We start from the raw sequence: 288358 nt of genomic DNA, 5'->3' as shown, positions 1-288358 counted from the left end.
AATCGTCTGCAATTATTTCCTTAATTCCTATTCTGAATCTCATTAGGTCTTCCTTTTTTTTTATATTTTTCTTTGCGTATTTTACTTTTTTCATCTCTTCTTTTTCTTATTCCTTCCCTTTCCTGCATTTTTCTTATGTTGTTGCAATTTCTTTTTCTACTTTTATTATGGTCGGTAATGTGAACCACATTCTTATCTTTTGGGTGTTATACAGATTGTTTCTTGCAATAAGGATTTATCTTTATATTACAATACTTTTTTTTTTTTTTTATTAACAGGTGTGCCCATGGGATAAAGAAAGGAGGGCCAAAGAATGGGGAGGAGGAAAATCCGTAATTGTAAGCTATAGTCCGCATTTAAATGATCTTTATAATTAAGTCGGTAATGGGAAGAATTAAGTTCCGATCAGAGCTTACAACAACAACATCAAGCAGTGGGTTAATTTGAAATTCCATTAATAATGTGGGTTTTTGCACTGATAAATAGGTCGATAAAGCGAATATAATTGGACACTGACACGCTAGAGATGGTGATTACATGTTAATATAACTCCGATGTCTCCGTAACACTTTCCAACAGATATACGGAGGTCTTTATTACTACACGAAAGTTCAGAGAGCGAAAACTGGTGTGTGTGTGTGTTGTGTTTTAAATATAACAGGATTTTTATCCTGCAGGCAACGCTGCATCAGAGTTTGATGTGTCACGAGGGTAGGTGTGTCTTTATTTAACAATGGTTACGAGAATGATTTGCTTATTACTAATTCTGATCGATGAAGGTGTGTCAACAACAATGAAGCTTCGGTGAGCGAACACGCACGCGCATAACCAGGAAGTATTTCTTTCTTTTTTCTTTTTTTTTTGCTTCAAATTTCAAATTTCTACATTTTTAATGATTAATATAAATGAAAATTTCTCGTTTTTTTTTTTTTTTTTTTTTTTTTTGTCGGTAGTTAAATCGACGATTGTCTTTCCATTTAAACCATTATGTTTTTTTATTTATTTATTTATTTATTATGCCTAGGAGGCCAAGTGCTGTATGTTTGTCTAAGAAACTTACAAATCATTTATTGCATCATTTAAAAGACGTGACATCGGTATTATTTTTCTCTTTATTAATGCTGTTAATTAACGGTTATGCTGAACTACTAATTAGATCAGGGGTTCTCAAACTTTTTCTACGACGGAACACTTCACAAATCCTGAAATTTCCACGGCACACCTTGGTTATTTTGTAATGTATTAATAGATAATCAATTGGTAATTTAACTAATTTTTATTAATAATTAATAATCGATAATTAATTATTAAGTAATTTAATTAAAGCGTCAATAAACCATCATTAAATTAATTTGTGCTGATTTTCATTGACATATCCCTGATTGACATATTTCTGATCACCAAAAATGTATAATATTATTATAAGTACTTACGAGTGAATGCAGACTTTTCCTCCTGTGTGCTGGTAGTTTTCCCCTCCTTTTGTACATCCTGGAGATCGCTTCGTAGGCTGGTGGTGGATGACTCACTATCTGTCACGTCATCAACACCTTCAATAAGAGATTTCGTAATACCAAAATTAAACAAGGTGCCTTGTCTCTTATTCATATCAGATTTTAACTCTATATTCCTATTACTTTAAAAAAAATCACGGCACTCCGGTATCAGAATAAGCACTTACACACTACAATACGAACTTGCGAAGAAAGTATTCAGTATTACTAGATCTGAGAACCGGATACAGACTACCTTGATCTTCAATTTCAGTGGAAAAATTTTCTTTATACTTCCTTGCTGATTGGTCACTGACATTTGCAACACAGATGTTATTTCCTTCAGTTTTGAGAACAGAGGATATGCCACCATTGTTATAATCCGCTTGCAGGCAATTTTTATGACCCGTCATAAACAGCGGCATTCCCTTTCCCAAATGTTGAAATCTCCTCAGAATATTTCCTCTATAAAATATTTATTCATGAAAAATGCTTAGAAAACTAAAATGACAAATTCCAGAACTTCTCGCGGAACACAGTTTGAGAAACCCTGAATAAGATAACGCTTCTAATTTTGTGGTTTATCCCTCCTAAAACTGGTAGAACCCTCCCAAAAAAAAACCCCTATCGATTGTCACTGAGTGTTAATTTTTGAAAAAAGTATTGAGTTTATTAGACAATACATATATCTGTATAGCCTTAAATAACAGACTTATATAGCCTTTAAAGACTACATAAGGCTAATAATTTTCAAGAAAGTACTTTAAAACTTTCTTAAAAATTGCAAGTTTTTAGAAATATTTTAAGGCTGAAACCAATCTTTACAGTATTTTAAGGTTTTATTCTAAATCTTTGAAAAGATTGGTTTTATTCTAAAACCAATCTTTTCAAACTTATAAGGCTAAAACAAATCTTTATATGAAATCTTAAGGTTATACGACATTAAATGACTATATAGCCTTAAAAGACTACACATATATAATCTAACAGAAATGTTAGGTTATATATCTATTTAAAGATGATATCCTTAAAATGTATCCCTAAGGCTATTTATTTATATACAAATTTTATATTATAGTCTAACCAAGTGGGAAAAACTTCCAACATCTTTCTCTAAATGCAGGGTAATTTAATAATAAGGTGTTTAATAACCTTTTGGCAACTCGTATAGGTAAATATGACTTCTCCATTGCTTCCACCTTAGTATCACCGGATTTTGAGAGACAAGCCAAAAGTCCTTTTTAGGACTTCCAGGGTAACGGATGGCAATGCTTCTAACTGAGGCTCGGCTATTGCTGTTACCCTCCTGCCATGATCAGAGCTTTAATAGCTCAATAACACCTTATCCCTACACTGTCCTCCACAGATAACGGGGAAGATGAAAAGCATTTTTGCTTCGCCCCTTTAAGCCAGTCCTTATAAGGACTTAGTATCACCACCTCTGAGTCTGGTTCCCACTGATAAGACCTCAATAAAAGTCGAAACCTGTCTGGGTAGTGGCCCTTCCCTTAATGCATAGCTTTATCCATGTCCGCAAGGAGATGTGCTTTGTATTATGGGAGATACTGAGACAAGGAGTGATGAGAGCTTGGTTCACCTTTACCACGAGTTGCCTCAGTCCTGAAGATACTTCAGGCGCAAACTTTGTTTGCTTACACTTGGATAAAGGATTAAACTAAATTTATTATAATTTATTATATTTATATTCACAATTCCTAGTGATTTAATCCTTTTGTCAAGTCATGAGTGAATGTATGCATGCAGTTACGCCCAACAGGCTTCATATGCACTTCTTCTCCTCTATGCATTTTAACTATATCTTTGTACGACTGATAGTACTCGTATAACTCTGTTCTCCCTCTTATTCTCTTAGCGATAGAAGCACAACAGCGTGGTTTGGGGACCTTATATCCGGTGGAAACGACTTCCACATCTCTTCCGCTAATATTACACAGCAATCTGATTTAGAACCAAATCTTACTTTTGAAGATTTCAAGGCTGTAAACCACTCTTCACATAGTCCGTCAGCGACACAAATGCGATAACAGCATAGTTTCGAACACACACACACACACACACACACAGTAACCTGATTTCTAACAATATTACTTTTTTTCGAGCCTGTACACCATCTTAAGGCTACATTTAAATTATGAAGCATAGCCTTTTAAGACTTTCTTTAATAAAAAAAAAAAAGTCACATTTTTTCAAAATAAATTATTATTTTTAGTTTTATTATTTCCTTATAAAATTTTATCCTCACCAAAATAGCTATGAGGATGCAATTTAACCATCTCGAGCTAATTTAAATTCGAAATAAAATAGTCCAAAGGATATACTTCGAAATTAATTCGGAACAGCAGCACTGCCTTTATTTCTTTTAAGACTTCGTCCGATATAATTCAATAGAACTTCGTCTGATGTAAGTCATCAAAATTTTTCCTTTCTATTTACATCATGTGATGTGGTTGGGTAATGCAAGTAGCTGGCTTATCATCCCACCGAAATATGAAATAAAAAAAGACCCATCAGATGTAATCCTCTTTGGAAATGTGCGCTTCAGTGTTTCTTTATTATTATTTTTTTTCCTTGTAAAAGTATAATACATATGACTAGAACACTCATGTAACAGACTATAGGTGGAATAAAATGCCTCGTGGGCTACCTATAAAGAATTGTTTCATTCGGTAAAAGAAGGCCAAATATTAAAAATTTATTTCTTGCACTGCGGCCCAGTTTATAAAGCATATTTTGGACTGCAACATTAATTTCTGTATTTTTATTTTATTTTTTTTATCGAACCCTATTTCCACACCAGTGGCATACACACAACAGGATTATTCGAAACTAAGTCGTATCTTGTTGCTAGTTATGAATATTTTTTCGATTTTTTTTTTTTTTTTGGTTATGTCCTAGTTAAATATCATCAAACATATTTGGAAATATCTATTGGAAAAAAAAAAAAAAACACGACTAAAACTTCCCGGAAGATGCTGTCGTTATTTATAGCATCAGACTGCTTGAGTGAATTACTTACTAGGGCCTTCCTCCTGCACGTATATCATGAGCATGCGTGCTGTTCTCAATAATACATAAGTATGCTCCTTTATGCTGGCGATCTGCTTCCTATAGAAGATTATATTTCGTTGCCACCAATTTCATCGATGCTAGGAATACATGTCTTTATGTGTTCGACATACATCCCAAGAAAATAGCTTTAGCAATGGCAGATAGAAAACACAGAGATCTAAGGCTAAAATAGAAGAAAAAAAAAAAAACAATCAAATTTGGTGACGTCACACGTAAAATAATAAATACTGTATGTTCAAAGTGGAGTGATTATAAATACAGCGCTACCTACTGGTGATTAATTGTATCAAACCTGATCGTTGATTTGGGTGAAACGAATAGTGACGCCACCTCTCGGTAAGGTGAAAACAAGCTAAAATAAAATTAAAAGAAGCAAATATTGATGACGTCACACGTCAAATAATAAATATGTTGAAGGTGGAGTGATCACGAATACAGCGCCACCTATAGTTAATTTTATCAAACCTAATTGTTAGGTGGGGTGAATAGTGGCGCCACCTCTCGGTAGGGTGCAACACGCAAGAGGGTTTTGGGGGGGAAAATGATTATTCACGGAATAAATAGACGATATCATTAAAATAAACTGAGCATTTATATTCCTATTATTTAGGCATCAATCCGTATCGACTTTTGGACTTTCTTTTTTCCCTGTTTCCTTCCTGGTCTGGTAGCTTCTCATCATCACTCTCTACCGTCATGTTTTTGTCATGAACACAATTTCTCTGGCAATTTTTCCCCAACACATCTGTAGCATAACATTCATAGAAAAATCTACGCACAAGGCTGAAATTACACACGATTTGCACACACCCCGACGGGTACGTGTATCGCATGCTACTGTCAAAATACGTGATAGCATTTCCTTTATCGCCACTGCAATCACTACGCGATCTGATGAAAAAAAAAAAAAAAACAGGACGGACGAAATACAATACAACAACAATCAGGTCATTGTTATCTAATGGTATTGCGATATATTTTTTCTCTATAACTACAATAGTTGCAATAGTCTTGCTTAGGCTTAGGTGACCGAGAATAATCTGCATTATCAATTGTAGGAGATTCAATTCCAATGCTATATTCATTATACATTTAAGAGATTATCTACAAATACAATCTCTCTCTCTCTCACACACAGTTGCTTATCCACCATTTCCTTGAATTTCTCATATGACTATTTTTTTCGTGTCTCTCCCTCACACCCCCCTACCCGCGTAGGCCTATCTAGAATCAGATTTCTATTATTTCCCTAATGAAAATTATCTTCAGTGTAATCGGCAATTACCTATACTGCTGCCATCTACTGGACACTTTCAATACTTCATAATGCTTCTACATTGTATACATTATCTCATGGGATCTTTTCGCTTTAACGTCATTACAGCTAGCATTAGGAATAATGGTTTATTCAGTATTCTAATTTTACTGTCCTGTCTCTTCTCTCTCACGCCTGTGTATCTCTAGACTTGCTTTACGACGATAACAAATTCATTAAAATTGGTTACTGAATAATATACATAATTTAGATACGTCGTCGTGTATAAACCAGCTATTACTATTGTAATCCAGAGCAGACAGTAAAATATGACTTTTGGCAACGTCTGAGTAAGTGTTATGAACAAATGCGTTTACATGAATATTCCATGCACAAATATTAGGCAGACAGAAACTTATTAATGATGCATTTATAAAGTTGCCTTATGATTATTTAAATTATGAATAAATAATCGCCCAAATGTCTAGGAAACGACTTGTGGATGTGCAGAGGCTAACATTAAAGTTCCTTTTATTGTCTTGGGATTTATGATACGGTGGCGCCTAGAACTGAGTTAGTTGGGCTCAGAATGTGGCAGATACAAAAAGAGAATTCAGAAGCCTTCATCACCTTCAAAATAGTTTCTAGGGACATGCGCACATTGGTTCTATTGACCTTTTACCTCCCCCCCCTCCACTTGAAGCATTCTACGATGTATCCTTGTAAGATGGCTTCAAATCACTTGGCTGACAAATCACTTTGCGTAACAATCACTTTGCGTAACAATATATCCAACTGTTGCCATAACAACATGTTCATTAAATGGCAAAAAACGAATCACAGGAAAACAGTGTTTTCCTATGTAAACAATTGAATATTAGCATATTCAAATAGAAGAATTATATTTAATTAATTTCTAATAAAATATTAGTATTTTATTATTATATCGTAAATATTATTTCTTTATCTAAAAGATGATTAAGATTTTAGAAGAATTTTTGATAAAAGTTCCAAAACCTTTTCAATTTTTAAATAATGAGTATTGATTAATATTAATCATAGCTATTCCTTTATGGTAATTTACATCATACACGTGTTTAGGATCTATCTATTTGCATTGTATTTTAATATTCATGCAGTTTAATTAATGTGATTATTTGTCCATGTTAAGAGATGAGCAATTTCCTGCTAAATCTTTCTAATTTGGGTCAGACACCGTAACTGGTGTTTTAGTGGTGACAGATGGGGGATTTTCTGACATTTACTTCGCTAAGCCTAACCAGTTTTCTAGTGTATCGTTCCACATTAGGCATCGCAGCCTAAACAAGAGAACTGAGATTTCCCACTGCGATTGGACTGAAGCGTGAAATCGTTGTACGTGCTATTCGCCTGAGTCCCTGGGTTGTCATAACAACAGCTGTGACACAATTATGGTAATTAGTAGGGGTACATTTGGTGAGTGGAAAAACAAGATTTTTTTTTTCTTGTTTTCCACAGGGCTTCCTCTTTGTTCCGGGAATGTTTATTGGTGTGAAATGGTATTCATCTCGAAAACAAAGGTCGCGAACTAGCTCGTGTTTGTGGTGTCAAAAAAAAAAAAAAAAAAAAAAGATGGATTTCGTTCGTCAAATTTTTTTTAAAATTATTTTATTGATAAATGAGCGAACGTCTTCAATATATGATGGGAAGTTCACGTATCCCAACTTCATTGGTTCTATATTATTTATACAAAATATATCTCTTTGGTTTCTCTTCGCATACATTTTTCATTCTAAGTGTGTTAGTTTTTCCATTTCAAATATCACTCGTTCATATTCAAACTCTACAATGAGGTTTATTTATTTGACCTAACCATTTGTGAGCAACTTAAATATTTTAATATTATGTATTTTTATCTAAATAATCATTTAAATATTAAGGTTGTAAAGATCAACGCAATTTTCTATTAATAATAACAATGAACTTGTAACAATTACGTTTCAGTTTTATTGTTAGCCTAATCGAGAGAATGGTTGTGGAAATAGATACATAAGGTCAGTTTCCAACAATGTCTTGGATTGTTTGATTCAATATATTTGCAACTATTTAAAAAATGACGAATTATAGTCATGATTAAAGAGAAAAGTCATGGATAAAGATAAAAACACACTAACAAAAAGCACGAGAAAGTTTCATAACGTATTTATGCAGCAAAAGGGTATCATTAACATGAATAGTATAATATAGACTCCCCCCATGAGGTTAATTTTATTTTTCACTATAAACGATGAGGAATACAGTGATATGATCTTTTTAATATCTCATTTCAATACGAAAAAAAATGCAATTTTAAATTATATATTTGGTTTAATCCTTTATCCAAGTTTGCGCCTGAAGTGTCTTCAGGACTGAGGCATCTCGTAGCAAAAGTGGACTAAGTTCTCATCACTTTCCTCAGTAACCCATAATGCAAAACACATCTCCTTGCGGACATGTATAATGCTATGCATTATAGGAAGGATCCTTACCCAGACTGGTTTCGACCTCTATTGATAATAAGGTGTGACACCTTTTGGCAACTGGTATATGGAAATATGAGTTCTGCATTGCTTCAACCTCGGTATCACCTCTGGATCTGGCTCCCACTAAAGAGACTTCAATAAAGGTCGAAACCGGTCTGGTTAGTCACTCTTCCCATAATGCATAGCATTATACATGTCCGAAAAATGTGCTTTGCATTATGGGATAGCATCGCAGCGGAAATTTAATCCCGCGTACTATGAAGACGGATAGTAAAAAAGTAAAAGATAAAACGAGTAGGTTTTTGGTGAAATAAATAAATACAACAGAATACTGAAATGAAAAGTAGCCAGAAACCAAGAATGATTATTAAAGAGAGAGAGAGTGAGTGAGTGAGTGAAAAGAGAACATCCTTGTAGATGAATTCGGAGGATTTTGAAAGGGATACGATAACATAAAATGTTCGCGACAGGATTTTTTAAGGGCGGCTTATTTATAAAGGTTTTTTTCTCGGCATCGTATTTTTAACTAAACACACGCACACAGTTTGTCTAAACTTCAGCCTCTTCTCGCACAGGATGCCCTTTGAGGACGTCGTGTTGATTTATGTTGCCTCATTTCAGGCCGTATCCGCTCTTCCCAGATCTCCACCATTGTAGATAAAATGTTTGTGTGCATCCCAGTATCTGCCACGTTCTATCATTCTTGCAGTCAGCAGCGCGTGAAACAGCCATTATTCCGAGCAGTTGGCAGCCAGGAAATGTGGTTCTAGCATCAAGAGTTTGGCCAGGCACATGCGCCCATTTACCTCTAAAACGTTCGCCTCTTGCCGCTACAAATCAACCTAACAGGGCATTGCGGCTGGTTTGTAATGAAAGGGACGATGTGCCGGCAAATTTGTCCTTTTGTGACGAAAATTAAATTTCCGCTGCGATGCTACACCCGAAACAATAGCCGGCAACAAACACCTCCATAACGGAAACCCCCTTCTGTTGTCGTTTGAGTAACTAATTGCACCCCCCAGCTTTGACTGTTCCCTTGCTTTAGCATCGCTGTTCTTTTGTTTGGCAGGCAAAAATCCACAAGTGCAAATGCGCGCGCGTGAAACACCTCGTGTTATAATTAGCTGTGTGATTGTCGATTTCCTGCTCGAGGTGAAGGAGACACGATAATACGTGTGTTTAGTGTTGTTAAATGACGTAATAATGTGCATCACACTTACTAGATTAATGATGTCATTGTACGTTGTGTTAGCTTTCTCTTTAGCTGAAGTTTAACGTTTGGTAACAGTGCACTGATGCCAATATTGCTATGCAAATAACACCACTAACAATCAACAGTAAAGCAATATCGGACGTGCAATTCTCCACTGATAGGCAAGATCCGCGGTATCTGGTTATGGACTCTACAAAGTTATTCCTTCTCTCTCTCTCTCTCTCTCTCTCTCGCTCTCTGAAAAAAATAAAAAATCTGGTTAACGCTCAGTGACCACTAGAATTATGAGAATGTGGAACACACTTAGTAGGATTGAAACAATGAACAGTATTTCATTTTTTATCTTCTTCATTCTTCTGGTGGCTGCTCCTCCAAACTGGCATTTATCTCCGCACTATTTCTCCGGGATTGTCCGTAAGACAGCCTACTTTCGCTGGCAAACAAATAGGATCAATGAACTGTTTGCATGAGCCCGAGATTATTTATTTCTGGTGGCGTTGTTGGATGGTGGGCTTCTTGATAGACTCTATTAGCAGTAACAATCTCCAAGCTGCTTTGCTGATAACGGTAGTAGTCGCCGACAAACTCAATTTCCATGAATAGTTGTCTTATTGGATATATACTGCAGTACTTATTCTGAAGTTGTACAGCGCCCTCTATTATGCATTATGAGAATTTTTTTAAATTTTATATATACCATAAAGTTCCCGGTCGTAAGGGTTCGGATGGTAGTACTATGTCGCTAGATAGTTATTGTTATACTTCTTTTGAATGTCTTCAATAAAGTTTGCCCTCTTTTGATGTAAAGGACTTTTAATTTCTAGGTTGTTTGTCTCAATGAATAATATAAAAGTGCAAGAATGAAAGGGTTTAAAAACCAAAAAAAAAAAAACATTTGTTTTTAAGTTCCGTAAAACTGCTTCAGAGAACTTTAAGATGCTCCCCGTAAACGACTAAAAAATGACTCTTACAGAATTGGTTTCCTCGCTATGACAATGTCCCTTTATACGCTGCATTGCGTAGGCAAGGTATTGACCAATAACAACACGACTGTGGTCCTGTTCCACCTCTATCTTTCCCAGACTCTACTCGCAGATAGTCAGTGAAGCTGAAGATTCGTTGTTTGTACGACATAAAAAAATTCGGTTATCCAGTATTTCGGAGCAGGTCTTCTTTATCATGAGCCTATTATTTCTTCTTGTAACATCCTATGAAGTCTCACCGATCATACAAATGAATACTCGACTTTCATGATTGGTATCAGTTGTCTTATAGGATGCTGTCAGTGTATGATCTTTGAGATCAACATCAGTTATCTCATTTGATACGGATCAGTGTCCTATCTTTTGCGATCGGTAGCGGGGCTACGATTTCATAATTGGGTTGTATCCCATATCAATGATCAGTACTGGTTACCTCACCGAATGTTGAACAGTATCTGATCTTTGTGATCAGCATCACCATATGATCTTTGGGATCAGCATCACTATCCGATCTTTGGGATCAGCATCACTATCCGATCTGTGGGATCAGCATCACCATCTGATCTTTGGGATCAGCATCACCATCTGATCTTTGGGATCAGTATCACTATCGGATCTTTGGGATTAGCATCACCATCTGATCTTTGGGATCAGCATCACCATCTGATTTTTGGGATCAGCATCACTATCGGATCTTTGGGATTAGTATCACTATCTGATCTTTGTGAGCATCACTATCTGATCTTTGTGATCAGCATCACCATCGGATCTTTGGGATTAGTATCACTATCTGATCTTTGGGATCAGCATCACTATCTGATCTTTGCGATCAGTATCACTATCTGATCTCCCGTGATTTTTCTCCGAAAACTCCAATTCCTTTTCTGCAGAAATAGAATCATTTTACAATCAAATTTATGATTAATATACAGCCTTAAAATATAATTTGGATATTTCTTTAAAAAGTATTCGATTCACATTCCAAATCGTAACGAATCTATTTAAAGCAGAACCATAATTATAAACTGCTTTAAATATTCCGGCAAAATGTCATCTCTCTTTTCAGCATATTTTTGTCTCCTCCCCTTTAGATGACACATCCCATGCCATTAGGAAACACCTGGCTACTCGTCAATCCCATCGCAGTGCCGTCTGTCACCCCCGCACACATACAAAAAATTAGCAGATGGCCACCACTCGAGTATGCAGGTCATTGAATGTATTAGTGTAGGCAAACAGATCGCTGCAAGACACACTCTGTTGAATAATGGATTGGGTAGCCGGACATTGTCTGTCCTCCCGACAGCTGGGTCATTAAAATACCTCACGACCTGTAGCCAATAGGTTGCCAAACAGGCTTTGAATCCGCCGTCACGAACAGCAGGAATAACTTCGAAAATGATGACATTGGGGAGGTTATTTGCTGACGGATACTTTGGATGCCGATAAAACTATTGCTTCGATGTGACGGTATTGTTCGAAAAAAAAAAAAGAAAGAACGCGAGCCATTATCCTACACCCATCTTTGTTTCGAATGCGTTTGGATTCGTCTTCAGAATGGGATAATCCACCACACAAAAATTATTTCGTTAGTTCCAGCAGTGTTCACTAGGGGGAGCCAGTAGGCGGAGTGTTATTATAGGGAAAAATATAATTTAATTCTTGGAAATTTGTAAAATAGCTGATGTAGCGTGATTTTATTTGAATAATGAAGTTAACTTTTTTTTTCTTCGTTCATTTCTAGTCGACTTTACCTTTTTTTTTTTTCTTTTTTTTTGTGATGTCAGCCAGTCGAATATTCTTGGGAATAAGATTAAAATGGAATCTATGCTTTAAGCCCATTGTTCGGCTTACGCAATACATGGCTATTGCTCTTAGCTCATCACAATGTCTTGGACTTTGAAATGCGATAACTCTCTCCAAGAGTTCATACGATACTCTATCAGATGTACGGTAGCCATGGTGACAGAAACCCAATAACAAACGAAACACTTGTATATGTGAGTGCGAGAGAGAGAGACAGAAGTAGGGGGGGGGGAGAACTGACGTGACGAAGAGGCGTGACTGCATCGAAACTTTCAATGTAGAAAATATCGAAGAATCTTTTCTCAGTATGAAAAAGTTGTCAGATGAGAGAAAAAGAGATTCAGAGAAACTTCAGAAGAATTCGATCTACTTCTTCTTGTCTTGATCCCTTGAGACAACAGGAGCAGTCAGCAAATGAAAAAAAAAAAAAAAAAGAAGAAAATGAGGAAGTGAAACAAGTTATTAAACTTATTTCAGTTATCTGTGTAAGTGCCGTCCTGAAGATCTGATCATCTTTTTCTCGCAAGTTCCATCAAGATTTCGACAAAGTAATCAACTGCATATGAGCATCCTCTAACTGGAATAATGAGAAAGGCATAACCGTAGTCCGGATGCTAATAATAAAGAATTATTTCTCCTATATCTGTCTTTAAAACATCAATAATGCCCTAAAAATTGAGTAAAAAGTCAATGACATTATAAAAAAAGGTCACTCCTAAACAAAAATAGGCTAAATAGCCATAAAAATAATATTTGCTTAGAGTTTAACATGGGAATTTTCCCAGAACTACGACTTTGTTTTGTTTCTTTATGACGTCATAAAATCGTAGTATGCAAATATCGATCTATTTAATAATTGTATTGAGACATCTTCGAGCAGCAACGCACTCAAAATTTAATCTTCGGGGGGGGGGGAGTTGAGTAGAGTAGACGATTTGAGTACACACTACGCATCGCATACGACCTATGACTGAGCATCTGCAATGATCGCTAATTCATAAACAGTATAGAAATAGAAGACACGACACAACATAAATACAAAAAAAAATAATTTTAATTAGGAAAAAGATTTTCCGAATTCTGTTTTTTTTTCCTTTTCTTTATTGGAGTCAGGACGTATGGAACGTACTGATATTGTAAAAATGAAAAAAAGTGAATTGATGGAAGAGAAAAGACACTGTTCAATATTACTCGATTTTGATTTTGCATGTAAACTGTTAGAGACCTCTAGCATTAGTAGAACTCTCCACGAGTCCTATGCATGCACGAGACTCATTGTTAACCAGTTTGATTTTAAATTACTTTTGGTTAGCCATCTTCCAATACTTCAACATTAAAAACGACTACGACAGTGGTCACAGCAATATTGGATCAAGTAACTTCAGAATGCTATAAACCACGAAGTATTTTCCACATCTTACACATTAATTTATGACAGATTTTTTTTGAAATGCTCTTCAGAATAATCGGTCTTTCCCTAGAATAAACCAGTCAGTCAATTTTTCACATTACATAGCTACTTTTGTAAGGTATTTACGCACTTACAGTGTCTCAAGACAGACATAAGAAACACACCTGTCTCAAGACAGACATAAGAAAAATAAGTCATTTAAAATATAGATTATAATACTTACGTATATTTATTTCCATTGACTAATAGAGTAGAGAGGTAAAAATATTTGGATCATCATCACATCAGTGGAAAAATTGATGAAAGTGATAGATAAAGACCATAGAAGTAATCAAAGACATTTTCGTAAATTTTAAGTGGAATTTTTAAACTAAAATACTGAAAACCATGAAATTAAAATTTATATACGCAAGTAAGGTGCTTGGTAAGTGTCACTAGATACAGGGAGAGAAGGCAGAGTATAAGACTACACATGAAGGATCGTACGCCAGATCAAACTATGATGTAGAGGAATAAGTTGATTTTTTACTACACGATGATTTATGTGTACTTCGATTTGGATGATATTTCCAAAAATGTCCACGTAGACAATTGCAATTTGATAGGAAAGTCTTCAGACCAGCTTAAGTTATGCAAATAGTCACGTGGGTTAAAAAGGACTCGAAAAAGAATTTAAAAAAAAAACTTAAAAAAATTAATAAATATTAGAATTAAGTAGCAGCAGCAGACCTACAAATCTTCCTATAAAGCTACTGGAGCAAAATGATTAGTTTTTATGTATTCATTTTGCGACGATTTCGGATTGGTAAGAAGCGACTCGATGGCTGCATATTTTGTCTTGTTGGAGATCACAATTCAATATCACTGGAATTCGAGAACTGCGTATGGAAGAAGTTGGGGAAACAGCGCTTGCTCTCCAGGCATTAAGACACGCATGCGTATTAGTGACAGACATTTTCGATTTCTCTGCTAGTACTCTGCTCGAGTGAATTCTTATTTTCCGCATGTCAGTACTGAGAATTTCACATGCGTCATTCTACTTTTACACTTAGCTACCATACGACACCGTTCCCTCGTATACAACGTCCGCCCCCCCACCCCCTCCTCTTTCTTCCCCAAGAGCAGATTCGGATAATACGCGCCATCTTATTATTCACACTCTAAAAGTTCGATGGTGATGTGCAATGATGGAAAACTGCTAATGACCGAGACTTAATAGCACTCGATAGATGGCGCTTCGTGCAGATTCTATTTTGGAAGTCAGATGCCATTCATGTGCCGGCGAACTACAGCATCCCTTCTTAGAGGTCCTCTTGAAGTACTGTCGTATTACTTCATGCAGTTATAGATGAGAATGATTTGCGAGCTGTTTATTGAAATATATCAAGATATTTCGAAGACAGTGGTGCACCCAGAGGGGTGCGACCACTATCGTAGTCGTTTTTATTGTTGAAGTATTGGAAGATGGTTAACCAAAGGTAATTTAAAAATTACCTTTGGTTAACAATGAGTCTCGTGCATGCATAGGACTCGTGCATGCATACTACTAATGCTAGAGGTCTCTAACAGTTTACATGCAAAATCAAAATCGAGTAGTATTGAACAGTGTCTTTTCTCTTCCATTAATTCACTTTTATTTTTTTTATTTTTTCAATATCAGTACGTTCCATACGTCTTAGAGAAAGAATCTAACTGGCTAGAAAGTCGTAATGATTTTGCTTCAGTACATTATATTTTGCTTCAGTACTCAAGAAAGTTGATCAAACACCTTTTAAAATTTTTCCAAGACTAATTTCATAATATCGAGTATTGTATATGCACAAAATCAGATAATTCTCACGACGTTTAACTGAAGTTCCAGAATTTTTGATTTCTGTAAACCCAGCAGTGTTCCTTACCAATTATTGGGTTGCACCAGTAGCGCACTGCAAGCATCAGAGATGGGGATCTCCCCACTCTAAGCCTGAGGAAACCGCGCCTTGCGACACATTACGTATCTGGCCATGCAGTTACATACACACATGAATAACTTCGGGCACGTGGAGGCTAATAATTCACTTTTCGCTTAAAACTGCTGATGCTTTGGAAAGGTGGGGGAAGAAAAATTATTGAAGTTACTGAAAGGCCTTTAAATAGCAGCGGGCTGTTTAGTTAAGACTTTTAGAGGATGCGTTATATCACAAATAGCCAGAATCCAGTATAATTGTCGAGAAATCACATTTTCTTTCAAAATGTTGAACACAATCTTAATACAATGCTATACAACATTCCAAATGGCTGCCATTTTGTTCCTTATATTGTCCCACTGAAAAAAAAAATAAATAAAAATAAGATAAGATGGAATTATTTTTCTGGATCTTGGGGTTCTTCTCCTTAAAACGCGTTTTTTTTTTCAACTAACAAAACAGATAATCCAGCCAAAAGTCCATACTTCCATGTGTTCTTTTGAATGGTTTGTGTGACACTTTAGTATTTGCGTCTTCTGGATGAGTTGAGGGCCAAGATCATTTTCTTTTTGATCTTTTTATAAGTTTGCATTCTTTCATTTTCCTCTAGGGATTTTTTTACTGGGTGGAGTTTTCTTTTATGCATTTTAAAACCCATACTTAAGTATCGGAAAGGGTATGATGCCTCTATTTTTTGGATAATTGAGTAACAAACGTTCAAGGGGAAATTCCTAAACTTGACATTACATCTTTTGATTTATTGATTAGCTAAAATCAGGCCTTAATGAATTATATTACAACTCATTAAATGGAAGATTGGGTACGAAAGAAGAAGTGGAGACGTAGAGATTGCTCAATTGAAAAAGAAGCCAAAGATTGCTCGTAGATGACCTCCACAGGCTTCGTGACATGAGTTCGAGAAAAACCTTAGCGAGTATCTTTTATCTCATTCATCTGGTGAATCAGTCACGTTCTCATTAGGCAATCCTTCTGTTCTTCCATTTATAAGGTAAGTGGATTCACTCATATGACAACAAATTCAACAGGATCAAGTTACGATGAAAAGAAAACATCTAGGAAAGCTGTTTCCAGGAAGTGCAACCTCTAGAGACTATGAATCACCTAGAATTGACATTCGCAGTCCAGGTTCATGTCATCCCTCTCTCTCCTCCATTCCCAACGGAACGTAATCAAGAAAACAAACGAAGAAGTCCACCATAGGAGTTTGAATCGATATCATTCCGATTAAGAAAAACTCCTTAACCATTGCTATAATCCATAAAATGTCTTCTTTTGCATAATAATGAAATGAATTCTGATAATTTTAGTCTAAAAGTATGAATTATACGTAATCTACTTTTGATTGATCATCCAGAAGTTGCCCGGATGAGAGAAAAATTGTAGAAATGAATTGTACAAGAAACTGAAAGATGTATACAATATAGGTAAGCCGTTAAGTTTATTTGTAATGGTTAATATTTGTAATTTTTTTTCGCTCTTAGATCGGCAGTTCACTCGCTGCCTGTTAATAGAAATAATAAAGTGAAAAGAAGAGTTATTCATCATTCTTTACCAATTTTAAATATAAAAAAAAAATATATATATATATATATATATATATATATATATATATATATATATATATATATATATATATATATATATATATATATATATATATATGATTTATGATTCTCCCTCGAAAAATATTCCGAAGAATTGATAATAAAAGACAAAGAATTCTAGAGAAATAAATTAGAAAAGCAATTTACCATCAGAAGAACCATTTATTTATGTAAAAATATCTCTCAGATACACCTCTGCCATTTCCTCATTTATTCAAAACATTCAATTAAATATTAGGTGTTTTATAAAAAGTTTCTAAAATAAGAAAAATTTAAAACAATTTTTAAAACTTTTTAAAATAAAGGTATATTATTAAAACTAAAACATGATTTTATATAAGAATATTTTTTATTTATTATAAAAAAATTTAATCATGATATCTATATCAAAGATATTTGTGATACTTTTGCTTAATAATCTGAATATATGAAACACATTGCGGACGGTATTCAGCATCTATTTTTGATAAATCCAAGAACACTATGACGTAACAATAACCTATATGCGTAATGAATCAACCAAAAAAAGGTATTCTTCGCAAAGAATATTTGCTCTTTTTCAAGAATTTTTCTCTATCAATACTATTTTGCTTAAATACTAACAAGAAACTCATCTTCTACGCGACCACCGTGGTCATCAGCGAATCACGTTGTTCTTGATAAGCACATTATAAATCTATTTGTAATAAACTTCACATCTTTCAGCTATCTCTCCGCTGGTTTTATGTCAGCGTTCATGGTATTCCGTAGGACGATGATTAAATGACCCTGGTGTATGTGGGAGTAGCTGATTGATTAAGTGAATGATTGATTGCGTTTTCGTATACGGGAGACAGCGACAGGACCAAACTATGAACTTTAAGGGAATGGAATTGGGGGGGGGGGATGGGATTTAATCGAACCCATCGAATATAGGCGGACGGTTTCTTCTTTGTGTCTTATAATACTGATTTTGCCGTAACCCCCCGTCTGCGACCGACATCGGGAACTCGTCGGAACAGTCTCGGGGTCGATTGTAAAAAAAAAAAAAAAAAAAAAAAAAAAAAAAAAAACCATCGCTTGATAACAGTTACATAGCGAAACTTCGTTTTAGATTTTTGAAAGGGAAATGAAAGATAAATTAAGGCAACGATAGAGCGAAAAAGGTTTAAAAAAAAAGCAAATTTTATATTTGCATACAAAAACATTTACTTTGGTAAGAGTACCAAGAGAAAATTGGCAAACATGACAATGTTGTTATCCAAACAAGATAAGGAGACGATTGGGAATAGAACATTAGGTTAATATGAAGTTATTCTCCCCATTTAACCAGAATTTGATGATTCTATCTAGCAATTATCTCACTCGCATACTGTGCTCGCCATAATATTAATTTCCCAAGAGAACAGGCGCCTATACGTCAAGCACTTTGATCAGTATAATGATATTTAATAGATTCTGCGCATCAGTATATTATCTGTTGTAGTAATTGACCAAAACGACATATTTTTGTCGTGTTTGTTGGATGTAGAAGGATACTCAGTGACATACAATTCCATTGAACTAATGTCTTGCTTGAGGAACTCTTCGATGTGAACTCAATGAAGCAGTTACGATGACTATCTTGCTAAAGGATGGTTACGAATGGATTCCAATATTTGGTCTGTAGATGCAACTATTTTCACAGACGATAGATTCCTGCAAAGTAAGAATATAAAAAGCATAGCAAGAAACATCCCGGTTCATTCTCAAAAATGCAACAGTTGCTGTTTCAGCTATGATCATAGGAACGTTCAAACTGGTTTCGAAAACGATTCATCTTGTACACGTTTCTTGGCAGCTGACACTAACCTTAAAACGTGTGTATGGATAGGGTAAAGTATTGGATTCTCGCTGACATCTTGTTACACACCACTGGGACATAGCTTTTCACCTATTTCAACGAGTTTTGCTGCTATCCTACAACACTACCACAACCTCCTCCCTTTTGCCTTCTTCCTGCGTATAACACACACACACACACACACACACACACACACACACACACACACACACACACACACACACACACACACACACACACACACACACACACACACTTCTTCGAGACTAAGGCATTAACCGTGAGTCTTAGTTTGTCTCAGAGATTCTATTCCTTATCCTTAACTCTTTAAACACATTCTTTCAGAAGGTTTTCATAGTTTTAGACGTTTCTCATGGCATCTTCTATTTGAATTCCTCTCTTTCCTGCCACGTTTTATTTGAGATGCCATGTTGTATACAAACAAGACTTAGGTTATAATATCGACCGACTGAATTCACAGAGAAATGATGGTTAAAAAAAAATTAACTTTCTCCTACGTCAACACCTGTTATAAATAGTTGAGATTTATTCTTTTTAAAACATTTTACTGAATTCTTTTATTCATTTCATGCAGTTTTATTCTTTCTTTAAATAATCTTTATTGTGTGTGTGTGTGTGCGCTGAACACAAGTTTTCACGGTTGCTACATACCTAGCATGATACATTAATGGAAAAAGTATTCTCCATTATCATGACATAATGATGATGGCGCACTTCCTACGATGGAGCTTAGTTTTTTTGTCTGGAGACGATACCCTGGCCATTCTTTCCGATGATCTGTTTCTCATTGTTTTTTCAGTAAATAATGGAATGATGTCAGTGGAGCGTTAGAAGTGATAAATAACCTTTAGCTTCGTATATACAAGGGAGGAAAGAATTGAAAAAAAAAAAAATAGAATTTAAGAGAGGGAAAACAGAGAAAGTACGGTCTGCTTCACTAAGCCTAAAAGTCCGACTTTTATAGTCCAAAATGTTTTATTATAAAAGTTCTACTGGTGTATCTCTCTCTCTTTCGATAATCTTCGATCCTGTTTACTGACTTAAGGTCACAAACCTCGTGTTTCTGAAGGTGTCCTAGGGATACCCCCCCCCACCTTAAGGTTATTGTAACGGAGGGGGATAGTAATGCCATTACTTGTAGAACCTACTTCATCTCTTAAAGACATCGTTAAAGTGTGCCGTGCCAGTTGTCCTGGACCTGCAATTTTCCACTTTGACTAAGCGTGCGGAGCATGTATAACTGCGAGAAATAATAGCTTTGACCTCACAAGATGCACGAAAAAGCCAAGAAGTCAAGCGAACATCTTCCCATCATGTAGTGTGAAAATAACACGCTTCTTTCTGTTGACTTAAACCTGTCTTATTCTACGATTTATGATGGAGCATATATAATGTGGCACAGTATGTACCTCATTAAGTGTGAGCTCCACGTGGGGGTCCTAAATACCTCCGTCTCTTCCACAAAGGAATTGTTTCTTGGAGATTCTTCCACACCTATTTCTTTTCCGATGTTTCTTTTACTATTTTAAAAAAAGTTTTTCCCTCGTGATGGGTCACACTCAGGCTATTCAATACACAATGTAATTTTTTGTTGTTGATTCAATTGCTGTGAAATCAGTCGATTCTTGAAGGGTGGTCTTGGCATTTCAAATCAAATTTAAATGGGCTTGAATAGGATGTTTGATCAAGCATTATTTTCTTTCATGATAAGAGATAGGACCACTTATTTCGGTGTTTTCTTAATCTAACCTAAAGTGACGTAAAAGTTATTTTGACTAAGAAAAGAGAAGTATTTGTTTTTATACCCTAGTTGATATTAATATTAGCAGACTATTGATTTTAGTATCTGGAATTTATCGTGTTGGTTTTTTTTTGCTTTTGAAGTAATGACAAATAATGCGTAGAAAAAGTCTTTAAAAATTCGAGTCGATTTAAGAATACTTTGCTTCGACATGGTCTAATGGTTAAAATCCTTTAATCCTTATCACCAACTTTGTTTTTTTTCCCTTCCTCTCTATTTTTCAAAATAAAATTTAAATGATCATTTCGGCTACTCCATTTGCAGTGCACTGAAATGTTGCTTTTTTCATTTATTTTTTTTCCCCCCACGATGTAGAAGAATATTTGGATAAGTAACACCACGCATGTTACCACTAAGCTACGACATCTCGGTCTGTTTGCGAAATCTACTTGACCACGTTAGTAGAACCTGTCGTTGCCAGGGCAACGCAAAGTGTTACACTTCGAAAGAAACTGAATTGGATCTGAACCACATCTACAAATACCTGGAGAAGAATGAATTTCGCAAGTTATTAGACCAATATCTTTATTTTTATCTATAGAAATACTTTACTTAAAGGCATGTAGATGAAGAATGCGAAGATAATTTAATGATAAGATTAAAAAAAATAACGAATGCTGCAGGTTTTTTATTGCAATATTATCCTCTTCAGTTACCTAGGCAACCATGTAAGGATAGTAAGAGATCTTGGATGGAATTAAAAAAAAACAATAGTTAACAATAAATAGATGGCCAGTATGAACACTAAATGACATTTGTGAGTGGACGATCTTTTCAAAGGGATGGTCGAATCAAAGGGATAAGTGCATTTCTCGGTAGTGCGTAGCGTGATGATCTGTACAAGCCGAGTGATTGCATTCCAGTTGATAATAACTAACCACACAACGCAGCAGGTTTAAACTTTCTTTATTATTATAACAGTAATTGTTTTCTTTATTCCATCAGGAGGATTTCTGTAGCCATTTCGTAATATAGATTAATTAGACCATTCCATTATAATCATACACTTTCTTAACTACACGGGGGATTTGGTAGTGATGTTTATAATGGATAACATTTATCTTTTATCCTGACTGACATTTAGGCAATTGCGTAAAGGAAAAGCTTACACATCAGACTTTTTTATTGATTTTTCCAGCGAGGTTTGATAACGTCAATGGAGAAAGGAAAACAAAAAATTCACGGTTTGGAACTCTAGTAGTAAATTAATTATTGTAGCTGAATATTTATACACTCTTACGTTGCTATTACACCAGATGGTCCTGCTAATTACCTTCTTACGCATAGAAACAAGATGCATTTTAAAGTACTACCGTTTTGTCCTCTTTTACAAACAGTAAACACATAAACACAGCTGGAAGTTGGAAGTAATTAAAAATGTATACTCTAAGAGGCTCTCTTTGATGTAAGGGATCTGCTTTGTAATTCTCACTAAGGATTAAATCGGATTGACATAACAATGACTTAATTAGCCATCCAATTACATCGTGAGGAAAAAAAAAAGAGAAACAAACAGACAACTATATACAGAAGCATCTCAGACAGATTTAGCATTAATCGGATGTCGATAACACTGAATTCTTATTAAGGATATTTTTATTTTTATTTTAAGAGGTGGAATATTTTGTTTAAAAAGGGCATTAGCTGGCGTTTAAAAGAAAAGCGGATAAATTTAATAAATGCCATGGTTGACATCGGATATTGTGAGTTTATCGACATTTTCTTGTTTCCCAGGAATGCAATATTGTAATTTATTGTGATGTTTTCTACCTTTTTTATTATTATTTACTTATGTTCTAATGTTACTGTTACTCCGCCTTTGTAATATTTCTGTCTTAAATTCTAGAAATTTATTTGATTATTCCAGACTGCGTCACTAAAAATCTCTAATTGGCATAAGAAAATATTTATACTTCCAGTAAAGCACCTGTATACAGTTAATTACAGTCGTGGCTAACTCCTAACTTAAAATTCGCACCAAGGTTTAATTTCTTTGCCGCTTACAGGATCGGTTTTTATTTGAGAACAGTGCAGTTGCTAAAAAGATCAGACGGCACTTCTTATAAATAAAACAAACATGTTTATTCACACTTAGTTAGTTTTCAATCTATTACTTCCTTCAGTTCTAAGAATTCAGTCTATCCGAAACAGTCCTTCACATCATAAATTAAGAGAAAGTTTTCGACAAAAAAATTCAACTCACATTAATTCTTTCATAGGCACAATTGTACTTTAATCGTATCTTCTCTTCGGGGCTTATCCTGGATCCCCCTCTATTGTTACGGCTTGCTCTATCGCTTCAGACGCATCATGGACACCGTGTTCTCCTCTGGAATTACTCACAGGGTTGGAGCGCGATCTTTCGGCGTAGTAGGCACTCGGACGTAGGGTCATCTTGGTCCTCTACAAGGTTTCACCTCCGATTACCCTCCATGACTTCATCCTAGATCGTACGTAGTCCATGGATCGACTCCCCTCTTTTCTCCTGGCGTCATATCTCTCCAAGTCGATCCACCTTAGTCCATTCTTGACCTTTTTATTTCGCCTCTCTGGACCTTGCGCGAAGTTTCTTAGATCCCAAATATTTCCGCGCAAACTTTGAACTAAGGTCTGAGATCCCCGTACCTATCACGTGCTAACTCCTTTCCTTCTAGAAAGTTCCGACTTCTATCTCCCTGAAGTGTAGTTTAATCCCTTTTTCAGCATAGCGTAAGCATCATAATTCTTCCGATGTAAACATTGTAAGAATTATGATGTTGCATCGAATTTTACAATACAAACAAAATCCACATTTATTTACTTGGATTATTTCACTTCAAATTTTAGCACTCACAAATTAGATGATCAACTATTTTTATGATTATTTTAGGAAAGAGATCAAATCATCTTTCGTCCCACAGTATTTTTTCCCTGTCTATAATAACATATTTCATAAATCTTCTTTGCAAAATGAACATGGTAGACGTAAAACTGATGAGTTCAATAAATTAACGAAATATACTGAGAGAAAAAAAATAAAATAGTTAATAAAATCATATTAAACTTTAAATAATTTTTAAATTTTTAAAATAATTTTAATATATTTAAAATGTTTGCTAAATTTTAATTAAATTGAAATATACCAATTAGAAGTCTATTAATTGTCTATATAAGATATGTAAGTGTTATGGCGTATGTTATATCACCCCCTGGAGAGTAATGGATGGCATTGCTGTAGCCAATGAAGTTCTAACTGAGGCTCGGCTATTGCTGTTACCCTCCTGCCATGATCAGAGCTTTAATAGCTCAATAACACCTTATACTTACGCAGTCCTCTACAGATAACGGGGAAGATGAAAAGCATTCTTGCTTCGCCCCTTTAAGCCAGCCCTTATAAGGATTATAAGGCGTATGTTATGTTATACGCCATAACACTTATATAACATATATAAGGATTATAAGGCGTATGTTATGTTATACGCCATAACACTTATATAACATATATGCCATAACATATCGCTGTTATTATTTTGGTAAATTCTATATAATCTAAGTATTTAGAGGGGGTTTTATCTCAAGAGTATATAAAATAAAAGAACTTAAAAAAAAAATCAAATGCTGTAGCCAATGAAGCTTTAATTGAGGCTCGGTTATTGCTGTTACCCAGCCATGATTAGAGCTTTATAACACTATAAATAACATAACTCAATATAGCTCAATAACACTCCATTCACACAGATTTTCTTCAATCAGATGAAGAGTCAAGGACTCAGTCCATCCCCCCCCCCAAAAAAATGGCGTATGTTATAGTAGCAAATGTGTTATGAATAAAATAAAATACGATGGGTTATATATTATAATAATATAATATAATAAGTGACCATTTTATATTTATATTAAACTACACACAGATCCTCTGTAGTTCTATATGTAGTATAGTATCACTGCACTCATTATCAATATCTTTTTGGCTGGAAAGGCCTCGGTTCGAATCCCGTTTAGTTTTTTTTTTTTCGACAAACCAGCCAGAAAAGACGCAACCACGAACTATACAAATAAGATAAACTCCCCTATATTAAGAAACTAGGCTCTGAGTGGTCACTGAATCTAACATGAAAAGGAAAAATGGATATACTACACTTTGTAATGCACTTTAGCATCTCAATGTAATGATTTTATGTGGCCTCCCTCGATGAGTCTTTGACTCCCTGAAGGTCTCTTAATAGTAATAATTTTCTAATTCTACTCTAATAATTGTAATGTTAGTCGGGTAATAATATAAAAGGATCCTTCTAATAATAATTTTAATAATATACTCATATTTTTTCGAAATTTTAAATTAAATAAATTTAGTGAAATCAATAAAATATTAATTGGGAAAAATTTTGTTGGGTTGGATTATACACTTAATGTAATGGATTTTATATCTACATATGTTAGTCGAATATACACTTATATTTTATCGTTCAGTCTGAAGCCGATGGATAGGATGAACACACACACACCGAATAAAATCATAGATAAGTTATAGACAACAAAAATAAAGTACAGGTGGCAATCCATTAGATCAACCAGTATATATTTGTTGGATTAACATTCTGCCATAAAGGACCACCAGCAAGTCCACTCAGACATGTTAATTATTGTGTCTCTGTTGCAATTCAATACAAAATCCCCGCTTTCTCATTATCCATAGTAATTCTATATAATCTAAGTATTTAGAGGGGTTTTTATCTCAAGAGTATATAAAAGAACTTAAAAAAAAAAAAAAAACTCATCTCGAAGCTGCAATTCCGAGCACCAATAAGTAGGCCCCTCCCTGGTTGTTAGCTTCAATGATTCTCTTTTTACCCCTCATTGAGTTCCCTTCTCGTTTCTTTCTTGCGTTCGTTGCACGTGACCAACAAAAACTTCTAATTTCCCAGATTACTGGACAGACGACGGGGGGGGATACATCAATGATTAGTTCGATAAACGCTCATTGGTACGTCATTAACGCGAGGTCCCTGAAGCCTACTTACAGGATGTGTAGCATGATAAGTACGATGACTCACCTTTCGTGTAATTTTTTTGTAACAAAATTAAAAAAAAAAAAAAAAAAGACTATGTAATCTTCAAATACGGACCTCGAGAAAACAAAGGGGTACCGTTTTCACAGCGCTGTCAGTGAATAGCAACCAGAGGGGGGGGGGCGTGTCGGGCATCGGTGCACGTGCGACTTGGTGGGAAAAAACGTGTAATGGCACGATCGGATGCTTCATTAGATCCCCCCCTAGCTAATCGCATCTCTTGAGACTCGTAGTTGTGGCTGAAGTGTTTTAGCAATAAAGCCCAAAGTGCTCACCAGAGGGCTGCGTAGAAATAGATTAAGAACGTAAAGTAAATAATTAAATCACAAACGACTTTGGCGTTCCTACATTTACTCTGTTGAAATAGACACTGCGGTTACATACACATTGTTTGGAGCAGAGCGTGCATGCAGCTCGTGTTTCTCATATGAATACATTCACGTGTGCTGCCAGCTCATCAATATAATAAGCAATAATGTATTCTAGAGAGAGAGAGTTGTAAAAAAAAAAAAAAAAGCAAGAAACTCAGCATATGTTATTGATTATTTTTTTAAACTCTTCTGCAACTTTTTAGCATTAGCGCATTTTCATTACTTGTTTTTAATGATCAAAATCTTCTCCTTAAAAATCACCAGGAAAGTTGTTTCTTTCTTGTCTTTTGAGATTATCGAGCGTGATGACAAACTATGAGATTCATATTTTAATCTTATGACATTTTCTACACCAGAAATTCTACATCCAGTTAGTATAATGATACCCGTACATACACACACTATTCTACCGAAAATACGATTCTTACGTGGTAATGAATGCTTTTCAAAACCTTACTAACAATACATAAATATCTAAATCTAAATGTAAAGAACAGTAAATTATTATGTTACAATACCTAAATAAATATAAATAAACATAAACTCACCCAATCATGACCTTGACAATATCAGATACACTCTCAGGAATTACAGAAAAATAAATTGAAATTCATGCACATCAATACGTTTACACACAGATAGTATACACAAAACATCACTAAATAATATAATATATTGAAAAAAAAATTCCATTAATTCTTATTATAAAAACAGTATTAAGAAAATGAAAAGGTGTACTTATTTAATTTCTATTATCTTTAAAACTACTAAAGAAATTAAAAATATTTTTAATAAATAAGCTTCTTTAAAAATTTTATTTTATATTCTATATAAAATATCTTATAATATTACGCAACTTTATTACAATTCACAGACAATCATATATTATATTGCTGCGTAAAGTTCAAAGCAACAATGTAAATAGCCTTTTTCTTGGGATTTTTTTGGGACTTATGTTGAGTAAGTCACATCTATAGGAAAAGATGTTACATGAACATTCAAAAATGCGTAGATCTTGTGAGACAGATCGCATGTGTCCTTTTTAATTATTCTTATTGTTTTTATCATTAGTTGTTATTAAGTTGACTGATATTATGTTACTACATTGTCTTCTAGCCTGCCTAGCTTGAAGATCTCAAATAACAACTTCTCTTGGAGCACATTACAGATGTTTATCAAACTGGTAGAGATGCATTTTGGAAAGATGAATTAATCTCTCTTTAGCGGAACATGTAAATTTCTTAAGATTGTCGTAAAAACCTTGATAATAGTGTCTTGCATTATTTTTCTATTAGCTGTCCGCGTAGAATTGATCGGATGTTTTGATCGGTAGATTACACTACTGGTCCCCAGACAAGATGAATCCATTGATAAGCGGTAAAGCATTCTTTGTAATCTTCGTTTATTTATTTATTTTTTTTTTACTTCTGAAGATAACAGTTATAATAGTTACAGAAGGCTTCTAGATCCGCAGTTCTTTAGTTCGATTTATTTTTTTCATTCTCTTAATGTTCTTATGAGAACCGTTTTTGTAGTCTGTATTGATGCGATGGAGCATGTAAATAGTAGTTAGAAGAAGAGGGTTTTCTGTGGCTATTTAAGCATCTGTTTTGCCCTCTTGTGTGTAAGCAGGGCATCCAGGAATGTTAAAGGTAAGGTTTTTTCTCTTTTGCTTCTGCTTGGATTTAAGTATAGTCATTTTCATTGCCCTTCGTTCGAAGACTATAAAAATTGGAGAAATATCATCTCCAATTCTTTATTTTCTTTGCCTATTCTTTAATCGGTTCTAAAAATTAAAAAAAAAAAAGGAATGCAGTAGAGTACGAGTGCAGAAGATATATACACACACAAGTGACGGTAGGTCAAAGATCATGTCCTTTAGATGTTCGAGGGTAGTGTCAAACACGCGATCCCATGCAAACGCGTTTAGTGCCATAGAGAGAAAATACAATAAACCAAAACTTCCGCAAAGGGGAAGGGGAGACGAAAAACCACCCAAATCTCACCGTACCTTTCCGCCGAACGCTAGAGCTCGGTGAGTGACAAGTGTGGCTGTCCTCCAATGACTCATCCATCGATGATGATATATTTTTTTTCCCTTCTCCTACTCCATCTTTTCTCCTTCTATCAGGAACCGGAAACTTGTTCCGCAGCGGGATATCGGCTGCTCCGTCACTGACCCGAGCGGAAGCTTCTTGTCACGTGCACATATGGGAACTTTCCCGCGTGTTTTTGATCGAAATCGATCTTTTTATTTTTTTCGGGCTGCCATCGTTCTTTTACGGGTCCTTATTGATTTTTCTCGCCAAAGACTTTTCTCCCATCGACTAGTTCTTTGTATTTAGAAATCAGGGAATTTATGGAAGTTTGGCACATATTTTAAAGCGCCTAATGGATTTATATCCCCGCTAACTTCACTCCCCCCCCACTTGGAAAGATTACGAACGGGAAATGGGGGGAGTTGAGGGATGTTGGGGGGTTGATTTATAATGCACCCTGGTAATGGTCCTACCTACACATTACTGTTGTGCAAATAGAACCCAAATTGCAAATGAACGGGGGGGGGGGGGAGTTACGGGAGAATCCTGTAATGGAATGAAACTGTTCCTCTGTCTGTTTTCATTCCTGTACAGTCCCCCCCCCCTTGCAGAAATTGCCGGAGAAACAGAGAGCGTGACATGATGCAATATGACAGTCGCCGAGCCATCTTGACAATATCGTGTTAACTCTGAGTGTCAGCTAAGTAATGGGCAAAACATCCCAGAGATGAATGACTCATCTAAACGATGAGGAGAACTTCACGTGTGTGTGTAACTAGACAATAAGCACGCATACGGAAGAACGCTGATTGACTTAAATGCGTCCATTTTTTTTTTCCACAGTAAAGAACTGAACTTATAGAGGGGATTTTTCTCTGATTTTTTTCCCCAGTTTCTTATGAGACAAAAAAAGTTTAATCGAAAGAAAAAAATCCAAGAAAAACGGGATCAAATATTCGCTTTTTTTTATCATTTGTTCATTATTGTTTTCGTCAAGTAAACAAACCATCATCTTCTAGTATTTTCAATTGAAACTTTTGAAGTGTTGGGGTATGTGTAAGGGGGGGAGGACACAACCTTTATGGGTTTCCTTTGGTTTCACACACACGCACACTCTAAATCAATGTCTTTTATTGGTATCTTCATTAGATTCTTTGAAAATGCAAATATGTTGCCTGATCATAAAGATGCTTTGCGTGAAAATTATTTTTTATAAAGATAAAAAGAATTAAATAAAATATAATTTTTAAACAAATATTATTTACTTTTATATTATTAAAAAGCTTTAGTATTTATAGTTTTTGCAGAGTATTTTATAAAATGATTCATACACCTTTAAATTATTTGTATATTAAAAATATGGCTTCTGCATTGGGGGAACGCAATATACGTTGAACGTTTATATTTAAAATGTTTGTTTTTAAGTTTTTGGTGATAAAATCGAATCTGGGTAGGTGAGACTTTACTCACCGGGAGTGTGCCTTTTCCTCCACTTCTTTAGAACTCAACCTTCTGGTTTTGTAGATTATACTAACAGTTCATTCATCTATCAATCGTAATTTATCTTGTCAGCTGCATAAGAATCGGACGAAGACGTAACAAAAAATTTCTTGAAAAGAATATTTCAGGTGAAAAATAGTCCTAATGGTGAAAACGAAAAAAGGTAGAAGATTGGTTTCTTTTAGGATGGGAATGGGGGGAACGAAAAACGCCAATATGAAGTCTGTTTATTCTCTGAATGCGAGTTAACGCTTCTTGCTGTCAACGTAACTGTAGAATTGTGGTTGAACACTTGAAGATGATTACATATTTGGACTTTGAAGATTATCGAGTATTACAGGTTACTTCATCTTCTCATCCACGGATTTATTGGAGTTTCTTGATATTCTAGGCATGTGCCCCCAGTATTTCATTGCACGGCATCCCGCATATTGATTTGCACACGGGGATGCCTGCCTGGATGGCTGGCAGAGCGGAACCTCCACTGACAATGTACGGGAGTTAGGGTGAATTGCCATCGACATCATCAGTATTCTACTCAACATCATGTCTCAGCCGCTTGGGGACGTAATCACTCAGCCATTCGGAGAGCCCACAGACTGAATCCTGCAAGAAACCTATTCTTCAGTAACCACCGTGACGTCAAAAGGATGGATGTCAATGATAGAATGAGGGAATTATAAGAAACATCTTCATAGTTTTTTTTTTGTCTATTTCTCAAACTTGTTAGAAATATTTTATTTTTCTTTCTATCCTCTCTTTCTTATCTCATTTTTTCATTCTTTCTTTGTCTCTCATTCTCGGTGATACTCTCTTACGATGTTCTGTCGATTCACAATCAATGGTGATTTCATAAACGCATCCGTAGTGGTGTCGTCAGAACTTCGCGACATTTGGCCTTCGATCAGACGGATGTTGGTTCGAATCCAGTCTAGGAAGTAACTTTCGATAAAAAAAAAAAATCAAGTAAAAGTGAGTTTGTCGATATCATATGAACACGTATTCCCTTTCAAAAAAAATGTTTTTTTTTTTATGATGAACAGTTTTTTTAGGACACAAGTAACGGACAGACATACCATTCTTTACAGTCTTATTTGTTTTACGTAATTATAGAAAACCAGTTCTCGTATGGAGGTGGCGAGGCAGTAGTTTTCTCCTGAAAACAGGTCTCGTATAACAAACAACCCTTCACCAACGTAGTTAACCATGTCATATTCTCATCATAGTTGGTTGGTATTTATTCTATGGCATTCCAGTTATAAAACTGCAGTTTCATCTTTCTACCCCAATCTTTCTTCATCGCATGTTTTGATGTGAATCTCCTTCAAGAAAATTATAGTCTATAGTACATTATTGTCAGTACCGTAAGTGAGATAAGACAATTCGCAAATCACTTCACACCTTCAATAAACAGATGCAGATTGTTGATCTAAAATACGCTAACCACTCAACCAACCGGGCTACTAAGTTAGATTTCATAGCTGTTTTATTAAAGATTACAGATTAACCAGTCTCAGATGGAGGTGGCAATTTTTCTTCCCAAAACTCTAATCTTTTTTCTTAACAAAAACCCGAATAGACAGAACACACTGAAACCTTCATTTTCAACTTTCTTCCCTTTTAAAATTTCCTATTTTTTTTTTTAAATGTCAATCTTTCCTTTTCGTTCTCATGTTTCTGCACATACGTTCGCACCTTTATAAATATTGGATACATCCTTAAACACTAAGGAATAGCAGCGTGCTTAAAGTACAAGTTAATCCTCTTTCACCTCTACACAAAACTCGCCAAGGGACATCTATAGGATTCCCACTGAGAGTGCTTTCACTGGACCAATATCCATTAGCGTTACATGAACGAAGTACAATTTGGCACGTGAATTAGGGTGATCACCTTGTTACAGACAAGTTTAACAATGAGCTTATTTACAATCAACTCTCATAATCTCATTCAAGATTGCGCACATACATACAAGACAATATAACAACCTTTCATTAGACGATGACCGAAATCTCAGAACTACCTGTTAGTGCTCCAGATATTTCGTTTTTTTTTTTGCAAAAGGTGCTTATCACTGGCAATTTGTTACCTCTCTTACTATCGCATCTCTCGTGTATTCGATCGTATCTTTTCGAAACAAGGCGATCATTACGTCACGCTAACGCAGGTTTTTCCTGCGCGTGAACTGTTATCGGAGTTACGTGAGTCCTGATGATATCTGGGAAATTATTGGGTAAGCAGAAGAGCAATAAGCAGTGTTGTTAAGCCCATGCTGTAAAGATAACATCAAGCAGCCATTTCTTTGTATCATCAACAACTGTTATCAGGTGTTTAGAACCTTTCGGGGCTTGCGATGAGCAATGTTTTGGACGTAAGGTGGCGCTACATTTAAATGTAGACCGGTAGCAGTGATATGTCATTGATTTTTATTAGTGTTTTTTTTTTTTAAATGTTCTTTTGGTTGTGAAAATATTCATCTACTCATTTTTTTTATTATATATTTCTTCAACAATGAAATATTTAGCATTGTTGGCTGGGGAGCATGCAAAGATTGTTTATTTCACGTGTTTTGATTGGTTGATATTCAAAACGGTTGCACGTGCTTACTTGTTCATTTCATAAATCAGTTCCAGCATTGTTGACTCGTGAGCATGCAAAGATTGTTTATTTCACGTGTTTTGATTGGTTGATATTCAAAACGGTTGTACGCGCTTACTTGTTCATTTCATAAATCAGTTCCAGCATTGTTGGCTCGTGAGCATGCAAAGATTGTTTATTTCACGTGTTTCGATTGGTTGATATTCAAAACGGTTTGCACGTGCTTACTTGTTCATTTCAGAAGTCAGTTTCAGAGGTTGGTTAAAAGCACATTTTAATTGTTGAAACACACAACGCGTGCAAAAGGGATCCGATTATTAGCTTATCTTGTTAAACCACGTTTTAAATTACACATAATAAGCATCACAAAATTATTAAAATGAATTTCCCTCTATGAAGACGCTAATTGCCGTTGTGAATGACATAGAAAATTGACTAAAAGGCAATTTGATGACACTGAGCTAGCTAGTCAACAACTAAGTCGACAACAGGATATCATAAAATATTATCAAGTGTGGTTTCTAACGGGGAATTGCATTTTCGTTTGCAATATTAGCGGTATATGGGCGACCATTCGACACTCAGCCAAAAGTAGGTAATGACATACAGGTGGGAGAAGCCTCTTATCTTCCCATTACTATCAGTGGTGGAGTGAGGAAATGAAGTGGTCGTCTCATTACGCTTCTAACGTCTAGCTCTGCTATCTCGGCCAGCCAGGGATACCGAACATGTGTCAGCTTTAGCAGAGAACAAAGCTCCACTTACTCTAGGAGTCCTATACACTGCCAAAGACGGGGGAGGGGAGAAAGGATGGGGTGGGATCGGAGGGAAAGGTATGGGAAAATTGGTAACATACCCAGGCATAGCTCTCATGTAGATTGAATCTTGATATAAATGTTGATAAATAAATATTTAAAGACGTCGAAATGGGTGTGGTGCTTTTATATTTGAATTTGTTTTTCCTTTCTTTTGATAAAAAAATTGCTTTAAAAGGTGTTGGTTAGTTTTTGACGGAGAGAAAGAAATGTGCGCGTATGCGTGTGTATCTAAGAGACTGAATGAGCTTAAAAAAATAAGAAGAAAATAGAATGGAGAACGAAAGAAGGAGGTATTCGCTATACGGCAATCGATCAGTCAGTTCTGAGATATAGAGCAACTTCTGCGGCAGCTAGGAAGAGCCATTTGTCAACAAACTACAGATTTTAGTTTCCATAACATATACTCTAACTGATTGGTTTGAAGTTAAGCCTGATGTTTGAGGATCTTGGAAATCTGTTACGTCCACCGCATGCACATAGAAAAAAAAAAATCAAAATGGCAAAAGCAATCCAAGTGAGGTCTATGTGGCTTTTTTTTTTTTCATGCAGAAATAGATGAAAAATATGCAGCACGAGAGTGGAAACGATCTTCGAGATAGAAATAGATGTATAGGAATATTCAGAGCCACACACACACACACACACACACACACACACACACACACACACAAAGGGGAGAGTAAAAGAAGAACGAATATTATTCGAGGAGTAGACAATTCAACGCGTCTCCTTATGGTTATATTTTTATGCATATTTTATGTGGCCTCAATCAGGTCCTTCTCAATCCGGGCACTCAGGCGTGTGTTGCTTTAACAACAGTTTAAAACCAATCTCGATTCCGCATACTGAGATGAGCAAGTGCAGTTTTTGTAGACTTGTCCTTGAACTTTAAAACGACTTTTATTTTATCTCCGTAATTTTTTTTTTTTTTGTTTTTGTCTTGAATGATGAATCTTTAAGTCGTGTGATTTCAGATAGCACTTGCATAAACTTCTTTGCCGTCCCTAATAAAAAAATAAAAAAAAAGTAACATACTTGTATTATAGGTTTACAAAAGAACATTTCGTGGGTGGAAACTGTATAAAAAATAAATAAAATAAAAATAAACACCGACAAAAGGTCACGTCTCATTACTCCCCTCATAGTCACATAATTGTTTAATACAAGTTTGCAAAACTGAATAAAAATAAAAAAAATAATAATTAAAATAGATATGGACATTGATATTAGCGTTATAATGTTTTGAATACTGATGATATTGTACGTATCTGACTTTTAAAAGTGCTTTTATGAACAATAAAATCTACTTTTATAATATAAATGTTAAACTCGTGCCGTTGGCGATATAGTCTTAAAATTAGGATTTTTATCATGACAATATTATACAGGACAACGACCCTATCCTATCTTCAATTCTAACCACAATTTCTATTAGCAGTGTATGGATTTTTTTTTTTTTTTTTGTGGGAATACTCCTGTTTGCTCAGATCTAAGAATAGTAAAATCACCGATCTGTGTAAGAGAATCTAAGACGTTCGCTTTTTCTTCAAGTGCTCCGATTTTTTTCTCCTTTGCTCCTTCGCCTATGCTAAAATGCGAATAGGAGACTCCTGCCAAGTTTGTAATACGCCACGTGCCAAGTGGCGTTCATCTCCCAAATCATACACACTCATGTGTTATTCACACAACATCTAATACTTCAAATACTTCGCCTTTTTTGTCCTTTTTTTTTATAACGCCTGTACTATTGCAATCCCCTCTGGTCTTAACACCCATTCGTTTGCCGGGATTAAAAGATATAAGTCGACAATCACATCAAATCAGACATATGAGCAGTGAAATTGAAAGTCACCAAATCATACATAAAAATACCAATTTTTTCCTATTTTTTTTATCTGGTTTAAAGGATGCTGAATACGTCGACATTTCTGTCAAATATTAGCATAAATATTAAACATCTTCACACGTGTTTGATGGACAGCAGGCTTATCGAAGATATCGTATGTGTACTGGGGATGACAAGTAGGAACGCGCGTCATACCGAAGCAAAGCTGACGGATAAAAGATTCCTCTCATACTTATGATAATACTCCCCGGCTACTCTGTTATAAGAGACCCTTCAATGACGTCTATTTTCTGCATAAAAACTTATTCGATTTAATTGGGACTAGAACACACTGTTCCATTTGGTTAAGGATGGATAACTCAAGTGACTTGTATATAAGAATGTGTTTATAATTCACTTCTGAACAAGCAGAGAAATGATTGTTATAACAATGTTTTCAAAATAATATAATACCATAGCAACACCCGTTGCCAAGGCGATACTTATATTGTTAGAAACTTCTGTTAGTAAAGCCAACAACTTGGTTAGCTTAATGCCTGATTTTTTTCTTATTTACTGGTGAATTAATGTATTAACGTTAAGTTAAATTAATCATTCCACGTGAAGTTTTAAAAGACTGATTGATCTTCAGTAAATGGGGTATGAAGGCGGAGGGGGGGTCCTTCCGAAAACGACCCCCCCACAAAACGCAAACTGGCCACAAGAAAGAAAGAAGCACACAGCTAAGAGACCTGACATATACGGGCTACTTTGGCTATAATTCTATCAATATCCAGCTGATCGAAAAGGAACCATAATTAGGCCTTCTTTTTCAGTCAAGGCTAAGTTACCAACCCTCTTACACACATAAGTTTTCTTTCCCAGTTTCTTGAGTTTTATCTCTGAAGATCAGCTCTGTACACCGGTTCTGTACATAGGAGGTGTCGCATTACACCGCTAATATAAATGCCAACACCTGGTTAGTATTATAAGGCTCTTGATCAACCAAAGAATGCCATTCTTTTTCATCTTTAGGTGGTTATAATCCCCATGAAAAGTTCAGCATAGACCCTGTGTAGCTCAGTGGATGTGGAGTTCGCATACCACAGCGCTTGACCTCACGAAGGAAGATTTGCTTTCGAGTCTAGTCGGCGACTAGAGGAAATTTTTCTAAGCCTTTTTTCGACCGGTTCCCGAGTTAGTCGATCTCTGGCACGGCCAAGCGGTTTTTTTTTTTTTGTCCCACAAACTCAAGAAAATCGACCGTAGAACCCACATTATTTCAGACATTAAAATATATTGTGTTAGGATTAGAGACCACGAGATGGCGGCACTTGTTGAGCCGTCTCTCTTCACTGCGTGCCGCTTAATTAGTGATAGCCTTGAGCAAGCTATCTCTGATTGGCTGCCAGTGGAGATTGAACTGCGCACTCAGTCTCCAAAAGTTAGGTAGGACTAAATGGCCTCGCCTACTTCCTATACGAGAATAAAATAGACGTTAGCTGATTTTTTTTTTTTTTTTAAAGTTCAGCATATGACGAGAAGTCTGTTTTTAGGCGGTTATCCACATACGATTTCATCCTTTATATATATATATTAGCAATTCAAGGTAAATCCTTCCCCCATAAACATGAAATTATGCCACCAACATGGCTTATAACTACACTATTACTATTATGAGTCAATGAGTTCCATGAAAAACACATTATCATGTTCAATAAATTACGGTGTTTATTTATTTTTGACTGTTCATTCGGTTTTATTATTTGTATTTGTTCATCCTGGACTACTGAATTAATCGTCTGTTAAAATTTGGCCATTAAATACGGTTGGATTTAAACAAAAATGATCTGATTCAATGGCATTAATGATCCTAAGATAATTCCATTCAGATTAAAACGTCATTACTTTGTATTCATCACGAAATGTTTTGCCAGATTTCGTTCCTAAAAATAAATCCAACGGGAAAAAATACTGAATGTTCATACGCCAAATTTCAGCAAAATCCGTCAGCCAGAATGGATGAAGAACAAAAAGATTTTCCATTTTGCGAAATATGAGAATGTTTACAGCTCTGACATTGCATATCCAGAGCACCCTCCAAGTGCAGAATGGCCATTTATTCTGTTAAGCATCAAACAAATCTCCTAGTTGTCCGTCGGCCACAAGAGGGCTCTAGAGTACTCAAACGTTTCTAATAGCCTTCTAAATATAGAGTAACAAGCTTGAATGAGCTATACAACAGTTTCTAGGAGAACTTACAACAGTCGACAATAACCGTAATAAAGCTAATGACTCATTAAAGCGACTACAACTTACACGCTCTCTCTCTCTCTCTCTCTGTCTATCTCCAAAAGGCCAGTAACGAGATAAACGTAGCAAGTCTCCTCGGCCGCTAAGTGAGTTATTTGTCACGTGAACTAACGAGTGGATGCACCACTGACCACACTTTATCCCCATCGCCGATACGAGCAGCACAGGTTTGTCTAAACGCCTCGTGCAACGATGGATGTCTTATGCATATTTAGGGCTATTGGTCCCACGTGCCCCCAGGTATACTGCAAGCTTGATTTCGTTTGGGCCATGCTAAAGACGAAGGCAGCTAAAATCTCCCGCACTCGCAGTAAATGAGGTGTGGCTAAAGAAACATGCAAAGATTCTACGTCAAAGTTTCTTATAACGTCGAAGGGATTCATCGTTGGGCAATGACGTCACAGCTTTTTGGTCACGTGATAGCAAACGGATCGCTTTCGCGCACGTGAATTTAGGAACGTCAACTTACATGCGCAGATAAACACTGATTTTTGTTGTTTCCTCATACCGGAAATCGTCTGATGTCATTTCCGGTATAAATATGTACTCGTTAATACTATTTTCCTCTTTCCTTTGAGATAATTTGATCTTTAAAGTTGATAGCAAATGCGTTATTCGTGAAATACTTTAATTACCGAAAGTGACACCAGATAGCAGACATGTCGATTACGTCATGAAATAGCAACAGTCCAAACCTGAGATTTCTTTACACATTACAATGTCTTTTCTTTTAGGAGACATATTTTTGTTTTCCAAACTGGTTTTTGAATGGTTTTTTTCCCGTCATCTCATTATCCATCCCACTGTTGATTTATGGATTCAATAAAATGGTTGAAGATGGTCCAAGACTGAGAGGGAATCGATATTTGCTTCCGGTCTCTTATTAATCTGTCCCATTGTTCTTAAATATATGTCGCTTCTTAAAACTTATTTCTTTATTTTCGACCAACCCCATTCTTATTTTAATAAAATCGAGAGGAAGTCATCCAGAAGACCGTGCTTACCCCCAAGGGGATTAGAACTGGCGATCTATCATAGTCTAAATGAGCACTTCAAGATTAATACGAAATCAGCTGAAAAATTGCTGTCATTAAGGGCCAAACAACAAAAAATTCCCCAAAAATATTTTTGATGTTTTTTTTTTTTGGGGGGGGGGAGGAGTCTTTGAATAGTGATTCACCGATTGAAGAAAAAATTGCTTTTCTATATACTCCCCTCCCATGTCATCAAAAGCACAACAAGTGCATGCAACTAAGGTTAAAAAATATTACGGTTGCCTGCACACCACTTTGACGTGGGGGGGGGGGGATTTTAACTTTCTATTTTTCAACACAGGGGCTTCGTTGCTGTAGAAGATACGGTACAAGTGACGGGTGTGGACTTCCTAACAACAACGGCGGAAAAAAAAAATAAAAAAGACCAGATTTAATCTCCCCTGTCTCGTCTTCTCAAGCCTCCTTTACTGCTTGAATCATGAGGACGAGGGGGGGGGGGTGAGGGAGGATTGGAGAGTAAAGTTTAAAACAGTTTGATGACAGCCACGTTAAACACCCTATCAGCCACACGTTCAAAAGATACAGAAGCCACCCCTGAGCTCGTTACTTACAATCCAATTAAAAGTTTCAGACTCTAAGCGGGAGCTTAGGAAGAACGAAAGTTAAAGGTGGGGAGAGAATCAAATCATCCATTTGGATAGTTAGGTAATATTGAAAATGAACAAAGGTTTCCTCTGATGACATGTCCAATTAGGCTTACCATCCCACCTTTGTTGATCCATCGTATGCTGAGGCTTCTTTTAATTTTTGCTTGACTTGTTAGAGAAACACCACTACGTCTTTGGAAGTAAATTTTTCATTTGAATTAGTGAAATCGACTGCATTTTTTAAATTTCTGTTTTTAGAAAGTCACGTGGTTTATGAATTATTTTGATAGGTTGGCACGTGTTTTATCTCGCGAAAAACTGCAGACTGCAGATTTCAACTTGCTAACAAGCGCGCACGAGCTGAGATTTTTCTAGCATTGTTGTCGATTTTCATTGAAAACAACCTTTTTTACAGTAAAAAAAAAATATAATAAAAAGAGAATTTCCAAGCTACTCAACACACGTTTGATTCAGTAGTAAAAGTCATTAGCATTTTCAACATAACGGAACATTAGAAAATCCCAACGTCTATCCATAAAAAAAAAAAGAAAAAAAGAACTCATTGAAACCACCATATAAAACGTATTAAAGTGACAAATGGAAAGAATCTACAGTAATGGTTTCTTTCGAAGAAATGGTTCTGACTTCTCAAGTTTTCTGATAGCAAAAGCGATCAATAATGCCCGAAGATATTTACCATTGATTTCACCTCCGGAGTTTCCGTGTTTTTCTTCCCCCCCCCTTTCACACACCCCTCATTTTTGCCGACACCGACAGATGTCCCCTATAGGAGGTATTACAATGTCACAAGTTCCACAGGATCCGACCACGGCAAAAGTTGACGACATTATCACCAAAGTAGCATAAACGCCTAACCGGAAGTGGGTTTCGCTAATGGCTACAATCTTCTTCCCAGATAAACTAAGCGGGGGTCCTTATCACACTAGCGCCACCGGGCAGGCGGTGACAACTTGGATAGTAGGGCTGTTGGACAGCATGATAAATAATCACTCCGGTACTCTCTCTGGGTCTGGAGAATGCCACCAAAGGGAACGTGTTGAAGGCTCTAAATATTGGAGAAGGGACGGCATGATTCGTTGAAGAGGGACCAACAGATGGGAGTAGTTAACAGCAATTTCACAAAGGGGAAGAAACTGAAACCAAATCGGGGACTTGCACATAACTGCTGATTTGGTTCTCTGTAATGAAACGATTTAGTTCAGAACTACGAGAGACTGACAATAATCTAGTTGGCTTTCAACTCCTCCCTCAGTCTAAGGCTGTATGCGTGGTAAACTACTTTGAGGAATGCACTGTGGTTTTACCAAGTCTATCTTAGTAAAACCAAGAAATTTTAACCATAAATCATTAAAAATCTCTTAGCAATGTCGAACCAACAGAAGAATTGGGTTTGGTAAAGGACGGGTCCTATCCTCGGCAAATTTTGGTCTCTGCTTGCATTTATACGCTAATAATCTTCTACGTTTAGATGCACTAATTTTAGAGGACCAACAATTGTCTCTCTTTTGAAGTCATTTTTTTTTGTTTATTTTCCTATAATTCTTATTGCTATAATTATCTGTTTTATTACGTTGGCATTTTATATACAGTAGATTAAGCAGTATGTAGCATTCTGCATGTTATGATGCCTCTCGTATCCCCATACAATTCCTAAGTGTTAGGGAGAGAGAGAGAGATTCATTTTTTCTTCTTTCTTTTTTTGTATATTTTCAGAACTAAGAGCCTCCATAGCTCAGTTAGTGTAGACGAAGACCTTTGGTCGGAAAGACCTGGGTTCGATTCCCGTCAGTGACGTGAGGAACTTTATCTGGTCTCTTGCGACTAAAGGTGAGTTAACCGGTCTCGGAGGTGGAGTAGTTTTTCACTACTCAAAACAGGCAAACCAGCCTATGAACACACACGGATGTTCAGTTAAAAATACTTATGGCAAGGAGGGCAACGGGAAACCACCTTCATTATCATCCTACTAATTAGTTACAATCATCTTAAAGAGAGGAGGCCACAGGATTAGACTAGATTTCAGACTAAACAGTACCGTGCACTCAATACTACAAAGAGAAAGAAAACACTTCCTTGGGTATTACTGATTGTAGGTAGTTCGTTATTATAGTGGATAGAACGAAATACGGATAAATGAGACTCAAATTTAAAAATCGGACAAACCAGCCAGTCAACACACGCGTTTGACATTCATCAATGTCCTTCCTGGTATATGAACTTTAATTTTACAATTATATATTTCTCTATTACAACAAGATTGAACCCGGATCTGTTTCACTGAAGAGGATCTTCACTGCCTACTGCGCTATGGTGGTTCAACTATCCTACTAAGTACAGTATTGTTAACCTGATCCAAAATACGATTAGATCACTAGATGGCAGTAGTGTAGCACAGATTATGCATCGCTGCTTTTTTCATTCTGAAGGAAACAATTAAAAAGTAAATTGTTATTAAGGAGTTTATTTTTATGCATTTAGGATAAGAAATATATGGAATGGTCTTAAACAAAGATACAATTTATAGTAATAAGAATCAATTAAATAAATGGAGGATGTAAATAAATATTAACTCACTTTCAGCTGATGAATTATGCAGTTTCTAATTGATAATTAATATTAATGTAGCAAGTTTGGTTAATATAAGTGATTAGGATATTGTGGAATATGTAAATGTCAATGGATATTATTGTATATGTTGAATGGTGGTTCATATTTATTCGTTAACGACAATTAATATTCCACTGTAGCATCGAACATGTTTTAGTATCATTAATCAGGATTACATCACTTTATCCTGAATATATTTAATATTTTTAAATAAAAAAACAAGAAAGGAAATTAGTAGTTATCCAACTAATCATTTTTGAATATTATTACGTAAAAGGTGAAATAAAAATAATATAGCATTTGAGCTCTAAGAACGTGACATTAGAATGAATAAATCCATGTAAAAAGAAGTTAAGCCTAATTAAAGATGCTTTGCATAACATAATATACCGAGAAATATATAAATACATTTTTCATTTACATGATATTAAGCCATAAAATGTAACTATCTTTTATTTAACATAGCCTATCAAAAGTGCAAGAAACTGCTTTACACATATAGTTATCATTTCTAAGTTAAAAATCATCAGTCAGTTAAAATCCATCAAATGCAAAGAAAAATTTATAATAAATTATTTATATTTAAAAAAATATTTATTATATATAAATTTTATTTATATTTATATTATTATATTTATATTATTATACATTTTATTTATATTATATTATATATATTATTATATTTATATTATTATACATTTTATTTATATTATATATATTATTATATTTATATTGTTATAAATTTTATTTATATTATATATTATAAATATATATATAGCTTTCGGAATAGGGTTAATTTTTGGACGTTGCTGCTAGAAAAGAACTACCAGTACTACCGGTACTACCATAACACGACAATGAAAATTCCCCCCCCCCTCCTCTTTCAATTTCATATTTTTGAAATAATAAAAGGTGTATTCAGATTTCTCCGGTTAAATTAATTAATGAAATAAATTTGAAAAATTTATTATAAATATATAGATAATATAATACTTAATACTATATTTTTAATAAATTTCAAATTAAAACAAAAAACTATTTTTACAAGATACACCAATAGCAAACCCACAGGCGATCTAAAGCACACAAAATAACTCTCACGATACTATAATTTTCTGCGACCCAATCTTTAAACGATCTACCTCCAATGATTTTCATTATTGATTCCCCAAATATCTTCTCAAACAAGAACCCCCCCCCCACCTCCTCTGGTATCAACTTTACCATTCCTAAACAACCAACGAATCTCATAGAGATATAAACCCACATTTGGTGTTTATAAAATACACATTTATAAAAAAAAAGTCACCCGGGGGGGTTCAAATTAGGAATACACCGTAGCAAAGTGTCTGCTATGCTTCATACTTAACAGGTTATTCCTATTAACTTTCCCACGTGGCCAACGAATGATAAATTATCAGAATATTTTCTCCCTCGCCATCATTAATAACTGTTTCTCGGACTGCCGGGAAAAAAAAAAAAAAATCCCCTACTTTCAATTTCCCCCTATACATAGGACCACCCACCAACCAAGTGGGATTCAGAACCACCCTGTCTTATCTCTTCGTATGCATTCCTTTTTGGTAGCTGAAATTCAGATAGCCGGGGTTAGGCCTCGTGATCCCATCCGCACACCGCCTTCTTCACAAGGTGATAAGGGTTGTGTCATAGGAAGGAGTGAAAAATCAAGCTTCAAGAGAAAAGTCACCGTTAATGCATCTAAAAAACACGCCCTCTATACACCGAAATTTGAATGTTGTTGTTAGGAGTCCAAACCTCTGAGTCATTGTGCAAGGGCTCGTGCATACGCACTGCGGAACTGCAGCATCTCCATTTTTTCTCGATATATAAATAAATTTGTTAATTTATTTATATTTCCTTGCAATATTTAATTTTATCATCAACGATCCTATACAATTCTCTTATTTTGTATAAAAAATAATAAAAATCCATCTTGTAGCACTTAGGAGAGCGCTAGCAACACTGTGTTTACCACAGTGTCATATTGCTACGCGCGCAAGCATATGCACGTCATAGTGAGATGCGAGCTATTAGCATAATGCGGCACTGTCCATCGCGCAGTTCCACTGTTGTTCATATGTAGTTTGCGCCAGCAGTAGAGTGTTCATAGTGTTTATCGTGTTTACTCCGTCTCTTTAAATATTTGGACATTACAATTAAAGGATTTAATTGTAAGGACAAAAATTGTAAATCCATTTAATTATAATTAAAGGAATGGATTTTATTTTAAAGTAATTTTGAATTATACTAAATTATAATTTTATCGATAATAAACAATATTTTTTCATGGTTCATTTTTTAAAATTTTTTATCATAATTTTAATATTTTATCCAAACATGTATACACTGTACTTACAGCGTGTATGTATATTTCGGAAGTTGCAGCACCCCCATGATTTCAATGATATAGTATTTTTTCTTTCAAAAATAAAGACCATAGTAAACTTAGAAAGCACTCTTGAAGGTGTTCACAGTCTCGTGAACTTTGAATCTCAGACACTTCACCGTTTGGCGTGTCCATTCCCGTGTAACGTCATGGGGTGTTTTCGTCTACAAGTTCCGATAGTATAATTACGGGAGCTCTAAATTACAACTCTACAAAGTCGTGTTGTCATCACTAACTCCCTGAACAAAGGCGTCCACAAAGAATCTCAAGCTTCGCCTACATGTTTCCGCCATACCCCCTACAGAATTACCTGAATTAATCCCCCCCGTTCTTCCGTTTCGACACCCCCAACGTTGTCCTTAATGATGTGACCCAGTACTTCTTAACCAACGACACCTTCATGACATTGACGACCCACCCTGTAATATCCATATACACCCTAAGATTCGGCTACCATAAGAACTTCCCTGTCGTTTTCTCTCCACTGATAATATCCCTGTTGCACGTAAGTAGGCGTTTGGAGAGGGCATCAGAGAAAGAGAGAGACAAGGAGTTTTATTCGGAAGTCACGAAGGTCAAAGGTGGTCGATCTAGTACACCTACACTCTTCTTAAGTATGTGGGTAATTATTCCATTTAGTTCAAAGTTAGCGAGCGGTTACTCTGGACAAGACAATTTGATGCTACGTAATTTTTTTAGTAGTAGTGTACACATATTTTCACCCTCCTCTCTCTCTGTGTGTGTGTGTGTGAGGAGATAAAATACAGTTGCTTATTTAAAAGTTTTCTTTAAACATTTTTTATTTAAACGTTTAAACAATGATTCAAAAGTTCGATAGTTACGTCCTTGCATTGTGACGTAACAATTGAAACTGTTTTGACTATGTTTAAAACAAAAAGTTCCTATAGTTACGTCCTTGCATTGTGACGTAACAATTGATACTCTAGTTATTTTAAAAGTGAAGTTTCTGTTATTCCATTGCAGTTTTGACGTAATAATAGGAACTCCAACTATGTGTTACGTAAATGTTAATGTATTTGTAGCTTAATACTTGTATTTATCACCCATATAAAGTAAATAATTATATTAATGTTTGAATTTTTTTCCCGATTTTTTAAATCTAAGTTATTCTGTTAATCTAAATGAAGAAGTATAGTCTAAAATTGTTTGAATTGAGTAGATTTTTGTTGATGTAAAGAAACTTCGGGAATTTGAAGAGAATATGAACTATCAAGAAAACGTGTCCATCGAAAGATTGATAAACAATATATAGAATATATATGGTATAAAAAAAAACCTTGAAAACTAATCTTCCTATTCAATTTTCTCTTTAATATTTCTCGCATTGATTTCAGTGGAAGAATTAACCTCCAAGGGACATGTAAGCAAATAAGGCCATTCTTGATAAATGACTAACAAGCAAACAATTTTCCGAAGTTGAGATCTTTACTTTGCTATGGATGGAAACACGCTACGGGATGTCCGTGATCATAAATATTCTCGTCACAGACACGTGGTGTCAGGGTATAGCAGTAGGGGGGGGGGCTAGAATAACTGATAATAGCTAAGAGGGGGATGACTGAAGTACATTGTACAATCTTTCAAAAATGACTGCTCAGAATTTATTTCGACAACTTCAACTACTTTCAGGACGTTGTACAGCAGCGGCATCTATCGGCCACGTCTGATACTACTTTTAATTCCCTTAATTGTTTGTAACGGCGAAATGAACGTGATACTTAAATATTAATAAAAACCATTGTGTCCCTAATATTCCTTTGTGCTGCCGTAAGTCTACAAATTATTCTGCGGTGAGGATGGTAGTAGCCGCGTGCCCACCGAGGAAATTTGAAACGACTTTTGGCACACCATTATTCCACCCAGGAGTGTTGACACAACATCTCTTCGCTTTAACAAGCTTACGAAGATCTTTTTTTTTGACTCGAATTGGCATCCCTCTCGTAGGACCTTGCAAAAACCACTCCGACAGAATAAATTATTAGATTTGTAGACGAACGCGTTCGTAATTAGCGTGAGGACATCTGATACACACGCTTCAAATCTAATAAAAGCGCTCCCACAACAGTCTCCACCGACGATATCCGATAGGTGCGCTATGGAGGGGCCCGGAATAGCTAATGACTCATTTTTACACATCAGCCATAAGGAACGAAAGTTCAAATGTGAATCGTGTCTTCGTGCAATGACTTGCTACACATATTTCAGGCCGTCAGGACAAAGTGATAGCAGTGCGAGTTTAGACCACGCAGAATACTTTATTTTTTTTTCTGTATTCTTATTCTCTCTCTATTTTTAGACGAACTAATACGTTCGTTGATTGGACTGATCCGGATTCGAAACAGCTTCCTTAACTCAGTTACGATTTTTCAACTGAATATTAGCTAATCGTACATATCTGCTAGGCTACGGAGGCTCTCAGTCCTCAACGAACTCTTAAAAGTATTCTCGGATCTTCCTAGAAGGGACCTACCTGCCCCCCCCCCCTTTAAAAAGCATCTGAAAAACTTACGCAGCTAACAAACTACGCCAAGTTTGGTTGAGCTAACATTAGCTAACCAATCACTCTTTTCTTCGTTCTATCTTTCTTATATATGAAAGAAAGAGATTGGATAATGGGGTACAGGGCATTAAAATGAGATTAGGGGGAGGAAGAACAAGAGGGAAGTAAGACGCACTTGATGGATAGTTTAATTGCTAATAATGAAAACACAAGATCGGAGCGGAGATGTTGTTGATGCCGAGGTGCCAATTCAACGAACAACTTCATTATATATACTTGGCCTCTGCATCAGGATTTTCTATTCTACCCCACCCTTTCTTTAATTGGTTCGGTAAGGAGTGATAATTGAAGGCTACTTGGATTGGAGCAGCTATCTTCAGTGGCAACAAACAGTTCGGTAAGCAGCTTTTTACATGTGAAAAGACAAAGAAGAAGAAGAAACGTCTAAATCAGTGTGTGTGTGTGTGTGTGTGTGTGCAGATCACGTCTGAACACCTCCAGAGATTGAAATCTCACCGCTCAAACAAGCCCTTGACTACTCTTACCAAATTGGTGCGTTCCGTAATTGTCGTCGTAAAACGTCTCATTACAGCGTTCGTTATCATCTTAGCCTATCTGAGAAATGCGCAACCCTTAATTGTGGGCTTTTTACTCAAATTACAACGATGTGTTTACAATAAAGACTCGCATTACAACTACAACACGCGGCTATAAAAAACCCTTACAGTAGAACATTGGACTTTTTTTGGAGGGGTGGAGTCAATATTTTGAAGTACACTAAGACGCAAAGAAATAAGAAACTCTCCCAAAAGTTGGAGAAAAAATATTAGAATCCGCACCTGATGAAACGCCACATTCTCGAAACGGAACCGTGCCGTCATTCTTTCTCTTCAATGAATCAATCAATGGAATGCAGTCTTGTAATATTTTTTTTCCCTTTTATTAAGGGAAATATTTCTACTTCTCCCCATCACTTGCAATAGATTGGTTTATAGTTCGGATTTCTTTATCACGCAATCCTAGCAACGGCAATCAAGTAATTCCCCATACATCGTTTCCATTTTAATGACTTTATTTGTCTACTTTTCCTTCTTTCTCTCTCTCCTGTCTTTAAACACTTTGGTCCTGAAGCTGTAGGCACGCTAGAGGGGGTGGGGGTGAGGGGGGAGTTTCCAAGTAATGGCTACAAATACTTTTATCGTCAACCTGCATGAGCGTGCGTTGTTCGCTTGTAGTAGACAGATAATTCTCGTCTCCATTTCCCTCTTATCGCTGCAACGCCAAGTAAGAATGCCCGAGGCTTTGATCCTATGACAAAATACGAAAGTAAGTCGACGCAAAGGTAGAAGAGGTTTACCACATCAAGGTTTATCCTGAACTTAATACGATTTTTTTGTAAAACTTTTAGGCCTTTTTAAAAAATCATTTAGTAAGCATATCCCACACGCTATTTCTACGTATTATTCGGATAATACGTAGCTTCAAAAATCCATTCGGTATATATATATATATATAAAAAAAAAACAGACAGTGAAAGACGTGATATTATTTTCAACTGTCAAAATCTTTTACTAACTGAAAAAAATTACACTGCGATCAATTGAGCTGATATCCCAAGCTGTTACGAAGTACACGAATACTTTAACACGTTATTGAAGCTAAGTTTGCCGTAGTATGGCTTCGAGAACATGCAGAAGTCATCTCATTATCTCAATTAAAATAATTTCGAAATATAAATTGAAATAAACTATATCAGAAATTATACCGAAGAAAAAAAATCGACTAGTTCCAGGAACACCCGGAAGAGGGCGCTAGTCGTTAATCCCACTTGTTATAATTGAGATGGCAAAAGATCTATAAGCAAACACGTCTGTGAAGAACAGCATTCTTGTGACTGCTTGTAATGTCTCCGTATCCAATCATTTCTTGTTTTGGCAAAAGTTATCCTAAACCACCAAGAGCGTCCGACTGTCTGAAGATCTGTCTCGCAAAGCCTTGAGTTTGTCAATAAATGCCAACTTTTGTTGACCAGCCCATCTAAGTGGGAGTTATTTGGAGGAGGCAATTTTATAGATGGACTCTCTCTCTCTCCTTCTCTCTCTCTCTCTTCTCATTCTCTGATCTGGGATGTTGTCGGAATACAAGCAGAAGGATTACGGGAAGGTCAGATCATCTATTTCTTTTAAGAACTTTATCTCACTTTACTAAGAATATTGGCAGATAAAGGGGGGTTATATAGAAGACGTAACCCCCCCCTAATGTCTCCAGGGTGGGTCCAGAATTGAACAACAGACACTTTTAGGCACAATCGCGTTCTAATTACTTTGCTATCCATTCTCGCATGAAGAGAAAAGATGAAGACGTGCGTTCTCTAGGCGCCCACTTCTGACTTAAGAATATTATGAACGCATAAATGACTTTGGTCGTTTGACAGAGACAAGCGATTCCGATAAACTCCGTCACTTAAGTTGACAATTATCGGAGTTAAATGAGACTTGAAGTTCGGCAGAGAAGTGCGCTGGTGCAATGGACAGTTTGAATGGCAATGCTAATGAATAAGCATCTTGGATTATCAGTGGACCAGATTAAGACCCCCCTTCGGATTAATTTCTGTCTATCTTAGCCTTTATTATTCTCTCTCTCTCCTTCCCTATGAGTATTACTAAGGCTCGGTTTAGTTGGCATTCATACTTAGAATTCAATTACCGGCGTACTTTCAAAAGACAAGAGCTTACCTTAAATAGCAATTAGGCTTAACGTTTTAAACCGATTGTTCAATTGAGTAATCACTTAAACACGAATTAAATACCTAAGCGGATCGAGAAATAGTAAAATGTGTGCGCGCGCAACCCCCCCAGAAGCTTTTCTGGCGGATTATTACACAGTGAGAGCGAGGCTGTTTGACAGAACAAGGTATGTTAATTATCTGGGTTCGAATCCTGTCGAGAACGTTAATGTCCGCCTGAAACCCTAAAAACCGGTCTCGGGAGGAGGTGGACGAAGCTTCTGCACTACGCAAAGAAATCTAAGCAACACACAAGGAACACATTTTGTCCCTTAGTTGCCTAAACACTAATCCCAATGACAACAACAAGAAATCTTTTTAGTTGATGGTATTTAGTTTTCTCCATCCCATGAAAACCGATTTCTTATTCGCAAATCTTTCATCATTGAGAAAAGTAGAATCACTGGAAAAGGGAAGATGATAAAGTAATAGAACGAATGGAGGTGTGCGGAAGAATAAATTTAGATTTCTATTCCCTCATCAGAAACTCCATCTTCTATCACATAATTCTGTGTCATTAAATAACACAAATCGAATATTTTTATCAATTTTCTTCACGAAGTAAAAAAAAAGGATTTGTGTGTAGTCTTCCCAAAGATTGTTAATGAAAAGATTCAAAATTTCTTGTGGAATATCGAATCTATGTGAATTAGATTCTTTTCTAAGTCTTCAATTTTTCTTTAAGATGAACAAACAATGTAATAATAATAATAATAATTATTATTATAATTAATTATTTATTAATAAATTAAGAACTAATTAGAATACAAACTCATTGGCATTTGGAACACAACAGACCTGACATCACAATTATCGAACATCGACAAGTTTGGATTATCGATATCGCAGCACCCAGTGATAACAACATTAACAACAAACAACTGGAAAAAATGACTAAATATCGAGATCTGGCAATCAAAGTTGGCCGACTGTGGCTTAAACACACCAAAATCATCCCAATAGTTATCGGTGCAACTTCAAAGAAGCTATCCAACTATTTACAGCAACTGAACATCAACGAATTGACCCCATATGACCTACAAAAAACAATATTATTTGGAACCAGGGCGCACCCAGGCCCCCCTGGGTGCGCCACTGGTTCCTTGGAGTGCGCCAAGCAATGCCTGGGTGCGCAAAGGAACCCCCCCCCCAAAAAAAAAACTAGAAAATTTTCCAAAAATTTTTTCCTAATTAAAATTATTTATTTATTTTTTTTTTTTATTTATGTTGTGTCTTCTTTTTTCTATACTACTTATGAATTAACGTAATTACAGATGTTCAGTCAGGGGTCGTATGCGATGTGTAGTGTGTATTCTCAAATCGTCTACTCAACTCCCCCCCCCCTCAAGATTAAATCCTGAGTGCACTACTGCTTGGAACAGTCCATTTTACGACGCTACCTGACGGACTATTCTTAGATTCTTGGGTGGAATCTGAATTGTTCTGTATATGTTAATAATAATAATAAATTCCTGGGCTTTATATCGGGGTATTATTCCAGGTATATCCTCCTCCCTCTTTCATCACAGATTGTCACTCTTTCTTGAATTCATATCCTTGAAGAGTAATTTTTTCCATCATTCGATGGTTTTCGAGCTATAGAATCCGTGACCTTTTTCCGCTAATAAAATGCGGATAAACAAAATACGTATTTTAATAGTGTTGCAAGCTATTAATAAGAAATCGGAAAAATTTAAAGCTGGACTTTCTCCCATCTGAAACACTCTCACACGGAACAGAGAGAGAGAAAGAATAATAATAATAAAAAAAGCTTAAAAGTGTCTATACACTATACCATTCGTTATAAATTACTAGTCCATTCCAGAAAATGGAGAAAAAATAAAGCTATATCATCATAATTTGTGTTATTCGGGACGGAGGGGGGGGGGAGTTTCCCTTATTATGGCTATCCCATTAAGATCCTGCACACCTTTACGATATTCTAATACAGGCGAAGCGGGAGATTGCAGCGAAGTTTTTCTCAAGCCCTTCTTGAGATTAATTCATTTCCAATAACGAACATCTCTCAAGGCAATAAAAAAAAAAAAACATCCATTGATGGCTTTCCAAATATTTATTACTCGCATCTTCTTTCCCCGCTCCTTTCTTACATTAATGAAGTCATAAAAGATCTATTAAAACTTGCTTAAGAAGGCCCGATCAATCTATCTAACCCACCCCAACCTTTTTTGTAAAAAAAAAAAAAAAAAAAAAAAAAAAAAGATAGCACGTGAGAAAGAGAGAGAACGCGTTAGTGAAGGGGGGGGGAGCCCTTAATTTTCCGTGCTCTCTCTCGATATGCATTTCTACCCCCTCTCCTTGAACGGAAGAAAGTTCGTGTTTGTACCACCCCAATCGCTCAATCATGTCTCCGATCCGTCACTTTCTCACAACCCTATCATTACTTGTAAATGTAATATCATTTCTTAAGCCGCAGTTCTTAGAGCTTAAACAACACACGTTTTTGAGAAGATAGAAAGGTGTATAAACCTTTTAAGGGAAACTCTCAAAGAACACGAAAAAATATTCTCGTAAGAAACACTCCAATTGAGACCAGACGCCCAAATATGCAACCCCCCCTCAACCGATTCCTTTTTGTGAAGAGCATGTCTTCATACCACCCTCGTAGTTTAGTCCTTTGTTTTATTTCTTTTCTGTCTTTCTTTTTTTGTGATTCTGCGGTATTCTTTATCCCAATGTCATTCATCAAGTAACATTACAGCTCCACCTTGAGGCTTTTCTTTTTTTTTTTTTTTCTTTTCCCCATTTTCACAGTTGAAAACAAAATGCAGCGCGCGCGCGGATAGAAAATGAGACCCATCTTGTCTGGGTGGGGAGAATGATGTTTTGTCTGTTAGGACAACTGTGTTTGGGTGGAGAGTGCGCTTTTATCTCGAAGACACAACTGGGAGATGTTTATCTTTTTTTTTTTTCTTCTACACAAACACCCCATCATTTTCTCTTGAGTTGCAAAGCACCGATATAAATGACTAAGCATACTACTTTGTAAGACATTAAAATAAAAACTTATCCTATTAAGAACTTGGGATTGTTTATCAATGGAAAAAGAAACTGTAAAATTCGAACACTGTAAGTAATCTATGAATTCTAAGGTTTGCTGCAAGGTCATGTGACATTTTATTGTTTAATTAAAGATTTGGCTAGTCTGTATATTGTTATGATAATTGTATTCACGAAATATTTTTCATTATTTTATTTTTCTCTATTAATGTTATGTACATTCACGAGCCAAAACATAATGACTACCTATCTAGTAGCATATTGGGCCTCCTTTGGCCGAGATAACCGCTTGCATCCATCTTAATATTGACCCCACTAGATTACAAACAGTATCCGGAGGTATTCTGGACCAACTAGACAGGTGGAAGTCCCAGAGGTCAGCCACCGAGCGAGACAATAGCGGATTCCGTATTCTACACGATCCGACAAATATTATTCAAAATCAAAAGAAATAGGCGGCCATAAGGAGTACACAGAAAGACTGGATATGCTCTTAGAACATCTAGTGCTGAACACTAGATGAAGGATCCTTCTTCATCTAGTGTTCAGATGAATCCATGGGCTACGTTGTCATCATGTAGTGCATATCTACTCACAATCCATAAGTAAGAATTGTTCTATGTGAACAATCCCATACCAGGACACCGCTACCATCGGCCTTTTCCCTGCAAATCATGCAATCTTGTTGTCCAGAAATAGGATGAGTAGTCATATGGCTGATAATATTTCTTATTTTTTATGCGAATTCATCCAGGAAGGACATAAACCTATTGTACATTAGTACCGTAGAAAGCTAAAAGATAATCTAGTTCTTGAAATTGTGCTGCAGAGACCAAACATGGAACTTTCAAAGCCACTTCAAGCCTCCATTAAGAAGATGGTCCCACACCAGCCAATCATTACTCCAAAATTATTTCGAAGGTGCAACAATGTTCCACTTTTTGTGGATCTTCTATAAGGATCCTCCTTCATCTACAGTAACAAATGGGAAGATTAAGACTATAAATCCAGATCGATAGATGTCAGTCATTATGAAGAAATTGATCCGAACAGACCATTTTCATCTTTACCAATTCTTGCTAACTTTTCCCGAGTTTACTGAACTCATTAAACAACATATTTCTTCATATCTTATTGACATTTTTCTTCCAAAAAAAAAAAGCATTCCGTACTTGCCATTTACCAACAGCAAGATAAAAGTATTATTCGATTTCTTCATATGCTCCAGGAGGACAAATTTTTCACTTTTACATTCCAGATATCTTTCTGTATTGCCAAGCAACCAATCTACAATAAGCAACGACGAATACAGACGAATCCTCTATTTACTCTAATAGGTAAACTTATGTCTGCATATCTCGGAAACCATCTAAACTTTTTAAAACACCGCAAACTTTTCAAAAGTATTAACCATCCCCTCGATGTTTGAACAAAGCCCATTTTCTTTTTCAACATTCTTACATACCAACTACATTAAGCCGATCTCTTTTGACTGAAAAGAAGCAAAATAAGAAAATATATTTGGAAAAAGTGGGGATGGGGGATTGAGGGGGGGGAGGGGGGGAAAACATTGCAGCTATCCAAGTACCTCTTTACGCACATCCAATAGCTTTGCGGTGCCTAAGTGCAATACTGTAGTACATTTCTTGGATTCTATAAACGTCACAATGCTAGCTCGTGTTTTTGGCGTGTGGTTTGCAGGCCGTTGTCTTGACAACGAATTTTTATAAATAGGTGGTAGCGCATGGGTTAGAAACAAAGAAGATCTAACATACATATTGTAAAACATTCCCTAGTGGATCAGGAAGTAGTATATTACCTAGGGAACACTTCATCTGCTCGTGCCATCACAGAGTCTCATAAAAGCAGTCTCTAGGAAACTGATGACTGTTTTATTGTGACGCGCTTCCATCCCCCTTCTTCTCCCCCTAACTCTCATCCTTCTGTACAACTCATCAAGCTGACAGAACAAGAATTTTTATGAAAAGTGACTTTTGTAATATTTGGTACTCATTCAGGTATTTTAGATTGCGAAGTCTGCTGACTCTCCACCTCGGAGGTTAATGACCTCCGAGAGTTTAATGCAATTTTTTCAAATTTCGTTCATCTCAATGAACAAAGAAAATGTAATGTCCTAGTCGAGAATGAAGATGATTTTTATTTTGTCCTTCCATCCTCTTTTTCATACCAAAATTCCAATGATTACATTTGAACCAATTTCTATTTATCATAACGAAAATAATGAACAGTAGTCTCAAATTATTGGATCATCCTTAGCGATGTTCACTGTTGGAGAACATTACTTGATGTTCTCAAAACAGATTCTATCTCCTACCAAGGTGCAGCAGACCTACGTCACATTTGTCGTGTGCAGTGCAAAGTTTCAGATTTTCATCCCTTAAATCACATTTAAAAAAAAGTAATTAATTTAACTATATGTAACTGCTTATCCAGCAATGGAAGGTAGTCACAAAACATGGAAAAGTTGTTTTAATATATAGCGAAAATTAAAAAAAAAAACTGAAAGAAATATATATATATACCTATACCACAAACAAATCATTTGGTTTTTTATAACAATACATGCATTGCAAATTCAACCACACGGGGTTAAATTCTCAAATTAGCTTTATAATTTATATTTAGCTTAGTTTATTATTTTTTGGTGTTAGAATATAATAATTTATATTTAGTTTAGTTTTTTATTTTTTGGTGTTAGAATATAATAATATATAATAATTTTATATTTTTTATTTGATTACTTAATATTTTATATTTTATTATATTATTCTAGGTTCAGTCCCATGTTATCACTTACTAGATAGGAAATATATTGGCTGTACATGGGAAGTGTTTAAAAATAAGTAAACGATTAATTCAAAAATGAATAGGACCCGAATCAAATGGACATGCAACATGGGAAAAAATGTTACCCTCTATACTGGAGGAAGAAACTCATGTGTATGAGGAAGAGATATTGGAACTGTTGCATAAACTGATTGTTCAACTAACGAGTGCCGATTTTGCTAACAGCCAATTTGGTGATACAGTTGAAGAGCGTGCAAAGGAGAGTGGAAAAGATAATATCAGGACGTTGGAATGTAGATTTCAAGAGATTGAGAATATGTGGGCTGCAGACATCAGCAACCAGAAGAAAGATGGGTGATATAATTGAATCTTACAACTTGTGAAAGGATCGTACAGGATACCAATAAATGGAGTTTTTCATTTTATGGAGTATGGGGAGCGCACAATTATGGAAGTCGCGAATGAATGCAATCAAGAAAGGGATAAGAGTTAGATTTTGCTTTTATAGAGTAGTACGTGATTGGAATGGATCACCTTTGGAGACTGGGAGCGCAGATAGTGTGAATGAAGTAAAAAAAAAAAGAAAAGAAAAAGGTGTGACAGCTGGTGCCGGTGATATGTGGTCACAGATAATAATAATAATAATAATAATAATAATAATAATAATAATAATACTTTTTTTATATATAATAAAATATAATATATTTTAAAATATAAAATAAAAGGCTGCGGGTTCGAATCCCGCCCTGCCCATGGATGTTTGTGATTGTCTGTGAAAATACTAGTGGTGGTTGGCGGTAGATGGCGTTGGTGTAGTTGCAGTGAATTGAGTGGTGGAGACAGAGAGTTGTAGAGCAGGTGTCCTCCATCGATGAGTGTTTAGACTCCCTGGAAGTGTCAAGTATTAATAATATTGCATTATTAAGGTTTTATTATTATTTTTTTTTGTTGTTGTTGGAATAATGTACATTGTTTTAAACTAAGAACAATAACGCTGTTTAATCTTTAAAGTATCTTTTGGTTAAAGATTATAAAGTCCAGACTTAAAACCTTTGGGCTCATTAAACTGATACAATGAAGTATAAAGCCATACTTTCTTAAAAATGTATATTCTTTATTTCTTATATTCTTTAAGAAATATTCTTATATTTCTTATATTACTCATTCCCTTTCCACAGTCATATAACTAGAATTCCTCTTCGGCGTTTTGAAGATGTTTATCTTTGTTTGAAAAATAAAGAAATAAATATAAAAAAAAAATATTTTTTGGCATCAAAGGGATATTTGTCACGATGCATTTAACCTTTTTTTGCTACTGAAAGATGTGATATTAAGAGAAATGTCTTTGAAGAGTAATGCAATTGTAGATCGGTATAATGCGCCGTCTGGTGGCGATGCTGTATATTAGATTGATTCCAACAAATTTCGTCGCACACTCCCAGACTGCACTGTTATAAATTCTCGATCATTTCGCCTTCACTCTTCCATGAATCACTTTAAATATGTCGGTTACATTTTATGAGTTCTCTTCCAGGAAAACCTGATAAAGTTTGTGCTGATGTACCTTCTTAGATGAACGTTGGTTATCATTATATTGGGAAACGCGTCGCATTTCTTCCGATAGTTAGCTCGAAGCTTTCTTTAGGTCTTGGATTAAGATGGCGAACAATGTTCTAAAAATTACCATCAGTCCTCTTTTAGTCCACCCCTAAATGGTCCCCATTAAAGGTTAAATCAAACGTTAACCGGGTTTGTGCGAGACATTTAGGTCTTTTATAGTAGACAGGAAATGTACACGAACCACTTCCGGTTTGTTGTCTATGAAAAGAAATCACAGCGGTTTTTGCGAAGGTCATAAAACTTTCTCGTATTAGGGTTGGCGGCAGTAAAAAGTTCCAACTTAACGGGGGATGCTTGGGAAATAGTTATGGAAATATCCGCAGAATTTAATACGATGCTGGCGAACTTTATGGCAAGAGAAAGCCTCCGAGGACAATTACAACGGTAGAAATAGAAAGAAAGAGAAAGAATAGGCGATCTAACGAAGTAGCAGAAATTCGGATTGGACAAGAAATAACTTAACTCCCCGGTGGAATTGACATTTACGAACAACGGCTGGAGAGAGTTAGGGGGGGGGGGATTGGGGGGGGGACATATTCGGGAAGTTGGAAACATAAAGGGCACCGTAATCCAAGGGATGCGACGATTCTTTTAGTTTTTTTTTTCTTTAATCTATTCCCTTTATCTGTCATTTCTTCTATCATTCATTTCCTCCCATTATTTATTGATCCTTTTTCAATATTTCTTTCTCTTTATTTATACATTCGTTCATTTTATTTCTTTCTAGATATTTATTTATTCATTCTCTTACCATTATCTCTTATTTTTTTATTCACTTGATTCATTACTTTTTTCTCTTCTCCTTTAGAGTCTATTTCACGTTAACGTGCAAGCACCTATTAGGATCACCTTGTCCGTCTGTCTGTTTGTCCGTCTCTCTTTACAACAGTGACGATGCTCTGGCTAGACATCGTTTGATGATCGATTTCAAGTCGATCCTTATTATTTTTATATGATATTCCTTGGGACGATAATAACAGTAATCATAATATCGGAGAGGATATCCAAGATCTTAAGACAAATAGTCAAGAAAATCAGAGAATATAATGAGGTTTTTGTTGATCTTGAAAGAGCAAATAAGATGGTGCCAAGGAGTTTAAAAAAAAAGTTTAAAAAGTCGGTTGCAAATCGGCAGTTAGAACTCACTGGTTAATATTCTTCCCATCTTCGACCACTTCTTAAGAGATTGCTTCTTTATAAGATTTTTTAAAATATAATTAAACATTCTATTTCAATTCACGAAAATGCAAACAGTGATTCATATTATTGATAGATTTCAATAATGGGATATTTGCATTGCCCATACTCGTGGTAGTAGACGAAAAACGTTGACCGATATTAAAAACATCGAAATTGTATTTGAAGTCCCAATGGTTGCATGACGGCTTTGATGGTCGTTGTTTATATTCTCCCAATGAAAAAAACGATTGGATAGAAACAAGAGATAAGTATTGTAGTGTATCGTATTGATCCAGTGGATGCCATCTATTGTTACGATGTCCAATATCTCATTAATCAAAGAAGGGTAAGCTTGAACTGTCAAACTTAAAACTCTAATGAAAAAGAATAGTAAGACGATCTCCCCCCAAAAATCAAAAGACTTATTTATGTAAAGAAAACACAGTGCTTCTCAACTTGTTAATAACCGTAGAAGAAACAAAAGAAGGAAAAATACCATCTAGGTGACATAAAGTCCCTCGATTTTTCGCCCAGTCATCAAAAAGGAAAAATAAAGGCAGTTGATTGGCGCCGTCTACAAATTTCGTGAACATATTCAGGCAGCACTCAGTCGGAGCGCCTAACTTTAGACCTGTAATCATGAAAAGGGTGTAGTTGAAGGCGAGGAGAAACGAGCATCTTTGTCGATACCTTTTTTATTGCACTCCAGCGCCACCTCATCGACCGCGCCGACTGATAATTACCGAGGGCTTGATCATATAAGAAAGTCTAAATGTTTCCCTAGAATCTCCCTCAATCTACCGAACTTTACCAAATCTATTTATCTTTCTCTCACACTTTTTAACTTTCTTTCCCCTTCTTATTATCAAAGTAAACTTCTTTTTTTTTTTTGTCCTTCGTTCTCTTCACGCCAAACTTTAAAGGGGTTTTCGAACTCCATCACACAAACGAATGAAGCGGCTCCTATTGGTAAAGCTTTTAAACTCAGATGACCTTATTTTAGGGAAAAAAATCAATATCTTTCTGATTTATGGGTTTCGTTTTTATATTTTTATTTTTTTAAGGATTTCTAAAGAGATTTTTTTTTATTACCTTCTTCTGTCTGAAAGATTGGATTTTGTTTATTGGAAAGGGGATCTTTCTAAGGTTAATGAAGGCAAAAGTTTAGGCATGGAGAGAACTAATTTATTTTAAAACGAGAAAGAAGTCGATATTCCCACATCCCAATATTCCAATGCGAAAAGATACAACGAAGCCCCCGAGTTAAATTTACATCAAGGATTTCGTGAATGGAGAGAAACTTTTAATTTTCTCATGCCACCTCTTCTAGTTCTCATATGACCTTAAAAACATTATAATTATCTCTATCCTGAAATATTCCAAAATAGCGCGCGCGCGCGCCGAACTCCACCCATCAAGTGTACTTGTTGGTTTTTAATCAACTGACATGAAGTCAATCACACTTAGCTAATTACACATTTGCCCAATGGAGAGATGATAAAAGACATTCGAATCATCTAGGAAACATAAAAAATAGGACACTTTTACTTCAATATTTAAAAACATATTAAAAATACAATTTTATAAAAATTAAGCTTCAGAAATTTGCTGATTATTTTCTATTAGCTGTGCAAAATTATTTTTTAATCAAAATAATTGTAATCTACCAATTTAAAATTTGAATAATTTATATTTAAATTTATATTTGATTTTATGCATTGTTAGGGATTTTATTAGAATTCTCTAATAAAATATTTTTCATTTTGAGTGTGCAGTTATGCAGCATCGTGATTTTTGGATTTCTGTATGATATGATATGATATATAGAGGTAAGCGTTCTTCATTTTGTGAAATATCAAGGTAAGACTTTGATTTGATATTCTACAAAATTTCTGTTGGCGGGTCTTTAGACCTGCGGGATTTCTAATAACGCTCATACGCAAATAAATCGATATGAGCGTGCATGATCTAGATGTAATCACTGATTTGCTCGATAAAGAGCCGTTATTAACAAGCACAAGCTCTTGTGCTTGTTAATAAACTCCAAAACAAGTTCAAGCTGACATGGCCTACTAACATGATCGACCTCGACATCATTATCGAGTCACTCGACAAAGGGCTAGCACTCATTTTTATTAAAAAGCTTCTTAAAAAGTTTGAACGGGATTGGCCTGGTTACTTAAACTTATATTCTTCACCCGAAGTGGATGATGAGGAAAATGAAGACTCTCCTCAAATGGAGGAAAAACTCAATCTAGTTGTCTCTACCTCTAATCCTTTTGATCAAGGAGAAATCCACGCTCGTAAGAAGCGAAACACTCTCGCTGCTGAACCAACAAATGATGTTGGTATGGATGAGGACGCTCCCGTTTCAGATCCCTCTGCCTCCCCCAATGAAAAGGTGCCACCGATTATCCTAAGGGAAAAGCAGAGATGGACAACACTAAGAACCATCATGGCTAACTTACAAATAAGTTATAGATCGGCTAAAAATGTAGATGAGGGCATAAAAATTCAGCCCGCCACGGTGGCTGATTATAGAAATCTTACAAAGGAGCTGGACGCAAGAGGAACACAATATCACTCATGTTCACTTGCCTCCGAAAAAAATCTGAAAGTGGTCCTACGAGGAGTCTCCGAGGATATTGACACGGATGAAATAGTTACTGACCTCAACTTACAGGATCTACCTCCAATAAAGGTCAGTAGAATGTTCAGATCAAATAAGACACCTATGCCTCTAGTTTTAGTAGAGATTCATAATATTTACAATGATATTTACAATCTAAAGTCAATCTGTTGACTTAAAATCACCCCAGAACCATCGAGAAAGAGAGCATCTTCTGGGCAGTGCCACAGATGCCAAAAATTTGGCCATGCCCAGAAACTATGCAAAGCCCAGTACAGATGCCTAAAATGTGGCGAGAATCACCCCAACAAACACCTGCACCAAGCCAAAATCCATCCCCGGCTAAGTGCGCAAATTGTGGCGGTCCTCACCCTACTAATTATAGAGGGTGCATACATCACCCCAAAAACAGATGGAACGATCCAAATAATCAATCTACCTCGTCATCTAGTGCGAGAGTTCCTGAAGTTCAGGCTCCTCAGTCCTCCAAGAGTGAGAACATGACAACTGGTGCTCGCCCATCATTAACTGAGCCCCTTAAGAAAATGAATCATCAACATCAAACGAGAACATATGCTGATGTGGCCCGCTCCAAATAGATAGTACAAACCCAGAACCTGGCTAATCCACACTCAAATCTATCAGCTATTATCACCTCTTCTCTTGCAAACATGCTGCAGGATTTCAGCAACTCAAATCCATCACTAAGTATTACAAAAATATTCTTACAGCAAACCCAATTGATATTATCTGCACTCTCTGATGCATAGGAAAAAAATCACCCTAGATTCGCTTAGGATTATCGCTTGGAATGCCAACGGTATCAAAAACAAAGTGTTGGAAATCCAGGAATTCAATAATAGATATAATCCAGACATATTTCTAATCAATGAAACTCACCTGAGGCCTGCTGACAACCTAAAAATTAGAGGGTATCAGATTTACAGAAACAACAGACTTGACTATAGAGGTGGAGGTACAGCCACCCTTATCAAAAACTATATCGACCATCATTCAATAACCAACCCTACAACCACCAACCTCGAAATCACAGGAATTAATGTCCTATCAAACTCAATTGGAAACCTAAAACTTTTTTGCTGCTTACAACCCTCCATCAAAAACATTGTTGGCCTGAGATCTAGACGCCATCCTTGGCGTAAAAGGACCGGTCATCATCGCTGGAGACTTCAATGCAAAACATCCTGCTTGGAACAGTAAATCTACCAACAAAAATCGGCTCCTCCGACGTCCTAGATGTAGTTGTCCTCCAAAATGTCAAATTGCAATATAACTTGGATTCACTTGACGAATTAACCTCTGACCACAACCCTATTCTGCTCCAATTAGACAATCAGAAGGGACTGTCCACCCCCGCCTCACACCTTCATACTTTGGGAAAAACTATCCAATGTGCTCCCAAACTACTTTGGTTCTGTTCCTCATATTAACTCTAAAGAAGAAATTGATTCTGCAATCAATACATTTACTCAACAAATCAATGCAGCCTTATCATCTATCACCTCAAATACACCTACTTCTAAGCCTAAAAGACTTCCAGAAGATATTATGAACTTGATCAGGGAGAAAAATAAGGCAAGAAAAAGATACTTTAATACCAGGGCTCCGCAAGATAAAAAGTCACTCAACCGGTTGAATAGTGCAGTGAGAGATACACTGAAGGCTCACAGAAACAAACTGTGGGAAGATAAATTAGCTTCCATTTCACCCGGTGATCAAACCGTCTGGAAACTGTTAAGAAATATCAAAAATAAAAATAAAACTCTTCCTCCTCTCAAATCGGATTTAGGCATAGTTCACTCAGATGCTGAAAAAGCCGAAACTCTAGCCAAAAACTTAGAAAAGCAGTGCAGTCCATCTTATGATAACCTGAACTTCAATCTTATTTATAAAATTCACTGCCATACGTACTAAAACAGTGTGATACCTGTACCAGTCAACTCATACCTACTTCTCCAGTCGAAATCTACGACATCATACAAAATTTAAAAAATAAAAAAGCTCCTGGACCTGACGGCATCCCAAATAAAGTTATTAAATTGCTACCCCGAAAGGCCATCGTGCATCTTATAACAATAATAAATGCCATGCTTAAATTCAAATACTTTCTTAGATTCAAATACTTTCGCTATGCTTGGAAGTTGGCGATGTGGTCCCTATTTATAAGCCTGGTAAGGACCCACAGCTGCCACAAAGTTATCGTCCCCCCCATCAGTCTTATTTCCAATTTGGGCAAAATCTCTGAAAGGGTCATCCTCTCCAAAATTCAAGTTTCTGTTAACAAGCTAAATATCCTACCTTTAGAGCAGTTCGGTTTTCGCAAACTCCACAGCACTACTCAACAGATCCATAGACTAGTTGAATACATTACCACCAGCTTCAACTGGCATCAATACACCGGAGCAGTCTTTCTTGACTTAGAAAAGGCCTTCGATAAATTATGGCACTTTGGACTCCTATACAAGCTGATTTTAGTCGGCATCCCATTGGATCTGATCCACCTCATTAAGTCCTTTCTTTCTGGAAGACGCATGCAAGTTAAACTAAATGGGGCGATATCTACCCAGCGGCGGATCTTGGCTGGAGTGCCTCAAGGATCCCTCCTGGCGCCGATACTTTTCTCGATTTACTTGTGGGACATCCCGCATAACCCGACGTCATCTATCATTGCTCTCTATGCCGACGATACAGCAATACTGGCCAGATCTCTTAAACCTCATCTTGTTTCAAAGAAACTACAAGATAACCTGCTGAAACTGGAACACAACACTGGTTCTCCATTTGGAGACTGCAAGTAAACCCTCAAAAAAGCAGTGCTCTTCTGTTCACAAAAAATTCAACATCTCCCAGAGAAGACATCTTTCTATTTAACATCGGGATTCCCTGGAAAATAGAAGCCAAATATCTCGGCGTACTGCTAGACAGAAAACTTACTTACAGCCTGCATACAAAATCCTTATGTGCAAAATCAAATTGCTCCTCTATCAGTTGATGATTCGTCCCATAATCACTTATGCGTCCCCCGCCTGGAGCCATACTTCAAGCTCAAATATCCTTAAACTGCAAAGACTGCAAAACAAATGCTTACGCATGATCTTAAATGCACCATGGTACATCAGAAATGTTCAACTTCATCGAGACACAAATGTCCCTTATATCTACTCTTTCCTGCAATCTCTCGCAGTCAAGTACTTCTCAAAATCGTCCTCACATCCAAATGAATTATTCCAACAAGCAGCAAATTATGATGAATCGGAATTATGCAAATATAGACGACCTAAGACCATCCTAGTTCCCTTCCAAGATCTATAATTTTCCCAACTCGGGTTGAACACGTAGCTCATAAATTTTTCCCTACACAGTAACCTATCAGATAGCAGGGATTAAAAGCATTATGCTTCACCCTTATAGAAGTAGCGTTGTTAGTGCAAATAATCAAAATGCAGATATCAGATAATACATTACATTTGAGGTTTTTGTATTTTTTTTTTATATTATACTTTTATTTTATATTTTATATATAATTCTTACTTATGTTAATGTTTTATTATCTGCCTGTTATTTTCCCGTAATTATTTCGTTCATTTCGTTTAAAAAACACAGAAGAATAATAAAAATAAATAAATAAAGTAAATTGTTTATTTTAGTCATGAAACAAATAAAAAAAAAAGAAAAATGAAATGAAATGAAAAATGAAAATTGTTCATTTCATTTATAAATAATAAAAAAAAATTAAATCACTAAAATTGTTCATTTCATTCACAAATAAAAAAATAAACACTGAAAAATTATTTTGATTACAAAAAAAAAAAAAAATGTTGATTTCGTCAATCCTAGCAAAAAAAAAAAAAAAAAAAATCTCAAGAATGCATATTCTACTTTTGTAGACGTTCACGTGCAAACAATGAGTGTGAAACTTACCATCACGTGCCAGTCGATATTATTGAAAGTAACAAAGCACGGTAGTCGCGTGGCACATGCTCAATTCTAGTGTATGTGAGTGTATTATTTGAAACACGGTATACGAGACAAGCGCGCGTGCTCGCGTTCCCGCTTATTCCTGTGTTTAAAGCACACACACGCTTGTCCTAAATTGCCCGGCAATTTCGGAAAGATTGCCTAAGAAATGAAAGGCAAGTAAATTTCAATTTGGATAATTTGATTTGACCGAGAACCTGTTCAGCAAATGTAAATTGCTAGCTACCGGGTAATATTAATATACTTTATTACCTTTAAATTTTACTTGCGCTAGTAGCTAATTCAGAAAGACAGCGTAAAACGAGGTCAATAATCATACAATTTCTTAACGCAAACGTTTATGTAAGCAATAAATATTTTTGATGCAATTTTCGCAAATATTTCAAATTATCTCACGTTCTGAAGTGACTGAAAGAAGATGCTGTTACAAGTTATCGATGCTAGGGAGGAGGGAGAGAATTTCAGCATTTTCTACTTCTATCTTTCTATCTCTTTATCTCCGTTCTCTTTCCTCTGTTGTGTGTGTGTGTTTTAAATTTGATTATTTGGGACCCCCATAAATTAGGCAGTAGCACGCGCCATCTCAAGTGGGATGAATGTTTAATACATCAGCGAATCCCAATAGGTTTCTTCCAATCACCGAGGGCCACATGGCGACACAAATTTACACTAAGGGAAAAAAAAAAAAAAAAAAAAAAAAAACCACCGAAAATTAAACCCCTTCCTCAAAACGAAGCCGACACCGTAAATGAGACACTCGTGGATATTGCTTGCCAACTCCCCAACAGCGAATGTGTCAGAATAAGAATATTATGTTACGAATTATGGGGTGGATTACAGTAGCAAAGCGTGTGATGGGTTGATGAATGTATTAACAAAATATTCCGGAACGCGATTCTGCAGACAAAAATAGCCCGCCGGTAGCCACTAATATTATTTCCCGTTACCACCAGTGGACACCCACTAAATTACAAGTCTCCCATTACAACGATGCTAGGATTAGGCTTAGCAACTATTAAAATAGAACCGACTGATTTCACTGCCTATTTTTATTTTTGCTCTTCCTTCGAGTTCAGAAGAGGAACGGGGGGGGGGGTTGGCTTGTCCCCTAGGGTGGATTATGTATGCACGTGCCAACAACTATTGATCACTGTGTGTCAAAGGGAAAGTGCTTTGTTTTGCTCGCATCATTGCACCAGGGACAACCATTAGGGCTAGTATTGATTGCTAATCCCAGGATGAAATCAGTGTGGGTACCTTTAGCTAGAGAAATAAGTATAGCACGGTTGGGAGAGAAAGGGTGATAAGTCCCTACCCCTTCATATGAAGAATGGAATTGTGAATAGTTCCTTTTATTTCGGCTGTTAGCTCTGAACAGCTGTAACACATAGCAAAGCAGTGACGCTATGATTTTATACCTCTCTAGGCCTTTTGTTTACCAAAGTGTACGAGTAAAATTGGTAATCAGAAAGAATTCTGCTTCATCATCGAATATTTCCATACTTTATTTGTTTAGTTACTTTATGTGATAATTATCTTTGCATATTAATACATACTTTAAACTGATTTAGATTGTATTCAGATGATAATTTCTTATTAACATAAAATCACACTTCAGGATACGAAGGAGGTCGTGGTTTCAATAGATCTACACTCTGTACTCCTGTTATTAAGTCAAATATTTATTGAACAACATAGAAAATGTCGGACTCATTTCAGCGATGGCTCAATATCGGATCATTTTCAGTGGCAAAAATTAGAAGAAAAAAAATCTGTATATTCTACCAAAAAGGCTCTAAACTCAATATCACTTACACAAAGCACCATTTATGATTATCTGTATTTGACTGATGCAAATATAAGTTTATTCTCGTATCTCAATACACATTATCCATTTGATGCCGCTTTCAATTTTGCAAGGCCAAATATACACTTGCAAACTTGTTTTCACCCACTAAACAGATACCATAGGCGGCCGAACAACCGTGTCTCCACAGTAAATAAGCCAGAATAAGTGCTTTGTGATAGCTATTAATGCTATGATAGATACAACAGAAGAAGATGCCATTTGTCATTCTATAGCGAGTCAAACGGTAGAAGTAATAACAGGGGGAACTTATTCACAAGCTATTCCGTGACTGTATGCTATTACTGTTGGCCATCCTTCTCGCTTGTGTATTCAAACCAGCAGAGCCCGCACACATTACCAACACTAAACATTGGATAGCTTTCTGTCGCGAGATATTCGTAACAATCTTCTCCCCCCCTCCCCACCCCCCCCCCCCCCTCTCATCGCTAACGTGCAGTCGATAGCTGTACCTGCTGGGATATTTACATAACTATATTCTCCCTTTTTCCTTTTATTCGGTAAGCGCGAGCTTATGTGTGCGTGCGTGTGTGTGTGCGATATTGGTATGGAGTAGTTCCGCAGACAACCCACAGATGCTTCATTCCCATCGTATGTCGACATATATATTTCCTATTCGATCTTATTCTTAATAAATAAATTGGAATATTTGTCATTGATTAGTTAGTCGAACAATATTGTGTTGGCTTCAGAATTTACGCAGAATAAAATTTTATAGTTAAAAAAAAATATTTTTGTTATTGTTTTTTAAATTGTATACGATGTTTTAAAACAGATTAATTTTTGACGTCATTTTGGTGTAAATTTCTGCCTCCAATTATATGGCTTTTTTGTTGATAATAATTTCAATTCACATAATATTATGTCTCCCCATATTAAAGCATTGAATAGAAGTTGCAAGTAACGTCCAATAAATATTGCTGAAAAATCACATCTCTGGAAAAATCAAAATTATATTGATTGATCGATGTAATCATTGCTGAAGTGCTAAATTTATGTTTCTCGCACGATTTGAAATCCTTTTATATTATTTTGAAACCAAGTATACAAGTAACATATTCTGAAATTGCATGAGTCGAACATAACCAATTGTTGTTGTCGTGTAAGTTTCCTCCAATTTTCCTCCTCCTTAGGACCGGCTGAGCCCTCCAACGAGGGATTTTAAGTATGTATTTTTAACTATACATCTGTGTGTGTTCACGGGCTGGTTTGCTGGACTCGAGACGAAACACCCGAGTTTCCGGGTGAAAAAACTCCTACTACTGTATGAGACCGGCTAACTCACCTTTAGTCGAAATAGACCAGATAAATGTTCCTCACGTCACTGACGGGAATCGAACCCAGGTCTTTCCGACCCGGGTTCGATTCGATTCACGTATATTGTCGGTATAGGCTTCGTCTATAGCGACTAAGCTACGGAGGCTCAACCAGTCTTACATATAATAAGAGATTATATTATTTACATGTTTATTGCATACAATCAGTGGAATAATGTTAGTGTAGGAATATTTTTCATTGTAACAATAACCTCTTTCATTACTTTCTTTATAATAACCATTTCTGCCTTGTTTTTCGCAGTTATGGAAAAGATACATTTATCAATGAAACGTATTTGTTGTTCATTAATTGTAAAATTAATTGTTAACCAATATTTAGCGTTAACACGAAACAATATAGTGTACTACTTAGAATTTCCCTTAATCGTGCTCATAACATTCACGTATATTGTTTATTTTCGAATGCTCAGGTTTTTTACTCTTTGCATTTGTTCATCCTGTGCTCTTCCATTAACGTCCATATTAAATAGCAAAAATTCTCCAATTTATTTACATTTTAGTTTTAAACGTAGCTGTTATTAGCAAAACGATTTCGAAATCATCAGCGAAGAACAAGAACAGAATATCACCTTAGATGTGTGTGTGTGTGTCCTACTCACGACGAGAATGACTCAAGTACAAACGCTTCTTTACGAAAATAGAGATGCGTGCCGGAAAAGAAAAGATAGCTGTCGTGGAAAGTAAAATCTGTGCAACGATACAGACGGTTTTGAAGAGTGCGCTTACGTGAGAGTGTGTGATCTATTTATCTGGTCGAGTTCTGTTGAGAGAGTTTGCTTTAGAGTACCGTAAGACAAACAACTTCCCTGAAGTAAGTCGTAGAAATGGATCGTTCAAGTACTGCGATTCAAGTGAAGTGTCTGCTTCTGGTATTTGAAGTTTTGAAATACGACATTCATCAGTGGGTGCTTGCTTAGTGTTTGAAAGGCTGATAAGACTGTCTGTTAAACCAAAGTATTGATCATAACTGGCGATAATGAAGGAATTTTCTAAAACGAAGATTGGTAAGGTGATTAGATTAATACTGAATTAATATTTATTCATGACGGTAGTTTAAAGGACTTGGAATTTCGAATTATTAACAAAATATTGTACTTTGTGGAGTTTAATTATAAAGAATTAATATTTTATTATCCATTCATATTACTATTGAAATAGGGAGACGTTGGTATTCTGCTCCTGTGCATGTAGCTTCACTGCTCTACACATATGTATTGCACATCAGCATTGCAACAATGGTTTTTTTTTTGAAGTGTATTGAAAAACAATAGATCTAGGGTTTTTACGGAAATAGGATAATAAATCATATAAGAATTAAATCAATTAAAGTAGATATGCAAATGAACTGATAGGTAAAAAATAATTTGGTATCAAGACAGGCAAAAATGATACACTTATAACAGATAACATCACTAAAATTTCTCCCCTTTTTTTTTTCTTTTCATGTTCATTCCCACTTCAAAGTGCCTTTATGGCCTCAATTATAATCGGAATAGTTAGAGCTAAAAGAAAATTAAATGCCAAGTGAACAACATTGCGATATATTTAACAACCTGCTTTTAAAGAGGTCCAAATTTAGGCTCAAACTCGACCAGTATTCATATATATATAAACAGACAGGTAAGTTAAGTTTGCGCCTGCACGTAGTGCAAGTCAGGGCGACTCGTGGTAAAGGTGGAATAAGCTTTGATTTGGTATTTACCCTTAATGCAAAGGGTATCCCCTAGCGTAGATGTATGATGCTATGCATTAAAGGCAAGGGGCCACTACCCAGACCGGTTTCGACCTTTATTGAGGTCTCATCAATGGGAGCTAAAAGGGGAGTAAAAATGTGAGTAAAAAACTTTGATGAGGTCTCATCAAAGTTTTTTACCTTGGGTATGTAATGTTAATATATATGTAATTATTAATATGTATGTAATTTTACCTTGGGTACATACCCAAGGTAAAAAACTTTCTACATCTATCTCTCATCCTGAGATTTTTAATTAATAAGATCAAAGTACCTTGTGTCAACTTGTTTAGGCAAAATTTATAAGCTCTGTATTACTTAAACCTTGGTATTTCTAAGTCTGGCCCCCACTGATGAGACCTCAATAAAGGTCGAAACCGGTCTGGGCAGTGGTCCCCTTGCCTTTAATGCATAGCATAATACATCTCCGTTAGGGGATGTGCTCTGCATTAAGGGTAAATATTAAGAATAGTGATCCCAGCTTATTCCACCTTTACCACGAATTGCCTAAGACTTGCACTACGGGGTCACCTAGACTTGCACTATTTGCAGGCGCAAACTTGACTTACTTGTCTGTTTATATATATATATATATATATATATATATATATAATAAATTACTTAATGCTCTCGCTGATAAACAAATATCTGTATATAATAAAAGCTTCATTTTAGATAGTTTCCTACTTTGTACTTTAATTACTTTGTACTATTATTTAATATAATTTGCGGGTGTCAGCGTTGTAAAGCCGTGTCCTTTCAGTGCAAGCATCGTTTTTTTTTCAAATACAGAAACTAAAAAAATAGCGCGTGGTTTCTGTGTATTTTTATTAGCTCACACACAACGAATCCAATTTTTTTCACACAGTCTTGTATGTTTCCTTCTGTTCAAGTTTAAAGGAACATCTTTCTATTGATTAGTTAATGTACGTGCATTTATACTTGTTAGTTCAACGTTAACACATTACTATATTTCTTTAGTCTTAATACCTTTTAAACCCGCTTTCTGAAAAATTTGAACGACTTCTTTCAAATTAATATATATATATATATTTATATAAATTATACTAAGAGTCGTCATGTTTCATTTCTCTTTAATTCGCTCGCTGCACAGAACCATTCAAAGATTACTTGCTTTTCTCTCTCTCTGCTCGTTTCTCCCTTGAAGTAGTTGAAAGTAGGAATTGCTCATCTTCAAATACAGGAAGTCAACTGTTAATGTACCAGCCACATATGCCTCTTTAAATTAATTAGTGCTAATTGATTGAATTAATGCTACAATTTAAATAACCCTTCTAGGCAGACTAATTGACTACGAAGCAAAAATTCTTTCTACTTAAGCCAATATCATCAAGTACAGTTGTAGCATCCATTCTTCTCTCAAGAACTTAAGATGTACATATTGATTTATGTAATCACTCCGGGGAAATAGGCTAAGAATAAAGTTGAAAACAGAAAAGAGAGGAGGGGGGGGAGGAGTTTTCGAAGACACATCCAGGTAGCAGCTTATTATGCGTTGGTTTCTGTATGAGAGAGATAAGTGATCATAAATTGTGATACACAGGAATCAAGGCATCGTCACACCCCCTCTATCTTCAGCCATAACGATAATTTATTAATGCAATTAAACCGGATTGGATGTTAACTAGTAAGAGCCATTAAAAAAGCACGCGTTTACAAAGTTCCATCATAACTACACACTTCATCTGATAGCTATGATTACCTAATATCTGTTCTGTTAGCGCGCGTGCAGTTAGAAGTTTATGGAGTGAGAAGAAGCGGAGAGAAAGATAAAAAAAAAATAGCATTATCAGGTAAACTTTTATGCTGACATAAAAGTGTTTTTTATAGATGTCTCTGCGTCGTAAATATAGGCAGATGATTCACTATTATTTGATGGGCTTATATTTCTTCCACGACTGCTGAAAAAAAAAATGGAATTAATTATAGAAGAGGCTAGTGATGAAAGATGGTTTTTTTTTATTAGTTACACATTCATTTTCGTTTGATTTGAATGAGATGTTGAGTTTTTACTAAAAAAATAAACGTGCGTTTTTTTTTTTAGATTTTTATTAAATTTTAAATATTGGGCGTTTTTGTCGAGGATGATCTTCTTTGCCGATGATGTCAATGACCTTCTTCCGATTTCACACCTTGAATCTACACAAATCGGAACACACCTCGCGTCTCCACGACCCTATTTCTAGTTGGTTTATCACATTCCAAATGATAGTACGGCCGTCACGTGGTGCCGTCTGGTGGTAATACAAGGAAACAGATGATGCAAACGCACTTATCGCATATTTATTCCTTCTTTCTTCGGTGAAATCGCGCATTTTCACACGCGATGTGCCACCATCTTATTCTTTTTTGAATTGTGCTACTAAATTTATTCTATATGATGGTATTATTCAGCTGTGCACCTGATGATTTTGCACGACTCTCACCGCTCATGTTAGAGAAAGTTCGGAATACGGAGCCACTGTCCGGAAAGAAGGCAGAGAAATCGGTGACATCTTTTACGTATCAACCAAAGTATTTTGTAGGCTACTCTATACGGAGTGAAGAGAAGGACTACGTATTCGGAAAACAAATACTCTTGACTCCGACAGAAAAAATCCATCATTATCACAGTGATCTAAGTAGGCCACATTGACTTTATTAATAATTCTTTTTTTTATTTTTTTTTAATTCACATCCAAGAATTTGAATTAATAATACTTAATTTGATTTGTTAATTGGTGTCTTGCGAAAATATATAAATTAAAAAATCATGGTATGTTGAAAAATATTGTCCCAACATCATCTTCATGAAGATGATCTCCCAACCAGTGGGATCTCGTGGCTTGAAATGCTGCAACTTTCGAAATATACATACACACTGTAAGTACAGTGTATACGTGTTTGGATAAAATATCAAAATTATGGTAAAAATTTAAAAAAAAAACTAAACATGAAAAAATATTGTTTATTATTGATAAAATTATACAGTTTGGTATAATTCAAAATTACTAAAAATTAAATCCATTCCTTTAATTGTAATTAAAGGAATGGATTTACAATTTTTGGATATTACAATTAAATCCTTTAATTGTAATGTCCAAATATTTAAAGAGACGGAGTGAACACGATAAGCACTACGAACACTCTACTACTGGCGCAAACTGCATATAAACAACAGTGGAACTGCGCGACACACAGTGCCGCATTACGCTAATAACTCGCATCTCACTATGACGTGCATATGCTTGCGCGTGTAGCAATATGACACTGTGGTAAACACAGTGCTGCTAGCGTCCTCCTAAGTGCTACAAGATGGATTTTTATTATTTTTTGTACAAAATAAGAGAATTGTATAGGATTGTAGATGATAAAATTAAATATTACAAGCAAATAAAAATAAATCTATAAATATATCGAGAAAAATTGGGGGTGTTGCAGTTCCGTAGTGCCCATGCACGAGCCGCCCCTCGTCCCAACATCATCTTCAGGGAGGATTCACACGAATCGGAATGTGTATCCTTCTTGGTATTTGTTAAACAAGATTAAATTTTAAGAATCTTAGAGTGAGCGAGAAGACCCTTTCTTTGGAAAAACTAACTTTTCCTGAAATGCGGTCTTTTGCCCTTAGTACTCTCAATCCTAATCCAACAATCAATAATTGTTTGTCTTTATAATTAGTATTATGAAAGTAAAAGAAAGTCACAGCAAAAGTTTTAAACCCATTTCTTCCTATTAAACGTACATCGTTCATTGACCCCGAAATTACAAATCCTCCATAAACGAAATAATCCCCAAATCAAACACCAGAAAGAACAGTCACTAGGGGAGGGATGGACCTGTAAAAAAAAAAAAAAAAAACCGTACAACCGGAACTGTAACGACCCTATATCAGAACCCACTCATTAGCACGTAAAAAAAAGAAGTCTTCGCTTCCATGTGAAGCAATTTTTTTCCATTAGTCGGACAATTCCATTAATGTCTTCAAACATTATTTTAGCAAACGTTTGCCCAGATGAATCAGAGATATTAAATTTTTATACCCTCGTTATCAGCGTTAGGCAGCTGGCTTTCGATAAAAAAAACAAGAAAAAACTTAATCCACTCCCTGTTCTCCCCTTCCCCACCCCACCCTACCTTAGAGACCGCCTACCTCTGATTTTGTTACCGGGATTGTGACTCACCAGCGCACCATTACATCGAGTCTGTATTTTTCTACCTACTTCTCATTCTGCTGGAAACTTTTTATAAGAGGAGGGTTTGTTTCCTTCTTTCCTTCCGTGCTAATCACCCACCACATGGATTACCCTCCCTGGGTACGGGAAGCGCGTGCAAGAGGCGGGACAGGCTTGCAATTATATTCTTATTAATGCATTCCCTTGCATTACCCAGTTTGAAGCTGTGGACAAAAACAGATCATTGGTATCAAGCGGTTTTTTTTTTCTTTCTGTCTATTAGTGGCACACCACACCCTGCCATGTTATTCAGCCTCTTACTAAAGAAAAAGCGCTTCACAAACTTTGTCGTAATGACCTATAGACAGCAGATAATTTATTAGATCAACCGTCGGAACGATATAAATTGGTTTGTTCAGAGAAGCGACCTTTACAGGGGTTTGACATGCTGTTCGATAGGATAGTTCTATAGTGTTTTCACAACTGACTTTTCTATTTAGACAGTTGTCAGTTATTTTAATTGTTATTGTACGATGGAATTGCATTATGATACGACAACCCAATAAATTCAATAACGTGGAGTGTGATCAGCGTATGCCATCCGTATTCCAAAGGATGATGTCACCATATCGCAAAAGAAACATGTCTTCTTTGGAGAATGTTCTTTTCTTTTTTTATTTTTTTTGGTCTTGGCTGGATTTGACGATGATAACTATTAATTTTTTTTACTACATAGGTTGAATAAAAAAAAAAAAAAAAAAAAAAAAAAAAAAAAAAAAAAAATTAGTGGTGCAAGTTTCGACCCAGAACCAGTGTTTATACATAATAAACTTTTCGTAACGGTTTCACAAAGTAAGTTATTTTAAAAATTTTTAAATATTTAATTTTCTTGAAATGTCATTCGAAATTAAATCTTTAATTTTAATTTTTAAAATTTAATATTAAAGATTGAATGCACGTTCCCAACAATCAGTTACCTCACGCGTAAAAACAAAAAATACGAAAAAGGACCTATTTATGAGTCCTGGAAAATGCAACAAACATCATTTGTTCCTTTAGCCTATTTCGGGAAGGCTTCATCGTAGCTAGCACTTTTGTGTCGATAGATGAACTAGTCCTGATGGACAGTCCGGAAACCACAGAGCATTCAAGCGGGGGTGGATAACAGACTCGTGTGTGGCATAACAATTTATGGCGGGAGGAAAATTTCAGCTTTAGTTAATGGCTATGCTGTAGGTCTCCTTCCTACGCAAATCCCTAAAGAGGCCTACTTAGCTTAGCTATTGCCTATAACGGAAAATATTTCACTCTCCTTCCCCTCCCTCTCTCTCTCTACGATGTAACTCCTTAACTTTCATCTACCCTACTAGTCCCCTTATTGATATCCTCGCCCCAGAGTTCTGGGGGGTTTGCCTGGATTACTGTTGCTCATCGTAATGAATTGAAACTCTTAATCGTTATTAGTACTGGACACGGAACATGAAAGAAAACTTTATTGAAACAAACAATTTCTAGAATTTATATATACACCCCCCTGTCCAAAAAGAAACCGAACTTTTCGAAAATAGAAGAAACTAGTGGCGCTACCCGTTGTGTCTTTTTGTTGTCGAAAGCAGCAACTTCATTAGTGTTGTGTCAACTGTTTATGACATTTGTTTCATTACAAGCCGAGTTATAGTGCCAAGAGTGATAGTGTGTTTTGACGAACGGTCGTAAAATGAGTTTCAAACAGAGAGCTGCGATTGACTTTTGTGTTAAACTTGGTAAAAGTTTTACCGAAATGTATTAAGTGCTTCAAAAAGCATACGGTGATGAATGCTTATCCCGTACTCAAGTTTACGAGTGGTTTAAGTGATTTCAAAGTGGTTGTAAAACGCTTGAGGACGACGAAAAGTCGGGCTATCCAAAAACTGGACTGAGCGAAGTCAACATCCAAAAAGTGCGTGATTTCATCAAAGGTAACCCAAAATCGTCCGTGAGATTGAGTGAAGATGAATTGGGGATTCCAAAATCAACTGTGCACAACATTTTGACCTAGAGTTTGGGCCTTCGTAAATTGAATTCGCGATTTGTTCACCACAAGTTGACCGACGACCAAAAAATGTATCGAATTGAACACTACAAGGGCCTCATTAAAACCACTCGTAAGGACTCAAACTTCATTGAAACGATCGTTACTGGTGACGAAATGGGGTGTTCTGAGTATGAGCCCGAAACAAAACGCCAGCGTGCTGAGTGAAGACCACCAGAAGAGGGCATCCGAAAAAACAGTCGCTTGCAGAAGTCAGAAGTAAAGACAATGCTGATTTGTTTCTACAATTCCAAGGGCATTATCCACAAAGAATTCGTTCCAACTGGTAAAACAGTCTATGGTGAGTTTTATCTCGAAGTTTTGAAGCGATTGATAGCGAGAATTCGTCGCGTATGGCATGAATATCGTGACGACCGACCGTTCGTCAAAACACACTGTCACTCTTGGCACTATAACTCGGCTTGTAATGAAACAAATGTCATAAACAGTTGACACAACACTGATAAAGGTTGCCGCTTTCGACAACAAAAAGATACAACAGGTGGCGCCACTAGTTTCTTCTATTTTCGAAAAGTTCGGTTTCTTTTTGGACAGAGGGTGTATTTATGTATTAAGTGTAGCTACAGGCCCTTGTCTGTGTTATCTTTGACGACGTAAACAGAACCAAGTGTTGCCATGGAAACATTGTTTCATCCATCTATAAAAGAACAAAATTATTTGGTTGGTTGGTTGCTAAGATTATAAACATTTATCATCCGTGTGAAAAGTTAGTTCTTTGATTTAGAGAGGTCTCCGAGCCTGAGATTGAAACACCTCCTTCTTTCTAACAGCAGTTACTTCCGAATGCGAGGAATGTCCGTAGCAATCCTTCCCGAATTGGAAACCTCTTAGCTCAACACAAAAGACTTCTGGGGAATTCTTGAAATTATGAAGCCCTCGCATTATTTGCCCAAATTATTAATATTCTATCGGGAGTATTGGGAATGTTTATCCCATAGTCAACAATTGAATCCAGTTTAATCCCAACTTCAATCCGTTTTCGAACCGATTCCAAGCTTGGGTCATTACCGGATTCAAAATATGGATTTCTTTTTTGTTTAATACTTTTTCTAAAAATACGACACAGAACTCTCCCCCCCCCCCTTAATGACTACCAGTCCGTCTGATATTTATGAATTCTTCGCTTATCTTAACAGATCGCTCATTTATTTCATCTTTCATCCCCCCCCCTTTTACTTTCATTTATTAGATTTAATGCTCTCATTATATTCTGTAAACAAATTTATTTGATTTCCACAAAAATCCGAAGTTGAATTTTAGCTGCGTTCGGAACTAAATTATGTGGTCTTCTTGGCTAAGATCCATTTCGAGTGTTTTATTTTTCTAAATTCCAATTTGAATGGAAATTTCCACAGAGTAACAAACATTAAAATAAAGACGAAGTTCCTTTCTAAAATAGGCTTCATTATTATTTAGATCACCATGAAATTCGGAAGTACGCACGCAACAAAGTGCGCGCAATGCACCCCCCCCCCTTATTTGATTTCCCTTTTTGCCGAATAGAAATGAAAACTTAGAACTGGAAATAATCAAGAATTCTATCTTTATAATTATGCAACGTAACCACTGTGAAGATATTGCGCTGCTTGCATTTATCCAATTTCAATGGAATATCATTCATTACTCGTATTAGAATAATGTCTACGGGGATGAATGCGATGTTCAAATTTCCACTTGGAAATAGCAAACATTACTTATTAGCAGCTTCGATATGCTAATTCTCTTACGATGTTTAGCATAATGTTTCAATTAATAGCACGTAATCAATATATTTTAGCATCGCATCCATATATTCATTACTTTTCGTTCTAACAGTTTCGAAGTAATGAGATGCTAACACTGGCCTATAACAGCGTTGCCTTTTCTCATACTGGAGAGTAGTTTGCTGTAAACCAAAGCTTATTCTAGAAATTCTAGCAGTCGTTTATATAGAAGAGCATCTTACGGTTATAGGAATTACCTCAAATTTAAAAAAAAAAAAAAAAAAAAAAAATATATATATATATATATATTGGATTTTTTTTTTTTCTAAAAATATCACACAACGTATTCTGTATTTTTAATATTATAATATTCAAAATCAAACAGAATATTGTTTTTTTGTAGAATATTTTAGTTGAACTGCTAAATCATTTGAACATCAATTGTCTTAATTGATGTTCAAATGATTGTCTTAATTTGAACAACCAGGTTCCTCCGGGTATTGTTCAGTTCTCGCAGGAACCTGGGAAAAAAAAAAAAATTTCTCTTCAGGGTCGGTTTTTGCATGGGCACTACGGAACTGAAGCACCCCCCAATTTTTCTCGATATATAAATATATTTCTTAATTTATTTATATTTGCTTGAAATATTTAATTTTATCATCAACAATCCTATACAATTCTCTTATTTTGTATAAAAATAATAAAATTCTTGTAGCATTTAGCAGGGTGCTAGCAGCACTGTGTTTACCACAGTGTCATATTGCTACGCGTGCAAGCATATGCACGTCATAGTGAAATGCGAGCTATTAGCGTAATGCGGCACTGTCCGTCGCGCAGTTCCACTGTTGTTTATCTGCCAGTAGTAGGGTGTTCGTAGTGCTTATCGTGTTTACTCCGTCTCTTTAAATATTTGGACATTACAATTAAAGAAATAACATTTGTTAAAGTTTTTATTTTAGAAGATTATTGGGGTTATGATAATGAATTTTATTTTTAAGTAATTTTGAATTATTCCAAACTGTATAATTTTATCGATAATAAAGAATATTTTTTCATGTTTTTTTTTTTAATTTTTTTACCATAATGTTGAGTATGTACTTACAGTGTGTATGTATATTTCAAAAGTTGCAGCACCCCACGATTTCAAGACAAGAGCCGCCACTGGTTCTAGTCCAGATGAATCTCTACTACATATACGATGTGTCCATTCAAATTTACAAGTAAAAAAAAATGCTTAATGAAATACCCATTAATTATCTAATCCAAGCTTAATGCATTACATACGATGATGTAAGGTATACAACCAAACAATTCTTCTTTACAGTAAAAACAACTGAACTATAAAAGCATTGATTTTGGCCATGCTAAAAAGGGCTAAATATTCTATGATATATACGACCATTCTTTATATTTAATACCCGTGGGTTAAATTTAAATCACAGCATTGCTTCCTCTATTTGGAATAGAGATTTTAAAATATTATAACGCCATATTTTATTAGGAAAATTTTCCTTAGTAAATTATTCTTTCTTATTCGCAAACTGCGACCAATATCTTATAGAAAATCCCCAGAGAGTCATTCGTTGTATGTACTAGGAAATACTTTTTTTTTTTGTCTTTTTTGTGTTCAGTAACACATTCTAAGTATCTTCAATCGCTGCTGAGCATTATTTGAATAAATATTCGCCTCAAAGCTTCAAGTTGTTCGTTGGATAAAATAAAGTTGGTAAGAAAATATTATAAGAGATCGCGGATGACTTAAAAGCCGGATAGATAGAAAAAAAGAGAGAGAGAGAGAGAGAGAGAGAATATAATGGTAGAAGTTTCATAACATTTGCACATAAGCGGGCGTTGTATTGATAATCACCAGATGATGTGGGAACTAAGAACATCCTATGGAGCAAAGAGCAAAAACTTTCGCCGCACCCTAGTGGCCGAAATGACAGTAAAAAAGTTCTAGGTGGGCGTACAAGGCGCTACCAAGTAATTGCGGGAGACATACACGGTCATTATCTCACACCCTGCTTGGTGTCATTAGTGGCGAGGTGTTGAAACATTGTTAAAACACTCTTGTCGGAAACCACCTGCCCTATCTGACGTCATCTGAATGCTCAAACAAACGCAGAGCGCGACATCAGCAAACGCTGTACGTTCAAGTGCAGGGTGCCTTTCCCCCTCCCCCCCCATCACGCAATCGGAAGTCAGTAATGAGGCGGAGATGAGGATGCAAGGATGACTCAACTGTGTACAGCAGGAACTGGTCCTATGGAAATGGAGGAAAAAAAAAAATAGCTATAGGTGGTGTTATTATACTAAGACTCATTTTCTATACGGATATGCATTCTTAATTTCAACGGCTCACATTTGATTTCGATTCTCCACGGAAATTAGCAACATGAAACAATGCTGAAAGAAACACGCTAATATTGAAATCCACATTATTAAAAAAAATATGCGCACTTGCAGCTACGCACGCGCTGTGGACATTTCAGCTTTTCATGTCTCGAGGCTCATGGCACGCGCTAGTCTGTTTCCTTTTCTAGATGATATCTACCTACTGGCTTGTTAAAACAATGGAGTAACATTAACTCGTATGACGTAACAATGCATACATTTTTTTTTACCAGCTACTTGCTATTGCTTAGAAAGATAAACAATGCAAATTGAATAACACCAGGATGGATGTTGTAATGTCAATAACCTTTCTAGCTTTTCTCCAATCTGTATAGGGACCACCTTATGGAAGAAGGGTCGATACTTTTAGCAAGAACAGCGTTGATAGATTGATGGCGTGTGACGTCAATGTAGACTTAATGAGTCATTGGGAATAAAATCCTCCGTTCTTTGCGGTACGACGGACATAGATAAAGAGAAAAGAGAAGTTTGTGTGTGTGAGCATCGGAATTACTGATTTCTCTGACTCACACACACACACACACACACTCTTAGCATCACCCAATACAAACACCCGCTCCAGATTTTTTTTTTTCCCCTAGCATTTTATTCGTTCCTGTGTATTATCAATTTCTGTGAGATTGCCTATTTGTAACAGTAAGTGTGTGTCGGACGTTTCTTGCACGGCCTTCATCTGTCATTTCTCACTTATTAGCACAATCTTAACACGTTACAGAAGCTGGCAGAAGATGGATTACTTGGGCTTTCAAAAGCACAATGACTAAGCAAAGAAAAGGAAGCAAATTTGTCATTTGAGAACACGTTCTAAGTGGAAATGTTGATGGATACAGCAAGACCATCTTACATCAACTTTCAGCGCATCAATTTAAGTCATTACAGCGATGACAATGAAATCTAGAGACATGTAACGGTATAATCAGCTTCGGACAACCTTATTTAAACGTAAGAAATATTTCGGGAAGGAAGAGAAAGAGAGATTAACTGGCTATTAGTTAGATAGGCGGAAAATGTGAAAACAACTGGATAGAACGATAATTAAATAGACAGAAGCAGAGAGAGAGAGAGCGAGAGATTGACCATAAATGCTTATGGCTATGCTTAGCCATAAACTTTTAGCATTAACAGAGTTTATGGCTAAGCATGTACGCCATTTTGTGGCGTAGTCGGTAGCAGTGCTGTGGTTGAAAAGACTTTGGCTCAAATCCAGACTAGGACACTTACAAAGTATTCAACTGAAAGTGAATTATCTGGTCATACGACCAGCTAATTTAATGGGAATGATTTTTCCCCTAAAAATCAGACAAATGGCTTGGGAAAGAATCGATTAAGAGATATAGCGGATGATAGTAATAGAATTGGCCACCTTATCGTAGCTAGCCATTAAATTTATAAAAAATGGATAACAGGCCATTGGACTAGTTTTAAGTAATCTAGACAAACCATACAGAATTGGGTGGGGGGGGGGGGACAAGGCAGAATAAAACTAGAAAAGAATAGCAGTACAAAGGAGAGACGAGAAACAAGTAAACATAGAAGTAAAAGACATACATTCCACACAAGGATGGATGTAACGGTCTCCATACAAACTTCGCAGTGCCATCTATCGACGAAAAATAGAATTACAAATGATACGTTCTGTAGTCTTCATATTTGTGAGATAGACACATTGACAGTTAGAATCAACTTTTGTTGATGCGTTTTGACAAAATCAACAACATGTACAGCGAGGAACGCCTGAAGAGACGGTGAGATGATCATGTACCCATAACATCCGTGTGTCAATCTACCCGAAACAAGCTGCAGCAATTCTCTCTGACCTGGAGTTCCGAACTGCGTCCCAGTTCGCCTCATCCCCTCCCCTCAGGTGTCCACCCCTAACCCTGTCAATGCGCTGACCAATGGTTATCTTCGTTAATTGTGACGAACAGCCGGCTCTGAACACGACAATCCCAGGAGACCACTACATCCACTAGCAACGCCGTAACCTTCTATCTGTTGCCGTGATTTCCTGGCGGCGCGTGCTTATTAGATCGTATTGCCGCCAGCATTGCCTGCCGACACTAACCCCCTCGAGAAAGCGAGGTAGGGAGGGAGGAAACAACGTGGAGATGAAATTTCCCTCGGTGACCTCCGATGACCCGTACGGACTAGACCTTAGTGACCACCTATCGTCGGAGGAGATGCAAGCGAAGACGACGCACAAGGCAGCGTTTGGATTCCGATGAAACGTAATGGGGAGATCTTGTTGGGGGGGGGGGGTCTTTTAATTCTGTAATTGACAAACAAGAAGTGATGAAAATGTCCTTCCGCGTGGAGAGCTCCGATTCTAATCTCGGTGCCGCCGTTTCCGCCACATGTAAGTGATGGCTGCTGTTGCATTGTGGGTAATCATGTCAGCCGTAAACGGTAACAGGGAGCGTTGATCTTTGATTTGGTGATGAGACATCAGCGGAATAACTGTAGCCTTCACCATTTCGTTCGGATGTGAGTCGATTTAAAAATAGAAATAAACGTACGGATTGTAGCTACAAGATAAACATTGGCAAACTCTGTTAATGCTACAATGCATTTAACTAAGTTTGCGACAATCCGAGCAAATTTATAATTAAATTCGTTTGCCGCCATCTATCGGTTAAAAGACGAACTTATGTGCCGAAATATATATTTTTTAAAATCACATAGTTCATTACTGAATTCTTTGTGTGTTTGTGTTTATATATATTAAGTAAAACTTAATTTATCTCTCTTGGAAATGATAAAGATAAATTAGATTTTACTTATAATTCAAAATTTAAAAAGTTCGAAGTATTTTCCAATATTCCATATTTTAATGTTTCTTATCGTCCGTTTCAAAACAGCGTTTTGCGGGGTGGATTGTGGGCAATGTAGAGTGACCTCTCCAGATGAACCATAATACTCCGTGGAGGGGCTTTCTAATAATAATAATGATATTAAATGTATTCCGTTTAATAACGTAGGATATAAGATACTGTATACGTACTGAATTAATTATAATATTAAATAAATATTATAATTAATTCACCATCACTGTGTATTTGTACAAATGTATGTGTGCGTACATATCTATAATTCTTCCACATATCTCAAATTTTTTTTTATTAGAAACTACAATTTAATTTATATTTTTTAATAAATAAATCTGAAACTTTGTTAATAATAATAAAATATTTTAAAATATTTGGTAAAATTTCATACACCTTTAATTATTTTATATTATAATAGTATAATTAAACGAATGCAAAGTAGTTCTATACTGGGGATGAGACTGAGTGGAAAAATGGCGGCTCGCGTGTTAGTGTTTTGTGTCGTGTGTTATTGATGGTGAATTGTGTATTTGACTGATAAGTTTTCAGAGATTTATGCTTATATTCATTAGTAATATCAGTTATTTGCTTGCCGCAATAAACAGGCATTTTACATTTTATTTCCCATACAAGGTAAGTCAACTGACTTCGCAAAGGCGATACGCTAGGCCTACTGCCATTAGTGTCGTTGTTGTATTTTAACATCTTGTTGCTAGTTGACGCGCCTATGCTTGATATTGCTGGTAGTCCTTTGCGGCTGCGGGATATTTTACAAAAACTTCTGCTGGCAGGTCTTTAGACCTGCGGGATATTTTATTAACGCACATACGCAACTAAATCGATATGAGCGTGCCTGACCTGGACGTATTTGCTGATCTGCTCGAAAGAGAGCCAGCTCTTGAACTCATTGATAAACTACAAAAGAAGTTCAAGTTGACATGGCCTACTAGCATGATTGACCCCGACACTATTATTGAGTCACTCGATAAAAAGCTAGCACTCAGTTTTATTAAAAAGCTCCTCAAAAAGTTTGAACGGGATTGGCCCGGCTACTTAAATTTGTATTCCTCACCTGAAGTTGAAGTTGAGGAAAATGAAGACTCCCCACAAGTGGAGGAAAAACTCAATCTAGTTGTCTCTACCTCTAATCCTTCTGATCAAGAAGAAACTCACGCACGTAAGAAGAGAAAAATTCTTGCTGCTGAATCAACAAATGTTGTTGGTATGGAAGAGGATGTTCCCATTTCAGATCCCTCTGTTTCCCACAATGAAAAGGTGCCACCGATTATCCTAAGGGAAAAGCAGAGATGGACAACACTCAGAACCATCATGGCAAATTCACAAATTCATTACACGTCTGCTAAAAATGCAGACGAGGGAATACGAATTCAGCCCACCACGGTGGCTGACTATAGAAACCTTACAAAGGAACTGGATACTAGAGGAACCCAATATCACACATTTTCACTTGCCTCTGAAAAAAATCTGAAAGTAGTCTTACGAGGAGTCTCTGAGGATATTGACACAGATGAAATAGTTACTGACCTTAACCTACAGGAACTACCCCCCATAAAGGTCACTAGAATGTTTAGATCAAATAAGACACCTATGCCTTTAGTCTTAGTAGAAATTCATAACATCTACAAAGACATTTATAATTTAAAATCAATCTGTGGACTCAAAATCACCACAGAACCATTGAGAAAGAAATCATCTTCTGGGCAGTGCCACCGGTGCCAAAAATTTGGCCATGCCCAGAAGCTATGCAAAGCTCAGTTCAGATGCGTAAAATGTGGCGAGAATCACCCCACAAACACCTGCGCCAAGCCAAAAACCACCCCGGCTAAGTGCGCTAATTGTGGGGGTCCCCACCCTGCTAATTATAGAGGGTGTATGCATCATCCCAAAAACAGATGGAATGATCCCAGTCATCAATCTACCTCGTCATCTAATGCGAGAGTTCCTGAAGCTCAGGCTACTCAGTTCTCCAAGAGTGAGAACATGACAACTGGTGCTCGCCCATCATTAACTGAGCCCCTTAAGAAAACGAATCTTCAACATCAAGTAAGAACATATGCTGATGTGGCCCGCTCCAAACAGATAGTACAAACCCAGAACCGGAATACTCCACACTCAAATCTATCAGCTGTTATCACCTCTTCTCTTGCAAACATGCTCCAGGATTTCAGCAACTCAAATCCATCCTTAAGTGTCACAAAAAGATTCCTACAGCAAACCCAATCCATATTATCTGCACTCTCTGATGCATAGGAAAAAAAATCGTCCCAAACTCTCTTAGGATTATCGGTTGGAATGCCAACGGTATAAAAAACAAACTATTAGAAATCCAGGAATTTAATAATAGATACAACCCAGATATACTGCTAATTAATGAAACTCACCTGAGGCCTGCTGACACCCTGAAAATCAGAGGGTATCAGATTTACAGAAACGACAGGCTTGGGTATAGAGGTGGAGGTACAGCCACTCTTATCAAAAGCTATATCAATCATCACTCAATAACCAACCCTACTACCACCAACCTCGAAATCACAGGAATCAATGTTCTCACAAACTCAATTGGGAACCTCAAAATTTTTTCTGCTTACAACCCTCCATTAAAGACATTATTGACCTCAGATCTGGATGCCATCCTTGGAGTAAAAGGACCGATCATCATCGCTGGAGACCTCAATGCAAAGCATCCTGCTTGGAACAGTAAATCCACTAACAAAAATGGTCGTATCCTTTCTAGCTACACAGGATTAAACCATGCTGTTGTGGCTGGACCTACCGAACCAACTCATCTCAGTACATCTGGCACTGCTGACATCTTGGATATAGCCATCCTGCAAGACATTAAACTACAGTACAGCCTTACATCACTAAACGAGCTGTCGTCGGATCACAACCCAATTCTACTGCAATTGGGGGAACAAGAATGCCTGTCTCCTCCTCATTCAGGCATATCGTGGGAGAGATTGTCTAAAGCACTTCGGGATCAAATAGGACCCGTCCCACACATATGCACACCAGAAGATGTGGATTCTGCAGTGACTAGCCTCACCCAACAGATTAAGTCCGCTATAATGGTTGCAACCTTCCAGAAACCTGTTCCCAAGCCTGATCGTTTGCCTGAGGACATTATGGACCTGATCAGAGAGAAGAACAGAGCTAGGAAGAGATTTCGTAACACTCGCGCTCCTCAGGATAAGACAGTGCTTAATAGATTGAATGGAGCAGTAAGAGATGCACTTAAAACGCATAGAAACGAAGTTTGGGATAAAAAGTTAGCCTCTATCTCACCTATTGATCACTCTATCTGGGGCCTACTGAGAAACATCAAAAACAAAAACAGATCCCTCCCCCCTATAATCTCAAACCAGGGCCTAATCCACACAGATGCAGATAAGGCAGAAGCCATACTTAAAAATCTTGAGGATCAGTGCAAACCATCTTATAACAACATTGATTTCAATCATCTGTATAAAATCCACAGACAGGTTAGACATGCACTAAACCTCCCGGATACCAGTGCTGATCATATTGCACCCGCATCACCTGTTGAATTATATGATATTATTAAAAAACTTAAGAACAATAAAGCTCCTGGACCAGACAGCATCTCAAACAGGGTGATCAAGCTGCTGCCTCGAAAAGCTATAGTGCATCTGACCAGTATAATAAATGCAATCTTAAGACTTCACTATTTTCCTTCCACCTGGAAACTGGCTGATGTGATTCCTATACATAAGCCAGGCAAAGACCCACACTTACCGCAGAATTATCGTCCAATCAGTCTCATCTCCAACCTGGGTAAGATTGCAGAGAAGGTCATCCTCTCACGACTCCAAACCTCAATAAATGACCTAAACATCCTCCCTAAAGAACAGTTTGGTTTTCGGCAACACCATAGTACTACCCAGCAAATCCATAGAATTGTGGAATATATCATCACCAGCTACAACTGGCGCCAGTACACAGGAGCTGTTTTCCTAGACCTATCTAAAGCATTTGATAAAATCTGGCATTTTGGACTCCTGCACAAACTTATCTCAGCCGGCATCTCACTAAAAATGGTTCATCTAATCCGTTCATATCTTCAGAATAGAACAATGCAAGTTAAAATTAACGGTTCTATATCGTCCCAGCGCCATATCTTTGCTGGAGTGCCACAGGGATCTCTACTGGCTCCATTGCTGTTTTCTGTATACATGTCAGACATCCCTCACAATCCGATGACTTCCATTTTAGCGCTGTATGCGGACGATACGGCAATACTAACCAGATCCCTCAGACCCCACTTCGTTACTAGAAAGCTTCAAGAAAACATTCTAAAGCTGGAGGGTTGGTTCTCTAGGTGGAGATTGGAAGTCAACCCCCTGAAAAGCTCAGCGGTTCTTTTCTCAAAAAGGCCAATGTCTCCTGCAGGAGATGTGTTACTATTCAATACTAAAATTCCCTGGCAGACAGAAACAAATTACCTGGGTGTAATTCTCGACAAAAAGCTATCTTTCAACCAACATATCAAGTCTGCATGTGCAAAAGCATCTAAAGCCATAGCTCAGATTTACCCGCTAATTAATAGAAATAGCAAGCTCAGCAACAGAATCAAATTGCAACTTTACCAGATGACGATTCGTCCCATAATCACCTATGCCTCTCCAGCCTGGAGCCACACCTCTAACGCTAACATTATCAAGATTCAGCGTGTGCAGAACAAGTGCTTGAGAATGATTCTGAACGCCCCGTGGTATGTTAGAAACAGCCAGCTCCATAGAGACACAAATATTCCATATATTCTCTCTTATCTACAATCCTTAGCTTCCAAGTTTTTTCTAAAGACGTCCACACACCCCAATGATTTGATTCAACAAGCTGCAGCATATGAGCCAACGGACATATTCAAATATAGAAGACCAAAAACTATATTAGCCTCCTATAACGATGCATAATCTCCATGCCCATTCAGGGCGAGCAAACTGCTCGTAAATTTTACCCTCACTGTAACCACGACAGATAGCGGGGAATATGAAAAGCATCTTGCTTCACCCTTAAAGACATAAATGTCAATTGTCAATTGTCAATTGTTCTATACTGGGTTTAGAGTATTGAGATTGTTTCATTCATTCAATCCAATACCCTTGGAGGGTAATGGATGGCAATGCTGTAGCCAATGAAGTTCTAACTGAGGCTCGGCTATTGCTGTTACCCTCCTGCCATGATCAGAGCTTTAATAGCTCAATAACACCTTATCCCTACACTGTCCGCTAGAGATAACGGGGAAGATGAAAAGCATTCTTGCTTCGCCCCTTTAAGCCAGTAAAAAAAAAAAAAAAAAAAAAAAAAAAGTTCTATACTGTCTTGTATATGTATATACAGATAATTTTACTGGGTTTAGAGTATTGAGATTGTTTCATTCATTCAATCCAATACCCTTGGAGGGTAATGGATGGCAATGCTGTAGCCAATGAAGTTCTAACTGAGGCTCGGCTATTGCTGTTACCCTCCTGCCATGATCAGAGCTTTAATAGCTCAATAACACCTTATCCCTACACTGTCCGCTAGAGATAACGGGGAAGATGAAAAGCATTCTTGCTTCGCCCCTTTAAGCCAGTAAAAAAAAAAAAAAAAAAAAAAAAAAGTTCTATACTGTCTTGTATATGTATATACAGATAATTTAGGTGTTGAGATACGTTGAACTCACAAATTATTTATTATTTAACAGTCACAATAACCATCCCATGGTTTCCTGTCCACAGCAATAGCTGTCTAGTTCCAACAGATGGGGGAGGGCCTGAGAATCTGAGCGGCGAAGGCCTACAGCGAGGCGGTGCAGCTTCTTGAGAGCTGCATCACTTAGGCCAGACCCTTTTCCCCCCATCTTTTTTGGTTTCCAGTTCTTTCTATATAGTTTTATTTTCTCTGTACTTCATGTTTTTGTTTTTGTTCCATGTTTCCTTTTTAGGATTTTTCCTTTTTCTTCTAAAGTGAAAAATCAACGACCGTTTTAGAATCGCCCCTGGGGGGGGGCAAACAGCTAAAACAGGTCAACTGAGGCCTCTTTTACCTACCCTACTACTATGCACTCTATCTTTATTTCCTCTCCCACTATCTGCTGACTCTCAGTCTATCTTACTCTACAGGCCGATGATGAAGATTTGTTGAACTCACAAATTATTTATTTTATTTATTTTATTTTAGCTAATTTCTCTTTGTTCCACGTTGATTTATTTATTGACTTCCTACCATACCGGTTTTGTTGATTCTTTTGTCTATTTCCATATTTAATTTACCATCTTCACTAAAAATCGTGCCTAAGTAGCTGAAATGTTTTACTTGTTCTATAGTTTCTTCATTAACAATGTAGTTGATATTTTCAATGTTGTTGCCTTTTTAATGCTGACCTTCATACCATATCTATTGCAACAGTTATTCAATTTAGTCAGGGAATCTTGGAGACTTGTAGCAGATTTATTTAGTAGTATAACATCATCCGCATGAAGTAAAGAGCTGAGATTAACATCTCCAATTTTGATATCAGGTTTAATACCACTTTCCTTCACAATATGATCCATATAGATAATAAATAACAGAGGGGATAATGTACATCCTTGTCTGACACCAGATATATTATATATTATAACCCACACACGCACACCCTCCTATAACTTAAAGTGTAACATTCCTAATAACATCTGATACGTTTATTATGTACTGCAATAATTATAAACACTATTTTAAAACTATGAGAAATGTAAGGGGAACAATAAACTCACCCACTTGCGTTAAAAAAGTTCTCCCCTTAATTTTCTTTACTTAAAGGGGATGAGATATTTAGCACAAAAGGACAACACAGACTCAAATTAGTGTCCGGAAAGACACACCGCACATATAATTGAACATGACACGAGTGTCGTATATTGTAAACGATGTATTCGTTACGAAGTCTATTTAATAACCTAATGTTGTCACTGCATTAATCTGGTCCGAATTAATTTTCGGGACAGATGCTTGGTGAGAGACGCATCATTCATCTCTACGGTACTTAAAGACATTAAATACGAATTTGCTTTTGGTAATTGGAAGGCTGAGTACAACCAGGAAAGGATTCACCAGAACACCTTCGTGCTTCGTGAATAATAGTCCGATATGCAGCTCCACCTGTGTTGAATAATCTCTTACTGGACACTATAAGACTGCCTTTATTTCATTAGCTGATGCTTCTAATGATTCACTGGCAATAAAGTCAATACAGTTATTATAATCTAATGAGGGTATTGACTTTACCTGGTACACAGTATTGCATAACATATTAAATAGTTTCGAATCAATAATACAACGTGCAATGTGGAATATTTAATAACAAGATTTTATACAATATATTGGTTTATCGATTTACTAATAAAGAGTTCATAAAATCAAATCAAAGAAAGGCTTAATTTAGTAATTATTCAACGTTATTTATCATATTTTCAGTGATGGATCCAAAATGGAGGAAACAACACCACATTTTTATATTTATTTATATTTTATGTTATATATTTTATATTTGTATTTTATTTTATATATCTTTATCTTATATTTATATTTTATTATAAATATAAGTAAATATATATATATATATATTTACTGTTATGATTTAAATTTAATATTTATTATAATATTAAAAAATAAAAGGTGTATCTGCTATATTTAAAATTTTTGAGATTATTTCAAGAATTTAAAATTTCAATGAAATATTTTTAAATAATTTATAAGTTACATTATTATTTCTGAAAAAATAAAATTACTCACATAAATAACTCGTATAAAATTAGTGTGAATGGCATCACGTGATCCCGTTTAAAGCTATCGATCCGGCAAAGGAGGAAACAACACTAAATTGAAGATGAGAAACGTTTTCGTTTACGGTGATCATTTAATTGTAATACTATAATATTAAAAAATTAAAGGTGTATCAGCTATATTTAATTTTTTTTGAGATTATTTGAATAATTTAAAATTTTGTTAAAACTTTTTTAAATAATTTATAATATATATTATTATTTCTAAAAAAAATAAAATTAATTACTCATATAAATGTATGAAATTAGTATGAATGAGGTCACTTCTGTTTAAAGAAATTCTCTAAACACAGGTTATAAACTGTTTCCTAAGCTCTAACAGATAATACACCCTTTTTCTAATTCTATACACAAAGATTTTGCACCTTCAGCTCGAGCAAATGGAATTGGTCTTCAGTAAGAAGCTTAAATGACATTATCAATCTCACCAAGCATGGAAAACTCCTCTCGGAGGTCTCCCAAGATGCTCGAACCTTCAAAACAAAGGCCAGAACACATTATAAAGATCTATTGTCCAAATGGCTTTGCCTGTTTTAGATTAAGCTTGCTCCTCCATGGGGAAATCCCCCTTTCCCCCTCTCCCCCATTCACTAGTGGAGATAAATCCAACAGCATGCAAGTAGTTTTCGTGACTTGAATATACAAACAATTATTCGCGATGTGTGCAACACTAATCCAACACCTCCATACCCTTCACGGACAGTTCATTGCTATAATACAAGCCTGTATAATCATGTGACGGAGTTCGTGACTTTTCTTGAATATTAGCTGCCTTCATTACAAAGAAGAAACACTGACCAACGTTCGACACTCTTTCATTTTTTTTTTTTTTTTAATCTGACAAATAGGTTTTATTTTGTTTGTTATTTTTTCTCAGCTTCACAGGGTCCTGAGTGCTCACGAGTCCGTTTAAATACTCGCTGATATTTACAAATTTCTTAGGATAGCTGAAAGGTTTTGATGTTGTGAACGAAATATTTTTAGAGTAACACATCTGACACGAATTAAATTCGACGGAGAAATTTAATCATTAGATCCTTAACTCGATATTTTAATTTGTTTCACCGACGACAAGATTAATAACAGAAAAATTTAATAAATGGATCCTTTAAGGATCAGTTGCATAATCGAGTATTAAGGATTAAACTGTAAAGGGACGGCTCACAAGTCTCAATTAATAATAATCGATCCTTAAAGGATCGATTGATCCTTAAAGATTAATTAAACTAAACCATTTTCATTAAAAGATAAGTGTCTTTATCCTTAAAAGGAAAAATAAGTCCTTTATCCCTAGGGTATAAGATTAAGGCAGAGTGCCTTATTCTTTAAAAATAACATCTGAGGATAAAACTGCCTTCTTTTTTTCCCATGAGGATCAGAACTGATCCTTAATGTTTAATTAAAGCAAAAGATGATAAAGCGCATTATCCTTTGAGGATATCTAAGGATAAAACACTGCCTTATTTTGCCTAAGAGGAAGATAATTTATCCTTAATGCTTACTTATATTAAAAGAGGCAGAGTGTTTTATCCTTTAAGGATAACATCTAAGGATAAGGACCTCTGCTTCTTTTTTGCCCAATAGGACAAAAATTTCATTTTCAAAATTTCTTTACAGACTTATTATCCCGACTGTTTCTGTCCCCCCCCCCGTGTCATTTTGTTCGGATGGCAGTCATCCCCCATGAGGTTAAATAACGAAGTTCTGTTCAAGAATTTTTCTTCGCACCAATGCTCTTGTTATCTAAGACTATGTTTCTTCCCTGAAGATTTATAGATCAACTCACATCGTCTGGCCGTATTACTTACATCATTTAGTTTTCCCGTCGCATGTTCTTGCAGTAGAGAGACAATAAAAACTTAAAATATATCCTTGGCATTAAACCACACGCTCCATTTTTTGTTTGCAATTTTAAAGGTCTCAATTGGAGCGCCACCATCTGGTGACGTTAGGCTGACGTCAGCCAAATGTTACTCTCCATTTCATGCAGCTGAGTACTTCGGGGAAATATTGCCTTCGGCTCTTTAGTGTGTGATCGATGGCCCCTTATCTGTCGAAAGTTGTTAAAATATGACGCGTCGCCTGTTTTATATCAATCGTTATAACTTGTATGGTCGAATAAGTCAGATTTCTCCGAGTGAAGAGAAAATGTAAAGTGGCGCCATCTAGGGCCATTAAATGGAATTTTTTTTAAAATATGTATACAAGGGGTTTTTCTATTTCTGAACGTTGTTGCATGCGCGTGTCTCCCATTGAGACTAACCACGCGCTTTAGGATGAATTACCTCAAAGCTATTTTCAATGTATGCTGTTATTTTTTTTTCTATATTTGTAAAAGTTTTCTATGTTCTTTATTCTCACTAACCATGTATAGGGCAACAAAAACTCATTCGGAGTTTTGTTTGGTGAGTTGTCAGCATGCGAGAAACCCATCAAGCACGAATGTTCCGATGATGGAGGGGGTAACGGACAATTTATGCACCGAGAGACCAGTAATGCTTAGTTCTATTGATAGAAACTTAATGGTTATGTCTCAATCCTTTATTTATTTATTTATTTATTTTTCTAGTTTGCGATCGATGCTTTTTTTGCTCATCGCCCATTTGTCATGACCGTCTTGAATTGTCAACAATGTCCATTAATCTTTACTACGAAAATTCCCAGACAGGGAGCAAGTTTACATCCCCCTTCTTCCCCCCCCATTTGGACAATAAATTGTAATCAATTGGAGTTCGTAGCATCAATAAAAATTGAATGGAAATTCAGTTGGATTGGAAAAACAACACAAATCCACTCTCATCCCCTTCTTTTATTCCTGCTGTAATAATTCCTTGTTTAAAAGCTGCTAGAAATTCATACTAGACGCGTGCTTGTAAAGATAATGGTAAAACTGTTGTTATCTTTGTCCGTGTTCTAAGTGATGCTTTGGATGTCATTAGTTGAGTTGATTCTTCTTCAAGAGAGACTTCATCGAACCCAGAAATTTCCTCCGAATTATAAATTCTTCCAAAAAACATTTATGATCCAACTACTAGCTAAGAATACTTCTGTAATGTTCTAAAGTTATTAAAATGCAATGCAATATACCGTATCAACTTTTTCTAAACCTTTCTTCTACAGTTCCTGAGTTAGTCGATCACTGGCACGGGCAAGCCGTTTTTGGTGTTTGTCTATGAAAATACTAGTGGTGGTGGTGGTTGGTGGTAGATGGCGTTAGTATAGTTGCAGTTTGCTGTAGTTGGTGAATTGACTTGTTGGTAAACGTTCTGCTTTTATTATTTTAAAATGTTATAAATAAATATTTATTTTAGTAGAATTCTTATACGCGTAGATTGACTTACACTTTCATTTTATATAATTATATAATTCCCTCCCACCTCTTAAAATTATTTACTTTATTTAAAAGTACTGTTCCAACAATAAAATACAAAACAAACAACTAGCAGGAAAATTTTTATTAGAAAGAATATTAATTATCCAATAGTTACGCAGCAAAAGAGAACTATGTCAGCGCATGCGCACACGATGGCTACACGACTGGACAGTTGGATAAAGAGAGACGGAAAGCATGCGCAGTTGAAAGGAGGGGGTGGATATTAGGTAGAAAAAATAATGCTGGGTGCCTTTAGATGTGCAAGCAATTGTCTTTCAGTAGTAATAAATGCAAAAATCTCAGTAACCTTATACATCTTATGAAGCAATCATGGTACTTGAGTAGATCATTTTTAAATATTGACTAATTATTAGTCAATATTTAAATTACACTACGTGTTGGTTTATTTGGTTGGGATTCTGGATAAAGGCAAATATTATGAGATTAGAAATTTATATATGTTAAATATATATATAAAATTATTATATATATATTAAAAATATTTTAAAAATTTAACAAAATATTGTATTTTTTAAATTTATAATATTATATAATTGTAAAGTAATATTTACACCAATATAAAATTTGTATATATTTAGTTTAATTAGGATAATTTTTAAAATCATCATAATTAAACCAATTAAACCAAGTAGGAGGGAAACCTGTTTGATTGTTTATTGTTTCTTTACTGTATTACTGTATCTTTGTCAGGCCTTAGCATTCCATGCTATTATCATGAGGGAGTTTGGTTTGAAATTTTTATACGTGTAGAGAGCTGTCAATATGGATTGGATTTCTAGATAGAATCCTTTTCTGGAAGATAATGAGGTGCTTGCTTTGCTGAATTTATGCAGCATGGTGGCAAATGAAACTATGCGCATGCGGACTTGCCTTTCATTGAAAAAATACACAGGCATGTCCGCTGTGCACTCCATCAAACCAGCAGCCAAGAAAACACAAGCTACGCTATATATATCAAAGCAAGTACACCAAACCATCAAGAGCCTCAACAACAGAAAGGCCCCAGGTCCTGACGAGATTTCAAACCAAACCATAAAAGCACTCCCCCATAAAACAGTTATGCATCTAGTAGCTATCATTAATGCGATGCTAAGACTCAACTACTTCCCCACTCGCTGGAAACAGGCAGATGTAATCCTCATCCACAAACCAGGAAAAGTACCTCAATTCCCCCAGAACTACAGACCTTTCAGCCTCCTATCAAATCTGGGAAAAATCGCGGAAAAGATAATTCTGAACCGCCTACAAAACGAAACGGACAAGATCGACCTAATCCCAAAAGAACAATTCGGATTTCGCAAAGGCCACTGCACAACCCAACAGGTCCACAGACTTATAGAATTCATAACTACTGGAAACAACACACAGGTGCAATCTTCCTAGATGTGGCGAAAGCCTTTGACAAAGTATGGCACAAAGGCCTCATCCACAAACTAATAGCTGCAAAATACCCACTAAACCTCGCCAAAATCATAGCATCCTATCTGAAAGACCGAAAATTTCAAGTTAAGCTACGTGGCCTCAGATCCTCCATGAGAAGCATCACAGCAGGTGTCCCGCAAGGCTCCCTCCTATCGCCGCTACTCTTCAACATTTTCATCTCAACCATCATGGCTTTCTATGCAGACGACATGGCAATACTGACCAGATCATTCAGGCCACACAACGACTACAAGACGCAGCAACAAATCTTGAAGAATGGTTTCAGAAATGGAGGATGGATGTCAACGCCGACAAGAGCACGGCCATACTCTTTACAAGAAGGAAAGCAACCCACCACGGAGCAGTCACGATGTTCAACACTGATATCCCATGGCAAAAAGAAGTAAAATACCTAGGAATCAAACTGGATAACCAACTTAGCTTCAACCCCCACATCTCACATGCTTTCAACAAAGCCAAATCAGCAATAGCTCAACTCTACCCTCTACTCAACCGAAGAAGCGAAGTCAGTACAGAAAACAAACTAACAATATACAAAACAATCATCAGACCCATATTAACGTACGGATCGCCAGCATGGAGCCACACCTCCCCTAGCAACATCAAAAGACTACAGGTACTACAAAATAAATGCCTCCGAATGATCTTCGACGCCCCGTGGTTTGTTAGGAATGCTCTCCTCCACCAAGACGGAAACATGCCAGACATACCTTCGTATCTCAACCAGACTGCTGCCAAGTACTTCGCCCAGGCATCACTCCATCCTAACCAACTCATTCGTGATGCATCAAATTATGATGAGAACGACAGATGGAGACACAAACGCCCGAAGGCAGCTCTGATCATCGCTTCAAACGATTCTACGCAGCCCTAATTCTGGCGAGCCAGGCGCTCAAAAATTTCTCATTAATAATCACAATCTAACGATGAAGGGATAAAAATCCAAGGGATTGACAGTCATCTCGCCATTAAAGTTAACATCGCTCTCTTAGCTCTTGTTTCCTGACTCGTGACTCCGGGCTCCGGCCCTGGATCTTCGATGATTCCAGACTCGTGGAAGCTTCGGAAGTATCCAGCATTATAATCGTCGATTTTGCCAGATATATCCGTTCCAGAGCTAGTCAGACGAGATGCGGCAATACAGGGTCATGCTGTACTACCATGACCAGAAAACTGAGTAATCTTTCCGTTATGCTCTAAAAGTCAAGCTTTCTCATAGATGCAGATGGAATATTTCCAGGTAGAAGTCCTAGGAAGAAAGATAGGTGCCATCTAGAGCACGTGACGTCAAGAAAAGTATGTCTACTGTCCGGATAAGATTTCCAATTCTCTGTCTTACGAGCATGTGAAAGGGGACGTGTCACGTATATGAAAATATTCTTAATTGAACTTGTAGTGATTTAGAAATTGTTCCTAAGGAACGTGTTCAATTTGGATTAGGATGTTTGTTCCAAGAGAACGTGTGTAGTATTGAATTTTGTTCATAGTGGACACGTAAGAATATAACAAGAGTTCCTAGAGAACATGTGTAGAAGAATTAACAATTGTTCCTCAGTAGACGTAAAAGATATTAATAATAGTTCACAGAGAACGTGTGTGTAAGAATTGAAGAGTTAACGTTAGTACCTGAAAAATATGTTGATTTAGATGATTTATGTAGTTATGTGAAGATTGAGGGAACCTTAGGAACTCTAAATGTTAGATTGTATGATGTGCTGCGTATTGAATTGAAAGTTAAGTAAGGCAGCAGCTAATTAATGTAGGATTCCAATTTTTTTTTTTATTGTCAATGATTATTCCTCAATAGAGAAGTCGCGAGCAGAGTAGGATCTTATGTTTTAGATACTTAATGTGTTTGATAATTAAATGTAGTTATATATCCATTGAAATTAATTGAGAGATCTTAATTCACGTTTTATTCAAGTTTGTAATTTCTTGTCTTAGTATAATAAATGTCTTAGTTTGATTGTAATTACGTGCTTGCCTGTTTTGTTCTCATTTCACTACTTGCTAAAATAGAATCTAAGCGGGATACCGAAAGCTTATATAGAAGTATTGGATAGAGGGCCACGATTGCTGTATATGTTTGAAAGTGGAGATAAATTATTGATTTAGAAAACCTATATTAGGTAAAAGGTGACATCATACTTACTGATTGTTATTTCCATGATGTTATGCGTGCAACCATCTAGATGCGGAGTGGCGCAGCGTGAGCAAATAAATTTCTCTGTACTGAAAAGGAATTAATAATAAGTGAGGATCAGAGAAGTTAGCCCTTTGCATAGATTACTTTCTTACCATTCTCGTATAAGTTAAATGTCAATTTGATTCAAGAGTAGGCCTAAAGACGATTGAAGACTGCGTGTTTAAGATATATAAGAGAGATAAAGTAAAGAGGATACCTTGATATTAGTTGTGTAGGAGTCGTCACGGAAGCATCACAAAACAAAGTATGGCTAAAAATAAAATATAAGAAAGTAACGACAAAATTTCGAATTTCGACGAATATACCAAAGATATAATGTCATTGTGCTGCTGAACGTGGTTCAGCAGCACGGAACGTACGCGACCCTCATCCATGACCGAAACATACACAGAGGCGGCACGAACTCAGATTCCGTCATCTCAGAGCAAACAAGCTCCAAGTTAACATCAGTTCTAACTGCTTCACTTGTCAACATGCAGCACAAATTCAGCCAAGCAAGCACCTGACCATCTTCCAAAAAAGAGATTCTATCTAGATTTAGAAACCCAATCCATATTGACAGTTCTCTACGATGTATAAAAAATTCAAACCAAACTCCCTCATGATTATAGCATGGAATGCTAACGGCCTGAAAAATAAAATTCTTGAGCCGCAAGAATTCGCGAACAGATACAATCCGGACATAATCTTGATCAGCGAATCCCACCTCAGACCATCTAACAACCTAAGATTAAGCGGACATATATTATATAGGACAGACAGATTTGACTGTAGTGGTGGTGGTGGTGGTGGCACAGCCATTTTTATTAAAAATTATTTAAGCCACAATGTTTTAACCAACCCTCAAACTTTAAACCTTGAAGTGACAGGTGTGGAGGGGCACACAAAAAACGCTGGTAGACTTAAAATCTATGCAGTGTACAATCCTCCGCATTCCACTATTGACATCGGATTTACACTCCATCCTCGTCTCCACAGATTCCATAATTATAGCAGGAGACCTTAACTCCAAACATAGCTTGGTTCAGTTCATCAATCAACTCCAAAGACCGTACTTTATTTAGCTACACGTCACTCAACTCAGCACTAGTAGCTGGACCTACTGAGCCCACACACTACAGCCCATCAGGAAGTTCGGATGTACTAGACATAGTCATCCTCAGGAACATCAGTATCAGCTGGAGACATTAGAAGAGCTTACTTCAGATCGTAATCCCATCCAGCTCAAGCTAGGTACCCAGGATCAGCTCTCTCCTCAACACTCTTTTATAGCATGGGATAAGCTCTCTAAGGTTCTCCCAGATCACATTGGCCCACCTCCTGTTATTCGCAAAAAACATGAAATAGACTTAGCTGTAAGCAACCTAACAAGACAAATTAATACAGCAGTAACATCAGTCACACAAACCACTGTCTTCCACTCGTCCAGTCGGATTCTGGAAGAAATAATGGACCTGATTATGGATAAAAACAAAGCCAGAAAGCGATGCCACAACACAAGAGCACCGCAGGACAACCTTAAACAACTTGAACAGACAGATTCGAGAAGCTCTCCAGAAACACAGCAATTCCGAACAGGAATCTAAACTTACGGAAATCAATCCAGAAGATAACTCCATATGGAAATTTCTAAAAACTCTTCGTACCAAAAGACAACTCCTTCCTCCTATGAAGACCAAACATGGAATTGCACACTCAGATGTAGAAAAAGAACAAGGCGTAATTGACAATCTGGAAAATCAGTGCAGCCCATCTTACGAAAACTCATTTATAAAGTTCATCGTCAAGTCAGAAAAGCCTTAAGATAGCCTAAGGCTGATTCAGATCTCATCACCCCCACTACTCCAACAGAAATAATCAACATTATATCCCAATTGAAGAATAAAAAGGTCCCGACTCCATCACCAATAGAATAATAAAATTACTCCCAAGGAAGGCCATAATTAATCTAGTTAATATAACCAATTCCATTTTAAGATTCCAGTACTTTCCCACAGCTTGGAAAACTGCTGAAATCATCTCTCTGAAAAAATCTGGTAATAACCCACAACAACTCCCCCATAACTACAGACCCATTAGTACTCTTTCCTGCCTCAGCAAAGTAACAGAATAATCATCCTATCAAGGCTACAACTAGTAGTAGACAAATATAAAACAATCCCAAATGAGCAATTTGGTTTTTGCAAAGCTCACAGCACAATGCAACAAATTCACCGATTAACAGAAACATCATCCATGGTTTCAACTGGCACCTCCACACTGCTGCTGTGTTCTTGAACGTTGCCAAGGCCTTTGATAGGGTCTGGCATTAAGGCCTTATCTTCAAACTTATTGAAAACAACATCCCAATTAAGCTAGTAAAACTTATTAACTCATATCTTAGTAAAAGATACATGCAAATAAAGCTTAACGGAACTCTTTCATCAAGGCGCAGAATTCTAGCTAGAGTACGTCAAGGTTCCCTTCTGGCCTTATTACTGTTCACAATTTACGTATCAGACATCCCTCTAAATCAAGAACAACCATTACTACCCTTTATTCCAACGACATCGCTATTCTAGCAAGGTCTCTTAGCCCTCGCCTGGCAATCAGTAGACTCCAAGGAAGTACCAACGCACTAGAAAAATGGTTCACCAACTGGAGGATTCAAGTAAATCCCCTCAAGAGCTCAGCCATGTTATTCTCTAGAAAAAAGGGCCGCATTAAAGAAGACATCTTGCTCTCTGGTCAAAAGATCCCATGGCAATCAGAGACCAAATATCTTGTGGTACTACTTGATAAGAAAGTCCTTTTTAACAAGCACATCAATCTCATTGACTCCAAGACATCCCAAGTAATAGCTCAACTCTACCCAATGGTCAATCGCAAGAGTAAACTGAACTTACAAAATAAATTACTACTTTACCGGATGGTCATACGTCCAGTTATTACCTACGCCTCACCAGTATGGAGTCACACGTCACGATCAAACATTTCAAAACTACAAAGAATCCAAAGCAAGTGCCTAAGGATGATTCTAGATGGTTTATCAGAAATTCACAGCTTCATCGAGAAACCGGCATTCCATACATCTCCTCTCTTCGTGATCTCGCAGAAAAATTCTTCGTCAAGTTCGCATTCAAACCCGCTGATCGTACGAACTATCAATTACAATGAAACAAAGTACTACAAATACAAAAGACCGAAGGCCATTCTACTCCCAGTAGATTATAACTAATACAACTGCCCCCAGAGGACGAGCTTAAAGATCACAAATTTCCCAAATAACTTCCTTTACAGACAAAGGGCAATATGAAAAGCATTTTGGCTTCACCCATCTTGACAATATACGTAATGTTTGCGAAGTGTCTTCGAAATAATTTGAATGCATCGAAAAACATTTTATTGAGCAACTTACATGTATGAAAAAATGCAGCAAAAATGACAAATTAATTATTAAAATTTATTGGGGATTTGAAGCGATTCTGTACCATTTCTTGGAATCACAGCATTACATATTTTACATCAAAGAAAGATAAAAAAGGTGAGAAAAATATCTCAATTAAGTTATTGCCTAGCAAGAATCTTAAGGATTTCACTGCATATTTTCTTTGGATCGTTTTCTTGCGGATGCATTGTCATAGCAACAGCTACGCATTCTTTAGGAAATAAAGACGCTAAGTGATAAGACATTGACTTGTGCTTATCAGTACGTGCAATGTCTTGAAAGGATCCATACAGAGGATCTCGCAGAGGACTTTTGTTTGAAGATACCGAGATATTACTTAGAGAGTTTGCAATCTCTTCTAATGAATCAACATCATTGAACTTCCCATCGTGTACTAACGTATCGTCCCAATTTGACGTTCGACTATTAGAGCTTTGAATTGTCCAGCTTTCTCCGATAGGTGGCATTAATGTCGTTTTGAAAACAGGAAACGCATGGGCAACAAATTCTTTTGAATTTCTTTGTACTGGCAGATAACCAAAGGGATGTTGTTTTCTTTGAACATCTACATTTCTCTTCGATGCTGGTGCCATCTGGTGAGCAAAGTTGGAAGCGTTTCTTAAATGCCATTTATTCCGCTGTCCATTTGTATAAAGTCTGTGTAAAGGAATCTGTTTACGTTCGTTAACACTTTCTATCTTTTTTAAACCTAAACTTTGTTTTAATGTTTCTGAATATCGATTAAACGCATCCGACTTGTTAACAGGACACATGACTTCTGCTTCGGAACAGAAATGATTGCACTTATGTGGTACGGAGGCTTCAACCAATTTCTCGGCAATCTGCAGACCATTAAGACTCGAGCCGGTGGCGCCATCTAGCGAACCGTTTTGGAAACAGAATTTCGATTGATTTCCGGAAACAAACCACATTTTTTCATTGTTTTTTTCTTCGGGATCGGAGAGTTGTTTAGCAACAGACAGGTGATCGCCTCTGGTCTCGAGAAAGCTATCAGCACAAACTTCAGGAATTCGATCTGGAAGAGATGAAGAAAGATAAGCCCAGTTATTACTTTTTGACTCGGCAGATTTGCGAGACGAAGTCGATACATTAACTGCGGAAGGAAGCTGCCTTGAAGTAAGATTAATATCTGCCGAAAACAACGGCCTCTTTACATTGAGCGGTTGGCGACGTCTGGGGAAGCCGAGTGCGGAATTTGTCTTACTGCCTCTCGCCACAACATGCGGCATTTCATAGAATTTGCAAATATTTTTCGCTTCGCCGCTAAGTGTGTCGTTACGGAGAGCAGGCCCACCGGAGATGGGATTCGGGCAGTTAAATTTTGAAAAGGAAGTTGCCGCAAGTTGGTTATCAGCCGTCAAGGGCGCTGAAGGAACTGTCAGAATCGTTGGAACTGCAAGAAACAAATATTCTGTCAAACGTATGGGTTTAAGTGAAAAGAAAATAATATTAAGAAAGACATTTCTAAATATTGAATGGTTATTTAAGAATGTTTTTTTTTTTTTCACTAAAAGTCTAGTTTTTTTTTTTTCTGTGCAGAAGGATTTGATCTTGTGGTATCGAGCGCGGTTCCACAGGTTACAAGTTCGAGCTTGCACTACATCGAAAATATCTGAAGATTGAAATATGATGGAAATGAATAAAAAGTTAATTTTTATTAAACCAAAAGTATGTTAATTATGTAATTTTAATTTTTTTTTTCTAATATCTTATTAGAGATATTCGCCTATTTGTCTTATACAAATAGAGGAAGTAGAAACCATCTTGAGAAATTGAGGAAGAATGATATGAAGAAGAGGAATGATGGAAGTATAGAATCTCAAGATTCTATACTTTTGTTTACGGGGGGCGTTGGTACGATTATGATCGAAAGTGTCTGAACTTTCGATCACAATCGAAAGTTCAGAAATTCAAAAAGTTCAGAAATTAAAATTCAGAAAGTTCAGAAAGTTCAGAAATTAAGAACAACACAATCCCACAACGCTTTTATTGCTTACATATTTTAACAAAAGAATACACTTTCGTGCGATGGAATAATCGGTCATAGGTTCAGAAAGTCGTATCGATTGTTCGCCTTAAATAATAGTAGTTATTAATTTCAATCTGGATCGTCTTGAAGAGACGTCTGCGTCGGAATGCCTTCTCGTTCCCATTCCAGTTGCTCATTCGATACACTAAAAGACATCTTTAACTTCTACTACTTCTTCGTAAGCTTTCATGAACCATTAAGGTTCTTAGCTGTGGACTTCCCAACCGCGACCGTCTCGAGGTTAAGGTGATTGGTCCTAAGCCTCCCGGTGTGTTCTTGTCTGTAGATGCGTGTGTTCACGTGGCCAGTTTGCCTGTTCTGGGGACGAAAAACCCGAGTTTCCGGGTGAAAAAAACCCTCTACCTCCGCATCAGAGTGGCTACTTCACCTTTCGTCGAAAGAGACCAGATAAAGATTCCTCACATCACTGACGGGAATCGAACCCAGGTCTTTCCCACCAAAGGGCTTCGTCTATACCGACTAAAGTACGGAGGGTCTTCAACTTGGGTCGACAAGCCAATTAATACAAAATATCCCTTTTTTTTTATTTACAATTGGACAGCAAAGTGTGTAGTCAGCACCGCATACAGAAGCAGTAATCACGAGAGAGGACCGTCATCTTGATCCTGTTTCGAAGAACGTAGGGTGAACGTTTGACTCACCGGAAATACTGTTTCAATTTTTTATTTTTTTTCAAAGAAAAGGGAATTCACCACATTTTTGCATTGCCTTCTTAAAAGAGAAATCGATAATTGGCTATCATTGTGATGGCCGATTAGTGGATATTACTTATGAAAATGTCAAAATGAAAGTAACATTTTTTTTCAAAAAAAAAAAAAAAAAGAGAAAGCATTTAGTTTAACAAGTTCTGTGTAAATTATTTACATTAACTACAGAAGAAAATATTCTCATACAAGAATAAAAAGTTTGGTTGCGAAAACCACGAGATCGGTGAGGATAGTTCTTTTTCAAGCTAATTATTTGTGGATACACCAAGTAACCACTATTTTAAAAAGGATAAGGTTTGTCTTATACCTAAACTGCGTCTGTTTTACGGACCAAATGCGGAATGAAAAATCACAGCTTCTAGAACGAAACTGCCCCCCCCCCTTACATCAGACGAACTAATCCATCTTCAAACGAAAAATCTTATAAAGGTTTCTGTATGAAATTCGAACCCGGATCGAAACTTACGGAAGCGCTATTTGTAGACGCTGCAAGATTATTAAAGCCATCAGCACTTTTTCAGGAATCTTCGAAGAAGTGGATGTCTGGCCCAACTTTTCCTACTTTCATTACTGCAGACGTAACAAGTTCCCCTAGCATAAGTACACTTTTTTTTTTATATTATTTTCTTCTCTCTTTCCAGTAACACAAATTTGCCTCGCAGTGATTTGTACCTTCTCACTAACCATTTTTCTTCGTTTCTTATATTGTCTTGTTAGGTTTTCTTCCATTAGCTCAGTCAGTTAATTATTCAGATATCTAATTAAGCTCATTTACCCCCTTCCCCTACACCCGTTAACCATTAATAGCACTCGGATTCTTTTTTCTTCCCTTTTTGTACGTATTTGCTTTGTACACGAATTACTCTTAGCCCATTACGTCAGTTTTTATTCTAGTTTCTCTGCGAATAAGAAGAATTACTTTCTGTATGTTATCAGAATATAACTAAAAAAATTGAAACAAACTATGCAATAATACGAAAACGAGATATTTATATTATAAAGAATAAATAAAAAAAAAAACCTACTAAATATTTCTTTAATGTCTCCAACAATTAAACTGACAATTGAATCATTCTTGAAACAGACGATGTTTTATTGTTATTAGTTATTATAGTTATTTGCTTATTAAGGCGCATGCGTATATGTGACAGTCTCAAAGATTACATTTCACTCATTAATCTAAAATTCAGTTTCATCTTACCGCAATTTTTCTTTTAAATTTTCAACTGTAGTTGAAAATATGTCTACCCATTAATAGGAGACTGTTATTTCGTAAATAATTATCATAAATTTATTTTTAAATGTCAGTAACGATGTGGATTAAAAAAAAAAAGTAATATTTACCGCTGTCTAAATATGTGTCACTTGAGCATCCGATAGATGGCGTTACCTTAGCTGTTGGTGGTGATTGTCTTAGAAACATTTCTAAGCATGGGCCCTTCTTACCTAAGGGATATTCTTCAGGTATAAACCTATAATACGATATTAAAAAAATTCTTATGACCAGAATGCTAAACAATCGCCAATATTCACTTTAAATACATTCACGAAACTTTTTTTTTATTTAAATTTATTTTTGTCAGTAACCATTCGAAAGCGCCACCTACCGGTCTCTTTCGAAACTGAAGTGCAGAATATTCTTCTGAACTAATTTGTGGAATTGTCTATTTTCTTTTGTAAGATCTTGGTACGCGTCATTCGAAACAACAGCGCCATCTACTTCCGCAGCCAATTTCAAAATGTAGCGATCGTCTTGACAGATCACGTGACGACCTGCTACGTGCCTGGAAGGGGTAAACACTAAAAGACGCTGTTTCTCCAACTGAGGAAGGATGTTCGAATCTAAAAAAAAAAAAAAAAATGGTTATGATAAAAATAAAATGCTCAAACAAAGATAAAATAGTTCTCTATTTCATAAAAACATCAAAGTTGCTTAATCATATAAATTAAGCCAATTATCGTAATAATTAAAATTTCTTCCATATATTTCAATAATTTTTATATTGTCCTTAGAAATTATAATTTAATTTATATTTATTTGTAAATATATCTAAAACTTTTTTAATCATAATAAAATATTTAAAAATATTTAGCAAACTTTTATACACCTTTAATTGTTTTATATTATAATAATATAATTAAACGATATGCAGAGAGTTATTAGCACATTTGTGGGTGAGATAAGGTTTTTTTCCCCCATTTCGGTCAATTTTTATGCTTATGCTTATTATATATTTTTTAATTAAATTGTGATTGTCTGTTATGTTATTTAGTAGATCATTGACAGAGGGATCAGAGATCTCATTGTTACAAACTGTTTCTTTATATATGATTGGTGAACATCTTAAAGTCCGCTAAATCCAATCCCGTACATTATTTTCGAAATTTCGATCAGGATTTCAGTTTTTCCAAGCAACGGCAAGTGGCAATCATGATCTACATCAAAATATCTAAAAAAACATAAGAAAATTACAACCTTCTCAGTATTCAAATATAAAACCGTTGCTATGGAAAGTATTTGTAGATGGCTTAGTATCCAATATACTGGTTGTCGCCAATGACGTCAACAAGTGACATTGTAGCTCACTATCTCCTATAGCGAAATCCCTTGGCAGAGCTCGTCATCCAGATTATAGACAAGTAACGTGATCGAGAGGGACAGGAGAACCAAAAAAAAAAAAAATTATCAACCGTGAAGTGAGCTGTAGACAAGAACACCGTTGACATTTTGCTCAAGATAATGTTTAGTGTCGAAACTTCCTAAGGCGATTTAGATTAGTTTCTTTTCTTGCGCTGATCTTCGAGTTTTGTTTACCTCCCTCTCTTTGAATTGAAGAAAAATTGTTGGATTATTTTTTTATTGGTTAAATGTTAATAATGTTTTCCATATAACTTAAAACTTTTTCGTATTTCTTGTATCTTTTGTAGTAAAAATACGATAAAATAATAATAAATAGCAGCACTGTGTACGAAATAATCTAACTGTAAGAGGGCGCAGCGATCGAGCATGCGCTGTATACTACAATTTAATTATAGCTTTTGTCTCAACTGCAAGAGGGCGCAGCGATCGAGAACTTTAAAACTATTTTAAGAACAGATACTACAATTTAATTATAGCTGTTATAATTTTTGGTTTACACTCTCCCAATTATTTTATATCGGATTATAAATAATATGGTAATATTTTTTATAATCCGTATATGTATAAACAAGTATTAATATATAAAACTGTAAGCCAAGTAACATTCTTGAGAATATGCCGATCAAACAAGTGTTAGCTATTGTGATTGTTGTGTAATGTATACTTTTGAATAAGGTAATGACAAGCCAAGATTATCTGATCAAAGATATTTCGTAAAGAACGCAATTGTCCCTTTAAAAGAGCATAAAATATCTAAAAAAATCAAAATATATTTTTGTCTGTGATAATCATAAAAGCAAACTAATGAAGATCGCATGTTTTTAATGTGTTAATATAATTTGTATAATTCGGCCTACAAATAATTTTAATGGTTGCAATCAACATTTTAGCATTTGTTAATGATCGACAATGGTTAGTATCGCATTCATTCATGTTTGTTTCATTGTTGAGATTCTAGACTATTTTAAAAGCTGAAATCAACAACTGCACGTGTTGGATACCGCGTGTATATCTCGTGTTTAAAAGTTCTAGGCCAAAAATATTTCAGTAATGCAGTCAGAGCTAAATATATAAACTCAACTTCTTTCTCCCTGTTTCTCTCTCTCTCTCTCTCTCTCTCTATTTTTTTAAAATTGCATCTTTCAACAAAGATTTATCTTTTACTGTATTCTGTTTCTAATGTGTTATCAGTAAGGTCATTTGAAAAGTGAGGAAAACGTGACTAATCACCCTTCAACAAGTTTCTACATTTTCAAAAAAAAAAAAAAAAAAAAAAAAAAAAATAGGAAGGTGCCGAGAGATTGGGGTTGTATGACCTTTCAGCCTTACACGACCTTCCCAGATAACGAAAAATAGATCTATTCTGCTCCATTCATACTATGGCTAACCGTCGGTGCATTGACGATACCTAAAACAGGGTTGGCGTCATTCAGTTCTTTCACAACGAAGGTCACCACACCGTGATAACTTCAATAGCTTAAGGGGGGGGGGGAGGGCTCGAAGAAATGGCATCACGTACCAGGTCTCTCCTAAGTGATTAACGACTTTTCTTGCTTGTTTGATGTCATGATTACCTGGTGGAATGTGTCTCGTGGCAGCCACGTGCTCATAATCGGCGCTGTTGTAATTGGGGGGTGAGACACTTTCCATTGTACGTTTTGGTAGTACAATCTTGTCCTAATTGGGCGATTAGTAGGTGCGAGGGATAGACTACGTTTTTACAAGGGTGGTTACTAAATATCTGTACAGCACGGGCGATGTTCGACACAATTGCAGCTTTTTCTACTTTCCTACATGTAGTTCCACGAATGAATTCTGGTATTTTATGCCCCCCTCCCCTTCCCACCGATAACTGGCCTTTATCCGTGACATTACAGAGATTCCAATCTCTATGCAAACGATAGTACGAAACCAACCTTTCATTGGAGGTTTGATTCATTGTTAGCGATGACGTCAGGCACCAACAGGATATGATTAATATAATATAACAATAATAACATTATTATTATACCAGAAAATATTATATATCACATATTATACTAATAATGTAATATAATACTATATTTTTAACATAGTATTTTGAAAAAATTAAGTATTTTTCTGTTTTTATCAAAATAAATTAAAGTTAGTCAAGTCGTCTACAAAGGGTTGTCTGAATTTTTATTTTTTAGGGCTAGCTGGCATTCGTATTCTTGGTTTACTTTTCCCTTAGTTCAGAATCATCGCAACTGTAACTTAAGAATATTTTATTTATATTTTATTTTAATCTTAGTTTCTGAACGTTTCTATAACTTAAGAATATTTTATTTATATTTATATTTTAAGTTTTGGTAGTTTAAGTTTAATGTTAGTTTCTGAACGTTCGTAGGTGGGTGGTCTGAAAAGTCCTCTACCTCAACCATAAAAGGGCAACACTATCGGCAAGATTTTTTTTTTCTAAGTTGGTATATCTGACATAAGCATCCATGTGAAATTGCAAGTCATTCTATCAAGTAGTTTGCTTTATACAGCTGCCTGAAGCAAAAGTGTTGTCTGCATCCCTTGAAATGGATAAAATTGAGTATCGTGTGGTTATAAAATTCTTTGTAAAAGAAGGTTTAACGCCAAAAGAAATTCATTCGAAGTTCATAAAAGTTTATGGGCACCCTTCTCCTTCGTTTTTGACAATTAAGAAATGGGCTATCAAGTTTAAACGTCGCCATACCAGCCTTGAAGATGATCCACGTGAAGGACGTCCAAAAAAAGTGTAACACCACCAGAAATCATTGATCAAGTGCACGATATGGTATTGGATGACCGACGAGTCAAAGTGCGTGAAATTGCCGAGACTATAGGCATTTCAAAAGAACGTGTAGGATATATTTTGCATGAAGAATTGCAAATGAAAAAGCTTTGCCCAAGATGGGTGTCGCGCTTGCTCACAGCAGATCAAAAACGCACTCGCGTGAAAATCTCTGAACAGTGCTTGGAGCGTTTTAACAAGAATGAAACTGATTTTGTGCGTCGATTTATTACTATGGATGAGACTTGGATTCACCATTACACACCAGAATCCAAACAGCAGTCAAAACAGTGGACAGAAGCCGGTTGTTCAGCGCTAAAGAAGACAAGGTCGTGGCATCGGTGTTTTGGGATGGTAAAACCATTTTGTTTATTAATTATCTTGAAAAGGGTAAAACAATAACCGGGGAATTATTCCGCTGTTTTAACTAGACGATAAAATTTGTGAGAAAAGACCAGGTTTGCAGAAGAAAAAAATCATCTTTCATCAGGAGAATGCACCTGCCCACAAAGGTGTTTTGGCAATGGGAAAATTAAGGGATCTGCGCTATGAATTGTGGGAACATCCACCCTATTCCCCAGATTTGGCTTCCTCCCACTTCTATCTCTTCCCAAAACTAAAACTCTTCCTCGCCGGTCAGCATTTTCCTTCGAATCAAGAAGTGATTACATCTGTAGAGGGGTATTTTGCAAAACTTACTGAGAACCACTACAGGGACGGGATAATGGTGCTGGAGCATTGCTGGAATCAATGTATTAGTCTCAAGGGAGATTATGTTGAAAAATATAAATAATTTTGAAATTATTAATTCGTTTTTTCATTGTTAGGCCGAGAACTTTTCAGACCACGCACGTATTCTAATAAGTAAATGTGTTATTACAAATGTAATTTAAAAATTTACGAAGATTTGTTTTTCAATTTAAAAATGTTTCTTATGAAATTGGATTGGGACAGTCTACTTTGTTATGGGGGGGGGGGACTGTCTAAAAGTACAAACTAGATCAAAAGCTGGGCAATATAAGCAATTTAGAAAAATAGAGGTGTTAGGTAATGAACCCAGAATGGAGAAAGAACTGAGGGCATCATAACTAAGATTTATATTCCTCCTTCGTCTTCTTTTTTTTTTTTTTTTTTTTTTTTTACGATAATGAAGATTTAATTAAAACTTCACTATCGTAAATCGATAGCGCAAAATGATAGTAAAGTCAATGAGAACGCATTGACCACAAACAAATAATTCATCATTTATTTGAATTATTTGTTTGTGGAATTATTAGTCGAATAAGTTTGAATTTTTAGCTTGGTTTAATTTATTTTCTCAGAAAAGAGACGTTACCATACATTTTTTTTTTTTTATTGTACTCCACTATTTGAGAAGATTATTTTAGCTTAATGTATTTCCAATAATTAATTAGTATTTCGGTAACCATGGTCATTTATTATCATTAAATGCAGGTCAATAAGGCATACAATGTAGAATCCGTTGAGAAATTCGTTTGGCAAACCAGATACGAGTCTGCAATTTTATTATACAAAGTGGGCCATTTTTCATTCCTGTCTTCATTGCTTGGAACACCTGCAAAAGACGTATGTGTGAAAGTGCGTCCGTCTTTATAAAACATTCTGTATCCGGTTTCCGTTCATTGCTTGTTCCTATTGTCATTAGGTGTTAATATTTCTTACGTAGGAACCAGTTCTTAGGCGTGTGTACAAGTGGGAAAGCGTGAAGGCAAACAATGTAAATCATATTTGTTCATTGCAGCAGTTCAACATTGTCGCAATTGTATTGTTAAGTCGGATGTGAGGAGACAAAAATGAATAAGTCGTAAAACCATTGCAAGGCGGGCTCACAGCTTTTAAAACAACCAAACTGGTTCTTAACATGGCATTATTTACGCATTTCGGTTACCATAGAAACAATGATATAGACACGAACTAGTAACAGTACAAGGCAAACAATGTAAACCATATTTGTCTATTGCAGCAGTTTACATTGTCGTAATTGTATTGTTATGCATTAAATGGATGCGTTTTTGGTACATCAATATTAAAATTGCCAATAAAAACAAATGCAATGATTAATTTATCTAAGAAGTAATGGTGTGGTATTAATTATCTTTACTTCTGAAAGACAGATGTATCAAGAGGATTTCAAGGAAAATTCGACTGTATTACCTTTCACCGGAACGTCAAAACTGGACGACTCCTTCCGCCAAAGGGGAACAAAAACGGTTATATCTTGATGACCTCTAATGCGAAACCAGTCAATACAGATTTGGATTCCTCGACATGAAAAATATTGCTGGCAACCGTGACTAAATAAAAATGCATTGGGACACTTCAATGACAGTCTTTGAATAAGTAATTTAAATTTGCTTAAATCTACTAAGACAGTTTTATATATAAAGCCAAGAGAATGCGCTTCGATTTGCATATGGCGCTAATACGGATTTGAAGCTCTTAAAGCCTTTTAAGAGCTTCAAATCCGTCTTAAACTTTTAGAGATCAATATTGTTCAATATTTAATATTGTTCAGGATAATCTTAACTTCTGTTGGTTTTCTACATTAAAAAAGATCGCAGTGATGTCACTGATAAATTGTACGCATGCTCTAATAATTGTTCTTTTCCGATGTGTGCTACAATATTATATAAAAACAAAAAGAAATATTTTTTTTGAGAATATTACCTTAAAGCTACGTTGGTGCCATCAATGACAATGTATCGGAGATCCTCTGCAGGAAGTGTTGTTTCGTTTCCAGTTACATTTTCTTCAGTGTTTGATGACTTTGTTTCATTTATATAGCGAGTCGAAACCTTTGCTAAAGGAGTCTGCTTATAGTTTGTTTGGGTGGTGAGCATTTCCACATCCCTCGAAGATGGCGGTAATATGGACACCATTCTGGATGGTACAAGTGTTCGTTTGTCTATGCACTGGATCCAGATCGCTGGCCTTCGTTACGTGTAGATGGTTCCAATGTCCTCGTTAACTTCCAGACATACCTCCCTAAGAGTTCCAATTAATTAAAAAAAAAAAAAAACACCAAATTATTTACTTGCATCTGTTCTCCTGCAACAATGAAATTACCATTGGATTATAATAGAAATTTCATTGTTATTTTTATTATGAAAGTACAACAAAAGTTACTGGCTGACACATGCAGATTTAGATAATCTTATAAAGTTTCATGATTTATAAAGAAAGAACATAATACGTCTCTTTTTATTCTTTTGCCTCTTTTAGACTTTGTTCGTGTCATCTCCTTTAATGAGATGGTCTTAGGAATTCTTTCAATATCAGTATCATGCAATAGATTTAGTGTTAACGTTAGGAATTAGAATTAAAGGTGTTTGAGGCATTTCTTGCAATCCCTAACTTGTTTTTTAATGATCACTTATCGCATATGAAGACCGATATTAATAACCCTTCATTTAATATTACTGTTCTTATTATTCCTGTTATTTCGGTATTCCCTAACTGTTCACAGTAATAACAGTGAACTCTACGAATTATCCAATTCCTATTGTGTATCGAAGTAAATGTAACCCTATAAAACGAGTTTGAGGCCGATTTTATATTTCACATGGTAAATCGGAGCACCCGGCACACACACACACACACACACACAATTAACTGACATAAACTTCAAATAAATGAAAAAAAAAAACTTACATATCCACTTAGTTTCAAGATGGAAATCTTTTCTTAAGCATAAGCTGCAATTTCAATCTTGGAATATTTAAATTAATTGTGCCTTATTAACTAAAAGCCTCGAATGTTACAACATAATAATTCACCTGCTTTAAAAAGTGCTTCTAACTCGCAACTAAATACCAACAAACAATTGAAACACAATCCTCACCTGTCTTGCTCATTTTCGTGCAGTCTGTTGCCAAGCAACGCCACTCTCTCATTGTTTAACCACGTCAGTCATAGCAGTAGTTTTCCATTCTTCCATCTGTTGCAGTCCGTGCGTGCTGCGTCTTTTAAAACAGATCTTTTCGAAAAGGGCTCTCACTGAAAGATCCTGAAGCAGCTGCCCTAGTGCCGGATGTACGTTCCGGTCAGGTGTTTTGACTAGTTGCCTCAACCTGATAGCAAGCGATGGGGAGAGTGGAGGGGAAAGAAGAATCCACGCGCAACTTAAAAAAAAAAAAAAAAGGCGGTTCCTGTAGTAAGACTGCACCCGCAATCAAGTCGTTTGACGGAGAACTGCATCTTAAATTCTTTCCGAGGGTCTGCATTCTGGTCACGATGCCATGTGCTGGCAGTTGTATTTTCATTTGTCCGATTCTTAATTTATCTGGGACAACGTAACAGATTTGACTGTCACTGCTTGACCTCAACATGCCCTTGAATTATAAAATGTCAGTGACTGAATATTGGAGGCCGAATAATTTCATAATCGATTATATATCTGTCTTACTTTCTGTCTGGGATGACATAGATCGGTTAGGATTGGGTTCAGGAAGATATTTTAAGCAAGACAAGTCCGCTCCCATCTGACTCAAGAAATATAAAATAAAATATATACGAATGTTTTGTACTTCGAAATTTACTGGTCTCCCTGTTAGAAATAATAGCGTAATTACATTTTCTTGGGCAATTAAGTGTGTTGTCTTTTTAAGTTTGTTGACAGATTTATTCTGTAAGAAGCAAACCATGACTGTCAAAGAAGTCCAAATAAAAGTGAGTCGGCGATGAAATATTTTCATTTCAGTGAAAGTGGGAGGATGTCAAATCCTGTACTAGTCACAGGTTGCATTCAGGATGTATTCTGATTTATTTATTTATTTATTGTCAACTTAACCAAACAAGTTTCTTCCCCGAGTGATATATCGTCTTGAAGAGTCTAATAAATATGTAAATAAGATTGCAAAGAAATTACAACAGCTTTCTCACCTGATATTTAGATTTCGCGAAGTGGTGTCTGAATCTTTTTCTTCTTCACTTTTTTGTAAAATTACCAATTTCATCAGACTTATTTGCAGAATTGGTTTCAGATAAAAATCACAGTTAACCTTTAAACCCATCTTAGCACTTCACTGAACACCACGTTTGATTAGTAATAATAATTACCAACTTTAACCACTACCAAGCTATCCATTTGCACTCAAGTTTCTCCCTCGGTACAATTTTTCCATTTTTACCAACCAGTGTCCGCAACCATACATCGTCTGCTTCTGTTTTAATACCCGGCACGTTCGCCGTTAACCATTGCTCGTGCACAAGACCCCCCTTTCCCCTTAAGCATTTTTTTTTTTTTTCTTTACGAAGACAACCTGTTCCTTGACCAGGATGCTACGAAAGTGAAACGCCATTCGTCGACTGTCCCACGACCCTGATTTGGCAACTACAACTTCTCCAAACATCGGCAAGTAACCCCTGAGGCTTCTCACCTACAATCTTAAGCCTATTATCTAGTTCCGGGTTAGCGTTATCGGGTTGATACCTGAGTGCTGTTTTGGAGAGATGGGTCAGAAGAGACAGAAAGGGGAAGTTCTCATCCGGGATCGTGGACCCCCGTATGTTACTTTGTCCTGTAACTATTGCATTACTTATTCTGCACTCGAAGAAGGTCTTGTAGTTAGGAAAGGGTTAAAAAAAAAAAAAAAAACATCCGAATCGTGATGAATTTGATTTTCTTATTTCTTCGGTTTTTAATGTAGATTTTTTTTGAAAAAAAATATTCACTAGCTGATAGTAATCAGAGTAAATAAAAGGGAAGTTGTTCGCATTTTTAGAACTATTAGCATTTCTGTAACATTGTTTTCAAATTTACGGAACAGTGCTATGCTTTCCGATACAGAAATGATTCTTGGAGATATATAAGGTGTTACTGTGTAAAAAGCTTTTGATTTTTCATGTTTAAAACCGTTTTATGTAGTTTATGAGAAAAACTGCAAAGTATACTCTATTTGATCACAAAAGAAACGAAGAAATTATGAAAGAATTAAACCAAGAATTAGTAATAGAAAAAATTAAAAAATATAAAATAAGTGGATTGAACACGTTCAAAGAATGAAAACAGAAAGATTACCAAAACAAGCTTTAAAGTACAAGCCATTTGGAAAAAGAAAACCAGGACGTCCTCTTAAATTATTCATATTCAACGATGACTTCTAAGGCCGGAACAGGCCATGCTAGGCCTAAATCCTTGATATGCATGATGATGATGATGAAAACCGTTTTATTCGTCACGGATACACGATGATGGGTAGCATTTTGTACGAGAATATTTAATATTTAATAGGATGAAAGAATAATATTTCGAATACAACAGAAGATTTTTTTAAAAAAAAGTTAGAAATACAAGCTTGTGAAAAAATACCTTGCTATTAACTCTTCACCATGTTAATCACTAAACTAGAAAATTAGTCATAAAAGATATTCTGTTGTTATCAGCTTCAGTGATGAAAAGAGAAAGCATCCCGGTTATGGATAGCTCCTCCTCAGGCTGTTACTTTAAAGTGGTCACAAGATACGATTTTTAATTCAACACTCATTGGCCAACTGCAGATGTAAGTTACAAAACATAAATATTTCAATTCTTCAAAAGCTTAGATAACAATCAGTAGAGCACGCGATGGTGCGTGACAGAGAATCAGTATTATTAGTTTCCCACAGCTGATGTATTGGTTATGTATGGTAAAAAAATATGGTTAATTTAACTATGTTTTAAAAAAAAATTACACTAAAATAAGATAACGTATATAAGAACGTCATTACGGTTTAGATGTGGTCTGTGAAGTAGGGCTTCAGCACTTTCTTTATATAAACATTCATGTTTACATAAAGATCTATGTAAAAGTTTGTTCTTTTCCCAATGGATCCAATGGTTTGGGTTTTCAACTCCGTGGTGAGCGAGACCAGATTTCTGCGGTTTGATAAGACGGATATGCTCTTGATGTTCCGAAATGCGTTTATGAACAGATCTACCTGTCTGTCCGTAGTAAGACGATTTACAGGAGCATGGAACCTCGTACACGCCAGGTAGCATCAGAGGTGAGAGTTTGTCTTTAGGAGAAGGCAACAAGTTATAGATCTGGTTGATGGGTTTGTAGGTAGTAGCAAGTTTGTATTTCTTCACAATTTTTGAAAGACGTTCGGAGATGCCTTTGACATAAGGTATGGGAATCCTGTGGGCTTGTTCTTGTCTAGGTTGATGTGTGGGGAAGTGACTGATGATTTTTTTTTTTGAGTTGTTTTAAGATTGTATCCATTTAGTATGGCTGTATTTTCGATTATTTCCAATTCTTGGTTTAGAGATTCTTCAGTGGAGCAATGATGCCAAAGAGCATGGAACTTGTTTGCTTTTTCTTCAACCTGTCAGTCCCTTAAGATGGATAGAATCTCCTGGTTAGGATGAATTAATGCAGTCAGCACGTCTGTCTTCTGGAAGTATTTATGGTAGATCTGTGTGTTCATGGGACCTGTTTGCCTGAGGGACGAAAACCCTGAGTTTCAGGGAGAAAAAAAAAAAAAAACTTCACCTCCATATGAGACCGGATTAGAATCACATCAAAGATAGGATTCTCATCCGGGTCTTTCCAAACCAAGGGCTCATCTATACTAAGGTATGGAAGCTCTCTTGGTTGAATTACTTAAGTTATATTGATTGTCCATAATATTTAAAAAAAAAAATTTTTTTTTGTTTTGTTTTAACTTACTGATCATTGGAGAGTAACAATGTTTAAACCTGTTGCATGTTTGAACTTCGAGGTGAAAGAATAGAATAAGAAACAAATAAATGGGAAAAAAATATAAAAAAATGATACTTATTCATTGTCCTTATAAGGAAAAGGACTGGCTTAAAGGGGCGAAGCCAGAATGCTTTTCATCTTCCCCCTTATCTGTAGAGGACAGTGTAGGGATAAGGTGTCATTCAGCTATGAAAGCTCTGATCATGGCAGGAGGGTAACAGCAATAGCTGAGCCTCAGTTAGAACTTCATTGGCTACAGCATTGCCATCTATTACCTTCCAAGGGTATTGGATTTAATGAATCAATCAATCACCGTAAACTTTAAACCTATAGATTTGCCTGACGCTGCTTTAGAGGGAAGTGGAAACCTTCCCTCTAGGTAGCAGTGAACCAGCTATTTATTCCTAAAGAATCATTTTCCTGATACTAGCCTCGGTATGTACGTCATTGGCATAATTTGGCCGAAGGAAGGAAGACTTGGTTTCGAGTCTAGTCGGCGACTAGAGGAAATTTTTCTAAGCCTTTTTTCGACCGGTTCCCGAGTTAGTCGATCTCTGGCACGGGCAAGCAGGTTTTTCCTCCCGGAAACTCGGGTTTTTCGTCCTGTAAACTCAAGAAAATTGACCGTAGAACCCACATTATTTTTTCAGACATTAAAATATATTGTGTTAGGGTTAGGGACCACGAGATGGCGGCACATTTGAGCCGTCTCTCTTCACTGAGTACCGCTTAATTAGTGATAGCCTTGGGCCATCTATCTCTGATTGGTACCAGTGGAGATTGAACTGCCCACTCAGTCTCCAAAAGTTAGATAGGGCTAAATGGCCTCGCCTACTCCCCGTATACGGGAATAAAAATAAAAAGGCGTTAGATGATTTTTTTTTTTTTTATGATCAATCACCGTATCTCACGGTCGATTGATTCCCCTGATACACTCCTTTGTTCATATTCATGTTTAATATTCGTTGAAATATCATATAAAATTATATTATATTTAGTTTCGTAAAATTTAGGTGTATATGTATATTTACATTTAATTTAGATAAATAATAACTAATTTTAGAATTCTATTTTAATTTGCAGTTTTATTTTTCTTCCCTTGTTTTTCTATATTTAATTATCTATTTTGCATCTTAATTACTCATTGTTAATGACCTAGAGCTTTGTGTTTGATTTTTAATGTTATTTATTTCTTTTAGTATTTGATTAAGATATTTTTAATATCTTTTGTTTTTATGAGAAATCTTTTAACATTCACATATTTGAGGTGACATCCGCATTTTTATGTGACAGAAGGTATATAAAAATGATCGCCTTCAAACTATCTTATTTTCACACATGTTAGAGTACAGTCTCTCTTTTTATTAGCACTAAAGCTTTGAATCTACAAAACTTCAACATATAATGTAAAGCATCGATAATTTATATTTTTATATGTTTTATATAATTATATGTTATATTATACTTACTGCAACAAATGCAGCAATTTGCCTTTCTCCAATATTGTGATACATTTTGCCGTAAGGAAAATGTCGTGAATTTATTCACATGTTTAAAAAAAAGTGCTGAATTGAGTAACATGCTCATATGATTGTTCATGCATATTTGTATTGTATTTTGGATAACTGATTTGACATAATTTATTAACATAGAAATTTACATTGTGAAGATTTTATAACCTATACAGACACGTGATGTGTTAAGTTTCAACAAACCAACTTTATTTGTCATAAAAATAAAATTAAATAAATAAAGGAATTGAGCAGTGTATTAGCACAACAATGCCACGCTAAACACATATTTTTTAAATAATTACAAATTAAGAAAAAAAAGGACTGATTTTTAAAATGAATCCACTGTTTATTTTTCTATTATCCATGCATGTTGATTAAGTTTTCTGCCAATATCCGAATGTGAGATTCCACCTGAAAAATAAATTTTATCCGGATTAGTTGTTTTTTTTTCTTTCACTAATTTCATTAAATAATTTTTTTTCACTAATTTTTAATTTTTTTTTTCACTAATTTCATTGAATAATGTCTATTGCTATGCAAAAGATATAATTAAAAAAATAAATAAAATGCTATTTTCAAGTATTGTAACACTTTAATATGACAAACATATTATTTTTAGATTTTTTTCAACATTTTAGTTTGAAATTGTAAAAAATATTTTCAACATTTTACAATTACTAATTCCTAAAAATTAATTCGTTCTTGAACAGTTTTCGTACTTCTCAAAAATGTTCTCAAAAATAAATTTTCTGAACAGGAATTTAAAATTATCTGAAAGAACTTAGTGGAAAGCCAAAATTCTTAAACTTTGTTGAGAGCATGTACACCTATGGTGACAAGTCATTTGATGAACGAACAACGTCTATGCAAACTACGTTTTTTTTTTTTTTTGATTTGTTTGTTTTTAACTTCAGTCAAATATTTAGTTTCAAAATTATGATGAAATATTTCGTTGAGACCTGATTCAGATGCAGCAAGTACTGATTTAAAAAACAAACAAACAAAAATAAAACAATAAGGTGATAAACAAAGAATTGTTGTTAAAAGTTTTTCACTTGGTTATATTATATTATAAATTAAAGATACCAAGAAATTATATACTTATAAATTATAAATTATATGCATAGCATTATACATGTCCACAAGCAGATGCGCATTGCATTATGGGATACTAAGGCAAGTGATGTGAAGTTGGTCCACCTTTGCCACGAGTTGCCCTAATCCTGAAAGATACTTCAGCCGCAAACTTTGTTTGCTTACACTTGGATAAAGGATTAAACCAAGTATATAATTTTTTGGTATCTTTAATTTATAATATAATGCAAAGGATTACTGAAAAAAAAAAGTGATCAGGAATAAGGCCTGACCACATCTGGGAAAAGGTTCTCGCATCTAGTGATTTTTATTGCAAGAAAATGTATACACGGTTAATGAGTTTGATATCTGTACTGTGGAATGTAGACTACCAGGGCAGATTAATATCTACATTACGAATGTACTATAAGTTTTCAAATAAACCTTTCATGGGTAGGAACCACATAAAAAAAAAAAAAAAAAAAAACGGAGAGATTTCATAGCACAGAGAAGGAGCTATTACTTCGAAATATCTACCTTAATTCGTCTTCAAAAGCCTTTAGCAAATGACTGTAAAACTAGAACTCTGTTATAATCAACTTCTAACAACCGGAGCATCCAATCATTGTCTATTTTCGAGTCAAATCTTTCTGCAGAAACTGCAATCCTCCCCCCCCCTCCATCCTCTGTGCGAAAAGTACACTGACACGACGCAATTTTATTTATTAGTTATCGCATGTAATCGTATAACGCAAGCATTACATTTGTCTTACATTATTTATATTCCTTTCACGTAAATAGCAATTTGGCTTCGGAAGTATGCAGTGAATAACGAAGTTTGTGGAATGAATAGAAAATAGGAAATAATAATAAAAAAAAAATGGCCTTCATCGCGTGTAGCCCTAAGGGCAGCTTTTATCCCCGCCAAATCGCAGAAAATTTCTTAGAAAGGGTTATTAATATCACGCAGTGTTTGCCAACATTTATAATGCTAAATATTTCAGAATATGCATACGAAAGGACTTCTTAATATATTCATAAAATAGGTGCGACACTCGCTGACTTACTGAATGCAGCTCACAGAAGAATGACAAAGTGTTGTGTCACTTTTGTAATTTACAATGTCACGCCAAGTGTCTTTTATCGCTGGATAATCTCTGTATATACGGGGAGAAAAATTGTCACCATCGCAGGAGGAAATAATGTTGGATTAACCACCACACCTGTCAACAGGAGGAGGAAAACAACGCAGCGCATAATGTGAAACACCCATTTTCTCTCCCATTCCACCCCCTAAAAATTCTGCATGCGTACATCATCTTGAAAATGGTATTGAAATGCTTTTGTGATAACAAAATTTCCTGTCTGCGAATAGGTTTGGGCTGGGTTCGAATCTTGTCTATGACACGAGAAACTTTTACAACAGCTTTACAAGCAAAGGTAATTTAGCCAGTCTCATAAGAAGTTTCAAGGATTTTCTATCTATTAATACTCTCAGCAGAATGATTCTTGCTTCTGCGTTTTGCATTTCTTCACACGTTTCTTTAGTCTGTGGTTCATCGTCCATTAACTGTGTAATTAGAGTAAAAGAAACCTCATTTCCTTCTCCTTTTATATTTACTTGATTAATTGTTTATTGAGGAACTTCCAGTCTTTAATATAATCAACTTATTACGTAGTCGACGTCAGTTTATTCTAGTTCTGTTCTTGACACCTATGAACAATAGTATGAATCTATCCTCTAACATTTCGTATCCTTGTCTTTTCTTTTTCTTTCTGTGGTATTGGACTTACTCTTTTTTTTTTTTTTTTTTTAATTTCATTAACTCATTCTCTTTCTTTTCCAGGTATACCGCTGACATTCGTGTACCAAAACTCATCGTGCATTTTTTCGAGCCAATTGATTGTGCTGTGTAGAATTACCGCCCAGAAATTTCATGTTTTGAATCAGTAGAGTCCAGAAATGTTTTGGATTTCATGGTTGCGACTCCATGAAATCCAAAGATTTCAGAGGCTTATAAGGTAGGTCTCCACTTCTGACCGGATCGCATCAGAACTCCTTACTTCTCCTCTTCCTCTTAACCAGGCTTGGTACCGACTTTCGCAGAGTTCTATCTGTTTTGGACAACGATAAAAGATTGCAATATCCGGAATTAGCTATAGGAAAGATTATCAGTCAGTGTGTGAATGAGGGGGTAGAGGGGTAACCTGAGGGTATTGCTCCACCAAAGAAAGCAAAGGACTCGTGAGTCCAAAAGGCGTTTGAAGTGGGGACTGAAATCTCAATCCGATGTTGGAAACGATCAAATGGGAGTTTCAAGTATCGTCTGGGATTCAGGTTAGTAGCGGAACATGACGTGAAGAACTGCGCAGTTGTTTTTATGGAAAGGCAGCTGCACAGGAGCCGAACATCAATCATGGCAATCAATAGAGGAGCCAATACTGGTTTAAACACATCTGACTGGACCGTAGACCATTCGAAAGCCGTTATGAATATCACACTGCATCCTCTTCTTCTTATCTCGTCGAGTATGGATGTGACGGATGCCTGGCTAATGCCATATGTGGAGTACCTACGTTTTTCATCAAATGTTTCTACCTACAGTTTCAATTTTATGGAATATTCGTGTCTCGTTTGCACCGTATCATATTATAGGTGTTATTAATAGCATTGTTTGAAGAAAATAGGGACTAGCTGACCTGTACAGAGCCCCATTTTAACCATTCAGTGAAACATCACAAACATTAGGTTCCGGACAGAGAAATGTGTACAATGGTGCAAGAACCGGTGATCAGATTGAAGGAAGAATCAAAATGTGTGGTTCATTATCACAAAGTAGCATAACGTGTACGCAGAAGGGTGCACAATTGCAATTTCAGACAAACGAAAATCCACATACTACTGAGATGTACAATTCTGGAGAATAGTGTTGTTCCCCATATTTATTTCAGCACAGTGTATACGTATTTTTAATAGGGTAGTGTACTTCTGTTGTGAAATTTAAGTTTTCCTAATTGGACCGGTTTTCATTCATTGATCACTTAAGAAGAGATTGAAGACTGGACAAGAAACATTCCGATATACAACCATAGAAACTTAATTATTTCGAAGATTACGTAGCATTTGTCAATGTTCAAGGAATGCAGTAGGGATAGGATGACAGGGATATTATGAGAGTAACAGAAAAGAATCAGAGAGAAAAAAGGTTTACGGGAGAAAGGAAACTTGGAGCTACGTCAGAGGCGTCCAGATTCTCCCAGCACCAAATAGGAAACTGTTTTATGACATTTTATTGGAGGTGGGGCCAACAATTAAACTAATCAGAATTATGATCTGACTACAGTTTTACGCCATTTCAGACTTCAATAAGTATGGCAATGGTGTCGCACCAGAAGATTAATTCATCTTCCAGCTGGATTTTTGAAGACTGGACAAGTAATCCTAATAACTTTTCAAAGCTATCAGCCTGTACGGTTAGTTTCACAAAGGTCAATGTCATAATGAGATCTAACCACCGCCCCCCCCCCCATCTGCTGTTTCCTTTTTATAGCTTGTTAGCACTGCAAAGTCTTTATTCATTCGGTCATTGAGAAAACATTCATGGAACTCCAGTAGATTTTGAGTTGGAAAACACTAGGGGCGAATTCTCCACGCATGCTGCACAAGCTCATTACTTGAAAAAGAAGTAATATTTATTTGTTAATAAATGCATGCGTTTATAAGCATTCCATTTAGGTTTGTATTTTTGTAGACAGAAGACGTCTTAAGATTGCGGGGAAATAATTGAGCTTTGCGTTGTGTATCGAAGGCCGATGCTTACTCGTCTAGTCTAAGCTACCTTGGCTTGCTCGGTTGTAGGAGCTTCCAGGTCCTCGCTACAGCACTGTGATTTCATGCGCACGCATATTCCGCTCCCCTCACGTCGTCTTAAACACAGGCCATACGCAGTCAAAGTAGCTCTAGCCAGTGAGCTTCAGCCAGCCTTTACAAGTGTGCGTGTTGCTTGGGAAAATTAAGTTACGGCCAACTTTTTATGACGATGTTATTGACCAGTTCATAAAGAAGAACCGAAGGGCAGAATTTGTATTCAAGTAGCTAAATTGAAAAAGATAGAATATCATTTGTAAAATAAATGTTGTATTTGTATGATTAAATGTACATAAATTAATAAATATCTAGTTTTAAATGGTCAGTAATTCATTATTCCGCTAATCAGACTTCAATCACACCTCTCACTCCCTGAATGATAGCAAGAGCGAGCGTGAATTTCAAGACCAGCATTCGCCCCTGTGAAACACAGATGTAGAAGCTGCTACAGAATTCTAGTAGTTATAATAATATTCAGAGTTAAAATCGACTTTTCTGAAATAGTTTATTTATCGCAAGAGATTTACTTCTCTCACCAGTAGTGTACTGTCTTATAAAATACCTTAAACTGTTTTGAACAATGTTTACTCCGAAACTGATTGAGAATGAGATGACGATTTCAATCCTACTCTGATTATAATTATTACCTAATAATGTATTATACTATTTATCGGAACCTTACTGCCTGATAAAAGAAACAATGAAGAGGTAATTCATCCTCTCCCCTGGGACAATCCTTCATTCCATTACAGAGATCCATGTCATCGATGCATTGCCACTTGCCGTCACGGTCAGGAGTCGGACAGAACATACGACGCTGACCATCTTCAGCCTCTTCACATTCTGCAAAACAAAATGTGAAATGAAATTTGAAATTACGTTTGTCTTATTATGCAATCTCATCAATAGTACATTCCCGGCGATAATGTTGGAATGATCAATGGGAATGTGGATTCTAATCTAAAGACTATTCTGAGTTAATACAAGATGGCTAGTGAACCTTTTTTCGGTTAAAAAAAAAATAAAAAAAATCATGTCTAATGACTTTTTTTTGGAGTTAAAAACCGTTGTGAAATTGATCTCAAACGTATCAACATCTGAAGATATTCTGGTTTAGTTATAAGTCGTCAAATGTCACCCGTGCGCCATACGCATCCCCCATTAAACAAGACTTAGTGGTGTATTTACTCAATGTCAGCTAATAGCGATACGCATTGCAGAGAGAGCCATTGCCACCGGAGTAAATGAAAGAAAACGTCAATGTTGTTGTAGCAACGGCTTCCATTTGCGTCTTTTCCATTTGTAAACCTTATTTGTTGTTCTTATCTTGTTGGCAACACCACCACATCAGTAAGAGAGTCAAGACAAAAGAAAAGCGTTTCGTTGACAAGAAGATTTGTGATGTGACAAAGTAAGGTGTAGCTTTAGGACTTATATATAGGTATATATATATAAGGACATGTCTAATGATTCCCTTTTTAAAGTTATTTGGATTGGAATCAGTAGCATTCTCCGATCGTGCTATTTGTTAATTGAAATCCCTGTCTTGACTATTCAATAGATCAACGAAGCTGGTTATATCATTTTGAATTATTAACTTAATTAATTAGTATCCTTTAACATGTGCTGTGTCTGGTAGTGCATAAATATTCGTTCACAAAGGTTTTCCCGGAGATTTTTATCTATTATTTTCAAATGAGCTTAACAGTTCATACCCCCCATCACCCCTGCTTGTTTAGTTTCACGTTCTCGTAACACAGATACCACGTGATATGTTTTTTAACTTATTTTTTTTTTGAATACATTCCATCTTTACTAAATAGTTCGCTTCGTCCAAAATAGAAATCCTATTCTCGTAGTAGTTATACACCATGTTTCAAGCCGAATTTTTCTAATATTAAATAAGAGATAGATCGTTTATACATTTTTGTACATTGTACATTTTTAGCCTCCTGTTATACTGCTGTTATACAGATATTTATTTTGGAAGATGAAAGGATTAAGATGCAAATGAATTTGTAGCTGAACCGGAATGGTGACTGTCACATGAATATCATTTAAGCAAACAGACACTTACGTGTGCTTTCCCATATTGCAAAAGTTGTTGCTTTTAAATTAGTCTGACTGTAGTTTATATATGCAGTTCGCTTTAGTATATGTTCACATATGAATTTGGGCAATTTATGCAATGCATGACCGTGTTATTTTAGAATGAGTTAGATCCTCCTGGTGGAAGGTCAATCAGTGGTGTGAACAAACATAAACAGATAATTTTTAGATATTTATACTTCTTTTATATTTCAGGTTTCAGAGAAATATATTACAAGTTTTATGTCCTTTTCTGTATTTTACATGACGTAAGCCTCAATAAGGACATAAGTATAAAATCTGGAGAGATAACTTTATTTTGATAGGCCCATATTTGTAAAACAGATTTGTAAGGTCAATATATATAGGTTTCACAAACACGGTAGCAAATCAATATAATAATTAGTAAATTTTCAAAATTTACTGAATATTTTCAATATTTAGCTATAAAATATAATTGTATCTATAATATAATATATTATAATGTGAACAGAGTAATATTTAATTTTAATAATATTTAAATTATTTTGATTTTCATTTAAAACCTAATGAAAATCTACAAAAAACCATCCTAAATAAAATCGTAGAATTATTGTATTTTGTTGTGTGGGTATCGATACTGGGAGGTTGATACTAATCAAAAGTCATTTCGTCATCGAAAGTGTATAGAATTTATGAATTTTAGTGGTTCGCTTCTCGGCCTTTTTGGTTAAGATCAAGTGTGTAGTTCATTTTTGTGAACTTTCCCCATAAGTGATTAGCAAATTGTTTAGCTAAGCGCAAATTATAGTATAGTATATATGTTAACTCAGTTATTATCGGCAAAGCGTCTCATAGAGACACTTGATAATAAACTACAGCAGCAGATACAGAATAAACCCCAGACTGGGGCAAGAATAACACACTCGGTGGTGGGAGTAGCTTAGGCCTCACCAGCATGGCTTTGCCGCGTATGCGGACCCTTGGAATCGAAGTGGAAGCTGATGTACGACCTCGATGTTTGGCCAAAGCCCTCATCGAAAGCGTCGGTGCTGAGCAGATTTTTGGGTTTACTCCCTTTGGTGGTGGCCGCTTCCAAGTAATAGTAAGGAGTGAGCAAACAAGAGACAAACTACTTGCAGGATTCGAATGTAATGGAAAAACAATAGTTCCATTTTTGGTAGGGAGTATTACCAAATTACTTAGAATCCCCAGATTCCCTTTAGAATATATTGAAACGGATGTAAAGATCATCCACGAAATATTCGGGAAATGGGGCGTTATACACAAGGTGGAAGTCCTAAATGACGCAGAAAACCCCAAATGGAAGTCGGGTGAAGTCCACATCTCCCTCGAGATGAAAACGCCCGTTCCCAACTTCATTCTTATTGGATCCGCCAGAGTAATGATAAATTACCCTGGTGTTAAAAAACAATGTTTTAGATGTGGTGCTTTCACTCACCTTGGGGCAGACTGTCCTAGAGTGAAATGTAAAAACTGCCTCAAAGCAGGCCACAACCAAGACAACTGTGAGTCAGCTTGCCTGAAATGTGGGGTAATTGACCACAAAGTGGACACATGCCCATCCAGAACCCTTGCTGAGAGGATGGGTGGTGCAATCACGCCAGCAACTCCACCAAGCAATGGAAATGACACACCACAGGAAGCTTCTCCTCCTTTCGAGGCTGCTCCTGATATAACAGAAATCCATACCTCCACGTCTAAGAAAAACCGAAAGGGGAAAAAAACTTCCACAAGCAGTAAAATCCAACAAGAAGAAACAGTGGCTATTGAAACCATCAATACCAATATAGATACTAATACAGATGAAATAGATACAGATAGGGAAGAAGGAAAGATGGAGGTGAACATCAACACCTCCAAACGGCCATTAAGCCCACAGGAAGAAGAGTTGGTAACGCCCAAAACAGCAAAAGTATCTGAGACCGCTCACTCAGAAGTCCCTCACGCGAAAGCAGGGGAGACTCTCAGTCATCTCATCAGAGGTATCCCAGGGATGGCGGAAAAATTCAAAGAAGCGATAAAAAAAATAGGAGAACCTGAACTCCTCCTCACAGGAGAACATGGATCTGACATCGTCAGTGCAAAATGGGGTGATAATTTCGTTGATGACATCAGCAAAATCACCCCTGAGCAAGTAGAGGTAGCCCAGGATTTAGACGAGGAGGCAGCTTCGGCGTTCTTCATAGCTCTCTGCAAACTAGACATGGCCAAGGGAAGCGAGGTGGCCAAAAGAATAATAACTGCCCACAACAAAAGAAAGACACAGTAACCACCTTGTGGGGTTTCTGTACACAGCTTCACCGGTTTCAGCTATCACAGGTGGGGGAGGACCTGAGAACCCGAGCGGCGAAGGCTTACAGCGAGGCGGTGCAGTTCCTTGTGAGCTGCATCACTCGGCCCAGATCCATCCTCCACCTCTAAGTTTAACTTTCAATTTTTGCTTTTCTGTGTACTTTTTTGTTTTTGTTTTGTTACATGTTTCCTTTTTAGGATTTTTCCTTTTTTTGTAAAGTGAAAAATCAACGACCGTTTTAGAAACGCCCCTGGGGGGAAAACAGCTAAAACAGGTCAACTGAGGCCTCTTTAACCTACCCTACCACTATGCACTCTATCTTTATTTCCTCTCCTATCTGCTGACTCTCAGCCTATCTTACTCTACAGGCCGATGATGAAGATTTGTTGAACTCACAAATTATTATTATCAAAAGTCATTGTTAACTTTTAAGGTAACAAATGGCAATGCTGTAGCCAATGAAGTTTCAACTGAGGCTTAGCTATTGCCATTACTCAGCCATGACTAGAGCTTTTTAGCTCAACAACACTCCATCCATATACAGATTTACCTCATTCAGATGACGGGATAAAAGAGTTAAGGACTCAGTCCAGTTCTTTTAAGAATTCTTGTATTTTGTTGTATATCCATACAGCTAAAAATAAATTGCACTATTCTCAACTAGGCGCCAAATTTGGCTCCTTTACTTTTCACAATCTACGTGGCCGACATTCCACAGAACCTGAGGACTACCATCGCAGCCCTATGTGCTGATGACACAGACATAATGACAAGATCTCTCCGCCCACACCTGGCGATCAGTCGTCTCCAGGACACCATCACAAAGCTAGAGAAATGGTTCTCGGACTGGAGGATACAAGTAAACCCTTGCTTGTATATAATACAAGTCAAAAGCTCAGCTATACCATTCACCAAACGCAAAGCCTTCATCCAAGATGACATTCAACTCCTCGGAAAAAAGATACCATGGCAGACAGAAACCAAATACCTTGGAGTACAGCTAGACAAAAAGCTAAATTTCAACAGCCACATCAAGCTCATAGGCACAAAGACATCCAGAACCATAGCCCAACTCTATCCCGTGATCAACCGCAACAGCAAATTGGATACACGCAACAAGCTGTTACTATATCAGATGGTAATACGACCAGTAATCGCATATGCATCCCCGGCATGGAGTCACACATCCAAATCTAACATCCAGAAACTACAGAGGATACAAAACAAATGCCTGCGGATGATCTTGGACGCCCCATGGTTCGTCAGAAACACGCAGATCCACAGAGAAACCGGAACCCCTGACATCCATTCTCTCCTTCATGACCATGCGGAAAAGTACTTCAGCAAAGTACGCTCTCATCCCAACCCACTAATCAGACAAGCTTCCAGTTATAGTGAACATGACTATCACAAACATAAAAGACCCAAGGCAATCCTGCTCTCAGCAGAACAGAGCTAACTCCATAGTTCACATAGTGCGAGCATAAGGCTCACAACCCCCCTATGTTAACATAGTTCAGGAACTAAGTTAACAGAACAATGTTATCTATGTTAATCCATAGGCACCTAAAAACTTCCACCAAAAAATACTAGACCTTACCGGTGATATAATAAAGACCAGAATATCAAATTAAAACGCAATAAAGTTCTAGGAAGTGACACGCATACGTGAGAACTATTCAGAAAAGACAGACTTAAAAGGATTGATACATAATCAAGCCGTCAACATGCAACAAAAAATGCTGGACACTTCGGAGCGCAGAGATGATGTCATCGGAGTCTAAGAATAACAGAAATCTTTGCTGAAAAACAGCCACCTCTTAAAAATATCTCATAGGCATTATATATTTCAAGTACTCAAAAAGTATCAACTTTGTAAATGGCTACTTAATTAACCTTTTTAATAATTAGTGATATTAATATTTGATGCTGTGATGGTAGTTCCAAGGCTACATTTTTAAGAGTTAATTAAAATAATAATATTAGACAAATAGACAATTTTGCTTCTGCTTTCTTGAGTACTTTGTTCACGTTTTTACATCTGAGATATTATTTTTAACAATGCTTAGTTCCAAAGACCACAGTAATTGCCTTATTCTTGCCTTGAAGTTCTTTAAAATTGTAAGTCTGAACTGGCCCGCCGCTAAGGGAATTCAATAGGAACACATTTTCAAAAAAACTAAGGTAATATTAGTTCGGAAACAGATTTACATAATTAGTAAAAATATTCCTTTTACTAGTTTTAATTATCATCTTTTAAAGTATCTTATTGTTATTAGCGGAATATCGGACATATTGTACGAATCAATTTGTTTTCAGACTAGTGCAAGCTCAGTGATGATATATTATTTCAACTATTCCAACATCATAGAATTAGTTTCTGAAATATGATTGTAATTTTTATTCAGTACATTTTTATAATGTCGTTTGGAATAATTAATAAGTCTTATTGACGATGTGTAAATGTACACATCGTCAACTTGAGTAAATGTACTGTATACGATAAAGCTTTGGGCTAGTTCACAGGTTCGCATTATGTAGTATTTAAGGACAAAACAATATCATGATACAACAGTACGGTAGTCAGTTTAGTGTTGGTTTATAAGTGTCTGAACCAGTGGGATAGCTAGGGGGGTGCGGAGGAGGCAGTCCGCCCGGCGGCACGTTGAACCTTTTTGAACTTTTGCAGTTAATTCTAAAATACAGTCTGGAGAACTGAGTTCCAAATATTGTAATACTACTGCGAATTTTCCTCGCAATTGCTGTAAGTGTTGCTAGTTGGGAGAGGAGTATTTCTAAATAAAATTGATTAAGAATTACCTACATTAATATGAAATAGACTTCGCCAATGTCATCGATGATTTTGCTAACAGAAAAGCACGAAAAATAACATTTTAGAATGTTGAAATTATAATTTTACTTCAAAACTAAACATAGTGTTTTAAGTTATTTCCCTATACGTCGTTTTGACTTTTTGTAGCATTTTGGTGTGTATTGAGAGGGGCGGCAACATCAGGGATCGCCCTGGGCTGCAAAAGCGCTAGCTACGCCACTGGTCTGACCATCTTCATACTTATTTGCTTTAAGGATTGACAATACAGTACTTTCTTATAATTTTTTTTTTTTTTTTCAGGAAGGAGCTACACTAAAGAAAATCGCTCTGGAAGACAACTACTCAAGATTGACTTGTAGAAGAGATGATGAATGTCAGAATACAGAAGAGGAGCGACTGAAAATATAAATTTAAGTTTTCTGACATTTCTTATTAATATAATTTTATAAGCAGTTTTCTTTATTATATTTAACTGAAAATTCCCAAAATTAGTTGGTTCTCATTTGTTTGAAAGAGGAGTACCCTCACGTCACACACCCCAAAATTTACCGCATTTGGAGTGGGAGGTCTTTAATCACTCTCCTTATACAGAAGACAATAAATCAGTGGCGCACTCAGGATTTAATCTTGGGGGGGAGGGCCGAGTTGAGTAGACGATTTGAGAATGCACACTACGCATCGCATTCGAATTATGACTGAGCATCTGCAGGGATCGCCAATACATGATCTCCTCGGGCTCGGCTCTGGCAAACGAAGTAGCGCTCGGTCGGCCCGAGCACTACTTCGTTCGCCTTGCGTTCACAGCGGCCGTGATTCCGAAGAGCTATAGGGTATTCCCACCTTATGTGACCGCTAATTCATACGTAGTATAGAAATAGAAGACACGACACAACATAAATAAAAAAAATGAATTTTAATTAGAATAAGATTTTTGGAAAATTTTCTAGTGTTTTCTTCTTCCTTGTTCTTTTGGAGATAGGGCCCCCTTGTACCCCTCTTGGTGCGCCACTGTAAGATATCCAGAATCTCTTTGACGATTTCTTAGCCAATTTTCAGATCCTGTTTACAATAATGAGATATGAGAATTATTACCATAATCGGCTTTCTATATTTCTTACAACGTGAAATTCATAATGATATTCTAATGAGGATTTTTTCGGGATTTCCCAAAGAATACCAACCCATTTTTCAGTTTATAGTTTCAAACATAAAAGGCATTTTGCCATAAGGCTCTATTGAAGTGAAACGTAGAAGCACAAGATAGTCAGAATTGGCAACATTGTTGACGACGAAACTGACAGCTTTTCGATTGTTGGTTGAAGAGTAAAGTAAAACAGTGAAGTCAGCAGCTGCTACTTTTCAACACCTGTTGTAAATAGATCTAAGTATACAATTAAATACCAAAGTTCACTGTATATTGTTCTTTTTTGAGTGGAGAGGGTAGAATTCGAGTTATAAGGATCATTGAAACCACACTTTTTATGTTAAATCCTCACAGAATAGGCTAAGAAACCGTCTTATTGCAATGTGTGGGCATGAGGCTAAGGAGGATCTGTTGAAGCATTTCTTGAATAGCTCAAGGTAGTCAACTTTGGGAGACTCTTCTATTGTCCTACACTGGGAGTCATCACTCCCAGTGTAGGACAATAAAAAACTTATAAAGCAAAACTTCTATTATAAGTTTTGCTTTATTTTAGCATGTTTTTCATTTCATATCCTATATGGCATAAACTACAAATGAGGGAGGGAATAAACATCCCCTTGCACCAAACAACAACAAAAAATATTTATACTACAACCGCCTTTTAAGGTGCGTTTGTCTTTCTTTTTTCCCCCTCGTACACTATGATGAAATTAATTCAGATATCAAAAGAAAAAAAAAACGGTAGATTGATGTAAAGAAACACCTACCTCCTTCTGGATAAAGATTTTCTGGAGTGTAGGGTCGCATATATTCTTCAGCTTCAGTGAAATCCAACGATGATCGATCCTCAGCTTCTCCTTCCAATTCTCTACCTACCGCCCGTGCAGCAGCTGCTCGTTCAAGTGCTCCCATTAAACGATAGAACTTCTGAGGTGAAAGGCGAAAGTTTCGGGAAGGTAACGTTAATTGTTTATTGAATCTGAACCGCTGGTTTTCGGATCTCTTAAGGGTAGAAAGAATCTTCTGGTCATTTTCTTTGTCACCATAATGAGCATCTCCGACTGGATAAAGAGAAGAGAACAGTTCTGAAAACTTCTTTTGAGGTGTTTTTATGTTTACGATTGTAGTGGAGTTCCTGTGTACTTTTCTTAAATTCCCGTCGGCTAGTGGTCCAAGCAAAAGGTTGAGAAAAGCGGATCTGATTTCGTCCAAAAATTGACGAGAAAATGCTGGTACAAAAGAGGTTTGAGTAGCGGATTTTTTGGGTAGGAATTCTTTCTCGGGATGCAGCCAATCATTGCCAAGACAAGTTGCCAGAAATACAATCGAGACACACGCAGATAAAAAAATCATAGTGAGCGGATTATTGTTACGATTAAGGTGGCGACTTAACTTGGTTTACAAACTCAATAGAACAGTTATTCTGTCGTCTCGCTATCAAGAACGGAAATCCTTACGATATGATACGAACAAAATTCGAAGTGATACTCACGGAAAAGATCGACAGAGGAGAAGCACTGACAAACAAAAACGCGCCCGCTAGTGATGTCCACCTGTTACTCGGTTCGAAAGTTACGGCACTGTCCACCGTTGAGGTCTGCTCAGTGTCTTGCGCCGTGTGAATGGCCTGTCGCGTGCGGTGTTCTTTTCTTTCTTTTTTTTTTTATTTCTTACTTTCTTTGTTTGTTCCGTAGATCCTTAAGTCCCGAGACGTATTGTATGTCACGAGGCGCATCGTGTTCAAGTTAAGTATCAGACACCTGAGAACAGAAGCTTGACATCTCTTCCGCTAAGTATACCCAACACAAACAAGTATTTTTATTTAGATTGTATTTCAAGTGCTCTACCGAAATACAGAGAGAGAGAGAGAGAGAGAGAGAGAGGGAGAGAGAGAATCGGATATGTTGGACAAGTTAACTACGGTAAGAAAGAAGATAAATAATGGAGTATTTACTGTACACAATTTATTTTTAACTTTAAAAAATCAAATCTATCACGCTCAAAAAAAATCTATGGACATTGATATATCTTCAAGTCCTGCTAGAATCCATTCCCATTTTGTGTTTCACTTTTTTTTTTATTTTTTAATGTAACTCCTATTTACAAAAGTACTGTGGGAGAACTAAGGAGTTTTTTTTTAATATATTTTAATTTAGTTTATTTATTTACGTATTCCTGAACAAAAATGGAACTTTTTTTTTTTTTCCCAAGACAATTCTAGCCTCTAATAAACGGGTGTGATGGTCTCATATCACGTGATAAAAATTTTGGATTTTTTGTTTAAAATATGTTATTTCCAAAGTTCTTATAGGACACTTAAGAAAGTAAAAGATTAACTGGATTTTTTGACTCATTTAAATGGTATATTTGACGTCGGTTAAAAAATAAAATAAATAAAAAACACCTTCGCAATTAAAGAAAGATCTTCCAAGGTATTCTGCTTCAAATAAATAATTCTAACTAAATATTTTATTTCTAACGAAATTCAATCTAGAATTATCCACCATAATTCTTATACAATTTAATTTCATGAATGAATAATTTTAATAACCTCACAGTCTGCATGTCAGATCATTTTTGATAGCCATTACCTTACAAGCGTATTAAATTGTTAGTCTTAATGAATAAAAATTATGCTTAATTCTGTTTCATAAGTTTATTGCATCCGGGTTATTAAAGCGGACACACAGATGAAATAGTAAAAACAAATTACTTTAGAATATAATAAATATTTACAGATGTCGTTTAAAATCATTAATAGTTTTGGTCGACTATCTCTGAATTATCGGAGACTGCCCTCAGTCTCCGAAAGTTAGGACTAAAACTGCCTCGTCAACTCCCTTTGGAAAAGTAAAGGTGCTAGCGGGTTTACATAAACTTAAATTATGACATTTAATATTTCATAATTTTAATAACCTCATTCCTCTGGATAGGCTGATTTATCGGGTGTCTGGGATCAGTATTAAATTTTTTCCAGCCACGCCAATCTTCCCTTCAGCAACACTTGCAGGGGAAACATTCAAAGAAATATTTCGCAATATAACAAAGTAATACTTGGCTCAGACTTAATGGAGCTGAATAAAATTTGCCATATAGGGTCTCTTCTAAACTTTGTTGTTCATTTTTGTTTCAATTGGGCTATTTTAATGTGATGAAATTACGTTTCATAACAAAAGTCTTGTATAGCGAAGCAATTCATTATCACAGCACAACAACCACCATACCAATTCATTATCACAGCACAATAATAGCCATTCATTATTATATCACCACAACAACAGCAACAGAAATTCATTATCCTAACACAACAACAATAGCAATCAAATATCACAAGAACAACAAAATAGCAATTCAGTATCATGACACAGCAGATATTCATCATCACAACGAACTGAACAACAGAATTCATTACCATTATGACAACCCAACATTAGAATTCATTATCACAATACAACAACAAAACTGCAATTCATGATCAAAACAATGGCAATTCATTATCATGACATTGCAAGAACAATAGCAATTCACCATCATGACACCACAACGACCATGGAAATTGATTATCACAAATAAACAACAATAGCAATTCATTATCATAACACAACAATAGAAATTCATTATCATAACACAACAATAGAAATTCATTATCATAACACAACAATAGAAATTCATTATCAAGACACAATAACCAAATATCAATTCACCATCATGACACCACAACGACCATGGAAATTGATTATCACAAATAAACAACAATAGTAATTCATTATCATAACACAACAATAGAAAATCATTATCATAACACAACAATAGAAATTCATTATCAAGACACAATAACCAAATATCAATTCATCATCATGACACCACAACGACCATGGAAATTGATTATCACAAATAAACAACAATAGCAATTCATTATCATAACACAACAATAGAAATTCATTATCAAGACACAATAACCAAATATCAATTCATCATCATGACACCACAACGACCATGGAAATTGATTATCACAAATAAACAACAATAGAAATTCATTATCATAACACAAGAATAGAAATTCATTATCAAGACACAATAACCAAATATCAATTCACTATCATGACACCACAATGACATGGAAATTGATTATCACAAATAAACAACAATAGCAATTCATTATCATAACACAACAATGGAAATTCATTATCAAGACACAATAACCAAATATCAAGTCACCATCATGACACCACAATGACCATGGAAATTGATTATCACAAATAAACAACAATAGCAACAATTCATTATCGTAACACAACAATAGAAATTCATTATCAAGACACAACAATAGAAATTCATTATCAAGACACAATAACCAAATATCAATTCACTACCATGACATGACAGCACAAGAATAATAGCAATTCATTACCATGACACAATAATAGCAGTTCATTATCACAAAACAATATAGCAATTCATTATTATAACACAACAATAGCATTCATTATGACAACCTTGTTTCGTTAATTGCTGTTGTTTCGTTGTTGTGATCATGAATTGAAAATTTCAATCCATGATCACAACAACGAAACAACATCAATTCATTATCACAACACTGCAAGAACAATAGCAATTCACCATCACGACACCACAACAATAGCAATTCATCATGACACAACAAATAGAAATTCATTATCAGGACATAACAAAACAGCAATACATTATGATGACAACAAAAAACAATTCATCATCACAACACAATTTATTATCACAGCACAATTCATTATGATGATAAATTCACAATACATTGTCACATCAATAGAAATTCATTATCACAACACCACAATGACAATAGCAAGTCATCACGACACAACTAAATAGCACTTATTTATCATAACACAATAACACTAAGAATGAATTGCTATTCTCATGACAAAATGACCATAGCAATTCTTATCACAACACAAGAACAAAAATAGAATCCATTATCACAACTGAACAATAGAATTCATTATCATAACATAATGATGCAGTTGCAATTCGTTATCACATCACAACATTAGCAATTCATTATCACGACACCACAATAACGATAGCATCCGTCATCACAACACGATAGCTATTCGTTACAACAATGGAATAACAAAATAACAATCCATTATCACGACAACAAAATATTGTTATTGTGTCATTATCATGACACAATAACAATATAATAATAATTGTAATTACGAAAAGTAATTCGTGAATAGCAGTTCATTATCACGACACAATAATTCATTATGATGACACAAGATAATGAATTGTCGTCAAAAGCATCACAACACCAGAACAATAACAGCATTTATTATCACATCACAACACTATTAATTTATTATCACGACACCACAATGTCGACAGCATTCCATTTTTTAATACACTACAACAAAATATCAATTCCTTATCATGACAACAAAAGAGCAATTTATAATGACACAATAACAACAATGACATTGAATTACCATTCTCATGACACAAAACAACAATGGCATTCATTATCACGATACAATGACAAAATTGCTATTCATTATTGCAACTCTAATACAATAGCGTTCATTATCTTAATAGAATAGAATTCATTATAATGATACGACAAAATTGAAATTTATCACGTCACAACAATAGCAATTTATTATGACGACACCACAATAACAGCAGCATTCATTATCACAACTCAACAATAGAATTCATTATAATGACACAACAACAAAATTGCAATTTATCATCATTGGAACAATAGCAAATTCATTACAACGATACCAGAATGACAACAGCATGCATTATTACAACACAACAAACAATAATAGCAATTAATTTTCAAGACATCACAAGAAAATAGGGATTCATTATCATAACACAATAACAACAATGAGAATGAGTTGTCAGTACAGAAACGAGGGTGTGAAGCGCCTGTGGAAAGTGTCTAACTTGCGTCCCCTAACCCAAAAATTTTGAAAAATTTAAATGTAAAAAGTTAAATTTTACTAAATGCAATATGTTAAATACTTACTGTTAACCCATCAAAATGAGTTGGTGTGTTGCAGAATTTGTGTCTCTAAAGCGGCGTATTGCCAAAATTTAAAAATACAATATAAAATAGCAGACTTTTATATTTATTTATTTATTTTATTTTATTTTTAATTTTTTACGTTTTGCGCCCCAAACCTAGTTGCGCCCGTTGCGAGCGCTTCTTTCGCCACGCCCTCGTTACGGCACCTGTGAATTGTTATTCTCAAAACACAATAACAATAGTTATTTGTTATCCCAACATAACAATCGAAATTCATTATTGCTAACTACAATGCCAGTTCATGATTATGCCACAACACAAGCCGATCCTTCTCACACCAATTATTCTGTTATTAATATTTTTACATGACAACTCTTATGTCTCTAAGGACTCATTGCAGCAGGGCACTCTATGCCCTTCACAGTAACTATAATTTTATGTATGAACTGTGTTTGCGTATCCTATGGCCTATTTGCCTGGTATATTCAAGATGAAAAACCTGATTTTCTGGAGGAAAATCCCTGCTACTCCATATGAAATCGAATAATTAAACCGAAATCGAACTCGGATATATTGTCCATTGTAGACATGAGTTTCATTTTTCAAATTTTGCCATTAAGATAAAGCCCAGTCCGTAGAGCATTTGAGAGATAGCCACATTTGTTCTTTGGTTAGAAAGAAGTGGTTCGAACCCCGTGTTACACAAGAAACATCACAAGGGCTTTACAGTTGAAGATCAGTTAGCTGATCGTATACAACTGGCAGAAGTTTTCTTCAGTAAAATAGGCAAACCGGCCAGAGAGTAAACACAACCTCACAGCCTTAATTGCTTTGGCGAGTGGTGCCATCCGAAACTAGTTATTAAACTGTTGGGATTGAAATCAAAATTGAAATGAATAAAATCTTGGAAAAAATAAAATAAATAAATCTAACTCTCGTTTGTTCCCCAAAGAGTTCTTAGTCCTCATTTATTGAAAACTGGTGGGTAGCCAATATGCTTGCTTGGCTAATAGCTAAGTTCATTAAAAATGATGATTTTAAAGGCATCTTGATGGAGTATGGCAAACAATTGTTATCGTCTTCGTGTTATTGTCTGAAAAAGTACAATATCTGAGTAGATTTTTTTCTGAGTTTGAGATTAAAAATTCAATTTTCTGCGAAAAAAACAAATTTCATTCCTTTTTTGTAGAATACAGTTTCAAATTGTTTATGAGTTTAGTTTTGAAATCGTTGCCATTTTCATTGTTATCGCTTCTCGCGAGAACTATCGTGATGTTTATGATGGATTTACGTTATTATCCATCGAATGGTGGTATTTATTTAAAAAAAAAAAGCTTTAGAAGCAAACGAAAGTTATCGCGCGGTATATGAAATTTCGAGCCATTTTTGGCTTTTACATTAAAGTAAAACTCCCAAAATGGATTTTACTTAAAATCATAATTTTAATTTTGTCAAATTTTGTAAATAAAATGATCCTATTGAAAACCAAAATTAAAATAATTTAAGAAATTTTAGATCAATATCCTACATATCAAATTTCATCTCCCAAAATTTCATCTCCCAAGTGAGGAATTATTATTATCGTTACCAATTATTTTCAAAATTTTATTAATAATTCTACTAATCAAAATGCTTCGGTTGTAGATAAAACTGATCCCAGCAGGCAAATTTTAGGTTGGATCCTAAATATTAATTTCATTTAATTATTTTCAGCATGGGCATAGAAGTTCGAGGCTATTGTGAGTGGGGAATGTTTATGTAAGGCTCCTTTATGATGAGTGAGTTTATTTATTAAGCCTTATTATTATTATCATTAAGAGAGACCTCTGGGGGAGTCAGGAACTCATCGAGAGAGGCCATACTATTGCACCAGCTGTCTGACCTGTTCTTGAATCCATTCACGTTACCTGCACACACACAACATCCAACGGCAATTCATTCCAATAACACACTACACTATAAGAGAAAAATCTAGCCCTCACCCCTTCTTGACAGCTTTCATTCTTAATTTCCATGGATGTCCTCGCGTCCTTTCCCCCACCTTCCATAAAATGAATAATTCCATCTATTGAAATCCTATACGACCCTTTCAGAACTTTGTAAGTCTCAATCATATCACCCCTCTTTCTTCTGTTTGCTAGTGTCTGCAGCCTACAAATTCTCAATCTGTATTCTACAATCCTGATATCATTTTTGACCCTCTTAAATTCTCAATATATCCGAATCATCACGGAAACCAGAAGACCAGACCTATGTACAATAGTCCAACTGAGGTCTTATCAAGGCCTGGTACAGAAGCAAAATTACTTCCTTATCTTTACACGTGAACGTTCGTTTCAGCATTGCAATTATTCTCTGAGTGGTATTTACAATTTTTGCTATATGACCCTTTAACTACAACTTCCTGTCTATTAACACTCCAAATCCCTAGCCTGATTCAGTTTCTTCAAGCATAATCCCATCAATGTAATACGACATTGGATATCTAATCACACCCAAGTGCATCACTTTTATTATCATTTATTAACATTGAAATGGCAGCCGTTTTCACATGCCCAGAATTCCAGCCTATTCAAATCATTCTGCAAGTACTGCATATCAGCAGCATTCCTGATTATCCTATCGATCTTTGCATCATCAACAAATAGCTATATATTGCTTGTCAAATCCTTCCAAATATCATTAATGTACAGAGTATATCATTTTTTACTGGACTTATTGTATTTCGTGTGATACAGCAATAATATTAATATATTAATATTAATAAAAATAAACATTCTTAATATATTTGTAGACATATTGTTAATTTAAGTTTGCTCTGGCAAAAACTTGACAGAGCAATACAGCGGCGTCAGAAGCAAAGGCTAAAATTAGAACCATCCCCCCCCCTACCTTCCACTGAAACGAAGCAATTACAACACCGATAATGACGACACAATACGAAGTTTCTAGATCCAATAATTAAACAATCGCCTGGGAGTTACAAAAAGTAGAGAAACTTTTAAAAACGCTACGATGTTGAAAAATAAGAAAAATAAAAGACAGCAAAGCGATGAAAGTGATAAGATGTCGTTGAATATATTTTTTAATACAGTACGACACGAATGAATAAACGAATTTATAAATTCACAATTATTTTTATTTTTCAACATAATCTCCCTTAAGACTAATACATTTATTCGCTCCAGCGCCATTATCCCGTCCCTGTAGTGGTTCTCAGTAAGATCTGCAAAATATCCCTCCACAGCTGCAATCACCTCTTGATTCGAAGAAAAACGCTGACCAGCGAGGAAGAGTTTTAGTTTTGGGAAGCGATAGAAGTCAGAGGGAGCCAAATTTGGGGAATAGGGTGGATGTTCCAACAATTCATAGTGAAAATCCCTTAATTTTCCCACTGCCAAAACACCTTTCTGGGCAGGTGCATTGTCCTGGTGAAAGATGATTCTTTTCTTCTGCAAACCGGGTCTTTTCTCCCGAATTTTTTCGTTTAGTTTGGTTAAAAGATCGGAATAATATTCCCCGGTTATTGTTTTACCCTTTTCAAGATAATTAATAAGCAAAATGGCTTTAGCATCCCAAAACACTGATGCCACGACCTTTCCTGCTGATGGAACCGACTTTGTCTTCTTTGGCGCTGAACAACCGGCTTCTGTCCACTGTTTTGACTGCTGTTTGGATTCTGGTGTGTAATGGTGAATCCAAGTCTCATCCATAGTAATAAAACAAGGAATAAAATCAGTTTTATTCTTTTAAAATGCTCCAAGTACTGTTCAGAGATTTTCATGCGAGTGCGTTTTTGAGCAAGCGCGGCGCCCATCTTGCGCAAAGCTTTTTCACTTGCAATTCTTCATGCAAAATATCCTACACGTTCTTTTTAAATGCCCATAGTCTCAGCAATTTCACGCACTTTGACTAGCTGGTCATCTTGCACTTGATCAATGATTTCTGGTGTTGTTACAATTTTTGGACGTCCTTCACGTGGATCATTTCAAGGTTGGTACGGCCACGTTTAAACTCGGCAGCCCATTTCTTAATAGACGAAAACGAAGGAGAAGAATGCCCATAAACTTTTATGAATCGAATGAATTTTTTTTTGGCATAAACTTTCTTTTACGAAAAATTTTATAACCTTACGATACTCAATTTTATCCATTTCAAGAGATACAGACAACACTATTACGTCGAACAGCTGAAAAAAAAAAAAACTACTTGATAGAATGACTTGCAATTTCATATCGATGCTTATGTCAGATGTACCAACTTAGAAAAAAATCTTGCGATAGTGTCGCCATCTGTGGTCGAGGACGAGAACTTTTCATACCACCCTCGTACACGGAGTGTTTGCAACTAAACAACTGAGATTAGGTAACTAAATGCTAGGTAACTATTTTTATATAAACACACATAAATTCTATTTAGAGTGCTGCATTTTGCAATTTTTACATATTTACAATATTTACAATGCTATGTTTACTGTAGGTAAAAACTTTTTTTATAGTAATTGAAATATTTTTTACGATAAATGATAACCTTTATCTTTTTTATAATATTAGTTCTGGGTGAGGTATAATGCAATTGCAAGTATCTTCGAAGCTTGTGCTAAGCCTATCTGAGGATGACATTTATCCTCAGATAGGTTTCATCAACAAAAAAATCAACAACAACAAAAAACAACAAATTAATAAATATTCAGCTTCATCAGCTGGATATTTATTAATTTGTTTATTAGCAGTAGTTTAGATAACACACACACACACACACACACACACACACACACACACACACACACACACACACACACACACACACACACACACACACACACACACACACACACACACACACACACACACACACACGATACCCAGGAATCTGATGGTGCATCACTGAACTGTTGTGTCTGCAGGTTGTGCAGTGAATGTATTTCTCCTTCATAACGTATCCTTAGGGCGCGTTTTAGAGTACTGTAATTTGAAAGGTTTCTATTTTGGAATGACAGTTTGTTTAGCATATCTGGAATAGAAAAATTTCAGGTGGCTATTCCGTAATGGTTGTTATATTTATATGCAATGTAGTTAGTCTTAGGCCTTGTTATGCAGTGTATGTGTGGTTCTAGTTACTATATAGTTATCATCAAAGTGATGCTTTAGTAAGTGTGTAGTGGCATAGGTTTTAGCTATCAATATTTTATGGGCTGTAATTGCAGTGCAAATAAAGTTAGCATCATCTCTTTGCTCCAAGAAGATCAACGTTATCATTTTGTACTGCAGAGATATACTGTTTAGTTTATAGTTAGCACACAGCATATGATATTATTTGGAGTTTACTTTGTAGGTGTTTTATGTGACTATTCTAGTTAATAATAATAATAAAGGTAAGTCAATTAAAATGTAAGAAAAAGAAATAATGTGGTACAGTGATTCGCTCATTCAATTTGAGCTTGACGAGACGGATTCACTACTTCGAGATTTCTTGGAGCGAAAATTAAGGATGTGATAAATGCAAGCCAGAAACACAACAGTAAAAGAGATAGTAGTACTTTTAGCAACAATTGATTTATGATAAATACAGTATGAGAGAGGATACGAAAGGATTTCTGGAAGAAGCGTGAAAGAAGAGTGAAAATTGTTAGTAATATTACCGAGATATAACAGTACTGAGTTAAAAGGTAGAGTTCTGATAGCCATTGTGAGCTTTTGAATGTGTGGAGTGAGTTTGATGGAGGAAAATACTTGTATAAGATATTCACGTGTTTATGTAGAGAGAGAGAGGGGGTTGTCTAGCTGTAAGGTTAAGATGCAGTGGGGAGATTATGAGAACCGTGTAGCTGTAACAGCACTTCAAAAGTCTGGAATGCAGCCACCTGTTATTTTAAGCATGCTAAAACCACTCGCAATCAGTAGGATGTTTGGGTATCCATTAACTTTTATAATGATACAGAAGACGTATCTGACCGCCAAAGAACAGGTCAATTACGCTGCGTTAGAGCGCAACAGCTTGTGAGGTGTGTGAAGGTATACCTCTGTCTAATCCTGTGAGAATGCAGAAATGGTTTGGTGTTTGGTAACGTATCAAGAGTATCCAGTTGCTTTTCTGTGAGAAAGGAGTCAAAACCCCACCAAAATGTATCAAGACACCATGGTGAAATCTACTGTACGTCCCCTGAACAATGTCGTTTTACGATAGGCAGTAGACCTTTCAACAGGGCTCAGCCCCTACACACAAGGCAAGGACCACACAGCAGTGGTCGGAAGCTTATGTGCTACCGCATATCACCATCTGATTGGCCGTTTAGAAGTCCAGATCTCAATCCGCTGGACTTCAAATTGTGGTCTGAGCTTGAGATAGTAACCAGCAAGAAACGACACCCCAGCATCACCAACCTGAAGGTGGATTTGGAGCGAGCAGTGGTAGCGTTTCCGTTGAATGTTGTGCCTATCGGTTTGTATGTGCTGAAAGCTGTAATACGGAGTGATTAAAGGTTTATGACAGTTCAAGTTGTACAGTATTTATGACTATAGGTAATTCAAGGTAATTCAGAGTCAGGGAAACTAGTTCCTCATGGGGGAAATGGTGCGAATGTGTACGTTAAGCTCAGCTAAGGTTTGCAAATATGATAATAATACGAATGCCAGTGAGCATGATTATGAAACTGGTGATGGGTTGGATTTGCTTGCTTTGGATTCAGCCTTTCGAACAGTGGCGTACCTAGGGAGGAGCGGTGGGTGCGGTCCACACCGGGCGGCACATATTTGGGGGCGGCATTCTTTATATTTAGTTATAGTTGTAAAAAACAACTTGTTCACTTCATAAGTTTACTATTCGATTTCCACGAATTATGAATTACTATATGATTTCGAATATTTTTCCTCGTCCTCAAGTCAATGTAGGGTAGAAAATATCTCTAAAAATTTTGCTCGGATACAGACATCAATGGTGCCGACGTCGAGTAGAAGTTCTATGTACTACCCCGTGCTCGATGTTTATCGAATGCTTAGTATTACCGTTACCATAGAGATGACGCGGCTAAGTCACACTCACGAGGCTACGTCTCTGCCTCCACTTCGTCCCTCAGAGGCCAACTCTCGCTGCGCGAACAGTATTTTGTTCTATGTTGGTGCTTGAAATGTACGCAGGCAACGATACTAGACGAAACACTGGCGACCACGTATGAATAATCTTGAAGGTCCGCGATATCCGATATATTTTCTTAAGCGGTCGACCTGTACGCACTCTTTACTGCATGGTGGTTCAAATAATTATGGATCAAATAAAGAAAGCTAAATATTTTTGTATGATATTTGACGGCACTCCAGATATTTCTCACAAAGATCAAACCAGTCAAATTATTGGATATGTAGTTATTGATGGTAGCGAAGCTAAAGTTGTAGAATCGTTTATTGACTTTGTAGAAACTAAAGGAAAAACTGCCGAGGAAATCACAAATATGATTTTAACAAAATTAGAAAATGACAGTTTAGATATAAAAAATTGCAGAGGACAGGCTTACGATAATGTTGCCGTCATGGCAGGAAAGCACAGCGGTGTTCAAACTCGCATCAAAAAAAAAAAAAAAAAAAAAAAAATCAGCTAACGCCTTTTTATTCCCGTATACGGGGAGTAGGCGAGGCCATTTAGCCCTATCTAACTTTTGGAGACTGAGTGGGCAGTTCAATCTCCACTGGTACCAATCAGAGACAGATGGCCCAAGGCTATCACTAATTAAGCGGTACTCAGTGAAAAGAGACGGCTCAAATGTGCCGCCATCTCGTGGTCCCTAACCCTAACACAATATATTTTAATGTCTGAAAAAATAATGTGGGTTCTACGGTCGATTTTCTTGAGTTTACAGGACGAAAAACCCGAGTTTCCGGGAGGAAAAACCTGCTTGCCCCTGCCAGAGATCGACTAACTCGGGAACCGGTCGAAAAAAGGCTTAGAAAAATTTCCTCTAGTCGCCGACTAGACTCGAAACCAAGTTTTTCTTCGTGCGGCCAAGCGCCGTGGTTGGTAAACGCCACATCCACTGAGCTACATAGGCTCTTCAAACTCGCATTAAGGAAATAAATCCAAATGCAGAATTTGTAGCATGTACAAATCATTCTTTAAACCTGGCATGTTTACACGCAGCTTCTACTGCTATCGATTCCATAACATTTTTTGGAATTATCGAAGAGTTGTTTTCGTTGTTTTCTTCTTCCACTCATCGATGGGATGTTTTACTTTCTGTCACTGGTCAAGGTGTTAAACGCAGTGTAGAAACTCGCTGGAGCAGAAGAGTTAATTATAGTAAAAAACCAATTTTTTTACATTTTAAGCGCTTTAGAAAAATTGACATCTGAAGAAGAAAATAGTAAAACGAGATCAGATGCTGGAATATTACTCAATTCAATGCAATCTTTTTCTTTTCTATGTTATCTCAATTTATGGGAACCCGGCCTTTTGGAAATTAATGACGCGCAAAAATATCTGCAAATAAAAGAGTTAAATATCCGTCAATGTCATATAAAACTAAATTCTTTGCAAACCCATTTCATGGAACAAAGAGATGCACCAATACAAAACGCTGTTAGAGCAGCCAAAACAGTTTGTGAAGAATTGGAGATATCGACTGAGCCTCGAGTTAGAAGGAGAAAAAATATGAGTGGGGAAAATTCACGAGACGTGGGGCTATCCTTAGAACAAGAAGTACGAAGAGAAATGTTTTTATCTATGGATAGAATTATAAAGGAAATAAAAGAACGCTTTGATCAGTTGCATGTCCTTGCAAGAAAATATTCGTGTATAATACCATGTAACCTACTAAATGAAGAATTTGAATGTCAAATAAACGACTTTATTGACATTGATAAAGAACAGTTCCATATTGAAAGAAAAAGGATCCAGTTTTTTATGGCTGTACCTACACTACAAGAAGAGACAAAACGTTGGAAAAACGGGGGGGGGGGGGGAGGCCCTCTTGATCTACTAAAATTTATTCAACAGTATAGATTGGAAAATTCTGTACCCAACATTGTAATTTTGCTAAGAATTTTTTTAACAATTGCTATCAGTGTCGCTAGTTGCGAAAGGAGCTTCTCCAAATTGAAGTTGATAAAAAATTATCTTCGTTCCACAATGAATGATTTAAGACTACAAAATCTTGCAATATTGTCCATGGAACAAGAAATTACAAATAATATAAATTTTGAGAGCATTATACACGATTTTTCTACGATGAAAGTTAGAAGAGTAAATATATAAATATGTTTACATACACATATGTGTACAGTTTGTTTGTTTATCCAAAAGAAATGAAATGATTTATTTATAAATATAAAATAAAAAATATTTAATAGTAATTTTTTTTTGTAAATTAGGTATATGTTTTGTCTCATAGGTGGGGAACCTGCAGCCTCCGTAAGTTTCTTGTGGTCTTTAAAAAAGTATCTTGTATTTTTATAAAAGTTGCATTTAGGTATATCAACTTATGCGGCCTCCTTTATTACTGCCTAATTTAAATATGGCATCCAATGGTAAAAAAGCCCCCACCTATAGTTTGTCTCAATTACAATTATTTATTTATGTTTATTAATTTATAAAAACCACCATTTGTTTGACTTAGAAAGGGCGGCAAATTGAAGACCGCCTCGGGCGACAAAAGTTCTAGGTCCGCCACTGCTTTTGAATATATGTGTGTATGTATGGGGGGAAACGGAAAAAGAAAGTTACCCAACTGAGCCAATTAGGCTGCAGATATAAATACATGAAAAAGGCAGGAGGTGATTGTTATGTTTACACAAATGCCAGGAGCATCAGGAACAAACAAATTGTTGCTGAAGAATACATTATGGCCAAAGATTGTTGGCATTATTGAAACTTGGCTCTCAATGTCAGATGTAGTAACTAGAATCGAATGTAAAGATATATTATTAATGACATCACATGGTATAAGTCCAGTTATTGTAGTAAACGTAATCAATAAGAATAATATTCCATGTAGCGGTGAATTTGAAGCTATCTAGCGTGAAGGCAAGCTAAGAGAACGAAATACTGTATATGGTGTGGTGTTGCTACAGACTAGCGGTTCAGTTGCTGGAAGCGATGAAATGTGCTGACAAATTACCGTGATGAGTACTAATCAAATAATTATTATGGGTGACTTCAATTATGCGAACAATGATTGAGTAGGAGAAAAAACTAATAAGAATGAAGAATTTTTGTGGTGTTGCGAGACAACTTTCTCAAGCAGCATTCAAAATAAGAAACTCGAGGTAGGAGAGCATTAGATGATCACAGCTTCAGAAGGGATATGAATCGGAAAGCTTTGAAAGGATGTGGTATTTGAATGTGTTCCTGGAATTCGAAGTACAAATAAGGTGGAACGGATGTACAATCTTAATAAGAGATCTATAAGAAAAAGATGATATGGAAGGAATACCATGAGCATAAAATTGAGAAGAGTTATGAAATATATAAAGAGTAGGCCAGAAAAGTTACAAATACTGTGCAGAAGGGTAAGTCAGAGTACGAAAAAAATTGCTATGCAGGTTAAAGGCAATTCAAAAAAATTTTATAATTATGCTGTAGATAAAAGAAAGAATGAATGTGGAAGAATAGCTTTACTAAATGCAGACAGCACCCTTGTATCAGAAGCAGAAGCCACTGAGCGCTCATTTCGCTAAGATCCATCAACCTATTGTTGTCCTTGTTACAATGTAGTGTTACATTAGATAGAGATGAATGATAAGGCGGTTCTATTGCATAGGGTACATAAGAATCCAGCAGTAGGGTGGGATAACAGCACGTATGCTAAAGGAATGTTCACTGAACCAGTTAGGCAGGTGACATATTTATATAATTTGAGTCCCGCAGGAAACATCCCACAGGAATATAAATCTTCTTCTTCTTCTTCTTTTCCAGGCTTATAAGCTAAGTGTCTGTTCTGGACTCCATTCCAGAAATCTAAATAATGTATGATAGTCCTGTGTTGGAAAGGAACATCATGAATTTACTAAACGAAGGACATGTCTGAGCAATTTTCTCATATTTTATTATAACGTTGCAGTCAGGTTGGATAAAATGAATGAATTCACTGTGCTATGGAATTTGATAGGATAACATGAAAGATTGTTGTTTAAACTGGAGAATATGGGATTTGAATAAAAAGAACCAACTTAGACAAGAGGTGGCTCACGGAGAGGTATTATCAGAGAGTGGCGTCTGGGACATGATTGCCGGATTAAAGTAACCAGTAGGGGTTTCTCTGAGGTTGGTCCTTAGACCATTGTTTTACAGTCCATGGATCAATGATATTGGGAAGGGCCTGACAGGAGCTGTTCAGCTGTTCTGTGGGTGCTGTATATTAGTAGAATTCCTGAATTTGAATATGTTGAAACTACGGGCAATGATAATGGCTGTCAATTCAATATTAGTAAGTGTAAAGTAATGCACTTTGGCATCATGAGATTTCTAACTGCATATTATATTTGTTGGATTATGCCTAGTGACTGATGAGACTAGAAAGTTGAAGCTCAAAAGGTTTGATACCGAAAACTGCAAATTCAGCTCAGAGGATAATTGTGATGCCCAAGAGAACACATTGACCTGTAAGGAGTAGGAACTCATTTTGCCTCTTCACAAAACTTTCATACGACCACAAACTACTCTAAGATTTGGTTTCCTGGCGATAATTAAGCAGTTGTGGAAAGGTGCAAAAAAGAGTTACAACGATGTCAGGATTATGGTGTGAGGCTGAGGTGCCTAATCTTCAAAATGAGATAGGGCCAATACGGCCTCACATACTCCTATTTATCAGTGTAGACACTGATAAATAGGAGAAAGAGAAGAGATATGACCTATAAACTTCTGAAAGGTTATAGGATATCGGTTTGAAGTTCTTCGTTGTATGGAAGGTAGTGAGAGGAGAAGGGAAATATTCATGGATGTCACTCTTGTCCTTTTAAGAAAATGATGAAAGTTAGATATTTTTGGGTGGAACAATTTTTGACTGTTGAAGTGGTAAGTGGATCTGGTGTGAATGAGTTTAAGAGAAGGTGTGACTGCTGGTGTGGGTTATGTATGACCTTTCTGATTATGCTAATATATTTTTTAAAATGTATTCATTTAGCACAAATATTTAGATATGTACGAGGGTGGTCTGAAAAGTTCTCGGCCTCGACCATAGATATCGACACTATCAGCAAGATTTTTTTTCTAAGTTGGTACCTCTGTCATAAGCATCCATGTGAAATTGCAAATCATTCTATCAAGTAGTTTGTTTAATACACTGAAGCAAAAGTGTTGTATCCCTTGAAAAGGATAAATTGAGTATCGTGCGGTTATAATTCTTATTTAACGCCAATAGAAATTCATTCGAAGTTCATAAAAGTTTTGGGGTATTCTTCTCCTTCGTTTTCGACAATTAAGAAATGGGCTGCCGAGTTTAAACTTGGCCGTACCAGTCTTGAAATGATCCACGTGAATGACGTCCAAAAAGTGTAACAACATCAGAAATCATTGATCAAATGCAACCTACGAGTCAAAGTGCGTGAAATTGCTGAGACTATAGGCATTTCAAAAGAACGCGTAGGAAATATTTTGCACGAAGAATTGCAAATGAAAACGCTTTGTGCAAGAAGGGTGCCAAGCTTGCTCACAGCAGATCAAAAACGCACTCGACTCACATGAAAATCTCTGAACAGTGGTTGGAGCGTTTTTACAAGAATAAAACTGATTTTTTTCATCGATTTATTACTATGAATGAGACTTGATTTCACCATTACACACCACAATCCAAACAGTGGATAGAAGCCGGTTGTTCAGCGCCAAATAAGACAAAGTCGGTTCCGTCAGCAAGAAAGGTCATGGCATCGGTGTTTTGAGATACTAAAAGCATTTTGTTTATCAGTTATCTTGAAAAGGGCAAAACAACAGCCAGGGAATATTATTCAAATTTTTTAACCAGACTAGACGAAAAATTTCGTGAGAAAAGACCCGGTTTGCGAAGAAAAAAATCATCTTTCATGACAATGCATTTGCCCACAAAGGTGTTTTGACAATGGGAAAATTAAGGGATCTGCAGTATGAATTGTTGGAACATCCACTCTGTTTCCCAGATTTGGCTCCCTCTGACTTCTATCTCTTCCCAAAATTAAAGATCTTCCTCTCTGGTCAGCGTTTTTCTTTGAATCAAGAGGTGAATGCAGCTGTATAGGGGTATTTTGCATATCTTACTGAGAACCACTATAGGGACAGAATAATGGCGCTGGAATAAATGTATTAGTCTTAAGAGAGATTACGTTGAAAAATAAAAATAATTTTTAAATTATAAATTCGTTTTTTCATCTTTAGGCAGAGAACTTTTCAGACCACACTCGTACAATAAAGATCTTGTGTTGTATTTCAATATATTCTTTTATGCAATCTGCAACGAAATGGTACATGCATTTTCCATCGATTTTACTCATCATTTAGTTAATTTGTTTAGCTATTTTTTTATTTAATTACATTTGTAATGAAGAAAGCTGAGTCAAGGTATCTTAAGATAATTAATTAATGAAGGTTGAACATGGGTAATCAACACTAACATGGTAGTTCGACCAATTTCCACATGCACCATGTGGAAATGGGCCGAACTTCCCCACTGTTCTACTGGTGGTTGAGCTGTATGACTGTTACATGTCATTGTGAGTTACCAGTAGTGACACACCTGATGCTCACCTCTAGGATCAAACACGCATGGCTGACCAATGTGAGCCCTTCTGCTGGTATACCCTTGAAACAGTAGTACGGGAATAACTGACAAGTGTGGCTGTTTCCGAAATACTGGCACCTGCCCCTGGGTCTCAACCTACCTGCCCGCCCGCAATCAAATTGGCTTACGTCACCATATTTCCCCATTAGTGGCAAGCGTTTACACAACGACGTACAGAGGATAGGCATGCCCATCTATAGTAGCCGCACGTATTTATATCACGTGGTACTTCATTATCATGTTGAATATGTAAATCGAGGGGAGTTGTCCTAATGCAAAGCTAACTCAGTGTTTGGAAAAACCGCCGACACGTCGAATGCAGAGTTCTGGTCATTGACTGGAACTCAAATCTGCACAAAAACATTCAGAACCGAGGCTGGCAACATGGGTTTCCATGGTGGGACTGCAACATGCAAGCCCCACATTGCCCAAACCAACATGAGTCATCGTCAGTGGGATGTGGAAGCTTGGAAAGCTGTCATGGACCGACAAATCATGCCACATCCTCTACCGGGCAGATGCTCAGTGAATGTCTCTTACCATTTGGAGGTGGCGGTGTGATGGTATGGTCCTGTTTTGGCCTTGTTTGTGGTGTCATGAACACAACTCCGAGATGTATCTGATCATTCTGGACAATGCAATGCTTCCTACTTGGTGACGTTTCTACGGAACTGATCATTGTCTCTTTCAGCAAGGCAATGCACCGTGTCATAACTGCATGGTTTATGGACATGAACGTCACCGCACTCGACTAGCATCAGGTGAAGTTAAGCGTCGTCTGCTCCACAACAGTCAAGAACCTCATTACACGTCTACAGGAAGAATGGTTCAAAAATCCCATTTATTACTATCTTGCGCTTGTGGAAAGTATGCTACAATCATCGCAGCGAAAGGTCCTATGTCTTATTAATGGGCGCTATGGCTGTTTGTTCCTCACAGTCTGTTGATTTCCATCCAAGGGGAATCATCAGAATGCTTGTTACTGTTCCTGAATTTGATGAACCTCTTCCGATGACTGGTTTAATTAATAAAGCAGCAGTTTGAAGAATTACTTTTGCTGTATGTGTTTTCAGATGATTAATTTAGTGTTAAGTCCACAGAAGACCTGTACCAACGGTTTCATTATTACAATATAGAATAGTATTGTACACAGTAATTTTATGTTATAATTTGTACATTGTATTATTTCACTATAAAAAGGAGATATTAGTTAAAATATAACAAAAACTGACCTGCACATTTTTACGTTTATTCATTGTTAACACATCCCCGATTCATATATCCTCTGTCCAAAAAAAAAACAACCGAACTTTACGAAAATAGAATAAACTAGTGGCGCCACCTGTTTTCTTTTTTTTATTGTCGAAAGAGACAACCTTCTTTACTGTTGTGTCAACTGTTTATGACATTTGTTTCATTAGAAGCCGAGTTATAGTGCCAAGAGTGACAGTGTGTTTTGACAAACGTCCAAAATCAGTTTCAAACAGCAGCGATTGACTTTTGTGTTAAACTTGGTAAACGTTTTACCGAGATGCATCAAAAAGCATACGGTGTTGAATGCTCATTCTGTTGTTCATAAGAATGGGGTTCCGTTCTAACTTAGGATCGTCAGAACGGAACCACGTAAGTCGAGGACTGGCTGCATTTCGATCTGAATATAATACATCGTCAGTGAACAGGCAATTCAGATAGAATATCTGCAATGGATAACAGCCACGCGTTAGAATGCTACGTGACACTGAAAACTCGTTGATTTTCTATCCAAACAATACGCCATCTATCGTTGACGAATAGTATTTTTGTCTATTATTGCGTATGTTCTCTTGCCAATTTCAGTGTATGCAGTATGAAAAATCTGAACTTTCTGGTAAAAACCCTGATACCTCCGTATCAGATCAGCTAACTTATCTTTAGTTGAAGCCCATACGTTCTCATCATGGCCAGAATTAAACTCTGGTCTTTCACAGTTGAAGCGCACTGCTCTGTTCCTTCAAATAAGTTTTACGGAAGCGAGGCAAATCTTGCTTGAGAAAGCTTTGCAGAATCCATCTTCCTGTAATCAAAAAAGACACATAGGTAATGATCAACTATATTTTAACATAAGCCGATCATTCAATGTCTTCTTAAGGGAGTAAAAAGATACGGAATATTTCTTTAGAAAGCTGTTTACGTTCTATTTTTATTTTTATAACAGCAGGATGCATGAGATCTGAGTGAAGTCAACTTCTTGACTTTTCATATTATGATTCAGTTTCATATTCCTGCCTTCTACCTTCACAACTTACTATATTTAGCTCAAATATTGAAAGTACACCAGCAAGTTACACACAATTCAGATATTTGACATGGTGAGGAGAGATTTTACCCACTAACCTAGGAGATAGGAATACTGCCTTCACATGTCACATACTTTTTCGAGCAGTCGTTTCTCAACTGTACAGTAAGCCTACATATACAGCGCAATATATACCAAAACTCTTACCATCACCCGAAATAAAAATTGGGTGCAATCGAACTGTATTTGTTCTAATGAGCAAGCACTATGCACGAATTAAAAATTATCAGAAACTTTCATAAAACATGGCTACAGTAAAAATAATATCAACCAGCTCTTCATAAGACTAGACATTTCATACATTAAAGATATATCAGATAAAACAGAGGGCAGTGTATGGTGAGTTACTTGGAACATTGAAGAACACACTGACAAGTAAAGATAGGGAGGTTATTATCCCTCTTTATAAGGCTATGATTCAGACACATCTTGACTACTGTGCATAGATAATCACCTGGGTTTCTTGGGGGATCAGGTGATGATGGATAGGATTCAGACACCAGTAACCAAGCTGATGACAGGATGCTCTCTCTCTATGAGGATAGATTGAGGGTGTGTATGGGTTGCAGCATTTAGTTGACAAGCAGATGTGAGGGGGACATGATAGGAATTTATAGTTACTAAAAGGATTCTATAAGACTATCACAAATCAAATTTTTCCATACATGGTGAGAACAAGGAAGGTCAATCCTGGAAGTTGCATAAGAGTGTGTGGACTAGATTCTTTGCTTAGAGAGTAATGAATGAATGGAATGGACTGCCAAAGGTAGCTGTGAGTGCCCTCAATGTTGAATAATGGTTAGTGTGGGTCTCCTGCAATGAGTCTTTTGATTTCCATGGAAATACCATGTATAATAAAATAAACAGAATACTACATATACAACCTTCATACTACCTTTAAATTTCCTGCAAAATTAAAGAACTTATTCAACTCATTCAAGGATCCTCTTCTTATGGTTCACCCTGTATTCAGTGCACCTGTAACTTGCTTTATAAGATGAAACATGTATGATTCCTCTCCAGAAAAAGGAACACAAATACATTATTATTAAATTTAATAACTATGGTCAATCTGGTTTTTCTGATCATGCTCTGGATACTCTACATTGCATTGACCAAAAAAGCACATCACACCAAAACCTTCCATGAGTGCAAATTTAAAGAAACCTGTGAAATTGCAATTAACCACCATAATCTCAACAATAAAATGTCTTATCAGAGCTACTCTCATCTCTAATAGTTATAATACAACAATAATTGATAAAATAATTAATAATTATGGACTTCTAACCCTCCTCAAAAAGAAGCGTCTAGTATTTAATTAAACATAGTAAAGGACTGTTGGAGAAAATCTTCACCACACTTCTACAATGTTTTCTTCTATCCAGTTCAAAACTAAATTCCTTTCTAGTCTCTTCTCAAAAAGACACATATCCCCTCTCTCTTATCCTGGAGTTTACAGGATTCCATGTTCATGCAGCTTTTGTCATTATGGGCAGACAGGTTGGTCAGCTCAGATTCGTCAATTATATTTTACTTCAAATCTGATTTAGCTAGCCATGCCTTGTCCACTAGGCAGAGAATTCACTGGAATAAGACTAAAGACCTACTCAAAAGCTATTTTCTTCTTGAAAGCTGCTCACATTCAGACCAAACCTCAACAAAAAGCGATTCCCTTAAACTTTCTCAATTTTGGTAAGTCATCCAAAGTAACACTTCCCATTCCCATGTTTCATAAATTATCAATTTCTTTGAATTTTAATAGTTGGAGATGGAGTTATCCTCCTGCAGTTAATAGAATATATTGCCACGTACTTGCAATTTAAGTACATGGCAATATATTCTATTTTATATAGCTCTATGAAACCTAACTAAAAATTCTACAAAATATTAAATAATTTTGCCTACATGACATTCCATTACCTTATAATTTTATCATTATGCCTAAACATATGATTAAAGCTAACCTGGTTAGCTGAGTACATAACATTGGCCCTCTCTAACTTGCAGACTGAGTTAAAACCACTCAGTGTGTCATGGATGTTTGTTTTCTGGATTGTCTAACCCTTAACCCATGGTATTAAAACATGCTATGGATGTCCAAACTTTACTGGGTGATACTGAAATAAAAACAACTCGAGACCTGACCCATTTAGACATTGCAGTGAAGAGTTACTGTCAGAAAACTTATACTTCACGTCCAAGATTTGTTTAACTTTCATCAATGAAAGATTAAGGGTGACACTAACTAATTATCTGATATCAAGAGAGATTAACATCAGTTGAACACAACATAAGTTTGAAGAGAAGTATGCAAAACACTGCAATTAATGGCTCTGGTACAAGAGGCCTAACTAGTCTGAAGGTGTGGACAAATGCCATGGGCAACCGAGTGTGTATGTCGATATATCTGATATATATATATATTTTGTTGCTTTGTGAAGATACATGCAGTGTAATAAATTCCATTCTATTAACTTTTTGAACAGTAAAGTCATATATATATATATATATATATATATATATATACACACAGTGGCAGCGCTAGGGTCTTTACCGCCCACCCCTGTAATGATCAGCGCGTGTGCGCCCCCTTCGTAGCTGCACCCACATGCTCTGAATGCCCGCTTCCGCCGGCCCTGTATGTATATATATACACACCCCACCATGCCTTTATCCTCAAAACAGTACTGACATGTATATATTCATCAAATTTTAACTATAGAAAAGATGTAAGTTTACATTGGCTTTTGAGTGTTTGCATGGAGACTCTGCTATCTCTTAACAATCTACTCACTTTTATGTATTTATACACCATAGAAGAATTAAAGAGCATTTATCTGAATATATATTATATTTGCAAAGTAAAAAATATCTGGTCAACCTTGCAGAAGGCACGACTGCCATGAGGCAGGTTTTGCATTTTCTGAATCAGACATGGAATGGCTGATGATCTTCAGCTAGTATTGCAAGTTTCAGTGTACATGAAGAGGAAATATGGAGACTATTTCCAGTTGTAATATGCTTGCAGTATTAGTATAGTATGCCAGAAAGAACAATTTCACTAATGCATTTCAAGCAAGAGATTGGACAACTGAAAACAACAGTCTAAGTAGGGAAAGGTCTTAAGAATAGAAACTACAGAGGCCATTTCCATTTGGCATTATTATTGTGTCAAACATCATAAAGCTAAAACAGTTACAGGAAATGTGTTCCTCTAATGTAATATGAATTGTCAATGCAATGATACTTAGGATTGTTCTGAAATAGTTAAAAAAAAAAAAAAACTGTCGATGGATTTTAGGCTTGCTAATTAGAACTCACATTGTTTATGCAATGAGTATAAGAGCACTTAAGAGATTAAACACAATAATTCTAATAATTTTTTTGATACAGAACAGAAATATCACAGTAATATAGAACTGCAAGAAATAGGTAACACACAAAAGAAGTGGAAATGGTCTGAGTTTAAAGTGGGCACCTCCTTTCAAATTCTGTTTGGTAGTCTTGGTTGGTGGATAGGAGGGCTTAGTTTATTGCTTCTCATATCTTGAGGGGTTTCATGACACATTTTGTGGTTTGGGGTTTTTAAATGTGGGTGCAGATTCCAGGAAAAGTTTTTCTTGTGAAAGTTGCTGTAGTACAGAATAGGAGTTTTCTCAAATGATTTTTACGATGGCTGTGAGAGTTTACATTCAAGCTGAGATTTTGGGCTAGTTCTGATAAAGTCATACTGGAAAGAACTGTTCATAAATGTATACATTTTCTGTATTCTTGTAAATGAGTGCTGATGAGGGTGTCAGGTTATGGTAGGAAATCAGACCGTTATTCTCTTTTCTATATGAAACTGGATTTCAGGACACTGGTTATTTAGATGGTTTGGGATGTGTGGGTCAAACACAGTTAAATCAAGAATATGTCACTAATACTGTAGTCAGATTCGGATGGTGGGCTTAAGAGTAGTAATGTTGAAAGAGAATAACAGTCTAATTTCCTACCACATATAACCCCCCCCCCATGTTTGTGCTTTCCATGTTTATTTCATTTTTTTTTTTTCCTTGTCCTTTCATATGAAGTAGTCAGCATTGACAAATTTGTAGAGAACTGATTGCTGAGATAAGAAATTTTGGAAGCATGCTAGGGTGTGCTTTAGGAAAATGTCTGTCAAGAGAAATGAAGTATTGAACTGATTATGATGTGTTATTTAAAGTTAATTTTTTTGAGGGAATGTTTAAAATTATGGAAATTTTTATGTATGAGAGGCCATGGCTTGTGAGGATGATTTTGACTCACTGGCATAGTTTTCAGCATCTTTAGCTCATCCATTTTCTTCAAATCTTTATATAGGGTAACTAACTTTTTATATGAGTCCCATACACAAAAGGCTTTTATAAACCTAAAAGCACATTCATATCATGGGTGGACTAAGGTTTTTTCCATTTATATTAATTATATATTTTTTCGTTTTTTTTACATAGTCCACAACCTGCTCTAAAGACCAAACATGGAAAACTTTTTAAAGACACTTCGGACCTCTAATAAGCAGGAATCGGACAACTACAGTTCAACTCACAAAATTAATTTTTTAAATTCATCCATTTCACCTACACTTTTGCAATAACTTCCTACATGCATTTCTGAAAATGCTATACCATCATATTGAAAATCTAATATAGTCAGTTTCTTCTACATAGTGTATAAGTTGCAGGCATTTTTATTAAAGTTAATAATACATGATAGATTACAATTATTGACTAAATTATTAAATAACAGTAGTATACTCTGGAACCTCTAGAGAGCACATCCCCTGGGATGCACTCTCTGGGTGGTGGATAGGGGAGCTCACCATATATGGTGGACTGGTCCAAATATGTTGAATAAGGACTTGTGAACCAACAGCATCATAGGGGCTATCATCTTGATAGCAGGCTTTCCCATGGTCCCCTAGCTTGGTCTACCATCTTCTTCTTTGAGGTAGACTCCCCTTGCTCTTTAATCTTTCCTATATGGCATTTCTCAGCCAACTCTTGTTAACTCATGATCCTAATGCTATTAGAGTACTCAAGGGCTATGGGTCATTCTATTACTAATCTGTCTCCATGCCTTCTTTTTAAAAGTTCCCTCTTCCACTTTAAAGCAAGCTTGAAGGCCTCAAGATGGCAGTCCAATCACGAAATTACACTGCAGATGGCCAGTAACCTTTTCAGTCGAAATTTTAACTCACTAAAAAGATTCATGAAGATAGTAAATGGACAGACTCTTATGGTAACAAACTGGCTTGGAATAAGGATTCAAGAAGAAAACTATCAAAAACAAAAGAAAAGCAGAAATACACCTATTGGAATATAGCTACCTGGAATGTGAGAAGTATCCACCACAAAATCGTAGAACTGGACCAAGCATTAGAAGAAAGTAATAAATTTAGTTTAATCCTTTATCCAAGTGTAAGCAAACAAAGTTTGTACCTGAAAATATCCTCAGGACTGAGGTAAGATGGTACATCCCTTGGCAACTCGTAGCAAAGGTGGACCAAGCTCTCAACACTCCTTGTCTCAGTATCTCCCATAATGCAAAGCACCTCCTTGCAGACATGTATACTGCTATGCATTAAGGGAAGGGCCACTACCCAGATCGGTTTCGACCTTTACATCTCTGCAAGGAGATGTACCACCTTACCTCAGTCACTTGGATAAAGGATTAAACTATATTTATCCAAGTCTAACCAAGTAAAAAATAAACTTCCAACAAGAAAGAAGTGTAAAAACAGCAGTAATTATAGAATCTAAAAAAAAAAAAAAAAAAAAAAAAAAAAAAAAAAAAAAAAAAAGGAACAGACGAAACTGAAAACTACATCAATATATACAATAGTGCAAAAGCAGAAGAGACAGCTAAATCTGGTAAAGATCTTTTTTACATAAATCTCTTAGAAACAACATAATCCATTAACATTTTTGGAGTGATAATATAATAAAAATGAGAATTAAAATAGACAGATTATATGACAGTAATTTGAACTTATGCACCTGAAGAAGGAAAAGAGGACTCAAAACTTTTACACACAACCGCAGAACATTTTAAACATATAAACCAAACATAGGATGTATAGGAGAACTTAACTCTAATCAGAATGGAAATAGATTAAGAGATTTTACCTTAAAATAATGAATATCTTCTTCAAACATAAAGACATCCACATATACATCCTGGGAAGCATTATTGATTACATAATCAGCAATATCGTCCACGTGAGCCGAGTGGTTATGCGCTCCGCAACCATATACCTGGGAAAGGAGTATCCTTCGGCACTACAGCCCTATGTAGGGCCTAGGCCTTCCATTTTTGGGCCGCATAACTCACTACGAGGTGGGGTTGTTACCCCCACGCTCAACCATGTGTAATTGTCTGTGAAGTGTTGTGTTCTTAAGACCAGTTTGCCTGCTTTGCTAGAGGAAAAACCCTGCAGTGCCAAAGAAGAAGAATCAGCAATATCAAAATGTCAAAAATGATAATAACAACAAAAAAGCACAAGGAAAATAGAAATTTTGAATCTTTCAAAGTTAGACTTTCAGATGACAATAGTATTAAAGACTTGTACCAAAAACGAATAAAGAACTGGATGATAAGTATAAAAGAAAATAAGAACATAGAAGAAGAAGAATGGTCAAACCTAAAAATCATAATGACAAAAGCTGAAAAAAAAGAAAAAAAAAAAAAAAAGAAAAAAAAAAAAAAAAAGAAAAAAAAAAAAAAAAGAAAAAAAAAGTTTAGGAACAAAGAAAAAGAGGCCTTAGGGACTGGGATGACGAAATTAAATGCATCATTGAAGAAAAGAAAAAAGCATATAAAAACTGGCCTCAACCTGAAGACAATAGAATCAAAAATCGAATACAACAAAAAGAGGTATATATATATATATATATATATATATATATATATATATATATATATATATAAGCAGATGTTATTATGTAACACCTCCAGGGAGTCCAAGGACTCATCGAGGGAGGGCACCTACTTTACAACTCTCTGTCTCAACACTCAATCCACCAACTACAACGAACCACAATTACCATCATCATTTACGCCAGCGTTTCCCAAACTTTTCCTAGGATGGAACACTTCACAAATCCTGAAATTTTCACGGAACACCTTGGTTATTTTGTAATGTATTAATTAATAATCGATTGTTAATTTAGCTGATTTTCATTGACATATCCCATTCTGATCATCAAAAATTTATATTATTATTATAAGTACTTACGAGTGAATGCAGACTTTTTTCTCCTGTGTGCTGGTAGTTTTCCCCTTTTGTACATCCTGGAGATCGCTTCTGCAGGCTGGTGGTGGATGACTCACTATCTGTTGCGTCACAAACACCTTCAATAAGAGATTTCGATTTGAGAACCGGATACAGACTACCTCGAATTTTAGTGGAAAAATTTTCTTCATACTTCCTTGCTGATTGGTCACTGATATTTGCTACAAAGATGTCATTTCCTACAGTTTTGAGAACAGAGGATACGCTGCCTATTGTTATAATCTGCTTGCAGGCAATTTTTATGAGTGGTCATAAACAGCAGTATTCCCTTTCCCAAATGTTGAAAGGTTTCGATGTGTGAAAATTAACGATAATTCATGAATACTTCCACGTTTAAAAATACACAGCTTGGTCACTAGCATTTGCTACACAGATTTTATTAGGGGCGTTCTGGGGGTGAGCTTTTCGACATATTCACGAATATTATTCTCCTCAGAATATTTCCACTATAAAATATTTATTCATGAAAAATGCTTTTTTCACTATATTATTTCAGGAAATTACAACGTACTAGGATATACATTAAAATAAATTTTAATATATTTCTATATTTCGGCAACGTCACGCTGCCATTTTCAAGAACTTAGGTACAAGATACGTGCACGCAGGCACAGCACAAACAATAAATGAGTAAGAAGAATGAAGCTATTATTTCTCCTGAAGTCCTGATGGTGCCCTCTAGTGGGCGATTGGGCTGGAGGTCTTCTGATGAAGGTTTCCCAAATTTGAGGAAGTCTCATGCAGCCAAATTTGTTGAGGTTTGGTTCGTTTCTTAGGGCTGAAGCTGATTCTATGAAAAGCCTTTCATATCTGTATTTGCTACGGTGTATTATCCTGGCTTTTTTCCACCGTATTCTATGGCAGGTATCCAGAGCATGGTCAGCAAGACCAGAGTGGCTGTATTGGTGACACCGGATGTAGTCCTTGTGTTCTGAAATTCTGATATTTGCTGTCCTGCCTGTTTGGCCGAAGTAGGACAGCTTACAGCTGCAAGGGACCTGGTACACCCCAGGTAGGTCTAGAGGGGGAGGTTGGTCTTTTGTTGAGCGGATAAGGGATGCCAATTTCTTATATGGTTTGTAACAAGAAGTTAAGTTATGTTTTTTTAGGATTTTTGTGATTTTTTCTGAGGTGCCTCGGATGTAAGATATGGTGATGGATTTAGAGTAATCCTTGTTGTGAGGGGGAGGGTTGCGGTTTACTGGTTTTAATATTTTTTGGATTTTTTTTTTGGGGGGGGGTAGCCATTGGCTGAGAACGTGTTAAGGATGTGGTTTCGTTCTGTGGTTAGGGCATTGTCATTCGAGCAGATAAGTTTAGTCCTGTTGTGTAGTGTCTTAATGACTCCATATTGTTGTGAGGGGGGGGGATTGTTGGGATACCTGCGTGCACGTATCTTGTACCTAAGTTCTTGAAAATGGCAGCGTGACGTTGCCGAAATATAGAAATATATTAAAATTTATTTTAATGTATATCCTAGTATGTTGTAATTTCCTGAAATAATATAGTGAAAATGCATAACCAACGTCTAAGCCTTTCCACGAGAATGAAAAATGCTTAGAAAACTAAAATCACAAATTCCAAAACTTCTCGTGGAACACAGTTTGGGAAACCCTGATCTACACCAACGCCATCTACCACCCATCACCACCACTATTATTTTCATTGACAAACACAAACATCCATGCCCACAGCAGTATTCATATCCGGTCTCCACCCAAAAGGCTGTGGGTTCAAATCCTGCTGCCTTTTGGACGGAGAACCACTGCTAACCAGGTCGGCATTAATATCATTAAAATGGAAACATGGCAAAATTACTACCAAGATCTATGGTATGATGAAAATAATCAAAACTGAGAATCACCCTTTGTAAACAACTTGGAAAACATCACACTAGAAGAATTAACAGAAGCATTAACCCAAAGCAAAATAGGAAAAGCTCCAGGAGAAGATAATATAAACTTGTAACTTATTAAATATGTAGGGAAATTATTGCTGAGAAAGTTATTCTTATCAGACTTCAAGAATCAGTACATAAGCTAAACATTCTTCCTGAGGAGCAGTTTGGGTTCCGTCAATTTCACAGCACCACACTACAGATTAGTGGAATATGTCACCACATGATTCAACTGGCATCAATGCACTGGGGCTGTTTTTCTAGACATAGCCAGTGCATTCGATAAGGTTTGGCATTAGGTATGCTATACAAACTGATATCAACTGGAATACCAATTGGAATGATTCATCTAATAAATCATACCTTTATGATAGGGGCATGCAAATTAAGATAAACGATACAATATCAACACAAAAACGCATCTTGGCTGGAGTCCCACAAGGATCCTTACCGACACCGATTCTGTTTTCCATATACATGTGATATCCCGCACAACCCATTGTCATCTATCAAAGCCCTATACACCACGGGTGGCCAAACTTTTAGACGTTGGGGGATACTTACCTAGTGAAAATATCTCTGCGGGCGACTATAGATGTGATCGAAAATTGTGGAATATTTTCGAGATTTTTAAAAGTTTATAAGGCAATAAAATATAACAAAAAAAAGAAAGAAAATTTATTGTTAATAAATTTATTAAAAAATAATAACAATAAAAAATACAAAAAACTAAATAAAATTATACAAACAAAATTGAATATTTTAATTTAATTGGATGATACCTAACGTTGCATAGATGCAGCTAAGCATTCATAATCTGGATCGTATGAACTTAAAGAAATTCGTAAACATGATTCCAGATGTTGATCACTTGGCTGCGATCTATGCTTTGTCTTAATAGCATTCATGCATGAGAATGCCGATTTGCACAAATAAGTTGATCCAAAAAAATGCGTTAAAATAAGCAGCGATTCTCCAAATATTTGGATATTTACTTTTGTGGATAGACTTCCAAAAACTATTATTTGAAGCAATTGATTTGAGGTGGATATTGCATTTCATATTTATAATTTCTTCTCCCAAATCTACTCTATTTGTGTTGAGAAATTCATTCAATTTTGAAGCTGTATTCTCAACATTAATATTTTCATTGAAGGGATATGATAAAAAAAAGTAGCGATATCATCGAGCTTATTAATTCCTACAAATCTTGTCTCAAATTCGTTCATCAAAAGTCTTATGCTTTCAGCGTGTTTATTAAAGATGACGTTTTGTATATCCCTTGACCGGTCGGCCAAATTTTTAAAATGTTTCAATTCGCACCGCTTTAATTGTATATCAAGCATGTTTAATTTTTCCTTGAATGATTTTAAGGAGCTTATCATATCAATGATTGTTTTATTTTTTCCTTGTAATTCTAAGTTTAGGTTATTTAGTTTTTCTGTAATGTCACAGAAAAAGGGGAGGTCAAGTAGCCATTCTTTATCATTTAATTCTGGATGTGAATCATCTCTTTTTCAAAAACGAATTAAGTTCTCTGAATCTTGCTAAAAATGTGGTGCGTCAACCATCTTACATCAGTATGTAACAATAATTCACTATGCTCACTCTCGCATTCTTTTAGCAAAGCCCGAAATTGACGATGCAGCAAGCTATTTGATCTTATTGAATTAACAATTTTGAAAGCAACATTCATAACATGATTGAATTTCAGTACATTTGAACACAAGGCCTGCTGGTGGATGATGCAATGATAGTCCACAAAACTTGGTATATCTTCATTGTTTTTACAAAGAGTGACGAAACCAATTTTATTACCTACCATTGCAGGCGCTCCGTCCGTAGTTATTGACAGTAACTTATGAATTGGAAAACTTGTACGTACAATGTAATTCTTAAATAAATCATAGATATCTTGACTTCTTGTTAGTCCTTGAATTGGAATAATGGTTAATAAGTCTTCTGTGGCCGACATATTCTCAAAAACCATTTGAATAAAAATACATAATTGTGCAGTACCAGCGTAATCAGTAGATTCGTCAAACTGTAGTGACAAAAAATTGCACTTGTTTATGTTTTCATGGAGAATCTCTTCAAGGTTCCGGCTGGTTTCTCCTGCTCTACGCATCATTGCGTTTCGTGATAATGACATATTGTTAATAGCAGTTATTATTTCTGATTTATTCTTAAAATTTTGAAATAATATTTCACCAGCTTTGATGAATGTTTCCTTCCATAATTCTCCATCTTGAAACGGCTTATTACGTTTAATTAAAGTTTCAGCAACTTTGAATGACACAATTGCAGCAGCCTTTGCGCCTGCATTGGACTTGACGAAAATATTTTGTTGTGCTGTCAGCAGTGGTGTAGCTAGGGGCAGTCCGTCCCAAGAGGCACTTTGAACCTTTTTGAACTTTTACAGTTAATTCTAAAATACATACTCGAGAACTCAGTTACAAATATTGTGATTACCACTGTAAATTTTCCTCACAATTGCTGCGAGTGGTGCTAGTTGTGAGAGGAGGTTTTCTAAATAAAATTGATTAAGAATTACCTACATTACTATGAAATAGACTTCGCCAGTGTCATCGACGATTTTGCTAACAGAAAAGCAAGAAAAACAACATTTTAGAATATGGAAATTAAAATTTTACTTCAAAAATAAACATAGTGTTTTAATTTATTTCCCTATACGTCGTTATGTTTTTTGTAGTATTTTTGGTGCGCATTGAGAGGGACGGCAAACTTAGGGACCACCCTGGGCGGCAAAAGCTGTAGCTACGCCACCAGCTGTCAGTAGTGTCTTCATTTGCTTTTTTCGGTAAAGCCACATTCGCATTGCAAATTATACATACGCATTTGTCTTTCATTATAATAAAGAAAAAATCTTCTTCCCATTCTTTATGATAGTGATAAGTTTTTATTTTTTTCACACTTGTTCTTGGCTCACTCATTGTTATCCTTAATTTTTTTAAAAATACTAATTGCATTCACTTGCTTAATTTAAAATAATATACACTAAAGATTGATAAACGGAAAACAATTTCATGGGATTACTAGGTACTAAAATACTGGATAATTGGGACACTTTGGCTGCAAGAGTCTTGATCAAGAACAATACACAGATGGACTGTCAACTGCCAGTGTACGTTACCATTGGGCGTGTTTAGAACCGTCAAGCAAACGTTTCTGGACGAAACGAATCACGTAACTGCTGTAAAGCGATGGCTTCGTTGTTAACCGCTAAATTATTAACTTTACATCAGATTAGAAATAAATTAGTTTGACATGTTTGACAATTCTTTTTATCAATTAATAATTTTGATTATCATTTATCTATTCATTTTCAATCTATTTATTCGTTTAATTTGCTACAATCAGGTGCCTTGCAGTCGAAGTCTTGGCCGCCCCTGCTCTAGAGCCTTATTTAACATATATCAAGATAATAAAATATCTGTGAAGTACAATAAATTAACATAAAGTTGGAAACCTATAAATGGAGGACTGCATCAGGCTTGCCCTCTCTCATTTTGAATCCTCCTTCATTAGTTATCATCCATTATTTTATGATTTTATCTATGTATGTAATAACAGTTTTATTTATTATATACATAGATAAAATCATAAAAGAATGGATGATAACTAACGGAGGATTCAAAATAAATCGTAACAATATATTAGCCACTCTACTTTTTTGCTGATGATCAAATAAGAAGTAAAATAGTAATCAACAACAAAATAATTTAGCAAGTAAATGCATTCAAATATTTAGGATGTACAATGTCATATGAAAATGAAGCTGATATAACTTTTTAAAAGTAAGAGGCATTATAAATAAAATTTTCAGACCCAACTATGTACAAAAACACACATGGATAAGAATCTATAATACAGTAGCTAAATCTACCTTACTTTATGGTAGTGAGATATGGAAAACAAAAAAAGCAGATGAAAGAAGAACTGAATCATCTGAAATGAAATTTCTGCGCAGAACTGAAGGAGTCACAATAACGGATAAAATGAAAAGTAGCAAAATCAGAAATAAACTTGGAATCACAAACTCCCCAAATGTAACAGTTATTTGCTATAGAGTAAAAATGGAAAGAACGCGTACTGAGAATGAACAGAAGCAGAATACCTAAACAAATTCTAAATTATCACCCAAAAGGTACTCAATGCAGAGGACTCACCCTTAAAAAGATGGAATTGAGTCTGGAACAGGCCACTTGGCCTATAAGCCTGGAAAGGAAGAAGAAGACAGTAGTGCAAACAAAATTAAAATCAGTTAAAGAGAAGTCAGCACAGCAGAAACAAATGTTTACATGAATATAATAAATTTAGTTTAATCCTTTATCCAAGTGTGAGCAAACAAAGTTTGCGCCTGAAAGTATCTTCAGGACTAGGGTAAGGTAGTACAACATCAGGAAACTCGTTGCAAAGGTGGAGCAAGCTAACAGCGATCCTATCTCCACCTTTGCAATGAGTTGCCCGATGTTGTACTACCTTACCCCAGTCCTGAGATACTTTCAGGAGCAAACTTTGTTTGCTCACATTTGGATAAAGGATTAAACTAAATTTATTATAGTCTAACCAAGTGAAAAATAAACTTTCATCAAATGTTTACATGGCAGCTGTTATATTTTCCAGACATGTAACTGAACCCAACGCGATGTTAGTGCAACTTTAATTTAAGCAAAATATGGTAAATATAAGTACCAATGCTTGGAGTTAGTTTGAGTAGTGTAGGTACTATTTGCTTTTCACCTGGCTGTAAATTTTCAGCCAGCTGAAATAGATTTACTTAAACTCTCCATGCTTAATACCTTTTAAAGCTCCTATTTCACCGTGTCTTCCAAAATGCATAAATAGCTATTAGATTTGTTGTGTCTGTCTGTACACACATTATTCCAGGAGTGGCTGAATGCAATTTACTGAAATTGGCATTCCAGAAAAAAGTCACAATATACTAGTAGGAAAGATGTGTCATGTCTATTATATCTTGCAATAGCTCTGCTCTGGCTGAAATTGAATAAACTTTGGGATTTAAAAAATGCTCAGTAATGTGTCCGAACAGTATTTGGTTTCAAACGAATGAAATCAAACATTTTTTTTTTTTTTTTTTTGACTAGCACAATGATTTATACTGATGTTAATCATTAGATGTCATGTAATGAAATTTGGTATTTAGGATCAATAAAATTTGCTGAATCGTTTCAATCATATAAATTAATGATGCCAAGAAGTTATATTCTTGGTTTGACCCTTTATCCACATGTAAGCAAACAAAGTTTGCACGTGAAATATCTTCACGACTAGGCTACCTGTGTATAGAAGCTAATGACTTCACATCACTTGCCTTAGTATCCCATAATGCAAAGCACATTCCCTTTTGGATGTGTATAACACTATGCATTATGGAAAGGTCTACTACCAGTTTCAATCTTTACTTAGGTCTTATCAGTGGGTGCCAGTGAAAAGTATATCACCTTACACCTTTTCTCTATTTGTATATGGGAAATATATGACTTTCACATTACTTCAACCTTGGTATCTTTTCTGGGTCTGGCTCCCACTGATGAGATCTCGATAAAGGTCAAAACCTGGTCTGGGTAGTGGTCCTTCACATAATGCATAGTATTATACATATCAAAAAGGCTATGTGCTTCGCATTATGGAATACTGAGCTACAAGTACTGGAAAAAGGGAATATGACTGGTGAATGATATTGCTACGAAGTTCTTCAATGTCATGCCAAATCGTACACAAGCAGTGGAGATACTTCTGGAGACTGAGGATATTAATAAAATTGAGTAGCCAGCACACCTCCCAGATCTCAACCCCATACAACATGTTTGGGACACAATAGGGATATGCATTACTACTCAAAATTCCCCTCCAGAAAACAAACAATGCCTTATCCTTGTTCTGAAGGAGGTGTGGGCCAGTTTGCCCAAAGAACTCCTGAATCACTTGATGCTAAGCAAGGTATGACATTGTGAGAGCTGTATGACAGTTCAGGGTGGACATATTCCATACTGAAATGTCTTTCTGCATACTTTTCTGTAAGCGCACTGTACATTCCTTAATTATATCCTTAGGAAATTTATGACTTTTGTCAAAAATGTATTACAATTTAATTTGTATGAAATTTATAGCACATTTTTTGTGTAATATAATTTATTAATATGCTGGCAATAAATTTATGAATTTTTTTTCATACACAGGTAAAAATGTAATTTGTGCTAAGCTTTTGGACACCAGTGTAGTGGCCCAGTCATGAAGATACTTCACACACAAACTCTGTTTGCTTATACTTGGATAAAGGATTAAACCAAGAATATAATTTCTTGGCATCTTTAATTATGTCTCACCAAGTGAAAAAAAAATTTCAGCAACATTTCAATCAAACCATCAAAACAATAATTATGTTGACATAATTATTTAAAACAAAACTATACTCTGAAATATATAAACTAAAATTGAAACAACATATAAATTGACCAATTTTTTAAACACATTTTTACAAAAGTACCATAGTTATTTAAATAACATAAATCTCTTAGTAAACATGATGTTTCTTGTAAAAAACAATGGAAGTATCCACAACTGAAAATTTAACTCTGAACAATTTCAAACTGTATTGCACTGTAAACAATTACAATAGTAACTGTTTACAATGCTAAGTTTAATGTATATCTAGCCATATGGTCTATGGCTTTTCTATATTAAACTAATCTGAATGAAGACTCATAATAAGAAATATTTGTTTACCATAAATACCCCCCCCCCTCTCCAACAAAATGATCTACAATGTTGATCATTTCTCACTGGTCTGATGGAATTTAATGATCAAATCAGACAAAACAAAACTGTCTTGAGTACATATACTGAAAACAGTTCTAGGTTTACTTGTTGTGATAATGAATGGTGTCAATATACAGTGATGATATTACAAAATGAACTTTTCTGTGATTTTCTGCAAATTACTTCCATACTTAAATGAAAATTAATTAACATTATGCTCTACATCCTTCAAATGATCATTATGTAATCTCTGACATTTGGAAAACTTTGTACTGAAATACTTATATTCTGAAACTGTCAATTATTTAAGTTAAAAATTATATGAAAAAAAAAAACAAAAAAACTTCAAGACGGCTGGTATCAGTAATATCCACAAATGATTAATTACCTAAATTTTTGTTAATATTCAGTAATATAAAGCACTACTACTTTATGAAATGTTTTTTTATTTTTTAAATACATACATAAATATTTTTGTGATTTTTTTCAACACTGTTTTTTTTTTTTTTTATTATTAATGAATACATTACCTGTAAGATGCATTTGTAGTGCTAAAATAAAATGTAGCGGTTCTGTAGCTGTAAAGAAAAATGCAACATTAGTTACCACAAAAGCAAAAACCCAAAGAAGAACTAGGAATGGTAATAAAAGAGTAAACAGACACACACGCAAATTGGAATCAACAGACACACAAATTGCAATTGAAGAAACTTATTTCCTTGAAAGCTCCACGATTCTTTATATGAAAGCAATTTCACTTTTGTGCATTTTAAGTAAATATGAATTCCTTGGATTTCAACAGACAAAATAAAGATATAAATGTTAAAAGAAGTGTGAGATTTAGATTTGTAGAGATGGAAATAAAAGAAAAAAAATCCAATTTAGTAACAGTGAAGAAACATCACAGACCTTGTTTTATACTTACAAACAATATTATAATTCCTGTTTTCTAATATGTATCAAAAACATCACAAAGAGATTTTCAGTTAAGTAAGATTTTCTAGGATTATGAAGAAGTATCAGTTCTTCTCACCCTCCCCCAGACCATCTCCACAATTCACCTAAAAATCCAGTGCAGTACTTTTTCATCCTATGAAGAATATTACATGTTTTTCTTTTATGTACCCCCCCCTCAATTTTTTTTTTTTCTCTCTTAGGGAATCGCAAGTCCTTCACTATACTCAACCACTTAAAAACACATACTGGCATTTTTCTTATAGTTTCATCAAATCAGGATGAGAGCGAAACAAAAATTTTTATAAGCTCATGAAACTATCTCGGCTCTTTAGGAATTCATTTTCAATCATCTGAAATTTGCAAACACTACATTCTCTAAGACAATCATGAAGTAGGTATCAAGTATAAAAGTTAAGAAATGCAAAAGAAACAACTACTTCTAAATAATTTCCAGTTTGAAGTATTTGGAATTAAAAAATCAAACCACCCTACAAATAAAATACTACAGGCTCAAAAATGTTTAAATAAGATCAGTGTTTTCCAGAGTTGAATTATCCTAAACCTCTTAATCATTCTTCCAGCTTTGCGATCATAATTTTAAAAACATACCCCTTCCAGATATAATTTTCTTCCGGTTAAAACATACTTACCTTACTTTGTAAACAAAGTTATGTCACAATCAGATAAGCAAACAGCTTCATAATGCATAAAGCACTTACAGCCAGCCTACAACAGTTTCTTTGAAGGAAGTGAGAGCCAATAATCAATAAGCATAAAAAAAAAAAAAAAAAAAAAAAAACGAAGGAGGGAGAGGTAAAGAAAGGCCACTGCAAAACAAAAATGTACCATTTGGTATTAAACAGAACAAAAACAAAAAATTTATGCATAAAGTTATAAAGATTTACACCTCTTTGCATCTTACAAACAAAAGGTTAAAAAAAATGTAATGTTGATCAAAATATGTCCAGTATCCAAACAGCACTGCTCACTGGTAAGTTCCTTGTGCAATTCAAAATTTCCCATTACAAAATCATCAAGTTTTCTCTTTAGTGAGCACGTTCTGACATAAGTACAAAGTTTTTTTTGGAAATAATTCTGAATTCAAACCATCATCATGACAGCTGCCAAAAATATTTCTAAGGTACAGCTTAGCCAAGGTAACAAACTGATATTCGGTGTAGCCTTTGTATTGTATGAGATGATTGCAGAAACCAAGTATTTATATTTATATGTGATTGCAGGGTGAGAAATTATTGGAAAAGTACTTTTATATAAGGAGGGTGGGGGAAGAACTTTCTGTTAAATATAATTAAACTGATAACATAACTTTTCCTGAATTTATAAGGGAAAAAATATTTTTAACTTATAGGTGTTAAATTTTATTATATCCCAACAGGATTTTTGTGTTTTTATCTAGTTAAGGTAATAATGATAGTAATATTTACTATGTTGAAAATTAATTTTTTTATGTGAAACAAGTTGAAATGTTTGTTTATGATTCCAGAAATGTTTCCCTGTGATTGATTTTAAATGTTGAAAGCTGTCAAACTGATTCACATGAAACACATGTAGTCAGAATTTGAAAAGAAAGGCACTTCTCAACATGAAAATAAGATCTTGCAATTTCCAAATTTTTGACTAAGGCAAAAAATTGTAAAACAGATTTCACATAGAATTTTAGTACCATAATTACTGTAAGAAATTCAAATATAAACAGATTAAAAATGTATACCATTTCTTGAATTGCCTAATAATTATTAATTTTGATTTATAGTTTAAATTGCCGAACCCCCACTTCTGACTCCTTTCTTCTGCATTTGGCATGATATAAAGCTGCACAATATAAACTTTATCTGGTCTCTCAAATCAACCAAATACTGACTCAGAGAACTTTTCACACACAAAATGCATTTACTCTGATTAAAATTTATCATTTGTTTGTTTAAGCACAAACAAACAAAAAAATCAGCTGGTGCTTCTTTTGTTTAAAAAAGTTACTAACTTTCAGCATTTTTACTTTTATGTGACTGAAAACCTTTTATTTTAGACATTTAGATATAATGCCACTGTTAATAATCCCATACTTTCTTTGCAATTTATTTCAGCTATTACTTACCAATCAGCCAATGGGAATTTTTCAAGATGTTAAAAAAAAAATCAGTGAAAATACTGGTGAGCTAAAACTTAAAAAACTGAGTCAGTTTGAAATTCACAAAAACAGTAGTATTTAAAAATATCTACATTCCATATTAATCTGTTTTCCTTTCAAGGTGCTGAATTATTTATACTACCTCACAACTATTTTTTCCTTTAGATCAAACTTTACTTTTTTAATGAGCGTGATGTATTTATTCTAGATATAACTAGGCAAGAAAGATAATCCTATATAGAAATATATCAAATTCCTCTAAAAATTCCCAAATTATTCTGCTAGCAAAAAACCTGAAGCATATGAAAACTTATCCTGATGTATCTGATCAGTTACTATCCTTTTTTGGTAAACATGGTTGAGATTTTGAATAATTACTATGTGCCAGGATGAAAAACCATACACCAGAATTGGAAAACTAACAATAGTAGAAAGACCTGACAACTAGGAAAACTTATTAAGACTCAACAAAAGAGAAAGAAAAAAGAAGATGTGTCATATTGTATATTTATTTAGATTATTTTGTTAAATGAAGACAATATATTTTCAACTATAATTACTGAAGTGGTGAAAGTAGATGAATATCCGATTTATGATCTGTTCATTTTAAAATTTTCTGCTATAATAAAAGAAACAAAGATCGAAGATCAAGATTCTTTCCTATTCCTTCCAACTACAATTTCAGAAATATATAAACTACAAAAACCAGCTGATGAATTTTCAGATAGCATTAACAAACATTACTCATAGGTGAATTAAAAAAAAAAAAAAGGAATGGGTGGAGAGAAGTAGGGGAAAACAATTGCCATTGTTAAAGATGCCATGCTTTTTTTTCCCGCCATGAAAATAAACTGCAAGAAATATCCAAAAGAAAGCATACTACAGCACATAAAAATGAACTTTATAAACTTCATATAGATTTTGTTTACCAGTATATTTATATATAATCCAAGTTTCTTTTAAATAAGAACAGACAGTTCTGAAAATGAATAGAACCAGATCAGCCTTATAAAATTAGTTTCAAAGCCAGTTATTAAAGAAAACCAATCAAATTTACTTATCACATCAACTTTTGAACAAAAATTATCTCAGGCAGCAAAAATGACAAAGAAATTCTTGTGAATACACATAACCAAGTTATATATATAAAAAAAGTGCAAATCCATGAAGATCTGAACAAAATCTGTCAAAAAAGAACTGTTTTTATGCTATTGGTTTTGCATACATTTTAAGATCTAAAAAACAGCGATATTTTAAAGGAGTGATAATGTATAAATTGACATTTTATCTCGGTCATACAAATTAAAACACGTAACATGGTCATACCATGTATGTACAGAATGGCACAACTACAGCATGATATAAATGAAAGTTCTATTATATATCCATTTATGGCCAAGTAATAGGTTTGTGCTTCTTCTTTTTAGGTGGGCTTTCATCTGCAGAGTCTTCAGTGCTTGTCTATAAAATACAAATGGATGTATTTCAAAATACAAATGACAGCTGTCTGAATTAACATTTTCTCAGTTTAAAAATATAAATTCAAGTCAATTCACAAACAATCTTAAAATAAAATGATTAAATGTCTAAACTACTAACCAATATAATTACAGTTACTAATAAGTTGTAATAACCAAATAACAAATAAAACAATATTACTTGATGTGGCTTGGGGGAAAAAGTTTACTATCTTGATAGTGAAACCAGATTATCTGACCCTCAGCCAACAATGGTACCAAATTTGACAGGCTTACAACTTTTAAAAAGATGTATTGCCTGGTGTGAGACCAGCACACTGCTCACTAAAGTCTTGAAGTTCTTGGAAAAGTAACATATTTGTGGTTAAAATAGGTCTAAGTCTTAATACATACTACTAATGTACTATAGGTTCTCACCATTTTCTTGATGAGATTACAAAAAAGCACACACATAACAGCCATTTGTGGTAAAGTTCATTTAATGGACAACCACTTCATTTTCGCAAACTTTTCTTTGGCATGTGTCAAAACAGATAATATAAACAAGTAATTCTGCTGATCCAGCAGTGCAATCCATACTAGTGATTATTAGTTGAGAGGTTTCAGGATAGCATACAAGTTTTAGAAAGGATAAAGGGAAAGCAGACAATATAATGAAAATTTGTTGTCCCTGTTAGGCTTGGTATGGGCTAATTGCAGGTTGTAAGATAAATACCAGTGGAATAGGAGAGTGACAGTGTTCCAGAACATCCAGAGAAATTCAATCAGAATGAGAAAAATTCCTTGCTGAAAATATGCTAGAAGTGTGTTTGGAATCATTAGGGAACATTTACCAAGATCACTAATATAAAAACTGGAGGAAATGTAAGAAGTCATTACATTTTTTTCATCATTAATAACTGATAAAGATTCTCTTCATAGTGAGTGATGATGAAAAGAAAAGAGATGGAGGGAAGGGTGAACAAACACTGTGACAAACAGTTTTGATAAACAAGGAAGCATGATCCATTTTTTCATGATAGTCTCACCTATTAGTACCATGGGCAGGCTAAAACTAGACAATCTAAGAACTCTACTTTACAGACCAAGCACAATACTTTTTCAAGCTACTTCAGGTCTCCAATAAGTAGGATAATGGCCTCCCACCATGTCATAAAAACCATCTCTTACCTAGAGGCATTCAGAAACATTCGTATCATAATGGAATTCAAACTCACAGCTTGTAAGAAAGAGTAGAATCTATCTACTCATTCAAACAGGATGAGTATATCTTACTTTTTTTTGTCACTTTTAAAAACAGTATATGTTTGCAACTTACAGTGACTTCTCAATTATACTGCACTTAAAATTAACCATGACTATTTTATTGATCCTTGAATGAATTAGCATTGAAATGATGCCTACAGCAGCACTAGCTAACTATACATCCAGTTAATCATATCCAGAGCTAACAATTCAGAAATTACTATATTTCGAGTTTTATTATCAGAAGAAAAGGTAGACAGATATTTAGATAATCCAGAAGCAATAAGCTTGGTTCTTCTTATTTTGGACAACCATGGCTTATGTAATAGAAGAAAATGAAATTAGAAACAATAATCTAAACAAGAAATGAACAGAAATCATGACAGCCATCAATGATGCTTTACATTCATATATTATACTGCCAGATGAAATGTGGTTGAGAGAGAGGGGGGGGTTGTGCAAGTACTGCAATGTCAGCAAAAGTTTTCTATTTAATTAGTTAAATGTGATAAAACAATAAAATATGAGTGTTGTACCCATGGACCTAACCATACATATACTTTGAAAAAATTTTAAGGCAAAAGCATTCTTTAACCTCTGTGTGATGCCCAGGACTATTATTAGGGTATATGCAACCCCTAAATTTAAGTACATTTATAAAAAAAAAAAAAGTTTTTATTGTTGCAATACAATTTTGTTGATTTTTGCTACTGCCTTAGTGTCAGATAATACAAAGCACACTTCCTTCCACATGTGTATAGCTAGACCATTTTTGACCTTGATTGAGTTCTTTTCAGTGGGAACTATATCCAGGAAAACACTAAGGTTAAATCAATGCAGAAATCAATATTTTTTCATATAAAAATAGAAAAAAAAATTTATATCACATTACTTTTAAATTACTACAGATTAACACAAGGAAAAAAATGCATGTATATTGTTGTATACCTAGCAAAGTCTGTTGTTTTGCATGTAAATAAACAAGGGTCACATCATGTTTCAAACTATATTGCTTATTGTTATTGTTTATTATTTAATAGATTTCTTGGTTTTGCATATGCTGTTTTATGGATTTTTTGATTTAGCAGACTTTTCAATTATACAGACATCCCCTTTCCCAATTAGTCTATTAAAATGAGGATATATATTGTACTTCCATTACTGAATTAGCATGCCAGCCTGGTTGGCCAAATAAACAATGTACTGCTCTCTAATCAAATGTCTATAGGTTCAAATCATAGTGGGAAGAGATGAATGTCACTGTCTGCTGTGCGAGACCAATACCTTGCTTGCTGGAGCCTTGAAGTGGCTTGAAAAAAAAATTTCATGTTTGGTCTCTAGACAGAGCTGAGTTTCACAACACTTAGCTTGCTCAACCACAGTATTAATATTTAAGTTTACAATCTTTTTTTGGTTGGGATACACATAAAAACTCATGCAGTAATATTAGTCATATTATAGTCAAGGCAAATACAGTTGATTACTCTCACTACAGCAAAGGCAGAGGGACTGTAATAACAGTTTATTATAGTGAGCACTTTACTATAGTGAATTTTTTTTAGTGCTCCATTGTACCTGTAGAGCCTCAGATGGGACTTTTCAGTACTTTGTTATAGAAAGCAAGTTTGTTAGAGAAGCATCTACTATAGTGAGAGTTAAATGTACAAATTTTACATAGTAAATAATATTAAAAAAATGTTATTTAGTGTACTATTAACCCTTTAACTGCTGAGAATGTATTATTATGGACTTGGAAATACATGCCTGCTGTGCTGAGCCCGTATATGTATGGTTGTACATAAATTAAGTAATTTGCATAATCAAGTGAACACCCCTTGATTATGCAAATTTTATAAAACCATTTTTGTGAGTGAACAAGTGTATATCAAGAATGTATAAAATGTCTAGACTTCTTACTTCAGTAAGAATTTTAATTGATTTTATTTATAAATTTTTTGCAAAATTAATTCAGCACTTGAACAATGTCAGTAGAATATAAAATCAGCAGTTAAAGGGTTAATACGTTTTATATAAAGTAGACAGCATTTCAAAAAAGAAATTAATTATATGACTATGCAATCAAGAGAACTGCATAACTCAGAACAGTGCATTTGAATGTAAACTATGATAAGAACGAGTAAAATAACTATAGGCTCTAGTATGGTCCATTCAAATTATATTATATATATTTATTATATTCTTCAATGGCAATAAAAAAAGTATTTAATTTTTTTCCAGTCATTTTTTTTTATCACTAAAATAAAATACAAATCCACATCAATTATATGTACCTTATAATAATAACAAAACTGCAGAACGTGAAGATAGCCACTGTGATTATTGTTCTTTGTACTCACTTTTACCCTTCAAATTAAAAATGCTACTGAGAGCAGGTCAGACACAAATTTCCCATTCCATCCTCCTTTCATGTTAGGATCAATGACCTGTCATGGCCAAGTAATTTGGTAACTTAGAAACCACATCACTGCTTATTATAGGATAGTTAATCCTATTTGCATTGGCTGCCATGTCTGTAAATTGTGTGTTCTTCTGGCTAGTTTCTCTGTTTTGTGGGATGAAAAAAATGAAAAAGCTGTTTTGGGAGGGGAAAAACCCTGCCACCTCCAGATGAGACTGGCTAATTCACCTTTACCTGCAAAGCTCTGATAAAAGGTCTTTTACATCCCAGACAGGATTCGAACCCCAGTCTTTCTAACCAAAAGGTAATATCAATACTGACTGAGCTACAGAGGTGCCAAGACACAAATTTCTTTATCTTAATTTTATAAGTCAAAGTTAAAAATACTGTTTGATAATCTGTCTTTAGTTTTACTCGAAACTGTTATATTCACTGAGCTAAATACTGATCCTAAATTTGAAGTCAATTTAAATTTTTCTTCCTTAGGGTCTGCGATGTTGTCTTGGTCATTTGCAGATTAGTAATTTTTACAAATCAAAATGCAAATTTGCTTTTGGTGAGCACAGTTATTGAACATTCAAGAAAACATTTCTAAATGCATGATGATTCTCTTATGTATAATTTAAAACATAATTTTCCTTTGTGACTGACATAGCAGAGGAGATGTTTCTCTCCTAAACCAATGATGATGATGACTGGTTTTGGATATACATGTGATTACACAGACCTAGACTCAAATGTGCAAACTTCTACCACTGTGGGAATTTCTGCATTTGACTGTCATTATTATCATCAACAGACCTCCATGAAGTCAAGAGATTCATTGTGGGAGGACTCACTCTCACATGAACAGCTCATCGTACTTCTACTTAAATGTATTTACTGTCCCTGCACTCACCACCACTCTCAGAGAGTGCATTTTAATCACCTACCACTCTCCATGCAAAAAATCTACTCCTCACCCCCACCTTATAGTGATGGCTCATCGTTCTCCTTCAGTCTCCAGATATTCCATGAAAAATCTCACCCACACTAATCTGGTAATTACCCCTTACCAACATATGTCTCGATCATGTCTCCTCTCTTTTTTCTATCCATTGGGCTCTGTAATTTGATTTGCTCAATCTGTCCTCATATTCCAGATTCCAGAAATCAACTTAGTCAATCATATCTGAACCCTCTCCAACATCTCATCATCCTTTTGTAAACCTGGCAACCATATCTGTGCACAGTAATCCATATGCAGTCTGATCAAAGTCTTGTACAATGGAATCAAAACATCCTTACTTTTACACATCAGTATTCTCCACATTATTCCCAAAATCCTTTGTGTTGTCCTCACAATTTTGGCAAAATGTCCACAAAATTTCAAGTCCCTACCCATCATAACCCCAATCTTTCATCTCTTCCACCTTCTGTAAAATATCCCCACCAATTCTATACTTTGCATCTGATCTTTGCTTCCCAAATTTTAAAATCTTATACTTTGCAATGTTAAACTGACACCCCCACACCCCTGCCCATTCAGACAGTCTATTTAAATCCTCTTGCAAAGCTACAACATCCACTCTACTTCTCAAAACTTCCCCCAACTTTGCATCATCTGCAAACAGTTGTATATCACCATTTAAGTCTTTCCAATGTCATTTACATAAAAATTAAACTGTCTTTCCTCTTCTGAGATATCACTCATCCATACATAATACCTGCTGATACCTATCAGACAGTCAATCTCCAACCAAATGCACTGATCTACTATCCAACCCAATCTGTTCCAATTTAACTACTAATTTGTCATGTCAAAATCTATTGAAAGTCTTTGCAAAATCTAAACATACTACTGTATATCCATCCCCTTTGTCCAATGTATTCGGCACCTTGTTATGATAAGTAAGCAGACTGCTAAAACATGATCTTCCTTTAGCAAATCCATGCTGTCCACCCAGTTCTGAATACTTGTCCTCACTAGTTTCTCCAACGCCTTGACCACAACTCCAAACAAGCAGATTGGCCTATAATTTGAAGCCTTAGTCTTATCAGTCCCTTTATGAAGCAGAATAATTTTACCATCTTTCCACTCCTTTGGGACCAGGACTAATCTAAGACTCAAATTAAAAATGTAGATTAAAACTGGTGTTAACTCACTGGAACATTCCCTCAAGATACACAATGATATACCATCAAGTCCCATGTTGGCATTAAGTTTACTTAATTCCTCATATACCTCCTGCTCATTCACAATCAGTGGTTCCTCCCCCATTTCCACTGCTCTCCAGTTCTGCATTATGTTACAATACCAAGGATGGAATACTTTAATGAACAGTTCATTAAGCACCTCTACTATATCCTCCTCGGTGTTTATCATTCTCTCATTATCAGTGACCAACATCATCCTTCCATAATCATTCTTCCTTCTACTGGCCACATATTGAAAAAAAAAAAAAAAAAAAAAAAGGATTTCTAGGATTTCTTTTAGTATCATTTGCTAACTGCTGCTCATACTGAACTTTTGCTATCCTTACAAAGTGAGTCACCTTCCTTGCTTGCTCTTTGTGCTCATGTAACTGATTATCTCCACTCATCTTGTGCCACCTCCACAATGCCCTTTTCTTCCAGATTGCAAGCTTCACATCTTCAGTCATCCAGTTTACACCTACCTCATTTAATCTTCTTACCTTTGAAATACACTCAGTCACTGCCTCTGCCAGACACTTCTTGAGTAGAGACCAAGCAGCACTGATTTCTTTCCTATTCAATTCCTCATTCCAGGACAGTGGCACACCCAGGATTTAATATTGGGGGCCCAAGCACTTATGATTTAATCTTTTTTTTTTTTTTTTGGCAGGGGGAGGGGGGAAGTTGAGTAGACGATTTATGAATACACACTACGCATTGCATACGACCTATGACTGAGCATCTGCAGTGATCGCCAATACACGATAATTAGTATAGAAATAGAAGACACAACATAAATAAAAAAAATGAAACTTAATTAGGAAAAGATTTTTGGAAAATTTTCTAGTGTTTATTTCCTTTTCCTTTTTTTTTGGGGGGGGGGGGAGGAGCAGGGCCCTTTGTCCCCCTCCCTGGGTGCACCACTGTTCCAGGATATTGCTGAAAACCACCTTCTGAGTTTGCCATAATCATCTGCCTTATAGTTCCTCATATAACTCTTTCTCACAAAAGTCCTGATATGGCTGACCACCACCCAACTGATCACTTCATGGTCGCTTTCACCAATTGGAGGAAGATGTGACACCTCATTTACAACAATATCTTCTAATGTAATAATCAAATCCAAGACCCTTGATCAACGTGGGGCCTCTGTTACATACTGCATAACGTAGTTATCCCTTAAAAACGTAAGAACTCATTCTAATTGGTTCCTGATGCTATCTCTTCATTCCAGCCTTTATTACCATAAGTGAAATAACCACTAACGATCGATCACTCTTTTCTTATTAGCTAAACCAATTTATCTAAATATTTCCTTCATTATCATTATTAATAACTTAAAAAAATCATTCTGATCTCTGTAGGCAAAAATAGCTAGGATAAAACTGAATTTGGATTTCAATTTTTTTTTCGTTCTTACATATTATTATCATTGTACAGGTGCCTCCATGGAGTCCGAAGACTCATCGTGAGAGACCAAATCTATCCACACAATCTATCATACCTCTCCTTGAATCCATTAACAGACAAAGCACTCACAACTGACTCTGGCAACCCATTACATGCATTCACAACTCTCTCCAAGCAAAAAATCTAGTGCTCACACCCCTACTAACCACACTTTATTCAACTTCCAGGGATGACCCCTCCAGGTAAGTGCTGAAACATTTCTTTGCATCAATCTTATAAAACCCTTTTAAGTAACTTAGATGTGTCTATCATATCCCCCTCTTTTTCTCCTGTCAACTAGCTTCTGTAGTTCATACACCCTCAACCTATCTTCATAAGGAACATTCCAGACCATTCACCATCTTGGCCATTTGCCTCTGAGTCTTCTCCACCACTTCCACATCCCCAAGAAATCCAGAAGACCAGATGTGAGCACAATAATCCAGATGTGAATGTATCAAGCCCTTATAAAAGGAAATAACTTCCTTATCTCTACTTGTTAATGTAGGAACTTGGAACTTGCTAGCTTCCTCTAATTCATGGAGTACAGTGCCATCAATGTGATATACAGCTTATAATCTGTTTATATCAAAATGCATAACTTTACATTTCTCCACGTTGAAGTGACACCCATTGTCTTTTGCCCATACTCACAGTCTATTTAAATCATACTGCAAGCTCTCCACATTGAACTATTGAACTATTAACTATTACTCTACCTAATTTCACATCATCAACAAACAACTGAATATTTCCTTTCAAGTTATTTCCTATATAATTTATACACAAATTAAACAGCCATGGTCTAAGCACTGAACCTTGTGGGAGTACAGCGCTAGCTACCTGTTTTCGCCTCGATTTTGTCCCTCCATATACCATTTTTGTAACATCTATCCTCTTATCCACTCAACCAGTTCATTTCCATCTCATCTGTTCTATTTTGCATAACACAGTTCCATGTGGTATTGCAAAATCCAGTAGAATCACCATATAGTCATTTCCTTTATCCAACTCTCTGTTACTCTATTATAAAGTTAGTAAATTACTAGGAATGACTGATCCTTCACAAAGCCATGTTTCCCCTCATACAGTATCATTTTTTTATCCACCCATTCTTGAATACTCTTTTTTAACCAATTTTTCCAGTCCTTTTACCACTACACCTGAGATGCTGATTGGTCTATAATTTGCTACTGCAGTCTTAGAACCACCTTTACAAGGGAATTATTTTGCCCTCTTTCCACTCCCTTGGAACTCTACTAGACCTGAGACTTAAATTAAAGAGTTTAGTCAGAAGCATTGCAAGTTGCCTTGCACATTCTTGCAAAACCTGATCTGATATTCCTCTAATCCCACAGTATTTACATTGTGATTCTGCAATGAGCCAAGAATCTCCAATTCATCCACCTCTGTTCTCACATTAATATGTGTCACATATGTCAAAGCAGCAACCTCATTATGGTTGCAAAGTGGCCACTCAGTAACTCAACAATTTTATCTGCTTCTGTCACCTTGTACTGTTCATGAGTTTACTAGTCACCTTTCTCCTTATATATCCTCCACATTATTCCTCATGTTCTACAATCTCCCAAGTCAAGACAGCATGATCACTTTCACCAATGGGAGACAATGTGTTCACACTGGTTATGGATAGCTCTTCTGAACCTATGACCAGGTTCAATACCCTCACATCCCTAGTCCTCTCCACCACATGCTGCCTCAAGTAATTATCTCTCTGTTCTTCAAAATAATCACTTGCCCTCTGGAACTCCCTGGATTATAGCAACAACTGTATATTTTGTCTTACTGGCCTTAATTTCACACCAGAATGCTTCAAATTAACAGCCACTCTCCCACCTATCTCCTATTTTTTTTTTTTTTGGCAGCAATTCATCTGCAGTACCCCTCTCTCCCCATCACATCTTCTCTGAAAATGCTAAACCCTTCACATTCTATCCCTGTAACTACATCATCTGCTGCTAGTCAAGTCTCACTAATGCCAAAAACTCCCCCCCTCTTGTTTCTGATACTTCTGGTATTAGTATATAGACTGCAGCATCCCCTTAGGTCCCAACCCACCTTCACTTCCTGAATTGACTACCTCAGTGATTCTTACCGGGAAGGGGGGGGGGGGGGATTTATAGAACATTTCTAGTTTTTAAAATTTTGAAATCTCTTAAAATAATTATTTTTTGCTGTTTATTTTATTTTGTTTCAAACTTGTATCATTTTGTATTAGTAATCTGAATTATGCAGTTTAATGCAGTAGTTTCTTTTGTGGTGGTACTACAAGTTGACTTTTTGCTGCTGGCAACACTGCAAGTCATGACATCTGCCTACTGAATGTGTGAATGTGTTATAGAAATGATTCTCTTAAGTTTTAAAGAATACTAGTACGAATGCATAGAACTTAATGATGTTAAGTGCTACTTGAGTGCAATTACTTTTCAAAACTTTCAGTGCTGTAATACTGATTTGTTATTTCTTAAAATTTACTCCCTTATAAAATGAACAAACAAAGAACATTATTTGATTTTCTAAATATAATACACCCAGTAGTTCAAAAAGAACATGTGAAAGTAGTGATAGTGATAATTTCACGGATGATGTAAATGCGTGTGAAATAGAAAATAATGTCAGTTGTAAATGTAAAAAAAATAAGTAAAAGTAAATAAAGGAAATATGATACAAGTTATATAAAATTCGGATTTATTAGTATAGAAATGGAGAAATTCAAAAACCACAATGTATTGTTTGTGGTGTAGTCCTCTCAAATGAATGTCTGAAATCAAATAAATTAAAAAGGCATTTAGAAACAAAGCATCAGCAATATAAGGATAAACCAGAAGTTTTTTTATGAGAAAAAAGGATGAACTGAAAAATCAGAAGTCCTTCATGAATGCAATGACTGTTAGAAATAAATCATTAATTAAAGCTTCATTTATAACAGCTTTGCATATTGCAAAATCAAAGAAACTGTTTAGAATAGGTGAAAGTTTATTGAAGCCACGCATGATTAATATTTGCGAGGAACTGTCTGGAATATCAGAGGCTAATAAAATCAAAGAAATACTTATGTCGAAAGATATTATTTGTCATAGAACTACACTGACTGCAGATGATCCCCAAGAGCAGTATTTTAATATTTTAAATATTTAATTTAAAATATTAAATATATTTGAAGAAATGTTGTTTTGTTTAGAATTGGAAACTAATACAAGTGAAAGTATATTTAACAAAATAAATTCATTTTTCACATCCGATGACTTAAAAGTGGCAAAATTGTGTCGGAATCTGTACAGATGGTGCAGCCACCTATATGACAGGTTGTCATATTGGTGTTCTGTCGAATAAAACAAACTGCAAATTCTAATATAATGGTTACTCATTGTTTCATACACAGAGAACAACTAGCTTCCAAAACAGAATTTACACAAAGTTATGATGGTTGCTGTAAAAGTTATAAATTTTATAAAAGCAAATGCTCTTAATTCAAGACTGTTTTCTGCTCTTTGCGAAGAAGCTGGTGCTGATCATATCTCGCTTCGACTTCATACAGAAACTAGATAGCTCTTGAGAGGAAAAATTCTTCCTCGTTTATTAGAATTAAAATCAGAAGTTGAAATATTTTTAAATAAAAAATCCAGCTTGGCCATTTATTTTGATGAAAAAATTGGATTGCATAATTATATTTGGCAGATGTTTTCTCTATTCTAAATCAGCTAAATTTATCTTTACAAGGAAACTAGGCTAACATTTTCACTATGTTAGGTAAAATAGAAGCAATGAATAAAACTGCACAGTGGATTCAAAGAATATATTCAGATGTTTTCGAAATGTTTCCAAACTATTCGCAAATGATTTCAGGCTATACAATTTTAAATTTGATAAATTACATGTAAATTCTTTAATCATATGTCATCTCCAGAGATTAATTGAAAAGTTCAATAAATATTTTCCAAATAATGAACTTGATTATAGAAAATTGTGGATTCAAGATCCATATAACTGTGAAAATACAAATTTATCAACAACGGATAATGACATACTACTGGAATTGACAGAGGATTTAAGTCTGATCTCAGTTTTTAAGAAGAAAAGTTTGGTCCAATTTTGGATACATATATGCATCTGTTTACCACTGCTATTCAAAATTTGTTTGCCTTTTGTTTCTACATATTTGTTCTGTTAACTGAAACCCATTTACTAAAGTCACAATTTCTCCCTGATATTTTTCAACTATTTAAATTCACAGTAGAGGTAGGTTATTTTACATGGAAAGGAAAAATATACAAACAATTAGATGGGACAGCAATGGGCTCCCCGCCTTAGCCACTTTTACATTGAACACTTGGAAAAGCTAGCTATCAATATAGCCACACTCAAACCAAGGCTCTGGCTATGCTATGTTGATGATGTGCGTGCTATTTGGCCACATGGCCCAGACACATTGGATACATTCTTAGCGCATTTAAATAGCCAACACCCAAAAATCCACTTTACAATGGAACTGGAAACTAATGACTGTCTGCCCTTCTGGGGATACGCTAATCACACGTCTTCCAGATGGTTCCTTATCATTCTTGGTTTATAGAAAACCCACGCATGCAGGGAGATATTTACACATTTACACAAACAATCACACCATCACCCATCTCAACAATATGGTATCCTAAAAACACCAACCCACAGGGCTAGAGCAATTTTTTTCCAATGACATTGCTCTCACTGCTGAACTCACACACTTACATCACATCTTCTTGGCCAATGGCTATAATCCCCATAAGATAGACAAAATACTAAATGCCACCCACCCACTGTCTACCATAGAAGACAACAACAAAACTGTGACCATCTCATACATTATAGGCACATCTGAAAAGATATCTAGAGTGCTTAATAAACATCAGCTACACAACGTATTTAAACCTTATGTGAAATTGGCAACTCTCATCCGTTCACCCAAGGTCAGAATCTCCTTTATCACATTCAGGAGTCTATGAGGTGCCCTGTTCATGTGATCGAGCTTACTAAGAACAGACAGGAGGAACTGTGGACATCCACCTTGTTGAACATAAAAAATACATCCGACACTATCGCTATGGCAAGTAAGGTCTAGCAGACCATGCTTTAGATATTTCTACACACAGGATCGATTGGGAAAAAAACAAAAGTGCTGCACAGAAGCTTTTATAAGTCAGAGAGGTTGTTCCTGGAATCAACCTTGAAACATACCTCAGACCTCAACAAGTATGGCTGTATAAATTTGTCAAAGATTTGGGAGAGAGCCATCTTAAGACCAAATTAATACCTGCTATCTCTCTCTCTCTGTTTTATTATTATTATTATTATTATTATTATTTTTTAACATAGACGGCACCTAATTAGGCACCATCTATGTTAAGAACAACTTTAGTCTTTGTGTTGTACGTTACAATTGTTCAAACTAATCCCATTGTTATACTGGATTGTGGTTGTCTCGCATACTATGACAAACTATTTTTGTGGTCTGAAGATGCTGGATAAAATACCAGTGAAATATCAGCTATTTATTAACTTATTGCTGATATTTCGCTCATCAGTCAGTGTTCTCATCTATACTGTTAAAATTAATTGACATGTATGATGAACGTAAGTCTTCCCACACATTTCACCATAGAGGTGGCTACAATCAAAGAAAAATTACAAATAAAACCAAAATAAATTAACTCAAAATATAATAAGAGGACAGAATTAGCTAATTAAACTAACTGCATTGAATGACATGATGGAGGGGGGGAAATTGGTGCATGCTATTGCTTGCTATTTCTGAGGATAATTGTGAAGAATTTATGGCGACAAAAACACACATGTTTGAGTAATTAATTTACTTTTAAACATTATGAAACACTTGCTGTTTCACCCTCTGTATCGAGGTCATCATCAGGAATATATATACTCACAAGCTTCCTTGAACTTTTTTCCAAACCAGGTTTGGTGCAGTGTGGAGACCTTTCCAGTTGATTCTGTGACATGTTTGAAGTACATGGTCTGACAGGCCTGTTTTACCATAGTGGAGGAATTTAATGTATTGTTTATGTCCATCTTTTCTTACTGGGATGGTGTGCCCTGTTTCACCTATGTAGGGTAGGTTGCAGGTGCACTGAATTTTGTAAATTCCTGGGTGGACAAAGTAGAGAAGCAAATCGCTTCATTTTTTTCCACTAGTGGTCAGGCTAGGATAAATAATTAACAAAATATTTATATTTATCTTACTTTTGTGTAATGTCATGTAACTTGTTTCCTGTGTATGTGTTTCTGATGATACAGAGGTCGAAACATCAAGTGTTATTTTCATAATTAAAAATAAACTAATTGCATTGCAATGCAACATGTGCATTTTTGTCCCCATATATTCTTCACAATGAATGCAGACCACCATGTAACCATAAAAGAAAGAATTTTTGAGGATAAGATTCTCCCAAATCTTGGCGATGGAGGATAGATAGCCATTCCAATTTAATTTTAGGCAGTGTAAAAGCACTTCAGCACTCTCTTTAAACAGCCACTCAAACTGACATTAATGTAAAGAGAGGGTATTGCACCAGAGCATATTGTGATCATTGTCCATCCCTTGCTGTGCCAGACCTGATTTTTCAGGTGTATTGTGGTTGATATAAGACTGGTGTTCCTGTAGTTGTTTTTCAAATGAATGTTCTGTTTGTCGAAAATATGAGAGGCAATCACATTGAACTTGGTAAACACCAAGGAGGGAGAGAGGAGTCTGTTTATCTTTAGTGCAGGGTAACCAGGTAGAGATTTTGTTGATAGGGAAGAATGCACAACTTAACTGTATCTTTTCAAGATCTTAGCAATTGCTTCCAAGATGCTCACAATGAATGGGATAGGTATTTATCCTACCAGTTCAGGGTTCTAAGGGATTGGCTTGTACATGTCCAGGATGTGTGTAAACTTCCCTGATAAAGCCATTCCATAGCCTAATGTTTTGGATGGTGTTCAGTTTTTGTTGCAGATACTCAGGAAAACATGTACTCTACTGAGTGAATGATTTGATGGTGGGCTGAATCTTGTTGTATGCTAATAGTCTGTGAAGGTAGGTTTATGGCAGACAGATGTTGTAAGTATTCCAGATGGGGGGTATGGGAAAGGAGGATGTCCAGGAAGACTAATTTGCCATCCTTTTCATTTTTCATTGTGAAGCTGATGCATGGGTGTAGGCTGTTAATTCTGGTTAGGAAAGTTGGCAGGGGTGCTTTTGATTCTGGCTAGATGAGAAACACATCATCTACATGGCATACCCAAAAGGAGGGTTGCAGTTGTCATGTGAAAATCAGGAAGCCTTCAAGGTATTCTAACTTAAAATTGGCTAGTGCAGGAGTTGGAGGGGGACATCCCATTGCAGTTTCTTTGATCTGTTTGTAGAGTTGGTTTCTGCCCATGAAACCAACTCTATCTCTGGAGAGAATGGCTGTTATCAGAGCAGACTGCTGTATCTCTTGCCAACACTCTGACTAGTGTTGGCAAGGAATGCTGCTGAATTTTTTATAGTAGGTCATAAGTGGCTTGTGCAAGCACTTAATTCCTAATTCATCTGCTCCATTAATCCTCTGACAAGAACTGGACATAATCCAAAACAATGTGCTACAGAATGGCTTCACCTTAAACACATCCATGTACAATCTAATTCCTAAGAACCATGGCCTGGTATGGTAAATACCTACCCCATATACATTGCAAGCATCTTGGAAGCAATTGCTAAGATCTTGAAAAGATACAGTTTAGTTCCTACATTCTTCCATATCAACAAAATCTCTTCCTGGTTACCTACCACTAAAGATAAACAGACTCCTCCCCACTGCTCCTTGGTGTTTACCAGGTTCAATGTGATTGCCTCTGCTTGTACTCTAGACAAACAGAACATTTAGTTGAAAAACAACTACAGGAACACCAGTCTTATATCAACTACAATGCACCTGAAAAATTGGGCCTGGTACAGCAAGGAGTGGGCACTGAACATTCCTTCAGATACACAATATGCTCTGGTGCAATACTCACCTTACATCAATGCCAGTTTGAGTGGTCGTTTAAAGACAGTGCTGAAGTGCTCTATACCGCCTAAACTTAAATCGGACTGTCTATCTATTGCCAAGATTTGGGATCACCTTACCCTCAATAAATGGCAAACAAGAGTGTGACCCCCACTTTTCCCCCACCATGGTATTCAATATAATTATTTTAATCTTCTAATTCTATTATCATATTGTATTTCAAGTTAATTTAATTTTATCTTAGTTTGTAACCACCTGTATGGTGACACTCCAGCACATGGCTCAACTCAGTAAAAAACATTCCTTGTTCTAGCTTTATCTTATGATTGCTGCATGTGCACTAACAGCTTGTTAGTTTCATGCTAAAATATTTGCAATAATAAAATTCATTATTCTTTTCTTGTGAACATGTGTTTTTAATAAGTTTACACCATTCTGTGGAGTGATCAGTGATATGTCATGAATATCAAACAAGTATCCAAAATTGATCTGCTGTGAGCCTGAAGACGTCTGTTAGGCCAATGCACGATCGATAATATAACTTTCCACAATGATGGCATATTTCTAGCACTAATAGTCAAGAAAAGTTTTCCCACATGATCTGACACTTTCTGTATTGTTCTTGGTTTCTGTGGCATGCCACAAAATTTCAAATATTGAAACTATGTAGATGCAGCTTTTTTTTCCATTATGACTTAAAAACTAGACCATGCCAGTTGTTAATGGTAATATTAAAGTTTTGTTTTTTTTTCTTTTCCCCAAATACTTGGAATATAGATTCCACTTTTTTTTGCAATAATACAACAAAGCTGGAAAATTTCAAATATTGAAACTATGTAGATACAGTTTTTTTTTCCATTATGACTTAAAAACTAGACCATGCCAGTTGTTAATGGTAATATTAAAGTTTTGTTATAGATTCCACTTTTTTTTGCAATAATACAACAAAGCTGGAATGATACCAGTCCTATAATATAAGAGACCAGTAAGCTAAAAATTTGCATAAAACAAAGTTGAACACTTGTTTTACTGGCATAATAAGAGCTATAAAAGAAAGGAAACTTCATAAACACATTCCTAAAATCTAGACCATGCCAGTTGTTAATGGTAATATTAAAGTTTTGTTATAGATTCCACTTTTTTTTGCAATAATACAACAAAGCTGGAATGATACCAGTCCTATAATATAAGAGACCAGGAAGCTAAAAATTTGCATAAAACAAAGTTGAACACTTGTTTTACTGGCATAATAAGAGCTATAAAAGAAAGGAAACTTCATAAACACATTCCTATTGATGGGTGTGTTCAACATCTGCCTCACTTTACCTTATCACGCATTACTTGTTAAGTAATGTTACCTTAATGAGTGCAAAGCATCAGTGGCTCTTTGTAAGTTTAGAACCTGTGTAAGAACTTATGTAAAGGTCCTCTGTAAGCTAACACAATCAGATTAATGATTCAGAAGTTTGAAGAAACAGTATCTTTAGAAGTTCAACCTGGAAGAGAACAGAAACCAGTGCCATTTTCAATCTGACATTTCTCATCAGACTGAAAGCTGATGATGCTTAGCCTTGGAAAATTCTGTGGGGGAGATGAGGTACGGAAATATTTTGACATGTTGAATAGTTTCGTCATTCTGCAATGACGATGTCTGCATGAAACCATTTTTATGTGTGATGGAGAACCTCCCCACATTGCACAACTGGTGCAGCAGCTTCTACAGTATCACTTAACAGAAGAAAGTGATTGGTCTTCTTTCCACTTGTGTGTCCATCTCACTTCCCTAATATTACTTCATGCTATTTTTGGTCGTGGAGTTAACTAAAGACCAATGTCTATCATGGTGGTATCTCAAACTTGGCTGCCTTAAAGGACAATGTATCATGGATTGTGACGAACATTCGTTCAGACACCCAATATCAAAAATTGAAGATATCAAATTTAGCTCTTCATTTTGTGCAGATGATGCACTCCTAAGCAAATCCAGTGCAAGTCTTCAGGATTCTTAAACTAAACTGAATAACAAATTTGGAATGAAAATAAAAGGACCAAATCTATGAAAACTGGAAGAGACATAGAAAACTTCAGCTACATTCTCAATAGAGAATCGTAGAATTTCTACAGGTTCTCATTGTTCCACTATTCAAACTGATGGTGAATCAGTTGAATAAATTTATGTGAAATAAAAGAGAAATTAGTCAAAACACTAAACTAGCAGTATACAAGACATTCATCAAACCAATTTTAAGTTATTGATCTGAGTACTGGGTTAGAAATAAAGCAGCTGATCGAAGATTAGATCTCACAGATGGCATCAGTGGCAGAATCACATATTAAAGATGAAGATATTAGGAAGGAACTTAACACTGTTAGCATTCAGGAATGTGTGAGCAGAGCTAATCATCATCATCAAATTCCTGACATGTACCCTCAATGGGTGTACAGGATATCATGATAATAATGATGTAAGTTCTTTATGTAGTACAACTTCCTATCAACAATTTTCCTCCAAAGCAATCTGTTATCTGTCAAGACTTCAACATTATCAGATCTTATATTTCTGTCTTCTAAGGCACTTTTTACTGTATCAATCCACCTATATCTTGGTCTTCCTCTGGGTCTTTTTCCTGCCAACCTGGCAGAGAACAGGTATTTTGCTAATTTTTCCTCTCCCATTCTGTTTACCTGAGATTAGCTATGCTAACACATTCCTGTAGGCTAACGATGTCAAGTTCTTTCCTAATATCTTCATTTTTAATACGATGATGCTGTCTGTTCAGTCCCCTTAATCTTTCCCAAGACTCTCATGTCTGTGGTCTCTAGTCTTTGGTCAATATTTGCTGGGATTGCTTAAAGATCAAAGCCAAATAACTGGAAGGAGACTTCCACATTGTCTTTAAGGAATGTAGAGAACTGACTTGGACTTCTGACCTAATGTCCAATTCACACATTAGTCCAATGTGCCCCCATTAGTAGGTATCCACTGGATACTGAATTAGGACTTAGCCAATCAATGAAGCTGTAACTCTTTACTGGATTAAATCAGAAATACATATGATGGTACAACACGATGAGATTCCATGCCAACTGGGGCATCACCGGTTAAACAGTGAAAAGTCAGCTACTGGAACAAGCTCCAATATTAGAAGAATTGAAGATAGGAAGCATTAGCATATAGAGTATTAACGGAAAGGAAATCCAACTTGCAGAAGAACTGGAAAAGTACTATGTGGACATAATTAGCATTACTGTGACAAAGAAGATGAAAACAGGTGAGATCTTACTAAATAATAGGTATAGGATGTTATTTTTGACCAATAACAATCAAGTAAAGGATGGAGTAGCAAAAGCATTCAACAACAGACAAGAAAATAAACTTCTTAATTGGAAAGCAGTTTCAAGTAGAGTTATCTGGGCAAACTTCAAAATGAACAATGAAACTTATTTGTGCTTATGATCCCACAGAAGGTTCTCCTAATGAAGAAATGGAGTAATTTTAAACATCATTAGAACAGGTAGCTGACAAAGAAAATGGAAAACCTGGTCCTTGTTGCAAAGTGAAATAGCAGAGTAGGAAATGAACCTCACCAATCATACAGAAAAGTTCTGGGAAAATTGGGAGAAAAGGGTAAGGCTAATAACAATAGTTAGTATCTTCTGGATATCTGCTTAGATTATGGAAAAGTCATTACTTACACCATGTTCCAACATAAAGATGTGCAAAAGTTCATGTGGTGAGAAGATACAAAAAATAAGAAAAGCATCACTGACTATGTCATTGTTGATAGTGATAGCTTCATGCTGATTCAGTATATAAGAATGCACGCAGATTTGACATTGGAAGTGACCATCTAGTGCGAATTATGATAAAAATGAATATCACATCGAAAAAAAATAAGTAAGAAACTTTTAAAGAGGATTAAAGCTGACCAGCTTTTACAGGTAAACTGTAGACTCAACTTTACAAACATTATTGGAAAAAAAAAAAAGAAACAGTTTGAAAACAACAGCCAAACCTTAGAGTCACAGTGGCAAACTGAAGAAACATTAATTGATTCAGCTAGGGAGGCATGCAGTAAAGTTTTCTGCAAAGAGAGAAAAATAAGAATACTATGGTGGCACTAGATGTTCAAGAAGAAAGCATACCAAAAGTTCCTAGCAAACAAATCTGCAGATGACCTAAAAGAACACAGAGAAATAAACTATGTATAAAAGTTAAACAAAAGTCATGGGAAGCCTTTTTGATAAGAATATAGAAGATACCAGATATGTGGAAAAATGTGCTGGAACTAGTGAAAAAGTTTAGAAAAGGAGTTCTGTAAAAGGAATCAAAGATGATTCAGGTGACATGAAAACTGAACATTGATTATAATTATTATTATTGTTGTTGTATGAGCACCTCCATGGAGTCCAAAGACTCACTGGGGGAGACCCAATCTATTAACAGAATCTATCATACCTTTCCTTGAACCCATTAACAAAGCACTCACAGCTGAGTCTGGCAATCCATTCACAACTCTCCAAACAAAAAATCTAGTTCTCACAACCAACCACACTTATATTCAACTTCCAGTGATGATTCCTTGTTCTGGTCCCCCTCCAGGCAAGTGCTGAAACATTTTCCCTGCATCAATTTAGATGTTTCTATCATAACTCATCTTTTTCTCCTGTCAACCAACTTCTGCAATCCATACACCTTCAACCTATCTTAGGGAACATTCCACAAACCACTCACCATCTTGGTCACTCGCTTCTGAATCTTTAGCACTGCTTCCACATCCTCAAGAAACCCAGAAGACCAGACTTGAGCACAGTAATCCAGATGTGGACGTATCAAGGGGTATAACAACCTTCTTATTTCTACTTGTTAATGTGTTCTTCAACATCCAAGTAATCTTATGGGCTACCTTAGCAATCTGTCCTCTAAATTTGTCTACCACCACTCCTAAATCTCTAGCTTCCTCTAATTCATGGAGTTACAGTGCCATCAATGTGATACACAGCTTGTAATCTGTTTATACCAAAATGCATAACTTGACATGAAACTGACACCCATTAACTTTTGCCTATATTGACAGCCTATTTAAATTGTCCTTCAAGCTCTCCACATCACCTTGATTAACTATAACTCTACCTAATTTCTTATCGTCAGCAAACAACTGAATATTTCCTTTCAGGTTATTTCCTATATCATTTATGTAAATATTAAACAGCAATGGTCACAGCACTAGTCAACTGTTTTCGCCTCAATTATGCCCCTCCATATATACCATATACCACTTTTGGTATCTGTACAGGCCACCCTCTTATCCACTTAACCAGTATCATATCCATCCCCATTTGTTCTAATTTGCATAACAGAGTTCCATGTGGTATTCTGTCAAATGCCTTCGCAAAATCCAGATCAGCTGTGGAACTCCCTGGCCTATAGCAACAACCAATTGCATATTTTGTTTTACTGGCCTTAATCCCAACACCAGATTGATTCAAATGAACAGCCATCCTCCCACCTGTCTCCTATTCTTTTTGGCTGCAATTCATCTGCTATCAGCAGTACTCCCTCCCCCCATCCTATCTTCCCTGAAAATACTAAACCCTTCACATTCAATCCCTGTAACTACATCATCTGCTGTTAGCCAAGTCTCATTAATGCTTACAACTTTTGGCAAGGTTGCACTAACCAATGTTACTGCAACCAAAAACTCCTCCCTCTTGTTCTGGCATTAGTATATAGAAACTACAGCATCCCTTTATCTCCCTCTCCCACCTTTAATTTCTGAATTGACTACCCAATTCAATATTTTTGCTTGAGAGACTAGATTCCTCACTTGGTCATTCTCACACTCACTTGATTCATGGCTGCCTTCACACAAACTCACTTGCTTCCACTCTAATTGCTTAAGTTTCCCTGAATTTGCACTTCAGCATGCTTGGTGAACAAAGCTCGCTCCAGATAACTCACACCAAAACCATTTAGATGCAGTCCATCGGTATTGTACAAATCCTTCTTTCCGTCAAACAGAAACCACAGATCCACAAATTCTACATCATTCATTTTGCACAATCTACATATACTCATCGACTACCAATGCCCTCCTCCTCAGTTTACCTTTATCATAGCATGGTAAGACCCTTGCAATCTTCACCTTCTTGCTCTCCAGTTTTGCCACTTCTATCAACTTTACATCCTGCCTTATAGAATACTTCTCGCCTCTCAAATCGTTTGTACCAACAAGACAATAATTTCCTTCGACTTACCTTTTTGCATCTGGATGGCATGGCTAATATCATGAATTTTTGCACTCAGGAAACATGATTTTGTCACACTTTCGTTAAGTACTCCCCTGATCATTGATTGAGTCTCCATACATAATTTTCTCCTTAACATGTTTTTCTTGTTTGTTTGGTTGGTCTTTATTATTTCTTCGGATCACCTGCTTCTTTCTTTTTTCAGACCTGTTTAACTCTTGCCGCTTCTGCAATTTTTCAATTGAATTGAATGGGATTTTATGGTACAAGGGCAGCAAAGGTCATACTGCACCAGGACAGGAGTTAAAGCAGTATATGGGGGTGTTGGTAGGTAAATAAATAAATAATAAATAAATTACAAGGATGCAAAATTAGTGAACAGTATAAAATATATGTACAAAGATATTAGAACATAAATGAGTACATAAAATGTATGTAGAAAATATAGTATTTACAATTTGGCATCTACATATATACAAATCCATAATCAAATGTCTGAACAAATTAATGTTTTTTAAAAATCTAAAAACGCCATGCAATCTGTCTGAGTCTGATAACATCTGGCTGAGTGTATAGGGCTTGGCCAGGTAAGCAAAAATGTAATTTCTCTTTTGTGTGAAGTGCTTACACTCCACCAGAATATAACTAATGGTAAGACAGGTGTTGCATTTCCTACACATAGGTGGATCATCAGCCCTCAGTAAATAAGAATGTGTCTGATGACTGTGACCTATGCAGAGCCTAGCAAGAACAACTTCCTTTCTTCTGTTCCTATGTTAACTAGACTGACAGTGCTTAATGTCAGGCTCATTCTCGTGTAATTTGTTCGTGATTGCTTCCTGCCACGAGTATTGCCAACGTGCAATTAACTTTGATTTTATAACCTGTGTGTAGTCAGCAGTATAAAGGACTGCCAAACAGTAGGTCAAGTAAGTATGAGTAGATCTAGCAGCTATGATGTAATTTCCTTTAATTCCAATGTGGCTGGGAATCCAACACAACTGAACATCAAAATTAGGGTCTTCATTTTGTGCAAGAGTTGAAGCACTTCACCAAGCACTTGTGGATTATACATCAGAGAGGAGATAGCCTGTAAAGAACTCACAGTTGACTGTGATGACAGTCAACTCACACATAGACTGTGATGACAGTCTGTATGGAGTTATATCTATGTTAGCACAGCCAACAGAGATTTCTCAAATATTGCTGTGTGACACTTCACAAGAAGCCTAAAATCTTAAGAGGGAGCACTCTATGGGTGCTGGTAGCTAGTCATGACTGCTGGGTAGGAAATCTTAGAATTACTGTTTCCAAAATGTTTCTTATATATAGTTGTGTGAAACTTTCCAAGATTTTGAAAACAGTAATTCTTAGACCGCCTCCTACCCAACAGTCAAAGCTAGCTACCAGCACCTCCCAGAGAGAGAGTCTTAAGACTAAGCTTCTAGTCTAACATTTTTCACTCACTGTTTATATTTGTTGTGCGAGTTATTATAATTTTTATATTGTATCCCAGATGTCACTGTAGAGACAGAATATTGTGTGTAATTATTTTGTTGTACTGTTATCATTCCATTAAACCTAAAGACGGGTTTGCAAATAAAATTTTTTTTCTATTATTTGTTTTAGTGCAAACACATTAATGGAAGTTCTACCTTTCCCAATCCTGCCAATTCTTCTAAACTGCTAAAACATTCAGCAACAGAAGCAAGCCTATTATTTAAAATATTAATACTCTGCATTTAATATACTACTACAGGAATACATTGTATAGCGCGGTTAATTGGTTCCAAGAAGCGTCCACGCTATGCAAAAAACTGCGTTGTTCGAGGTCTAATTATAAAGGTTTTCAATTTAATTTGTTTATTACAAAAATTTAGGATAATAAAAATGTTTAAAAATGAAAAAAAATTGTTATGTTTATTAACTAAATAACAAATAAAATCCTTTTAAACTGATATAAAAGTTGTAGAAAACAAAACAAATGTTGCTTCAATTTTAGCATATAGTAATTTACTTTTTACTAAAGTAGTCTTTTAGTGTTCGTTGAACCATCCTTGTCTCTTCAAGTAATAGATCATTGTAGCATTTGATGGCATTATTGAGACTTTGTCTTCACTTTGATGCTTCTTTCCAAATTCGGGTCGGCATTTATGAGAAAGTCGGAAGCTTCGTCGATTTTTCTCACAAAAGTTGAAAGGTCAGCAAAGGAAAATTCTTCAACCATGACATCAGTGGGGGTCATCTTCGTCTTCTTCATAGGCTCGTTGTTGTTCCAACTCCAAAAGGGATTCATCATCCAGATCATTTGAATGAGAATCAATACATTCGTTCACATTGTTACAATCTAAACTTGTAAAACCAAGATCTTTGCCCATCTGCACAATTTCTGTTGAGATTTTCTCTTTCTGTGTTGCAAAGGCAACAAAGTCCTTTGAACAATGTGGCAAGATATTATGCCATATGGCTCTCATGTTGCTTTGAGTCACCTCTTGCCAAGATTCATAAATATTTTGAATGACATCTTTTATGTTAAATTTCTTCCAAAATTCACTCCAAGTCCAAGAATCTTCTGCTGCAGCTTTAATAGCTTGAGCAAAAGTTCATCTTAAATAGTAAGCCTTGAAAGTGGAGATAAAGCCTTGATCCATCGACTGCAGAATTGATGTTGTGTTTGGAGGGAAAAAATGAATCTTGACATTATCATCTAAGTCAGTCAATAGAGTTGGATGGCCTGGCTCATTGTCTAATAAAAGCGAAATTTTGAAAGGCATATCATTCTTTTTACAATAGCTTTTAACTTCAGGGCAAAAACAAGTTTTAAACCAGTCTTCGAAAATTGAACGAGTCACCCACGTTTTTTTATTGGAATGCCAATGAACAGGTAAATTGTTCTTTGTAAAGCCCTTAAGAGCTCTTGGGTTTTCCGCTCTGTACACTAACAGTGGCTTCAATTTTAAATCACTTGATGCATTACCTCCTAGTAAAACTGTCAATCGGTCTTTTGACACTTTATACCCAGCTTGTGTTTTTTCCTTCTCTGCTACAAATGTGCACGATGGCATTCTTTTCCAGAACACGCCAGTCTCGTCAGCGTTAAAAATTTGATAATCTGTGTAGCCTTCCTTCTCAATAAGCTCCTTCAATTCAATGGGAAATAATTCTGCAGTTTTAGTGTCAGCACTTGCACTTTCACCTTGGATTCTTACATTATGGTCCCATACGATTTTTGAAATTGTAGAACCACCCGCGACTTGCTATAAACGTTTCACTGGTTGTACCTCCTTCGTTTTCGCTTTCATTTTCTTTTATTTTGTCATATAGACTTGTTGCTTTTGCCTGGATTATCATTTGATTCAAAGGAATCTTTTTTCTGATACAATCTCCAATCCAGATCATTAGAAGGTGTTCAATATTTTCCATTGTAAAAGATCGATTTCTTGTGATCACTTTTGACATATAAGAAGCGGTGCTCATTCCATGTTGTTTAATCTTTTCTTTGCTCTGAATAATTGTTCGTACAGATGACTCATTCATTGAATTCTCATGTGCTATTTTAGCAAACGAAGCGCCATTGTCGTGACATTTTATAATTTCAAGTTTCTTCTCTAATGTCAACCACTTGCGTTTTTTTGTTACTCCAACAGTGTCTTCTTTGTTTTGTCTCTTTTCACTCATACTTAATTAATAAAATGGCGCGGGGAAAGAACATGTCTACGTGAGAACCAATCGAATAACTACTGCATAAACGTGGCTCTCGACTGTCACTTGCGGTGCCCGAGAGTAGCCAGTCAGTGTTAACAATGTTAGTGTAATAATGATAATGTAATACCCGCGTTGTTCAAAACCACACTATACATTGTATTCCTGAACTCTTGTAATTTTCACAAACTTTTTATCTTTTTTAAAAAATGATATTTTCACTTTTTTTTTTTTGCATTCTTCAGATAAACTGCAGGTAATCCACACATTTCACAGATTCAGAAATGGTAGGTTAGAAGTTGGGTCAGAAAAACATTCTGTTTTTCTGACCTAACATCTCCAATAAATCATCAAATTCCTGACATGTACTCCAGGCAGTGTATAGGATACAATGACAGTATTGCAAGATTAAGTTTATTATTATTATAACTTATATTAAATAATAACTCACTGATGGAGGATATAAATCACCCAAACCAGATGTCATACATTCCCTTAAATTCATTCACATTAGATACACTAACTACTTCACTGACTCACTGCTCTGTGAAAGAAAAACTTACCCCCCCCCCCCCCGCTCTTGACTGCAAACAAACTGAACGTTCATGGATGTCCGAGTTCGCTCTCAAACTTTCATATAAAAAATTTCATCAGATGATATCTTATAACATCCATTCAAAATTTTATAATCTCTATTACATCACTCATCTTTCTCCTATTAACCAGAGTCTGCAATCCACATGCTCACAATCTGTCCTCATAATCTAAATCCCATAATGTGGATATAAATTGGTGATTTTCGTCTGTTTTATTGTGTTTTTCCCTTAGAAAATTAGTGTTTTATAGTATATCAGTGTGGATTTTAGTGTTTATAGTGTTTTATAACATATTGTATTTTTCTAAGATATTTTAACAATAAGTATAGTTTAAAATGGCACCAAAAATGCAGAAGAAACATAACGCTAAGAAGAGCAGTGAAGTCGAGAACAAGAAGGCTTGTTGGCACTAATGAGAATTAACTTCCAAAATTGCTAAGTTAAAGCAAATTATCAGAGAGATGATGCAGGAATTACAGAAAGTTGAGAGACATTTAAATGAGCACATAAAGGAAAAGAAAATTAAGTAGTAAAATAAGAAACAACAACGCATGGAATCAGGTAAGTAAATGTTTGTAAAAAGAAGGATGTTATTTGGTATAGTCACCATCATCAAATTCCTGCCATGTATCCTCAAGGGGTGTACAGGATATGATAATACTACATGAAAAATTGACATCATTACTAACTTCCTATCTACAATTTTCTTCCAAATCAGTCTGTTACTTGTCAAGACCCCAACATTATCAGATCTTATATTTCTATTGTCTAAGGCATTTGTACTGTATCAATCCACCTATATCTTGGTCTTCCTCTGAGTCGTTTTGCTGCCAACCTGGCAGAGAACACTTGTTTTGCTAATCTTTCTCTGCCCATTCTGTTTAAGTGACCATACCACCTGAGATTGGCTCTGCTAACACATTCCTGAATACTGACAATGTCAAGTTCTTTCCTAATATCCTCGTTTTTAATATGATATTGCCATTGATGCCATCTGTTCACGCCTCTAATCTTTCTCAGGACTCTCATATCTGCGGTCTCTAGTCTTTGGTCAAGTGTTTTACTTGTGACCCAATTCTCTGATCCATAATTTAAAACTGGTTTGAAAACTGTCTTGTATACAGCTAATTTAGTGTTCCAACTAATTTCTCTCTTATTCCATATGAATTTATTCAATTGACTTCCCACCATACCAGCTTTGCTGATTCTGTTGTCTATTTCTATATTTAATTCAATATCTTCACTAAAAACCGTGCCTAAGTAGCTGAAATGTTTTACTTGTTCAACAGGTTCTACATTCACAACACAGTTGACATTTTCAATGATTCTGCCTATTTTCATTGTCTTTGTCTTTTTATTGCTGACCTTCATACCATACACTATTACAACAGTTATTCAATTTAGTCATAGAATCTTCCAGACTTGTAGCAGATTTATTTAGAAGTATAACATCATCTGCATAAAGCAAAGAGCTGAGATTAACATCTCCAATTTTGATATCATGTTTAATACCACTTTCCTTCATAATGTGATCCATATAGATAATGTACATCCGTGTCTCACTCCAGATTTAACATTAAACCATCTTCCTGTAATTCCTTCAATTCTAACTGCTGACTTGCAACTGAAATAAAGACTAAATATTGCTTGATATAATGCCCCATTGACACCATATAACTGTAGCATATTGAATAGCTTCTCTCTTGGCACCTTGTCATATGCCTTTTCCAAATCGACAAAACTTAAATACAGATCTTTGTTATATTCACATGCTTTCTCGACTATTTGTCGTAAAGTGAAGATCTGATCCTGACAGCCTCTACTTGGCCTGAATCCAGCTTGTTCTTCCACAATTCTTCTCAACCGTTTCTCAAGTATACTTGCATAGATCTTGCCAGGAACACTCAGTAGGGAAATACCTCCGTGATTCTCACATTCAGTTTTATTTCCCTTTTTATATATGGGTACTATGAGAGCTCTACTTCAATCATCGGGAATTCGTCCCTCTGTCCAGGCTTTCTGAACTATGCAGTGCAGCCACTGTAAGACTTTTATACCACCATACTTCAGCATTTCTGTTCGAATATCATCTACTCCTGTTGCCTCTGATGGCTTTTTCTACTTCAGTATGGATATGTATTCCTGACTGCATGCCTGCTCAGTGTTTTTTACCACTGTGCTGTCATCACTGCTTGTTTCATTTAGCAGTTTTTCAAAGTAATTACTCCATACTTCAAGGATATCTTTTTCTCCTGTTTTCATGTCACCTTCATCATCACTAACTCCTTTTGCAGCACTCTTTACTCCATTCCTAAGCTTCTTCAACAACCTCCAGAATATTTTGCCACCTTCTTGATATTTATTTTCTATATTCTTGCCAAAGTCCTCCCATGACTTATGTTTAGCTAGTTTTACACAGTGTTTAGCATTCTTGCATTTGTCTCTGTATTCTCTAAGAGCACAAGCTGACTCATTTGCTAGGAACTTTTGATATGCTTTCTTCTTTTCCTTCACTGCCTCTTTAACTTCCTGTGTCCACCATGGAGTTCTAATTTTTCTATCCTTGCAGACAACTTCACCACATCCTCTAGCTGAATCAATTAGGGCTTTCTTCAAGGCTTGATTCCTGTTCTCAAACTCTTTAATTTTTTTTCCAATAAACTTTGTGTATTTTAGTCGACAGTTCACCTCTGAGAGCTGCTCAACTTTTATTCGCTTTAAAACTTTCTTACATGTTGTGTGGTATTCTTTCTTGACTATTATGTATATAAACTATTACACTTTTTTTATAATGTTAGTCAAGTGGCTTTTAATTTATCGTCCTACATGTTTCGCCAATTTTTCTATCGGCATCTTCAGGGAATACAAAATTAGTAAGCTATAAGCTATATATAACCTAGTCTGTTACCTTCATATAGCTTACTAATTTTGTATTTCCTGAAGATGCCGATAGAAAAATTGGCAAAACATGTAGGACGATAAATTAAAAGCCACTTGACTAACATTATAAAAAAAGTGCAATAGCATGTTATTCTTTTCAATATGAAATTCAATTTTATCCTGCTCAAGACTAAATAGTGATCACTTCCAATTTCAAATCCTCTGTACACTCTGGTGTCCTGCACCAGGGAGAAAACATCACTATCAACAATAACATAGTCAATGAGACTTTTCTTATTCCTTGCTTCTTCTCTCCATATGAATTTATGCACATTTTTATGTTGGAACATGGTGTTAGTAATAACAAGTCTCCATGTCCTGAGCAGAAATCCAACAAATATTTGCCATTACTATTTGCTTTGCTCTTTTCTCCAAATTTTCCCAAAATATTTTTGTATGTCTCACAATCATTTCCTACTCTGCTATTTAGATCCCTAACAAGGACCAACTTTTCCTTTTTCATTGTGTTAGTTGCTTTTTCTAATATCCCAAAATATTCCTCCACTTCTACCTTAGTAGAACCTTCTGTGGGACCATAGGCACAAATAAGTTTCATTGTCCAGTTCCCCATTCTCATATTTGCCCACATTACTCTACTTGAGACTGACTGCCATTCAAGAAGATTAGCCTCATATTTTGTGTTGAATACTATGGCTACTCCTTCTTTTCCTTGATTGTCATTGCCTGAATATAACATTTTGTATTTATTGCCCAGAAAGATCTCACCAGTTTTTGTCTTTTTCGTTTCAGTCACCCCTATTATGTCGATCTGGTACTTATCTAATTCCTCAGCTAGCTCCATTTCTTTGCCATTCAGGCTTCTTATGTTGACAGTACTGATCTTTAACTCTTGTGATGTTGAGTTGGGGTGTATTTTCAGATTTGTTCCAGTAGCTGACTTTTCGCCCTGGTTCCCTGGCAAAAACAACGGGGGCCTTGTTTAACCGGGCAACACCCCAGCTGGCATGAAATTTGTCATGTTGTACCATCATTTTTTTTATTTTGGTTTAACCAATAAGAATACAATTTGGTCAGCTATCCAAGTAGATACCCAACAGGGTGCACCACGAGAAGGTGAGGATTGGACATTAGGTCAGAAGCTCTGGTCGGTTCTCTGCATTCCTTTAAAGGCTATGTGGAGGTCTCCTCTCAGTTATACAGCTTTGACCCTTAAGCACCCCCGATGACTATCATAAAACATGCTGGTGATGAGGGAGGTTATAACTTCAAGCTTTCCTGGGGCAAAAATTAAAAATATAACGCAAGCAATTGAAAAACAGAAAAGAAAAGTAAACAAGAATGCAATTGTAATAAGAATGAACTAACGACTTAACTAGTGATAAGTTCAGTATGAGAGAGGACATGAAAGGGTTGCTGGAAGAGGCGAGAGTGAAGAGTGAGAAAGTGTTAAGTATATTAGCTTGATATGATAAAAACGAATTAAGGAAATGATTCGTTCGTTGTAGGAAGCAAGTTTTCGGATGTATGGAGTGAGTTTGAGGGAAGATTGGATTTGTATAAGAGAGACAGCTTACACTTGAATGTGTTTATTATCAGGAGTCTTGAAAAACTAATAACTGGTATGAGATCTAACAAGTCAGGGAAACTAAATTATAATGGCAGAAATGGTGAGAATATGAGTGTACGAGCAACAATGTTATATAGTTTTGCTAATGATGGGAATGGGCATTATCATGGAAATGATTAAGAGGAGAGAATGATTTCGACTTTGTGTTTGTCCGGTTCAGACCCACGTATAACACACTAGAGGAGAATAGAGATCTGCAAGTTGTCCAACTGTGTCATGCAGACAAAGATATACAAAGAACATGCAGGTAGATTATTATGTCTGTACACGAATTCTAGGAGTATCAGAAACAAAGGGGTAGTCTGTTGCCTTGGTCCTGTTGGGACCTCAGATTATAGGAAATAGTGAGACCTGGCTATCAGAATCAGACATACTAACTGGCATCTTGTGTAAAGGGTACAGTATTTTTAAGAAAGATAGACAGGAGAGGAGAGGAGGGGGTGAGCTGTTCATGATATTGGATGACTTGAATCCAGTTAAGCGTTGAGAATTATGATTGCAGTACTAGTAACAGTATTTCATGTGGCAGTGAGTTTGAAGACATCTGGTGTGAGGCGTTGTTACAGACATGGTGGATAGGTTGCTAGTGATGAAGAAATGCATCACCACATAGAAAAGATGGGTGTGAAAAGAGTAATCATAATGGGAAACTTTAATTATTCAAATTGGTTGGGTAGCAGTAAAATCTCATGAGAAGAATGAAAATGAATTTATTGAGCTGTTGCGAGACAACTTCCTCAAGCAGCATATGAAGAAGGAATTCGTGGTCAAAGAGTGTTAGATTTGGTTATAGTGTTAGAGGGTGTTTCAATTAAAGACGTAACTATTCTGCCTCCGGTTGGTGACAATGATCATGTGGTACTCACTTGGGAAGTGACTAAGTTTATGAATGTTCCATTTAGAAAAGGTTACATGCTGAACTACAAAGCAGCAAATTATGATCAACTGAAAAGTATACTGAGTTCAGTGGAATGGGATCAGTAGCTGGATGGGAAGAATATCGACAGTGCACAGGAAGCATTTAAAGAAAATACTTAAATGATTAAATATCACAATGTGTCCAAAGAATTCGAAGAATAAATATAGTAGGAGTCAAATGGATGTGTAATCTTATTAAGCAAGAGATTTGTAAGAAAAGGATAAAAGGATAATGTGGAGGAAATATAAGCAGCAGGCTAGAAGAGTGAACTGTTGTAAGGAAAGCTAAGTCTGACTATGAAAAGAAACTGGCTCTGCATGCTAAAGAAAACCCACAAGAATTCTATTGATATGCTGCAAGTAAAAGAAACAGTGATTATGAAAGAATAATTCTTCTAAATGCAAGTGGCATGAGGGTGACAGATGCAGGAGGTTGTTCAACTAATGAGTGCCAGTGGTGGCTCGTACATAAGGGCTGCACCGAATGCAGCTCCAGCATTGAGTATACTAGCAAGTAGTACTGGCTAGTATACTCAAGTACTACTTGCTAGCATACTGAAGCTGCATTCAATGCAGCCTTTATTGACGAGCTGCCACTGATGAGTGCCTATTTTGTTAAAAGCTATCAGCCTGGTGTATGCAACATTCAACTCACTGCTACCTCTTTGCTAATGAAGAAGCTCAGGTGTATGAAGTGGAGGCATTAGAGCTGTTCCATTCAAAATGAATAACAATTCAGCAATAGCCACTGATGGGATATCAGCACAGGTGCTAAAAGTGTTCAGCTGAATTGGCTATTCCTTTGACCAGACTATATAATATGAATCTCAGAACAGAGAAGATTCTGCAGAAATGGAAAGAATGTATGGTAATTCCATTGCACAAGGGTGGCGCAAAGACCAATGTATCCAAATATCGACCGATTAGTATCTCAGAGTGGTGGTAAAGATTTTGGAAAAATTGGTTAGGGATCGTATTCAGAAATGGGTTGCAAGTGAATCTCTACTTTGCAATGAAAATATAATACTGGATTTTTCTAAGGCTTTTGACAGAATACAGCATGGTAGACTGCTACATAAATTGGAGAATGCAGGTTTGGATTATAAAATATTAGTATGGATAGGAGGATGGCTGACTGACAGATATCAAAAAGTGGTATACGTGGAGGGGGAGGATGCGAGTCTGCAAGATTTACGGTAACCAGTGGTGTACCACAAGGATCAGTGCTTGGTCCACTGTTATTCAATCTGTACATTAATGATATTGGGAAGAATCTGACAGACAACATACAACCGTTTGCTGATAATGCAAAGGTAGATAGGTAATCAGGAATGCCGCTGATATGCAGTACTTACAGAATGATTTGAACATGTTAGAATTGTGGGCATATGAAAATGGATGTCAGTAAATGTAAAATCATGCACTTTGGCTTGATTAGATATCTCATGTTGTATTATATTGATGGGATTATGCTAGAAGAAACTGATCAAGTTAGGGATCTTGGAGTATTAGTAGATAGGAAGTTGAAGTTCAGGGGCCATGTAGCAAAGATTGCAAATACAATTCAAAAGATAATTGCAATGTTAAAACAAACTTTCACATGTAAAGATAAAGATGTCATTTTCCCTTCTTACAAGGGCCTTGATAAGACCTCACTTGGACTATTGTGTGCAGATCTGGTCTCCTGGTTTCCATTGTGATTCTGATATATTGGAGACAGTGTGCAAAGGAGAGTGTTAAAAAAATGATATCAGGATTGTGCAATACTGATTATGAAGACAGATTGAGAATTTGTGGACTAGCAAACAGGAGAAAGAGGGGTGATATGATTGAGACAAACTTCTGAAAGGGTCATACAGGATTTCAGTTGATGGAATTTTTCAATTTACTGAGGGTGGGGAAAGGACAAGAGGGCATCCTTGGAAGCCGAGAATGAATGCCACTAAGATGGGAGGTAAGGGCTAGATTTTTCTCTCATTGGTGATTGGAATGGATTGCCATTGGATGTTATGTGTGCAGGAAGTGTGAATGAATTCAAGAATAAGCATGATAGCTAGTGCGTTTAGTATGTGGCCTTCCTCGATGAGTCCTCGACTCCCTGGAGGTCTCTCTTAATAGTAGTAATAATAATAATGATAATACTAATTTTTGTACCTCTTCTTTGCACCCATTCCACAGCTTCATTATCCCCTTGGAACCCAGCAGACCTACTCTGCACACAATAATCCAGGTGTGGTCTTATCAAGGCATTATAAAGAGACCAAATGACTTCCTTATCCTTACATGTCAAGGTTTGCTTCAACATTGCAATTATCCACTGAATTGTATTTGCAAAATGTGATCTTTGAATTTCAAATTCCTATTCGTTATTATGCCAAGATCCTAAGCCAAATCAGTTTCTTGTAGCATATAATATGCTGCTGGAAATCTCATCACGCCGAAGTACATAACTTTACGCTTACTAATATTACACTGCCAGCCATTTTCGTTTGCCCAAATTTTCCGCCTATTCAAATCATGTTGTGAGTGCTGGATATCAGCAGCATCCCTGATTGCCAAGCCTATCTTTGCATCATTGGCAAACAATTGCACATTGCCTGTTAGAATTTTCCTAATGTCAGTAATGCATAGATTGAACAAATGGCCCAAGGATTGAACCGTGAGGTATACAACTGGTCACCTTAAATCTGACAGATTCACACCCACCATACACAACTTTTTGATATCTGTCTGTCAACCATCCACCGATCCAAGTCAAGAGTTTATATTTTAATCCCATAGTCTCCAGTTTATGCAACAGCCTCTCGTGTAGAATCCTATCAAATGCTTTAGCAAAATCTAACATTATCATAGTGTATCCATTCCTTGTGTCAAACTTAGCCATAATATTGTTATAAATTATGAGCAAATTGCTAAAACATGACCTTCTTTTAGTAAACCTATGCTGCTACTTGCAGAGTATAGCTTTTTTTGTCTACCCATTTCTGCATGTGAGTTCTTACCAACTTCTCTAAAATCTTCACTATCACACCAGAGATACTGTTACATCGGTGATTAGACATCAGTTTTTGCATGAGTGTTCAGCTGAAACTATCACACATTTTTTCCATTCCTGTGGTATCATTCCTAAGCTGAGACTTGAGTTATACAAACATGTTAAAGATCTAGCCAATTCTGCTGAACATATTTTTAGCAAACATGATGATATTTCATCTGTCCCTATTGCCAAATTCTTATCCAGGTTATGCAACAACTCTTCAACATAATTTTCACGCACCTCTAACTCTTCATCCGGTGTAGCAGCAGCACTGTGTACCATGTTACATACACCTGATTGATATATCTTAGCAAAGTGAGCACTCATTAATTGAACAATTTCATTAGCTTCTGACACTAAAGTACCATCTGCATTCAATAAAGTTATTCTTCCACATTCATTCTTTCTTTTGCTTGTGGCATAATGATAAAATTATTTTGATTTCCTTTAGTTTACATAGCCAATTTCTTTCCATACTCTGATTTAGCTTTCCGCACAATACTTTTCTGACCTAAGCTTTATATATTCATAACTCCTCTCACGATATTCTTTTCATATCTTCTTGATCTTGTGGATCTCGTTTGATAAGGTTGTACATCCATTTCACTCTCAACCTATTTATTCTTTGAACACTAGGGATACGTTCATATACTGCCTTGTTTAAAACACTTTTTCAAAGATTCCCATGCATTGTTGAAATTTTCCCCATTCAGTAACTGATACCATAGGACCAAAGATAGTATTCTCCTAAGTTGATCATAATTTCCAGCTTTATGATTCAGCATATAACCTGTTCTAATGGGAACATCAATATAATTAGATACTTCTGAACAAAGCACAACATGATCACTATCACCAACTGGTGGTAAAATAGTCATTCTTAACAAACCTATCCTTCTGATGCTATGGTCAAATCCAACACTCTTTGACCTCACGTTCCTTTTTTTCACATGCTGCTTGAAAAAGTTGTCTTGCAACAATTTAATAAATTCCTGTGTATTCTTATCATGAGATTTCTCTTCTACTCAATCAATGTTTGGAAAATTAAAGTCACCCATAATGATCATTCATTTGGTACCCATAAGGCTAAATTGGCGATGCATTTCTTCATCCTTTGCAACTGAGCCACTACGTCTGTAGCAACATCCTACAATATATTTCATTTTGTTTGCCTCCACTTCACATCATTGGACGATGCTACTGACTGACCTCAAACTGACTGCTACATGAGACATTGTCACTATCATTGTTTTCTTGTGTTTCTACCCTAACTGGAATTAAGTCATCTGATATTAGTAGTACTCTCCCTCCTCTCCTACCTCTTCTGTCATTTCTAAAAATAGTATACCAATTACACTTGATCCCAGTTACCATATCTGATTCTGATAGCCAGGTTTCACAAATGCCAACAATCTTAGACCACATCGTATTCAATAAAGCAACGAACTCAACCCTTTTTTTCTGATGCTCCTGGCATTTGTGTATACACATAACAAATTACCACCTAGCCTATTCTTATAATTACATATGTAATCTATTGTAGAACTTCCTTCCTCAGACATACTCAAAACATCCAAACCCAAAGCAAATATGGTATGCATATTTTTGTATACTATAGCCGAACTTTCACACACATTTTCCAGATTCCTCCCTTGATGATCTAGTTTCCTTGACTCTCTGCATTAGGTCTCATACCAATAAGCAATTTTTTTAGGCTCCAAATGAATTCAGGTGCAGCCATCTCTCTCTCTTATATGTCTTTTCTACAACCAAATACATCCCACATTCATCTATTTCTTCTATACAGTCTGCACATGAAATCATTTGCTATCATCGTCCTCCTTAACTTGGTACCGCCATATCTAGGTAGCAAACCTACAATTTTTACTCTCTCATATTTCTTTCTCGCTTCTTCCAACAGACCTTTTATATCCTCCCTCATACTATATTTGTCACTACTTAAATTATAGTACCTATCAGAACTATCATCTCTTTTACTTTTCTTTTCTGTTTTTCAATTATGTTTGTCATATTTTTAATTTTCGCCCCCTGGGAAACTAGAAATAGTGACTCCCTCGAGAGCAAATTTTAAGATTGAAGCACGATACCATATCACCTCTTTTTTCTTTAGATTTTAATTGACTTACCTTGTTGTTATTAATATTTCGTTTACCAAGTCAGTGCTTTTCTGCTTCTTGTTCTGATCCTTTTTCTTACGAGACTTTTTCTAATTCTCTGGTTGATTTTCTAATAATTTCCTTTAATCGGGATATTTCCAATGTCAGATCATCCTCAAATAAATTATCATCATCACTGCAGCAATGCTTTTGTTCATTGGGACAAATGTTCTCTTCAGTAGTAACAACTTTAACTTGAGCTTCAGACACTGCCCTGTTGTGATGAGTTTTCAGCACCATTCTTAAGAGCAGTAAAAACTAATAATATTTCTACAATTATGTTATTAAATGCTGTAGTACAATATGTAGTAATTTCATTTATTTCATAGTATTCATGGAATTTATGAATATTATGGGGGAGACCACATTCCTACCAGGCACGTCCCCCCCCCCTGGGTGGCAGATGGGGGAAACCCAAATGGGTTGCTCCGAATAAAGAATAAAGAGCCGTGGACCAAAGGATGTAGTAGAGGCTACATTATTATGCCAGTAACTTCCATGAGCCAGAGAAAGTCTACAAACCGAGATAGTGCTACTGCATATGGGACAGCCGACATGCCTACTCGAAGACCACATAGAGTAAGTGAGAAATCAGCAATGTGGTGAAACATAAAGGACGTGAAACACGTCGCCACCCTCAACATAAGATCATTATACCAACCTGGAAAATTTAAAAAGACTGAAATGGAGTATTTTAGGTTTATCAGAGACACATTGGTGCAGAGATGGATTCATGGATTTACCAGAAGGAAGACTATACTTCTCAGAAAGAAAAGATAACATACACAGAGAAGGAGTTGCATTATTAATTGAGAAGAAACTTACACACTCAGTAATTGAAATAAAACCAGTGTCTCCTAGAATAATCGCAGCCAAACTTCAAGCAAAAGATCAAATAATTAAAATAATCCAAATATATGTACCAAACAGTAACCATTCAGAGGAAGAAATGGATAATTCCAAACATAGAGACCTCATGATAGTGATGGGAGATTTTAATGCTACAATAGGACAGTTCACAGTAGACAAAAAAGATGTGATGGGGAAATTTGGATAAGGAGAGGTTAACGACAGAGGAGAACAATTACTCCACTTCTGTAAAGCAAACGATCTAATGATTGCAAACACATTGTTCTATCAGCGCCCTAATAATAAATATTCATGGACATCCCCAGATGGTAATATAAAGAAATGCATAGACTATATCATCATAAACAAAAAATGGAAAAAATCAGTAAATAATGTATGAACATTAAGAAGCTTTGATTTTGACACTGACCACAAAATATTAACTGCCAAAGTGAAGATAAAATTCAACAGGAAAAACAATATCAGAAAAGAAGAAAACATCAACCTATCAAAACTAAAAGATAGCTCAAGCACATGTCGATTTTTTAGAACAGATGTGCTTGAAACTAAAACCCTCCATCTTCCAGAACAGCAGAAAATACTGGGAAGAAGGAAAAGAAACAGTGTTATCAATTGCAAAAGACACTCTAGGTACCAAACCCAAAATAAACAAACGGTGGATAACCCAAGAAAGCGTAGCTACAATAGAAGAGAAAAGAGAGAGGCCAAGATACTTGTAAACCAACAAAACAATGAAGATAATAGAGAAAAATACAGAGCACTAAAAAATAAAGTTGATAACTATGCAAAAAAGGAAAAGAAAAAGCTAAGAAATGCAAAGAAGCATACCAACAAAACAACCTAAAAGTCTTCCATGACACTATAAGAGAAATTACATAGGAATTCTCAGCAAAAGCAGTAACAATGATAAACAACAAGATGACTGAAACCGGGAATATTGAAGATATAAGAAAAATCTGGTCAAACCATTTTAAGACTATCTTTTACCAAGGAAACAAAACTACAATGCCAACAATAGAAGAAAATAATGACCACCCAAAAATTTTACAAGAAGTTAGATACGCAATAAAACAGATGAAAAACAATAAAGCACCAGGCATTGATACTATCCCTAGCAGCACATCAATAGAATAATTAACAACCCTATTCAATAAAATACTACAAACAGGAGCGATCCCAGATGACTCGAGAACTGGAAAGATCATCCTAATATACAAGAAAGGAGACAAAAGAGACTGCAGAAATTACAGACCAATCAATTTACTCTCCCACACCTATAAAATATTCGTAAGAATTATACAAAATAGATTAAAAACCACCTATGAAGAACTGATAGGCATAGAACAAGCTGGCTTCTGAGGAAACTATTCAACAATAGACCAGATTTTCACATTGCACCAACTAGCAGGGCTCAGCAGGGAAGACCTAAACAACAATAAAGAACTATATTGTTGTTTTGTGGACTTTAAACAAGCTTTCAATAGCATCAATAGAGAAATCCTTCTTAAAGTTATACTAGAAAAAGCAATAGACAAATATATAATACAGTTTCTGATAAAATATTACTCAAAGACAAATGGAATAATTAAAAAGGACACACTCACAACAGAACCCACAGAGATCCAAAAAGGAGTAATGCAAGGATGCCCATTATCCCCATGCCTATTCAACATATATGTAGACAAAGTTGTAAAGAAGGCAAAAGACAATGAGCCCGGAATCAATGTCAATGGTTTAAACATAAATAATGTCAAATATGCGGATGATCTCGTCCTCATTGCAAGAACCCCAAATGAACTACAAAGGTTGATAAACAAACTAAACGAAACCTGTAAAACATATATGACAAGACAATAAATATACAAAAGACAAAAGTGATGAAAACAGGGAGCAGAACTGCCATCTCAACCACCCTAAACAGAGAACAAATAGAACTAGTAGAGAACTTCATATATCTTGGATCAAAACTAACAGAAACAATAGCTCAAAACAATCAAACACAGAAAAGTGATAGGATGGACCACCATAGGAAAATTACAGAAAATCTGGAAAACAAACAAGATATCTAAGCAAGCCAAAATCAAATTATATGAATCAATAATTATACCAACAGTCATCTATGGAGCAGAAGCATGGACAGTTGAGAAAAGAGGAGAAAAAACTGCTGGCATTTGAAATGCTTAAGAAAAATAAATAGAACAAGTTGGATAGAAAAGAAAACAAACAGCACAGTCGGACAAGAATTAATGTATAAAAAGACAATAACAGAAAAAATCAGAAAACAACAACTGAGATGGTTTGGCCACACTGTACACATGGACGCAGACAGACTTCCTAACGTCCTAATCAATACTTTTCCAACTGAAAAAAGAAGACCTGGAAGACCAAGAATTACCTGGCTGAAATTAATAAAGAACATCTTGGGATGCAGAACATATAAGGAACTTTTTCGAACAACAAGGAATAGAGAAGTAGTAGTACAATAAATACACAAAAACTACAATAATATACTAAAAAATGCACCAACAAATCTAAGAAAACACTTGATAAATCAACAAAAATCATCAATCTTTCAGGAACTTCCTAAGAGCACATCTTTTCATCAATAGCCTCGAACCAGAAAAAAAGGGGTGGAGTTCATTGCTTTATTGGATACGATGTGCCCTAAGATTGTTGGCATTATGTTGTTATTCACCTCCTATAAACAAATGTGTTATTTGTCAGGATTCCAATACTATCAGCTTTTATATTTCTATCACTGCTAACTCCATCGATCCACTATCTTGGTCTCCTCATTGGTTTTTTCTAGTCAACAAACACCTGTTTTGCTGACCTTTCCCTCATTCAGTTTAAGTGATTTTAGATTAGATCTGCTCATACATTCTTAAATAGCATTTAAGAATGTGTGAGAATGAAACATATGATTTTTTTTTATTTTTATGATGCTGCTATTGATAGCATCTGTTCATTCTTCTAATTTTTCTCATAATTCTCATATCTAGTCATAGATCAACTTTATTTCTAATCTGATTCTCAGACCCATAAGTTAAAATTAGTTCGAACACTTATCTTGAATACTGCTAGTCTAGTTCAGTGTTGGCAAATTTCTCTCTTATTCCATACAAATTTATTAACTGGCTCTGCCATACAAGTTTTGCTTATTCTATTATCTACCTCCTATCTAATTTGCCATTTTAACTAAAAATTGTGCCCAAATAGCAAGCTGAAATATGTTCTATAGCTTCTGAATTGAGAATGCAGTTGATATTTTTCACATTCCTGCCCATTTTCATGATTGTCTTTTTATTGCCGATTTTCCATACATTTTCCATACTTAAAATTTATCAAGGCAGTTATTCAATCTAGTCAAACACTTGAAGATTTGCACTGGATTTATTTAGAAGTATAACGTTATCTGCATTAAGTAGAGTTAAGTTCAATATCTCCAATTTTGAAATGGGTATGCTGTCAATTTCTTTCAATGTAATCCATGCAGAGATGAATAATAGTGGAGATAGCATACATTCCTGTCTTACACCTAACATCAAACTACCTTTCTGTACCTCCTTTAATATTAACTATTCACTGAGACTCAAATATAGACTATGAATTGCTCATTATAATGTCTTGTTTAAACCACATGATTGCAACATTTTGAACAGCTTTTCTCATGACTCGCACCAAAACTATTCAAATGTAGTCTCTCACTCTTATACAGTTCAATTTGCCCATCAAACTCATTCCACACATTAACAAACTGCACTCCTTTCCCCTCACATTTCTGCTAACACATCATTCACAATCTTTGCACTCTGCCTCATTTCATCCCTATCATACCTAGGCAACACACTGACTACCTTTCATATCACATTATTATCTTTTATCCTTCTCAACAACCTCCTGATATCCAACCTTATATGTTCCTTGTTCCCAGTCAAGTCATTTGTCCCTATTACTACTACCAACTCTTTTGCTCGTTCTCCTCACATCCAATGCCTCAATCATTCTATTCATTTTACCTCCAGGAAAACAAACTTTGCGCATCTTCTCATTTAACACACTTCTAATAATCGAATCCCCATACAATTTCATGCCAACATCATTCATTTTCATCTTCTTCACTCTTCCATACGTATCTCGAATTCTCTTCATTTCACTTTGCATCCGTTTCATCTCTTGCCTCATATCTCATTTCATATCTTAACCAAATAAGCTTTCAAATCTTGCATCATTTTTTCGCTTTCATTCACTCTGTCAATTTTATTGCCAGCCATACACATTTGTTCGCTATCAACGCCGCTCCCCACTTCACTGTTAATTGCATTCTGTTTTTCAACTTCCGCTGCATTCGTATCACTTTCATCATTCTTACCATTGATTGTTAAGTTCATCAGCTCACTCATTCGCTTTTTCAAACCTTGTTTTTTATCAATTTTTCGCTGCTCTTTAACAATGTCACTCTTTGCTATCAGACAAGCACTCATCCTTTTTGTGGCATTCTCACTACTAATGTTTTCAGCTACCAATACATTACTGCTCATCAAGTCCTCATTCAGATTACACTTTTGCCCCCCCCCCCCACCATCCATCTTAAATATCCATAATTTATCTACATAATTGAATGAACATATATAGCACACCTCACATTTCACGAAATGTGAGGTGTGCTATATAAAATAATCAAAAATGTAGTACAGGAATTGTAAACTTTCATATCTTTATATTTGAGCATTTTTGGTCGTTATATGATTTATTCCAGATGAAAAGAGTGAGAAGTTTTATGAACATCTACAAACTATTCTGGATTACCTTTTAAGGGGAGATGTGCTCTTAATTCTAAGAAACTTCAATGCAAAAGTGGGAAAAAGTATGATAGGGTTGAGTTTGCCAGGTTTGGACTTGGAGAATGTAACACCTGTGGTGAAAGACTGCTAGAATTTTCCCATTATAATGGGTTAGTTATTACCAATACCTGCAACATACCTATACTTGGACACCAAACACTGAGAGATCAGGGTGCCAGATTGATTACTTTCTGGCACTGCAACAGTAGAAGACAAGCATTTTTGATGTGCACACTTCTCCAAACTGTGGCAGAGACCATCAACCAGTAAGAACCAAAGACAAACAGACTCAAACATTCAGCATCAGTCCTATCTAGCTAGACTGGATATTGGAGGAGAGATGTTTCCCTGAGGATTCACAGAAGAACTTCAAAAAAGGTTGGATGCTCTTTTGGACTGAGAATGCACATGAATTGCTCTGGAAGAAAGTCAAGGTTATAATACAGGACACAGCCAAGAAATATCTAGGCCCAATTAGGAGACCAAGAGATCCATGGATTTCAAAATCAACATGGGATTTGATCAAGACAACAAGGTTGCAGAAACAAAAAAAACATGAACTGAAGAATATAAGAGATTATATAAGGAGGTCAAAAAACATATTTTTGACAGGCAGGACAAGGATAAATATTATGCTAAGAAATGTGAAGAGATAGGGTTCTTCTAGATGAGGATTACAACATGAGTTAGTTTGTGAGCTTAATCTCAAACTGAACACCATCACTTGATCATTTGGAAGAGATCCTCCCCATGACAATCTTGGGCTGAAACTACGCATAGACATGAGATTGAAAAAGCAGTTAAAGAGCGTAATAATAAGAAGGCCTGATGCAGATGGAATCTATTCCATGTTAAGGCCACAGGGAATGGAGGGGTAAGTGTTTCATAAGAATATGGGAGATAGAAGTATGGTCTAAAGACTGGTAGAAGGTAAAATTCATACCCCTCCACAAGAACAGATATGAAAGGATGCAAGAACTATAGGCTTATAATTTAATTTCTCATGCAAGCAAGATTCTACTGAAGATTATTCTAAATAGGATTGAGGACAAAGTTAAGGATGAAATTCCAGAGGAACAGGCAAGTTTCAGGAAAGGCAAGGGTAACAGAGATGAGATCCTTTGCCTTGGGAATATCACTGAATAGTATAGATCATTTAAACTTCCTTTGATAATGTACTTCATAGACTTCTCAAAAGCTTTTAACTGTTTCAACATGTGAAATTGTGGGAGGTAATGAAAGTAACCTGTTTTCTTCAAAACATTAGCTGATTAGTAGCTGACAGTGAACAGGTAACCACAGTAAGAACAAGTGCTGGATTAAGTCACTGCTACAAATGGGCAAGCATGCCTACTTTCTCTTCACTTGTTCAGTGTCTATGATGTTTTATGTATTTTTTCAGAACATCTCTGCTGACTTACTCGATGGAAACTTCTGTATGCTTTCTTCTTTTCCAGAACTTCTTGAGTCCACCATGAAGTTTGGATTTTTCTATAAGTCCCTGGCTAAATCAATGTTTTTTCCAGAACTTGCCACTGACACCCTAAGGTCTTTGGTTCTTGTTGTCAAACTCATTTTTTTCTCCAATAGTATTTGTATATCTGATAGTTGCTCAACTATGATTCTTTTTAAAACTTTTTTACATATTTTTTTATATGATATTCACTTTCCTCCTGCTCAAAACCAAATTGTGATTGGTTCCTATTTTAAATCCTCTATGTACTTTAGCATCCTGAACAGCATGAGATATTATTATCAACAATAACAGTCAATGAGATTTTTGTTTCTTCTTGTGTCTTCCTGCCATGTGAATCTGTGTGCATCTTTATGTTGAAAGATGATATTGAAGATTAGTCTGTGTCTCAAACAGAAATCTAGCAGATACAAATTTTCCCAGAATATTGTTATATATCTGGTATATATTTACTGCTCTGTTTAAATCTCCACCAAAGATTAGCTGTCTTCTCTAATGACTTCAAAAATTCCTCCATTTCTTCCTAGAGAACCTATGTGGGATCATAGACACGAATAAGATTCAATGTCCAATTTCCCATTTTGAAATTTGTCCACTTATACTTGAATGAGTAAATTGCCTGTCAATCAAGAAGTTTATCTTTGTGTTTGGTGTTTAATGCTATCATTAATTCCTTCCTTTTATTGATCCCTGTTGCCCATGACATTCGATATTTATTATTTACCAGGATCTCACCTGTTTCAGACTTTTTTTTTGTGTCTCAGGATATGTCCTCATGATACTTCTCTAGTTCTGCCAGTCCAATGCTTTCCACTAACACTCCTTAAACTGATGGTGACTATCTTCAATTCTGCAAACTGACTTGGAGTTTCTTCTAGTAACTGACTTTTCATTGTTTGCCCTTGTTCTTCTCTGACCTAAACCAGGTGATGTCCTAGATCTCATCATGCTGTACAGTCATTTTGTTCTGTTTTATGCTAATTAAGCATATCATTTGGTCAGCTAAGTCCCAAATTACTACCCAATCCTCATTCATTCGGTATCCAGGTGGACAAATATTAACACGGGTGCATGCATGCATGAGGTAACTAAAAAGGTAACTTATAAGCATTTTGAACAACTTTTCTCTTGCCACTTTATCGTATGCCTTTTCAAGACCAACAAGACTTAAATACAGATCCTTGTTATATTCCCATGATTTCTCTATCTCTAGTTTGAATCACATTTTTGGAATTACTTTTAATTTAGGACTGATTACCCAACAGATATTCAAATCTGCCAATTTATAATAAAACTGATTTTATTGTAATTAGATTCCTGGTAAAATCCTAAATAATTATCATTACAAGTACTATGTTTTCTGGCCAATAGAAGTTAAGATGTGTAGCATTTCTAAATATATTATTAAATGTGATTTTGCTTCATGGCAGCAATCTGCTAAAACATTTGTTTTGGAAAGGCATTAAGAAAAGTCTGCTCACCATGGAGATGAAAATATACTCCAAATTCCTGTAAACTGATGTGTGCTTTAGTGGATACTAAAACTTACACCTGGACATGAAAGAAACATACTTCATAAATAATTACCAAAACAGCTGACCACATTCTTTTCAAAGAGATACAAATTAGCCATTTCTTTTTATACTAGGGAACAACTATTTGATCTCTAAAACAAACAATATTACTATGATTCTTGCTATAGCATACTCCTGTGGACCACAAAATTTTTTTTTTATCATAGGCAGTTTGCTATAGTCAATTTCCCCAAAGTAGTAGCATATTTATAGGGCTTGGGTTGAAACTTTCAGTAGTTCATTTAGTGAGTGTGAACAAATGGTATTCCACCATTAATAGTGAAACAGTTACCAATAGAGTTAAAGCAAAGCAGTGCAGATCATAATGCATAAAAATTGTTTTTCCATGGAGGGAGGAATGAAACTTATAGCTCATTCATGAAGCATTTTAGTTTTTAAAATAGTTCTTAGAAGCTCTATGCAATAAAAAAAGAACAGCTGTTATTAATAAAACTAAATATTTGATACGAGTATTAGGAAATGACATTTAATGCTTTTTAATGATCACTAAGTGATATTTATGAACAAACAGAAATATGTGCATAATTTCAGCTTTCAAAATCTCATGTTTTAAGGATTCTAAAGCAATGACAATATATGTGAATAACTTTTGCTTTTTAAATGGGTTTTTCTACTATGACTACAGTGCAAATGACATCTTGAAAATGGTGCAGCAAGATACCAAGCAATGACATGGCGATGCTTCTCTCTGTGGTGGACATGTGCACACATGCCTGCCTTTCTTCTGCTATGATCACGATGCAATAAATAAAGTTAATTTGGAAATCCAAAAACAGGACTAAGGCTCACTGCCTTGTAGTAACTTCGATGATGCTAGGTTTGCACATTATAGGTTCGATTCTGATGATCGACTACAGGAAAAAAAAAAAAAAAAAAAAAAAAAAAAAAATCCAGGCATCTTTTCCAGATAATTTCAGAGCTTGTTGGTTTCTAGTAGACAAGGCTTTATCCTCTCAAAAGGAAGGTTTTTAGGCTTACAAATCAGCATAATGAACCAGCACCCAAATAAATACCACTTAAAACTAGTAACACTAATTTTAAATGGTATTTATTATCTCTTATTTACAATACCATGGAATGTATGCAACTTCCGTAACAATAAGAGGCAGAGATTGGTTGGTTAATGCATTTTAGAGAGAGGGAAAAAAAAAGGCACTGGAAGATTTACAACAGCATAATACCCACAACAGTGAAATATCATATAATTAATATGTATAAAAAAAGTAACAAATTTTTTTTAGAAAAAAAATTCAGTACATGTGTGCGTGCATGCATGCGCACACACAGCTTATATTCAAATGACATTTTACTTATTAAGCAATTTCCTACTGAATGGAACTGATGGCAGAGCCTTCTCAGTAAACAGTTACCAAAAGTGTTGATTACAAAAGTATGTCAACAAGCATTTGGTAACATTTTGCATTTATTGTGTAACTGCATATAAATGGTTTGTAATAAATTATCGGTATTCATCCAGAAGGGGCTAATTTGTTTGCAATATCAAGGCAATGACACCAGTTGAATGTATTTTATAAAAGTCAAAAATAGAATGCCATAACATAAAACTTACTCTCTTTAGCAATAAACTTTTATCTTCTAAGATCTTACAGTTTTCAGTTTTCACAGAAAGCTTTCTTGCACTGTCATTCTTATTACTTGATTGGAGGGTATCATTTATAAGCCTTATAATTTTTCTGCTACTTTCTTGAGATGATTTACTGACATCAATAGATTTCTGTGTCGTTCCATCAGTGCCATTAGAGGGACGAGAACTTAACCTAATTATTTTTCTTTCCAGATTGATTGCTGGTGGCTTTGGCAAAAAATCATTTACTGGTAATATGGGCAAATTAACTATTCGAGAGATTTTGTGCGGAGGTTCTGAAGATAGTCTGATTGTGAGGTAAAAAACAAAAACATCATAGAAATGAGAAAATAAATTAAGATCTGATACTTGCTAATAAGATAAAGTGAAAAATTATCATGGAAATTTCAATTTTAAATAATAAATTCTTGGAGTAGACCTATAAGGAATTTTATTGTTACCAATGTGAAATGAATAATTAAATCTATCATCTAACTACTCATTCTACTAGTTTGTACTATGCTTCACAAATGTTTTATCAAAAACAGTATACCTTCAAAAAACAACATCTAAGTCCATAAAAAGTGATTATCTGTATAACATAATTAGAGACATGCTGCTCTAAGTTTTAAAAACTGCAAAATATTGATGCAATTTAAACCTTCTAATGTAAAAAATAAAAAGATTCCATGTATGTTGCCCAAAACTATTATTTTCTCATGTGACAAAAGGTGATAAAATCCAACCTTTTTCAGGAAGATATGTAAGCAACTGGCAGATATTAATTACATAAACATACAAAACATGCTGTTACTATATATAATAATCTATGTGTGAGTGAAAAGTGCATTATGTACATGGTTTGCTTGCTGCTTTTGCAATGAAAGCATTGCAAAAACAAGCTCTGTTTATGTAGACCTGCAACTTCTTATAGAGTTAACCAATACAATGCATAAAGAGAATTAGGAAGAACTTGAAAACTGTAAAGATTAGTAGGAATTCATAATACTATAAAGTAGAAATACAGAAAGAAATTAATTAAGGAGGGTTATTTATTGATTATCAAGAAACTCTCCCAGTGAAACAAATGAGATATAAAGAAAAATTGTTGTAAATTAATCCAATCATAGGTGAAAACACTGTTGCATGTTTGGCATTTCCAAGATGAATAGTAAAAAAAACTGAACGGTTTCAACTACTCAGGTTATCTATTTGAATACATCTTGTGGAAAACAAAAAAAAACATATTTTTATTAAATAATTTGATTTTCTGAATGCAGAATAAATTAAACCCAAATTGAAATTTCCTAATTTCTTTTACATGCATGACCTCTTATAAAAAAACATTAAAAGCTAAACAAAAGGCATTATGAATTCGAGAAAAAAAAAAATGACATTACTGTTCTCAGGTTGGACAAATATGATATAATACATCTAACCCTTGTATAACGTGGATGTTAGGTTCCATAGAAATGCAGTGTTATAAACCGTGTTATGCGAGACTCGGATCACAGAGAAGTAGCGTTATGTTCTGAAATCGTTTTTTTTTTTTTTTTTTTTTTTTTTTTTTTTTTAAATTATATAAACAACAATGACATATCCAACAAAAATATATTTTTTATTTAATTCAGGTAATTCATGTAAGTTGAGAAAACATATAAAATATGAAGCAAATACATAGTATAAACTTATAAAAATTACAAATTGTACGTAAACTTCATTACACATAATGCATAAATGTTTTAGACAAAATAAAATAAAGGGCATATTTCATCATCAATGTCTTCAGACTAACATTTCATAGATGTTCTTTATTAACAAGTGGCAGGACGTCACCATCACTCGAAATCTCTTGGACATCATTTATATAATTCTTATTGCATACTTCGGCTGGTGTAGTTACCAAAGAAGTCAGTAATAACACCTTGCTTATTATTGACTAAGGGATTTTACATTATCTGTAAAATAACTTCCTAATTTTCTTGCCAAGTTCAATCCTACTAATTTCTTTAAACTGAATTCTTTAACAGAATCATCATAATTACATCTTTGACAGAACTTTCCCCGCCATTTGGTTCGACGTCATCTATTAATTGTCCAATTTTTCCTCATTTAAATCTGTTTCCCCATCAATTAATTCACTAATTTCATTTTCAACCATACCACAAAAGCGCTCTAAGTGGCCATTATTATAAAAATAAATTTTTACATAAAAAAAGCATTACATATTGTATGTAACTCACCAGAAAATAAAATGCTCAGCTTGAGATTAACACACTTAGAAGTGTGTTAATCTCACTTAGTCAGAGGACAATAAACACTTTATATGGTAAACAATTGACGTACATGCATGCAAAAGGTTATTTCTCTTAATATAAATTTGTTAATTATAACTATGTACATGCGTGATACAAGTACACGCAAATTTAACGAAGATAAAATTTGATTTTTAAGTCGCACAGTGAAAAATGTATGAAAAGATAAAGAGTTACTACAATTTGTAGACCACGTTGTATAAGTACTGCATTATACGAGGATTACCTGTATTACAAAACAGATTATGAACAAAAGATCTACCATATTACTGAAATCAAAATAACTACATAAATATACAACAGGGGTCCAACATGGAAAACACACTTTAAGATAAAGAAACTCATAAATAATATCCAAATCGTATTATTATTATTTTTTAATAAGAGATCATTGTTTAGTATTACCATTCTAGATAGAAAGAAAAGTGCAATACTTGGATCAGGCTCAGACTGGGATGAGAGACATCATAATAGCCATTTAAAGATCCAAATGGCAATCCAAAGGGGTGCTTAAGGGTCAAAGCTGTATAACTGAGAGGAGACCTCCACATAGCCTTTAAAGGAATGCGGAGAACCGACCAGGGCTTCTGACCTAATGTCCAATCCTCACCTTCTCGTGGTGCACCCTGTTGGGTATCTACTTGGATACTGAACGGACGAGGATGGGCTGGCAATTTGGGATTTAGCCGACCAAATTGTATTCTTATTGGTTAAACCAAAATATTGAATGATGGTACAACATGACAAAATTTCATGCCGGCTGGGACGTCGCCCGGTTAAACAAGGCCCCCGTTGTTTTCGCCAGGGAACCAGGGCAAACAGCGAAAAGTCAGCTACTGGAACAAATCTGAAAATAAACCCAAACTCAACATCACCAGAGTTAAAGATCGGTACTATCAACGTAAGAAGCCTGAATGGCAAAGAAATGGAGCTAGCTGAGGTATTAGATAAGTACCAGATCGACATAATAGTGGTGACTGAAACAAAAAAGACCAAAACTGGTGAGATCTTTCTGAGCAATAAATACAAAATGTTATATTCAGGCAATGACAATCAAGGAAAAGAAGGAGTAGCCATAGTATTCAACACAAAATACGAGGCCAATCTTCTTGAATGGCAGTCAGTCTCAAGTAGAGTAATGTGGGCATATATGAGAATGGGGAACTGGACAATGAGACTTATTTGTGCCTATGGTCCCACAGAAGGTTCTACTAAGATAGAAGTGGAGGAATTTTTTGATGCTTTAGAAAAAGCAACTGACACAATGAAAAATGAAAAGTTGGTCCTTGTTGGGGATCTAAATAGCAGAGTAGGAAATGATTGTGAGACATACAAAAATATTTTGGGAAAATTTGGAGAAAAGAGCAAAGCTAATAATAATGGCAAATATCTGTTGGATTTCTGCTCAGGACATGGACTGGTTATTACTAACACCATGTTCCAACATAAAAATGTGCACAAATTCACATGGAGAGAAGAGGCTAGGAATAAGAAAAGTCTCATTGACTATGTTATTGTTGATAGTGATGTTTTCTCCCTGGTGCAGGACACCAGAGTGTACAGATGATTTGAAATTGGAAGTGATCACTATTTAGTCTTGAGCAGGATAAAATTGAATTTCATATTGAAAAGAATAACATGTAAGAAAGTTTTAAAGCAAATAAAAGTTAAGCAGCTCTCAGATGTGAGCTGTAGACTAAAATACACAAAGATTATTGAAGAAAAAATGAAAGAGTTTGAGAACATGAATCAAACCTTGGAGATTCAGTGGCAAACTCTGAAGAAAACATTGATTGATTCTGCCAGAGAGGCATGTGGTGAGGTTGTCTGTGAGGATAAAAAAATCAGAACTCCCTGGTGGACACAGGAAGTTAAAGAGGCAGTGAAGGAAAAGAAGAAAGCATACCAAAAGTTCCTGTCAAATAAGTCAGCTTGTGCTCTTAGAGAATATAGAGACAAATGCAAGAATGCTAAGCACTGTGTAAAACTAGCTAAACAAAAGTCATGGGAGGACTTTGGCAAGAATATAGAAAATAAATATCAAGAAGGTGGCAAAATATTCTGGAGGTTGTTGAAGAAGCTTAAGAATGGAGGAAAGAGTGCTATAAAAGGAATTAGAGATGATAAAGGTGACATGAAAATGGGAGAAAAAGATATCCTTGAAGTATGGAGTAATTACTTTGAAAAACTGCTAAATGAAACAAGCAGTGATGACAGCACAGTGGTAAAAAACACTGACCAGGCATGCAGTCAGTAATACATATCCATACTTGAAGTAGAAAAAGCCATCAAAAGCTTAAAATGTGGAAAGGCAGCAGGAGTAGATGATATTATTACTATTATTACGGGCAACTCCAGGGAGTCATTGGACTCATCGAGGGAGGCCCCAAATCATATTCATCACAACTATTTGACATTCATACAGTATCTATCATACCTCGCCTTAAACTCATTCACTGTCACAGCATCCACCACAGACTCAGGGAGCGCATTCCACTCATTCACTACTCTAAAAGTAAAGAACCCAGCTCTAACACCTTTACTAACCACACTTTTGCCCAGTTTCCATGGATGTCCCCTAGTCCTCCCACAACCAGCCCTGTTCTCAAAAATATCTTCTGAATTAATTTTATAGAAACCCTTCAGTAATTTGAATGTCTCAATCATATCTCCCCTCCTCCGCCTATCAACCAATTTTTGCAACCCACAAATCCTCAACCTGTTCTCATACGGTTCATTCCACAGACCTGCTATCATCTTGGTCACTCGCCTCTGGATCCTCTCCACCTCCTCCCCATCAAGAAGAAACCTAGGTGACCAAATCTGAACACAGTAGTCTAGATGGGGTCTTATCAAGGCTCGATACAGAGGAACAATAACCTGCTTGTCTCTGCTTGTCATCGTATTCTTCAGCAACCAAGTGATTTGATGAGCTGTTTTGGTCACTTTTGCAATGTGTCCCCTAAATTTCAATTCCTTATCTACCAACACTCCTAAATCTCGTGCCTCATCAATTTCCTGGAGCACGGTTCCACCAATGCAGTAAACTGCCGCCAATCTTTTCACCCCAAAATGCATAACCTTACATTTTGCCACATTAAACTGACATCCATTCTCCTTAGCCCAGACCTCCAATCTATCCAAATCATCCTGCAAAATTTTGACGTCATCTGCATTCACTATTGCCCTACCCAACTTCGCATCATCCGCAAACAAATGAACTGTTCCTCTCAGATCATTTCCTATATCATTTATGAACAAATTAAACAGCAGTGGTCCAAGAACAGATCCTTGTGGCACACCACTAGTCACAGGCCATCTTGTGGACTCTACTCCCGAGTAAACCACTCTCTGATATCTCTCTGTCAACCACCCTCCTATCCATCTCACCAACCCTATGTCCATTCCCATATGCTGCAATTTACTGATTAGAATTCCATGTGGAATCCTGTCAAAGGCCTTGGCAAGGTCCAGTAGAATCACCGTAAACCCATTACCCTTATCCAGTTCAGCCGTCACTGTGTTATAATACGTGAGCAAGTTACTGAGGCATGACCTACCCTTCACAAAACCATGCTGTCCCCGATACAGTATCCCATTTTCTTCTATCCAATCTTGTATTTTCCTCTTGACTATTTTCTCTAAGACCTTGACAATGATTCCTGATATGCTAATCGGTCGGTAATTTACTACAGCAGTCTTGGAACCACCTTTATGCAGTGGAACTATTTTCCCCTCTTTCCACCCGCTCGGGACTAACCCAGACCCGAGACTCGAATTAAACAAAATGGTCAAGGTACTGACAATTCTTTAGCTGCTTCTCGTACGACACGAGCTGGTATACCATCCAATCCCACAGATGTATTGACATTGAGGTTATGCAATAGACTACTCACCTCCACTTCATTAACCACAATTCCCGTATAATCTACTGGTTTATTCGTTTCTGCAATGTCACCACTTGGATGATATACTTTTGCAAAGTGCTCACTCAGTAACTCAACTATCTCAACTGATTCAGTTACCTCCCTACCATTGGCAATCTTTAAAATCAATCTGCCATGTACATTTTTCCTTTTACTTGCTACATATCTAAAAAACTGTTTAGGATTCTCTTTAGCCTGCATGGCCAATGTTCTTTCGTAATCCTTTTTTGCTTTTCTTACCACACTCGTCACCCTTCTGGCCTGTCCTTTATACCGTTCATGTGCCTGCCGGTCACCCTTCTCCTTAAATTCCCTCCATAGTTGTTTCTTTTTTTGCAACTCAAGCTTAATGGTGTTATTCATACATTTAACCCCTACTTGATTTATTATTTGGACTCTAGGTATACAGTCAGCCATTGCTTCATGCAAGCACTTCTTAACTACCTCCCATGCACTATCAACTTCTAGTCCTTGCAGTTGTACATGCCATGGCACTGAACCAATCAAACTCCTAAGCTTGTCATACTTTCCAGCCCGATAATTCCACATGTACCCTGTCTTAATTGAAAATTCTACACCTTTAGATACCTCCCAAGTTAAGACCCTATGATCACTCTCACCGATTGGTGGCAATGTGGTCATATTTGTTACAGCCAAATCCTCAGATGTAATTACTAGGTCAAGCACTCTCTGACCCCTAGTATTTTCCATTACATGCTGTCGCAGATAGTTATCCCTTAATAACCGCATAAAATCCAGTTCCTTCCTCCCGTGTGTCCTCTCCTCACTCCAATCAATGCGACCATAGTTGAAATCTCCCATAATAATCACCCTCCTTCCACCCATTTCTTCTATTTGCTTGTGCATACTGTCACCACCATCTTTTCCATCACCTGGTCTATAGCAGCACCCAATTGTATATTTAGTTCTGCTAGCCACAATCTCACACCAAATGGCCTCAAATGTGCTCTTTTCTCTATCCTGCAATTCAACTTCTATTCTCCTTGGCTGGAGCTCATCAGCTATCATCAACAATACTCCTCCCCCCATTTTATTCTCTCTGTCATTCCTGAACACACTATACCCATCACATTCAATCCCACTAGTTATATCATCTACATTCAGCCATGTTTCACTAATACCTATAACCTGTGGTCTGGAAGTGCCAACCATGGCCAAAAACTCTTCCTTCTTGTTCCTAATACTCCTAGTATTAGTGTACATGAATTTAAGACCCCCATTAGCCCCAACCCTACCTTGATGCCTTATATTAACTATCCCACTCAGATTTGTTGTCCTTATTTGCTCTGGCATATTATATTCATTCTTACATTCAACTGCCTCCATAAGGACTGTATCTCTACTCCCCCCCCCCTAACAAATCTAGTTTCCCTGAATTTGCACATCCACTACATTCAGCAACACTTTCTCAAGTCTTCTTACACCGTAACCATTCAAATGCAAGCCATCCATCTTATATAGATCCTTTCGCCCATCAAACTCACTCCACACATCCACAAATTCCACACCACTCGTCATACATAACCCACGCATAAAGTCATTTGCAATTATAGCCCTCCTTTTAAACATTTAACTGTCATACCGTGGCAAAAGACTAATCATTCTATCTCTCTCACTCTTTTCTTTTGCTACCTCAAACAATTCATTCAGGTCTTCTATCATTTCCATTTTATCTCCTTTCAAATCATTCGTACCTGCCACAACAATCATTTCTTTCACCCTTTCCTTTTGCTCTCTAATAGACTCAGTTACGTCCTTTATGGTCGCACCAGGTTGGTACGATTTTGTCAAATCCTCTACTAACACACCTCGTACTAACGAGTCTCCATACAGCACTCTATCCTTCATTTTGTTCATGTTCACATTCATACGTCTATTTTTCCTGTCATACCTTTTATTATTGGTTGGTTCATTCAGTCTACTTTTGTTCATGCACTCTAGCTGCTGTTTTGCTCTTTCTATCGCACTATTCAACAACGCGATCTCACTCAATGCATCTATCTCATCTTTTTTGTTCTCTGAGAAACCATTTATACTATCATTCACACTTTCTACATTCACACTCTCACAATTTTCATGTACAACCTTGCCGTTTCTTGTCATATCCCTGTTTCCTTCATTCTGAAGGTTGACAAAAATATCACACTCACGATCCAAAATACACTTCAATTCCGCATTCTCCCTACATTTTCTACACACATTCAATCCTTTATTATCATCTAACCACACTCCGACCGCACTCCGCAAAGCGTATATTTCACAGCTAGTACACTGACTCATTTCTTTTATGCTACCGTTCTTTGATAACGATGGCGAACCTTCATTACTGGCCGCCATTTTCCTTCGCACAGGTGCCATACTTATCTGTGACATGTTTTGTCAAATTATACCCTAATCTTTAATAATTATTCAATTAATAAATAAGAGGAAAAAAAGTACAAACATCAGAACATTTAAGTACTAAATATAATTAAATAAAATGAAATATAACTAAATACAGTAACTTAGCTTCGTTTTGTCTTCCACCGTTACGCATTCGATTCCGACGGTACCAAAATATATTATATCGCGACAGCAACTAACTTCCAAAAAACAACCACTCCATATTCGGCCAGAAATGCTGAAGTATGGTGGTATGAGAGTCTTACAGTGGCTGCACTGCATAGTTCAGAAAGCCTGGACAGAGGGACGAATTCCCGATGATTGGAGTAGAGCTCTCATAGTACCCATATATAAAAAGGGAAATAAAACTGCATGTGAGAATTACAGAGGTATTTCCCTACTGAGTGTTCCTGGCAAGATCTATGCAAGTATACTTGAGAAACGGTTGAGAAGAATTGTGGAAGAAAAGCTTGGTGAAGAACAAGCTGGATTCAGGCCAAATAGAGGCTGTCAGGATCAGATCTTCACGTTACGACAAATAGTCGAGAAAGCATGGGAATATAACAAAGATCTGTATTTAAGTTTTGTCGATCTGGAAAAGGCATATGACAAGGTGCCAAGAGAGAAGCTATTCAATACGCTGCAGTTATATGGTGTCAATGGGGCATTATATCAAACAATACTTAGTCTTTATTTGAGTTGTAAGTCAGCAGTTAGAATTGAAGGAAGTACAGGAAGATGGTTTAATGTTAAATCTGGTGTGAGACAAGGATGTACATTATCCCCTCTGTTATTCATAATCTATATGGATCACATTATGAAGGAAAGTGGTATTAAACATGATATCAAAATTGGAGATGTTAATGTCAGCTCTTTGCTTTATGCAGATGATGTTATACTTCTAAATAAATCCGCTACAAGTCTGCAAGATTCTCTGACTAAATTGAATAGCTGTTGTAATAGATATGGTATGAAGGTCAGCAATAAAAAGACAAAGACAATGAAAATAGGCAGAATTATTGAAAATGTCAACTGTGTTGTGAATGGAGAACCTGTGGAACAAGTAAAACATTTCAGCTATTTAGGCACGATTTTTACTGAAGATGGTAAATTAAATATAGAAATAGACAACAGAATCAGCAAAGCTGGTATGGTGGGAAGTCAATTGAATAAATTCATATGGAATAAGAGAGAAATTAGTCGAAACACTAAATTAGCTGTATACAAGACAGTGTTCAAACCAGTTTTAACTTATGGATCTGAGAGCTGGGTCAGAAGTAAAACACTTGACCAAAGACTAGAGACTGCAGATATGAGAGTCCTGAGAAAGATTAGAGGTGTGAACAGATGGCATCAATGGCAATATCATATTAAAAATGAGGATATTAGGAAAGAACTTGACATTGTCAGCATCCAGGAATGCGTTAGCAGAGCTAATCTTAGGTGGTATGGTCACTTAAATAGAATGGGAGAGGAAAGATTAGCAAAACAAGTGTTCTCTGCCAGGTTGGCAGGAAAACGACCCAGAGGAAGACCAAGATATAGGTGGATTGATACGGTACAAAGTGCTTTAGACGATAGAAATGTAAGATCTGATAATGTTGGAGTGTTGACAAGTAACAGACTGATTTGGAGGAAAATTGTAGATAGGAAGTTAGTAATGATGTAATTTTTTTTTCATGTAGTACTATCATATCCTGTACACCCCTTGAGGGTACATGGCAGGAATTTGATGATGATGATGAGATCCAAATGGCAATGGATAGGTCACTGCAAGTAACACGCAAAAATGAATAAAGTTGAGATCTTGAATGGTAACTGAATGGAACTTAAACAAAAAGACCCTTCCTTGTTCCATTAGTTTAATTAATTAGAAAGAAGCGTTTTCTGCAAAACCATTAAACACACAAACATACCTGCATGAAAAGTCAAACAACCCCTGGAGTATATGTTGTACATGGATAATATAAGGGTGTTTGTGGCAGTGGAATGAGAACTTCAAGTAGTGAAAGATATATTCATAGGAAACTGTTACAGTCAGAAATACATAGAAAAATATTAAAATTTCCTCTACAATTAACCACCCTGCAACATAGCAATCACTACGAGATTTTCAGGAGCAATTGCACTACTATTTATAGGGATAGTATTCATCCCAGGATCATAAAGAGTTATATTAAAATGGCTCTCAACTTGCTTAGAACAATCTCTCAATTCTCCCATTGCCTTTCAAATCCTTAGTACATCGATGTGTATGTACTTGCGAGAGAGAAATTAACTTGTTATCAATGCCATATTCTATGTTTTGGCAAAAAGGATGAACTTCTGAAGTAGAAAAGAAAGAGCACATGGCAGGTGTGCACATTGTAGAAATCCAAAACAGAAATATCTCAAAATGCCACTGAAATATCACAGAATGGATTAGAACTTAAAATGATTAAACATTCCATACTGCTACTCGATAAAAGGAATTTTGATTCTCATTGCCTCAATAAGAGCTGCTGTTTGCATTACATGATACACAAAATACAAGAGACAGCAATAAGCCAGATGTTACAGATTTTAAAACAAATTTTCCTAAAAATTATATTAGTTTGTACATTGATTACTATTTTAATGTGACAGTTATCTATTTCTTCAGATTTTTAATGCTTAGTTAAAATCCCAGTTTCCTTGTATCCCTCCATATCATTTTACTAATGGAAATGAAGTAAACCAATCTTCACATTTTTCATATAAAACAATTTCATACTATAGTATATTCATGAAGTTATATATATATATATATATATATATATATATATATATATATATATATATATATATATATATATATATATATCAGTGCATCAGCATAATCACAAGGTTAAGCTAGAACAAAGAATATTAATCCTATTTACAGAGCTGAGCCACATGCCACCTACTGGGTGGTTAAATTAAAATAATATTATAATTATGGCCTAAATTTAAATTAAGTGATTTGAATTAAAATTAAATTTATTTAAATAAATAAAGAAATGACAAGCATTATATTTTAAAAAATAACTGCTTATTTTGAACTCCCTGGAGGTGTCACATAATAATAACCATACAAATAAACATAGCAATAAGAAATTTCTTGGATAAAGTGCAGTTTCTCAATGATTAGAAGAGTTAATTCACAGTAAACACTTAGGTTTCATGCACTACCTTTAGTTCAATTCTACTGGAAAGCAAATGTATTCCTTAACTGCTTTTTTACTTAACTACTTCAAGAATTTCAAACGCTAAGAATTGCTTAAAATTTCAAATGCAACTACATTTCTTCCATACTACTATTACTGAAAAAAAAACACTAGATATTACTCGGTTATGAAAATTTCAATCAAATCAGTTAATTGAAGACTCCCTCTCAGCAAACTTCTAGAAAATTAACAGGCCATCAAATGTCCTTACTTTTGTTTTTCTAACATTCTTCCTCAGTTCAAAACATACTGTACATCTTTATTGTTTTACACAGTGAATTAAACAAATGGTTCCTTATTTAATTTCACGCAAAATACCTATATATATATATATATATATATATATATATAAGTGTCTAGGAGACTGGGTACAATTCAGAAGCAACTGCTTTGCCGGCATTATTTATTTATTTTTTTTTTATTAACGATACTTAGGTGCTTCTTCTATCAAACTGTTTGAATTTTAGAGGATTACATTCTTAACAATTAAAACAATATCATCAGCTAAGTTAACTGCAAAACTGGTTAAAGCATGTGGCATGTAACATACAAATAAAGTATCCCCTTTAAAATCTCTCATTTTTGTCTGAAATTTTAGAGAAACATAAGCAATAAGGAACAAACAATTATATTTCAAATATGTTAGAAACAACTACACTTCAAATTCAAATCAGTGGAATGATGTAATCTATAGAGATGTCTGTTGAAGTTACCATACATCTCCCTCCCTCCCCAACATTTTGATCTGACTATGCTGAACTGGTTATACGTGACAACCAGTTCAGCACAGCCTTCATTTTAGTCGTATTAGGCTGAATTTCTCAGGAGAGTCCTTTATACAATAAGAAATAACTATATTCAAAATTTAGTTGAAATTGATTGACTGATTTGATTTGTAGATGTTTGTGGATGGACGGGAAGAAAATTGGTGCTTTATTTGAGATATTTTTTTACTATTTTCAGTGTTCTAGTTTTTTTTCATTAACTGAACTTAACGCTTAAAATTTGGCAAGCAATGCCAATTCAATACCTTCACCAAATAATAAAACCGGTGGTTTAAGAAGCTGTTATTCTTGTAATAAGAGTGGTGAGCTGCTGCAGTACTTGACACGAGTTTCTCCCATGACTCGTGATTATGAATAGGTACAAATGAGCATGACTTCAACACTAAAGTCATGGTCATTTGTTGAAGTCAACTACCAAAAAGTTCAGTTTATTTTTATTTAAGTTCACTCTTATTTTTTAAACAAAACTGCAATTAATTTCTGTCTTCTTTTAGAAAGGTTTTATAGCTTATTATCATATTAATGTTCTTATTATGACCACCATCATAATAGTTTGTAGGCTTTCTCTTGCCAGGTAAGGTGAACTTGAAATGTTAACTTGCAGTTTTGCCTTCTAATTTTATTTCTCCATGTATTTTTTAAAAGATGATTGATTATAAGCACAAAAAACCTGTGGTACACTAGTATCAGCATGCATGGATTGTAACTTAGAAAGAAGAAATTTGCTGACAATGAGAGATATGAAAGACATTCAAACTCTACTTATATATATATGTGAAGATTGATTTACCCGGTTGTTGTATGTTTTTATAAAAAGATTGAATGACTAGAACTGAGAGAAATGAAAACAAAGTTTATTAGTACTACACAACTAGTTTCAGCTTTTATCAGCCTTCATCAGGTGCACATCAAAAAAGAAATAACCAGTAAAAAACATGGCGGAAATAACTGTAAACAACACGAATATATACACACTAATTTTCCGTGTTGTTTACAGTTATTTTCTCCATGTTTTTTTTTACTTTTTTTTTTTTTTTTTTTTTTAATGTGCACCTGACGAAGGCTGATACAAGCTGAAACTAGTTGTGTAGTACTAATAAACTTTGTTTTCATTTTTCTCGGTTCTAGTTATTGAATCTTTTTATAAATATATATAAATGAAATATTTAAGATGAAAGGTTATTCTAAAGAACAGAAGTAGAGAGAAAATGAATGAATGAAGAGGAAAAACAGTTGTTTTACAAGTTTGGATCTCAGCTGTAAATGGGTACTGTAAATGTAAATAAATACACCTTTTACACCAAAAGACACCTTTTTTTGGCAACTCGTATATGGAAATACGACTTCTGCATTACTTCCACCTTGGTATCACAACCTCTGGGTCTGGCTTCCACTAATGAGACCTCAATAAAGGTTGAATCCGGTCTGGGTAGTGACCCTTCCCTTAATGCACAGCATTATATATCCGCAAGGAGATGTGCTTTGCATTATGGAATACTAAGGCAAGTGATATGAAGTCATACCACCTTTGCCCGAGGCCTGAAATTACTCCAGGCGCAAACTGGAATAATTTCAGGCCTCGGGCAAAGGTGGTACCTTCTTAATTCGTAAATAAATAAATGGTTCTGCATCTCACTCTCTTCTAATTCTAGCATATTTAGAGAACACAGTGGGTGGAATTAATGATTCAATTCTGATGAGCAGTGACCATGAAAATATGTTGAGAAAATATATGCAACATAATGCTGTGGGAAAGAGAGTGGATGAGTTCCCATGTGAGAGTTGGGTCATTAATCAATAATCTAAACTGTCCTCCTCTGCATTGGTTTAAGGATTTTTAAGAGGCTATGTCAAATATGAAAATAGCATTTAAAGATAAAGTAACAACTGAAACAAAAGAGGAAAAAAATTATACATTTAGGGCACAAAACCAAGTTGATATATCTAGACTTGCCTAGAGATTTGGATGATAATAATAATAAAATAAGAATCGGAGAAAAAGACTGTATGTGTGTGTGATTATTGCTGAAATTAAGAAGGTTATCAAAACCCTACAGAAAAATAAATAGTCTAGAGTTCAATCTTAAAGATTGTAGAAGTAGCCATTCTAGAAATTTCTTCCTCTTCATTTTTGTAGCATAGGTATATCAAAGAGAAGTGCAATGTACTATCCTCAGAACTGTGGGTTGGATTTGATGTCATATGAAGGTTCGATCAATGTACAGCAGGAAGAAAAGAGTTAAAAGAATGAAGCCTCTTTGTAACCCAGCATTAGCTGCAAGTCTAAGGATAAAAATTTGTCCACCATCACATTTAATGCATGACAAGAGAGTAAATTCTATCGAATAATCTATCGCAGATATCAAACCATAAGGTAGCTGCTTGTTTAACAGTGCCAAACACAATAAAATGCCTTGAATGTACCAAAAGCAACACTTGAAGCTCATCTTGCTTGCCCGTGACATTTGTCTAAAGATGGGTAATACAAGCAAGAAGATCCTTCAATTGATCAACAAGAGTGGAATTCATATTGACAATTATTTATGAGATGAGTGAGATGAAAGATACAGATCTTACATTAATTCTTCTTCTTCACTGTTTTCTGTCAACTGCTGGATTAAGTCCTCCCCCAATGTCCCCCCATTCAGTTCTATCTTGAGCTTACACCACTGAGTTCTAGCTATCTCTTCAATCTCATCTTCCCACCATCCTTATCCTTCCTATAGCTCTTTCCATCTCTGGGATATCAACTTTGATATCCCAAATTCTGATATCAATTTTGTCCATTTTTGAGTGTTACTTCTTGCAATATGATCTGCCCACTGAATAATTACATAGAACAAAAAGTAAGGTAATTCTTTATTAAAGGTAGCAGCCAAGACAAAGTTTCTGGGTCACAGTCAATGCATGTCACAACTGTGACTGTTACGATCAAAAACAGAAATATGGTTAAAACACGAAGATGTCCCCATCGATGTTAATCATATTATAATCAATATAGTTAATGCATGCATTAAAAATGTAGGAGAAATTTGTTATAAAATTCTGCCTTCAATAAAGAATTAAGTTTCATCCATTACTATTTTATTATTTATTAGAATAAGGAAATATTCCATTGTCAGTAATTTGCATCTCTATCTTTCATCTCATCTGTAATTTCTAACAAACATCCTAGCAAATAAACATGGCTAAAAGAGCCAAGTTTATGTTAGTAAAAAAAGTTGTTCTATTAAGAATAACCTTTTTTTTAAAAAGTTACAAAGAAGCAAAAGTAACTGATCCTGGTTGGCATATTTATTCTTAACCAGTAGGCTGCAGGTCTGAATCCTGTTATAGACATGGATGTTTGTGTTTATGATTGTCTCTGGAGTAAGGTTTCTGGACTATGTTAAAAAATAAAATAAAATAAAATAAATAAATAAACTCAGTTATCAGAAACAAGATTTCCAATTGCTTTTAGCTCCTAAGGACATGCTAATAATTATAGTTCAGATGCAGTTTTCCTAGATACTAATATCCTGCACAAAGATTTTCCTCTTGACACTGTTAAATTAATAGCCTGTGTAGCTCAGTCGAAGTGGCGAGTGAGACCCTATAGCACTAGGCTGCCCAAAGAATGGCAACCTAGGTTCAATTCAAATTATCAACTAGTCTTTTTTGACTGGTTCCCGAGTTAGTCTCTGGCACGGGCAAGTGGTTTTTTTTCCCTCCCAGAAATTTGGGTTTTTCGTCCTATAAACTGAAGAAAATTCTGTCATGTTGTACCATCATTTTATACTGTGTTTTTATATTTGTGCATATGGTCCATGGAAGGTTCTACAAAGGTCTTCGGAGGAATTTTTTGAGGATTTAGAGAAAGCAACTGACACAATGAAAAAAGAAAAGCTAGTCCTTGTTGGGGATCTAAATAGAAGAGTAGGAAATGATTGCTAGACATACAATAATATTTTGGGAAAATTTGGAGAAAAGAGCAAAGCTAATAATAATGGCAAATATCTGTTGGATTTCTGCTCAGTACATGGACTGGTTATTACTAACACAATGTTCCAACATAAAAATGTGTACAAATTCACATGGAGAGAAGAGGCAAGGAATAAGAAAAGTCTCATTGACTATGTTATTGTTGATAGTATTGTTTTCTCCCTGGTGCAGGACACTAGAATGTAGGGAGGATTTGAAATTGGAAGTGATCACCATTTAGTCTTGAGCAGGATAAAATTGAATTTCATATAGAAAAGAAGAACATGTAAGAAAGTTTTAAAGTGAATAAAAGTTCAGCAGCTCTCAGATGTGAACTGTAGACTATAATATACAAACATTATTCAAGAAAAAATGAAAGAGCTTGAGAACTAGAACCAAACCTTCGAGATTTAGTGGCAAGCCCTGAAGAAAACATCGATTCAGCCGGAGAGGTATGTGGTGAGGTTGTCTGCAAGGATAGAAAAATCAGAACTGCATGGTAGACAGAGGAAGTTAAAAAGACAGTGAAGGAAAAGAAGAAAGCATATCAAAAGTTCCTCGCAAATAAGTCAAATTGTGCTCTTAGAGAATACAGAGACAAATGTAAGAAAGCTAAACACTGTAAAATTAGCTAAACAAAAGTCATAGGAAGACTTTCATAAGCACATAGAAAATAAATATCAAGAATTGGCAAGATATTCTGGAGGTCGTTGAAGAAGCTCAGGAATGGAAGAAAGAGTGCTGTAAAAGGAATTAGAGATGATAAAGGTGACATGAAAACTGGAGAAAAAGATATTCTTGATGTATGGAGTATTACTTCGAAAAATTGCTAAATTAAACAATCAGTGACAGCAGCACAGTGGTAAAAAACACTGACCAGGCATGCAGTCAGGAATACATATCCATACTTGAAGTAGAAAAAGCCATCAAAAGCTTAAAATGTGGAAAGCCAGCAGGAGTAGATGATATTCGACCAGAAATGCTGAAGTATGGTGGTATGAGAGTCTTACAGTGGCTGCACTGCATAGTTCAGAAGGCCTGGACAGAGGGACGAATTCCAGATGATTGAAGTAGAGCTCTCATAGTATCCATATACAAAAAGGGAAATAAAACTGAATGCGAGAATTATAGAGGCATTTAACTACTGAGTGTTCCTGGTAAGATATATGCAAGTATACTTGAGAAACGGTTGTTAAGAATTGTGGAAGTAGAAGAACAAGCTGGATTCAGACCAAATAAAGGCTGTCAGGATCAGATTTTCACTTTATGCGACAAATAGTTGAGAAATCACGGGAACATAACAAAAGATCTGTATTTAAGTTTTGTAGATAAAAGGCATATGACAAGGTGCCAAGAGAAAAGCTATTCAAAACACTACAGTTGTATGGTGTCAATAGGGCATTATATCAAGCAATACTTTGTGCTTATTTGAGTTGTAAGTCAGCAGTTAGAATTGAAGGAAGTACAAGAAGATGGTTTAATGCTAAATCTGGTGTCAGACAAGGATGTACATTATCCCCTCTGTTATTCATTATCTATATGGATCACATTATGAAGGAAAGTGGTATTAAACCTGATATCATACTTCTAAATAAATCTGCTACAAGTCTGCAAGATTCCCTGACTAAATTGAATAACTTACACTCTCTGTCCAAAAAGAAACCGAACTTTCGATAGAAAATAAAACACAGGCCAATTATAATTATTCAAAACATTTATTTCAATCAATATACTCTCCCTCAGAGCTTTGATACAGCGTTCGGCATGGTCAATTAATTCGTTAAATGAGTTTTTTATATCGGTTTTTGGGATACTATTGAGGATTGTGGTTACTGCCGCTTGAACATTTTCAATGGTGTCACATCGCTTTCCTTTCATCAGCAAATGAAGTCGGAGGAAGAGAGAGAAGTCACAGGGTGCTAAATCAGGTGAATACGGCGAGTGATCCAACACACATACTTGGTTTTTTGCTCAAAAGCTGTCTCACAATGTTTGAACGATGAGATGGTGCATTATCGTGCAAAAGTGACCATTTTCAAAGCTGTGTGCATCACAATATTCATTCGTACGCAACGAATTTTCGCTATCAACCACTTCAAAACTTCGAGAACTCACCATTGACTGTTTGGCCAGGCAGAACAAATTCTTTGTGGATAATGCCCTTGGAATCGTAGAAACAAATCAGCATTGTCTTTACTTTTGACTTCTCCAAGCAACTTTTTTTCGGATGCCCTCTTCTGGTGGTCTTCACTCAGCACTCTGGCGCTTTGTTTCAGGCTCATACTCAAAACACCAAGTTTCATCACCAGTAACAATCGTTTCAAGGAAGTTTGAGTCCTTACGAGCGGTTTTAATGAGGTCCTTGCAGTATTCAATTCGATACATTTTTTGGTCGTCAGTCAACTTGTGGGGAACAAATTGCGAATTCAATTTACGAAAGCCCAAACTCTCGGTCAAAATATGTTGTGCACAGTTGATTTTGGAATCCCCAATTCATTTTCAATCAATCTCATGGATGATTTCGGGGTTTTTTTTGGTGATATCACACACTTTTTGGAACGTTAACTTCGCTCAGTCAAGTTTTTGGACGGCCCGACTTTTAGTCGTCCTCACGACCACTTTGAAATTGCTTAAACCACTCGTAAATTTGAGTACGGGATAAGCATTCATCACCGTATGCTTTTTGAAGCATTTGATACATTTTGGTAAAACTTTTACCAAGTTTAACAGAAAAGTCAATCGCAGCTCTCTGTTTGAAACTCATTCTCTGACCGTTCGTCAAAACACAATCACTCTTGGCACTATAACTCGGCTTCTAATAAAACAAATGTCATAAACAGCTGACACAACACTAATGAAGGTTGCCGCTTTCAACAACAAAAAGATACAACAGGTGGCACCACTAGTTCCTTCTATTTTCAAAAAGTTCGGTTTCTTTTTGGACAGAGGGTATATAATAGATATAATATGAAGGTCAGCAATAACAAGACAAAGACAATGAAAATAGGAAGAAGCACTGAAGTATCAACTCCATTGTGAATGGAGAACCTATAGAACAAGTAAAATATTTCAGATACTTAGGAACGATTTTTAATGAAGGTAAATTAAATATGAAAATAGACAACAGAATCAAGAAAGCTGGTATAGTAGGAAGTTCGCTGAGTTAATTTACATGGAATAAAAGAGAAATTAGTCAAAACACCAAATTAGCTGTATACAAGACAGTGTTCAAACCAATTTTAACTGATGGATCTGAGAGCTGAGTCAGAAATAAAATACTTGACTAATGACTAGACACTGCAAATATGAGACTCCTTAGAAAGATTAGAGGCGTGAACAGATGACATCAATGGCAATATCATATTAAAAATGAGGATATTATGGAAGAACTTGACATTGTTAGCATCCAGGAATGTGTTAACAGAGTTAATCTCAGGTGGTATGGTCACTTAAACAGAATAGCAAAACAAGTGTTCTCTGCCACGCTGGCAGGAAAAAGACCCAGAGGAAGACCAAGATATAGGTGGATTGATATGGTACAAAGTGCCTTAGAAGATAGAAACATAAGATCTGACAATGTTGGAGTCTTGACAGGTAACAGATTGATTTGGAGGAAAATGGTAGACAGGAAGTTAGTAATAATGTAAGTTCTTTGTGTAGTACTATTATATCCTGTACACCCTTTGAGGATAGGTACATGTCAGGAATTTGATGATGATGATGAACTGAAGAAAACTAACCCCTAGAACCCACACTATATCAGATCAATAAATATACACTATCTACTAATAACTGTCCAGACACTTTAGCAATTTACAACTGATACCAGCAGGCAAACCCTAATATCAGGTATGTCCACCATTGGCTTTGATCACCTTCTGCACCCTTTGAGGGAGACTTTCCACCAATGTGCGGCAGACATCAGGTGGAATTTGTCTCCATTCCTCTATCAAAGCAGCACTGAGTGCAGTGACATATTGAAGATGTGCTGCTCTGGAGCTCAACTGCCTCTCCAATTCATCCCACAGGTGTTTGATGTCGTTGAGGTCAGGACACTGCACATGCCAGGGCAGTTGTTTAACACCCAGCTCTTCATACCATTCCATAACAGCTGTGGCATGGGGCATTGTCATCTTGATAGTAACACAGGTCTGTTCCACCATAAAAACTTCACAGTGTAGGCAGCACCTGATTATCCAGGATATCAAAGTACTGAGCTGCTTTCATGGAACCATGGATAACGACCAGTGGTTCCACCTCCAAACCAGCTGAATGCACCCCATACCATTACTCCACCACCAAACTTTACTATTGGTACAACACACTATGGTAACAAGCATTCACCAGACTGCCTCTACACCCACATACTGCCATCAGAATGGAAACAGCCTTGATTTGTTGTTCCAGAGTACTCTTTTCCAGTGATCAATTGTTCACATGCAGTGGCCAGATGAGCCGCCTTATTCATTGTGATGTTCGGCTTGTGTGCTGCTGCTCTTCCATGGAAACTCAGTAAATGGAGTTTTTTTCATGCAACATGGTGTTCCTGGTGCTCTGGAACTCATCATGGATGTCTGTGCTGATTGTGGCTGGTTTTTGCATGCCACCCATTTTAACACCCTCTTGTCAGTCATTTTCAGCAGCTGCACTGGGTGTTTTCCTGCACTAGTGATGCCAGAACATCTCCATTTGTTGATCATATTGCCAACCATTGATTTTGGATGCTCCAGTTGAGTGGCAATGGCATGTATGGATGTGCCACCAATGCGACAGCCCACGATGATACCTCTCTCTCTCGAAGTAACTGAGTTCATGTCGTGTTACCACCCGTATTCAACTGCTATGATGAAATACTGCTTCCTACTATCTGTACATCAATTTTTATGTTATTACCTGAATGAACAAACCTGAAATGTTCCATAACTTCAAATAACAGGAGCATCTGGACAATTATTTAGGGAGTAAGCGAGGCTTTTTTTGGAGATTGAACTGCCTCTCCCCTCAATCTCCAAAAAGCCTCACCTACTACCTATCAGGGAATAAAAGGCACTAGAGGATTTTTTTAATTTATTTTATATTTTTTTTTTTACAGTGTTAAATTATGTGGTTTTGCTATTAATGCCAGTTATTTCTTCTCTCAGAAAAAAAAAAAAAACTATAAACAGATGAAATATACAAGTTTGCTATAAAGTGAGGGTTCAATGTAATACTGTACATACCACTATCATTATTCTTTAACATCTACAACTATTAAAACATTGGTTCATGGTACATATGTTTATTCTCCATCACCAAAGCACTTTTACAACAAAAAAGTGCAGTATATTATTATAATTATTATTATTATTAGCAGAGACCTCAAGGGAGTCAAGGACTCATCAAGGGAGGACCACCACCTGTCACACCTATTCTTCAATTCATTCACTCTCCTCTCTACTGATAACAGTAATCATTCCAATCATGTACTGCTCTATGAGAGAAAAATCTAGCTCTCACCTCATTCTTGACTGCATTCATTCTCAACTTCCCTCTCACCACCCACCATGAAATTAAAAATTTCATCTACTGGTAAGACGTCTGATACAGAAAAAACAAGACTGTGCCTATATCTCTTTTTATTTAACAAATTGAGAAAATCAACTACAATCTCCTTCAAAATAGTTCCCTTTAGAGTTGACACACAGCTACATATGATACTGCCAACATTCAAAGCATTTTGCAGATCATTTTTTGAAAGGCTGTTGAGGATCTCAGTCGTTTTTGCTTTTACATCTTCTACTGCTGACAAAAAAATGGGTTCCTTTTAGCACCAACTTGATCTTTGGGAAAAGGTAGAAGTCACAGGGAGCCAGGTCTGGCGAATAGGGTGGGTGCTCAAGCACAGTGATGTTGCGATTAGCTAAAAAAACTACTTCACAGACAAAGCATTATGGGCTCGCACGTTGTCTTGGTGCAATATCCAACCATTTCTCCACAATTCTGGTCGTTTCCTTCTCATGCATTTGCACAATTTCATCAAGACTTCAAGGTAATACTGCTGATTTACCGTCTGGCCACCAGGAACCGACTCTGCTATTACAATACCCTGAATATCAAGAAAACAATCAACATGGCCTCGAACTTCGAACAACTCATGTGTGCTTTTTTTGGTCTGCGAGATGTTGCCAACTTCCACTGCATTGATTGACACTTGGTTTCTGGATCATATGTAAATATCCAAGTTTCATCACAAGTATTTACCAAACTCAACAAATCTGGTTTATCCTTAATGCATCGCAAAAGGTCCAAACACAGTTTCTTGTGACGTTCTTTTTGTTCACCTGACAACATTTTTGGAACCATTTTTGCACAAACCTTTTTCTTGTTCAATTTTTCCATTAAAATGCACTGAACACTTTCCCCGTCCAAATGAACTTTCTCAGCTAAAGCTTGAACGCCCAACCTTCTGTCTTTTTGAATCACACCTTGCACTTTTTTAATGTTGTCATCGGTAACTGCTGTGCATGGGCGGCCTAGGTGATCATCTTTCAAGCTTTCTCTGCCTTCTGAAAATCGTTTGTGCAATTCAAAAACACATACATGAGAGATGCACTCTTCACCATAAGCGTCAGTCAATAATTGAAAAGCTTACATTGTGGATTTCTTCAGTTTCACAAGAAACTATGTTAACTCGCTGTTCACTCTTACACTCCAACATTTTCCGACCGAGAGTAAGAAAATGTCTATATCTGAACACGCGTCCACTCGCACTGAGTAAAGCAATGGAGTTGAGCCTTGTCTCATGGTGACAGGTTAGAACACGCTCTATAACTATTTCGTCTCTCCCATCCCACTCTCTGTTCCCAAGCTATAGGGTTAGTCTCATTTTTTTTTCGTCGAACCTCGTACACTATATGACCCTTTTAGAAGTTTGCAGGTTGCTTATCATAATTACCCATCTTTCTTCTGTTTGCTAGTGTTCTCACTCAACAAATTCTCAATCTGCGTCATTGTAGTATACATTCACAGTTCCAATTGGATTATATCTAAGCCTTGCGAAGAGGTGATATGGCATCCTTATATGTTCATTTCAGCATTGCAATTATCCACTGAATTCTATTTGCAATCTTTGCTATATGGCCCTTGAATTTCAACTTCCTATCTACTAAAGCTCCAAGATCCCTAGCCATTCAGTTTCTTCTAGTATAATCCCACCAATATAAGACACTGCAGGACGTGCACATAAACACTGAAATGACAGCCATTTTCACATACCCATAATTCCATTCTATTCAAATCATTCAAGAGACTGTTGAATGTCTATCACCCTGTTTATTTTTGCATTTGAGATACAGCTGTTTGCATCATTTGCAAACACTGTATGTCACGTGCCAAATCTTTCCCAATGTCATTAATGTAAAGATTGAATAACAATGGACCAAGGACTGATCCCTGTGGTTCACCACTCACCCCCTTAAATCTTGCAGACAAATACCCCCCTCCCCCATCCAATACCCCACTTTTTGATTGGTCAGTCAGTCATTGTCTTATACAATCTAATAGTTTATAATCCAGTCACATATCCTCGAACTTATGCCACAGCCTTCCCTGCTGTATCCTGTCAAAAGCCATAGCAAAGTTTGAGTAGGTGTGTCCATTCCCCTTATCTAACCCAACCATAACATAATTATAAAAAGTGAACAAATTGTTCAAACATGACCGTCCCTTAGTAAACCATTTCTGTAATAGAAGTTCTTACCAATTTTTCCAAAATCTTCATCACCACTTCATAGATTCTGATAAGTCAACAGTTAGACATCCTTGTGCAATGGTATTATCATTACATTCTTTATCACACTTTTCACTCCTGATGAAACATTTCCTGAAGCTGAAAGTATACAGTTTTTCTAGTCAAAGGCATAGCTAGTTCAGATTAACACTCATTTAGCATCCATGCTGATATCTCATCAGTCCTTACTGCCAAATTTTTATTCAGTTTAAGCAACAGCTTTAGTAGATCCTTCTCATACACAAGTCTACTGAGGAAAAACTAGCTAAGTTTATTTTAGAAGACATATACACACACACTAAAAAAATACTGTGGCAACTGTAATGCCTCTTATCTGCGATACACACAGCAACAAAAATTAAACACGAGTTTTCTTATGGCACTCATGAAAAAAAGGAAATGAATGATATCACTCACCTAGTGGCAACAGGTGACACCTCTTCTGTTTTCATTTGCTGCAATTCAACTTTCCTCTTGCATGTAAGAAGTCGTCCTCGTCTATTCTGTCTGTAATCTCTTCTTGGTAATGGCAGTACAGTCTTGTAATAGAGCTGAAGAAGACCAAATTTACCTGATTGGCCTTCAACATTCACTTGTCGCTAAAGTAAACATAGAATGAGAAATGAGGAAGCAGAAATAAAAATTCACCAATTTTTTTAATATAACAATATTGACCATTATTTTATACTAAGTAAGCAAAAAATAAATACCTTTGAAACTTTAATTTGGAAGTTACAAGAACTTAAACAACTGCAGACCCCTGATATTGTTGTACAACTTCAAAGACCTGCATTCTACCCAAAGTAGATATATTTGTCTTTCAAGAGCTTTTCATTAAAAGTTTTCCTGGCCAGCTATTTCAAGCTGCTTGTTCTGAGAGATCATGGCAGAAACCCAAAATATTATAGCAGTTCATTATTATTATTATTACTGATAATAACAAATCTCAACAGAGACATAATCATTATGGAAAGTCTTGCTTGACCAATCTGGTATGGATGATGCTTAGAAGTTGATTATCACTCATGTTTTTGCTTCAAGAAAGAAAAACAAGCAGTAATAATTAAATAACTTTTAATTAAAATTATTAAACAATATTTTACCATGGCCACCAAAGCATTTTTACAGGCAAAAGGAATCCCTGTGATATATAGATGCATGTAGGATGACAACTGTAAGAAGACAGACAGGACTCAAACTACTGTAATCCTAATGTGCTTTGTGGGTGCAGTGAAGGAGATCTTGACTGTTCTGGTGATAGTTATATTTATGTTCTGCATTATTATATTACCCTGCTTTGTCTTTGTTTTCTTTACCTATAATTTGTGAATGGACAACTGCCTTAACTATCAGCTGCCGCCATCTATCTATTTCTACTATATCTTATTTCCCATGCTAAAACAAATTTATCTGTGATTTTCTTCCTTGACTACTTGTATAATAACTAAAACACTTTTTTTGAATGTTAGTCAAGTGGGTTTTTAATTTATTGTCCTACATGTTTCGGCGATTTTTGCTATCGGCATCTTCAGGGAATACAATTAGTAAGCTATATGAAGGTAACAGACTAGGTTTTAACTGACAGTTCTAATTCATACAAAATTAGTATTTCAAAAAAATTGGCTAACCTTCTAAAACCACACAATATTAGAGTAGCATTCAAGCCAGTCAATACTATTCGGAAATTTTTAAGATCACCGAAGACCCTCATCCATTCTACAAGTACTCTGGAGTATATAATATACCTTGCTCCTGTGGTGTTGGTTACGTTAGTCAGACCTCTAGAAGCTTCGAAACGAGACAGAAAGAACACATAGGATATGTCAGAAACAACAAACAAGATATTTCAGGCCTTTCTTGCCACTTTGCCTCTACCAACCATCTCACTGAGTGGGATTAGAGTCATATGCCCTATATTGAAGAAAACTACCATTCCAGAACTTTCAAGGAGGCTGCTACAGTCGCCCGTTCAACAGGAAACCTAAATAAGAATCAAGGTCTAATCCTACCGGAAATTTGGAAACTTTTTAATCAGATCACTAAACATCAAAGAAATGAACTTTCATGCCAATTACATTATGTCTCGTAACAAATAAATCATGTTCCCGAGACACGTGCATTGTCTCGCACAATACTAATTTTGTATGAATTAGAACTGTCAGTTAAAACCTAGTCTGTTACCTTCATATAGCTTACCAATTGTATTCCCTGAAGATGCCGATAGCAAAAATCGGCGAAACATGTAGGACAATAAATTAAAAACCCACTTGACAAACATTCAAAAAAAGTGTTTTAGTTATTAAATTTATCTGTTTTACGGCTGTGTCAGTTAGACTATATATTGAGTGCAGTTATAAGATCTTAAATTAAAGACAGCGGATATTGTTTGTATTTCCCGCTTATATTAATTCTTACCTTAAATTAGTCGTGGCTTAATTATAAATCATATAAACTTCTATCTTATGCTGGTTCGAATTTTTCAGGATAGCGTATTGACAGAATCAGTCCGATGTGTGTTGTTCATGAACCATTTAATTAAGTCAAAAGGAAATATTTACAGAATGATTTACATTCACATATGCATGCAATGTCATTACAATTCTCTTACTAGTCTCAATTCTTTCTAATCTAACCTTAGTTCTAAGTTAATTCATAATCTCGCATAATATTAAGTGAATATAAAGTATACCTTGTTTACACATTAATTTTACATAAAACATTAATATACATTATCTCATAAACATAAACACAGATTCTTTTTCAGTATTATAACTACTTACAATTCTTGTTCAGCACACTGTCTTTCACATTAAGCTTTTGTTCACATGTAAGTTTTCGTCTTTCTGTCTGCTGACTCGTTCCTGATTTTCCCGCTAAATTTCTTCCTTGTCCGAGTCATATATTATTCCTTGTCGTATAGGACCCTTAACTTGGAGGCAATGTACAGCTCTTTCCTTTCGAGACGAATGACACAATACTTCTCACGTGGTGACGGACACAGGTAGAAGATGCGGAACCCACGACACTTCTCTTTAGATTTCCGACAGCGAACCTAGCATGATGGCACCCAGGTTAGAGACCCCTTAGGCAAACTTCTTTTTCTTTCAATTCCCAACAACAACCTTATGTGACAGCAGACCCAGGTAAGAGAAGGCTTAGAAAACTCCAGGACAAATTTCCTCCTTGACAACCCGTCTTATGATTTCCCTTGCGTGCATCTCTCAAAAATGGTCATGTATTGACCTTTGGACATGATGACATAATTCTTTGTGCATCTTTGGAAATTTCCATCCTGGCATTCTTCACTATTTTTATAATTAGACTTACTGATTTAACTTGAGTTAATATCGTTACATGATGATGTCATGAGCTACATTATTTTAACAAAGGCTCATTACAAAAATTAACATGATAAGTTACAGAGTCACATATCACGAGAGATTTTACAATATCCTCCCAGATTTTTGGGAAAGTGGGACAGCCAAATTTACCTCATTTTTTGCACACACACACACACACACAAAAAGACTACTATATAGAAGTAAATACAAGTCAGAGGCTTTTTTTTTTGAAGGGGGGATCCATAATAGCTCTATTTACAATAGTGATCTAATCTAAACTAAACAAATTTAGCTGCCTCATTACCAAAGGGCTGAGACGATCATCATGGGGCCCATCAGCTGAACAACCAAAATTCACTGTGTTTGCCTTCCTATAGTTGTCTCTGCCTATGAAAAATGCCTTGGTGGCCAATGTGAAATATCAGCAATAAATTTAATAAAGTTATTTAATTATTGCGTACTCTAGACATGTTTCTTACTTGAAGCATGAATCTCACTCAATCAAAAACAACATATTTATCATAATGAAACTCAAACTCATTTGCAATTCCAGTAAGCTTTGGCAAGAAATCCTACTCATCCTTGCCACTGCAAGTAAACTCCTTAGTCTCTTCTTTATCACACCCTTATCCTTTACCACTTCAATTTTCAGGAATAGCCTCTTGTTCTCCTCCTCCTTCCAGTATATGTATAATCCTCTTTATATTAATTCTGTAAAACCTTTAAACTAACAAAGATCCATCATTTCAACCTCTTTTCTGCCTAACCATGAAAGTCTGCATTTACATTTTCTCAGCCTCTTCCCATAACCTACATCCTAAAGTCCTGATATTACCTTAATCATTTGTCTCTGGATCCTCTCTAGGGTTTCCTCATTACAATGAAAACCAGGTGACTAAATTGTGCACATGTGATGTGAAAAGGACTTTGTACAGTGATACAACTATAACCTTATTTCTATGTCAGTATTCTCCATATCAGAGCAGTAATGATGCACTATACAGTCTCTAACACTTGCCATGTATACTCTGAACTTCAGATGTAAACAATCACTCTCCAGATACAAAATTTAATCCAAATCTTTGAGGAACACAGTGAATTGAATGTGTGAGTGAAGGTTATTGATCTGATGTAGGAAAATGGTAAGTTCATTTTCAGAATGAGGCCAAACAGCAAAAAATAGCGATGAATGGATAAGAACAAGGTATCTTTCAGATGGTTCAAAAATGGTTTGCCAAAGGTGAAAACAGATGGCTATCCATGGCAGTGCTTTCAATCTGTTTATAGATCTTGTTTTTCCAGCTGAAATATCCTGATTGTATAACAACTTCAAAATTCTTCACATCATCATATAGTAAACTAATAGTGTCAGGTAACGGAATGTTGGTAAATAGAGAAACAATATCAAAGGTGACTTAACATAACTGACTCTTGCTTGTATTTGAATATGTTTCAAGAAAACGTGTGGAATTCTTGATAAATGATCCATTGAAAAAAAAATTCTAGTAGTTTACCAATCTTGGACATCCTTCTTACTTGCACTTTGACAACAAGTGTTTATCAGAAACCTACCTTTACTGGCAGATACATTCATCTGCTCATCACACCTCTCAAAAAAATTGGCGTTATCAAGTCATTAATTAATAGAGCACATAATGTGTGCTCCTCTCGCTCAAGCTTACAACAAGAACTTCTCACTGTCAAAACTTGAATGGAATTAAATGGTCACAACTCTCATCAAATCCAACAGATAATTGATTTATATGTTCCAACACTTAAGGATTCTTCAACAGAGTGCAAGGTTCCAATCCCTTGTATTTCTGGTATCTCTGAACCTATTGGTAGCATTCTGAAAAAGTATCATCTTAATCCACATAAATTTCTATTAACAAAATTTGTCATCTGTCTCCATAAACAAAAGACAAACTGTCATTTCTATCTTTAGCTGGTGTTCACCAGATCCCTTGTGAATGTAATTTGACATACTTTGGGCAGAAGGCTGTTCTATGGGAAAAAGAAATTAATGAATATCAATACTACATTGAACATGTGAAACCCCAAAAGTCTTGTCTGGCCCAGCATAGTACTGACACTAAACACAGTATCCTGTGGGATGAAGCTAGTCTTCTCTGAAGAAGTATTTTTATTTTAAATATGAACACCTTTTCAAAGAGATATGGTGTGAAGACTATTACATTAGACTAACCTAAATCAGAATGATTGTTTCTCTCTCTCTTTCTCTGTCCCCCCCTCCCCCTCCAAAAAAAATTTGAGAAATTCTTATTTTATGTAAACATCAATAGTTTTAATATTATTTATTAATATTAATTTCTAGTGTGTGACAACCATTTTTAATTGGCAAACCAACTGTTATATGTATCTTATTTTCCTGTTTTTTGATTTGCTTGTTGTTTCTTTCAATCAAAATTTCAAAATCATTCAATGTGTCTCCATTCACTACACTGTTAGGCAATGCATTCCACTCACCAACTACCTGCTTCATGCAAAGAACATATTCCTTATGCTCTTGCTCACACCCTTTTTATGCAATTTCCAGGGATGGTCTCTTGTTCTTCTCCCACTGTATAAAAATTTCTTTCACATTAACCTTGGAACAACCACTTACCAACTTAAATGTCACAATCACATTCCCTCAATCTGCCTTCATATCCTATATTCCAAAGATCAATTATCACCTAATGGATCCTTTCTAATGTATCCTCATCATCATAAAAACGAGGAAACCAAATCTGTGCACAATGGAACCATAACCTCTATTTCTGCATGGCAAGGTCAGCATCTGATAGGATGGCTTCACAACCTGTGCAATATGACTCCTGAACTTCGGGTCCTTGTCCACTATTAGTCTCAGATATGTTATTTTCCTCTACTTCCTTCAAAATTTGCCCATGGAGTGTATACTTTACGTCTTGTCATTACTCACCAACGTTCAGACCCTTACAATTTGCAACAATGAACTGACAATTCCACTCACTTGCTAACTCATACAATCTATTCAAGTCCTGCTGCACGGTTATATATCTGCTTGATTCCTCACTGTTCTCCCCAATTTTACATCATCTGCGAGCTGTTGCATATCTCCGTTAAAACTGTCCCAATATCATTAATATACAAGTTAAATAAAAATGGCCCCAAAACAGATCCCTGCGACACACCACTAGTGACTTTCCTCATCTGGGATATTGTGCTCTCTTATACACAACTTGCTGACGGCTATCTGAAAACCAGTCACCTATGCAACTCACTAATCTATTATCTAATCCCATCTGTTGCAATTCAGTTACCAACTTGTGAGGGTGATGTGGAAATCTATCAAAAGCATTTACAGAATCAAAGTACACAACTGTATATGCATCTCTCTCTCTCTTTTCCAAAACATAACATTTCTTTAACAAACCCACTGTCAAGTAGAGAGAGATGCTGCTACTATCATCTCACTTCTGTATCCTAGCTCTCAACAACCTCTCCAACATCTTATTACCACCTTTGTGAAATGTGAACAATTACCTTCCTTCCGCTCCTTTGAGATTTGTGCTATTGCAAGACTTGTTAAACAGGCTCATGTTAATTCAGGCTGATCTGATCTCTCCTGGCACAACCATATTTCAACTATAGCTTCTGCAGCTGCCAAAACACTTTGTGTACTTTTTTTGCACAAGATGCTACTTCACATCTTCACTCTGTACAGAGCCCAAATCTATCCAGTCATGGAGTATTGCTCCCATATTTGGGACATCATTTTGTGATGCCTCCACAGTGCTTTCTTCCAGATTTCATGCTTAATCCTTTCCCATTTGACACTTACCTTGTTCAGCCTTTTGACTGTCAGAATATATTCACAGATTGAACTTCTTAAATATCGCTTTGTCAGTTCTCAAGCAGTACTTATTTCTTTCCCGCTTAACTCCTCATTGCATGCTATAGCTCCAAGCTGTCTCCTGTTGATGACAGGAGGGGAATTATGTGGACATTAATTCCCTTGCTATCATCAATAGCATGCCTCTTCTTTTCTAATTCTTTCTATCCTTGCAAAAAACATTGCATCCTTCTCTTTTTATTGCCATCAGAATATTATCCTCATCCAACCATGTCTCACTTATTCCAACAATTTTTGGGCAAATAAATTTAATCAGTGAAATTTTCATCTCCCTTATTTCTGATGCTGCTGGCATTTGTAAATAAATACACCGGTTTATTTTTAGGTCTATACTAGTCCTACCTATGCCACCTGTTGGTTGTAATTTCCTCACCACACCTGCCCTTGCCCAATCACTTTTATCACCAGCTACCACACATACCTCCTCAAACTCACCCCCCCCCCCCAATCCCACTCCTATGCTGATAACCCCATCCACTACTATTTCCAAAATCCACGCTCTGTATGTCGTATCTCCCTGTTCAATCCAAATCTCCCATTTCCCTGTCCTCATTGCGTGTCGCTAGGGTCGCTGAAGCACGCGGAGGGTGATTTGAGCGGTGGTAAAAAAAGTGTTTTTTAAACAGTGTATAGTGTGAATTCTTTTGTGAATTATGCTACATTTTTTACTCAGTAACACAAGTGTTCTTTAGTGGTTTGCTTTTGGAGTTTCGTTGTTATATAGTATGTTATTTTTGGATTACCGAGAAGGCGAGGTCACAGTCGGCAGCATTTGTGGTGGAAGAGAAGATAAGTTTTCACTATCTTGTATATTTGAATATAGCGTTTATATATATATATATATATATCTATGATACAGTGTTTACATATATTTTTATGCGATTAGTTTAGTAGTTACTTGGCAGTAAGGAATGATGGCGGATGCAACTGCAATCACAAATGGCCTGTCACCAAGTCCTCTGCCATTTAAGAACTCTATTATAAGTAACATAATAAAGGACTTTGTGGCATGTATGCTTCCTGGGAGTTGGATATGTGGCAGGTGAGAGAAGGGGAGGGGGGGGGGAGTGCGTATATGCGCAAAATGCAGGCAATGGAAAGAAATCAATGAATTAGATATTTCGATAACCGACCTAGTTGCTTTAGGGATGGGAAATGAATGTCGGGAGAATAGTAGTGTGATAGGAGAGAATTATGAGCAAAATATGAATGACAAAATAAGAGTCAGGAGTGTGGAAGGCTTGAATGACTGTGAAGTTTTCAGAGATGGTTTTGATTGGGTAAATGAATGGCGAGTAAGAGTGACTAAATTGCAGAGAGAGATAGATGAGCTGAAAGAGGAGGTAGAATGTCTTGTGAACGAGATGAGAAGTATGAAAGATGGGATTAGGAGAATGGAAGAGATGAATGCAAGGTGAATCAGAGTAGGAGTGAGGGAATGAGAATGATAGAAGAGGAGAGTATAGAAGCAGTAGGAGAGAGAGGTTTGGGATTGATAGAAGAGTATATAAACAGTGGGAGAGAGGGAATGATAGAGGACGGGAGAATGGAAACAATCAGAGAGAGGAAGTGCTGGAACCAGGGATAGAGTGATGCCAGGACAGCAGGTAAGTAGGGGAACACAGAGAGAAAGGGTTAGAGGAGAGAGAGAGTGAGGGATTCAGGTGAGCAATCAAGGAACAGAATGGTCAGAGGTATGATGTATGGAGACCCGATGATCTCAGGTGTGCAAGATAGAATGCCAGAGGTGTGTTTGCCTGGAGGGATGATCGAAAATGTAGCTATGGCAATTAAGAGGGGTGAAAGGATGGATGAAATGATTGTGATGGTGGGCATGAATGACTCGAGAGGCAATGTAAATCGGGAGGCGAGAGATCTGAGATTATTGCTTAAGGTTGTGCAAAAGAAAACACAGAGAGGAAAGATTGTGTGTGTGTGTGTGTGTTGCCCACGTATGACAGTGATGAGTTGAGAAGAAGAGCAGTAATACTGAATAGCATAATAGCCAGAATGTGTCAGAAGAGGATTGGAATATGTGGATGCTTGGAGAGCATTTGAGGACAGAGGGGAACTGTATGTGAGAGCCTGCATGCATTTGGAGGAAGGACGAAGGCACCTGGAGAGATTGCTGTTTTCTGAATGAGTCAGTGTGTCAATGCAGGAAAACTAGAATTCCCAGGGTGAATGGTAGCAGGAATGGCCTTTTGTGGGAATGGGTGCTTGGGGAGAAGGGAGATGACATCAGGTAACAGAGTCCAGTATGGACAATGACAGGTATAGAAACAGTGACGTTTTTATGCTCTATACTAATGCCAGGTGTATCCGAAATAAAGGAGATGAATTGGTGGCGCTGATAGCGTCAGCCTGGCCAAAGATTACTGGGATCTCTGAGACGTGGTTGATGGAGGATGATATAATAACAGGAATTGAAGTGGCAGGATAGAGCATTTTTCGACAGGATAGGAAAGGAAAACGTGGTGGTGGTGGAGTACTGCTTATAAGTGATGACTTATGTCCTCTAAGAGTGGAGGCTTTGGAAGGCAGTGACCAGAGCCGGCACTAGGGTCTTTGCAGCCTGCATGCAATGTCTATCTAAGCATCCCCTGTAACGATCCGGGCATGTGTGGTTCTTTTACGATAATAAAAATTTAAATTATTTGAAATTTCTTAAATAAATTTTGACAGAACAACCACACGTTGGTTCGTTAAATGTAACGAACCAGGGTGTTGACTACGCAGGATAATCGTTGAAAATCCAAATATTCAAAAAATTCTCAAAAGTTAAAGCAAATTTTGATAAAGCCACTTTACTTTAATCGGTGAATATAATGATACAGGGATTATAGCCTTCGCACCGACCTGAATTGCGTTTCGTCATGATGCTCGTAGTCAAATTGTCGCGTCTTCTTTCATCGTCGGACTTCCGTACCAGTTTTAAAATCTTGTTCTCCGTCCACTTCTTCACTTAGTTCTTTTGCCATTTTAGAACTTCTTTAAAATTTGTATCCGATAGATACTCTTGTAAGAATATTTTCAAGTTTTCGATAGATTCTAAAGCAAGTATAATGTTCATATTTTTATCTTGAAGCATTTTACTCACAGGGTTTATTCTGTTAAGTAAATCATGCCCAGTTATAAGAGAGCAAATAAATTTGTAGTCCTTTATTTTAGCACATATGCTAAGTTTCTTTATTAAAATTTTCATTATTTAAAATTTCAAAAAGTGCATCGCAAATTTCTCATAACTGATATCATAGAGGGCGGATTGCATTAATTTTACTTTCCCATCGCATATCTGATGGGCATTTCAATGTTAATTATTTTACAAACTTAAAAAGGATTGCCCATTGTTTGTAAGAGAATGAAAAGAAATTGTATATTTCTTGAATAATTGCAAAGAAACTAATTGTAATTTAATCATTCACTTTGGCTGCATCGTTAATGATTAAATTTAGAGTATGAGCAGCACATGCCACGTAAAAAGCTCGAGGATTTTTGTTTAAAAGCAAATTTTGGAGCCCATATTTTTTCCTTTTCATATTTGCCCCATTGTCATACCCTTGACCTCGCATGTCTTCAATGGGAATGTTCCATTATTGTTGCACATAAACCACGTCCTGTGGAATCTGATATATCTGCAAAACCTAATAGGTTTTCCCTGATCTTGACAATTCCATTGTCACAGGAAACAAAGCGAATAATAATGGTCATTTGTTCTGTTTTACTTACATCAGGTGTGCAGTCTAAAATTATGGAATAATATTTATATTTTCGAATTGATAACAAATTTGTATTCCTGATTGCGTTACTTAGTTTCCAATATTTCATTTTGACTGTCTTTACTCAAATAATGTACTCTATTGTTTCGTTGTAGGGTCCTTTCAACATGATTTTCCATAACGGGATCAAACTTCGAAAACAGTTCGACTAATTTTAAAAAATTGCCGTTATTCCTTTCATATCATTTATCAGATGATCTGCAAAAAGCTAAATTTTAGTTACCAAGGAATTTTATAATTTCAATCAAGCATTCTAAAACACTTATCCAATGTTTCTTTTCCATTGAGTCTCTCAATCAATAGTAGTTTTGTTTTTTAAATTTTTATCGATTTCCTTCCATTTTAAGAAATTTTTCATGTGAGTTAAACTAGTCTCATGTACATGCAAAGTTGTACTTACATTTCTCCAATCGTTATAACCTTTTGGATTATAACGATTTTAAATCGGTAGGTGAGAAAGGTTTGCAACAAAGGCAAAAAACAGAATTTAAAGTTTCGGAATAAATGAGCCATGTTCTTGGCACAAGGTCACCGTTTTCCATTTTTCTGTTATAACATGTGTCGCCAAATTTATGACCATATGTATCTCGGGGACATATTATATTTTTCTTTTGAACAGGCCCCATTTCAATTAAAACAACTCGTAATTTTTCATCAATATTTCCCCAATTCACCTGGATCTTCTACATTTACAGAGACGGTCAACTACAACTAAGTCTTCTCCTAACTGTTTTTCACTTAAATCATGCATCATGTTATCTTGTTCAATAGTTGCAATAGTACATTCATGCAAACTGGATGATGTGCACGGTTCTTCAACCCTGATTTCTGATGTATCGAGTTGGTTACAATCTGTATCAGAATATTTTAATATTTTAACAAATTTATTAAGAGTCCCAGTTTGTTTCTTAACATCTGCTTCTTTCGCAGCATGACGCTTACGATTTTGTGCACTGGATAACTTTTTTTTAAAAAATTTTTGATTCCATTTCTATTTTATACCCACAAGAAATTATTACACAACACGACACAGAGACGAAATAATAGTCTGCACTGCGCTACTGTCAGTAGCCTACTGAGATGCATACCATATGACTGGTTAACTAGCAACAAATGTTTTGTACAAAAATTCGTTTCTGCACATAAAACCGTTCACCATTTCACTTTAGATAGACCGCAGTGGACACAAAATTCTGCAGGCAAGCATTTAGCCTGCTCTCGCTGCAAAATTGTAAACAGCTGGCTGATCAAAGAGGCGGCAATATACAATTTTTTTAAATTTTTATTCGGTGTATCCAACCTTATTAATTTTAATATTGATCAATCTAAGAATTTTTTGTTTTCATGATAAAAATTATGTTTCTTAAAAATGAACTTATGAACGGTGCCCCTTCATAGCAGCGCCCGCATGCCTGCTTCCACCGGCCCTGGCAGTGACACTAATGGTTTTGAAAGCATATGGATATGTGGCAGGTGAGAGAAGGGGATGGGAGGGGGGGGTGCATATATGCGCAAAATGCAGGCAACGGGAAGAAATCAATGAATTAGATATTTCAATAACCGACCTCGTTGCTTCAGGGATGGGAAATGAATGTCGGGAGAATAGTAGTGTGACAGGAGAGCATTACGAGCAAAATATGAATGAGAAAATAAGAGTCAGGAGTGTGAAAGGCTTGAATGACTGTGAAGTTTTCAGAGATGGTTTTGATTGGGTAAATGAATGGCGAGTAAGAGTGACTAAATTGCAGAGAGGAATAGATGAGCTGAAAGAGGAGGTATCCTAGAAGGTAGAAGTGGCCAAGACAGGATATTTAGTGAGGTGTTGCTATAAACCAGGGAACACAGAGGGTGGGGAGCAAGAGATGTTTAGGCAGTTGAGCTTGGCAAGTGCAAAAAGAATGATTGTTATGGGAGATTTTAACTATATCAATATAAGCTGGGAAGAGGAAAATGCACGTAGTAATAAGGGGATGAAATTTCTAGAATTCTTGAGGAACAAATGTCTTAGGTAAATGTAATAGAGGTTCAAGAGTTTTGGATTTGTTCACAGCATCAGAAGAGCTGATAATAGGTGAGATAACATCTCTCTCCCACCAGTTGGAGAGTGACCATGTGGTTTTGACTTGGAAGATGAATAGACATGCAGGTGTATCAAAGAAAAGGTAACACATGTGGAATTATAAGGCAGGTGATTATAATAGTCTTAGGTATCAACTAGGGGCAGTTCCATGGAGGGCAGAATTGGAAGGCCAGGATATCATTAGTGTTTGGGAAATTATGAAAGGATATTTGTTAGCAGCAATAGTAAGATGTATTCCACGAGTGAAGAAGTGGACACAATTTGGTGTAAAGTGGATGATAAACAATATCAAACAGGAACTGCAGTTGAAAAAGGAGAAAGGTGGGCAGATACATGAAGAATATAAGATGCAGGCCAGGAGAGTGACCAGTATGGTGAGGAAGGCAAAACTGGAATATGAGAAGACATTGGCACTAAGATCCAAAGAAAATCCTAGGGAATTTTTTAGTTATGTGGCCAATAGGAGGAGAAAATTGTGAAAGAATGACATTGTGGGATAAAAATGGGAATAGAGTGACTGATGCAGAGGACATAGTGGAGTTGTTCAATTAGCACTTTATTGGAATATTTCATCCTGGAGAAGAAGGTTTTAATACTAGAGGGATAAGGCAAGTTCAGGGTTTAGAGGTGCAAGAGAAGAGTGTGTTCCAAATACTGAGTACTCTGGATACCAGTAAAGCTGTGGGACTGGATGGTATTTCACCACAGGTTTTGAGAGAATGTGCTAAAGAACTGACAGCTCCGTTGACCTGGCTCTTCAATAAAAGTCTGGCTGTGGGAAAGGTACCCAAGGAATGGAAGGAAGGTAAGATAGTGCCACTGCACAAGGATGGTAGCAGACTGGAAGTGTTTAATTATAGGCTAGTTTGTGTGTCATCAGTAGTTTTTAAGGTCTTGGAGAAATTAGTGAGGGACTATATACAGTGTTGGGCAGAAGAGGGTAATGTTATTTGTGAGAATCAACATGGATTTGTTAAGGGGCACTCTTGCTTTAGTAATATGATTGCCTTTTATAATAAAGAGACAAGAGCAGTTGATGAGGGAAAGGCATATACTGCCATTTTTTTTAGATTTTGCAAATGAGTTTGACAGGGTGCCACAAGATAAGCTGATAATTAAGTTGCAGCACATGGTTTAGATGTCGGGTTAGTCAACTGGATTCAGGATTGGCTGTCTGATAGGTATCAGAGAGTTGTGTATGGTGGGACAATATACAATCTGCAGTCCACATTCCCTGAGTCGATCCTTGTAACTGACATTGTACAGTCCTGAAACCATCTTTGTTATCCACCTCTGTACCCTTTCCACAGTTAATTTATCCCTTTCAAACCTGAGAACGATAGTCTAAGTGTGGTCTCATCAGGTCTTATACAAGTGGTGTTCCACAGGGCTCAGTAGTGGGATCTATATTGTTCAACCTTTATATCAATGACATTGTCAATGGATTGCAAAAGGGATATTCAGTAGTTTGCAGATGATGTGAAGCTGGGAAGGGTTATCAGTAATAGTGCAGATGTGGCAGCCCTGCAAGAGGATTTGAATAAACTAGACAGATGGACAAATGAATGGAGGTGTTGGTTTATTGCAGCAAAATGTAAAGTCTTGAAGTTTGGGAACCAGCTATAGGAGGATGCATACTCGATTGGAGGAGCTATACTGGAAGAAGTAGGGGAGACAAGAGATCTGGGGGTGATGATTGATAGAAAACTGAAATTCAGGGAGTATATTGCAAAGGTGGTGAAGGTAACCCAGAGGATTGCTTCAAATACTGAGAAGGACGCTGACCTGAAGAGATAAAAGAGTTATCATTCTGTTGTATAAGACCTGATCAGACCACACTTAGACTATCGTTCTCAGGTTTGGTCCCCAGGATTTGAAAGGGATAAATTAACTGTGGAAAGGGTACAGAGGTGGATAACAAAGATGGTTTCAGGACTGTACAATGTCAGTTACAAGGATCGACTGAGGGAATGTGGACTGCAGAGTTTGGTGGATAGAAGAAAGAGAGGTGATATGATCGAGACTTTTAAACTGTTGAGAGGCAGTTACAGGGTAGACATTGGGGAGTTTTTTCGCTTGGTTAAACAGCAGGAAGGAGTGATGACAAAGAGCCATCCCTGGAAGTTACAAAAGGAGGCTGTGAGCAAGAGGGTGAGGAGTGGTTTTCTGCATGGAGGGTTAATAACTTAACATGCATAAAACCAACAGCAATAACTTTAATGAATTAAAGGTACAAATATTTCGTACTGAAAGTAACAGTACATCATCAGTGTAGAACAAATAGTTAAAGGAATGGAATACAAAGTACAGAACATTCAGTCGGTGGATTAAAATTGTTGCCACGTGCCAGAAAATTAATATTAATAAAATATTATTAAATATTCTTAAAAACTATTTCATCGATGGTTGCATAAGATAAGAATCTCCCAAACTTTTGGGAGAGAGACATAGTCATTTCAATTCAAATTTGGCCGATGTAAAAGTGCTTCACAACTTTCTTTGAAAAGGCAAGTTTAAATATGAACGCATTTTCAAAGAAAGTTACGAAGCCCTTTTACATCGGCCGAATTTGAATTGAAATTAATGTCTCTCTCTTTCAAAAATTTGAAAGATTCTCATATTATGCAACCATCAATGAAATAGTTTTTAAGAATATTTAATATTTTATTAATATTAATTTTCTGGCACGCGGCAACAATTTTAATTGGTAATCCACCGACTGTTCTGTACTTTGTATTCCATTCCTTTAACTGTTTGTTCTACACTGATGATATACTGTTACTTTCAGTATGAAATATTTGTACCTTTAATTCATTAAAGTTATTACTGTTGGTTTTATATGTGTTAAGTTATTGATTTTAATTATGCCACATGTAATAACTCTAACGATTGCATGGAGAGTGGTTGAACCGTGGAATGCATTGCCTGAGAGAGTGGTTAGAGCAGGAATGGTCAATGGGTTCAAGGAGTGGTATGATAAACTTTGTGTTTCCTAAAAACGACCTCCAACGATGAGTCTTTTGACTCCATTGAGGATTGGATAATAATAATAATAATTGCATTCCCATTTTCTCTTTATCTCTAACACTACTGTTATATCCTCGCTGACTTATCTGCACCTTTTTGTTATATCTTCTTTATCTTTATACTCTTGCTTTCTTACTATTACTCACACTCTAATTTGACAAATTTATCTGATTAATGATCGCACCAGTTAAATTATGCATCGAGTGTGAAATTGTAAGAATCTTAAACGAAGATAAAGCAGATATTACTTTCCATTAACTCTGACCATTACCTTGTATCAGTTGGGGCTTAAACTTATTAATTAGCATATTATAAATACCTTGTCCCTCACTTGTCAGATACACGTAGGTTCGTAGTTTTTGGGATTAGTACGTAGACAAATCAGCCTCAACGTGTTGTTTTACAAACTGATTTAATTAAACCAAGAAATCTATTTACAATACTCAATTTAAATAAGAACATGGACACAAATGAATTACAAGTCATTATTAATTTCATGTGATTCTATTTTAGGCTTAGTTCTCCTACAATCCTAACATTTCTATCTCAATATATATATATATATATATATATATATAAAACAGCACAACTCATTAGTTATTCTTACTCATTAATACATTAACTTACATTTGCTACACACACACAGCAGTTTACTGTGTGTGTGTGTCTGTGTGTGTGTGTAGCAAATTATAATTAATTAATTATAACTATTGGGTACTTCATACATGCATAAATATTTTTTACTTATGGATAGGCTGTAATTGATGAGATGTTGTTTCAATAATTGATATTTATTACAAATTTAACAAATTATACATTTTAGAGTGAAATAATTTTAACAAGAATAGCCAAAAATGCTTTGTTAATTTTTAATAGGGCATATGGTCTCCATTAACAGCCAAAACAGTGGTAAATCTTGATTGCATGGACCGGATAAGATGATCAAACAGTTCTTGTGGGATATTTCTCCACTCTTCTGTGAGAGCAATTTCGAGCACTTGAAGTGATCGTGGTGGCACCAGTCAAGCAGAAATGTACCTACCTAAAGCATCCCAGGCATGTTTGATTGGATTACAATCCAGTGAAAAGGCAGGCCAGTCCATTCATTCAATACCTTCTTCCTCAAACCACTCTTGTACCAAATTTGCATGGTGTAGATGAGTATTGTCATCCATAAAAATGAATTATTGGTCAATTGTAGCAACATATGGATGAACTACTGGTTCCAAAATCTCATCACGATACCTTTGGGCTGTTATTATTATTATTATTATTATTATTCAGGCCTCCAAGGAGTCAAAAGACTCATCGTGGGAGGTCCTTCCTAAGAACATAAAGTCTGTCAAGACTCATCGAGGGGAAGTCCCCCCCTAAGAAACACAAAGTCTATCATACCACTCCTTAAACTCATTCACCTTTCTCGCTCCCACCACTCCATCAGGCAATGCATTCCACGGTTCAACCACCCTCCATGCAAGGAAACCACTCTTTACCCTCTTGCTCACAGTTTCCTTTCGTAACTTCCAGGGATGACTTCTTGTCATCGCTCCTTCCTGCTGTTCAACCAAGCGAAAGAACTCCCCAGTGTCAGCCCTGTAACCATCTATCAACAGTTTAAAAGTCTCAACCATATCACCTCTCCTTCTTCTATCCACCAAACTCTGCAGTGCACATTCACTCAGCCGATCATCATAACTATCCTTGTACAGTCCTGAAACCATCTTTGTATCCTTTCCACAGTTAATTTATTCCCTTCAAATCCTGGGGGACCAAATCTGAGAACAATAGTCCAAGTGTGGTCTGATCAGAGACTTATACAACAGAATGATAACCCTCTTATCTCTGCAGGTCAGTGTCCTTCTCATAATTGCAGCAATCCTCTGCGTTACCTTCACCACCTTTGCAATATGTCCCCTAAACTTCAGGTTTCTATCAATCATCAACCCCAGACCTCTTGTCTCCCCTACTTCCTCCAGTATAACTCCTCCCATAGAGTATGCAGAATCCCATCGATGGTTCCCAAATCTCAAGACCTTACATTTCGCTGCATTAAACTGACACCCCCATTCATTTGCCCATCTATCTCTAGCTTATTCAAATCCTCTTGCAGGGGTACTACATCTGCACTATTACTAATAATCCTTCCCAGCTTCGCATCATCTGCAAACAACTGAATATCCCTTGTAATCCACTGGCAATGTCATTGATATAAAGGTTAAACAATATAGGTCTGAGTACTGAGCCCTGTGGGACCCCCACTTGTAACCCTCTGCCTCCTTGAAACTGCTCCACCATACACAACTCTCTGATACCTATCAGACAGCCAATCCTGAATCCAGTTGACCAATCTGACAACCAGACCCATGTGCTGCAACTTAAATATCAGCTTATCATGTGGTACCCTGTCAAATGCCTTTGCTAAGTCTGAGAAAATTGCAGTATATGCCTTTCCCTCATCTAATGTTCTCGTAACTTTACTATAAAAGGCTAGCATATTGCTAAAACAAGAGCGTCCTTTCGCAAATCCATGTTGATTCTCACAGATAACATTACCCTCATTTGTCCAATGTTGTATACAGTCCCTCACTACTTTCTCCAAGATCTTAACAATTACTGATGACACACAGACTGGCCTATAATTAGAAACTTCTAGTCTGTTACCATCCTTATGTAATGGCACTATCTTACCTTCCTTCCATTCCCTGGGCACCTTTGCCGAAGCCAGACTTTCATTGAAAAGCAAGGTTAAAGGCACTGCCAATTCTCTCAAAACTCGTGGTGAAATACCAAAGCTTTACTGACATCCAGAGTACTCAGTATCTGAAACACACTCTCCTCCTGTACCTCTAAACCTCGAACTAGCCCTATCCCTCTAGCATTAAAACTGACTCCTCTAGGATGAAATACTTCAATAAAGTGTTCACTGAACAATTCCACTATGTCCTCTGCATCAGTCACTCTATTCCCATTTTTATCCCACAATATCATTCTTCCACAGTCATTTCTCCTCCTACTGGCCACATAGCTAAAAAATTCCCTAGGATTTTCTTTAGATCTTAGGGCCAATCTCCTCTCATATTCCAGTTTCGCTTTCCTTACCACACTAGTCACCCTTCTGGCCTGTGTCTTATATTCTTCATGCATCCTCTCTTCACCTATCTCCTTTCCAAATCTCAGTTATTATCAATTCTTCTGATGCTATAACCAAATCCAAAACTCTTGTTCCCTCTGTTACATGTTGCCTAAGACATTTGTCCCTCAAGAATTCTAGAAATTCCATTCCCCGATTGCTACATGCATCTTCCTCTCTCCAATTTATACTACTGTAGTTAAAATCTCCCATAACAATCATTCTTCTTGCACTTGCCAAACTTAGCTGTCTAAACATCTCCTGGTCCACATCCTCTGTGCTCCTGGGTTTGTAGCAACACCCCACTAAATATCCTGTCTTGCCTACCTCTACCTCACACCATATGCTCTCAAAATCATTTGTCTCACTTCCTTCCAAAGCCTCCACTCTTAGAGGACATAGGTCATCACTTATCATAAGCAGTACCCCACCACCATGCTTTCCCCTCCTATCCCGATGAAAAATGCTATACCCGGCGATTTCTATTCCTGTTATTATATCCCCTTCTGTCGGCCATGTCTCAGTGATCCCAATAATTTTTGGCCAGGCTGATGCTATCTGTGCCACCAATTCCTCTCCCTTATTTCGGATACTCCTGGCATTAGTATAAAGCATATAAATGCCATTGTTTCTATACCCAGCATTATTCCTTCTAGACTCCACTGGGCTCAGTGTTACCTGACATCATCTCACTTCTCCCAAGTATCCATTCCCACAAGAGGCCACCCCTGCTATCATCCTCTCTGGGACACACTGACTCGTTCAGAACAGCAATCTCTCCAGATGCCTACGTCCTTCCTCATTCAAATGTAAGCAGTCTCTCGCATACAATTCCTCTCTTTCCTCAAACGCACTCCAAACATCCACATATACCAGTCCTCTCGTCACACATTCTCGCTATTATGCCATTCAATATCACCGCTCTTCTGTTCAGCTCATTATTATCATACCTAGGCAACACACACACACTATTTTCCCTCTCTCTGTCTTCTTCCGTACAGCCACAAGCAAAAATCTCATATCTCTTGCTGCCCGACTTACATTACCACTCAAGTCATTTGTTCCTACCATCACAATCATCTCATCCACCCTTTAACCTCTCTTAATTGCCATAGCCACCCTTTCTATCGTTCCTCCTGGCAAACACTCCTCACGCATCCTATCTTGAACACCACGGATCATTGAGTCGCCATACATTATACCTCTTACCATTTTCTCCTCTTCTTTCATTCCCATAGGTCTCTCTCATTTCCTCTACTGCTATTCTCTATTCTAGCACTTCCATATCCCTCTCTCATTCCGTCTCTCCTACTGTTTCCATCATTCCCATACCGCTCTCTCATTCCATCTCTCCTACTGTTTCCATTCTCTCCTCTTCTAGCACCTCCATATCTTTCTCTCATTCCATCTCTCTTACTGTTTCCATCCTCTCGTCTGCTAGCATTCCCATACCGCTCTCTCATTCCATCTCTCCTACTGTTTCCATTCTCTCTTCTTCTAGCACCTCCATATCTCTCTCTCATTCCATCTCTTTTACTGTTTCCATCCTCTCGTCTGCTAGCATTCCCATACCTCTCACTCATTCCCTCTCTTCTTTGGAGGAACCGTTTCTGATAAAATAGAAATCAGTATGGCCGCCTATACCTATTCCAGCCCATACCTCCCACCTTCATGTTGGGGTCTTTCACGAACAAACTGTGGATTATTTCTTATTCCACTTTCACGACATATCAAAATATGCCAGTTATCTGGTTGTAGACTGAAACTGAACTCGTCACTAAAAAGTACACGAGCCCAAATCCTCATTTGTCCAATTGCAGTGTTCCTGTGTCCAAATTCTTCAGGGTCTTTTGTGATTTGCAGTAAGTGGAAATGCAAACCATTGGTCTTCGAGCATATAAGCCTATGGCATGAAGACGATTTCGAATATTTCCCGTCTCCAGAAAGCAATTCCAAAGTAGCAAAATTACGCTTTGAGATACACAACAAGCTTGCTGCATTTGCCCAGCTTCTAATCGACCAATGGTCTCCAAGCCATGGATTCCGGGATATCATGTTGCTCTGCCATTTTTAACAAAATAATGGGTGGTAGGTGACACAAGTTTACAATTGAAGTGATAATTATGCACTGTGGAAGTGAGCGCAACAACAAGCCACGCTTTTATATCCCCTACATGCTAATACGGCTAAGACACGTTTCAACAAGTCTTAACATGATTTTGTACACAGTTGCGTGTTTTACATATTAATTTACATTTTTACATGTTTTACATTTTAAATATTTTAAAATAAATGTGTTACATTTGTGAATTATTTTTATAACTTTATCATTTACAAGAAAACCTAAATATCCCCTAATTGTTTTGGGCATCATACATACTCATGATAAAGCTTAATTTATAAATTAGGCTCAGGAAGAGATTAACAACAATAACTAAAATAATAAAATAGAACAATTATAACAATATACTGCAATAAAAGTTATATGAATGTGAATTGAATCTTAGCAATCTCAGCATATGCTTTTTTTATTATTTTATGAAGTTGAGAACTTTCTCCTTTTCACTTAAAAGAAAGCGGCTTCTCCTTGGCACATCCAAATTGCCAGCATCACTACTCTTGTGCTTTGGGGCCATTATTAAGTAAAATAAGGGTTACTTAAACACAAGCACTATGATACCATGATAGTCGATCTGATAACCGAAAACTACTCAGAATGGCACACAATTTAAAACTTATGAAATGCTGATTTCTTGAATTTTCCATTTAATATTTTTGGACCACGGTTAATCGCATATCACTGAACCCACAGATAAGGGGAAACTATGGTATTCCTTAAGTAACCCAAGTATGTTGATGTTTATCCTATAGGAAATGCAGTTCACAATCTAGTGATCTCTTATAGCACAAAGCAACACTTTCATAGCCACTCTCATCCATGTGTTATCTTGACATAAGAATGATAAGTGGGATAATCTTTGCAATTTCTATACATTATCCCTTGGTCAGACTTTTGTTTTCAATCTTTTATCCAAACAGTTGCACAGAATGTATTACCAAAGTAATTGGTATAGAAATATTTATTCCCCCATATAAGTCCTGGCTCTCCAAAATAAAAAAATATTAAAAAAAAGACCCAGATAAACTGTAACTAGCTTTCATCTAAGTTTCCATTTTCTTTTTCTGTTTAACCAAAGCTGAAAACAGCTACAAGTAAACAATGAGCACCAAAAGAGATTTTAAAAGAGCAAAAAACAGGAAACCAGCATCTTGTCCAAATAGCAGTCATGCTTTCTGATCTCTTGCCTTCCCAAAATTATTGGTTGTATTTTTGTTCAACACTGCTCCAACTCCTGTTGCACTCAGATGGTTCTATTGTATCATTACCACAGAAAAAGCCATCTCTTCTGACTATTTACTTTTCTGCAATTCTTGTATAAGTGACTTTGGCAAATCTTGCATAGTTGTCCTGAAACCATTTGAAATGCAACATTCAATGCTCTCCATTATATTTTTTCCAGAAAGAAAGAAACTGGATACCAAAAAGTCTCCTACTATATTATACTTGACAAGAAATTATATTTTTGTTTTAATTCTTTACCCAAATGTAGCAAACAAAGTTTGCACGTGAAGTATCCTCACAACTAATCTATTTGTATATACAACCTGCCGAATTAACATCAATTGCTTCAGTATCTCATAATGTAGAGCACACTTCCTTTCAGATATGTATATTTCTATGCATAGCAATATACACATATGAAACTTTCCTATGGAAAAGTTTGCCAAATCTCAAATGGATGTTCTTGATAATTCCAAGGAATTTGATTAAGTCTGACACAAAAGACTAGTAAATAAGCTCCTATAGTCTTAGACGTCAACTTCGGGAAGTTTCATGGAGGGAGGAATTGGAAGGCCGGGATATCACTAGTGCGTGGGAAATTGTGAAAGAATATTTGTTATCAGCAATGGTAAGTTGTATACCACGAGTGAAGAAGAGGACGCAATTTGGAGTAAAGTGGATGACAAACAATATTAAACAGGAATTGCATGCGAAAAAGAGGCTATGGAAGAGATATAAGGAGACAGGTGAAGAGATGCATGAGGAATATAAGACACAGGCCAGAAGAGTGACTAGTGTGGTAAGGAAAGCGAAACTGGAATATGAGAGGAGATTGGCCCTAAGATCCAAAGAAAATCCTAGGGAATTTTTTAGCTATGTGGCCAGTAGGAGGAGAAATGACTGTGGAAGAATGATATTTTGGGATAACAATGGGAACAGAGTGACTGATGCAGAGGACATAGTGGAATTGTTCAATGAACACTTTATTGGAGTATTTCATCCTAGAGGAGTCAGTTTTAATGCTAGAGGGATAGGACTGGTTCGAGGTCTGGAGGTACAGGAGGAGAGTGTGTTTCAGATACTGACTACTCTGGATGTCAGTAAAGCTGTGGGACTGGATGGTATTTCACCACGAGTTTTGAGAGAATGTGCTAGGGAATTGACAGTGCCTTTAATGTGGCTTTTCAATGAAAGTCTGGCTGTGGCAAAGGTGCCCAGGGAATGGAAGGAAGGTAAGATAGTGCCATTGCATAAGGGTGGTAACAGACTGGAAGTGTCTAATTATAGGCCAGTCTGTGTGTCATCAGTAGTTGTTAAGATCTTGGAGAAAGTAGTGAGGGACTGTATAAAGCATTGGGCAGATGAGGGTAATGTTATCTGTGAGAATCAACATGGATTTGCGAAAGGACGCTCTTGTTTTAGCAATATGCTAGCATTTTATAATAAAGTTACGAGAACATTAGATGAGGGAAAGGCATATACTGCAATTTTCTTAGACTTGGCGAAGGCATTTGACAGGGTGCCACATGATAAGCTGATATTTAAGTTGCAGCACATGGATCTGGATGACAGATTGGTCAACTGGATTGGCTGTCTGATAGGTATCAGAGAGTTGTGTATGGTGGAGCAGTTTCCAGGAGGCAGAGGGTTACAAGTGGGGTCCCACAGGGCTCAGTACTAGGACCTATATTGTTTAACCTTTATATCAATGACATAGCCAGTGGATTGCAGGGGGATATTCAGTTGTTTGTGGATGATGTGAAGATGGGAAGGATTATTAGTAATAGTGCAGATGTGGTAGCCCTGCAAGAGGATTTAAATAAGCTAGATAGATGGGCAAATGAATGGGGGTTTCAGTTTAATGCAGCAAAATGTAAGGTCTTGAGGTTTGGGAAACATCGATGGGATGCTGCATACTCTATGGGAGGAGTTATACTGGAGAAAGTAGGGGAGACAAGAGATCTGGGGTTGATGATTGATAGAAACCTGAAGTTTAGGGGACATATTGCAAAGGTGATGAAGGTAACACAGAGGATTGCTGCTATTATGAGAAGGACACTGACCTGCAGAGATAAGAGGGTTATCATTCCGTTGTATAAGTCTCTGATCAGACCACACTTGGACTATTGTTCTCAGATTTGGTCCCCAGGATTTGAAGGGAATAAATTAACTGTGGAAAGGATACAAAGATGGTTTCAGGACTGTACAAGGATAGTTATGAGGATCGGCTGAGAGAATGTGGACTGCAGAGTTTGGTGGATAGAAGAAGGAGAGGTGATATGATTGAGACTTTTAAACTGTTGAGAGGTGGTTACAGGGTTGACAATGGGGAGTTCTTTCGCTTGGTTGAACAGCGGGAAGGAGTGATGACAAGAGGCCATCCCTGGAAGTTACGAAAGGAAACTGTGAGCAAGAAGGTAAGGAGTGGTTTCTTTGTGTGGAGGGTGGTTGAGCTGTGGAATGCATTGCCTGATGGAGTGGTGGGAGCGAGAACGGTCAGTAAGTTTAAAGAGTGGTATAATAGACTTTGTGTTTCTCAGGGGGGGACCTCCCCTCGATGAGTCTTGACAGACTGTCTTAGGAAGGACCTCCCTCGATGAGTCTTTTGACTCCTTGGAGGCCTGAATAATAATAATAATAATAATAATAATAATAATAATTATTTGGTCTGCCTTCTGCAACTGGGCTGCCAGCTTTCTCTCTTTATGGTGGCTGGACATTAACCTCAAAACTTTGCAACTAATGCTGGGCTCCACAAGGCTTTGTTTACTCACACTATTTGTTCTATCCAATGACATCATATATGTTTCTTAAAATGCACATGATAACACAAGAAAAGAATAAATAAAATTGAATAAAAACCCATATATTTGGATCTGAAGATTACAGATCAACTTCCGTGGTATTAAGTAATAGAATACAGGGTAGAACTAGAACAATCGACTAATTTAAAACAGTGAGAGCCATGTAATGCCATACATAAAACAGTGCAAAGCAAAAACTGAGGAAACAGAGTATTATTAGCTATTACTTAATTGTATTATTAATTCTTTTAAAAAACTTTAATTATGTGTGATGAGCTGATTGTTGTTGAATACAGCGTCTTATGAAGGTAGGTTTTCGATAATTAGTTCACCTGAAGGTAGAGTACAATGTCTAGAAAGGATAATTTATTTCCTTTTTCTATTTCCATAGTAAAATTAAATTGTGAATGTAATTATTTATGTTAGCTAAAAAGGTAAGTGACATTTCTGCATTGTGGGGCCAGATCACGAAAGCGTAATCTATATAATGAACCCAAAATGAAAGCTGCAGGTGTGTGTGGATGAGAAAAGGATGTCTTCTAAATGTGTCAAATGGAAGTTAGTGAGAGTAGACTTCTCATTGCAGTTCTTTCAACTTGACTGTAAAACTTATTTTGACAAAGAAAATAACCATAGCGAATGACAAAGTCAAAAATTTCATTATATCCCATGAAAGCAGATGTAGTGTATGTTATAGAGATACATTAGTGAAAAATGATTCTATATCAAAACTGATCACTAGATCAATAGGTTGAAGGGAAAGAATTTTCACTTTATTAAGAAATAGGAATGAATTTTTTATGACGGAGTGGGAGTTACCAATCTGTGCCTTTATCCTATATGCCCAATCTTAAGAAACATGCTTAAAATTTGGCCATGTGGTATATAGGAAAATCTACACAGTCAATAATGGGATGAAGAGGAATGCTTTCCTTTTAAGTAGCCCATAGAACTGAGGGAGTCTAGAAATAAGTTTGTCTATGGTGTCTCCATCAAGGCATCTAATAAATAGTTTAATTTTCTCACATGACTATTGGTGGGGTTGTAATCCAGTAATCCTGGTAAATAGATCTTTTTGGTAGTAAAAAAAAAAGTTTTTTTTTTTTTTTTGTTTATAGTTTGCAGAGCCCATAACTACCATTTCTAAACATCCTACTCTACCATTCATCTTCAGGTGAACTAATTACTTCTGTTTATTGAAAAACCTACCTTCACAAGATGCTATATTCAACAACAGTTAGCTCACCATCCATGTCAGAAGAATGGAATTATTAAAAGTTTATTATGTCATGCTCAGTCTATATGTTATACACTGCAACAACTATAACAAGAACTTTAAACATCAAATGATATAAGAAACTCAACATCTGTTCAGAGCAGATCATACAGTGTATTTCTGATGCCTATAACCTTGGCTCAAATACCAAGGAAACAGTAAGTAGAATCCCTATTCCATACATTGCAGGCATTTCAGAACCAATCCCAAGAATTCTTAATAAATATAATCTAGTGACGATGTTTATTCCAATCAACAAACTGTTCTGCATGCTTCCCATCACCTAAAGATAAACACTCACCTCTGGATCTTCCTGGCACCTACCAAATTTCATGTCATTGTCACCTTTCTTATTTTGACCAAGCTGGACATTCAATGGAAAAAATAATACAAGAACACCAGTCCTACATCATCAATAGGAAACCTGAGCTATCTGGTCTCACACATCATGGACCAACACAATATCTTATGGTCTGAAACACGATTGCTCCATTGATGTTGACATAAATTCGAACATTTATTTGAAGAAAGTGCTGAAGCCTTACTCCATCATCTAAACTTATTTTGATCATATATAATTAAATGTTTTTTAAAATAATGAATAATACAATTAAGTCATAGCTAATAATACTACGTTTCCTCAGTTTTTGCTTTGCACTGTTTTATGTATAACATCACATGACTCTCACTGTTTTAAATTAGTTCACTGTTCTAGTTCTACCTTGCATTCTATTACCTAATGCCTTGCTACATCATTTGAACTTAAATAGGAATGACTGCCTCTCTTTATTCTTTTCTTGTGTTATGTGATCCTTAAAATGACAAATATATATATATATATATATATATATATATATATAAATATTACTGATGACATTACACTGCACTCCTCTTTCTCAGTGAAGAAACCTGCACTGCACAAATCAAAATTTCCAGAAAACCAATGTCACCAGTGGTGTTTATTGGTCCTCAGGACTCCAGACCCACCAAGTATTCCTGGTTTCCATAAACATAATTTTAATATGATAAGGTGGTTAATTGTTGCATGTACTCTCCTGATTGCAGGAATGAAAAACCTGTCATCTGCATATCAGACCGGCTTACTCACCTTCAGCTGAATAGCCCTTATAAAGATTCTTTGTGTCTTTCCAAACAAAGGGTGTTATCAAAACCAACTGCACTATGGAGGCTTCCTTATTGAATAGCAACTTCAATAATCCTAATCTTTCACTCTTCTTAATGTTTCCAAAAAACTTTTTTTCAATTTTACAACTGACAAAACTCAAATCTCCAGCCATTCTGGCCTAAATACATTACAAATATAACCTTTTTAGTATGTAAGAAATTATGTACAGACAGACAGTTCTCTGTTTACATAAATTCAGACATATACAAATTGTTCTGAAACAGTAAGAGAAAAAAAATTAAAGTTATAAATATTTTACTTAGAATGCCTGCATTATTCACATGCCTAACTGCAGTCCTCCACAAGGCATACAGTCTATACATGTGTGCCTTCCTCTATCTCATTTTGTTTATTATTGAATACGATGTGCTGTCTCTTTGTATTTATACACTTTAATCATTTTTATCGTTTGCATGCACTGTGCTACAGTAACACTAATCACTCAAAATAAGAATAAATTGGAAATAGATTTCTATCTATTTCCAATTGGAAATAAATTTCTATCATGAAGAAAAGACGAAAGTCACTGTTCAGTCATCTCATGATAATTTCCTAACAACGGCCGAATGGGCAAATCACACCTTTTTTTTCCCATGACATTCATACTGTATTATATTACATTGCATTAATAATTACATACCGAAATTAAATTGTGTGTGCATCCATGAATGAAACTAAATACATTACAACCTTCAAAATAATATTTAAAACATATTAATGTACTTATTTATTTATTTCATATCTAAACACAAGTGGTACAATAGTTATTAATCGGTACATTATTTACAACAAATTAGGATACATTACAAATGAGAATAGTTTAAATTTAATAGGTCAATTATACAGGGAATAATATGTAAAATATGAAGGAAAAAGAAACTACATGTAAGTAATATACAATAAATATGGTTCAGATGTTCCTTCAGTATCTTGTGCAATCAACTGCTCATTCTGTGCAGGATGTGTTAATATACTAGCATTACTGTAAAAACAAAAAACATAAGCAGTAAGGTGTGATTGATGGGAAGGAGGTAAATCTGACTTAAGTAAAATTTAAGTCACACAGTTTGCCAAATGTAACTATACCTAAGTTGAGGCTGTCTGTATTCTCTTTTGCTCAAGCTTCACTTTACTTGTGAACAGCCATTAATCAAATAATTGAATATAGCTCACTAGTAGGGTAGTGTTCCTAAGTGCTCCCCTAAAAATACTTGATTCAGTACAGAAGAAAGCAATAAGGTTGATTAATGATTCACTTCTCATCAATTCAATCCACTCATTTTCACTCAAACATTCAGGTTTTGCACTCTCTACAAATACTTGGTTGCTTGATGTTCCTTTGAATTGGCACTGATAATTCTTCTGCTCTCTACTAAATCCACTGATATCTATGCAGGAGTTATTCAACTCTCCTTTGCAGTTTGACTTCAAGCTCACACACCAAATTTCTCCAGTAAAAGTTTACTTTTATCAGCTGGTCAATAAAAAAGCTACTCTTGGATCAATGTTTCCATTAGATTTTATCTAACATGTAAAACTGCAACTAGAAAAGATGAAATTAGTTTATTTTTTTTTGCAATAGAATATGGGGACGCATGCAACACCACATATCCTATCTCTACAATTAGTAAAAAATATGATTAGAATGCATGGGACAAAAGTAAAGTGAATGTACAAAGAAATTTGGTAGCAATACATGCACTGCTTGGAAAGAAGTCAACAGACATCCCTATGGGCAAGGTGCATCGTGCCATGTAATGAGTCATATGTTTGTAGACTGTATAAATTAGAGGAATATGATGCTCCCAAATCAGTGCAACTGTGTCTGTGAGAAGGGAACTGATTTAGTTCGAAAGAGGCATTGTAATAGGATGCCTCTTTCGAACTGTAAGATGGAAACACAGTAGACGACCCGCCATACTCACTGAATGTGACTATAGGTGCTACGAAGGATATGTAAAAACCACCATTGTGGAGTTCCAGGTAATGGCTGGAACATAAATCTGCACAAAAACATTCAGAACCGAGGCTCGCAACATGGGTTTCCATGGTAGTAACTGCAATATGCAAGTTACATTACCCAAACCAACATGCAGTGTCATCTTCAGTGGTGCAAGAGCATGTACAGTGAGACATGGAAGCTTGGAAAGCTTTGTTATGGAGCTAAGACTCATGCTACACCCTCTACTGAGCAGATGGATGGGTGTGGCGGATGCTGGTGAACATCTCTTACCAGAGTGCAAAACCCCAACTATGAAATTTGGAGGTGGTGGCGTGATAGTATAGGCCTGTTTTCCCTGGTGTGGCCTCAGATCTCTGTTTGCGGTGCCACAAACAGTGAGCTCCAAGAGGTATGAACATTCTGGACATTTCTATAGAACTGAGCACTGTCTCTTTCAGCAAGACAATGCACCATGTCATAAGATGGCTGCTGCTGCTGTAACTGCGTGGTTTGTGGACATGAACATCACGACACTTGACTGGTCTCCAAAGAGTCTTGATCTCAACCATACTGAACATCTGCAGGATCAGGTGAGTTCAAGGGATATCCTTCCCCAAAACCGTCCAGGATCTCATTACATGTTTACAGGAAGAATGGTACAAAATTCCCATTGATCGCTATCGTATGCTTGTGGAAAGTATGCCCCATAGGATTGCAGTAGTCATTGCAGCAAAAAGAGGTTCTACATCTTATTAAGTTGAGTGCCATGGCTGTTTGTTCCTCACACTGCCAACTTCGTTCCAAGAAGTGTATAAAAGGCATCAATCAAATGTAAAAGAACAATTGCATCATATTCAATTTTATGTCATTTTCATTTCATTATTATCACATTTAGCCACCAGCTGGTAAAGTGAACTTTGTCTTCTGTTCCTGTTCATTCATTCCTTCCTTCCAATGCTGTTCTTTGGAACAGTCTCCTCTTTTATGCATATCCTAAGGTAGTGGTGGTGAACCTTTTTATGTCTGCGTGCCAAAAGTTTACAAATCGAGTTGCTGACGTGCTGGCACGTGCCAAAAATTTACAAATTAAGTTGCTGATGTGCCTGGCACGTCAGCAACTTGATTTCTAAATTTTTAATCAATTTAGTTAGTTTTTTTAAACAACAAAAGGTTTTCAAGAATGGCATTCCAAGTTCTCAATATTTCCTCTTCTGCATTCTTTTTAATTGCCCCCAATAATCGATCATTTTCCATTATTTCCAAGTCATTTCTCAAATTGACAAGCTTTGTTTCCATATAGAACTAGATTGAAAATAGACTAGTTGCATTTCTATATCTTCCAAATTCAGCCACTCGAAAATCTCCAAATTGAGTTTATCTGTTGATGTTGTGTCCGGATGCAAAATAAATTTTGATGTCTATGCAAATTGCCTGAACTGCGTAAATCTTGAAGACAATTCGTTGATTATCGACTGAATAACTGTAGAAACTCTTGTCAATTTAACTTGATATGATTTTTCATGGGATTTTAGATCTGCAAAGACTTTTTTTGTATTTGGAAAATATCGGAAGGTATTGGAAATGACGTCACGATTAAAAATTGGTAATTTAGCTTTGAATGCTTTGATTAAATCAAACATAACAATAACTGTCTTGTTAACACCTTGCAGTTTAACATTTAATTCATTTAAATGTAAACACAAATCAGTAAAAAACATTAATTTCGAAAGCCATTCGACATTCATTAATTGATTGTATTTTTCAATGATTTTCTCATTATGTAAAAAAAGTCTGACTTCATCTAAACACTCAACAAATCTTTGAAGAACTTTCCAACGACTTAACCATCGGACGTTGTTGTACATAAGTAAACCACTGTACACCGAGTTTACCTGACTTAATAATTCTAAAAATTTTCGTTCATTTAAAGCACGTGCCGATATAAAACTGACCAATTTTGTTACAATGCTTATATCTTCCAGTGGCTTGAAACTAGCCTTTGCGCATAAAACCTGCTGATGTATAATACAATGAAAACCCAGAACTGAATGTCCAATATATTTGGTAAATAAATTGACGAACCCATTTTCCTCTCCAGTTATACTGTAAGTACCATCAGTAGTTACTGATACAATTTTGGAGAGGGATCTATATCTCTTTCAGCAAGTGCATTTACAACTGTGTTGCAAATATCTATTCCTTTTGTTGTTGTTGCTAATGATGTTAAACTTATCAATTCTTCTTTGATGTTATTCCCAGCACAATAACGAATAAAAGTTGCTAAACGAGCTGATCCAGTTATGTCAGTACTCTCATCAAGACAAAGAGAAATTAAACCAGAAAATTTTATATCTGTTTTTTGCTGACGAGTTATATTTTTAGCCATTTCGATGATTCTATCTTTCACCGTATTTCTAGCCAAAGGCATATCTTTTATTCTTTGAATAATTTTTTCCTTGTTTTCAAAATCTTCAAAGAGAAATGATGCGCATTTCAACCATGCTTCTTTTGTATATTCCCCATCACTAAAAGGTTTCCCGTGTTTAGCAATTACATTTGAGGCAAAAAAACTAGCAGCAGTTATATTTGAACGACTGCCGATAAATTTCATTAGGGTTGTTGACTGGATATTCCTATTTTTAATTGCCGAGCAATAAATTCTTTCTGTTTGTCCTTGCTTTTCTCAAGGAGCGATTTATGGTTTGTCTCATAATGACATTTTACTGACGATGTTCGGCACACAACTGTCCCGGAACATAAAACGCATATTGCTTTATTGTCTTTATTAATCATGCCATACTCTTCAGTCCACCAGTTTTGGAACTCTCTGCTGCTTGACTGTGATAATTTCAGTTTTTTTATTTTAGCCAGCCATTCGGTGGAACTGTAATTTAAATAATTCACAACTTAAATCAAATGCATTTTTTATAGTTTCAAAAAAATCAACATTTTATTATATGCCTAAATTAAATTATCTTTATAATTCTCATTTACAGCAGCAAAAACAAAACAGTGCACATACGCAACAATAATGCACTTGCCGCTGCTTATTTCTGCCTACTGGCGGATGCGTGGTGCGAAATGCATAATGAACGCACGTGCGATTAGAAAAGGGAAAAGTCAGGGAATCCTAAGGATCAGTCGTTCTCAAATCTTTTTCCAAAAAATGTATTTTTATTTATTCTTACTGTATTAGAGGGCTCAGTTCCAACAAACTTACTCGTAAATACCGTTCCCATTTTTTTTTAAAGTTCATACATAAAACTAACATGAGTATTAATATTATATAAATTAAGTGGATATTAAATCCAACAATATTTCAAAGTCGACTACAGTAACTATAGAATTTTCGTGGGAAATTTGGCGAGTGTATTCCCGTAAGATCTCTGGTCAAATTTCGCAAGAAACGCCTATAGTTTCTGTAGTCGGCTTTGAAATAACGTTGGATTTAATATCCACTTAATTTATATAATTTTGTATCGCATGTGAAGCCTTTTGGCTATTTATTTTAGTAAATAAGTATTAATAATTAATTATGGCATAATCATAAAGCGTATTAATACACTTAATGTATATGGTGTAGCATGTTGGCAAATATAAAAGTACGCATTTAAATTAGTTATCAATCACAGGACTAATGCTACAATATTGTAGTTTCCTCAGGCCAACATCATTAAATTAACTTCTGGTAAGTTTCATTGACATATCCCATTCTGATCACCAAAAATTTATATTATTCAGTATTAAAATTGATTATTGCATTATTAAATTAATTTTAATGATGTTGGTTTGAAAAAAAAAGAAAAAAAAACAGTAGTGAGAAAAATGTTTAAAAACATTTATAAATTTATATAAGTCAGCGGAGCAGAGGAAGCAGCAGAAGGAGAATTGTTGGCGAACGCTTACCGTCAAATATAACTTAACTTGCCCTCACATATAACTGGCACCCCTGATTTCACTTTATGAAAAGACATTAAAAGGTTTTGCATATATAGCTCCCACACAAAAAACAACATGCCCTCCCCAACAGCCATTATATACTGTAGATGCAAAAAAAAAATAGTTTTATTGTATCCCTGAATAAGGTACAGAGGCTTTTGCAGTCTGTGTAATATATTTCTCAATAAATAGTGCAATAAAAACGGCACCTAACTAATGAATCATATGTACCCCTCTCACAGAAACTACGCTGTATAGGCAAAACAAAACCATGTGTTGCACCGGAAACACAGTATCTAACTAAAACTATTGTCTAATTTTTCAATTACATGAAATAAGTGTTTGTATGATTGCATTTGAAATTCTCAATGTCATTATGACAGATCACAAAAGCTAACTTCAAATAAAATTCTACCACGAATTGAAACATTCCATATAATGTATGTGTGAGTTTCCCTTCCAGCTCAAACGCAAACAAGGCAATAAAAACCAATCATGGGATGAAACTTTGTGTGAGTTGAGCCCCCCGGTAACGAGAAGTTCTGTCGGAACGATAAACGACACCCCGTCTTAAAACTAAGAAATATATACTGAATGTTGTTATGACAGTTGCAGATGTTATGGAATTTAGTTGAAGAGAATTAGCATTTCAACTCAAAAATTGTCGGTTCCATTTGTCTTTGGGTTGCATGATCTTTTGTTAATACTGCACCAATCAAATTCATGTCTTCATAGCTGCTCTCTCCTGTAAAACAAAATTTAACTTGGACGTATTGTAACAATTAAAAAAAAAAGGCTGAATAATTTATAAGCGTATAAAAGGATATCACCTGTAAATCGTTGACGTGCCAGCAAAATTCTCTGGCGTGCCATAGGTTCACCACCACTGTCCTAAGGAATGCAAATGTACAGATTTTCTGATCTACTGTGAAACAATTTTTTTCTCTCTCTTCATGTTGCTGTCCAACTATGGTGCTAACACACTATAGCTTGATTGCTCTCTCCTATGTATGGGATCACCATTAAAAAAAAAAAAAACTTCTAGCTTAATGACTGGAGGGATCAAGTCTGTGTCCTTTGCAGTTACTCAGTTTATTATTATTATTATAACGGTGTCTACATGGAGTCAAAAGACTCATCACGGGAGACCCTGCATTGACACACTAACCATTATTTACACAATACCTATCATATTTCTCCTTAAATTCATTCACAGACGAAGCATTCACAACCACCTCTGGCAACACATTCCACCCCTTCACAACACTCCAAGTAAAAAATCTAGTCCTAACACTTGTTAATCACACTCCTACATAATCTCCAGAGGATGGCCCCTCGTTCTCTCCCTTCTTGCACTAGTCTTAAAAATGTCATCAGTATCAATCCTGTAAAATCCCTTTAATAATTTATATGCTTCTATCATATCACCTCTCCTATGTCTATCAGCTAGTTTTTGGAGCCCATAGATCTATCTATCCTCGTAGGGAACATCCCACAGACCTGAAACAATCTTTGTAGCTCGCTTCTGAATCCTCTCCACCATTTCTTCATCACCAAGAAATCCAGGTGACCAGATCTGTGCACAATAGTCCAAATGTGATCTTATTAATGTCTTATAAAGTGGAATAATAACTTCCTTATCCCTGCTTGTTAGTGTGTTCTTCAAAAACCATGTAATTTGATGTGATGTTTTGGCAATCTTTGCAATATGCCCTTTAAACTTAAGTTCTCTGTCCACAATAACTCCCAAGTCTCTTGCCTCTGTTAAATTGTGATCGATTGAGAATATAGAAATTCCAATCTCTTCATAATTTAACAATCAAAACTAGAGAGAGATTGAATAAATACATGTGTTTGTCTATATAGTGTAACCTTGTAAATATATCCAAGTTCCATACTGTACAGTTTTCCTTGTCTAAGTATGTTAGAATACATCTGAGTAAGTCAAATACTGTATAATTTACATTAAATTATGTTGTTAGCAAGTTATCTATGAGATATGCCTTGTCATCACAATACCAGTGTCAATCAAGGTCAGGGTCCTGTCGTAAGTGCAACTAAGTAATGTGTCAAATGCTGTATAGTTTATATTAAAAGTTGTTGTTCGTAAGTTATCTATGAGATATGCCTTTGTCACCACAATACCAGTATCAATCAAGGTCAAGGTCCTGCCGTCTTTGTTTGAAGTGAGAGCCATACAACTTTGTCCCACCCTTCAGCTTGGATGGATCGGTCAAGCTTTCAGACCATTGCAGCATGACTTGTGTAAAGTTTGGAAGGGAGTGTCACCCCAAAGTCCCGGAGCAGTAATTTGAGAAGGATGGTTCGCCCCAGTGATCACATATCAACGGTGCAGGAGAGGGGTAAGAGAGAAGGTGGTTGCTATGACGTTTGACACATGTGAGTAAGGTTTTCAGAGTTATGTGGATATCGTAGAGTGCGAGAATTCCCATGACCAGCTAGAAATAAAAAGGTCAAGAGCATCCCCATTTGCTCTCTTTTGTTCCTGGATTGTCTCGCATTGGGATTCTCGAGGTCGTAGGCTGGACGAAGGTGGCAGAGCCTCTACTCCGGAGCTGGTTGGATGATGCATCAGCGAAGACAGTAGAGCCGAAGTCCCGTAGTTCTACAGCCAAGCCAAGTCATCCATAGAAGGAGGGGCCATGCTTTTGTCGTACAGAGGTCGAGGAGAATTGTTGACAGCCTGGAGAGCCACTTGCCACTGTTTCAGTTAAGGAAAGGAAAAGGGGCATTCTATTGAAGAAAGCCAGCTTCCAACAAGTCAACAACGGTGATGGCCTCCGAGATAGATAAGTAGAAACTTTTCATTGCTAGCTGTGGATGAAAGGAATTTGTTTAAGTGATCGATTTAAAGAGCATTAATGATAACATAAGACAGGACTATAGCGATCAGAATCTTGAAGGATAAATTATTGTAGTTTCGCAGCAGTGCTGAGTTACTGTACTAACTAGGAGAACGTTGAGATGATTCAGAAAAGGTTTTGAAGATTAGCATTGAGGTTTAAATGATAGTACTACTAGAACTTTGTATTGAATTTAATGATAATGCTGATATCCAAGATAGCCTGTTAGCATTTAGTTTAGAAGTGAATTTTGCCACATGTATCTAGCCTTTGCAAGAAAATTTATTGGTTAATATCATTGATAATACTAAGCATGGAATGATTGGGCCCAGTTAGAGTTTTAATATCTTAATATATTAACCATTGACTGAAATTGTGTAGTGTTCTAATCTGTATGTATCATATATAATGTTCATTAAACCTTTGTTTTCTTTAATCTAATCAAGTTGTCTGTGTGTGGAATCTGATGCACCGCTTATAAAAAGATTAATGAGAACCTCAGCGGGGAATTAAGAAATAAGACCTTGGCCATGCCTGCAGATTTAGGATATCACTTGTGTTCTTTCCTGAGATCATCTCTCTTTTATTATAACTTATAAAATTCATTAGTCCTAAGAGGTGCAGTCCCAAAATATAAATATCTTAGAACTTCTTAAGCTGATCTCAGGACTCTGAGACAAGAAGATTGACTCCTCCCAGAACCAATTCTCTTGCTAACCAGAGGCAACACGTGTTATCAAGAAAGGGTCTCATCAATATCGTTATATAAAATCACAAAGTACCATTAAGGGAAAGAAGACGATATAACACCTCATCAACTTCTTGCAGTTCAGTTCCGTTAATATAGTAAACAGCATGTGATCTCATCCTCCTGAAGTGCATCACCTTACACTTAGCCACATTAAACTGACAGCCACTTACCTTAGTCCATACCATCAGCCTATTTAAGTCATCCTGCAAGATATCTACATCATCTGAATTGACTATGGCTCTTCCTAATTTTGCATCATCAGCAAACAAGTGGATATTTCCTTTCAAAGTATTCCCGATATCACTGATGTACAAATTAAATAATATAGGGGCAAGCGCTGAGCCTTGAGGTACACTAGTCACTTGCCTTCTCCTGGACTCAGCTCCTCCGTAAACCACTCTTTGGTATCTATCCACCAGCCATCCTTTAATCCAAATCACCAGCTTCAGATTCATACCCATTTGCTCTAATTTATGCAACAGAGTTCCATGTGGAATTTTGTCAAATGCCTTTGCAAAGTCCAGCAATATCACTGAGTAAGGATTTCCTTTCAACTAAAATAAAGGATTTCCTTTATCCAACTCTGCTGTTACTTTATTATAGAAAGTAAGCAAGTTACTGAGCAAGACCTACCTTTCACAAAACCATGTTGCCCCTTATAAAGTATCATGTTGCTGTCCACCTAGTCCTGAATTCTAATATTTACCAATTTCTCCAAAACCTTAACCACCACTCCAGATATACTGATTGGTCTATAATTTGCAACCTCAGTCTTGACACTTCCCTTGTGCAGTGGAATTATTTTTCCCTCTTTTCACTTTATTGGTACTTTACCAGAACTGAGGCTTAAATTAAACAGCCTGGTTAGAGGAGGTGCTAATTCTCTTGTACATCCCAGATCTTTGGTAAATTAATGCAACTATATTTTAAGGTGGGAGTGCGTCACAGCTGCTGATTCTAAAAAATAGTCTCTCAGACCTGTAATGACTTCTGTATAACACACGGGCTGATATGCCATCTAACCCAAAGGCAGTTTTAGTATTAAGGTTCTGTAATATATTATGCACCTCTATTTCGTCTATCTCTAGATTCTCATCAGTCAATGACACATTTGACACTGCACTATCACAATCAAGACAAGATGGTACTTTTGCAAAATGATCACTAAGCAACTCAACTATTTGATTTGCTTCTGTAATTTCCCTACCATCAACACTTTTTAAAGTAATCTATCCATGGTTATTCTTCCTTTTACTTGCCACATAGCAAAAGAACTCCTTAGGGTTTCTTTTGGATTCATCTGCTAGCTTTGGCTTTCCTTACAATACAGGTTACTCTCTTTGCCTGTATCTTGTACTGCTCATCACCTTTTTTTCTTTATACTTCCTCCACAACCTTTTCTTTATCTGCAACTCCTGCTTAATAATATTATTCATCCATCTTACTTCTACTTGATTTCTCCTTCTAACTCTGGGAATACAGTCTGCATGTTTACAATCTACAATACAGTTTAGCATGCCTTTGCTGATCTAATCACTCAAGTTAAATCATTACCTGATTGGAGGTGTGAATCATCATCTGAAAGACATTACATGAATGGTCTTAGGATAGAATTTCTGCTCTATACCAAAGTTTACATCCATGGTACTAAAATGTGTCATGGGTTTACAACCTTTGTTGGGCAAGACTGACAAAAAAAAAAAAAAAAAAGTGGCATCATTTCTTGTGGTTGGAAAGTATCCGATGAGCTAGTTTATGAAAAATTATGTTGTACTGTGAATTGCAATTAATTAATACATATTAATGATGCATTATGGGTTGATATTTCGCGCAGTTGGGGCTCCTGCTGTAAGCTGTTACCAACATTTACCCTTATAGTTTTGTAAAAGATTAAATGTGCAGAAAAAAAAAATACCGACTGGAGTGAAAATAATCGAATGCAATTTTTTAAAATGAATGCACTTAGCGCCAAAAATAATTTATATGTCATTACAGAATAAATTTTGCGTTTACCGATGTTTGTTTGTTTGTACTTCAGGTTTAGCGAGAACGCAAACAGTATTTTAGACAGTTCTCATTTGAGCGTAAGTTAAATTTTGTTTTTTCGCAACTTAGAAATAAAAAAAATAAAAACTAGTCTACTAATTCAATAACAAGTTCAACAGAAAGACACAGAACCATTGGTTTTACGTACAAAAGTACACCTGGATTTTATTAATTAATGAATGGGGGGAAATTTTTTTTTGATTCCGCAATTCCAACTATAGGTTAGGAATTTCCATCCAATTGTATTGTCTGAATACTAGATACGATTCCAAAGATATACCTCGTAAGATGAATGTTTACTAACAATAAGAATAATATCACTGAAGCACGTTTATAAAGCATTCACTGCAGAAGAGATATTGGATTACATATTTTTGCATTTCTCAAAAAAGATGACAATTAATCGCAATATGGAGAATCGTTTACAACAAATATAACAAAATTACTACCTGTTTCAGTAAACAAAGTAGAGTCTGCAACGAGAGAACTTCCGGATGCAAAAGATCTACACCATCTTCTTTCATTCGACAATCTAACACCTTGTCAACCATTTTTGAAGCACAGCCCTAACCACAGATGTTAAAATCTATCTAGTTCCTCACTTCTGAAATACTTTCCTTATTTACAAGGCTAGGTTAGTTTCGTACAATATCGGATATGGTATTCAGAACTATGTGATGCTCAAAATAATAGGAAATAATGGTGGGTGCAATTTGTTTATTTCACTGTGCATTTAATCTTAGATAAGTATATGATACATCAGAATGTTTGTGCACTGCGAAAATGTCCCTTTGAACAACTATAAATGCGCAACGCAAAGGCGATGTGGCTGAAACAGAAATGTTTGAAGTGTTGGGATGTGGGGAATTAATCGTTTGATTCTTTAGAGAGTAATATATTTTAACAAGTGTATTTTGTGGTTCCAGATGCAAGTTTCTTAATACTATAATAGAAGAAAATTGCCTTTAATGTAGGTTAGTGAATATTTTGGCCACTTGTTAATAGTTTTCATAGTATTCGCTAATGTTGACGTCCACTGGAAAAACTATGTTATTTCTATTTATAAGAAAAACTAAGTTCAACTTCTGCTGTTTGCTTTGTGTTGTCAAAGTTTGTGGAATTAAAATCCTTAAACTAAACTGTCAGTATTCTTGTTAGTTTTGGTCAACTCCTGAATTTAACTATCTTATAATAATCGGCTACATCTTATATGGAAAGCTATTTAATGGGTTATCAAATTAAAAACAGCGAGATAAATAAATCATAGTTGTCATGACAGTTGTCATTCTCTGTAGTTACAAATTCACGCACAGGTACTTAAATAGGAAGACGGTGTGTTTTGTGTATTTAAATGTTCATGCTATATATATGTGTATATATATATATATACACATACACACACATATGTATCATTGTCGCTATTTATTCAGCCAACAGAAGGCGCTACGCCTTGATTCTCCTGCTCGTATCCGTTTTTTGAATGAAATTATCGAAATGTTTCCATTTCATGAGCCAGGTTTTTTCTTATCATCAGATTGCTGAAACGAAGTTATTTCCATTTCATTTCTTCCATGTCTGAGATTGTATATATTCACATGGTCTTAAAATCTACCCAGCAGATCGTAGAATACACTATTGCAATACTGTGACTATATGCTGTAATAATTGTTTACATACATAAAGCTTGATATTCGAATATGTCTCTAAGTTAATTCTTATGATATGATTTCTGATTGATTTGGACCAATCTGTTTTTCGCATAAATTGGCGCCGCCGATAGTCATTACAGCCAGTATTTATGATGTAGGATAATTGCCGTTGGCTTCATTATTAGTTATGTATTTTATTAACTGGTATACTCTATTTAGTATTTCCTGGATATCTCAACAGTATAAAAAAATAAATTGCATGATGTGACAGTGGATCTTCAACAGGGAATTAACTCTGTGTGGTCAGTGTGTAATAGTAATAAGTAGTATTTAACCTGTTAATAAAAAAAAAAAAAAAAAACTAAAAACACTATCATCAATTGTTAACATGTCATATGGGTATTATATAGTATTTTACATCACATTTCATGATGCAGAGTCATTTGAATGATTACCATATGGCATTGGGAACTGATGGGGATTAATAAGCTTATAAATTGGAGAGAAGGGAAACTATTTAAAAGGTATTAGAAAACAGTATATGATGACTTTAAGAGTAGGATCAGTGGAATGCTACAAGATCCTGTTCATGGGAAGGAGGGAGGAGATAACCCATTGCTTGCTGATTGTCCAGAGTATAGAATATTGATTAGGAATGAGTCTGGTAGAATAACTTTTCTGAAAGACTTAAGTGGTGTTGAGAAGAATGTTTGGTTCGGTGTTTAAGTGGAAAAAGAGGTTAGGAACCTCAATATCCACATTGCAGAAATCGTAAAGAGATTGCAAATAATTACTGCAGCAAAAGATGTATGATTTTATTTGCTTGGAAAGTTTTGTAAAGTGGAGGGGGGGGGTTGGATTAAGGAAACTGTGGAGATGGATCAGAGGAAGATAGCAAAGATAATGTCAGAATTATAAAGCTATAAAGTGTTGATTATGACGATAAAATACTGGACATATGAGTTTTTTGTTAAATAGGTGGCAGAAATAGAGAAAGGAAGGTATACCAGACACAGGATGGATAGAGAGATTTTTTAACACATTAGAGAAGAAGAATATGGAGGGATTCATGCTGGAAGTTTATTTATTTATTTTTTTGTCAGAAAACTGAACTACTACTTTCCAAGAGAATGATCACTGAATGATGATAATTGAACAGATGGCTATCAGCAATGTCTCTTGTATCATTTCGAAGGATTAATATGATTGAAATTGCAGGAGCTGTAGCAGGCTTCATGAAGGTTTTTTCTCTAAAAAAGTTGGGTTTTTCATCCCGCGTACATATAAATTGGCCTTTAGAACATACACAATTTACAGACAAAAAATACTGTTGTTGGTGATGATTGGCGATAGATGCCTTTGATGGTAATAGTGGAGAGGATTAGATGTATTTAGTGAAGTAGAG

The 288358-nt window shown here is 35.9% G+C and overlaps 2 protein-coding genes across 2 annotated transcripts; both read right to left on the bottom strand.

Moving 5' to 3' along the window:
- Window positions 1–101300: 101300 nt before the first annotated feature.
- On the bottom strand, window positions 101301–112282 carry LOC150094260 (uncharacterized). Its single transcript, XM_090412433.1, has 5 exons — window positions 112071–112282; window positions 111558–111733; window positions 105567–105801; window positions 105304–105431; window positions 101301–102595 (listed from the first exon to the last, which is right to left on the bottom strand). The coding sequence occupies exons 1-5, from the start codon at window positions 112280–112282 to the stop codon at window positions 101301–101303; spliced, it is 2046 nt and encodes a 681-aa protein (XP_090268559.1).
- Window positions 112283–170448: 58166 nt separating this feature from the next.
- On the bottom strand, window positions 170449–285943 carry LOC150094259 (tRNA splicing ligase complex subunit 2-like). Its single transcript, XM_090411897.1, has 4 exons — window positions 285754–285943; window positions 246316–246497; window positions 221503–221824; window positions 170449–174589 (listed from the first exon to the last, which is right to left on the bottom strand). The coding sequence occupies exons 1-4, from the start codon at window positions 285853–285855 to the stop codon at window positions 174518–174520; spliced, it is 678 nt and encodes a 225-aa protein (XP_090268023.1). The 5' UTR covers window positions 285856–285943; the 3' UTR covers window positions 170449–174517.
- Window positions 285944–288358: the final 2415 nt, after the last annotated feature.

The sequence above is a fragment of the Typopeltis vanoorti genome, chromosome 22 (genome assembly GCF_054136105.1).
Source record: "Typopeltis vanoorti isolate ZY-2024b chromosome 22, IOZ_Tvanoo_1.0, whole genome shotgun sequence".
In the NCBI taxonomy this organism is placed as follows: domain Eukaryota; kingdom Metazoa; phylum Arthropoda; class Arachnida; order Uropygi; family Thelyphonidae; genus Typopeltis; species Typopeltis vanoorti.
This window is presented reverse-complemented; position numbering and strand designations above follow the sequence as displayed.

What these genes read in the sequence shown, in the direction of transcription:
- LOC150094260 (XM_090412433.1), bottom strand. Translation starts at nt 112,282, where the DNA reads ATGGTGTCCATATTACCGCCATCTTCGAGGGATGTGGAAATGCTCACC. An exon ending in GGCACCAACGTAGCTTTAAG is followed by an intron (nt 111,734 to 112,070) that starts GTAATATTCTCA and finishes ACTTATTCAAAG; the next exon opens with ACTGTCATTGAAGTGTCCCA. An exon ending in TTTTGACGTTCCGGTGAAAG is followed by an intron (nt 105,802 to 111,557) that starts GTAATACAGTCG and finishes TTTTTTTTTTAG; the next exon opens with ATTCGAACATCCTTCCTCAG.
- LOC150094259 (XM_090411897.1), bottom strand. Translation starts at nt 285,855, where the DNA reads ATGGTTGACAAGGTGTTAGATTGTCGAATGAAAGAAGATGGTGTAGAT. An exon ending in TACTTTGTTTACTGAAACAG is followed by an intron (nt 246,498 to 285,753) that starts GTAGTAATTTTG and finishes TGTTTACTTTAG; the next exon opens with CGACAAGTGAATGTTGAAGG. An exon ending in GTGTCACCTGTTGCCACTAG is followed by an intron (nt 221,825 to 246,315) that starts GTGAGTGATATC and finishes CCTCACAATCAG; the next exon opens with ACTATCTTCAGAACCTCCGC.